At 41.8% G+C, this 253,518-nt stretch overlaps 2 protein-coding genes across 17 annotated transcripts; both read right to left on the bottom strand.

Annotated features, from left to right (window-relative positions):
* Positions 1-14,826: 14,826 nt before the first annotated feature.
* Positions 14,827-69,336, bottom strand: TCAIM (T cell activation inhibitor, mitochondrial). 4 transcript variants are annotated; one of them, XM_073333347.1, is made up of 12 exons: positions 69,239-69,335; positions 68,620-68,871; positions 65,495-65,568; positions 56,354-56,489; positions 55,542-55,695; positions 53,932-54,172; positions 44,493-44,615; positions 37,869-37,966; positions 32,092-32,183; positions 28,944-29,176; positions 27,649-27,780; positions 14,827-25,553 (listed from the first exon to the last, which is right to left on the bottom strand). In XM_073333347.1, the coding sequence occupies exons 3-12, from the start codon at positions 65,521-65,523 to the stop codon at positions 25,328-25,330; spliced, it is 1,464 nt and encodes a 487-aa protein (XP_073189448.1). In that variant the 5' UTR covers positions 65,524-65,568; positions 68,620-68,871; positions 69,239-69,335; the 3' UTR covers positions 14,827-25,327. The 4 variants fall into 4 exon arrangements, with proteins under 4 accessions (XP_073189448.1, XP_073189447.1, XP_073189450.1 ...); XM_073333346.1 differs by lacking the exon at positions 65,495-65,568 and having other exon boundaries at positions 69,239-69,336; XM_073333349.1 differs by lacking the exon at positions 68,620-68,871 and having other exon boundaries at positions 69,239-69,332.
* Positions 69,337-75,369: 6,033 nt separating this feature from the next.
* TOPAZ1 (testis and ovary specific TOPAZ 1) lies at positions 75,370-174,512 on the bottom strand. 13 transcript variants are annotated; one of them, XM_073333336.1, is made up of 21 exons: positions 174,490-174,512; positions 172,024-173,684; positions 168,014-170,546; positions 162,521-162,588; positions 162,092-162,222; positions 159,107-159,174; positions 145,620-145,735; positions 144,383-144,468; positions 136,977-137,114; positions 124,411-124,474; positions 122,316-122,467; positions 121,980-122,072; positions 121,594-121,709; positions 120,510-120,576; positions 108,321-108,495; positions 94,475-94,575; positions 93,457-93,622; positions 92,310-92,474; positions 85,455-85,658; positions 82,380-82,563; positions 75,370-75,675 (listed from the first exon to the last, which is right to left on the bottom strand). In XM_073333336.1, the coding sequence occupies exons 2-21, from the start codon at positions 173,648-173,650 to the stop codon at positions 75,456-75,458; spliced, it is 6,474 nt and encodes a 2,157-aa protein (XP_073189437.1). In that variant the 5' UTR covers positions 173,651-173,684; positions 174,490-174,512; the 3' UTR covers positions 75,370-75,455. The 13 variants fall into 13 exon arrangements, 12 of the variants coding, with proteins under 12 accessions (XP_073189437.1, XP_073189434.1, XP_073189446.1 ...); XM_073333333.1 differs by lacking the exon at positions 174,490-174,512 and having other exon boundaries at positions 172,024-174,451; XM_073333345.1 differs by lacking the exons at positions 172,024-173,684; positions 174,490-174,512 and adding an exon at positions 171,493-171,871.
* Positions 174,513-253,518: the final 79,006 nt, after the last annotated feature.

The raw sequence follows: 253,518 nt of genomic DNA, 5'->3' as shown, positions 1-253,518 counted from the left end.
CACCTAGGAGACCAGTCACGGACCCGAACCCCATTGTACTAGGTACTGTGCAAACACAGAACAAAGACAGTGCCTGGCCCAAAGAGGAACACATAGACCCAGATCCTCAGATGGTGCAGCTCGGCACAGCTTCATTGAACTCAGTGGAGTTACCCCAATTTACACCAGCCAATGATCTGACCCATTGCCTTCAAACAATATATTGTGTGTTGATCACAGTAGCACTGCTTTCCTTCTTGTCAGTGTGTTGTTTTTATCTGACTGGCACGCCCCTTCTCTGGTGCACTTAATTTAAAGTTTGTTTGTGCAACATGCTGATCACATACTGAATTTTTTATCTCACTTTTGCACCCCCACCCTGTCCTTCCAATGACTGTTTTCTTCTTATGTTGAGCAAAGTGATTAAAAAAGTTACGCGCAAGGGTCTCTAAATGGAAAATGCTGAATGTGTATCTGCAGTCATGCCAGAACACATAGTGATCAGTGTTGATATATTCTGTATTTAAATACGTTTTTTGAAAAAGAAAAACTAGTCGAGGCACTGACTCCTGCTTCAGGACTACTCAAAGTACATGTAAAAGGATGAACTTTTCAGCAAATTTTTTTTAAAGTCATGAGTGGGGGAAAACCAGTGAAAATATGTCTTAACAGCTTGGAAAAAAGAAATTGTTTACCTGTAATTCTAATTCTCAGAAGACACTGTGTGTCCCAAGGAAGCCCTACTTCTGAGTCTTATACTTCCAGTGTGAAATTATCCAGTTAGTACGTTGTGATTTGAACAGACTAGGATGAAGAAGCACAACTGTACTGGCCAGATACTGGAGGATCAAGATCCAGAAGTGGGAATCTAATATTTGTGGTGTCTTTAAAGAAAAACACTATCACCTAATTCTCACCCAGCACAAAATGGAATTTTATCGAGCTTTAAAAATTTTTAAAAAATGCTTCTGGGTTGACATCAAGTAGCAGAAGTGCCATCCCCCAAATTGTGTGAAAATTACAGCTGGCTGTAAATAAAGGTTTTGCATGGAAGTGCCACTCAGTCTTAGCGACAGCATTTTTGTCACAAAAGTTCTAGGGCACATTTGACTTTACTTGCTCGGGCTGCAAAAGTCACAGTAGTACTGATTCATACAGCCATTTGGGCCATTAATAAAGAACATTGTAGAATTCAGGTTTCAGTGTAGCAGCCGTGTTAGTCTGTATTCGTAAAAAGAAAAGGAGGACTTGTGGCACCTCAGAGACTAACCAATTTATTTGAGCATGAGCTTTCGTGAGCTACAGCCCACTTCCTCAGATTCACTTCCACTGAATGCATCCGATGAAGTGAGCTGTAGCTCACGAAAGCTTATGCTCAAATACATTTGTTCGTCTCTAAGGTGCCACACGTCCTCCTTTTCTTATTGTAGAATTCAGTTTTTCTGGGGTTTTTTAATTTTATTTTTAAGTAAGGAAGGAGCCAGGAGCAGCAGGCAGGAAGCCAGGTCAGATTAAAAAAAAACAAAACAAAAACCAAACAGTAAGAAATAATCAGTGACCATGATCAGTACCCAAGAGCACTCTGTAGATCCACTTTTAAAACGGAAACTGCTGCTTGAGGCCCAGCTAAGGAAAGCCAAGCTGGAGAGAAAAGCAGCTTCAAAAATATGTCTAAGGTCATGACACTTGACCTTTTCATTTCTTTTTCTCTTTGAAACCTGATTATCTCTATTTTTAGGCACATGGCTGGGGGAGGAGTGGTAAGAGAGGGTAACTGAACCTGGCACACTAGTGCTGCTCTCTGATTTTCTGTGCCACTGTACCCCATGTTTATGTGCAAATCTGAGCAATATTCCACGTATCTCTTTAGCGATACCAATTTGCTTTACCAAAAGTAAAATTCGGTATTGAAGCAACAGCCATTTTGTTGTTGCAATTATTTTTTAGGAGTAGATGTATTATTGAGTGAGGTGGGGGTGACAGTTTTGGGACTCTGCAAAAATAAATGTCAGAACACTGATGGACTGATATAACCACTTGTTCTCTGTGATTATATGACGTGTTGGTGAGTGAAGTGTTGGTCAACTTTCTGATGAGGTACATGTGTAAGATCATTTTGGGCTCAAAGTGGGGTGTTTCTTCAAGCCCAGGACTTTTATAGAAATATCTGAATACATTAACTTGGTGAGTAATATCCATAGCAGCTGCAGCATCCACCACGCACAGACGTAAAAAATATTTTGGGTACCAGAATTGTAGTAATCAAGCAATGTGTTCATATATGCTGATTCAGACTAGACAGAATGACAGATTGTGTCTGTGCTTCTGTGTGAGTAGGGGTTTGTAGTGGGATAGTTTCCCTAGTTCTTCCCAAATTCCGCCCATATTACAATCCTTCCCTCTCTCTCTCTTTTTTGTGAATGAGGAGTCAGTGTATCGTAGCTGGTTCTTGCTTGGGATTGCTTATCAGTTACATTCATACAGGACTAGCTTCTAAATTGAAGAAGCTTACAGAGCAATTTGGACTAAGGGAGGAATAATGGGTGTGTTTGGAAACTACTCTAGCTTATGGAAAATGACTCTGTACTTAGATCATTCAGTATAAATATAATAAGTGATGATAAAAATAAGCTGCCAAAAGGAAGTGTGTGGATTCTAGACCAAGATGTCCATGGTGGAATACAGAGACTGACCAATTTAACAGTTTGATTGTTTCAAAACATTGATGTCCAAGTCCCTTATTTCCATGTAAGATGGCAAACATATGAACTAAAACAACAAAAAGAGGTTTAGCACCCAGACAACATTCTCCATTAGATAATTCCATGATAAACAATCTACATCCAAAATGTGACCTGATAAGGACCTTTGAAATACACACAAGCCATTCTATTTTACAATTTTAGTTTAACCTCACAATAACCTCTCCTCTCCCTGCCCAGAGATTTTGGCTGAATGCAAAGTGATTATTTAGAAAACAAACAAATATCAAATCCACCAGTTGTTTTTATACTGTAACTATCCGACTGGAGGGTGGGGAGGTAGGGGTAATACGGGGCGGCGTTAACCACATCGATTCCTTAGTCATTTTGGCTATTTACCAGTTTACTACAAATCAAAACTATACTGCAGTAATACTCCGAATGTAAGCACCTGAACCTGCCAACTCCTATTAGAATAATCCCATTGACTTCAGTTATTCTGTCAGCCTAGGTACTTGCCACGACCCCCATTACTAATAACGAGCACCTCACATCATTAACAGATTTATCTTCAGTCACCCCTGTGAGGCACTCAGCATGATAATGTAATGTGTACACATTATCGCATACCCTCCGAACACACACCACGGTATTTTTTTATTTAAAATGAGACTAGACTATGGACAACCAATTTCGCTGGCTGCTTAGCAACAGGCAATTGAGAATGCCTATCAATTCTCAGTTTATAATAACCCGAGGCAGACCTAGATTTTTGTTTTCCCTGGAGCTTATGTCTTCCCCTGCCTCGATAATAAATACCAGAAATCTATGGGCAGTGTGTGTCAGAAATCCCCTAGTGGAATATCTTTCATCACACTTGCTAGTAACCTAGCCTGCCCACTAGGATGAAACTCCTGCTCTAAAATGTGTTTTTATTTGTTAAAAGGATTTTGAGATTAATTCGGAACTGGCCCCCACAGCTAAGATAGGAGATATTTGAAACAAAAAACATTGGCATTTTGTATTTTTAAAAATGTAAAGAGAGCAGCTGGACAGCTAGACTAAATACAACATTGTTATCATCAATATCCAAAAGTAACAAAAATAATCCACACTTCCAATGTCCCATAAAAATTACAGAATGTGTATCATTTTACAGGCGAATGGAGCCGTTGGTGTCTCCATAACACTAATACCATAATCCCTAGGCTACAATCTTACACATTGAAGACCATGGCATGATCCTACGTGGTACTGAGTGCCCTCAAGTCCTATTAAGATCAATGGGAGTTGAGGGCACTCAGCACCTGGCAAGATCAGGCCTTAAAGCGGTAGGACAAACATCTTCAAGGATCAGAAAATGAGCCCTTCACTTCCCTGTTTCGTTCAGGTCATCTTTACTACCAAGTGTCAGATTTTGTTAGAGCTGAAACATAGAAATTTGCCACAAAGGGAGAGGCCAATGATCCATCTGGTTTAAGAGAGAGAATTGGTATAGTCCAGCAAATAAGGTACTGCAATAGGAATCAGGAGACCAGGAGCCTATTCTTGAGCCTACCACTGACCTGCTGTGTCACTTCACTTCCCTGTGTTTGTTTCCCACCCATATTTGGTCCTGTCTGTTTAGATTGTGAGTTCTTCAAGGCAGGTGTCTTCAAGGTCGCTTATATTTTTATACAGCACCTAGCACAATGGGGCCCCAATGTTACTTGGGGTATCTAGGTGCCATTGTAATAAAAATAATAACAGTCTACCTCTACTAGTGCCCACTGCTAGATGCTAATATCTTATTTGCTGTTCTCACTGTCACTAGATACCAGGCAGATGTCCTTGGTAATTTATATATGATGTACGTGAAGTCACAGTCAGTCAGTTGCAGAGGTGAGCATAGAATGCAGTTCTCCTGACTCCCAATCAGGTGCTTTATCCATTAGACACACAGCTTCCCCAGCAAGCATTCAGTTTTCCTATTTGCCTCAGTCTGATGCATTCCTAGCTTGCTGCCAGCAGCCTGCTGGTCTACAAACAAAGCCCTGCAAGTAGTTCTTCTCTTAGTCTAACCACCACTTCAGTGGCTGCAGTAGATTGACACAGGAGGGGGAGCTGTGGGAGGGAATGCTGTCTAACATGCCTAGGAGAGAGGGGGAGCTGCTAGCCTTGCTTAGTTTGTTTGCTGGCCTGTGTCTCACTGCGATCCTGTGGTTCTGCAGCGGTGTAAAGAACAGACATCAAAATAAATATTTCTCCTCCCTCTGTGGCACCAATAGAAGCACGCTGTAACCAAGCCCCCTATCTCAAGTTGTCACTGCAAGTGCTGTGGTAGCCCTCCGTCCCCTGCAGCATCTGGCAGCATGCACAACGTACCATGAGCTCAGAGGCAAGCGCCGTAGGCTCTAGGCTGTCCCTTTCAGTAGGCTCCCCTTAACACTCACACATTGTGAATAAGTAACCAAGGATTACCCTCCACTTGGGCTGCCAGAAAATAAAGGTGCAAAGACTTCAGCACAAATTGCTTTGAACACTCACTTTAAAAAAATCAACTCTGCAATTCCCAGCCCAGCCTCTAGGAGCCATCCAGAGCAGGATTATAAAGGTAACTCTGTCTCACTTTACCCCTTCACAACATCCTCCTGCCAGCAGCAGGCTGCATTTCTGCCCAACTTGCAGGCTGCCTATTGCCTGGCCTTCTCTGCACACCAGGGTCTGCCTCTGGTCTCATGCAGCTTTTAGCTCTTTTGAGCCTCATCCCCTCTGACCTCAGAACATTGCTGCCTTGTCCTGTATGAGGAGGATTATGGAGCCCTCTACTGGCTGGCTGGATGTTAAACTGGGAAACACAGCGCCCTCCACTGGCTAGATGTTCACCTGAGCGGAGGAGCTGGTAGCCACCAGGTTCATTCTAATCATAGAATATCAGGGTTGGAAGGGACCTCAGGAGGTCATCTAGTCCAACCCCCTGCTCAAAGCAGGACCAATCCCCAATTTTTTGGCCCACATCCCTAAATGGCCCCCTCAAGGGTTGAACTCACAACCCTGGGTTTAGCAGGCCAATGCTCAAACCACTGTCATTACAGATTCACCAGAGTCTGGGGTCTCACACTCCCTGTGCAGGTTGTTCAATGCCTTGATGATCCTCAGGAGCAATAAAGTGCAACACATGCTTTATGACTGCACACATCCTGCTGTTAAGCCTAATAGTAGAATCTAAAGTACAGGACTATTCAGCACGTTGGCCACAAGCAGAAACTCTTCTGAAACATCAAAGGGCTTTGTTATGAATTCATTTCCTTGGGCAAGCTTAGCCAAACGATGTTGAAAGATGGAATCAGAGCCCATGGTTAAAGGAGCCCCCAACAGAGAGAATTTCCCTTCTGTCAGAACAGGCTTCAACTGAAAAGTTTTTTAGTAAGTTGGAATCTGCTGCTCCCCCTTTGGCATGATGATAGTGGGCCAAATTCAGTACTGTTGTACAGAACAGCTCCAGGGACTTCAGTGGGGCTGCAGCCGCTTCTGTCAGAGCTGAATTTGGTCCAGAATCCTTATTAAGAATATATTCAAGTCTATAAAAGGGCTCAAATGAATAAACTAGAATAGACATACAGCTCAAACCTTGAGGAAAAGGCGCTGCTGATGGAGAAGGGTCGGAATGAAACCCATTAATCTTAACACTTCCAAACTTCCTTAGGGGATATTGCAGAATTAAAATGTTCATTGGCATCTGAATATTGCATTTGGTCCCTGAACCAAAAACCCCAGATCTCTTTATCCCCAGACTTCTGGGTGTTCAAAATGGATCCATAACCACATTGCTGCTGTGACAACTGGAACTTTATCCTCCTTTCCTTCTGGTATCTCCAGAGGCTGCTGGTCCCCAATAACATACGGTTGCTACTGAGCTTTGAGGGACCAGCCAGCTGTGGAGCTCACTGTACTCACTGCCTAAATCCTGCCTAAAACAGCTGGCAAAGCCCCTTCTTTTCTTGATCATCCTGTGTGGGCCAGTGGCCGCTTTGATACAGAGGAAGGCAGAGATCCATGAATGAGACCCTGAGAGATAAGTGTGGGGACTTCCACATCACCTGAGCATGGAAAGAACTTGAAGGAACCGAACACCAGCAACACAAGGCCCAGTCCCCTGTAATGGAACAGAGGAAACCTAAACCACATAAGGAAACAAATTATACAGAGGAGGCATGCAGTGTGCAAATGGCATATAACATGCAAGCAACAGACTAGAGAAAGTTCCCGTCAAATTGATGCACGTATGTGACAACTGTTCCTTCTCTCAAACACACATGTGCTCATGGTTGCTGTGCCAGAACAACTGCCATAGTGGAAGTCACAGGAGGAAACGCTGCCTAGGGATTAGCGCAGGGGATTAGGAATCAAGAGGTTTGGGTTCTAGTCTTGTTTCCATTGCTGACTGCCTGTGTCACTTTAAACAAGTCACTTAGCTTTTCGGTGCCTCAGCTTCCTCATCTATGCAATGGGAATATTAAGTTTTGCAAACCATGTTGAGCTTCTTGGATCAAAGGTGCTCGGCAAATATAATTATTTACTGTGTACATGATCCTCAGAGTTTTCCCTGTGTTTTAATGCCCCTTCCATGCAGTTTTGCATGTCCACGGACACATAACAGTCAGTTTGATATGCCATAGACACATAACATCATAGCTTTGTTTCACTTTGCGAGGAACCTACTCACTTTGAGATGAGGGTCAATATGCCAAGCTCTGAAGGTCAGGAACCCAGTTATTTGAGAAATCATCAGTAGTCCTTCAGGAGGGTTACAATTTGGTGGGTTGTTCTTAGCTCTCAGGATTTAAAAGTTCTCAGGACAGCTGCAGGGCATATGCCTCAGGGATCTGCTACCTCCAGCACTCTTCCAGAGCCTGGGTTTGGTGAGCTTTGGGCCAAAGATACAATTTACTTGTTTGATGCTGCTGTTGATGGACCTTTAAGATTAGTGTAATAAGAAGAGGGATTTTTTTGTGCGTTACTGAGCAAGAGGTTCTGATTTTGTTCCCTTAGGTTGAAAGGCTCATATTTTGTTACCTCATTAATGTTTATTCATCCTAGGTGCTTAGGCAATGGACACTGATCAAAATCTCTATATAGATAAATAAAATGTTAAACATGTCCCCTCCATACTACCCTCTAGTGGCTTGATAGGTCCCAGATGCTTGAGGCTCTAGAGTAAATTGTGTACATTCCTATTGATTCTTTGGATCTGTTTTCTGTCTAATGAAGACAGCAGTTGATCTACTCCCCTCAGGCCTGTGATAAAATGTCACTAGTCAATCACCTTTCAAGTCGTGCATATGCTACTGGGAATGAAGCAGGCATTGACAAGCATCAGTAGGGCTTTAGTTAATCTGGTTTTGTACATATTATCTATCCACTAATCAGCAAACAAATGTCCAGGATGGACATAAAAGGCAGATTGCTACATTTCTAATGCACTAAATAGAACATGCTGAGTTTCTTTCACAAGTGCATAATCTTACCGGTAATATGAATGGAAAGTGCTTTCTTGTTTTATTTCTAATGGTAATACTGCAGGGGAAACCATATTTTGTGGAATTTCTAGTGACAAAAGGGCAGGGTTAAGTGACAGCAAACATTTCCAGAGACGAGAGCACTTTTAGTGGGAATGCACACAATTAACGTGAAGCTTTTGGTAGGAGACTCTCTATCAAAACTTGTTGCATTAAAAACAATGTTCACATTCAGTGCAGTAAGAAAATCACTAATAATTTGAAAGGCTCCAATTAAAATAGCCCAGACCCATCTGGCTGTGAGAAGCAGAGCTAGAGATGAGGATCTGAGAAGCAGATTTCTGCTATGGAGAAGCAATTTACATCCAAATGGTAGATCCTAGATTTGGGGTTTTTTAAAATCTGTTTAGAAGCACAAGAAAATTTTTGAACTGCCACCAAAATAAATAATTCTGTTGCCCTGACTGCCTATAATATCGTCTTACACTTCAGCCCAAAGGATCACAGAGCATCACCAAAATGGGGCCATTTCTAGGGAGAAGGGCAGCCATGAATATATAGTGTCCAAGGCTCACTAGCTCATTACCCATCCACACTGGGAAGGCACGTAGAGTGCTCTGACTCTGCGGCTACAGCGCTGCTGGTACTCCACCTTGGCAAGTGGAATAACGTTTGCTGCGCCCCCTGCTGGAGCGCTGCAGCACCAGTGTGGACGAGGTATTGCATTACTGCGCTCTGATCAGCCTCTGGAAATGTCCCATAATCCCTTTAAGTCAAGTGGCCACTCTTGTCATTGTTTTTGAATCACTGTAGGAATACGGATATACCCTTTGAAAGCTCCGTTTCTGACAGCTGGCTGCTTATCTGCTCTGAGACAAAGCAACCACTAGTGTGGAATGCTGTGTGAGAGAGAGAGAGAGAGAGAGGCGGGTCTGCTGCTGTCTGAACTTACAAGACAGCATGCTGACATGCTGTCAGTCCCCCACAAACCCACTCTCTCTCCCACCACATACATACAACACCCTCCCTGTCACACCCCATTCCCCACATTTGAAAAGCATGTTGCAGCCACTTGCATGCTGGGATAGCTGCCCATAATGCACCTCTCCCAATGCCGCTGCAAGGCCACGCCAGGGCACTGAAGACTGCACTGAAGACAGGGCACTGAAGACTGCAGCACTTTCCCTACTGCGCTCTACGAAGGCTGGTTTAACTCAAAGCGCTCTACATCTGCAAGTGTAGCCATGCCCTCATTCTGTAAGTGCAACTTTTTTCAGATTAGTTTGGGAAGAGATTTAAGCTAAAAAAAAAAAAGTCAATCTTATTCCAGAATAAGAATATCCAGATGGGTAGTTATACTGGTATAACTGGTGACACGTTTTCATGCAGACAAGCCCTGAGTTATACTAGTGTAAATATGGTACAAGTGAGAGCAGCATGAGACATTTTTTCTAAAATAAAATCCATGAAGGAGCAGTAGTGAGCCCATAGTTAAACTTAAACGGATTCTTTGAGAAAGTGGCTCTGATTTTTAAACAAAACGAATCAGAGGATACCAGTAGCTTGTTTGAGTTTGCAGAGAGCCAGAGACATAAGTCTGACAGGAGCAAAATTATTCACAGCATTTACTTGCAAGCAATTTGTGTGTAAAACCATTTTGATTACATCACACACACACAGTGCACAAGATAATGCATATGAATTCCTGCTGACAAGAAGGCCATTTACAATTAACTCCCCTCTCCCTCCACCTCACTTCCCTCCCAAGTAACATTTGTAGGAAACATTTATATGTTTATTACCATGTGTTTAGTTAGGAAGTACTAACAGGTTCACAAATCCTTGCCATGTGAATATCAGAAATGAAACAATCATTACAACAGTGAGCTTTTGTTTAAGGGCACATTGTACAGGAATAGATTAATCAGCTCTATCGAATGTTAATCTTAAAAATATTGTGCAGGTCTGGGTTTTTTCCCCCCATGGTGAATGCACTTTTTGTGAGGATTGAATAAAAGCGAGATATTTAGGTATTTGTCCTCTGTCTATTTTGCAGAGTATGTAATTGCTGTGTGTATTTTTGCAGAAATACAACCTCTTTTTCTTTTTTGGAACCATTCCTCTATGGTTGGACTATTTTTCTTCTTCCAACCAGGGGTTCTCTGTAGCTGAGCAGCTACTAACAGATGAGAGACAAATCCTTCATTTCCTTGTGTGTGTCTAGGAAGCCCCAGGAGGATTACCAAAGAATCATTCTGTAATAAATATCCAACAATTTGTGATATTTGGTTATGGATTGCATTGCAACACTCTCTAATGACTGGCCACGTCCACAATATATACATACAATTGCAGCAAACTTTATTAAATGCAATAAAATATTACAAACAGAAAACTTGAAGAGGGCAATCATGTCCTTTTCTGTTAAACTAAATAGCATAGCCCTGTTGCTAGCATGAGTATAATGGCTTTGAGCTTAGCTAGAAATACATTTCACAAATCCCCATAGTCCAGAATGAATAATTGAAGACAATATATACCAAGATGCTTGTTTGCTACCTGCAGAGTCCGCTCCTAGAGGACCACTAAATTCATTTTTAATAATGCAGGCTATGGTTAAAGCGATAGGACACAAAATTTGACTCTAAATAAGATCATAACTAAAGAGCCAATCCTAGGGTTATGACCTGGGCACTAGGTTTACAATAACAAATACATCAAAAAAGAAACAAGATGATCTTGCATTTATTCCAGTTTGCCTTTCACATTTCAAGTGTTCAGGCTTCCAGATTTAAAGCCACATACCAGATCCCTATACAGTGCTATTGAAGTTAATACTCAAAGTTCGCAGAAAATGCCCAAGTGATTTTTGGTTTGTACTCTCATTTGTATTTTTGAATCTGCCATAGGAAAGTGGCAATTTCTTTTGACTGAACAGTGTATATGCAACTTTTCTTCAGTATTAGTTACTTGTGACTCTGTCACTGGGGGTACAACCTATATAAATGTCCAATAAATTGACATAAAACAAAAGTGGGAGTCCTAGTCCATTTATGATTATTGATAAGCAAACCTAACATTCCATTAGTTGGGCTGAATGCAAGTATTTGACCTAGGCAGCATTAGCATAATACTCTATCATCAAGAGACTGCAGAGAGTAATCTTTCCAGTATACCTCCATCTGCTCCTCAGTTAAACTCTTTAATCTTCTTTGCAGTAAAGGGGCTCAACCTTCATCCCATAACTCAGAACGCTCTTCGACTTGTTCTGCCAGGTATTGAGGCAGAGAGGTTAAGTGACTTGCCCATGGCCATAAAGAGCACCAGTTATCAGAGCTAAGGTTAGAACTCAGGGATTCCTAGCTCCCTCATGAATACACGCGTGCACGCGGAGGTTAAAAGGACAGCATGGCCAGGATTTGTAAGGAGTCCTAACCTGTCCTCCTTCTGCAGAAAAGGTGTTGGCTGCAGCTTGAAACTCTGTGGGAATCCTTTGGCTCTCCTGGGGCGCATGGAGCTCCTCCATGATGTGTCTTTGCAAGAAGGGCATCGTGTAGCCTTGGACACAGGATTGGGAGCTAGGAACTCCTGAGTTCTAGTACCACCTCCGCTACCCACTTTCACTGTGGCCTTAGACAAGTCACTTGTCTTCTCTGCTCAGGTTCCTCTTGCGTAAGTCAGGAAGACGGCCTCACTGAAGTGAGGTAAAAATTCGGGTTTGTAAAACTCTTTGAAAATCAAGGGTTAAATAGTTTTATTCAAGGAGGACTTATGGCACCTTAGAGACGAACCAATTTATCTGAGCATGAGCTTTCGTGAGCGACAGCTCACTTCATTGGATGAATGCAGCCGATGAAGTGAGCCGTAGCTCACGAAAGCTCATGCTCAGATAAACTGGTTCGTCTCTGAGGTGCCACACGTCCTCCTGTTCTTTTTGCGAATACAGACTAACACGGCTGCTACTCTGAAACCTAGTTTTATTCAGAAACCCTGTCTTGCTGAGTAGTTCCAGTAGCTGTGGAAATATATACAGCAGACCATTACAAGCCACTCTTTACTAGACCTGGGAACATATTACAGAAGGCCCTGTGATAGTGTACAATATTGATTTGTTTTATTACAATATACTGCCTTTCTAGCAAGCATGTCCAGATGATCTTTTGCTTTATGGAGTTTGCTACATCTAGATTTTTTTTTAAAAAATCATGAAAAAAAATTCAGAGATTACTCTAGAATATTTGCTACTGAGCAATTCAGTATCTAGAATGGAGTTTCACTTCTCCATAAAATGGTAAAAGGCAGTAAAGGAAGTCTCATAAAAAGGTGCAGTTATTAATTTAAAAGTCTTCTCATCACCTTGTTCCTCTATAGCGGAGGATGGAAGGAGTGATTTAACAATACTCTGAACTAGGAGTAGGTATACTGTGATGCCAGGTTGCTAACTGATTACATGAGGATCCTTCTCCTGCAGGAGGCTTATATGTTTGGAGTGAAGGTGCTTGGATTAACATTTTGTAATGGTCCTTTTAGAATTAGGCAACTATAATGAAGACACAAGATCAATTCCTCATAGTGAAACCTCTCATTAACAGATCTTATTGCTCGGATTTTTGAAAGGTGATCTTCAGTGGTTCCTTAATAAGGCTTGCTAATACTGAAAAATACGATTACTAACCTTTCCATATCTGTTGCTCTTTGAGATCCATTGCTCTTGTCCATTCCATGATATGAGCGTGCTGCGTGCACAGTTGCCAGAGAATTTTTTTCCTCGGGGGAGGGAAGAGGAGACGCTCGTGAGGGGGGGATGGGGCAAAGAGGTGCAAGCAGCAGGAGTTCTTCGGAAGGGGGTCAAGCTGGGGGTGGAGCATGGGCAGGGCCTTGTTGGGCGGGGGGGGGGGCTGAGCAGAGGCAGGAATGGACATGAGCAAGCATTCAAAGAAGAACATACATTCCAGTGATAACCTCTCTTTTATAAACTTTAACATTTAAAGGACATTTGAGGCTCACAAAAACCAGAAAGGTTCATCTTTGCATCAGGAAAGAGCAGAGAGGTGGATCTATTTAGTAAAGATGCCTCCTCTAACCTTAGCTCACCCAGCTTGATTATGAAAGTATCAGAATTTTCATAAAGCACAGCTATGTTGAAAAACTGCTAGGCCACATTTAAATGCACATCTACTGTGCATTAGGTCCAAGGGCAAGCGAGGTGTAAAGATTTTGTAATGAAACAGATGGAGTTTTATTATACTGGGAGGATGGAATTTTAAAAAATGCTCAATATTGGCCTAACTCAGCTCCCACAGAAGTTTTGACTTCAGTGGGAGCAGAGTAAACGGGATTCTCAGCACTTCTGAAAATCCACTCTCAGAGTTGCTGAGTGCACACCATCTTTGTTACTGTCATATTTATCAGTTTGGGAGAGCGGGGATCTTTCCATGGCCATTTCAGATCAAGGAGCCTGTGATGACCCCAGGTGGCGCCCCCTCCTTGCCGTTCTAGGAATTAGCTCTCCATGGCCAACACGCCTTCCTGCGGTTGCACTCTGTCTCTTTCTGCCTCTGCGGCCCCTCCCACCTCCCATGAACTACAGTCTTCTCTTCGTGATTCAGCCCTCGGGCCAGGTCACTCTGGTTTCCCCTTCTGGGGATTTGTATCAAAGTCTCTGCTCACCAGCTGTCTCAGGCAGCCCTCCCATTCACTGCCTCAGGGGAACCCAGGCCAATCCTCTATTCCAGGTTTCAGCTCAAGGACCCTCTAAACAGTAGCCAAGGTCTGTTCCCTCCTACACCTTGCTGCCTTTTCTTGAGCCTCTTCCTTACCTTTTGGCCCTCCCTACTCCTTTGGATTTGCCAGCCTCTCAGCTCCCTCCTCCTAGGGAATAACAATGGGCTTCTTGTCTTTATAGCACCCCTTCTTCCCAGAGAGTAACTGCAGATTGCCTCCTCTGCTTCTAATTTCCTTTCTTTCTATAAGCCCCGCCTGTTCCCACAGGTGAGCCTCCCCTAATTAGGGCTTTCCTCAGAGGTTTCATTCTCTCAGATTGCAGCCTATTTGGCTCAATTCAGCTTTTGCAGGGCTAGTGTGGGGAGTACACCCCATCACAGAGCCAAAGAGAACTAGCACCTGAGACAGCAAAGGGATGAGAGAAAAGGAGGATGATGAGCAGAGAGACTTGCTTAGCGTATGATCTTTCCCTTTTCTTCTCAAGGGACTCCTCCTCTTTTCTCTTCCTTTGCCCTACACATATAAACATTTAGACTAAGTTATGTCAGTAGCAAGTTCCAAACCATGCTCTACTCTAGAAGTGTAGGCTAATGTACCATTTTGGAACTTGCTCATAAAATTCATCCCCATCCATACTAGCCATGCCAAATGGCACAGAATACAGTTGGGTAAAAAACCAAAACACAGCACCTCCAAATTCTGTTTTTATTTTTTTAGACGAGAGCAAAGCCCATAGTTTAAAGATGGTTCTTGCCAGAAGAATGCTAACATGGTTTCCATGGCCACTGTAGATGGCATGCACCATAAAATAAAACAGTTTTAAAACCTGCTATCCAGAAAAGTGGAGAGACAGCGGCTGTAACATGGTACTGCTGAGACCCAGGCTAAATAAATACAAGAACAGGAAAAACTTCACACGTGGGTTAACATTGTTTACATTTTTTCTTTTTATTTATGCAAAACTGATACAATTTTAGAAGCAAAGCTCACTAGTGGACAGAACAGGAAAACTATTACAATACTGACAGGTATAAAATTAGATGGGAAAAAAATGCGTAAGAATGCAAACATTAATGTGAAAGAGGACTGCACCATTTTAATTGTAAGCACAGAAATCTATGATTTATTAGCTCTTTTTGATAATAAAAAGGCAGAGCACCTGTTAGCTGACAACTTAAATGGCAATATTTGCTCCTAGACATGCAATAGATTTATGGTATCCTAAATATAAATGAAAGCACCTGGATAACACATTGATTGGATTATGACTACACAAAGGTGCACCACGGGGCACATTCATCTTCACCAATTTATGACCCTGTTGATGTTCTGCATTACTGCTCCAGATCTCATTTATTTTCACTGGAGGTCCCTCAATTTTTCTATGTGGTTGCATCTTTAACTCAGAGGGCAGAGTACCGCTTAGTATTAAATCTTACAACACCTAGGTTTTCCTTGAATGTTCCTTCCGTATATTTATTACGCCTAAACTTGCTTAGTTTATGAGATGAAGAGAACGCAGGCCAAGTTGGTATAGTTTGCAGGGCATTGATCAGATATCATTCAGGGAGAAAATACAGAAATAAGTGATTCAGATCTCAGGCCTCAAAGAGAACACATCTTACTCTGTACATAAGTAACCTTTATCCTAGGGGTGGGCAAACTTTTTCGCCACATTTGGGTGGTGAAATTGTATGCAGGGCCATGAATGTAGGGCTGGGGTTGCGGTGCAGGACGGGGTGCGGTGTGCAGGAAGGGACTCAGGGCAAGGGGTTGGGGTGCAGGAGGGGTGAGGCAGGGGGCTCAAGGCAGGGGGTTATGGGGCTCAGGGCAGGGGGTTGGGGTGCGGGGGGGGTGCAGGCTCTGGCCTGGCGCCGCTTACCTTGAGATGGTAGCAGCACTTACCTCCGGGATGGCAGTGGCACGCCACGGGGCGGGGCTAAGGCAGGCTCCTTGCCTGCCCTGACCCCACACCGCTCCCAGAAGTGGCCAGCATGTCCGGCAGTGGCTCCTGGGGGTGGGGAGGGGAGGGGAGGGGCAGGGCAGGCGGCTCTGCTGTATGCTGCTCTTGCCTATGGGTACCACCCCCAAAGCTCCCATTGGCCACGGTTCCCCATTCCCGGCCAATGGGAACTGCAGGGGTGGTGCCTGCAGGTGAGGGCCATGCACTGAGCCCTCTGCCCCCTCTCCCCCAAGGGGTGCAGGGACGTGGTGCCAGCCGCTTCCAGGAGTGGTGTGGGGCCAGGGCAGGCAGGGAGCTGTAGTTTGTCCTCCCCAGCTTTATCCTAATCTTAGATTACTGCAGCTATTACCCCGGATTTCTGAAATAATGCCCCCCCAGCCCTCTTGAAGATATAGAATTTTTGTTGTAGAAGAATCCCAGAGAAGGGAAAGTGTTGACAGAGAAGCACCATAAAAGAAAACTGGAGAGAGTACCAACAACTTCAGTTTTTATTCCTGAAGATTAATAGGTGCCAAAGCCATGGTAACTGAGAGGAGCTGAAGTTTTTGATAGTGAATGTGTCCGTGGCAATAGCGTATTAACCAGCACACGAAGTGATAGTCAGGGAAAAAGAACTACAACCAAGCTAAACAGCTGCTTGAGAGGCAAAGTGGGATCACAAGGCATCTTTTAAGTTGTGTGACAGACACTGTTGACTCATCTTCAGGTCTTTTAAGGACATTGAATGCCTACACTGAATGCAGTTTAAACCCATTTTGTTTGGGTTGCTCCAAGTTTGACTAGTTAAATTAATTATCAATACATTGAATAGTTAAATTACAGTTCTTCATGACATTGCCACCACAGAGCCACACATATAGGAGTTACATGCCTATTCATACTGTCACAGAAACTTTTTGAACTATAGTTTGCATGGCTGGGCACATGGATAGGTCTCTTGAGCCCATCATTCCATACACCAACAGTGTAAATATCTTGTACCCTAACTGAGCCTCAGTTTCCCGGTCCACCAGCTGGAGGGTCCATGAAACTATCCTCATCCCTCTTTCTGTCACATACAAAGATACAGCTATGTTCAAACTAACAGATTTATAGTTAGCTTCCATTTCCTCTCTCCCCACCCCTCCAAATACTGAGGAAGATTCAACAGGACTGACCCAGTTAACCAAATTCTCAGAATTTCTGTCCTATAGTCATACTGGGGAGGCAAGGTTACACACTCTGAATGGCAAAGGGCCACTAACTACTACTTAGGCTTTCTAATTATTTATTATTTGAATTACCATAGAGCCTAGGAGCACTAGCCTCGACCAGGATTCCATTATGATAGGCAGTCCCTGCCCCAAAGAGCTTTTTAAACTACTTAGTCATGCTTGGTCTAAGACTTTTTGACCTTTGGAGAAAGTTCTAGAGTTCAAAGACTAAGTGGGTAGTACTATGCATTCAGTCATATTATGAACCGATGTCCCTGTGCATGAACATCTAAGGGCCTGCTCAATTAGGAAGATGGCAATTTTAATGACATGTATCCACAATGCACCCTTATTTGAAATCTGTAGGGCTGCAATGCAGAGTTGGTGCATAACTTCATGAATCATTATGGTCTCAACTCTTCTGGTTTCAGGAAGGGAATTCTTCAGTTACTGCTTAATTAGCAAGGTTCCTCAGCCCACCTCTTCAGGGAGGTCACTGGTATCTCATCTCAGTGGGGCTCTATAATCAGTCATCATGAAGAAAGAACATTAACTTACCAGTAGTAAGTCTGGTTCACTGTACGTATGTTGCTTTCACACATACAAATTGACCGAAATGGGCCCTGAATACACAGCGTGTCCTGAAGGATTTACAGTCCAACACAGGAACAGACTTAAAAGTCATTGTTTTAGAAGAGATGTGGTGTTTATACCTTCAGTCTACAGAATGCTGGGACTTAGGGGGTATGTATATGCACACCCCTTAATGGCCAACTACTGCTCAAAGAATCTGTGACTGTGGCTAGAAACGTAACTCCTACAGTTGAGCTCTTGAATGTCAATATATTTAGAGAAAAAAGTAACCCGTATTCTTGGTACATATCATTAATTGGGCTCAATATGCACCTGTTTATAAAAACACACTGAATTAGAAAAATGTATCCCTGGACCATGGCAATTTGATGGGGAGAATAATGTGTAGCAGGTAGATGCGGTATCAAGGAAGTGTCTTGATAATTAACTATATTTATGTTTAGCTAGTAAAGGGGTGCCAGATACAGAACGTGGGTCTACAATAGCAGACTTGAAGGAGGATACCAGGTAACCATTACTGGTTCTAGTAATGAATCCCAGAATGTTTCATTATGTGCTGAAGATACACATGCCTCTGATGTTCACTAGCCTGCTGTTGCATGGTGCAAGAAAAATGAATATGTATAAAAATGAGTCGGACAGAACAGATGTTTAAAAACAAAACATTACCCAGAAATAATTAAAAAGAAATCCAATGTGGCCAAGTTAAATCTAACTGCCTTTTGATCTCCAAATCTGCTGTAAATACAGGAGAGGGTGAAGACAAGGTGGTACTAAATCTAAAAAAGAGGGATTGTTTTCTTATCAAACCTTGTGTCAACTTAAATTTGAGGTTGTGGTTGAAACCACTCACTTTTGCTCAAGCTATAAAAGGAAATACCTACCACTACTGTTGATCAATGCCATTCACTCCACCTGTTTAAACCCAAGCTCCGTGTCCTTGGTAGTAGTCTGATAGAAACAGGGTTGTGGCAACCCAAGCCACTTGTAACCTACAGTGTATTAGAGGCCTGGAGTCAGCCAGGTGGTCAGTACAGTTCACAGCATGGGCTGAGCTATCCCAGGAGGAGGCAGGGCCAGATGTATATAATTTAAAACGGCTTTCTCATGGCAAAACATTCTGGGAAGGGCTAGGGTAGTACAATCATGCTTTGGGAATGAATCTCCCTTACAACACAGCTGTTTCAGCCAACTTAAAAAGTTAGAACAAGATTCTTGTTCTAATAGGTCACTGGAGTTTAGCTTAATGAAATCTAGGCCTTCTTCTACCCTATAAACTCTGCTGAAGTTTTATAAATATAGAAAAAATAAACCTACCATTAATGATTTGCTATCCTTTTTAAGACACAATAAGAACTCAAACTCTTATACAAACTCTTGATTAACTCAGAGAACTATTATATAGATTTTTAAATGTCTGATATTGTGCATTTTTAAAACTATGTATGAGTCCAAAGCATCAGATAGGCACTTATTTCTAATCTTACAAATCAAAATACATGGATAAACTCTTTAACTCTACCTTAAAAATGCACATGCTTGAGATCTGAATATAGTGTAGATTATATAGTTCTAAATTTCATAAAAAGGTGGAAAGAATCCAGAGAATAGTCAAATGAACTCAGGGAAATGAAAGAACATTACAAGAAAATTTGTGGAACGTGAAAGATGAAAAAAACCCAGAAATCAATCAAAACATTTAAGTTTCACTAAATAAAACAATTTAAAAAGATTATTTTATTGAAGTAAGGAGCTGGTAATGCAGCCAACCTGACTATTCAGCAATTTAGTACCCCATTAGAGTCTTTGCTAAAATTGAGCACTAAATTATTTGTTATTTAAACAATCACATCAGGAATAAACATCTGTAAAAACAAACTGCATGACAAGAGCATTTCTCTGTTACTCCAGGAAAGGATATGTTCTTTACAACTGTCTTTTTAGTGAAAAAAAACACAAAAAAAGCTTTCTGTAGAAAACTTTTGGGTACCACAGGGATCAGTTCTTGGCCCTATGCTAGTTAACATTTTTATTAAGAAGAAAACAAAATAATCACTGACAAAGCTTGCGGAGGACACAAAAATTGGGGGGAAATGGTAAATAATGAAGACGACAGGTCACTGATACAGAGCGCAGTAAGGTAGGCACAAGGAAACAGAATGCATATAAAATGGCTAAATGCAAATGTATACATTTAGGAACAAAGAATATAGGCCATACTTCTAGGATGGGGACTCCGTCCTTGGAAACAATGACTCAAAAAGATTTTTGGTTGTCAAAAAGGGTTGTCATAAAGGGAAGGGTAACCACCTTTTGTATACAGTGCTATAAAATCCCTCCTGGCCAGAGGCGAAATCCTTTCACCTGTAAAGGGTTAAGAAGCTAAGGTAACCTCGCTGGCACCTGACCCAAAATGACCAATGAGGGGACAAGATACTTTCAAATCTGGAGGGAGGGAAAGGCTTTTGTCTGTCTGTGTGATACCTTTGCCAGGAACAGATCAAGGATACAAGCCCTCCAACTCCTATAAAGTTAGTAAGTAATCTAGCTACAAAATGCATTAGGGTTTCTTTAAAAAGAAAAGGAGTACTTGTGGCACCTTAGAGACTAACAAATTTATTTGAGCATAAGCTGAGCTGTAGCTCATGAAAGCTTATGCTCAAATAAATTTGTTAGTCTCCAAGCGGTCCTTTCCCTGTTCTTTGTCTAAATCACTTGGTGGTGGCAGCATACTGTTCAAGGACAAGGCAAAGTTTGTGCCTTGGGAAATTTTTTAACCTAAGCTGGTAAAAATAAGCTTAGGGGGTCTTTCATGCGGGTCCCCACATCTGTACCCCAGGAGTTCAAAGTGAAGAAGGAACTCTGATAGGGGTTTTGGTGGATTCAGCTGAATAGGACTTCTCAGTGTGATGGTATGGTGAAAAGGGCTAATGCAATAGTTGGATGCATAAACATGGGAATCTTGAGTAGCAGTAGAGAGGTTATTTTATCTTTGTATTTGGCATTTGTGCAACTGCTGCTGGAATACAGTGACCAGTTCTGGTGTCCATTAATAAATTGGAGGGAGTTCAGAGAAGAGCCATGAGAATGATTAGTACTGTCATGGATGGATATAAACTGTTCAGGAAGGACAGGCAGGGCAGAAAAGGTGGGGGAGTTGCATTGTATGTAAGGGAGCAGTAAGACTGCTCAGAGCTCAAGTATGAAACTGCAGAAAAACCTGAGAGTCTCTAGATTAAGTTTAGAAGTGTGAGCAACAAGGGTGATGTCGTGGTGGGAGTCTGCTATAGCCCACCGGACCAGGGGGATGAGGTGGACAAGGCTTTCTTCCGGCAACTCATGAAAGTTACTAGATCGCAGGCCCTGGTTCTCATGGGAGACTTCAATCACCCTGATATCTGCTGGGAGAGCAATACGGTGGTGCACAGACAATCCAGGAAGTTTTTGGAAAGTGTAGGGAACAATTTCCTGGTGCAAGTGCTGGAAGAACCAACTAGGGGCAGAGCTCTTCTTGACCTGCTGCTCACAAACTGGGAAGAATTAGTAGGGGAAGCAAAAGTGGATGGGAACCTGGGAGACAGTGACCATGAGATGGTCGAGTTCAGGATCCTGACACAGGGAAGAAAGGAGAGCAGCAGAATACGGACCCTGGACTTTAGAAAAGCAGACTATAACTCCCTCAGGGAACTGATGGGCAGGATCCCCTGGGAGAATAACATGAGGGGGAAAAGGAGTCCAGGAGAACTGGCTGTATTTTAAAGAATCCTTATTGAGGTTACAGGGACAAACCATCCCGATGTGTAGAAAGAATAGTAAATATGGCAGGCGACCAGCTTGGCCTAACAGTGAAATCCTTGCTGATCTTAAACACAAAAAAGAGGCTTACAAGAAGTGGAAGATTGGACAAATGACCAGGGAAGAGTATAAAAATATTGCTCGGGCATGCAGGAGTGAAATCAGAAAGGCCAAATCACACCTGGAGTTGCAGCTAGCAAGAGACATGAAGAGTAACAAGAAGGGTTTCTTCAGGTATGTTAGCAAGAAGAAGAAAGTCAAGGAAAGTGTGGGCCCCTTACTGAATGAGGGAGGCAACCTAATGACAGAGGATGTGGAAAAAGCTAATGTACTCAATGCTTTTTTTGCCTCTGTCTTCACGAACAAGGTCAGCTCCCGGACTGCTGCGCTGGGCATCACAACATGGGGAATAGATGGCCAGCCCTCTGTGGAGAAAGAGGTGGTTAGGGACTATTTAGAAAAGCTGGACGAGTCCATTGGCCCGGATGCACTGCATCCGAGAGCGCTAAAGGAGTTGGCGGCTGTGATTGCAGACCCATTGGCCAGTATCTTTGAAAACTCATGGCGATCGGGGGAAGTCCCGGACGACTGGAAAAAGGCTAATGTAGTGCCCATCTTTAAAAAAGGGAAGGAGGAGGATCCTGGGAACTACAGGCCAGTCAGCCTCACCCCAGTCCCTGGAAAAATCCTCAAGGAATCAATTCTGAAGCACTTAGAGGAGAGGAAAGTGATCAGGAACAATCAGCATGGATTCACCGAGGGCAAGTCATGCCTGACTAATCTAATTGCCTTCTATGACCAGATAACTGGTTCTGTGGATGAGGGGAAAGCAGTGGACGTGTTGTTCCTTGACTTTAGCAAAGCTTTTGACACGGTCTCCCACAGTATTCTTGCCAGCAAGTTGAAGAAGTATGGGCTGGATGAATGGACTATAAGGTGGATAGAAAGTTGGCTAGATTGTCGGGCTCAACGGGTAGTGATCAATGGCTCCATGTCTAGTTGGCAGCCGGTATCAAGTGGAGTGTCCCAATGGTCAGTCCTTGGGCCGGTTTTGTTCAATATCTTCATAAATGATCTGGAGGATGGTGTGGATTGCACCCTCAGCAAGTTTGTAGATGACACTAAACTGGGAGGAGAGGTAGATACGTGGGAGGGTAGGGATAGGATACAGAGGGACCTAGACAAATTAGAGGATTGGGCCAAAAGAAATCTGATAAGGTTCAACAAGGACAAGTGCAGAGTCCTGCACTTAAGACAGAAGAATCCCATGCACCACTACAGACTAGGGACTGAATGGCTCGGCAGCAGTTCTGCAGAAAAGGACCTACAGGTTACAGTGGACGAGCAGCTGGATATGAGTCAACAGTGTGCCGTTGCTGCCAAGAAGGCCAATGGCATTTTGGGATATATATGTAGGGGCACTGCCAGCAGATTGAAGGACTTGATCATTCCCCTCTATTCGACATTGGCGAGGCCTCATCTGGAGTACTGTGTCCAGTTTTGGGCCCCACACTACAAGAAAGATGTGGAAAAATTGGAAAACGTCCAGCGGAGGGCAACAAAAATGATTAGGGGACTGGAACACATGACTTATGAGGAGAGGCTGAGGGAACTCGGATTGTTTAGTCTGCGGAAGAGAAGAATGAGGGGGGATTTGATAGGTGCTTTCACTACCTGAAAGGGGGTTCCAAAGAGGATGGATCTAGACTATTCTCAGTGGTAGCAGATGACAGAACAAGGAGTAATGGTCTCAAGTTGCAGTGGGGGAGGTTTAGGTTGGATATTAGGAAAAACTTTTTCACTAGGAGGGTGGTGAAATACTGGAATGCATTACCTAGGGAGGTGGTGGAATCTCCTTCCTTAGAAGTTTTTAAGGTCAGGCTTGATTTAGTTGGGGATTGGTCCTGCTTTGAGCAGGGGGTTGGACTAGATGACCTCCTGAGGTCCCTTCCAACCCTGATATTCTATGATTCTATGATTAAAGGATTAGAAAGCATGCCTTATAGAGTGATAGACTAAAGAAGCTCAAGCTATTTAGTTTACCCAAGAGAAGGTTAAAGGATGACTTGATTACAGTCTGTCTGCACCCAAATGGGGAACAGATATTTGATAATAGGCTCTTCAATCTAGTAGACAAAAGGTATAACATGATCCAATGGCTGGGAGCTGAAGATAGACAAATTCAGATGGGAAATCAGGGGCGCCGGAATGGGAGGGCCAAGGGGCCATGGTCCTCGAACTTTTGAAAGTGGATGGGCCTGTCCTGTCCACTTTTCACCATGCGCCTGGCCCCCTGCTCCTTCAAAGACTTAAAACTTGGCCAAATTCAAGTGGATTTTCATGGGGAAGACAAGAGTCACATCCTTGACACAAAAATCAACCCTCTTGCTCCAAAGCACAGGGGTGCTAAGGCAGTTCAAAGAAGAGCAAGAAATATTTAACCTGGGCTAAATAATATTTTTTCCTTTGCTTCATTCTCAGAAATGGTGAACCATTTCAGCTGAAGTTTTCCAAAAAATCCAGCTGAAGGCAGAAAATTAGTATTGAAAATCTGGGCCCAAACTGTTAAAGTACAGCAAAGTTATAAGCAAGTGAAAACATGATCTTATAATGGGAGGTGGTGGGCAATTTTAACAACACAATCAATAATATACATAATTTATACACATTTATTTTACAGTATTTTTGCCAGTTCTGAAAGATGAATCCAAGTCCAAAAAATGTTAACTGGCTAGTTCCTTTCAGACGATTTTGCAAGATGTAGAACTCAAACATGGTGTGTATTTTAGTGTGAAATACAGTGAAACAGCAGCTTTTTAACGAGTCTAACATTTACTCAGAAAATAAGCTCTCAATCAGCTATTGGAGTTATCAAGTATAAATAAAATTCATTATGCCTGATCCTCAGGGTCGATTGTGAGCCTCATACTTACATTAGTGAGCACTTACGGTTATGAGTAGTCGCACTGACTTCTACCATCCCTAGATTTCATTGGGACTAGTCATGCAAATCAGCGCTCACCAGTGTGAGTAAGAGTTTCATAGTCATGCCCATAGCTACAGTGTACTTAAAAACAATTGATGCATTTTATACTCCAGTAACAAATGATAGTAACAATAATGTAGATTGGAGATATATTTACAAAGAAGATGTCAAATATTTAAGTGTGAACACCTACTCCAATGGGCAGGTATTGGATTGATATTTAAAATAAACTCCTCTTAAACAAATGTTCAAAGTACTGTTCCTGTCTGCATATAAAAACACTGAAGGATTTTTCATTCTTCTATATTTCTTATATAGTAAGATATACAGCAATATGTAACTACAATATTGGCACCAGATAATTAATGATATATAAAGGACTCTAGAATTATTTCTACAGCTTTTGCCGCCCCTAGAACTACTTTGACAAGATATTTCTTAATTTTTGAATCGAGTTAATCACCTACTTTAGTTAGTACATAGTGCTTCGCTTTAAAGGTACAATTTCTATGAACTTTACAAAATCCATCCTGGAATATTCATGTACATGACAAACAAACCAAAACCCTTTTTGTAATCTTCAAATCCAATTCAACAGTTTTGTTTAACTATCAGAAATGCCCTTTCATTACCCCTTCCCTATGATGGGACTTCAAGAGGAGTATGGAAACCATACAGAATTTTATGCATGAACTAGCTATACTGTACATTATTCAGTAAGCTGTCAAGAACTGAAGTTCTACTTTCTGAGCAGCAATTAAAAGGAAAATTCTCGGCTTAGTCAGAATACTGATATCAAAATACAAGTTTAAATAATTTACTCTAAAAGAAAATAATTCATGTTTATAGCCTCTTAGTGAAAATAGACAGTTCCTCTGCCTATTAGACAGGCCTCAGCTTTTCCAGTTCCAAGGGATACAGAGGTCTCCATCTTGCAAGACTGAATAAAAGTGTGAAATGCAGAGGTGCATGCCTTGCAGGTATGGGAGCGATTCTTCCAGCAGTCGCTTACAACAATCTATCATCTGTGCATGTGAAATACTTGGCTCCTTATACAGTTGTTTCAGAGAAAATTTTTCAGTGGAAGCACTGATTAGCTCTTTTTCCATCACTGTCAACCTAGTATATTTTAAAAAGTTAGAAATTAGTGCTAAATATGAGGACCAAATACAATGATAAAATTAGTGCTTGGGCCTCCCCCCCAAATGTCCTTGAAAGACAAATATTTATATTCAGTGTGCATTTAGTTTCAATTTTTTCAAGTGTAGGTATAGTGTGACAGTTTTGAACGTGTAAAAATCTAATGTTTTTGTGTACAAATATGCAAACTGTGTGCGCGCAAGTGATTATGCCAAGTTGAGTACCTACAAAAGGAGGCCACATTTTAAAAACATTGCTGACTCACTTATTTGAAGAGCACTTTGTCGTTAAAAAAAGTCATGAGACTTCATTTTCAAGGCATCTTAAAGATAAAAACGTTTGTTCCTTTTTGAGATATTTAGTCAGCATTAAGAAACTAGGCTTGAAAGTATAAAAATAATTTCCTCATGTACCCAACTATCAAACCCTATATTCAGTATTCTGCAGGTGACTGAAAACACTGGATGACATCAAACAAAGGGGAGTGTAGCCACCTGCTCTATTTTAGGTGTTTGTAATATAGTTTACTGTTGCAAGAGAAATTCAGAATTCTTAACTCAGGACTTAGCAAATTAAATTATTTTTCAGTTCACCGTAGACAAAAAGGAATAAGAATAAACCAACTGACAAATCCAGCTTCTTTAAAGAAAAAGCTAGTATGTATGTACATTTGAGAACTGCAGTTTTAAAAAGCTGTCATGTAATACAAATCTGACAGTGTTGGTACAGATAAATGATAGACAAACTGAGCCATTCTAAATCCTGTATTGCTAAAACACTTTTACATATCCTATATGGGAGGATATACAGTTCCTTTATTTAATACAATCTTAAGGAGGATGCAAACAAACAGCCGAAAGTTTCACATGTACTGTGCTTAAGATTCAGATAATAAACAGGATACATGTGCAGACTTAGGATGTGTCTACATTATGGAGACTATACCAACATAACTTTGTTACTGTAGCTATGCCAGCATGATCTCATATATTGCAAGTGCAGCCTACACCAAGAGAGGGTGTTTTCCCAAAAACACCACCTCCCCAAATGATAATAGCTGTATTGACAGAAGTACTATTCCACTGACATAGATGCGTCTACACTTCGGGGTAGGTCGGCAGAGCTATGTTGGTAAGGGGTGTACATACTGACTCTTGAGCAGCGTAGCTATGTCTGTCTATTTTTAAGTGTAAGGCAGGCCTTAAAAATTACACCTTTACACCATGATCCTGCAACTAGATTAGTGCAGGCATCCCCTTGCACCTGCCTGGAACTCTGCATGAGCATCAGGGGCAGCCTCTTGCATTGTTCCAGCTGCAAGTTTGGGTCCTCAAAGATCAGTTTTAATTGGTTAGACTGGTATTCAAAAATTCTGGGTTCTTATTTTCTCCTGAAGTACCGATTATATGGTAAGCTCTCGAACAGTGAAGGGAGCTGCATCATCATGCTGCATTACATGTTTGTGATTTCACTAACACTAACTCTGAATTCAGGTCTTGCCAAATAAGTAAAAAAAGAGGAAAATTTTCAGCTGTTTTAAAACATATTTATTTCTAATTTGAGTCCATATTAAGGATTCAGGACCTTAAAGGAAGATTTTAAAAACCTTTATTTGTATGTATCATAAAATATTTCCATATTCAATAAAGAATGCTCAATTGTGGAAATTATTGAGTTTCTGCATACTTTAGAAAGATTATTGAAAAATCATCAAGAGAAAGTTTCATTATATCTTATAAACAAAAAAAATTAATTTTGTAATGAAATACAGCTGCTATGTAAACTGATAAGGAAGCAGTCAGCTGAACAGCAGTTCATAACAAATGACAGTTGGATGAGGTAATATATTTTATTGGACCAACTACTGGTGAGAGATAAGCTTTCAAGTTGGGTAAAACAGCAGATAGAACAGTGGCGGGAAAGGTGAGAACCTTTTTTGTAGGAAAAAGTTAACTCCCTTTTATATATCCTCAAATTTCTCTTATTGTTATAGATGTAAAACAAATAATTCAGTAATACAAGAAGTAGAAGAGAAACACAAGAGCTAGTGTACAAACTTGTTGAGAATACTTACTCTTCCTTTCTTTTCAGATTCTCTCTTGCTTGCTGTGCTTTGGTAATAATAAACCACTGAAGGGTTGCTGGATCACACATTGTTGGGATGTTAAAATGACCAAGTTCATGCAAGCTTGGAGCATACTTATCACTGTAATGAAACGTGATGCAAGTCAAAATAGGTGTATCTTATCACTTTTTGTACGAAAATATTGGTCATGGACAACAGAATGAGGAATTAAGGATAAGAAAATCCCACCTGATCAATAAATTCTAAATAATTCTTTGGTAAAGGTTTGAGGCACGAGTACAGAATGTTATTTTAGGTGTTCTGATTTTTTTTTTTTTTTTTTTTAATTTCAGGAGTGTGGATCAGCAGAAGCAACTCAAAAGATACATATTAGTTTCCTGCTGCAGACAAACTATTGACTCACAAAACTTACTTTTTTTCCAGATAATTTCTCAGAGATTTAAACAAAGATTTAGATTTCAAAGGACTTTCTCCATTAGTTTAGCAATTTTAAGATACGTTAAAATTTTACATTTAGCAGTCTTGTCAGAACCCTAACAAAACAACTGCAACTGAATTTCTTGAATCCCGCGTTCAACCAGTCCAATGATCTTATTAGCACCATACGTGGATGAAAAGCTTGCTCTGAAATGAATTCAAGCCAAGTACTCTCTTAGCAATAGCACATTATCTTAGTCACATAAACAAAGCCTAAATACATATGCCCTGGGCAGGGACTTCTACCCCCATTGAACTACAGTGGCTTATTAGATGCACATACTTGTGTGTCAGTGTAACAGCTGTTCATATGCTTGACAGATTGTTTAATCTATTCAATGCTATATTCCGTGCAGATGAGTTTAGAACGACAAAAATGCTATCCTCACTGGATGTGCATGATTTCCTTCTAGCTAACCTATCTCCAACTCAAGAAAAGTGCATGATTTCCTTCTAGCTAACCTATCTCCAACTCAAGAAAAACAGTTTGACACAGTTACATCATTTAGAAACAGATCATACTGATTCCATAACTACAAACAGGATTGACAGTGCCTAGTAAGTTGTAATGTGTGCATATTGTTTACAGGTTGTGCAGTCTTAATTAACTTGATGCAGGCAGTTAATATTTCCTGACACTACTTTAAAAATGTAAAATGTATTACAAACAGGGGATGTGAAAATGCCAAAGGAACAATATTTCAGCAAATGAGACTTTATGTATTGCTCTTAGTAATACTACAATCAGCATAGAGTGTAAAATGACCAAAAAGCTTTATAGAAGCAGCTATCCTGCAGACACATACCTTTCTAGAATCATTTGCAAGCCACGCAGACTACGAGGGTGAAATGATAGCCTACTGTTTAGCAATCTATTATAAAAAGCATCAAGAGTGGTGTAATACTCTTCAAGAGTTAGCAGTGGTTGCAGTTCTTCAATGTATGTTATTTGTATGCCTCCTAGAAGATGACTTATACGGTCCTCCAAAAGCAGCATCTTCTTTTGAAGTTTATAATAGCTAGGCAATCTCTCAAAAATCTGCACACACAAAAATACATTTCCTATAATTACACACAACACATGATAAAACTCTCTCCAAGAAATTAAGCGCTTATTAATTCACAACGGAATGAACCCTGAAGAAAATTAAGTATCTAACGATTCAAACAGAGAATTTAAATGTTACAACTGAAATTTTTATGCACTGTGAACACAAACTTGATTGGTAGGGCTGGGTGAACAGACAATGTTGTTTTGGGGGGCCAGTTGAGGAAAGAGAGAGGGTTACACAGAATCTCTATGAGAAGTTATGCTTTTTTGCTGGATTTTGTCCTACAAAGAAGCATTCATGTGTAGCCACTGACATGAGGGCTCATACACAACTACTGACAGATTAAAAAGTGTTCTCTCACTGCATTTCTAGCCCCATGTGTATGGTCCATAGTGTACAATAGAAGTGGTAACAGTAAGCTGTGTGCTTGTGAATGAAGAATGAGAGGGCGTGACTGTTAGGCAGCTGTGTGTGTGTGTCACATTGTATATGTAGCAACCCTGTTTCAGAATGACTTTTGTGTATTTATATATAAAAATATATGACCGCTTGTGTCCCATTATTATACACATTACCTTGATATACTAAATAAGATGACTAGTATGACATGGCCTATGAATTATAGGTTGTATATGTGCTAGTTTATCTAAAGTACATTAATTATACACATTGAATTTTTAAATGTGCATATGGACATAAATGAGAAAGAAAACGTTTTAGCTGTAGATGTACCGATGCCAACATATACTAGAATTGCACACAGGCATCAGCGTACCATGCTGCAGTGTGAACTGAAGGATCTTTCTCTTCCTTCTGTGCAAAAAGTCTGAGCTATCAGCTTGACTGAATAGAGAATAGTTTCAAAAGAAAAGACTGTGACAAACACTCAGTGGTACTAAAGTGGAAGTACAACCTTGTCTACATACAGATTTGCTCTGATTTAATTAAAGGTGTGTTTTTAAACCAATTTAGTTAAATCAGTGCAAGACTGTGTGTACTTTTATTTTGGTTTAGGATTGGTTTAAGCCTATAAAAATGAGAGATTCAGTTCAACTGGTGAAGTTTGGCTGTAGACAAGACCTTCCAAACAGCAAACGCTGATCAGATAAGAATGAAAGCAGATCTTGCCAACAGTGATTATACCCCAGAATGGACAGCTAATTTAGCAATATTCATCAATGTTGCATTATTTCCATCATGAAGAAGTCAAAGGGAAAGCTGCAATTTCCCATGATAATTTGCAGCAGGAGGTCCAATCTGGTTATACAGGTAATGCAGTTGTTACCTTTTGCATACGATGACAAAGCAGGTGACTTTCAAAGTTATTTTAAGTTGTTTTAATTATGCTGGTCAATTTCTCATTAGTTTTAACTACAATATTTCAAAAAGGAAGTGAATTTACCTTTCAAGAACTTAAAGACCTTAAATCACACATTATCCTATACTAGTCTCAAAACATCAGCTTCCGACTCAATGTTTAAAAATACATTTAAGACACTAAATCATTAGAAGTTGTAATTTCTCTTTTTAATTAGACAAGGTGGTAGTTTGGAATCTGAACATGCAACTTCTATTAAAAAGTGTGAACATTCAAAGCACCTTCTCTCAAACTTTTTCTATTCAATGTGCTTTTGAATGAATTTTGCATTTAATTCCAATTTCTCAATTTACCAAAGATATAAATCATTCATCTTAACAAAACAGGAAAGAGAGTTAATAGAAACCTCTCACTCTACTGAGCTTACATAGACAAGGAACTAATCATCTGCTATAGAATTTTGTGTTGAGGAGCTGACTGCAATGTTAACTGCAGGCTGTAAGATAGTAATTTTATGGTCCTGCACTGCAACATTGTACATTTCCAAACAAGATAACTCACTCACCTGCCTCCCGTTCTTTCTTTTTGAATTTTATTCACATTTGTCTCCTTTTATGCAAGTCCTTTAAAAGCAGTAACTTCTCAGGTGACCAAATGCTACTCACTTATGTGGGCCAAGACCTGACAATACTGAACTAAACTCATTGGTGCGAAGAGTGATAAATTCTGCATATGCCCTATGTAAATCTCCTCTTCAATGCCTACAATTCATATAATTGAACTGCACATAGCTAAATTTAAATTCACTGGAACTATGAAATATATGAAAATCATGTTTGAATGAAGTGATAAATATTTTCAGACATTTTGTTAAGTGATATCCTGGTGGTATCTGTGTATTATGTTAAAAGATTACTCCCTATAGTTCTTTGGAAACTATATATTATTATTAAAAAATGCCACAGAGTTTGCCACAGCCTGTTTGCAACAACAAACACTGAAATACCTATAGAAGTGTGTAAATAAAGGAGACACAAAAACGGATTCTTTCAGTATAAGATGGCTAGTTAATGAACAAGATGGAGTGCTGGGTACAGAAAGAGTAGTTTAGTAGATGTTGCAAAAAGAATTTGTGATCAACACAGCTCCCACTGAAATACAGAGCAAAAAATTCCCACTGAGTTCCCAGTGGTAGTGGGTTTTTTTTGGTCCGTTGAGACATTTTAGGGATGAAGAAATATTTCACCCGTGTGTGATCATGTTGCATTCTAGTTGTGAAAAAAGCCAATTTTGTTCACCCTTAGCATTAGACCAGAAGTTGATTTACTAGCAGAAACTGCAGTAAAAACTCAACCATAAAGATTATGGTTATTATTAACATCTACTGCAAAGGATTCGGTTTATAATGCAAGTATCAAGTTACGCTGAACATAGTAACTACATGCATTACGTTAAGTTACTTACCAGTTACCTGTAGCAATTCATGTCTTGGTTATAAACCTTTTAAAAATAAGTCATTTATACAAGGTGCCATTAACTAAATTAAGAAAAATATTAACTATCCTTTATCTGAAATTCTCTTACTTCGATCCAGTGGTGGTGAACATCCATTGTGCCTAGCATGACGTGGCCTGTTGCACTCATACCTGAACAGTCCGTGAATACTACTGTATGTCCTAATAATGAAACACAGTTTTTAGTCACTTTCCACAACTATGTAAGCCTTAACAATACTATTGCGTTTCACCAACAGTAAATCTTCACAACACAGACAAAAGTAAGTAGAAGCTTTTGCTACTCCCATCAATTGGAAACTCTCGTTCTGAAAGCTTAAATTCAAGGATTTTTCTACACGAAACTTGACCTAGTATTTTCCTTCCCTCCCCCTGCGTAGTTTCACTACTTAGAGTCTTATCTTATAGAGAGACTATTTTTGGACAACTATCAATATTGGGACAATACCATATTTAAACAACTCACAGAACACTGTATGCACTCAAGAAACAAACCATTAGATCACTATTATTTGTATTAAATAAAGTAACTTTAAGCTGAATATGGTAAATATTGCCCAGATCACCACTATAACATTTCCTGGGGGGCACCCAGGGTTGTGAGACACCTCTCTACCACTTGCCCTTAGAGTGAAGAAGCCTTGTCTGTGCCTGCCATGGATCAGCTCCCCAACCTCATCAGCCTCTGGCAATATAAGCACTCCCCTCTAGGCCTCTGTCACTCTGTAGGTTAGTGATAGGCATGCTCCAGCCCTCCAAGTATCTCCTTGGAGTGTCCAGCCCCCATCTACTGGCCACTTGCAGTATTCACTGATTTGCTGCTTCCAAAGAAACAGTACATCCCAGCTTACCAGTTGCACCTCAAATCACCACTCCACTTAACTCACAGTGTTTAGGTTCGTTTACAGTGACATCAAATGCAAGTTTAACAAAGCACAGAGATTCAAATAGTAACAAAGAGAAATATTGTAAACCAAAGGTTACATATTAAATAAAATCATAACACACAATCTAGAGCCAGACTTAATTAACAAGATACTCTCATGTCTAGTACAGTATTGCTCACCCAAAATCCTTGCAGTGCTTTACAGCTAGGTTGGCTGTGACCCTTTTTTCATGAGACATGCATGCTGCCAGTTTGCGTCCTAGATGAAGGATTTTGCACTCCAAAATAAAGCAGAGCAATCCTTTGTCTTTATTCATAGAGGACACCCCCCCCCCCCGCTGTTAGTTTCCTCCTGCAGATTTCCTCTCTTGCAGATTTTCCAATCTCTCAGTTTGCACCCAGCTCAGTATGCAAATAAGCATACAATACACAAATGGCCAGACAAGGAGACAGGTATCTGTTACCTCCTTCTTGAAAGGAACATCTCCATGGTACATCACCTCCTGGTGACCTGCCTTAAGTTCAAGACCTTAAGAGCATAATTTTCAGTACAGATACATAACTTCTTAAATATTATATGTACATGGATTTCACAATGGATTATGACAAGCAGTGGATAACTGGCTCTCAGCAGAGACCTCACACGCCACCCTTTGGTGAACTTTTATGCAGATATCTGACCCCAGGTATCCCTATATTATGTGTATATTATTGTGTATGATAATCCTTGATCATACACATTGTAAGGAGAGTGGTCACTTTGGATAAGCTATTACCAGCAGGAGAGTGAGTTTGTGTTGGGGGGGGGGTGAGAAAACCTGGATTTGTGCTGGAAATGGCCCACCTTGATTATCATACAGATTGTAAGGAGAGTGATCACTTTAGATAAGCTATTACCAGCAGGAGAGTGGGGTGGGAGGAGGTATTTTTTCATGCTTTTTGTGTGTATATAATAAGATCTTCTACACTTTCCACAGCATGCATCTGATGAAGTGAGTTGTAGCTCACGAAAGCTTATGCTCAAATAAATTGGTTAGTCTCTAAGGTGCCACAAGTACTCCTTTTCTTTTTGAGAATACAGACTAACACAGCTGTTACTCTGAAACCTATATACAATCCTACACACCCTCTGTGCTGTTTGATAGCCTTCTCTCTCGCCGACATAATGCTGTGCACACGAGTGCTTACAGCGGCAAAACTTATGTCGCTTGGGGTGTGTGCTTTTTTCACACCCCTGAGTGACAAATGTTTTGCCCTCAGAAGTGTTTGTGCAGACATGGCATTAGTTTTCCATGAGAAAGACAGAGTTGAAAGGAACACTCCCAAGGAGTCATCTCAAAAACAGGGATAAAAGGAAATAAAAGTATTCTCATAATGACCTCTACCTACCTGTAAGACAGTAATTATTCCTGGGGGTGGGAGAGAAGGCTGAGAATGCGGACACAGTTAATCATCCGAGTATTCATCTAGGGCAGAGGCCAAATTTGCAGGGTCCAAGGAATAATTATATACACAATCGTATATTAGCATATTGATACTTCTCATCGATAAACATTACCTTTCCAAGGTTCTTTATAGGGTTGAACAATGTGGGACAATCTCACCTGTCTTTTAATTTAATAAGTGAGTTCTCAAGTGAACGAATGATTATTCAAAACTGAGAATCTTGAGAAAGACTAAGTGTGATGCCATGTGTGCTGGCCAAAAGTTATTGCCATAGATCAAGCTGCTGTATCAGAGGAGTCACATCGTAACCTGAAAGTGTTCAGAGATGCTCAATCCTTCTTGGACAAGAGATTTGATTTCAGAATGTAGGTCTTCTGGAATATGATCTACAAGAGAAGATTACTTGACCCAAGTAAAAAAAGTTCTTAGAAGCCCTACTGGCCAGGTAATTGGGTATTCTGAGAGTTAGTAATCCATCTTTTTGTCTCCTTGTCCCCAAGGAAAGATTATAATTACTACAACAACTTACTCATTTCCAGGGTAGCAGAGACCATAAGTGAACCCAGTATCTAGTTCTGGTTCTAATGGCCTGTGATGGGATGTTAGATGGGGTGGGATCTGAGTTACCCAGGGGAAAGAATGTTCTGTAGTATCTGGCTGGTGAATCTTGCCCATATGCTCAGGGTTTAGCTGATCGCCATATTTGGGGTCGGGAGGGAATTTTCCTCCAGAGCAGATTGGAAGAGGCCCTGGAGGTTTTTTGCCTTCCTCTGTAGCATGGGTCATGGGTCACTTGCTGGAGGATTCTCTGCTCCTTGAAGTCTTTAAACCACCATTTGAGGTCTTCAATAGCTCAGACATAGGTGAGGTTTTTCGCAGGAGTGGGTGGGTGAGATTCTGTGGCCTGCGTTGTGCAGGAGGTCAGACTAGATGATCATAATGGTCCCTTCTGACCTTAGTATCTATGAATCTATGAACTTTTGTCCTGCCTGGGGCACCTGTTAGTTTATCATTCTTCTTGGACACTGGTGGCATGGATGAAGCAGAGAGCCACAGATCTCAGGTAGTTTCAGAAGTCCCTCTGACAGAAAAAGCTATCTTAGAGTCATTTGTCTGGACTGTGTAACTATTTGTGGGATTTCTCCTCCATAGTGCAAACAGGCAAATGTAGTTCTTTCACCTGTCTATCCAATGAACCTTAAATAACTTGTATTCATCAAGAGGTAAGACAGAAGCTGAGTCTAGTGTCATCTAGGTCAGGAGAGCTAAAGATGGAGGAAGGAGCTTCTAATCCTTTACTGCAGGGGTAGCCAACCTGTGGCTCTGGAGCCACATGCAGCTCTTCAGAAGTTAATATGTGATTCCTTGTATAGGCACCGACTCCGGGGCTAGAGCTACAGGCTCCAACTTTCCCATGTGCTGGGGGCTGCTCACACTCAACCCATGGCTCTGCCACAGGCCCTGCCCCCACTCCACCCCTTTCCACACCCTCCCCTGAGCCTGCCATGCCCTTGCTCCTCCGCCCCAGAGCCTCCTGCACGCCACGAAACAGCTGATCAGGAGGTGCAGGGAGGTAGGGGGAGGTGCTGATCGGTGGGGCTTCTAGTGGGTGGGAGGCGCTGGGAGGAGCTGATGGGGGGCTACTGGTGTATTACTGTGGCTCTTTGGCAATGTACGTTGGTAAATTCTGGCTCCTTCTCAGGCTCAGGTTGGCCACCCCTCTTTTACTGAAAATAACTTCCCAATGATTCACCCTTTCTAATCCGAAGGATCCTCTTGAAGAGCAGCCATCGCTACCCCTGTGAGTTGATCTGGGACACTCTGATGACAATACATCTTGATTCCTACATGTATACTTCTCTGAAGGAATGCAAAGAGACGGGGCATTAAGCCCAGGTTCACATGGGCCATAAGAATAAGGGGGTTGTGTATAGGAATCTCAGGTTCTAAAGCAGGGGTGGACAAACTATGGCCTGTGGGCTGGATCTGGCCTGTCAGCAATTTTAATTTGGCCCTTGAACTTCTGCAGGGAGCAGGGTCTGTGGCTTGCCCCACTCCAGCACTCTAGCTGGGGAGCAGGGTTAGGGGCCACTCTGCACGGCTCCCAGAAGCAGCAGCATGTCCCCCCTCCGACTCCTACGTGTTGGGACAGCCAGGGGGCTCTACTCCGCACACTGATCCCGCAGCTCCCATTGGCCAATGGGAGCTGCAGGGGCGGCGCCTGTGGATGGGGCAGCACACAGCAGAGCTGCCTCGCCGCACCAGTGCGTAGGAGGCAGAGGGGGGACATGCAGCTGCTTCCAGGAGCTGCTTGAGGTAAGTGCCACCTGGAGCCTGCACCCCTGAGCCACCCTCCCATGCCCCAACCTCTTGCCCCAGCCCTGATCCCCCTCTGTCCTAGCTCAGAGCACTCTCCTACACCCCAACCCCACCCCAGAGCCTGCAGCCCCACCCCATGTCCCAACCCCCTGCCCCAGCCCTGATCCCCCTCCCACACTCCAAACCCCTCTGTCCCAGGCTGGAGCCCCCTCCTACACCCTCACCTCCAGCCCCACCCCAGAGCCCTCACCCCCGCCCCACCTGCCCCAGCCTAGAGCCCCCTCCCACACCCTGAACTCCTCATTTCTGGCCCCACCCCAGAGCCCACGCCCCCATCCACAGCCCTCACCCCCTCCCGCACCCCAACCCCAATTTTGTGAGCATTCATGGCCCGCCATACAATTTCTATACCCAGATGTGGCTCTCGGGCCAAAAAGTTTGCCCAGTCCTGTTCTAAAGTGTCTGTGCCTTCATACCTAAATGTTTCTCTGGCAAATAAAATACAACTCAGTATTTGGAAGCATGGAGTTGACTCGCGTGAAGACTAAAAATACTGGATCCTAAAGCAAGGGTTAACACTTAGTGTACAAATCAGCATGCCAATAAAAAAAATAAATAAATCAAATATATTGCATCTATGGCTGCTTTATTTACAAGGAGTGTACTTTCAGATATTCAAATACTCAAACCTCTTTTGAGGTATTCATTAAGCATTTGTGTTTAATATGGCCAATATGAATGAATGTCAACTATATAATGTGACAGTAACAAGAAATGCTAAGAATCATATTTATAGTTATATTTTGTGATCACTTTGATATGTTGTGACTATTTTTCACCTGTCATTATTAAACATGTATAAACATATGTATATTTACTGTAAGATTGATAGTATGAATACCTTAAATTGTGAGTTTCTGAATATCTGAAAGTACAGTCTTTAGATGAGTCAAGATGAAGATTTCAAGCTGAAATAAGCAAGTACTTTTAAATCCTGATATTGTAGACAGTTACTAGACAATCGTCAGTATTGAAATAAAATAACTTGAATTTTAAACTATGTATCACTGCTAATTTCTTAAGTAACTCAGGCAGGTTGTTCTATGCTTTCATGAAGAACACCATAAGATTCATGCTTATCTTTACATGATTACTATATCATGACACACAAAAGAGAAAAGTAATAGGAAATATACCTTTAACGTTCCTTAGTACTTCTGGACTCTGCTGAGCTAAACGACCTAGACTGTGTAGCTGGCTACAACGATGGGCAATACCCCAGCTTCTTTGCCATCTAAAGAAAAATTACTTGAGAATATATCACTCAGTCTTTTAAAAGGATTTTTTAAAAAAAATGTAAGACAGTGCCCAAAGTGTGCTAAGATCTTTACAATAAAACAGTAATTCATAGCAACAAAAATCACAGTCACTGGAGAGGAATAAATAGCAAATAACCCAACTGGGAATGTGTATAAAGTGATCTGAGTCATACACTACTCAAATTTTATATATAAACCAATAATTAAGGTAATTAAAATGGAAAATGTAGAATTTCTTTTGCAGTGAGTGCCATATTGAAGATGGTGCAGGTGAAATGGGGAAAAACAAACTGAAAAAAGCTAAAAACTATAACCTGGATATGCAAAAAGCAGCTATTTGTTTCTCTGGATACTTTCTTTGTATTTTTTCTATGCACAGAAGGGAGTTCAGTACAAAAGTTTTATTCATAAAACCTTACTGATTTCTTAGAAGAGGACAAAAGGTTAGGACTGTAAAGTCTATTGCAGCCTCAGCCCTGTTCCTAAAAAGACTTACACATGTACTTTATGCAGTGAGTATATAGCCCTGGAGCACGCATGAAGTTGGCGCCTGGAGTACCCCTGGAAAAAAGTTAGTGGGTGCTTAGCACTCTCCGGCAGCCAGTGCCCGCCTTCCTCCCCAGCGCCTCCAGTCCACTGGTGGCTCTGCCAATAAGTGCCTCTCGCCCAATGTGATCAGCTGTTTCATGGCATGCAGGAGGCGCTTGAGGGGAGAGGGGAGGAGCAGGGACAAGGTGCACTCAGAGGAGAGGGCGGAACTGGGTGGGATGAGGCAGGGTGGAGGCAGGGCCAGAGCAGGGGATTGAGCGCCCCTGGAGGAAGCCAGCGCCTATGAGTATGTCCATTGATTTCAATTGGGTTACTCACACAGCATAAAGTTAAGTAGGTGTACTTACAAGTAACTAGCCCTTAATTACTCAGTTATACAGGCGCTTTACAGCCAAGCAAGGGGGAAAGATTCCCCTGGAGAGTTTAGCCAAGTATTTAGATCATATACTGAATGGGTTGATTTGGCTTGCTATTAGGGGAACTATTGTACTGGAATTGAAAGTTTTATGTGCATGTACTATAAGTAAGGAGGAAAAACATCTCTAAAAAATTTCCTGCATCATATCGTGCAGAAAGTAGTGTCTTTGTTTTTTTTGAATGTCCAGTCAGAGTAAGTTATCCATTCATAAGAACGGCCATACTGGGTCAGACCAAAGGTCCATCTAGCCCAGTATCCTGTCTTCCGACAGTGACCAATGCCAGGTGTCCCAGAGAGAATGAACAGAACAGGTAATCATCAAAGGATCCATCCCCAGTCGCCCATTCCCAGCTTCTGGCAAACAGAGGCTAGGGACACCATCCCTGACCATCCTGGCTAATAGCCATTGATGGACTTATCCGCCATTAATTTTTCTAATTCTTTTTTGAAATCTGTTATAGTCTTGGCCTTCACAACATCCTCTGGCAAGGAGTTCCACAGGTTGACTGTGCGTTGTGTGAAAAAAATACTTCCTTTTGTTTGTTTAAAGCCTGCTGCCTATTAATTTCATTTAGTGGCCCCTAGTTTGTGTGTTATAAGAAGGAGTAAATAACACTTCCTTATTCACTTTCTCCACACCAGTCATGATTTTTATAGACCTCTATCATATTCCCCCTTAGTTGTCTCTTTTCCAAGCTGAAAAGTCCCATTCTTATTAATCTCTCCTCATACGGCAGCCGTTCCATACCCCTAATAATTTTTGTTGCCCTTTTCATAGCTGGATTCATACAGATGTTTATGATTTATAATATTTAACTGAGACATTAGGATAACTTTTGCTGCTATCAAAATGTGCCTATATTAAAACCACAAAAATACATGAACTTTAATTCACCTTCTGTTCAGGTATTACAGCATGTGTATATTAAAAAAAAAAATCATTCACCATTTTGAGATCCCCTCAACACTGACACAGAACAGGCAAGTTAAGGATAATGTTTCAGATAGTGATTAAACTCTGAGGTTTCTTGGTCACTATACCCTCAACATTATGTTAACAGAGTTTACAATTATGGGCCAGATCTTCAGCTTGCCTAGGTCCCTTTTCAGTGTATGTAAAACTGCCTCAAACATAAAACTGACTGTTACCACAGAATAGGAGAATCCTCAGTTAGCATAAAGCCAGCGTAGCAATTCAGCATCAGGGGCGCAGAGGGATGGTACCAGGCAAGGGCCCTTATGGGACAACTACAGCAAGGCATAACTCAGATCAGCCTAAGAGCTACTCCATGTTACACTTTCAGGCTTCTTTGACCCTCAATAGCTCCAGGATTGGGGACTCAAAAAAGGTGGCTTAGAGCCTGCACCCTCTGCTAAAATGTTCCAAGCATAAGCTTGAAATGGCTGAGGATCAAGCCCTTTATTTACTTTTAAAACCTCCAACCATGTTAGTATTGACCTGTAAGAGGTAGAAGTAGCAGTTTCCCATTAAGATATAATTACTTCTCAGTTCAAAAAAATTTCTGAACAGGAAGCTGCATTTTTTTGTAAATGTTTTCATTATAATGTGAACTTTCCATAAAATCTAACAATATAGTATTACAGTATTTTGATAACTGACTATGAAAGAAAAAATTAAAAACCACAAACAAGCAAATTTCATTCTATGTTCAGAAAGATTCTATCAACTTGTTTTGATTTGGTTTTACTATGCAGTGAGGACTTCATAGAAGAGCTAGTCTTAGGAAATAACCTTGGATCGAGCGATCATGAGCTAATTAAGTTTAAATTAAATGGAAGGATAATCAAAATCAGCTCATCAACTATGACCTTTTATTTCAAAAGTGCAGACTTTGGCAAATTAAGGGAATTAGTAAAAGAAGTCAACTGAAAAGCTCAAGGACTTAAATGTGGAGGAGGCTTGGAATTTCTTCAAAATCAACTTCTAGCAGGGCATTTTGAGTCATGAGTTGACTCAGCACCCCGTCACTCAAATCCTCACCAGTATACATTAATTGGGACTGGACTGAAAGACAGGTAGTTGGCACAGTGTGCCAATTAACTGAGTAAAGATATAGCTCAAGGCTAATTGGGTAGAAGAAACCCCTGCAGCTGGGACTATATAAGTAGACAGGAAGGAAGTGCTAGGGAGGAGAGTAGGAAGGAAAGCAGTAATAGACAGGACGGGCTGCTGCTAAAACTCCACCCTTTCCCCAGAAGCAAGTGAGGAAGCTGGCTACTGATTGTAAGCAGTATGTAAATAACGCTCCAGGCTGTGGCCTTCTGAAGGAATATAAAGCACAGTGGTGTTTAAGACAACTTGGAGTTGTTGTGGATAGTCACTGAGGCTGGAAATGACTCTCAGGGGACCACTCTATGACACAACTATGCAAAAGTTATCTGAAATTTGCATCCCAAGCAAAGGAAAAAAGCTTGTAGGGAAAGGCTCCAACTAGCTGGATGAATAGCTACCTCAAAAAGATTATTAAGAGTAAGCTGAGAGTTTGTAAGGAATGGAAAAAAGGGTTGATCAATAAAGAAAGCTACATCTGGAGGTTATAAAAATGTAAGAATAGTTAGAACTATAAAAAATCAAGATGAATTAACTCTTGCAAAGGAAATTAAAATCTTTTTAGTTTACATAAAAATAGAATAAGGAAGGGTGGAATTGGGCTGCTATGCAGTGAGGATGGGAAGGAAATTAAAGATAATCTAGATATGACTCAGAAACTAAATGAATTCATTGCCGGGTTTCAATAAGGATGATCATATGGAACATGTGCATGAAGGCAGTATAGTTGATGAAAGAGTCTGTGTAGAAATGGAAATTACTACATCTGAGATGGAAGAAAAACAGATCTTAACGTGCTCGGATCAGGGGCCTGGATAATTTCAATTCCAAAATATGAAAGAACTGGAACATGAGACTGTTAGTCCAGTAGCAAGGATTTTTAATTAAGTCAGGGTAATCCCATATGACTGGAGAATAGCTAATGTCAGACCTATATTTAAGAAAGGTAAAAGAAGTTATCCAGGCAGTCAGAACAACAGGTCAGTAACTAGTATGCAAGGCTTTAGAACAAATTGTGAAGGAAAGAGCAAGTTCATGGGAGATAAAATGCTAAAAGGACATAATGCAACATGGATTTACCAAAAGTAGATCACATCAGACTAACGTGATCTTCTTTCAGAAAATCTCTTATTTTAGATGAGAGAAATGGAGTAGATCTTATATACCTGGACTTCAGTAAAGCATTTAATATGGTACCAAATGAGAAATTATTAGTTAAATTAGGGAAGATGGGGATCAGTACAAGATCTGTAAGATGGATAAGGAACTGGTTAAATGGGGAGAAGGCCACGGGTTGTGCTGAAAGGTGAACTATTGGACTGGAGGGAGGTTACTAGTGGAGTTCCTCAAGAATTGGTCTTGGAAACAATCTTTTTCAATATTTTTATTAATGACGGTGGCACAAAAAGTATGTGTGAGCTAATGAAATCTGCTGAGGATACTAAGTTGGGAAGCATCGTCAATACAGAGGAAGACTGGAACATTTTACAGGAAGATCTGGATTATCTTGAGGACTGGAGTGACAGAAATGGGATGAAATTCAGTAAGAAAAAGCTAATAAGAATTTTTGCTACAAGCTAGCAGCTCGTCAGTTGGAAGCAACAGAGGAGAAGAGAGACCTGGGTCTGTGGGTTGGATCACAGGATGACTGTGAGCCACCAGTACGATGCGGCCGTGAAAAAGGTAAATGAGATCCAAGAATGCATCAGGCAAGGCATTTCCAGTAGAGATAGACATATTAATGCCATGTACAAGGCACTGATAAGACCTCATATGGAATATTGCGTACAATTCTGGTCACCCACGCTCAAGAAAGATGAATTCAAACCAGAAAAGGTGCAGAGAAGAGTTAATAGGGTGATCAGGGGAATAGAGGGCCTAATCTTATGAGAGGAGACTGGAAGAGCTTGACTTGTTAACTTTAGCAAAAAGAAGGCTGCTCTCTAAAAATGTATTAGGGCAGTAAATTACCAGGGAGGGTGAAGAGCTATTTAAGATAAAGAGCAGTGTTGGCACAAGAACAAATGGATATAAACTGACCACAAACAAATTCAGGCTGGAAATTAGAAGTTCCTAACCATGAGATGGGCGAGGTTGTGGAAAAGCCTCCTATTGGGAGTTGTGGAGGCAAACAACTTAGTTAGTTTCAAGAGGGAGCTGTACAAATGTATGAGTGAGATTGTATGATGGGGTTGCTTGTGACAGTAAGGGGCAGCTCAGTCCAGTTTGTCTGATGTTCCTAAAAGCTCATGCTTCAGGTTTTTAGCCAGCCACCTGCAGGGGTCAGGAAGGGATATTTCCCCAACCCCCTACTTCCTCCCAGTGGATTCTGGGTTTTCTGAATATCACTCCTGTGAAGCATCAAGGACAGCCATGGCTGGAGAGGGCCATTTGACATGGAGGATCAGGACTCTGAGGTGGCACCAAGCATTCTCTCTCTCAAATGCCTGGCTGGCTGGTTCTCGCTCCTATGCTTAGGGTCTAACTGATCGCCATATGTGGGGTTGGGAAGGACCTTGGGGGTTTTTCACCTTCCCCTGCAATGTGTGGGTGTGAGTCACTTGCAAGGATTATCTGTATTCATTTCATAAGTATTTCCCATTCATTTCACTGTCATAGGTGCACCTTGGTCCCTCCTATTTTCTGCCTGTGGCACATAATAGTCTAGTCTTCTGTGGGCTGAAAAATACTTGAGTTTAATTTCAGTTGTTGGGTTACTGTGTGGCTGTTGGCGACTTGTGATAGATAGTCAGACTAGATGATCTGGTGGGCCCTTCTAGCTTTAAACTCTATGTTACTGCACTAAACAAACCTAAAAGCTATTTAACTCAAAACTTTCACAATATACCCTGAAGAGATGCATTTTTGTTCTCAAATATTAACGACTTGTATTTTCTAAGAAATATTTTGGAGTAAAGAAACCCAAGTACAGAACCCCGCCTGGTTTTTAAAGCTATTACAATATTCCCTCCGTGGACTCTTGTTTCTGATATTTTTGACAACAATACCTTTACTAAGTATTCACAAGTTGTCAATAAGTACCATATGTAGCATCAGAAGAAAAGCTAAGTTGTTTAAGCTAAGTTAGTTATATAAGAAAGCTCAAGCCCCGATTCAGGAAACCAATTTTATCCAGCAAAGTACATAAACACATGATTAGGTCCTATTGACTACAACAGAACCGAACCACATGCTTAAGTGTTTTCCTGAATTGGTGACCATTCTACTAGGTAGTACAATCTCCTGACTTTTAAATGCAAATTTTTAGTCTCATACAAGTCTGATGAAAATATTATCTTATTCAGTGGAGTTCTGCCTTTATGATTACATATAAAACAGACATTTTGCTGGAATACACTTTTTTAAAGCTTAACTGCATTACTTTGTTTTTAGACTGTGGCCTTACAAAATTGTAAATGATGCTAGTTTTGACACTTAAGTTAGATCTTCTGTACTTCATTACCTGATATCAGAGAGCTGTAGCTGATGAGTGAGTTCATCTTTTAAACGGTTTAATTCTTCCCTAAGTGGTAAGCTGTTTCTCAGCTTCTTTACTGCACTTTTTTCACTATTATCTAACCAGGAGCTGTAAAAAAAATAAATAAAAAAAATGGCTATTCAAAACCATATTTCTCAGGCACATTGTACTGCTATGTAAAAACATTAATGTCTACTTTAAGACTTATGTCAAGTTACCAGATCAGGTAATGTTTTAAAAATCTATTTTTAGGGTAACATTTCTATTATAGTATAACCAACAGATAACTGTAGATCAGTCACTGAATCATGTTCCCACGGGTCTAGAACACTTCGAAAGCAGCTTCTTAAGAGATTTAATGGATAAAACATTTTGAAATGATCTAGTTTATTATCATCAACATGTTCCCATTACGCCTCTGGTGTTTAGGGCAGTGACGAAGCTCCTCCACTACTGTCTGTTTTCTGGCAAGTCTTTCAATGGCTCCCTAGCTGTGTCCCAGTTTTTTTTTCAACTCAGCTTCCACAGCTCTTCTCCATGTTTTTGCGTGGCCTCATTTTCACTTGCCTTCAGGTGTCCATTTTAATGCTATTCTGGTAATGGAATCAGTTTCCATTTGAAGCACATGGCCAATCCACCTCCAGTCCTCCTCCTAACGATGGTGCTCATATCTTCTTGGCTGCACTGTGTGAATAGGTCTTGGTTTGAGATTGTACGGAAGCGACTCATAGGAGGGTCATGAAAGGTCAAGTGCCCTCCCAGAGGCAAGTCTGGGCGGGGAGAAGGGGCGGGGCCAGAGCCGGAAGTGAAGGAGCAGGGCCAGAGTCTCTTTTAGCCACATTTCCTGGGATGCTACCAGTGCAGTGCAGTGTCTCGGCTGACGGGGAAAGCACCTGGCTGTGGCAGCAGTAGGCTGCCCCCCACCATAGCTCAGCTTCTGGCATGCTCAGAGTCGGCTCCTGTCCCAGAAGGACAGTGGCTGCTGCCACTCCCTCCCGTGGCTCCACTTCTGGGGACAGGAGCTGACTGACCATGCTGGGTGGGGAGGGGGCACAGATTTGCTCAGCTGCTATCCTGGAAGCTAAGCCTGGGCAGGAGGCAGCCTGCTGCTGCCACAGCCAGGCATTCTCCCAGGCAGCAGCCAAGAGTGGCTCTGCCCTGCTCCCTGCCTGGCTCTACCTGCCAGGCAGAGCAGCCAAATGTGCCGGAGGAGGAGCCAGCACAGCGAGAGCACAGAAATCCCCTCACAGGTAATGTGGGATAGGGAGAGCATGGGGGCCCTGGGCTAGGGTGGAGACACATGGGGAGGTCACGTATCCTCCCCTTTAGCTGGTGCTCCCGCTCCCCCAATAGTGGGGGGGCACCAGTCGTCATAAGAATTTTTCTGAGGCAGGTTGTATGGAATGAAGACAGTTTGGACATGTCATACTTTCTTATTCCCCAGCATTCTGCACTATAAAGTAGTGTTGAAAGTACACAGCTCAGATAAACCTTGAGTTTGGTTTTGGTGTTGTATATTGATGATTTCCAGAGACTGTATTTGAGCTCCTAAAGGTGTTCCTGGCTTTACTGATTCTGTTCTGGATGTCCTGGCTTGTTCCACTGTTCTGGCTGATGGTACTGCCCAAGCATGTAAATGTCCCTACATTGGTGAGAGCATGATCCTCTATCCGTACTGGTGATGGTGAGCCAATATTAAAGGTCACGATACGTCTTACTGCGGTTGATTTTCAATTTGCTGGATGAATGTGTTGAGTCGAGTTGTTTTTTCTTGTATACAGTGTTGGGTATGTGATAGGAGAGAGATCATCTGCGAAGTCCAGGCCTTCAAGGGATGTGAAGGGTGTTAATGCCTTGATAGGTCTTCTCTTGTACGCCGCATTACCCAGTCGATGGCAATATTGATGAGGACTGCAGACATGATGCACCCCTGATGTACTCCTATTCTGACTTCAAAACTGAGCTCATGCAACTGAGCACATGTAAACATGATTTACATGTGATCAACACTACATGTAAAGTTGGAAAATTAGCTTGATGATGTCGATTATACAGAGAGGGATTCCATATGCCCGCAGAATGCACCATAGGCTGGTCCTGTGAATTCTATCAAAAGCCTTCTCAAAGTCTATGAAGTTTATCTAGAGTTGCCATAGCCATTCTAAGCATTGTTCTATTATGTTTCGTAGAGTGAAGATCTGGTCTGCGCATCCAGGCCCTTTTCGAAAACAGGCTTGCTCTTTTCTAAGAACGCTATCAACTGCCTCTAATATACACTGGACTATGATCTTACACAATACCTTTGCTTGGCACAGATAAGTGTGATACCACACCAGTTATTACAATCACCGAGTTCCTTTCTTTGGTATCTTCACTATAACCCCATTGGTCCACTCATTTGGCACTTTTTCCCTTTCCCAGACAAATGTAAATAGAGGGGCCAGTATAGATGCTGATAACTCAGATTTTACCTTGAACAATTCTGCAAGTTATCCTTGCCAGGAGCTTTCCCATTTTTTTAAGGATTTGATGACTTGAATGATCTCTTTCGGAGCTGGGGTGTCTGTGTTGATATCAAGATCTTCTCCCTCCTGAATGTTTGCTTCCTCTATAGGTGGCTCCCTGTTCAGCAATTCTTTGAAATGCTCTGTCCAGACCATTTCTTGTTCTTTTTCTGATGTCAGTAAGTGGCCTTGTTTGTCCCTGATGAGAATGTTTGTTGGCGTCTCCTGTTTGCCACTGATAAGCCATGTCATTTGATAGACTGTTCCTTGTTCAACATGAGCAGTTGCATCCTCTGCTTGTGTTGCCAGATTATCAATATAATGTCGTTTGTCCGCTCTCACAAGGCGTTTAACCTCCTGGTGTGCCTTGCTCTACTACTTGTGGTATTTGTCCTTTAGCTTCTGGGATTGTGTGTCTAAAACTTTTTTCTTCAGGGCTTGTCTGGTTTATCTGGCATTCCACGTGCTGGGTGTAATCCACTCCTTTCTTCTTTTCTGCCGGTAGCCTAGACAGGCTTCACTGCTTTGTTTATAGATTGTCCCACTTTTTGTTGATCTCCTCATTTGCATTCCCCCCCTTCATCAAGGGCTGCAAGTTCCTGAAACCTGTTCTTTAACTGCAGAACAAAAGCTTTCTGTATTTCAGGGGATTTTAGCTTGTCAATATCATAACATCTATGTCTCTTGTTTGGTGGAGGCTGTCAAAAGGTGGTGGTCTGCTCCCCTTCTCACTTTCACATCTGTCAGCAAGTGTCGTCATTTGCCATTGATCATCGTATGGTCAATCTGGTTCTTATTTCTGCCATTTGGAGAACCTCATGTCAGCTTGTGAATTTCACAATGTTGAAATAGGGTTCCGCTGATGCCTAGATCATTCAATATTGCAGAAATCAACAAGCCTCTCCATTTTCATTCATGGTGCCACACTCATGTCTTCCCATTGCTCTGTCGTTGTTTGTGTTGTCCTTACTCACCTTGGCATTCAGGTCTCCCGTGATAATAGTTAGGTTGTAGTGTGGTACTCTCTCTAACTACGCCTATAGTGCAAGGTAGAATTTGTCCTTTGCTTCTTCATCACTGTCATTTGTTGGAGCATAGCACTGGATCGGGGTGATTACTGTGTTTCCCTTTCAGTCTGGCTCTCATAAGACTGCTGCTGATTGACTTCCACTCAAGCAGGGACCGCTCCACTCCCTTCTCCAAAAAGATGGAAACCACCTCAGAATGTTGTCCATCAATACAGCAAAGTTTCTCCCAAGGCTGCTGTTAATCTTTTGTCTGGCCCCTCCCCTACAGACCAGTCCGGCATGGTTGAACCTGCCAGGAGCAAAAGTCCTTGCTGAGCCAGACTCTGGGGATTGTTACAGCATGCGAGCTGTCTCGCCATGACAGGGCACGGACACCAGAGGGCAGTTAGCCAATACAGAAATACTAAATTTGACCACTCTTGTGGCAATGAAATGTGTTCGAGCTCTTTCCCAAGTCTTTGTACCAACTATGGCATGACAAAACAATAGTCTGACACTTCAGTGCCACAGAAGCTCCCTCTGTGTATGTTATCACAGCTCTCAATGCACCCAGAGAATGCATAAATTTATTGAGTTACTTTAAAACCACAGAAAGAAAAGGAGGACTTGTGGGTTAGTCTCTAAGGTGCCACAAGTCCTCCTTTTCTTTTTGCGAATACAGACTAACACGGCTGTTACTCTGAAACCTTTAAAACCACAGCTATACCTTACTGGCAAAGTCAGCTACAAATTGAAAGTCTTTTGAGCCCTATTGGTACCGAATGAGTTTAAGCACTATGGGAGTATTATCATGCCTCATTTAACCACAGAAGTCAGCTTCAAGAACCACATACTGAGAACATGCTCATAGCACTACAGCAATATTGATACTGTATATCTAGCTGACTGCTCTGAAAGGATGGAAGTAGAATGATGAGATCTATCCCATCAGACCTACACCACCATAGAAAATGCCAACTCAGTCTTGCTGTGAAGTAGGACCAGCCTTAGGGAAAATAGCACCCTGGGTGAACTTGTATTTTGGTGTCCCTGGCCCCCACTGCCTCCCTGGGCTCCCCACCCACACCCATTGCTCTGGCCCTCACTGCCTCCCTGGGCTCTCTACAACGGGTCAGCAGCCTAAGGGGAGGTACAGTGACAGGAAGGCACCAGAGAGCTATGGTGGCAGGGAAGCATGGTGACCAGAGAGCCCCGGAAAGGAGAGAGGGAACCAGAGGAGTACAGATAGTTTGCTTGTGTGGGAAGGCAGGGGAGGGGTAGTGACACGTAGTGAGGGGTAGGGGGCTCCAAAAGGGCAGATCTCTCCTCACACCCCAATACTAAGCATCCCCAATATTAAACTGCCCCTTCCCAGTCCCACAGAAGGGGGGCTATTGGGGGGCAGGGAAGATTAAAATGCACTCCAGTGCACTGGAGTAGCTAGGATGGGTGGTGATGGAGGAAGGGTCACTCCTGAAATATCTCCAACCCCCTGCAGTGACAACTTCCTTTGGGATGAGCAAGAGAAAGGTGGAGCCCCTGAGAGCTGGGGAACTGGGTGGTCAGTGTGTGGAATGGGGGAGGGGAGAACCTCAAAGACCTGGGGGATACCCTGAGAACTGGGGAGAATGGGGGGGCCCTGAGAACTGGGAGGCTGGCACCTGGGGGGCAGATACAGGGGCTTCCTGGAACCTGGGGGGTGCGGGGGGGGGGAAGAGCTGGAAGCCCTGGGAGGCCCTCTGAGAGCTGGGACATGGGGTCAGGAAACCCCCTCCCCCTACTCTCTCTTGCAGTTTCAGAGAGAGAGAGAGAGAGAGAGAGAAATTTCAGAGAAGAGGCCAGAAATTTCTAGTTCCCACTGGTTGGCTGAGATGCCACACTCATTTTCTATTGGGAAGCACTGCTTTCATTCAGGCCACCCATGGAAGGAGGCCCAGGCTGGGACAGTCCCAGAGGGTGAGGGGAAGAGCTCATTGGCTTGCAGAGTGCAGAGGTGGGACTGGGAGGTGGGCTGGGAAACCAGGTGTGGTGGCAAGCAGAGGGCATCTGCTCCGGAGCAAGGAGGTGGGCTCTCCTGTCATGCCAGGCTGCAGCCAGCAGGCAGCAAGGGGGAGCCTGACACCCTTGCTTCTTCACCAATGGTACCCTCCTGACTACAGCACCTTGGGTGGTTGCCCAGGTTGCCAACCCCTAACGCCTGCCCTGATGTGAAGGATGAGGTATCAATTCTGACTCATTTGAGGCCAAATTCTCTCCAGACTTATCAGAACCACTGGGACGTAATGCTCACACTGACATCTCTGATCATCTCACAGCCTAGTCAATCGTGATCCTCACTGAAGCAGGACACAGCAATCATGCCTACTTGTGAGGGATACAGTATGACCACATCCACCTTTTTTAAAGCTGCAGGGGGCCCTTCTCAATCTGAAAGAGAAAGGGAAGCAGACAGAAAACACACCTGATCCAGAAAATGTGCTGAGAAGTATGCCACTGGCGCTTCAAAGATAAAGCGCAGCAGTGATATACACTCTTTTCACACTCGGAGGAGCAAGACCTTAAGGGCACTGAAGATGCCCTTGCATTAAGGTCAGTCTATGAAGCTCAGTGATGTTCCAAGGGGAATGAGACATAAGTGACTGAAGCTGCTGAATGCCTCTGATGTACCTATAAGTGAGAACTTGAGCTCCACAAAAGCTGTGCACCAACTGCCACACAAGTTGCTCTGAAACCTCTGGTATTATTAGAGATGCACTCTATTACCTCTAGCTGTTCTGAGGGGAGTGAAAGGTAGAGACCTGAGGATTGGTGTGGTTTACACGAGCAGCTCTAAAACAACTCTGTCAGATGTCAGTGCCTCTGAAGACTAACACAAAAAGTTGTGGTGTGTTTTGTGTTTAAATTTAAGGAAACTGACAGCAGAGCCAAAGGATATAATAGAGCGCGGGGAGAGATATGAGGGATGAAATACTTTGATACCTCACATGAGATAGGATGAACACTGATGAGTAGAGGTCACAGTTCTAGGGTTCCTTCGTCACTGATAACCCATCAGAAATGAATTGACTTCTGGAGCATACAGGTATGGCTGTAGGGCAGGGGAGGGAAACAGGGCAATCTAAATATCTAAGCAAGGACAATGTGAAGTACGTACAACAGCACTTAATTTTAAAACCGTGGGTGCTTTTACCAGGCCCACTGAACCAAAAGAGAGGGATCTATTGAGTGCAAAATCTCAGGTCTTAGCAGTTGTGTGCAGTGCACTAAATACAATTAAGGCCACATCTACAAAATTAAAAATAGCCCATTACTTTTGTGCTGCACAAATGTGAACAGCAAAATGCAATTATACTAGTAATACTAGAGCATTATTTTACAATCCTAAGTAACAAGAGAAAAATTATTCCACTATCACATTCCATATTTTAGTGACATTTCAGATATGAACGTTTTCAGATACCACTCCTTTTATGAACTTGTTTTCTGAGCTGAATCCATACCATTAGCCAATATTTTGCCCTGATTGTGATGTGTGTGTCAAAGTCATAGCATTAGTGTTCATGGTAATTGTGAATTTGAATAAAGTCCACATTGAGGCCACCCTGCAGTCGCAGCTCCTGTCCCCACTATGAGCATCGTGACCGGACACATTGTCACAGCACCACTCAGGTTTGGCCCATCCATCCCTCCACAGACGGAGACAGAAGAGCAGCCATGCCAAACCTGAGGGGCACTATGACCACTCAGAGCCCCTGCAGGCTACCTGTCTTTGCATGCCATTCAGCCCTCTGGCTGAGAAGCTGCTAGTCCAAATCTCTTTCAGTTTAACAAAACGTTCAAGCGTAATCCAAACTACCAAAAAAATCAATCTATCCTCTGGGCCCCTGCGCTTAACCCTTTCCTTGGGTTTCGCTGCTTTTCCTCAGTTCTGATATCAAGCACTGTCTCATTGAGTCTAAATCTTCCTGAGGCCTCTAGCCTCCACTATTATCTGGCACTTTGGTTCTTGGCAGAAACAGCCACAGGAAGCAGGTGGGTCTTCTCCCCAACGCTGAACTCTCTCAGCCTATTTATAGGGCCCAGGTGTCTGCTGAGTTATCCCCAGATTTTTTTTGTCCCCTCTCTCTGGCTGATAATGATCTAATTTCCACCCATGTGGAATTTAATTTTGTAGATGTGGAAATATGCCCAACTGGCCTTTAACCCTTTCTTGTCAGTGATGGGGATTTCAGTTGATTACAGGAAGGTATTTTGACTGATCTGTAATTTCGATGCAACTTCAAGCAGCAGATGGACTTCTCAGGGCTTGCCCACATGGAGACCACTGTGTGGCAAGCCAGGGTGTGACTCTACAGTACACTAGCTTGCCATGCAGTAACTGGCCATGTGGACCTTGCTAATGCACAACAAAAGATCTGTAGTTCTGTGCAGTTCATCAAAGCACACTCTGGAATTATTCATGCACAGTAGCAGTCCGCATAGTCAGTCAGTGAGTGGCCAGCTAATGTGCTGTAGATTCCTACATGGCAAGCCAGAGTGTGAAGTCTCAGTGTAGACATGACCTAAGTCAACAGTGTATATTGTTTTCTAGTCAGAATATAGATCGATAGGAAATGTTATCTTTACTACACACACACAAAAACCCCCTCAAAACAAAACAGTAAATGATGCTTGTAATATTGGTCAGAAACCTGATAGGTAGAGCTTTTGCTATAACTGGAAAAATATTTGAGACACTCAAAGATTAAAATCAATTATTTCTATGAGATACTTAATGATCTCCTTTACTCTATTTACCCTTTTCAACCATTTCAGCTATCCAAATGCCCACTATACACAACTGATTGATTGCAGTTTCTTGTTTTTACAAGAGCAATATTATACTCCACCGCTAAGAGAAAGTACTAAAAACTCAAGCATGAATATAAAACAGATACAAGAAAAAAGTCCATCTTCAAATGACAATTTATACAAATCATGAAGTAATCATAACAGGCTCATGATATAGAAGAAAAGGATGTACAATTACACACAGACAGAAAACAAAACTCATGTACAATTTAGATCTGTTATGTGTTTTACAGTAGTACAATGACCTTATGTGCTAGGTATCATGCTCTCTGCCTTGAAGAACTTAAACACCACACATTTTGCACTATATTATATTCAAGGGAATAAAAATTAAATTGTATAATGCTGTTTATTTTAATTCAGTCATTTTTAAAAAGTGTCTCATGATCAGCATTTATTTCTTCAGAAATCTGTAGTAAGCTTATTCAAGAGTTATAAACAATTAAGAGTACTAAGCAATTTTCAGCAGTTGATTTCTAAATCACACTATAATGCATTTTGTGTAAGTTAACTGCATATATTAAATTGCCAAAACTTTGGATATTTAAGATGGTGCCCGAAGGCTGAAACAGATGTTAGGCACAGCAAAAACCACACAATACAGATATAAAGCATTTTTATAGGGCTCTATAACATGGTACCCAATTGATGTCTTGACTTGCATAGATTTAAATGTATTATTTTGTGTTCTGAAAGCTCTAAGTATATTACAAGTGATGTAAAATACTGAGTTTTAACACCTGAAATCTGTTGACTCCCCTGATGAATCTACAGTGGTATTCCACAGCAAACTAATGAAAAACTAGGATTAAACATCCACATTTGAAACAATCATTGACTATGAGCCATGACATTCTTTGCCCATCGTTCACCAGTCGATGATTAACTGCAGTTGCTCATCTGAGCACCCTTCAATTACATCACTATAGGGTAAGGAACAATACTTGGGGTGATAAACATTTTGCAGTTTGTCAAAAATTCTTATCCTATTTTACCACTATTAAAAGCAGACTAATGTATATTACAAAACAGTAGTTTAGTTAAATAAAAACCTTTACCTACATTAGAGTAATTTCCACCCTCTGGGCTTGTTCTAGTTCTTCCTCAGGATCCTTGAATCCAGTAAATGAATAATAAGTCTTGTCCCATTTGATAGGCCTATAAAACGTCCCTTTTACTTCTTTGTGAGGTTGAGAGTTCACGCTTTGGACATGCTCAGTAGATAAGCTGCAGGAGTTGAGAATGTCTAATACTGTGCTTAGTAAGTCCCTGGTGTGCAAAGTAAAACTGACGGCTCGAAAACCTATAAAAAACGCAACCCTCAAAACAATTAATATTGCATTCAGCTGAATAGCTGAACTTTTAGATGCATTCACATTGTTTCATTCTTGTCTTAAAGTTGAAACAAACCATACATGTATTATATGATAAGTTTCACAGTGAAATTATAACATTTATTTAACAAGTACTATAGACTTCAAACTATTAGCATGGCAGAAGGCATCAGAATATAGTTTAATATTTACAATTGTACAAGTCCAGAGCTATAACTATTAGGATATTTCAACTATTTGGCTCAGTGGGTAAGTCTGAAGCTTATCTGCAATTGTGACAAATAGAAAATAAATATGAAGGAGGCACAAACATTTCTATTGCTTTAACTCCAACAGTTTTGTTCGAGAGCCCTTTATGTAAGATTTATTAACAAAAAAAATACTACTTTGGATTACATATACTGTAGACAGGCAAGGATCTAAGACTACTTCACAAACAATAAGCCTCAACACCTATGAAATTCAAGAAACAAGCATTACACTTGTTATACACAGAGGTGTAAACTAAGGCACAGAGATGTTAACTGGCTCGCACAGTGCCACAGCAAGTCACTGGCAAAAGCAGGAACAGAACCACATAGATCCAGTCCCTCCTGTTCTAACTACTAAACAACCCCCCTTTATTCTTATATCTAAGTGGCTCAAATATACCACTATTTTTCTCTGCAGGCTAGTATGATTTTCTTCTTCTAGCAGAATGATCACTCAAAATTCATTTATGTGAGAATTTTCTGACCACTAGAAAAACAGAATATGAATTAAAATACAGCCTAACATGTCAGACAGAATTGTAAAAAAAATCTGAGGAAAATTCAGAGACAAGCATACCAAACTTGCCAGTGAATCATCCTACGTTCTCTTAAGCGAATATTAACTGAAATTTACAAACTGCACTTTAAAATGTACCTCTGCTGCTCTTGGTCATTCAGCACTTCTATAACATACTGAGAGTCTACATGCTACAGCTAGACCAAATAATGAGAAAATAAAAGTAACACCCTAAACTATAACTATCTTCAAGTTATACACAGACAGTTGAATTAAAAGCATTGATAGCTGGCAAGTATGTCAGGGTATTATTTCAATTTCATTGTAAGATTATTGACTGGACTCCTACTTACATTTAAACCCATTATAACCACTCGCTCTTAAAAAAGATTTTCCATTAGAAGAATGTGTAATTACCTGGGATGGCCTTTAAGGGCCTGATACAATGCCAATTGACATCAATGGGTAGTAGATAAGGCACTATAAAAAAGGGGTGAATAGTACAAAACTATGGAATGCATTTTCAGTATTTAATTTTGCAAGAGAAATTATCAGATTAAGAAAAAGCACCTGCAGCACTGAAGGATTCTTGGACATCAGAAGAGTTTTGCTCTCTCTCTCTCACGTAAAAAGTGAGTTGAGTTGGCTTAAAAGACTTAAATCCTGGTTTCTGGAGATTCTCCAAATAGCCATTTAACCTCTTAAGAGAGTTTTCATTGATTTCCTGTAGAAAACAAAATAAGAGCCACTGTAAATACTTAATTTTGTCTGCTTTCTCAACATGGCATATTTATTTAAAAGTAGGCTAACAGTGTTAGTTTAATAAGATACAACTAAATGTCAACGTATTAAACGTAGTTCACAATTCCATGAAAACACATCAGTGTATTCCACATAGAAAGGTGACTGAGTAATTTCATTAAAAATTTATCTTCATTGCATGAATAGTTGACTTGATGGTAGATAAGAGTAAAACAGAAGTTAAAGCATATATAATGTTCAAGATAGCTTCCAAAAACAGGTAAAAAATTAGGTTTGATTAAAAGTAAAAGGTCATTCTTTGTAAGGGCTGTCAGAGGTTTAAAAAAAATAAAATGGAGTGTTGCATTAGTTCTATGTTTTGTATGGTTCAAGACTCCAGAGTGTCAGGGAAAGCAATGTATAGTGAAAGGCTGATTAGTGAGTTTGGGGATATACTTTGTCCAAATTATAAGAATTTGCTGGACATTATCTTGTTAAAGTTGTATTTTCCTGATCACCATGTTAGTTCTACAAATGGTAGATCAAACTTTGACAGTGTAAAATCTAAACTAATAAAATATTTCCTTTCTTCATAAACCATATACATGAAAACACCTTTAGAAACAAAAATATATTTTTACCCTCTCTCTGGGATGCTGGCCAAAGAAATCTGGATGCACAGCAAAATAGAAAGGTCTGAGAGCATTGAAGACTTCAGCCCCTGACAAAGGTCTTGCCTGAAGAACCCACTGTAGCAGTATTTTCTCCAGATACAACCTAACAAGAAATAAAAGCTTTATGTATTAAAGTAACCTCCAAATGGTGAAGTAATATAAACTACATAAAAGAAATGTTACCAGAATGGTGTGAACACTCATATGAAATACAATCACTTAAAAATAAGCCGTACTAGAAGGCTGGATTTTGTCTCATGGGATCAACAAAATTCTATTTAACCATAACAGGCCTATTGTGTTACAAAGACTGTTGATGCTAACAGTTCTGATTAGTGGCATTCAAAAAGTGGTATTTGGAGAAGGTAAGGGATGAATCTTACAAGTTCATATATGAAATTCTCCACAGAAATACCTCTTTTAAATACTGGTGATTGGAATAGTCAGAGGTACTGAGGGCTGCCATCTTGGAATTGGTGTTTCTCAAGTCAATGCCCATAACTTGAAGGTTCGAAAGTAGCTAAGAAGTTTAATATTTGTAAAGCACTTTGCTATAAAAACAAAGCATTAGTTCTGGGCTAAAAAAAATCCGAGTTACTTACCTCTTGTAACTGTTGTTCTTTGAGATGTGTTGTTCATGTCAGTTCCAATTAGGTGTGTGCGCACTGCGGGCATGGCAGCTGGAAGGTTTTTCTCCTAGTGGCCTCTGTTGGGTTGGCCAGGGCGGCCCCTGGGGTCACACCTTCGTGGCAATCAATATAGGGTCCTGCCGACCCGCGACTCCCTCAGTTCCTTCTTGCCGGCTGCTCTCACAGATGGGTACGAGGATGGGAATTGGAATGGACATGAACACCACATCTCGAACAACAGTAATGAGAAGGTGAGTAACTGTTTTTTCTTCTTTGAGTGCTTGTTCATGTCAGTTCCAATTAGGCGATTACCAAGCCCAAGTTTTGGAGGTGGGGTCAGAACTCAAAGGTTTGCTGACTGTAGCACTGCTCTACCAAAGGCTGCATCATCTCTGGCCTGTTGGGTAATAGCGTAATGCGAGGCAAAAATGTGCACTGATGACAACATGCACCAGGAAATATGCAACTGAGAAAGCTTGCGCCCTCATGGAGTGTGCAGTGAGTGGAGGAGCAGGACAGAGTTGGAAGATAAGAGTTCGCAACATCCAGGCACAAGGACCACTCATGGCCATGGAACAACCTGTTGAGACAGTCTGCCAACTTGTTCTGTACTCCAGGGAGGATCGAGTGAGCTATGCAAAAGTCCCACAGTCTAAGGGCTTCCTGGCACAGGGGAGAGGAGCATGCACCCCATCTGTTTATATAAAACATCACTGTTGTGTTGTCTGTCATGACCAATACACATTTCCCCTCCAGATGAACTCGGAAGGTCTGGCATGCTAGGCGGACTGCTTTCAACTCTCTGACGTTGATGTGAAGGGAACTTCACCTGGGACCAGAGACCTTGTGTCCTGAGGTCTCCTAGGTGTGCCCCCCACCCCAATGCTGACACGTCCATCACCAGCAAGGAGGATGGGTGAGGTCTGGTGAAGGGGACCCCGGCACACCCTACCTGTGGGTCGAGCCACCATAAGAGGGAGTTGAGGACTGGATGAGGTAGAGTGACAATCTTGTCCAGACTGTCCTGAACCGGGTGATACACTGAGGCTAGCCACACCTGACAAGTCCGGAGTCTGAGTCTGGCGTGCTGTACTACATAGGTACAAGCGGCCATGTGTCCCAGAAGCTTCAGGCAATTCCTTGCTGTGGTTGTAGGGAACTGTCTGAGGTTTTGAATGACGTCACCCAGGGACCAGAACCACGATTTCGGGAGGCACGCAATGTCCTGTGTGGAGTCTAGTACCACTCCTATAAACTCTATCTGCTAAATGGGAGAGACTTCTACACACTGAGAAGGCCCAGTTCGTCAAAAGTTGCTCTTATGAAGCCAAGTTGTGCCTCCACTTGCGTCCTGGAGTGGCCCTTGATTATCCAGTTGTTGAGGTATGGAAATACCTGTACCTATTGCTTGTGCAGGAACGCAGCCACAACTGTGATGCACTTGGTAAACACTTTCTACAGTACGCATCCGATGAAGTGAGCTGTAGCTCAAGAAAGCTTATGCTCAAATAAATTGGTTAGTCTCTAAGGTGCCACAAGTCCTCCCTTTCTTTTTGTGAATACAGATTAAGACGGCTGTTACTCTGAAACTTGAGGAGCTGCTGACAGGTCAAAAACGGGAGGACCGTGAACTAGTAGTGATTGTGGATCACCATGAAACTGAGGTACCTTCTGTGGGATGGCTTAATTGAAATGTGAAAGTAAGCATCCTTCAAGTTGAGGGTGGCATACCAGTCCCCTGGATCCAAGGAAGGGATAATGGAGGCCAAAGAGACCATGGGGAACTTCAGTTTCTTCATGAACTTGTTGAGATCTTGCAGGTCTAGGATGGGCCTGAGGCCGCCTTTGGCTTCCAGTATTGGGAAATACCAGGAATAGAAGCCCTAGCCCTTCAACTCGAGGAACCTCTTCATAGAATCATAGAATATCAGGGTTGGAAGGGACCTCATGAGGTCATCTAGTCCAACCTCCTGCTCAAAGCAGGACCAATCCCCAATTTTTGCCCCACATCCCTAAATGGCCCCCTCAAGGATTGAACTCACAACCGTGGGTTTAGCAGGCCAGGGAGCTATCCCTCCCCCTCTTCCACTGCCCCAAGTGGCAAGAGCGAGTGCACCTCCTGTATGAGGAGCTTCTCGTGAGAAGGGTCTCTGAAGAGGGACGGGGAAAAGGGGTGGAAGGGCAGAGAATTGGTGGGACTATCCCCTTTCTACTGTGTAGAGTACCCAGAGATCCAATATAATTCAGGCCCACACGGGGTAGAAAGGGGACTGTTGGCACGAGAAGGTAAGGTGATATGGATCCAGTGTCCAGACTGATGGGTCGCGCCCAGGCGCATCTTCACAAGGTCTGCTTCTAGCCAGCAGACTGCTTCCCCTGACCAGAGCCCTGGCCTCTTTCTGTTGTTTCTACCCCATCCATGAGAGAAGTCCTGCCTATTTTGAGGCTGGTATGAACAAGGCGGGAGTCTGCAGCTTAAAATGTTTCTGTGGTTTGCTGGAGTGCGGAGGCCCAGAGACTTGAGGGTGGCCCTTGAGTCTTTCAGGCTATGAAGCTGGGAGTCTGTTTTCTCCGAAAACAGGGCTGAACCCTCAAAAGGGGAGATCTTGAATTGTATGCTGGACCTCTTAAGGAAGCCCAGACACCTGTAGCTAGGTGGTCCGTTTAATGGCTATCCCCGAGGCCATGGTATGGGACACTGAGAATGCCACTTCAAGGGCTGCCTGAAGTGAGACTCAGGAAACCAGCTTTCCTTCCTCCACTAGAGAGAATTCTGCCCTGGAGTCCTCCGGCAACAACTCTGAATTTGGCCATCACTCCGCAGGAGTTGTAACTGTACCTGCCGAGGACAGCCTGGTGGTTAGAGATCCAGAGTTGTAGCTCCCTGGTGGCATAAATTTTCCTCCCAAAGAGGTCCATCTTTTTTGCCTCCTGATTTTTGGGGAGGGACCCTGGCAGCTTTGGCACTCCCTAGCCATGGCAAATGAGCGGGAGTCTGGTGGAGGGTGGGTATACAGGGGCTCAAACCCTTTAAAGGGAACAAAACACCTCCACTCATTCCTCTTTGCCGTTGATGGCAAGGAGGCTGGAGTCTGCCACAATGTCTTAGTGGTCTCTTGTATAGTCCGTATTAGAGGCAGGGCGATATGGGAGGGACCAGAAGGGGCAAGGATGTCCACCATCAGGTCAGAGGACTCGATGACCTCCTCAGCCTGGATGCTCAGGTTTTGTGCCACCCTCCACATCAGTTGTTGGAGCACTCTACTGTCCTCTAAGGCTGGGGCCATTGATGTGCACGTCACTGCCTTGTCATGCGAGGAGGACGACGAGGCCCTAGTTGGGAGTGGGTCCTGCTCGCTACCCCCAGAACTGAGGGGATCTTTTGGCGCAGCTAGTGCCATTGTGGCCAGGGCTGGTGCCGCTGTCGGCACCCCAGTGAGTACGGCCAACATCAATGATGCCGGAGGTACAGCGACCATCTGGGAGGCTGAGGGCACATATGTTGCTGACCTAGAATAGGACCAGTGGCCGTGGCCCGGGCGTAAGGCCTAGGGGTCCAAAACGGCCACTGGGCTGCCACTGACCTGGCCACGGTCTCAGTTGGAGATGGTATTCTTGTCTGCGGGACCCCAAACTCCTGCTCCTCCTGGAGCAGTAGGACTCTGCTTCTGACTCCGAGGATTCTGTATAAGACGACCAGCGAGGAGCGGAGCCCGTCTGTGCCGGAGAGTGGCGTTTGGGGCTAGGACTGTTGTTGCTCTGCTACCCGCAAGTTCGTTGATAGCACTGGTGACCGGTGCTGAGGGGATGGCAATTGGCATGGCATTATCGCCGGTTTGCCCCGGACGGTGCTGGGGGTCTCATGGGTACTTTTAGACTGCTGCGGGCATCCTGTCCTGTTTCAGGGGGTGGGGGAAGGCAGTGCTGTGAGGGTGATCAGGTCTTCAACCGCCTCGAATGCCTCCGGCGTGGACAGTATCTGCAAGTCACAGCTCTTCCAGACAAGGGAGGGGAGGGTGTCCAGACTCAAAAGGTCCTAGGGAGAGTCAGGAGTCAACACGAACCTCAATGTGGATGCTGAGCTTGTGTGGCCTGACGCAGGTCTCACAGCGGTGGGCTCCTTAAGCACTGCTCTGGGCATGGTGGAGCGTCCCCTCTCGGGTCTTCTTTTCTTGTGGGGGACTGGAGAATGAGAGTGCACGGAGCTCCTGTGAAGAGACGCCTGCCAGTGCCGAGAGTCTCTACTGGAGTCCTTTCTTGGTGCCGACTCATGCCCTGACGGTTCCATGGCACTGCGCCCCGGTGCTGAGGTGCTCAGCGTTGGCTCCGCTGAGCTGGGGTCCGAATGGGCATGCAAAGCAACTTCCATTAGCAGTATCTTGAGGTGCTGCTCCCTCTCTTTTTGGGTCCTCAGCCGAAAACCTCTACAGATTTTGCAGCACTCCTTGAGGTGGCCTTTACCCAGACATTTCAGGCAGGAAGCATGAGGGTCACTTTTTGGCATATGCTTGCCACAGTCTATGCAGGGTTTTAACCCTGGGGACAGAGGCATACCCCAGTACCAGAGAAAAAAGGGGAGGGGCCCAAAGGGTGCACCCCCAAGTAAACCTTATCTAAAACTAACACTAATTATACTCTATATACAAACTATTTACACAAAGAAGTTAAAGAAACTAGGGGAATTGCACTTGCAGAGCAAGAGCCACGAGCGTTCAGGCTAACTGTCACAGGCAGTAAGAATGAACTGAGGGGGTGGCAGGTTGGCAGGGCCTATATTGAGCATAAAGAAGGCGTGACCCCAGGGGGCACGCGCAGGCCAACCCAACAGAGGCTGCTAGGGGAAACATCTTCCGACTGCCGTGCATGCAGTACGTGCACACCTAATTGGAATGGACATGAACAAGCACTTGAAAAAGAAGTAATCATATTTCAACACAGAGAAGGCATCCCTTGTTCACTTCTGAGACCCACATGCCCATGGCTATTTTTAAACCTGAGCAAACTTACTTCATTTCCCAAGCATATTCTTGTATAGAAGACAAAATGATGTAAGGCAGCAGACTGGAGTAAAAGAAAATAAGCTTATTTGAAAATGAGGAAAGATGCAAGAACAGAGGGAAGAAGAGGGATGTTGACAGATTTAATTTCCATCATAGATAAAGAAGATTGTTTACAGTAAGATTTGAAGAGAGGGAGTGTTTGGATAGATAGATCAGAAAGCACAAATTAAAGGGTGAACTTCAATTGTGGACAGTTAAAGGAGAGAGTTTAAGGTTGTAAGAGCAAGTAGTGGGCAAATAGGAGGTAGTGTGTCTTTGGCTTTAGAAATCTGTAAATACCAGGATTACAATTCTGAACTAATGTGAAAACTAACAAGATGCAATGAATATGATATGGTTCCATTTCCTGGAGTGGCAGAGTTATATGACCACAGCATTCTTGATCACCCCAGAAGGATCTCAGGAGGCAGAACTGAAGTAAGGGCAAGTTCTGGCAACATTCTGGAAATGACAAAGAGCAGACTTGCATGGCAGATTAGAGAAATGAGAGGAAAAGGCAAATTCTGGGTAAAAGATCACTAAGGTTTCTGACCATAGTACAAAGTTGTCTGAGTTATTGTGTTAAATGAACAGGACAGCACACTTATAAATATCAAGGTCAGCATGTAAATAGTAAATATTTAACAATAGAATTTTTCCTTTGCAACTGATCTCACATAGTATACTAATTAATTTACCAGGAGAAGTAATTTTTCTTTCCATCAGCATTCACATTCAGTTTGAAACTAAGATGACGAAGAGCACTTCAGTTCTGTTCAGCAGTAAAACACCTACATTTATGCAGTGTCTTTCATTTAAACTATAGACCCAAAAAAAAAAAAAATCCACACTTCACAAAATTAAATACAAGACAGACAAAATCATAGTATGATCAGATGTTGATAAACTCAAGACAGGCGAATAAATGAAAGATAAGAGGCATAGTTGCATATCCTTCACATAGAAATGAGGACCATATAAAAATAATAAGACAGCCTTATAAAAGTTCATTCGTCTGATTTCCTGGGGTGAGTAATTTTACTGGAGAATAAATTGTGACGAACATTTCTTTGTGTCTACCCCTACCCTATAAAAAGTTGGCTAACAGATTTTTTTTGTTTTTTTGTGGCAGGGAGAGGGAGGAGAGGAGTTGGGTAGAGGAGTATGTGCCTGGACTGTTATAATTATCTTGATAATTTTGCAAGGCTGAAATAAGATGACCAAAAGGGAGATCAATCAATCAAGTTTTATTGCACTAGTCAAATGCCTTTGCAAACAAACACCATAGCCAAATCGCAGTTAGTTCAAATTTTATGAGATCTAGTAAAACCATCATCAAGAAACCCAAGAAAGGCAATCAAAGAATGTTTTAAAAGCCAAGATCTGTGCAAATATGGATATTCTGAAAATCAAATAACTTAACTTCACATTGCACTTTCTCTTAACAACCCGATGGTTTGGTCTTTGGGAAAAATCTTTTCTTTTCCAAAATCATTTAACAGTGAGTCAAATTAAAATAGAATTTACTTAGATCCATAACATTTTAGGGTCATCTCCAAATATCTTTTACAGCACTTGGGCAGCAGATTCCTTCATGTGAATACCTTTCCATCCAGCAATTAAAACAAGGTCAGATATCAGAGTCTCATGTGCATGTCTAAATTTTATTTTTAACAATTTTTTAAAACAAGTGTTGAGTTCTCAAGTTGAGATAAGGACCCTGATCTTGTTTGTCAGTATCTCTAACACTTTGTCAGGTCTTAAATTCTTCCCAAGTATTTTTTGGGGCTTGGTGCCAGGGCTCCCGCAGGTTTGAAAGTATTTACCAGCACTCTGTTCTGGATGGCTCTGGCTGAATTTAAGCCCTGCCTTTAGTTAACAACAGAACAACTGATGAGGCTAATAAAAAAGGGTAGGTGAATATTTAAGATTCAAATAAACTTGCAGGGCTTGAAGAATCTGACCGTGACAAGCACAAAGCTTTCTCTGGCAAAGATGGGGAGCCCTTACAGTTATAAAAATAACCTTTGAAATGTGAACCAAATGTAAACCAAAGCAACAGAGTCTTGTATGGGCAGAGAGACAACTCTACCACCTCTTCTGTTACTCCTAGTTTTGTCAAGAAGCAGACTGAAATTACCAAGACTGGTCAGCTTCACCACTATTATTCAGGAAAGGACAGTAGTAAAATTTATCCCCTCCCATATACACCATCTTTACAGTAACCAGGAGGCTCTGAGACAGTAAGAGAAAGATTTTCCCTTCCAGACACTCTTAAGTACTTTACATTTAATCAGACACCCACTAGCTAGAAGCTCATAAAAAAAAAAAAAAAAAGGTAGAGTCTGAAAAAAGATCCATGGACAACACCCATACAAGAATGCCAGCACCCTACCCCTTCATAGTTGCTTGGCAAAGGGCCTAGGCGTCCTGTACCTTACCTGTTCCCATCTTTAAAAGTTACCTCTGGCTAACATAAAAAAAAAAGTTATGAGGAAAAACTTGTAACTGAATGTATGTCTTGAGACATACAAATCACATTTGTCCAAGATCTTAATGAGAAAAATGGCGATAGATGGAAACAAAATAAATAAAACTACTATATGTAACATTACCATGTTAGAAGATAGTTTTTTGCTAGGATCCTCAGCCTATTTTGAATTTACTCAAAGGAGGAACACTCACAGACCATAATTAACCTAACAGAATGAAGAATATACACAGAAAAGATGGAAGACAGACCTTTGAGGCATCCCATAGCTGTAGCACCAATTTAAGAAATTAAAATTAATTTAGAGGAAAAAAATGCAAAGAAGGTGCCCTTGACTTTTTGCTCAAGGAGTGAAAATTTCCCCCCAAAACCGCATTCAGATTAAGGAGGATAAGAAGAGACAGGGATTCATGTTCAAAAGCAAAATCATTACCACCTAGAGTAGGGCAGTCTCACTATTGTGAAAGATATTATCAAACAAAATCTCTGCAACAAGATGTTATGCAATAGGATTGCAAGACATAATTATTGATGAAATAATACCCCCTGTTGAAGATTGGTGTCAAAATCTATTAAACTCAACTTTTTCCTGTAGTTTTCACATTGAATATCTTTGGTAAAAGTAATTTACTTTATCCTTACAGTTCACTTTATCTGTAATACTGAACTTTAATAGCATAAGAATTCAGTTATATTTTGGATATTTAATTTTAGCTTTGTTATATCACCTTATTTCACAAAGCCATACTCAAACCTATGTTCTGTTTAGCCTGTGTCTGACAACTCATCCTCCATTGGATGACTGAATGTTTATTGCAGCTATTGTGGTAAAAACGGCACATGGATAACAAATGACCGATTAATATTTTTCAATTTTTCTCTGAAACACAAAACCTCCAGTTTTTAATTACAAAGTTAAAGGGTAGATTAATTTGGCAATCAGTCTTACCTCCTCACAGACCCCAAATGGGAAAACATCTCACTGCTTATGCTCAAGTCAACTTTCAGACATCCGCTAGGTCACTTAAAGAAGAATACAGAAGGAAAGTATATTTAATGATTGTGTCCATGTATATTTTCTCCTTTCAGTTCTCTAAAAAACTGTTTTACAATTGAAGTAACAGTGGTAATGAACAACTAAGAAAATCCACAATGTGGGATTTGGTTTTACACAAGGATGGTTTTAGATTTTTTCCTAAGCTAAAGGAAAAAAGTATCCTTTAGTAAGTTATGTGATAAATTCTGTATTGACATAGGTGGATTTGAACTGATACTATTTGAAAATCTTAAACAGAATAATTTAAAGATACTCCAGTTTCTGAGTATGGCTTTTAAAAAAAAATCCTTTGAGATATTTAAAATGTTTTTTAGTTTCCCTGTTGATATTTATAACTGTCTTTTCAGCACAAGAGAAATTGACTGGCTACACAGGGGAAAACAGCAACATTGACTATGCACAAAGTGCTATCAAATCCACAAAACAGAACAAAAAACAAACAAAAAACAGAGCAAAACAGTTTTTCACTCAAACTTCTTCCAGTTATCTTAGGTGCTACATTTAACTTTATATTTGTTTTGAAAAATCTGATTTTCAAGTTGGTTGTGTCCCTTTAAAAACAGGTGGCAGATGGTATGAAAAACTATGTATAATTCGATATGGAATCTATTCCCACAAGAGATCATTGAGGCAAAAAGCTTAGCAGATTTCAAAATGAAATTAGCAATTTTTTGTATGGATAACAAGAAAAATCTAGAATCACAGTAGTAAACACTAAATAAATGAACCAAGAAAAGCCACCAAACAGTTTTGGAAGGGCTTAAGCCAATTTCTAACTACTGAGGGTTAGGAGGGAGTATTTCTGGAGGCAGATTCTCTCATAACTGCCTGCTGCAGTTTTCTTGCGTCTTCCTCTGAAACATCTGGTGTTGGCTACTGTATTAATTATGTTATTAAACTGATCAACTGAACACACACAATTATTTCATCTGCATCCTAATCAAAAGACAGTTGTGTCTGAGCAAAACACAACTTTATTTCCTCAAACAAACTAGATTTATACTCCACTTCTAACACCAACGTCTTTGAGAATAAAGCATCATTTATGCCTTATCACGTCAGAACTCAAAGTGAATACATTTGGTTTCATATTCCTATTGAGCCTTAGTTCTCAACCTTAACATGAAGGGAGAGTGACAAGCAAAAAGTTACTGCATTTTAAAAAAAACAAATCTGAGTCTTTTCATTGTAATGTATTTTTTTAATTTTTATTGAGTGTTAATCAAGTGATATCTAGGGCAGCTTGAAACAAATTGTGTTTTAATAGTCCATTCACCACATATTTTTTAAAACAGTCCTAATAATTTTTGCTTTAATACTTTTGCAATTCTCCATAGATGTAGGGCCAAACACTTCCTTATGTCAAGTATAAGGTTATTTGCTAATAAGTGTGTAGGCCCTTTTTTCCTCTTGGAAAGACACAAAATAGTTCAGCATAATTGGCAGTCTCCTCAAGGGAAGCAGCATAGTGTGTGTATAAATAGTGTCTGCTGTCAGCTCCTCACATTTAACTGAACACTTGATTGCTGTGAGCATTCCCAGCAGCATGCTGAACTGAATAACTGAACATTCCAGGTATACCAATGTTAGTAAGAATGACAGATGTCATGAACAGGCAAAAGCTGAAGGAGTTAAATACAAAGGAAATATTCACTTTTCTCATACAGCACAAAATCTGCTATGGTTAACCAGTTAAGTCAACAATTTGATTACTTTTCTAAAACAATTTAAAAAATCCCAACACATTCTTTACAGACATCTTCTTTCACCAAATCACACACTATTTTAGATTCTAATTTTATGCCTGCTGAAGCAACTACCCATTTCCCTAATTAGCCAGACTGCAGCATGGCTATTTCAACAACAGTATACACGGAGTTAACCAAACAAACATTCATATAAATATTTTAGCTACAATATTTCCAAAGGTTAGGAGTACAACACTAGAGCTGGTTCTGTGGCTTTTTGCTACCTCAGGCAAATTCAGAGTGGTCATAAGCAGTGCAAAGTAAATTACAAAAATTCAAAGACTGAGTAAGTTCTTAAAATATTTCATGAAGCATCCAGCAAATTCTACCTCCAGACTGTAAAAAACGGCCTTAAAATTAAAATCTAAAATGCGAGTCTTTAGCTCCATGCAAGAGAGAATGAATCAGGGCTGATTTGTCAACAGGAAAATTTAAGAGACACCATGTTGAAACCCACACCATTAACACGTGACTAAACATTTTGCTGCCTCAGGCGGACACCTGTTGGGCCTATGTTGCATTATGTGAGAGATCTGAGATGCAGTCATGTAACTGCAGTTCCAAATCAAAGCCTTTTGTGAGAGGCAGGAAAGGAGGAGTTTTAGCCTGGTCTCCAGAGGAGCTGCGCAGGGTGCCAGAACCCACACGGCCTGGCGGCTTGCACGCTCAGCATACTACAGAAGAAGTTTACAAAACACAACACAAGCCAAGTGCCTTCCAGCTCTTGACCATCCACAGCGTACAAGGCCAGAGGGCACCTTGACCTCTTGCATATCGCAGGCCCCCAACATCATCTAAACCCAACCACCTAAACTAGCCCCAAGTATTACAGCCCAGGGGACATTAGTCTGCACCCAGCCCCTGAGCAGAGCCGCCCGACCCCGAGACCCCACGAAGGGCCGCTCAGACACAGCCGCCCCGCCCGGCGGACTGCGTTTCCACGGGGTTATTGGTTTAACATCCAGTCTCTCCGAGGGTGCGTCCGAGCTAAAGCGGGCGCGGGCAGCGCTCGTCAGCTGGCCCCGCACAACACCGGGGTTACAATCCGGGCACAAACAGGGCTGCCTTCAAAAGCGCCAGGGGCCCCGTCCACCGCGTGACGGGAAAGCGCCGCCCCCGGCCTCGCTCCCCGGGGCAGCGGGATGATTTAAATGAGTCACGTGGAAACCGCTCACTGCCTGGGGCCGTTAGCACGTTCAACGGGCCGCTCCCGAGGGGTCGTAGGCCTCGGAAGGGCCCGCGGGCGCAGAACCCCGCGCGCCTCCTTACCTCAGCGTCGTGACAGCGGCCCCCGCCTGCCGGGGCTCGGTCCCCATCGCGGGGCACGGGCGCAGGGACCTGACACTAGTGACCCGCCCCCCCGCTCCCGACAGGGAGAAGGAGGAGCGGCCTGAGGGGCGGGGTCGCCGCCGTCACCTTCCCACCTCCCGGGCCGGTTCCTCCTCCGGCTCCGCCCACGCTCCGGGTCGCGCGCTGGTCCGGGGTCGCGCGCAGCCGCGTCACCTCGCGCATTTCTCCAACCTGCGACCAAGAGAGACAGCAAGTGTAGCCGCGCATGCGCGAGAGCTCGGCCGGGCCCCAGCGGCGGCTGTTGACCTCTCGGAGGCAGAACGTGACGCTCCAGCTGCCGAGCGACGGCGGAGCCCGGCCCCCAGCCCCGCAAACGCGATGAACGGACTCTCCCCGCCCCCCCCCTTGGGCCTTGCCGCCGTTACCGGGCTCCTCCGCAGCGGCAGGCCCCAGGCTCGCGACGCCGGCGCCCCGCAGTCCCATCCCAGCGCCGGTGACTTCAGCCCAGCGGAACCGGCCGGAGTTTAGCGGGCTCCTCAGGCTTCCACCGCTCCAGCAAGGAAGCGCGCGCGTCACGTCGGGGGTTTCGCCCTGTTACCTCGAAGGCCTCGCCTGTAACCGCACACGCCGCAGCAGCTGTGCGGGGCCGCCGGCCGCGCGCCCCTGAGCTCCCGCTGCTGCGAGTTCCTCCTCCCCGGGAGTTTGCGAGTGGGGGCTTGGCAATGTCTCCACCCACGCACCGGGAGTAGCTAGCCTGGCTGGGGAGCCCCACGCTGCTCTGTCTCTGAGCTGGAAATCAATTTTCACTGCTTGTGAACGCAGCTACCCAGCAACAGGAGTCTGGTGGCACCTTAAAGACTAACCCCTTTATTTGGGCATACGCTTTCGTGGGTAAAAAACCCACATCAAGAAGTGGGTTTTTTACTCACGAAGGCGTATGCCCAAACAAATCTGTTTATCTTTAAGGGGCCCCGAGATACCTTGTTGTTTTTTGTGGATACAGACTAACACAGCTACTGCTCTGATACATGGCAGCTACCCAGCAATTGATACTTATTCCTGCGCTAGAAGTGTGGGGGGGGGGGGGGGAGAAAACCTGGATTTGTGCTGGAAATGGCCCAACTGGATTATCATACACATTGTAAGGCCAGTGATCACTTTAGATAAGCTATTACCAGCAGGAGAGTGGGGTGGGGGGAGAGAAAACCTTTTGCAGTGGTAAACACCCATTTTTTCATGGTTTGTGTGTATACAAAGATCTTCTGTACTTTTCACAGTATACAGCCGCTGAAGTGAGCTGTAGCTCACAAAAGCTTATGCTCAAATAAATTTGTTAGTCTCTAAGGTGCCACAAGTACTCCTTTTCTTTTTTTAAAGGGGACACTGTATTCCTTTTAAATAAACACACAAAGTACAGCCCTGAGGTTGATGGCCAGATGCTAATACAGCCCTTATCCTTATTTCTGGCAAGTTGGTGATCAAATAGAATTTCACAACATTCTAATAGATTTTTGAGCACTTTACATACACAATAACAATGGTGTTTGGGATTCAATGCAAAGCATAAACATATAGTTAAATTCAGTAGTAATAGGCAATATATGAAGTCCATGAATATTACCTAGAATTGACAGAATTTTATTTTTTTCATAATTTTGATGGATATTGATTATTTTTGAACTTTTTTTTATTTTTATCAATTTAAATGTTAAATTGTGGGACGTTAGGGCAAGGGTCACAAAATATTTAAAGAGTTAATATTCAAAAAGTTAAAAGCGTTGTAACTATTACAACATGTCAGCATTACATGTAAATCTATACAAAGTATTAGGTGTTTTTGCATCCTAATAAATGCCAGTCAATAAGTCATGTAAGCAAATTGGTTGTATAATTATGCAGGTTTCTGTGATGTCACCTGCTGATTCTCTCTCTCCTCCATTGGCTTTACCTTTAGTAGATCAAACATTTTCCACTGAAACTGGTTTTTGACAAAATTAGGTTTTTGATTAAATGAAAAATGTCTTTTCTCACTAGATAATTTTGAGTTTCTGTCAAAAAATGGAACCACCCCCAAATCCCCAGCCAAACAAAAAACTGATTATTGCAACAGTGCCTCCTGGGGGTTGTTGTTTGGCTGCTTCATGCCTCCATTCTCCTCTGTGGCCGAAGTTCCCCAGTTATGACCTCTCCCATGATACTTCACAGCCCGTGACTTCCATGATGTACTGCAAGTGCTCAGTAAGAAGGGAGAACATGGTACATCATGAGAATTATAGTTCAGCCAGAGACACCAGCCCACAGAGGAAAATGGAGTATAGAGCACCCAAACGACAACTCCTAGCATTTGGCAGCATTTCTGAATTGAAAGTTTTCAAATAAAATGTTTTGATTTTTCACTGAAAATTTGAAATTTTAAGCAGAAAAACAACATTTCAGGAAACTCAGGGTTTACAACATGTTGAGTTCAGGGAATTTAGTGCTAGGGAAGGCCTCCAGCATCTTTGGCCCATCCCCAAGCATACAAGAAATCTGATGCACCACTGATTGGTTTCATCCACTATATCTGGTCATCTAACTAGTCTGTTCTTTTGGTGCAGAACTAGCAGGAGTTCCTAACCCATGTAGAGAATTCTTAGTAAAGAAGGTCTTGGAGAGATGGTCCAAAGGTGACAGATGCAGGGAAGACAACAAACACCGCATAAAAATACAGATTTTGTTAGGGTTATTGGATGCTCTACCTAGGATGGAGGCAGTTCTATTTAAAGATGCATTTGTTTGGTACTTTTAGGGTTAGTGAGCAGGTGCCACAGGCAGCAGGGGACAAGTCCAAGCATGCATTAGAAATAACTGATGTAAGGTTTACACAAAGAGCATTTTGTGTCCATTTGAGGTATTTGAAAACAAACAGGAAAAGCAAATTGGTGCTGCTAAGAGAACACTTGGATGACTATCATAGAATCATAGAAGATTAGGGTTGGAATGGACCTCAGGTCATCTAGTCCAACCCCGACCAGATTACTATCTGTGCTGTATAAATGCAGTGAAAGCCTTTCTAGCCCTATGGAAAGTTGAGCCTGGCCCACTATTTGTACATTGGTATGACGGCTATCTGACCAGATATCCGTTTGCTGCTGTAATGGAGAAGGCATTATTGGCCTTAGTTCTTAATTTTGGTACAGTTTCCTTCACTATTAGTGCAGTGACAGCCATAGGGGCTGGAGCACCCACAGGGAAAAATTGATGGGTGCTCTGCACCCATCAGCAGCTCCCCACCCCGCCCCATCTCACCTCCACCTCCTCCCCTGAGCGCGCTGCTGCGTCCCGCTTCTCCCCCCTCCCTTCCAGCGCTTGCGCCATGAAACATCTGTTTCGTGCAGCAAGCCTGGGACGGAGGAGGAGGGGGAACTTGGAGCACTTGGGGGAGGAGGCGGGGCTGGGTTGGGGATTTGGGGAGGGAACCAATAGAGGCAGGCAGGGGCAGAGTTGGGGCACGAGCACCCACCGGCACCAACAAAAGTTGGCACCTGTGGTGACATGCACAGCATAAGAGGATTCTGATTCCCAGAGAGTTCAGGCAATAGGGTGCTAGAAACCAAACTGTTACAAGGCTTATGTTTGTCCCTGTCACGGTTCCTCCCCCACTCTGAACTCTAGGGTACAGATGTGGGGACCTGCATGAAAAACCTCCTAAGCTTATCTTTACCAGCTTAGGTCAAAACTTCCCCAAGGTACAAAATATTACACCTTGGACTGGCCGCTACCACCACCAAACTAATACTGGTTACTGGGGAAGAGCTGTTTGGACGCGTCCTTCCCCCCAAAATACTTCCCAAAACCTTGCACCCCACTTCCTGGACAAGGTTTGGTAAAAAGCCTCACCAATTTGCCTAGGTGACTACAGACCCAGACCCTTGGATCTTAAGAACAATGAACAATCCTCCCAACACTTGCACCCCCCCTTTCCTGGGAAATGTTGGATAAAAAGCCTCACCAATTTGCATAGGTGACCACAGACCCAAACCCTTGGATCTGAGAACAATGAAAAAGCATTCAGTGTTTTACAAGAAGACTTTTAATAAAAAATAGAAGTAAATAGAAATAAAGAAATCCTCCCTGTAAAATCAGGATGGTAGATATCTTACAGGGTAATTAGATTCAAAAACATAGAGAACCACTCTAGGCAAAACCTTAAGTTACAAAAAAGATACACAGACAGAAATAGTTATTCTATTCAGCACAATTCTTTTCTCAGCCATTTAAAGAAATCATAATCTAACACATACCTAGCTAGATTACTTACTAAAAGTTCTAAGACTCCATTCCTGTTCTGTCCCCGGCCAAGACGACTACAGACAGACACAGACCCTTTGTTTCTCTCCCTCCTCCCAGCTTTTGAAAGTATCTTGTCTCCTCATTGGTCATTTTGGTCAGGTGCCAGCGAGGTTACCTTTAGCTTCTTAACCCTTTACAGGTGAGAGGAGCTTTCCCCTGGCCAGGAGGGATTTCAAAGGGGTTTACCCTTCCCTTTATATTTATGACAGTCCCTATGAAAGTTTTGCTGGGGTCCTTTCTTTGTGATCGCAGGAGACATCCCCAAACAAGGCTGACTCTTTGTAACTGCAACACTGTGTAGCGCATTGGGCCCACAGGAGGGTGGCCAGGTTAGCAAGTTGATGACAGCTAAGCTCCAGGGCTGAGGCGGTCTGTATTCAGTAGTTTGGCAGGAGAGATGGGGGAAGGGGCAGTACACACGAGGGTGAGAGGATTCAGGAGTGAGCTGAATCCTTGGAGTAGGCTGAGAGAGAGAGGTTATATAATGGAGCTCTGTAACCCCACTTTGAACCCACTTCAATGCCTGGTACGTGAGAGCTGGGGAATAAGGGAAGATAATACTGCAGAGAGGCATTAAATTAATAAAACTGCAGCCTGCTACTTAAATCCATCCCTGTGTCTCTCTTTGTGAATCTGTATGTCCTGATCACTAATTTATGGTAAGCTTCCATACCACATGTCTCTTTATTCTAGCTGAGAAATTTCAAGTCTGGCCCCTACTATTTAATAAAAAAACTAACCTTTTTAAAGAGAAAAATGTGTAGTTAGAGATGTAACAGATATTCAGAGAAAGGGAAAGTGGGGGCATGTCCTGTGTCCCACCTACTAAACATTTATGACTATATACAGGCCAAAGTTCATAAATCTTCTTACTGAAGGAGACTGGTTGGGAGTTAAAAGGGATCATTCAGCTCTATTAAGAGAAGAGTATCTGGAATAAGGCACCTCTAAGCCAGTTATTGGTTCAAAAGTAATTGGGGTGAAAAAGGCATTCATCTGGAAAGTCTTACCAATAATGTGCCCAACGGATATTCCCTTAAATTTTAAACATAGGGGACTAGCTTCAGCAACGACCTATGAAGGGGAGGAATGGGAAGTTAAGCTTTTTTTTTGCTTCTGAAATTTTATGACCATTCAACATTATTTTACTCACACTATCTTCAGCCTTTACTCAGCATCTCCCAGGCCTTTCTGAATATTTGCCTAGAGATACAGGTAGGACAGGATCTATTTCATTTTTTATGTAGGAAATAAACTAAACCTTTAGTTAGAGCAGATTATCTAAAATTACTTATGCAGATGAACTAGATTACATTTTAGTTTTATAAATTTGTGAATATAATGTTGAAACAATTAAAAATTAACAGGAGGGTAAAATATATGCTGTAGGTCCATGAAAGCATAGAGGCCTCGCACACTGAAAACATCAGAACTGCAAATAATCCCTGCATGCCCATATCATTTAAAATATAGGTATGGGGGAAAACAAATAGGCTGTAAGGGAGAGAAGATGACTCACCACATAGTTGCATAAGATTCTCCAAAATCATAAAGGAGTTCTGAATAAAAGACTTTTGGTTTATATGCTTGGGGATTTGTGTTCCATGTAATTTAAGCAGAACTTTTCTCATAGGAATTTCTCCAATGGTGTGCATGTCTAGCTATGTTTTAATGGACTGGATCAAACAGAACTGTCTAATCTCTTAAATTCAGAAGCTTGATAGGCAGCTAAGAAAAATGGCAGTTTGCATCTTAGAAAAAATGACAAGGCAGATAAGAAAGGGAGGTGTCATTTCTATTGGATGTCTGGCATTTCTTAGGTAAGCGCCAAGATGCGAGTTCTGTTCTACACTATTTTGTTCATTATATTGTTACTTCAGTTTCCCAACTCACTTCCACTTCAGATGGAAGTCTGTGTCCTGTCTGACAAGTAGATTGTGAGCTCTCTGTGACAGAAACTGTTCTATTGTTTGTACAATGCTTATAGGGTTCCTAGTCACTAGCATAATTCAAATAAATAGTGATTGGTGGTTTAAAAATACTCAAAATAGAAAAAATATGGCTACTTCAAAAAGTAACCTAGATATTCTGAAGAACTAAAACAAATGAAAATCTATTATGATTCTCATTTCTCAGTTGGAAAAAGGAAATAGTTAACTGGCAGCTGTGGAGGATATTCAACCATATTCAGAGTATTTCTGATGTCAGTCACTGGAGGCTAAAGTGACTCTAGTGAGGTAATCTATGCAATGATACCTGCCTCAAGAAAAAAGTTATTCTGGTCCTATGTTATCTCTGAAAATCTATAAACATTCCAAAAACAGGTTAAGATTTGAAACCTTATCTAATCAAGTGTTGACTCTTACAGTTAATCAATAACAGTCTGAACACAGTGGGAACTATCTATTGATTTATTATTTTCAACAATGATTACTTCAACTATTCAAAAAAAGAAAAAAGAAAAAAAAAGAAGTCTTTACCAACTAATGACTACTGAAAAGCCAGACCTTTCCAGCCCATTTCATATTCTCTTTCAGCCATTTTAGAGCAGAATTATGTTCCAAACTGTAAACCTGTTCCATATTAATATTCATTGTCATGTGCTTAAGAAAAAGCTTTGGATTAGATATACGAGCAGCTTGAATCAGTCTCTCAACTGCTGCTCGATAGTCATCTTTACTCCGCACTTTTTGTTCTTCGGATCTGCAAAAGAGTTTTCACAAGTACAAAAATCATGGAACACAAACACTAAGATATGTCATTCATACATGGTTTTCAGTCATTGGCATCAAAATTACTAAAACAGTAAAAAAAATCCTTGCGTTCATATTTCCTAATGCAAATATTGTAAACTGCTAGACGCTGATAGCTGATTATTCTGAAGTTTATGAACTAAGTTAGCACCTATCAGAAAAAGTAAAACGTAACACATTTTAAAATACTGGTGCTTTCAGGAGTTTAACATCTCAGTGACAAATGAGTCGCAAGCTTCCACAATAGCACACTCCATCAGGAGTTACTAGACTCTGGAGTGGGAGAATTAGAAACGAGTGGTAGAACATCTTAGGCACTGACCTGGCAAGAACTTGGCCATACCTGTGGCTATATTCACAGTACATAAAGTTAAAGGATGTGCTTAAGACCTTTCAGGATAGGGGAAACCTACAAGAAAAGTTATGGTAGTACAGACTTAAATCTGGCTATCTAGTTTGGGTTGTAAAGTTTTACACCACCAACTATAGTTTTTTAAAAAATGACTTGCTATGTCCCATGTCAGTAGCAGATTTTGTTCTACTTCTCAATAAATGGAGTTTCTGCTTAGGGGGCACGAACAAGCTGGAAACTGGATTGCTCCTTTTCCTTCTGCCTTAGGTAGCGCCACCTATGAGCAGATAAAAGACTGGCACTTTTCTTTCCTCAGCTAACAACCTGACATCACTAACCAAGGACTGATCAAGAGTTGAACTATTTATACAAGACAAACTACAAATACATATTAATAATTTAAGAATTTTAATAGAAAATCATAGTCCTAGAAAAGTGTTTAAGACTTCAACTGAATCCCAGAGGCAATAAACTTCTTAAGACACCCTGGGTAAAGAAGGATGTATCCTGGAAATAATCTGGTTGATGATTAATCGATAAAGATTGCCGGGGGAGGGCAGGAGGAAAAGCTCAGAAAAAAGTTATTCCTTTTCTTGTAACTGTTATTCTTCGAGATGTGTTGCATATGTCCATTGCATTAGATGTGGGCATGTCTCATGCAATGGTGCTGGAGAGTTTTCTCTAGCAATACCTGTAGGTGTAGCCACACCTGCGCCCTGATATTCCTAATACTCTGAGCCACATTATAAAGGTCAGAGCCACCCTTGCCCATCCTTCAGTTCCTTCACACTGGACTTTTAGATGATAGACTCTGATATATTGGGGAAGGAAGATGGATCATGCAATGGATGGAACTCATCTCAAAGACCAACAATTACCCAAGCACCTGCCAATGGGCGGGGAGAGGGGCTAGGAGTCTTATGGGAAGAGAGATGCTGAACTGCTTTCCTTAGATTCACATCTTCCCTTGATGCGATAGTCATTGCATAACGTCTAGCAAAGGTGTCGACTGAAGACTATGTTGCTGTTCTGCAGATGTCCCTGTTGTGGACATTTCCCACAAATGCCCTAGAGGCTAAGCATGTTCTGGCTGAATGTTCAGAGAGCTTTTCCACAGGCATGATGCCCTTAATCTTGTAGCACGACAATAAAGCTGATGATCCACCTGGACAGCTATGGTGCTGTTACAGGATGCCCTCATTCATTCCACATAGGAGAAAAGCTGGGAACAGACCCCAAAAAGCTTTGTTCTTTCCCGATAAAAAGCTAGTGCTTGGCCAACATCCAAAGTGTGGAGCTTTTGTTCATCTTTCTGAGCATGTGGCTTTGTAATGAAGACAGGTAACTACAGAGGTTAGTTGAGGTGGAAATCAGATACTATTTTGGAGAGAAACTTAAGGTTTGGCCTAAGCTTTACACTGTCTTCCTAAAAAACAGCATACAGAGGATCCATCACCAGAGCATGAAGTTCCCCTACTCTTTCTGCTGAGATGATGGCTATTAAGAAGGCCACATTAGCTGAAAGGGGTAACTGTGAGCAGGTTTGAATGGTTTAAAAGGGGGACCCCATTAAGACTGATAACATTAAGTTCAACTCTCACTGTGGATAGGATCCCTGATAGGTGGAAACAATCTTTCTAGGCCTTTAAGGGACCTGATGGTCATAGGGTTAGAGAATACAGTCCTACTTGTAACATAAGGGTATGCAGCCAGGTGCATTTTGCTAGAGCTGATTGCCAAACCTGACTCTTGAGGGTAACAAATAGCCTAAATTTATTTTATCAGAGGGGTAGCCGTGTTGGTTCTGTAAAAGTGGCAAAGAATCCTGTGGCATCTTATAGACTAACAGACGTATTGGAGGATAAGCTTTCGGGGGTGAATACCCACTTCTTTAGATGCATGTAGTGGAGATTTCCAGAGGCAAGTATAAATATGCAAGCAAGAATCAGGTTAGGGATAACGAGGTTAGTTCAATCAGGGAGGATGAGGCCCTCTTCTAGCAGTTGAGATGTGAACACCAAGGGAGGAGAAACTGCTTTTGTAGTTGGCTAGCCATTCACAGTCTTTGTTTAATCCTGAGCTGATGGTGTCAAACTTGCAAATGAACTGAAACTCAGCAGTTTCTCTTTGAAGTCTGGTCCTGAAGTTTTTTTTGCTGCGGATTGCTACCTTTAAATCTGCTATTGTATGTCCAGGGAGATTGAAGTGTTCTCCTACAGGTTTTTGTACATTGCCATTCCTAATATCTGATTTGTGTTCATTTATCCTTTTACGTAGGGACTGTCCAGTTTGACCGATGTACATAGCAGAGGGGCATTGCTGGCAGATGATGGCGTATATTACATTGGCGGATGTGCAGGTGAATGAACCGGTGATGGTTTGGCTGATCTGGTTAGGTCTGCTATGTACATGTAGGTGTGATGCTCTGATGCTCCTATCACCAGCAGGAGAGTGAATTTGTGTGTGGGGGGGTGGAGGGTGAGAAAACCTGGATTTGTGCTGGAAATGGCCCAACCTGATGATCACTTTAGATAAGCTATTACCAGCAGGACAGTGGGGTGGGAGGAGGTATTGTTTCATATTCTCTGTGTGTATATAAAGTCTGCTGCAGTTTCCACGGTATGCATCCGATGAAGTGAGCTGTAGCTCACGAAAGCTCATGCTCAAATAAATTGGTTAGTCTCTAAGGTGCCACAAGTACTCCTTTTCTTTTTGCGAATACAGACTAACACGGCTGTTACTCTGAAACTTCTTTTTATGTGCTGATGAGAGTGACCCCACCCCTTCCAGTCCAGGTACTGATATACTCGTACATCTTGATGGCAGAAACAGGCTGCTACTACCACCATGCATTTGGTGAAAACATTCAGCGTGGCTAACAGGCCAAACGAGAATTGTAAAACGGAGGTGGTGTTCTTCTGTGAACTTCAGAAATTTCCTGGGGCCAGGGTGGATTGCTACATGGAAATAAGCTTTCCTCAAAGTTGAGGGCAGCATACCAATCTCCCAGATCTAGTGAAGGGATAATAGTTGTGAGGGAAACCATATGGAAGTAGCAGGAGTACAACCCCCTTCCCCAGTACTGAGTAGGCGTCTCAAAGAATGTAGAGTCTGCACTTTCTTGCTTTAGTAAATTCATGAGATGGATCCCTGAAGGGGGACAGGGAAGGTGTAAGAGAGACAAGAACTGCAGAGTATATCCTGATTCCACCATGCTTATCACCTACTTATCTGAAGTGATGAACTACGACGCACTTAGGAAATGTGACAACCTGTTCCTGAAGGATGGGTGATTCTCTGGTATGCTGTCCTTGATGAAGGATTCTAACACTGCTTTGAGGCATGTGGATGCCTCCATTGCTGCTTGTGATTCTGCCTGTACTGATCTGCCTGTCTAGGCATTGTAATACTGCTGCCTCGGTGGAAATGGAGAACAAAACTTTGTTCTTTTCAGGGCTGGTGTGTACAGACTCAGTGATTTCAGCACTGCCTTTGAATCTTTTAGCATACTTAGAGCTTCATCAGTCTTTGAGGAAAATAAGGCACAACCCTCAAAGGGGAGATCTTCAATAGCTTGTTGTACTTTTTCAGGAATCCCTGATCACTGCAGTCACAATGAGCAGCACATGGTTACTACTGCCATTGCCATGACTCTTGCAGCTGAATCTGCAGCATCCAAGGAAGCCTGCAGTGCAGACCTTCCAGCCAGATAAACTTCCACAAGGAGAGACTGGAACTCACTCTGGGAGTTCTCTAGCAGCTTGTTAAGGAATTTGGCCAATTTATCCCAATTGGAATAATTACAATGGGCCAAAAGGGCTTGACTATTCACTATGCATAGTTGTAACCCTGCAGCTGAATAAATCTGCCAATAAACGTCCAATATTTTTTGTGTTTTTGTCTTTGGGATTTACTTTTGCTCTACCTGAGTGGTGTCTTTCATTTAATACCACCACTGCCAGGGAGCCCAACATGGGGTACTGATAAATCAGTTTATACCTTTATGAAGGAACTTGGTTTTTGCACTCCGCGCACTTTTCTGTCAGTGTGAGGGATGACAGAGTTTGGCATAAGGCTTTCATAGGCTACATAATTACCTCATTTATAGGGAGAGCAACCTTCCCTGATGTAGCTGGGTGCAAAATGTCTGAGTTTCTGGGGATTTTCCTCCACAACTTTTATTGGTATAAAATGATGGAGTTGGTATGGTAACGGAGGCTAGCTGCATCTAAACCAGGCACTCCATTCTCTCGATCTGCTCGTCAGGATTACTCCTATGTTGTTACTATGACGGGGCGATGTTCCCTGAAGAAAGTCCTGGATTCCCTGAAGTGGGAGATGTAGAAACCCTCTTCAGACTCTGAGGAATACTCTGAAGGCCAGGGTGGAGCAGTACCGGGTATTTTCATGGGAGATTGGGACAGTGCTCTATGAGGGATCTGCAGTACCAGAAGCAACATGAGGGGCTTCCTAGCCATCAGAGCAGAGCAGTTACTGTTGGTCTCAGGGCCAGCATCGAGATTGCTTGAAGTCATTGATGCTGTAGCAGATCCCAGTAATGTGGATTCCCATGTGCAACAGGCTTGGCAAGGCACTGTCTTAATCAATCAATCAACTAATCAATGAGAGTAATTCCAAGAGGCTCAGCAGATCCTTCCCAGCTGCGTATGTCTCTGTGATAGTCAGTGACAAAATGGGATTTTGCCCAGTTGTGAGCAGAAGTGAGGGTTCCAGTGTCTTCAATGAGGAAGGAGCTGGCCTTGACGGACCCAGCACAGGAAGTGGAGTCAACGGCTCTGGTCTGGTCAAGCTGCTACTTGATTCTTGATGCTACTAGGATTCAGCACTGGGAAGCAGTAGGCCAAAGGGCGCACTCCATCTTTGGTATCAGAGTGGCTTGCCTCTATAGTTAAGAAGTCAAAACACTGAGGACTTAGAGGATATGGAAGTTGTCTGCTTCTCTAGCTTCAGAAGCTAAGGGTGCTCTAAGTGGTTGTGCCCTTTGAGGTCTGTCCAAACAAAGGGAATCTCCTTTTGTCTCTTTCCCCAGATAAGACATAGAGGGAGTTCCTCCCCAGATGGGGAGGAACTCCCTCTAGTTGACTGAGATGGTACAAATGGCAGACGAGGAGCAGCCTCCATGAGGATGTACCAGAGGTGCTGTTCCTTCTGCTTTAGTTCTTGTCTTGAAGCCCCAGCAAACTGTACTCCTGTCCCCGATGTGACCCTCACCCAAGCACTTCAGGCAGTGAGAGTGAGGGTTGCTCATGGGCATCAGTTGTAACACTTGGAGCAGGGTTAGAAGCCAGGGGACCTTGGCATAGGGTTCCCTTGGTACTGTGTGGAGTCTGGCATCCATGCACTATGGACAATCAGGGAAAGAAAAAAGGTCCGAGGACCCCAAAACAAGTTTCACTAACAATATAAACTAACTAAAAATGGCATGTTTGCTGAAGGAACGAACAGACAGCATGCTCCGACCACCAATCATGGACTGTAAGAGGGAACTGAAGGATGGGTGGGGTGGCTTCACCCTTTATATCCTTAGCTTGGCGCATGAGGAACACCAGGATATAGAGATGGACACCTCTGTGGGTACAACTAGGGAAAACTCTCTGGTACCAGCACACAAAATGCCCACATACCTACTATAATGGACATATGCAATTACTTGAAGAACAAACAAAGATTACTGGTCTTGGGAACAAAGTGAAGGTCTAAGTTAGCAAGAGTGGCAGTGGAGTCAGAGACAGAGGGAACAACTTTAGTTTTAACTAAAGAAGCAGAAGAATTGAGGAGAGGATATCATCTGTTTACAGGGGCTCTCCAAAGCTGTAACTAATGAAATATTCCAGACAGAGAAGGCCAAGGACAGAGGGTTGGGATATTCCGTAACAGAACAGACAAAGTGTTTCTTTGAAGAGTGTTACTATGTTTTCTGATTCAACCATACATTTCTATATGCTTAAGTATAGGACAATGTTTTATATAATAACATCACAGAATCCTATTCTTTTTGAGAATACGGTGCATTGTTACTGTGCTGGACAATTTGGGAGGGTATCTAGTCTCCCTATTTGAATCTGAAATAATTTTTCTTTAAAGTTCTTCATGTACATATTTACTGCCCTCTGTAACCAGAGGAAAAAAAATGTTAATTTTTTAAAAAAAGGAATTTTCTTTTCTAAGCACAACAGCGAATTAAAATTAAACGCATGAGCAAACTTTTTCTCTTCCAGATATTATATCATCATACACTGAGAATCAGACATAAGAAAAGTACTAAAAATTGACCAACTAACCTTTTCAGTACTATCTGAAGTGTCTGACTGGTGGCACCCGGACTCTGAATATTACTAGCATTTGAAACTAGGAATATTTCAATGGCCAACAACATCTCAATCTCAGACATGTAAGAAGGAATCAGTAAAAGTTTGCGGTATAAATTTCCCTCTAGCGGTGGGTAGCAACCCAATGATAAAGCACCTGACAGTGGAAGCATAAATGCAAAAGTTAGGTTAACATTGAACTATTAGCTATTTTGAATGTGTGTGTGTAGCTTGAGGTGCAGGGAAAAGCAAAAAAAAAAAAAACCTCACAACCCTAAGTATCTGAACAGACTTTTTGTTTACAATGATAGTAATTGAGATCTTTACTTTTCCAAAGCACTAAACTTTGAAGAAAGTAATTTCATACAGGAGTTTAATTCATTTTCTTCCCCAACACTAATTTTTAGTGCAAAATCCTGACCCCAACTGCACCTGCTATGCTTATCTATCAATAAATTGTGCCTGTGGAATTAATCTGCTTTCCCCCAAAATACCATGGATTCAGCATTTGTCACAGAATTCGCCACATACACAGCATTTTGTTTTGTTTCCCTGCTTTATGGGGATCAACTTGCAGTTGCCTCTTGCTTACTTGCTTCCCCACAAAGAGGATTTAATTGGATTACAGTGCACATTCCCTTCACTTTTTTGTGGAGCCAGACAAATGGAAGATCAGATATTCGTGGGGGAATTCTGTGCCACTGTGCAAGGCAGAATTTTGCGGAAATTCATGTGTTTTGTGCAGATGGGTTACAGTGCTGCCACTAGGGGCCACTGGACCCAGCACAGCCCCGTTCAAACATAGAAGACACTGCGGGGAGGGGGAGAGAGTAGAGAGTTCCTAGCAGCTTCAGTTCCCCATATGCCCGGAGGGAAGGAGAGAGCAGTGCGCAGGAAACGCCACACAAACTGGAGACTGAGCATCAGGCTGTTTTTCCCTCTGGATCCCTGGGCTCTGGGGTGCAGGTCTCTGGGCTGCTGGGGAATGGCTGGACTACTTTAGGGAGAGGTGCAGGTGTTTTTGGGTATGTCTGCATTGTTACAGACATATTTGCTGACAGGTATTTTGAAATAAATTACCAAAATAATTGAAACTGGAGTGATTATATAGTGTTAGTTTGACAAATAAAATTTGAATTTTGAAATATTCTCTGCAGAATTTTTAATTTTTTGGCACAGAATTCCCCCAGGAGTAATCAGAGAGCTAGAGACTAGATTGCAGCTAGCGAGTGGGGAGAGGCAGAAGTACGGCATGCTAAGCTGGGCTGCTTGAAGAACAGCACAGCAGCTAAGGATTGGAGTGACAAGCTGCTGAAACCAGTTACAAGTTTCCTGCTACCATGGGGGAAGGAGGTTCTGAGACTAAGAACATAAGAACGGCCGTACTGGGTCAGACCATAGGTCCATCTAGCCCAGTATCCTGTCTTCCGACAGTGGCCAATGTCTGGTGCCCCAGAGGGAATGAACAGAACAGGTAATCAAGTGTTCCATCCCCTGTCGCCCATTCCAAGCTTCTGGCAAACACAGGCTAGGGACACCATCCCTGCTAATAGCCATTGATGGACCTAGCCTCCATGAATTTATCTAGTTCTTTTTTGAACCCTGTTATAGTCTTGGCCTTCACAACAAACTCTGGCAAAGCATTCCACAGGTTAACTGTGCGTTGTGACGAGACAGTAATGTGGCAGCAAAGAAGAGTGGAGTGTGCTGCCTGAGGGCATAATAAAAACCCTCATCTGCTGAACAATCCCCATAGAAAATCAACAAATTTTACACCAATGAGTATTTTCAGCTGAGCCATAACTGTGTGTCAGAAGCTGGGAACGAAGGATATTTCACAAAGACACATAAATTAATAGTGCAGGGCAATTTAGGAGTTTGTTGCCAGTTACAATTTGGTCCCATTTTGCCATGGAGTACAAGGGGCTCTCGTCCACAACATTTACCAACTGATATTTAATTGTAATTTTAAAATAAAGGTGTATTATATGTTAGAGCACAAAATAAGAAAATGGGATGTTACAATCGCCTTGTCATATATTGTTTTGAGTGTCACATTAATGAAAATTATAGGGGATCAAAGTTAAAGTTGTATGCTGAAGCATAACTTTCATGGGTGATTGAAATGAAGAGGGAATATGTGGAATAAGTAAAATGGATGCGTTCTTTAAATGTTCATTTTCAGAGCTTCAGATTTGTGATATTTTGTACTGAAAAAGAATTATTTTATGAAAATATATTTTCAGGGTGTTAGGTAGATTCCACTGATTCACAGTGTCAATCTTAACCGTTTTCTATTGAAGTTTTTCTTTACAATAAAATAATGCTCAACAATGAAGCAGACAGGATTATTTTCTTCTCTCCACCAAAGATGAGGCTGATAGTTCCATGATATACTCTGTCAGACTGATGCCTTTTAACTCTGTATAGACTGAACTGTATGAATTTCTGATTTTACATATGAACATTCTGTACTACGGAAAAACGTAAACACCTTTACTCTATTTAATTTTCTGAAGTCTCAGGGTTAACTCCTGGCTCCTCCTCTACACCACTCCAACTTTATGAAGTAGGCAGGAAGCTATTCTATCTGACTGGTTAGTAATTCCCCAGGTAAAGGGGAATTCCCAGCTGAATGTGTGCTCCACGCCACATCCTCTGGCCTTGGCATAGGTTTGTGGCTAGAGTACTGCTGTGCTCTGGTGATCCACAAGTGTCAGCATGACCCCTAAGGGCTGTTGTAGCCTGTGACACTTAGAGCTGCCATGAGGCTTCTTTAAGTTTCACTCTGTGACTGTCCTGTACCTCAGCGCCACCTTTGGGGACCTATACCCAGCCCAACACCAGGCACAGAAAAGTTGTCTATGGGGTCTGGCACTCAGTTTAGTGCGCTAAATGTCCAATGTTATTTTTCTAATTGATTTACCATAAAAATGTATTTGATTTCTAGTAGTAGTCTTACCCATTATTTCCGAAAATATTAAATTCTTATGAGTACAACTTATTCAAGGATCATAAGCAGTGAATAAGATTTCAAGGGAAACTTACTTTTGTAATAGGTCCTGGCTTTAAGCCACAAACAGCTCCTTCCCAATGCTGCAATTAATCCTCTAATTAAAGTAAAATCAATGGGGATATTCTTTGACAGCATAAAGTCTGTTACAGAAGAAGATATACCAAGGCTCTTGCTCTCAATACAGGCATCTAGAAGTTTGTTAAAAAGAAGGCTGTACTGGGAGACATCTAGAGTGTCTGAAATGAAAAAATGTTAATTCCTGAAATTAGTCAAAAGCAATCCTAATTGCTGGATATGTTCCCAGTACTTCCTATAAACATACCAAAAGTTCAATCTCTTCAACCTTAAATCAGAGCAGGTGGTTTCAGAAACAAAATGGTGCAAATCAGAGTTAAATGCTTTATGATAATGATGCACTTTCCTCCCTGTTGGAAGGTCTCTTTGTGCAGATCCCAATGACACACATTTTGTTTACATTGGTTTAAAAAAGTGTTAATAGATCAAGTGATAATTAGTTTCAGTTTAAAATAATTTAATGCTGAAAGCAAAAAAATAAAATAAAATAAAAAAGCTTTTAAGATGACACTGAATTCTGATGATGTATTGAAAACTGATTCCTAAATACCATGTTATGTTAACATGCATTGAAGCAACACATTTTCACACTGAGCAATAATGCTATCATTACCAACACCAACTGTCTTTTCAGGGATATAAAATAATATTAAGGTCTGTAGAAAGGGTGTTTGAATCCTGTTACGCAGTACAGGATCCCTAGATCAATTTTATCCTTCAGCAGAGACTTGAAGTACTGGGGGCTCTCCATGGGGTTCAAGAAAGGGAGAAGCAACTGGCAGAAGGCTTTGAGCATCAACGGTAATAGAGGAAGAACTCCCCTCCAATTCCTATGCCTTCTTGGCTTCAAATGAAGAAACCCCTGCTGTGCTTCTTGGACAGCATTAGGACCTGGTGGAAAGACTAGGGTAGGAATTATTCATCCAAAGGACTCTTCTCCTCCCCATTTCAGCCCAATATGCCTTGTTGGGCTCTTCAGCTTCCCAACCAGGGTGGATAAATATTAATGTTTAGCCCCCCACCCCCATCGGATTTTTTTTGATAAAATGCTTTTTGAGGAAAAAACCTCTCTAAAGATAGTTCTAATTAAGATGCATTATAGCTCAAAGATATCTCATCATGGAATAGGGATTACAAATTCTAATTCTATGGTATGAAACAATATATTTGTGTAATGTTTAAGAAAAGTTTTGTAAATGAGTTCCAATAGTTCACGGATTAGGGACCCAATCTTATGGAGTTCCAGGGGCTTCTGTTCAGATTATCTTTCTATCTACCCAATGGGACTCAGTGCTCAGTCTAGAAGATACCATCAGACATGCTTAGTTTTGCAGTTCTCAAACTGTGGATTTGTGTCTCCAAAGATAACATGCTTGTTAACAGCAAACATGTTGAAAGAAAGACAGACAGAAAGAAAGTACCTCAACCTTATTGTCCCTTTACAAATGTGTGTACCCAGAGTCAATCCCTTACCTCTCTCTAAAAGTGCAAAATGTCAAAAAGTTCAATGAATAGAAGATTGTTGGGGGCAGAATAGATCTGGACAAGGAGAAGAAGTCTGGAGATAAATGTGAGAAGGGAGGGACAGGCAGTAGAAACAAAAGTGAAACTGTTTGAGCAGCATATTCCAGAAGTCTGGAGGTCTTTCTGAGTGTAGCCTTCATTGATTTGAGATCTACCATACCATTCTGTCACTAGAAGGGAAAACCTATAATGGCAGCAGGCTGTAAAAGAGACCCAGTTTGGGAATATTTTAATGAAGTTCCTCTACCTGTGGGTAAGATAGGCATGTGTGTAAAATGCAAACAGTGAAACAAAGAAACGCAAGGCCTGCTTGCCCAAATGAAACAATATAATGAGAAGTGTTCCTTCTCAGGTGGAAGCTGCGTTGAAGATGATGGAAGGAACATGTCTGAACATGCAGGATCTTCAGGTTGGTAAACTTTTTTATTTCATACTTCTTTCTTAAGGACTGCCTGTCTTCCTTCTGGACTATTCTTGAATTCTCATGTTTGAGCAAAAAATATAGTTGTTACTCTATGGTACTATCATTTTAGATGCAGTTGTGATAAAAAGATAAATAGCTGAAATAGGCAGATCTTCCTTTTACAATTTCACCTTTAAAGTAGTACTGTCAGTGAATGCAATGAGTAATACTAAACGAGCAGTACAGTAATAGTAATTAAATAACTGCATTGACTTATTTTGTTTAGGAGAATCCATCCTCAACATGCAGGATTCTGAAGACTATCCACCTTCAAGATCACCATCATCTTCTATAGTTTTAGAGTTTTCTGCTGATGATAGTGTTTCAGTCACATCATGTATGTCACATAGCCACAGTGTATCATCTGTAGCAAAAGGAAAAAAAAACTCCATCACCCAGAAACAACCATAGAGAAGTTTGTGATAAGAACCAGTAGATGACAAAAAGAGGTAATTGATGAAAAAATTGCTCCGTTTATGCAACAAACTCTCCTTTCCGTATGATTGAGAATCCACACTTCATTAACATGATTCAGTCATTAAGACCAGGATACAGGCCACCCAACAGAGCAGATGTCACAGGCAAATTGCTGGATAAAGTGTATGAAAGAGAAATTGAACAGTGTGCAAAAGGTCTAGAGGGTGAAATTGTTAACCTGAGTCTTGATATGTGGAACAATGTCCACAATGATCCTATTGTATGTGCTTATGTGACAACAGAAGAAGGGAATGTCTTCCTTACTGATACATCAGGAAATGCACACACAGCAGAATATTTACAAGTAGCAGCAGTAAAAGCCATAACAAACTGTGAAAAAAAAATTCAGATGTCTAGTACGCAGCTTGGTCACAGGCAATGCTGCAAACGTATCCAAGATGAGAAGAAATTTAGGAGAGAGTAAAGAGAGTCCCAAGCTTGTAACGTACGGTTGCAGTGCTCATTTGATGCACCTCCTAGCCAAAGACTTCAGTGTTCCAGAAATAAAGGCTAATGTTGAAATTGCAAAATACTTCCGTAACAACCACTTTGCAGCAGCTGCTCTGAAAAAACTGTGAGGAACCAAGCTAACTCTCCCATAAGATGTGCGATGGAACTCAGTAGTGGACTGTTTTGAGCACTATATCAAGAACTGGCCGAATCCGATGACAGTTTGTGAACAAAATCGTGAAAAAACAGATGCCATGGTCACAGCCAAAGTTCTCAACATTGGGCTTAAGAGAAATGGTGAACACATGCTGAGTACCCTGAAGCCTATTTCTGTAGCCTTGAACAAAATGCAGGGAAATAGCTCTTTTATTGCTGACACTGTTGAAATTTGGAAGGAACTGAGTGAGATCTTAAAAAGAGGAATATGCAATGACAGAGTTAAATTACAAGCATTAAAAAAACGAATGGGACAAGCACTATCTCCAGCTCATTTTCTTGCAAATATTCTCAGTACTCGGTACTAGGGTCAAACCTTAACTGCTGAAGAAGAGGAGCTGGCTATGTCATGGACATCCAGCAATCATCCCTCCATAATGCCAACTATAATAAACTTCAGCGCTAAGGGTGAACCATTCCAGTATTCTTGCTAGCACATTAAAAAAAGTATGGATTGCATGAATGGACTATAAGATGGATAGAAAGCTGGCTAGATTGTCGGGCTCAACAGGTAGTGATCAACAGCTCAATGTCTAGTTGGCAGCCAGTATCAAGCAGAGTGCCCCAGGGGTCGGTCTTGGGGCTGATTTTGTTCAACATCTTTATTAATGATCTGGCCAATGGGATAGACTGCACCCTCAGCAAGTTCGCGGATGACACTGAGCTGGGGGGAGAGGCAGATACGCTGGAGGGTAGCGATAGGGTCCAGAGTGACCTAGACAAATTGGAGGATTGGGTCAAAAGAAATCTGATGAGGTCAACAAGGACAAGTGCAGAGTCCTGCACTTATGACGGAAGAATCCCATGTACCGCTACAGGCTGGGGACCGAGTGGTTAAGCAGCAGTTCTGCAGAAAAGGACCTGGGGATTACAGTGGATGAGAAGCTGGATATGAGTCAGCAGTGTGCCCTTGTTGCCAAAAACGCTAATGGCATATTGGGCTGCAATGGAGGGACGTGATTATTTGGCACTAGTGAGGCCACATCTGGAGTACTGCATCCAGTTTTGGGCCCCCCACTACAAAAAGGATGTGGACGAATTGGAGAGAGTCCAGTGGAAGGCAACAAAAATGATCAGGGGGCTTGGGCACATGGCTTACGAGGAGACGCTGAGGGAACTGGGCTTGTTTAGTCTGCAGAAGAGAAGAGGGAGGGGGAATTTGATAGCAGCCTTCAACTACCTGAAGGGGGATTCCAAAGAGGATGGAGCTCGGCTGTTCTCAGTGGTGGCAGATGACAAAACAAGGAGCAATGGTCTCAAGTTGCAGTAGGGGAGGTCTAGGTTGGATATTAGGAAAAACTATTTCACTAGGAGGGTGGTGAAGCACTGGAATGAATTATCGAGGGAGGTGGTGGAATCTCCATCCTCAGAGGTTTTTAAGGCCCGGCTTGACAAGGCCTTGGCTCGGATGATTTAGTTGGGGTTGGTCCTGCTTTGAGCAGGGGGTTGGACTAGATGACCTCCTGAAGTCTCTTCCAACCCTAATCCTCTGATTCTCTATGAAAGGCCTTGCTCTGAAGCACTTTGTCTCTAAATCGACAATAAGCAGTAAAAGCATGGTATGGAGAAATACAAGTAACCTTTGGCATATTATTGGGCCCACGATTTGTTTGATTTTTTTCCCAATCAAAATAAATGTTGTCCAGTTCTTTAGGCTCCAGTTCAGCAAGGGAGCTGAAGCTCATGCTTAACTTTAAGCACATGAGTAGTTCTATTGATGGGGGATGGACTAGATGACCTCCTGAGGTCTCTTCCAACTCCAATCTTCTGTAATTCAAAAAATACGTTTGCTGATGATGTTTTAAAGAAAGTCACACCAGTGAACTGGTGGAAGTCACTTACGCACTTGGATTCAGAGACTGTTGAAGTGATAATCTCACTTTTAACAGCAGTAGCTTCTTTTGCTGGTGTGAAAAGAATATTTTCTTCCTTTGGAAGAATTCATTCCAAATTGAGAAATGGTTAGGGACCTAAAGAAGCAGGAAAGCTTGTTTTTCTTTTCCAGATTATGAACAAACAGGAAAATGAAGATGAAGACGACTGAGTTAGCTGCAGAAGACAATATTTTAAGTTTCTCACGTTGACCTGGCTGACATAGTTGATTTAATTTTTTTTAAAAATATTTCATTTAAACTATTTTAGTTAAAAACTATTTTAACAAAAACAAACCTGATTTTAAAAAACTTGAATGTTTAACTAAATTTAAAAATTCATATGCTTGTTTTGTTAAAATATTATATGTTTGCTGTTGAAGATAAAAATCCAGAATACATAACACTGTTGTTTTAGTTAAATAAAACTATTTAAATGTCTGTCTGGTGATGTTCTCCTCCTAATACAGCATGGCAAGAAAATCCTCCAAATATTAATGATTAACCGGTTGAATTGGAGATAGTTCACATCCCAATGACTTCATAAATATCTGCTTCAATTACCTTTGGTAAATGAAATAACCAAACAATCATTCATTTTCAGATACAGCTGTAAAACTAATCTGAAAAGTTTTCAAAATAAATCGCTTAAAAAATGTAGTGTCGACCTTCTACAAATGAAACGTCCATCTATCTCTGAGTTGTGAAGAATATGTATTAAGGTTATAACAACCAACAAGAATGCACTTTTATGTAGAAATCCATGATTAAATCGAGTCTTCCTGACTAGTGATTTAAATCAAATCCACCTTGCTCCCAATAATCACAGTTAGAATGGCCAGCCTTGGGGGGGAGGGTGTTGAAAGGTCAGGTAAAGGTAGGAGGCTTCATTCCCCAGGATCACTGAATGGGGCTCAAAAACAGTAGGATAATGATAAGGAAGATGATGTAAGATTTCTTAATTCCTGTCTATCGGGGTAGAGAATAGGAGAAGACAGATAGGGAGTGAAGAATCCCTTTCTTACAACCCACTACGCTGCCTCCTATTGCTCCCCAGTACATGTGGGTGTGCTGAGAAATGAAGATTCCCTTCCTCACTCCCCCAACAATCACTTATAGGCTATTGAGCTCCTTGGTGGATGCCACAGATATTTGAGGCTTGTAAATCTAAACAGGCATGTCAGCTGAATAAGCTTTGCTGTGATGAGGTGAAAGTGGAAGGGGGACTGGGAAATGATCACCTTTCCCTAGATGCTATTCAAGGAAAAAAGTAGTCAAACAGTAGATCTTCATCCCCCACTTGGAGAGCAGCTGGGAACAGGAAAGCCAAGGGAGCAGGATGACAGGGGAAGTGGGGAAGGGTGTTTTCAGGATGCAGTGGGTCCGGGGGAGCTGTAGGTAGTGATAATAGGATGGTTACTAATGTGATATCTATCCATCTTAGAATGTCCCTATTCTATCCCACTTAATAGACTGCCTAAAATCCTTAGGAGATATACAGGAATGGTGCTCCATTTTCATGGACCTCAGGAAATTGGGACTGGCTAAGAATATGGGGGAAGTAGGGGATGGATATGATAACCCAGCTTGCAGTTATTTTTGTTTGGATTATAGATTTAAGTATAGTTATCTATGTTATTTTTTGAATTATCATGTCTCCTCTAAGAAATAAGAGTTCTAAATCTGCACTGCTCTGCAACACATCTTAAAAAACTGAACCAGAAAATCAGATAGGATAGAAACCATGTTTAGTAGTACCAGATTGTCATCTTTTAATTTGTTGGCTCTTCACACTAACTTTTCTTACTTACCACAACAACTTTGGAAACCTGGTAGATTCTGCAAAACTTCAAATGCTTGTCTACATAGATTCTTGGTCAAATATTCACATGCAATTGCACACAGAAGGTTGTGTCGATTGAGGACATCCATTCTATCACAGGGCCACAATGGTGTATTTATTATCCATTCTGACTCTGAAGTGAAGACAATAGAATTGTTTTGAACTAAAACTGGGAATAATAAATAATAGACTGTGAAACCCATACTGAATACTGACATGGAAGAGGAGTTTCAAAACTTCACAGAAAAATGCACCATTTAAATTACCAGGTTTTTGTTAAAAACAAATAACAGTTTCTCACAAATTTGATTTTTAAGATTATTCCTTTAATCTAGGGTAAAGCCACATGAAATTGGCTCTTTTCAATAGCTTGCCTCTTTTAAAGAGTCATAACATTCTTCTATCAAGAATTATGTGAAATACCAAATTTTGGATCCCCACTTTCTCTATTGCCTCACCACATCCTTGTTCTCTTTGACTTCTGTGCATTGTCTTTTCTTTCAGGCCCAGGCCAGTACGCATGCCAAAAGTGCAATGATTACAGATTGTTTTATGGTAAAGTATGAAATAGAGTACAATATTCCAATTTTAGTTTCATTACACACAGTTAGCACTATGCTTCTGGACCAGAACATGTCACTAATGTGGCTCTTGAAAACTTTTGGTGCTAAACATCATTTTGGTGTCCATTGGGCGAAAGGAGACAGTTTAAAGGTCAGAGTGGACCGCAAACAGGCAGGTTATCTGTCTTTTTCCAATATAGTGGCATGGGTTTGTTTTTTTTATTAAAAAAAAAACCCACGTATGGTCATTTTTAACTGAGTTTAGTCTCCTATAAAAGATATTTCTGAAAATAATTCCCATTTTTATTAAGATTTAATAAGCATAATATTTCTTATATTATCAAGAATAGTATTATCATTTAAGGCAGTCACATTTCCTTTTAGTGCTCTCAATATTAGTGTATTTTCTATAATCTAACATGTGGAACAGACTATAATCTTGAACTCAAATATTTCACAAAGAGAACGATTTAAAAACAAGCAAGTTATGTTTTACCAGTATATTATATATGAGTTTAACTACAAAACTTGACTCTGAAAAAATAACATTACCTCTCAATACCCATGTTGCTCCATCCAGACTTCCACTTTTAAGAAAGATTTCTGCAGAAGCATTAACAATTTGGCATCTTGATGCTAACCTCTCTGGACCAATAAGTCCTTTCAAGCTTGTGAAATGAATCTGCAGTTCATGTAGTTTATCCAAAACCTTCCTGCCCTAAAGCAAGAGAGAAAAAAAGCAGAGGTACAAATGGACGTAGCGAATACATAATATTCCATAATTAAGCTAAGTGTAGCAACACTAGCCAACTGTTCAGATTCTAGGACCAGGTTTATATTAAAAAGATCAATTTTAATGTGTATTAAAATATGTATGTTTTAAATTTTAAAACAGAACTTTTTTCATCTTTTCAAATTGTTTAATAGATAATCTTACAGAGATAGTCTGAATTGTGATTCTACTCTGAAAAGTGACTATGCAAAAAGCATACCTCTTATTGACACTATCTGTTACACTTTGTGTAATTCAGTCATATTTGCTTACTTGATTAAACTAAAATAAGTTTTTACTTCTTTTTACTTCAGGTAGCACTACAAACTGGATTTTGTTCCTTTTTGTATATCAATAACAGAACTATTTACTAAGGTGTATCAATTGCTCCTGTGCAAACCTGCTAAAGAGTTGAATTGCACAGTAGTCATTCCAGCCATAATTTGGCCTAAAGAATCTTTATTTAAGGTGGTGATGTGCAAAGAGATAGCCCAGCTTGATTCTTGCATCCCTGCTGAGTTTGCAGATCTTGAGGTTAGGAAAAAACATGTTTTTATTTCCGCATACATAATATGGGACTCAGAGGCAACAAGTAGACAATTGTAGAGTCACTTTTCGAAGTAGAATGTCAACTAAGATGATCTTTTTGAAGGTGTATCTTTAAGTCAATTAAGTAGGATTGACAACAAATATTTTCTTTTTCATATTAACCTTTTCAGTTAGAGAAACCCTGGTGTTTAAAATTTAAAAAGAATTGGCACAGTCTCCCCATCAAATTATTATAACCCAGTAAAATACCTTTGACCATTGCTGTACTGTGTGATAAGAATACATTACACTGATCCCAGTCCTTCCCAGGAAATCTTTGTCTGCTTCATTATGTTGTGGATTTTTGATAACTGGGTGGAAAAAAAAGATTGATGACTGCTATTTTCAAATCCTGGCATAGGACTTTTTTTTTTTTTTATGTACGCTAAGTCTAAAGAAAATATATGTTCTGAAAAGAACCTATTTCTCAAGTATATAAGATACATTTTTTGAACACATGGCACTGGGCACAAGTATTTCTTGTTATATCTTAATACAAAAGTTAAGGTAATTAATCCATTAACATTTTCATTCAAAGTACATCACTTTATTCCCTCACCCATGACAATAAGATGCCTGAATAAGTGATGACAATACAGAACAAGTTTTTGTTTTTAAAGTGAATTCTGGGACTCTGAAAGCTTACCAAAATGGCCTTACTGGGGAACAAAGTCCAGACACAGAACTGGTATAGAATGGGTGTTAGTATGGCAAACTTCTCCATACTATGCTACCAATCTGCCTCAACTTCATTATGGATGTAAGCCTCTAGGGCAGAAAAGGTAGTTCAGGCTCCCAACTGTAATAGTGATTTTGTGATATGAAAGTGTGAATTGGACTAAGACCACAATCATATAATTGATTCATATAATTTGAGTCCAATAGCCATCAGATGGTAATTTTTGGTTAGTAACAGTCCAGGCTAGATTTGAACCAATAACCTACAAAGACAAAAGGCTTACTGCTATCCTACTGTCAACACCCTGAGCTATCCAGTTTTCCAGAATGGAAGTTCTGATAGGAACAGTGCTATGAACAGGTAAGAGAACAGGTGAAAAGGACTAAGGGCTTGTCTACATTACCCGCAGAATCGACAGGCAGCAATTGATCCAGCGGGGGTTGACTTATCGCATCTAGTCTAGACATGATAAATCGACCACCGAGCGCTCTCCCATCAACTCTGGTACTCCACTAGAGCGAGAGGTGGAGGCGGAGTCAACAGGGGAGCGTCAGCTGTCGACCCACTGCGGTGAGTAGATCTGAGTACGTCTACTTCATCTACGTTATTCACGTAGCCCTTAAGGGCTATTCCTTTAGCCCTTAAAAGATTAAACAATTCTGAAAATCCAAAAATGAAGTTAAACTAATTGCTATGTAATCTTGTTAAACAAATGTGTGTACAGGCACAAACAAATATATCTAGTAGAATTTTCAGTTTTAAAAGGAAGGATCTTTTTCAAATAATCCAGAATATTTAAATTACCATTACTGAATCCCTTGTTGTCAGGAATCAAATTTTTGACTTAATTTATCATCTGCAAAGACAATATGGAAGAACAAGGAGTACTTGTGGTACCTTAGAGACTAACAAATGTATTTGAGCATAAATTTGTTAGTCTCTAAGGTGCCACAAGTACTCCTTGTTCTTTCTGCTGATACAGACTAACATGGCTACCATTCTGAAAGACAATATGGGGAACTGTTACCACGAAAAAATAATTTAGTTGAGGAAAAAACATTTTTTCAGCTTAGTGAATTTTGAGATGAACTAAAATTTTTTTTAAAAAAAATAAGACGTTTAAGTTTCCAAACCAATAAAAGAATGTTTGTGTAAACAACTTACAAATAAATATTTTAAAGATTTTTGCAAGGTTTTTACCTGCAAAGATCTGAGGTCAGAAACGTGTGCTTTAAGTTGCTGCTGTTGATAATAAGCAAAAACGAAGATTACACACCTGTAAAAGGAGTTCTTCAAGATGTACTCTGCATTTTCGTACTCCTGGGATACTCCAACCAATGCAGCCTGAACAGTAAAGCTCTAGCTAGCAGTAGCTATTGGAACACTCATGCACTTCCATCACCTCCTCCCTCAATGAATAAATGTTTCAGGGCAAAGCTATAAAGGGGTGTGGCACTCCAGCCGCCTCAGTTTCTTCCCCTAGGACAGGACTTTGAGGTAGGGGAGAAAATCCCATGAGTGTGAATACGCAGAGTCCATTTTGAAGAACACTGGTTACAGTAAGTAATCTTCATTTCTCCTTTGAATGTTTTTTGCATATTCCCACTCATGGGATAGATTAAAAAGCAGTACTCTGATCTAGGATTTTGGAACCACAGAATTCAACTTGAACAAGGACCACAGAACTGGCTTGCCAAATTTTGCATCAGACCTAGATTCCAAATCTAACAAGTGGTGTTTAGTAAAAATGTGTACTGAACTCCACGTTGCTGTTCTATATATCTCTATTAGAGGAATGTATCTAAAAAAAGCCACAGAAGCTGCTTTCAATCTAGTACAATGTGTTTTAATTCCCTGTGGAAGAGACAAACCCATCAATCTATAAGCTTCGTAAATACATAATTAACCATCCTGAGAGCCTTTGAAAAAGAAACAACTTTATCCTTGTTTATTGCATACAAAAAGAGGAATTTCAGAGATTGTCTTAATTGTCTATTTCTCTCTAAATAAAAGGCTGAAGTCCTTTTAACATCTAGGATATGTAATTTAGCTTCCCCATCCTGAGCATGAGGCTTGGGAAAGAATACTGGTAAAATTATAGACTGATTTATATGAAAATCAAAGACCATCTTTAGTAAAAATCTTGAGTGTGTACGTAAAATTATCTTTATGAAGAACAATAAATGGTGGATTAGCCAGTAAGGCATGTAATTCATTTATGTGTTTTCTGAAGTGATAGCTATCAAAAAACACTGTCTTAATAGACAGGTGGAACAATGTACAGTTTTCCCAAAGGTTCAAAGGGAGGTTTCATCAGTTGTGAAAGCACTGTGTTCAAATCCCAAGATCGCATAGGGTCTCTTATTGAAGGATATACATTAGTAAGACCTTCTAAGAATCTTATAGCTCTTTCATGAGTAAAAAATTATTTATTTTCCACAGCTACATGGTATGTTGATATGGCTGAAAGGTCAATCTTCATGGAAGAGAGTGAGAAACCCACTCTCTTAAAATATAATACATATTCTAATATATAATTAGTGAGTGCTGTATATAGCTCTATATCATACATGGAAATCCACAGTAAAAATCTTTTCCATTTATGACTATAAAACATTTTCATTTGGACTCTTTTCTTGAATTTATCAGTACATTTTACACCTTTAACAAATAAGACTTTTCTATCAATCCCAGAGTTTTATTCCCCGGGCCGTTAGAGACACACACTGACGATCTGGGAGATAACACAACAAGAAGGGATGGTCTAACAAATCTGGTACAATGGCAAAAGTTCAATTAACCCTTTGGACAGGCAAATTAAGTCCAGGTATCACTGTTGTGTGGCTCATGCTGGTGCTACTAAAATTACTCTGGCTTTGTCTTATTCTGTTTATTACTCTTTAAATGAAGAAAAATGGGGAAACACATACATTACTCCTTGACCCCAATTTATCAGGAATGCATCTGACACTGCTCTCAAACAAAATCTGATGCAAAAAAGATTACAGGATTCCTCCACAATGTGAAAAGGTGTGTTACTATTTTGTTCTTCCATTCTTGTATTTGAGAAGTCAACCTACTTAGATGACTTGTAGGGTATTTTGTTCCCCAGAAACATGAATGGCTATTGGGTGAATGTCTTATTATATACACCAATACCAAAGATACCTTGCCACTATGCACAATTGCAGGGAATGAGCCCTGCCTTGTTTGTTTAGATAATTTAATGCTGTCATACTCTGTCACCACCTGCACTCCCCTGGTGTTTGACCTCAAGCAGAAATGACTTTAGAGCCAACATGATTGCTCTCAGTTCTAAGATACTGACATGTTCCTTTGGTGACCAGTGAGCTCGGACTAAAGATCGTTGTTTAAATGGGCCTGCCATCCCAGAGTAGACGCACTGGAAGTAGAGGCAATCAAGGTAAAGCAGCTTATGTCGTCCTAACTATGTGAGCCTACATATTACAGCGTTCCCCCTGCTGCTGTAACGTGCCCACTCTGCCAACCTAGTAAATCCACCTCGACGAGAGGCTTAAGGCTTATGACTACGTAGTTTGGGCGACACAATGTTTGTACAGACCATAGGCTGCAGCACCCACGGGGAAAAACAAGCTCTTCCCACCCCCACCTCCTCCCTCGAGCACGCCACGTCCCTGCTCCTCCCCCTCCCAATGCTTCCCGTCTGCTGCCTAACAGCTGTTTGGCGGCGCTTAGGACTTTCCACGAGCGAGGGTGAGGAATGGAGCCGCGGTGTGCTTGGAGGAGGAGGCAGTAAAGAGGCAGGGCAGGGGTGGGGACTTGTGGGAAGCTAGTGGAATTGAGGCAGGGTGAGGGTGGAATTGGGGCGGGGCCAGGGGTTGAGCACCCATCGGGCAAAGGTGAAGTCGACGCCTATGGCACAGACACTGTGTTGCTTGCATCACCTGTTGGCTGGAGCTGTGAAATGGACTTCTTGACAAGAATGCCACTTTCACTGCTGGTAGGGTCCCTGTTTTGAAATTGAGGGAGGAAGGGGAGGGGAGGGAGGGTGTTCCAGCTGTAAGCTCCAGCAGAGCTGACAACTGGAGCCCAGCTGCCGTCAGGGCTCTCAGCTCCCTGCCCCACACAGAGCTCGCAGCCCCCCACCTTAGCTCTCAAGTTTGTGCAAATATTCCTGGTGAGGACGCACACCACAGACAGAAGGAGGGTATGTGGAAATGAAAAATCACAGTAATTACTGCAGTGGCTGTAAATCAGCCTAACATAGGTCAACTGAATTGTGTAGTGTAGACATGGCCTAAGTACCACTGATGGCAGAGAGGGAGAGACTGAAAGATATACCCTTCATTACAGTTAGAGCACATGTCCACAACATCAGTGTTGTCAACACCTGCTGTGGAATTACTAATCTGCCATGCTTGTTGTCTAAGCCTGTTTTGTAATTTCTCACTAGCCAGTGTTGCAGGTCAGTCATCCAAAGTATGGCATCACTGATGTGGTTGATGCTAAGAGACCTAGTGAACCAGAAAAAAGGAGTATTGACTGTTATGGGGACTTCAGAAGGAGATGTATAAACTATTTCATTTTCATAAAGCTTTCTTCTGGGAGAAGGCTTTTGCTGAAGGCAAGTCTGATTAAGGCCCTATGAAAAGGAGCCTTTGAGTAGGATTTAGGAATGATTTTTCCCAATCTATGCATAATCCCAGGTTTGGAAAAAGTAAACATATTTGTTCCACACATAGCAAGACTTCTTACTTCAACAACGCTTTTATTAAGCCGTCATCTAAGTAAGGATATACATAAATTCCATTCCTTTAGATATGCTGCCACTACAGAAATACATTTCGTAAACATCCTTGGAGCTGTGGATAAACCAAAGGGAAGAACCCTGTACTGAAAATGGTACCCTTCTACCACGAAGCACAGGTATTTTCAATTACATGGTTTTATTAAAATATAGGAATATGCATGTTTTAATCCAGAGCTGCAAACCAATCCTGAAGGGAAAGATAAGGGATCCTAGAAATTAGAGATAACATGCAGAAACAAAACTTTGTATATAGATGTTTAATTTTCTGAGATCCAAAATGGGATGAAGGTGCCCATCTTTTTTCAGAATTAGAAAATAGCGTAAATAAAAACTCCGCTCTTTGTGTCCGAAAGGCACGGTTTCTAACGCACCCAACTGTAATAGAGACTGAATACTTTTCTGAGCAAACTGAGTTGAACCTGATCCTCAATCAAGGAAGGAAGTGGTAGTTTTTTGGGAAGGAGAGTTATGAATTGTGTTGAATTCCAATTTGCAATAATTTCCAGAATTCACCCGTTGATGCTATTAATTTCCACTCATGGTGAAAACAGGACAAATGTTCCCCAAAGAGAGAGGTAAAAGAGTGTAACAGGATTAACTTGTGGCTGGGTCTCTTGCCAAATCTGAAACCTTGCAGGAGTTGCAGAAGATGAAGTCAAAAATTTCCCTTTATTATTACAAGGTTTAAACTCTCTCTTCTTCAATCGCTGATGTTGACAAGAATAATATTGAAGACTGGTGGTAATAATTCCTTCTTTGACAGGGGTAAGGAATTGATGAAGAATATAATGGGTATTGCCTTTGGTATCTGAATCGTGGAACCAAAGATGATCTTTATGTCATATTAAAGAAATCTAAAGATTTAGCTGACCTCACATTCTTCATTTTCTCTAGCACCTCGTCTGTCTGCATGCTAAACAGACCCTACTCTCCCATAAAAGGAAGATCCTTGATTCTCATCTTAATCTCTGGCGGAAGACCCACTGATTGCAGCCATGCATGCTTTCCGAATGCAATAACCAAAACTATTACCCTAACTGAAGCAACCAAAGAATCAAATGCAGCCCTTAGCTGATGTTTAGCAACATTCTGCCCTTTCATTAAAAGGGCATTTGCTAACCTTCTATGCTCTTCCAGTGAAGAACTGAGGAATGATGACTTTCCACCCACAGATGATGCTGGTATCCAGCCATGAGAGATCTTCATGATTTTAAATATGCACACCTAACATAGCTGAAGGAAACATTTTTTCCTCACAAATATATCCAGTCTTTCCCCTTCTTTCTCAGGAGTACAGTGAACTTGGACATCTCTCCATCTATGCAGGTCAGCCTCCATCACCAACAAAGTAGGAGATGGCAGAGCATAAAAGTATAAACATAGCAAGATCTTTATGAGGGAATTGGTATAATTTGGCAGTCTTTTTCAACATAGGCAACTGAGGGAGCATTCCAGCTTGTTTTTGCTGGTTAAAGCCACCATTCTAATAAGGAGAAAAATATAAAAAAAAACAGGTGAGAATTCCTCAATAGATACTGACATATATGATGTCTGTCATGCAATCCATAATTCATGAAATGACACCACATCCTCTGATGGTGGTGCTGCTGAAGTGTTGCCCACATTTTCCCCTAGAGAAGGCACCCCTCCAGAGTCTGGATCTGACTCTTGTATTGCTACTAATTCGTCCTCGTCTAATGATAACTCGCTTACCACTGTAGACTTATCAGAACTTAGATGCATTGGTGGATATGTATCCTTCAGATCTGATAATATCATCTCAGTACCAAACTGGCAATTGTCTATTGCCATATAGAGAAACATGCTGATAAGATGCAAGAGATAGCCAATGACACCTGAAAGCGGTACTTGCCAGTCAGGCCAAAACTCCATACTCAGATCAGTTGGACATTTCTTTGTCCATATGGATCCAGAACACATGAATGAGGTTGCTGATAATACTTTTTCTCCAGATCAGATCTCTGAGCTGCACTTCTTCTCCAGTCCGAGCCCATTCTCAGTTCAGATGGAACCAGAGACAGCAGTCTCCTTGGTTGAATAAAGGAGAACAGAGGAAAAACTCTTTTCTGGACACCCAGAAGGGGTCTGAGATGGCAGAAGCAGAAGAGAACCTGAATTCTTCAACTCTTCCTTCTGCCTTGGGGGAGCATTTAATTGAATCGGTTGCAACAAAATGTCCAATTCTGCTCAACTGAAATACATGGGTTAATTACCAATGGAGCCAGATCCAGATTCAACTGATGAAATTGTGCCATAACTACTATTTGTTGCAGTGCTGTGTCAATATTGTCTACCACTTCCATATATTTTTTCCCTGCCTCAACAGATCCTTACCTCATGCTTTTGGACCTGGCTCACCTAAATCAGACAAAGAACGTCTGACTCTACCACAAGAATATGTATCCTGCATATGTTCCTTGAAGACCCTTTGGTCAGATGTCTGTCCCTCTCTCTCTCTCTCGCATGTACTCGCTCTTCAAAAGAGGCCGACTCTAACTAGGACTGAGCGCTCATGCTCTCCATAATAGCTGTGTCCTTTCACAGTGAACTGGCTCTGGAAACAGAAGCCCACTTTCAGATCCTTTAGTACTGGGTACCAAGGTGGAGGATTTGTCCTTCTTCCTTACAGACTTACTCGACGCTGACACTGGTCTCTGAGACTTGTTTGAAGCTTGCTTGGTTCCATACAGTTTTGCTGACAGTGCTTCTTGTAATAAAGTCACCTGAAGCCTGTTCTGTCTCACCTTTGTTGCTTGTGTTATGCAAATAAAGCATTTTTAAAAGTGAGTGTCTTTCACCCAAGAGCCAGGCATGTGTGTCAGATGCCAGAAATAGAACCAGACTTTATACACCTTTTTAAAACGGGGCTTTTTATTCTTCAGTTTTATCATCTCAAAACCAAAATATTTACAACCAAGTTAATCAACACTAACAGACAATTAATTAATTCTAACTAGAAATTATTAACTAGCTGACAAGGTATGGATCCGGAAGCAGTCCAGAGCATTCCCTGATTTGTTCACCTGTTTTCAGTTTGAAGGACCTGAGGCAGCTGAAGCACCATGCCCTGGAACAATTGACATTCACAGAGGGGAGAGGGAAAGGGTCACGTGAGCTGCTACTGCTAGCTAGAGTTCTACCATTCAGGCTGCACCGGTTGGAGCAACTCATGAATGCTAACATGCAGAGGATATTGAAGGTGGTGGTGCTGCATTTCTTACTATAGGCGTACATAACGTCACTAAGGACTTGTTCACACTTAGAACGCAGCAATGCTATAGCGCTTCAGTGAAATTCTCCCACTGGAGCAGGTACTCCACATCCCCAAGAGGTAGTAGTTACATCAATGAGGGAAGCCCTCACTTTGACACAGTGCTGTCTACACCGGAAGTTTGGGTGGTATAACTGCATTTTCCACACAAGTGATGTAGTTATACCGAAATAAGTTTGTAGTGTAGACCAGGGCTTAGTACTGAAGAGAAAACAAACTTCTTAGCCAGTGAGTAAATGAGGCACCAATGTTCAAGAATTGTTTGAAATGTATTTGAAATGAATGATTGTTGTCAATAATTTGGGATCTCGTAACTTTTTGAACTTTAAAAAAAAATTGAGGTTCACCTTCAAGTTTAATTGAAATTGTCCCGCTGCAATATATACATTTTCATTAGGTAATAATACACAAGCTTCAGCTTGAGTCTAACAAATAGGATAGTATGCAAGAACCCATGGAACATGGCAGTCCCCAGAAGACTCAGATTGTGTGTTTGATTACTCGACTGATATGCATCATCTCTCCAAATATGTTCTGTGGAAGATATCACACTTTGTGCTAAGAATGAGTTGATGGTTATTCTTATGAAAGTTCTCACTAAACTGAGATGATTTTTTCCCTTTTTTGTGCATTAACATTACTGAAACTCTAAGCATGCCTGTGGTGCAGACTACAAATGAACTCTTAACAGCCAGTCATCTAAATAAGTGCATACAGAAGTCTCTTGTAGGCTGTCACTACACCTGAGTACCTGTTGATAATTCTTGGAATTAGAAACATCCAAAGGGAGGATTTTGTATTGATTATGATTCTCACTTATACAAAATCATAGTTACTTCTATGTGTTAGTCTGATGGATATAAAGCATGCATCATGTCAAGAGCTCCAAACCAACTGCATATACTTAATAAGAGAATTATGCAGGGTACGGTCATGGGAATAGAAAATACTGGGAGCAGACTCCCCATTCTCCCAATACTGCTTTAGAAACTTAGAATGTCCCAAACAGAAGGGAAAACTTCATCTCAATTTTCCAGGGAAAAATGTTGGGGGCAGCATGAAGTAGAAATAGAGTAACCTCTGAATAATTTCCAGCACCTATTTGTTTTGAACTCCCAGAAACACCTTCAAGTCTGATGTTTGAAAGATGAAGTAACAAAAGATGTGCTAGGAGCACAGTGCCTGACTCTCTGCCTCCACACAAACAGTTTTCTTTTGGAAGAATCTGAGAGGACAATCCAATGGCTACTCATATGAGCTTTGCTATTTTTGGACCAAAAGAGAAAATTGTTTTTTATAAAAAAGATGATTCAGCCCCAATAAAGTGTGGATCTAAAGTATTATAGTTCCTAAAGAACGTAATTTACTTTCCAGCCTAAAAGCTCTAGTCCCTCAAATCAAATATTTTCCACCTTACTTGGAATATTCTGCTGAAGGCAAGAGCACCAAAAGCAAGACAGCCTTTCTATTGTAACTACGGCTGCCAAGTGATTAAAAAAATTAATCGTGATTAATCGCACGATTAAAAAAAGTAATCACGATTAATCATGCTGTTAAACAATAACAGAATACCATTTATTTAAATATTTTGGATGTTTCTAAATTTTCTACAATGTCAGACTTTGCAGGGGTTCTCAAACTAGGGTTCGGGACCCCTCAGGGGGTCGTGAGGTCATTACCTGGGGGTATCATCCTCCAAGACTTCTATAACAGGAGATATATGGCAGAATGAGGGTAAAACAGAGCAGGGAGACATACAATTCTCCCCCAAGGGAGTTCAGGCACAAATTTAGTTAACTCATTATCTTTTCTGATTTAGACACCTTTGAGAATGATTCTGATTAGGACAGATGTTCATACTACTGTCTCCAAGATGGGCTGAAAACACAAGCTGTGATAATCATAGAACTGGAATGGACCTTGAGAGGTCATCTAGTCCAGTCCTCCGCACTCAAGACAGGACTAAATATTATCTATACCATCCCTGACAGGTGTTTGTCCAACCTGCTCTTAAAAATCCCCAGTGATGGAGATTCCACAACCTTTCTGGGCAATTTATTCCAGTGCTTAACCACTCTGACAGTTAGGAAGTTTTTCCTAATATCCAACCTAAACTGCCCTTGCTGCAATTTAAGCCCATTGTTTCTTGTCCTATCCTCAGAGGTTAAGAAGAACAATTTTTCTCCCTCCTCCTTTTAACAACCTTTTATGTACTTGAAAACTGTTATGTCTCCTCTCAGTCTTCTCCTCTCCAGACTAAACAAACCCAATTTTTTCAATTTTCCCTCATAGGTCATGTTTTCTAGACCTTTTATCATTTTTGTTGCTCTTGTCTGGACTTTCTCCAATTGGTCCACATCTTTCCTGAAATGTGGTGCCCAGAACTGGGCACAATATTCCAGCTGATGAGGCCTAACCAGCGTGGAGTAGAGCAGAAGAATGACTTCTCATGTCTTGCTTACAATACTCCTGCTAATACATCCCAGAATGATGTTTGCTTTTTTTGCAACAGCGTTACACTGTTGACTCATATTTAGCTTGTGATTGACTATGATCCCCAGATCCCTTTCCGCAGTAATCCTTCGTAGGCAGTCATTTCCCATTTTGTATGTTTGCAACTGATTGTTCCTTTGTAAATAGAGTACTTTGCATTTGTCTTTATTGAATTTCATCCTATTTACTTCAGACCATTTCTCCAGTTTGTCCAGATCATTTTGAATTTTAATCCTATCCTCCAAAGCACTTGCAACCCCTCCCAGCTTGATATTGTCTGCAAACTTTGTAAGTGTACTCTCTATGCCATTATCTAAACTTTGATGAAGATATCGAACAGAATCAGACCCAGGACTGATCCCTGCAGGACCCCACTTGTTATGCCCTTCCAGGATGACTATGAATCTCTGGGAACGATTTTCCAACCAGTTATGCACCCACCTTATAGTAGCTCCATCTAGGTTGTATTTCCGTAGTTTATGAGAAGGTCATGCAAGACAGTATCAAAAGCCTTACTAAAGTCAAGATATACCACATCTACTGCTTCCCCCCATCCACAAGGCTTGTTATCCTGTCAAAGAAAGCTATCAGGTTGGTCTGACACGATTTGTTCTTGACAAATCCATGCTGACTTATTTATCACATTATCTCCTAGGTGGTTGCAAATAGATTTCTTAATTATTTGCTTCATTATTTTTCTGGATACAGAAGTTAAGCTGACTGGTCTGTAATTCCCCAGAATTATTATTTATTTCCCTTTCAATAGATGGGCACTATATTTGCCCTTTTCCATCTTCTGGAATGTCTCCCGTCTTCCATGACATTTCAAAGATAATTGCTAAAGGCTCAGATATCTCCTCAGTCAGCTCCTTGAGTATTCTAGGATGCATTTAATCAGGCCCGGGTGATTTGAAGACATCTAACTTGTCTAAGTAATTTTTGACTTGTTCTTTCCCTATTTTAGACTCTGATCCTACCTCATTTTAACTGGCATTCACTATGTTAGATGTCCAATCGCCACCAACCTTCTTGGTGAAAACTGAAACAAAGACGTCATTAAGCACCTCTGCCATTTCCACATTTTCTGTTCTTGTCTTTCCTTCCCTCATTGAGTAATGGGCCTACTCTGTCCTTGGTCTTACACTTGTTTCTAATGTATTTGTAGAATGTTTTCTTGTTTCTTTTTATGTCCTTAGCTAGTTTGATCTCGTTTTATGCCTTGGCTTTTCTAATTTTGTCCTTGCATACTTGCGTTATTTGTTTATATTCATCCTTTGTAATCTGACCGAGTTTCCACTTTTTGCAGAACTCTTTTTTGAGTTTTAGATAACTGAAGATCTCCTGGTTAAGCCAGGGTGGTCTCTTGCCATACTTCCTATCTTTCCTATGCAGTGGGATAGTTTGCTCGTGTCCTTAGTAATGTCTCTTTGAAAAACTGCCAACTGTCTTCAACTGTTTTTCCCCTTAGACTTGCTTCCCATGGGATTCTACCTACCAACTCACTGAGTTTGCTAAACTCTGCCTTTTTGAAATCCATTGTCTTTATCATGCTGTCCTCCCTTCTACCATTCCTTAGATTCATGAACCCTACCATTTCATGATCACTTTCACCCGAGTTGCCTCCACTTTCAAATTCTCAACCAGTTCCTCCCTATTTGTCAAAATCAAATCTAGAACAGCCTCCCCTGAGTAGCTTTCTCCACTTTCTGAAATAAAAAATTGTTTCCAATACATTCCAAGAACTTGTTGGATAATCTGTGCCCTGCCATGTTATTTTCCCAACAGATGTCTGAGTAGTTGAAGTCCCCCATCACCACGAAGTCCTGTGCTTTGGATGATTTTGTTAGTTGTTTAAAAAAAGTATCATCCACCTTTTCTTCCTGGTTTGGTGGTCTTTAGTAGACCCCTACCATGACATCACCATCATCATGACATAATGTTGCACAGTAGCATGGACCCAGCAGTATAAAACACAATTTTAGTACAATTTAACCTAAAAAAACCAAAACAAAACAAAAATCAAGAACTATATATAAATAGTTTAAAGAGTAAGGGCGGTTGAGATGAAAGGGGACAGACCTTGCTCTGTCAGCTTGAACAAATGAGGAGTCTCACTCAGGGACTGCATCTCTTTAAACCTCCTCACACTGCATGCTAGTACAAAATGTATTTTCCTCCTTAATTAACAGTGTTTATACATACAGCATATTATATCTCTGCTCCAGAAACATTAATTGTTTCAATTTGTTTGTGGGTTCAATTCAAGGTGTTTGCTTTGCCCACTGAAGTCCTTAATGGTTCGGTCATGTCGTGTGCACTTAAGAGCCTATGTCTGCCTCTCCTTGTGCCATTACCCAAGACGTAGGCAAGCTGTTGGTTCTTACATTTGTTTGTCTGGAGCAGGTCATTCTCAGTAGAGGGCCCTCAACTCTGGAACATGATTTTCTTCTTGGCCTGACAAGCAAAGTTTGCATTTTTTAGGGCACACTGAAAGGCCATAGATTTACTCTGATTTTTTTTTTTTTTAAAGGGGTAGTTGAATGTGATGGATTTTACTTTTTCTTTCTGATCTGGGGGATCAGGGAGTTTAGCTACTATTGAACATGTTTACTTAATGTTAATTTTACATGTAGCAAGAGGAATTTTGATTAGTGCACAATATCTATTTAAATAAGTAAGGTCAAGAAAATGGTAGCTTTATAATTCAGCACATAATTTCAGTTTTCTTCTTACACCTGTTCAGTGCAGAGAGTGAATGCTAAAATGTCAAAACGCAACGTATACATTATCTTAGTTTTACCTGCTTCTGCAAATTCACAAAAAGGAACTCCTGGTCTCTCTTCCTTGGAGTCTCTTGTTAGTATGTCAGCAACATATACACTCAATTTCTGAAGGTCACCAAAATTTTCACATCCTATTCTCATATTAACATACAAAGTTCCCAATTTGGCCCAGTCACTTTTTTCTTTACAGTGCTGTTAAAAGTCAAATAATAAATGTAAATAAGCTTGCTATAAAACATGATACAGTTATTAGTTATTATAACTCTGATGGTACAGCTGGCAGGAACTATTAGGTGTTCAAAATGCACCTTGTGCAAATTCTCCTCTTATATTCTCAAATATGTTATCTAACCGTCTGAACATTTCCCCCAATGATGTCTCAACCAGCTTTTATAGTAGACTGTTTTATTGCTCTTATTTTGTCTAGATCAGATAAGAAAGTTAGTTTTTCCTAACTTTAATTTAAAAACAGTAATTCTTGTAATACATCTGACTAGCCACAAGTAGGTCATCCCCTCTTTTGTATTATTTCCTTTCAAATTTTCATACTGTTTTAACTCCATTTCTCTATGATTCTATTAGTATCTCCTCAAGTATCATGTCTGCCAACCCTGTTTTCTTTGTCATTCTTCATGCTGTTTATTTCCAGCCTTTTTAAAGTGAAAACCCCCTAACTGAACGAAAATGAGGTCCCCATCACTACTGGCAAAGGAACATTAATAGTATTATATGCAATACCTCAGTATGCACATTCCAGGTATTTTGTTATAGCCTCACATTACAAGTTTTTATAATCTGCTTTCCATGTCTGTTATGCACGTTCAACCAACTCAAATGTTTTTCTGCAATGTTTCTATCACATTCTCCCATTTACTATTTTTGTTTAATATTGACCCTTTCCAAATGTATACAATTAGAGTTGTTTATCAAACCAGCCCTTCAAAATGTAAGTCTTTATTTTTCTTGTAGCATATATTGTGTTTGCTATACATGGAATTTCTGAATCATCTGAAAATTTGATCAAACTGATAGCCTCAAAAACCAGATAAATTTATAAACATATTTAATATCTTTTTCCAAAACATACACTCAAAGTTCAGTTCTACTCTGAAAAGTGACTTTAGAAGTGGTATTGTATGGTTTCATGTTTAGTGTGTCTCCATTTTCACACTGAATTTACTCAGTTTTACAAGTAAAGCATTATTAGAAGTAACATTTTCACTTGAAAATTGAGCAAATGTCATTTGGAAATAACTGATAAAAAACAAACCTCTTAATGTATATTTGTTTGAACAGACACACTTTTCAGAGAACGATCACACATATATATCAGTTCTGGCGTATTTACTGCCCTCTAGGCAGATTAGGGCCTGGTCTACACTAGGAAATTAGGTCAGCATAACTATGTTGCTCAGGGGTGTGAAAATAGACATGCTGAGGGACGCAGTAAAACTGACCTAAGGTCTGGTGTAGACAGCACTAGGTCAGCGGGAGAATGCTCTCATCAACCTAGCTACCACCTCTCGGGGAGGTAGAGTACCTTCGCCAATGGGAGAAGCCCTCCCATTGGCACAGGTAGTGTCTTCACTGAAGTGCTCCAGTGGTGCAGCTGTCTCACTGTAATGGTTTATGTGCAGACAAGCCCGAGGGGTAGGTTTGAGGTTCAAAACCAGCCAATAACTACACAAGCTGGAACTCAGCTGCCCCTTCAAAACAGTTAGTTATACCATTTCCTATTTGAAATACAGGAATAAAGAGAATGGCGTTTGTTCCCAGAAAAAATGGTTACCTACCTTTCATAACTGTTGTTCTTCAAGATGTGTTGCTCATGTCCATTCCAAGTAGATCTCTGTGCACACGTGCACAGTCGTTGGAAGGTTTTTCCCTAGCGGTACCCATTGGGTCAGCTGTAGAGCTGCCTGGAGCAGTGCCTTTATGGCACTGTATATAGGTCCCTGATGACCCGCCGCCTCTTCAGTTCTATCTTGCTGGATACTCTAAGAGAGGGAAGGCGCAGGGGGTGGGGGTGAGTGTCCTTGGAATGGACATGAACAGCACATCTCAAAGAACAAGTTACGAAAGGTAGGTAACTGTTTTTTCTTCAAGTGATTGCTCATGTCAATTCCAAGTAGGTGACTCCCAAGCAGTCCTCTGGAGAAGTCAGAGTTCACCAACTTGCAGACTGAAGCACTGCTCTACCAAATGCGGCATTGTCTCTAGCCTGCTGAGTGATGGTGTAGTGCAACATAAAGGTGTGAATCAACAACCACGTTACAGCCCTGCAGATGTCCTGAATGGGGGCCTGAGCCAGGAACATGGCAGAGGAAGTTTCCACTCTTGTAGAGTGCGCTGTCAATGGTGGAGCCGGAATGTTTGCCAAGTCATAGTACATCCTGATACAGGCTGTGACCCAAGAGGAGATTCTTTGGGATGAAACAGGAAGACCTTTCATCCTCTCAGCAATGGCCACGAAGAGCTGCGTCGACCTTCTAAACGGCTTTGTCCGCTCAATGTAAAAAGCTAGCATGCATCTAACATACAGGGAATGGAGCATGCGTTCCCTGTTATCAGCATGTGGTTTGAGGCAGAACACCGCCAGAAAGATGTCCTGATTCACATGAAATTGCGAGACTACCTTTGGGAGGAAAGCTGGGTGTTGTCATAACTGCACCTTGTCCTTATAAAACACGGAATAAAGGGGCTCGGACGTCAGAGGCTTGAGCTCAGACACTCTTCTGGCCAATATTATAGCCACTAGGAACGCTACTTTCCACAAAAGGTAAAGGAGAGAACAAATTACCAGAGGCTCGAAGGGAGGGCCCATCAGCCTAGAGAGCACCAAATTGAGAACCCATGGGGGGATTGGTTGCTTGAAGGTACAGTCTCTCTACACCCTTGAGAGAAGGGCCAATGATAGGGCTAGCAAACACTGAAGTGGTCCACTGCACCGGGGTGGAAAGCTGAAATCACAGCCAGGTGAATCTTTATTGACGATACTGCCAACCCCTGCTGCTTTTAACAGGAGTAAATAGTCCAGGATGAAGGGAATTGAGGTCTGCAATGGAGGAGTGCCCTTCTGAAGTGACCAAATGGAAAACCTCTTCCACTTAGCCAGATAAGTGGCATGAGTGGAAGGCTTTCTGCTGTTGAGGAGAACCTCCCTAACTGAGTCTGAGCATGCAAGCTCCAACAGGTTTAGCCATGGAGTTTCCATGCCGTGAGGTGGACAGACTCCATGTTTGGGTGCTAGAGGCGGCCGTGGTCCTGGGTGATCAAGTCCGGAACCAGGAGCGGAGTTATAAGTGTGTCCACAGACAGGTCCAGCAGTGCTGATGCGGCCACGGCAGAGCTATCAAGATTAATGACGCTTTGTCCTGTCAGACCTTGATGAGGATGAGACCTTTGTGGATGAGACAGAACGGTGGGAATGCATACAGCAGGCACCCTTTTCAGAAAAGGAGGAAGGCGTCCATGAGCAAGCCTTCACTGTGATTCGGGAAGGAGCAGAACTGCTGACACTTCCGTTGTGTCCTGTTCATGAGACAACAGGGAGAGCCCCATCTTTGGAAAATACTGATGGCAACATCCGGGCGAAGAGACCAAACATGGCCGTGAAAGGACCTGCTGAGGTGGTCAGCTAGTTCGTTCTGTGAACCCAGAAGGTACGAGGCCTCCAATTGTAGTGAGCAGGCAATGCAAAATTCCCACAGCTTGAGGGCTTCCTGACACAGGGGGGAGGAGCGAGCACCATCCTGTCTGTTTATATAAACATCGCTGTGGTGTTGTCCGTCAATACTGACGCACATCTGCCCTGAAAATGGGTTTGAAATGTATGGCAAGAAAGGCACACTGCACGCAGCTCCTTGATGTTGATAATGCAGCAAAAGTTCTGCCTGGGACCATAGACCTTGAGTCCTGAGGTCGCCTAAGTGCACCTCCCACCCCATCTGTCAAGGTTCCTTTCTCACTCTGAACTCTACAGATACAGCAGGGGGACCTGCTTGAAAACCCCCTAAGCTTATTTTTACCAGCTTAGGTTAAAACTTCCCCAAGGTACAAACTATTTTATCTTTTGCCCTTGGATTTATTTGCTGCCACCACCAAGCGTCTAACAGCTATATAACAGGGAAAGAGCTCACTTGGAAACGTCTTCCCCCCCCAAACCCTACACCCCCTTTCCTGGGGAAGGCTTAATAAAAATCCTCACCAATTTGCATAGGGGAACACAGACCCAAATCCTTGGATCTTAAGAACAATGAAAAAGCAATCAGGTTCTTAAAAGAAGAATTTTAATAGAAGTAAAAAAATCACCTCTGTAAAATCAGGATGGTAAATACCTGATTCGAAACAGAGAATCCCTCTAGCCAAAACCTTAAGTTACAAAAAGACAAAAACAGGAATATACATTCCATTCAGCACAGCTTATTTTCTCAGCCATTTAAACAAAACAGAATCTAATGCATATCTAACTAGATTACTTACTAAGTTCTAAGACTCCATTCCTTTTCTGTTCCCGGCAAAAGCATCACACAGACAGAGAGAACCTTTGTTTTGTTGGATCATATTAAAGAAGTTCTGTATTAAAATCACAAATGAGTTTGATTCCCCATTGTTTAAATTCCAGGGTATTACTAATTAAGAGGTCTCTTGGTTTTTGGTACTGTTTCTCTCCCTTTATGTGTGAAACTTGCAAGTTGCTAGTTGTTTTAGTACATTCTAAGACAGAGCCTGTTCTCAAAGCAATTCTTTGTAACAACAACTATTCATATAGAGAGAGACTCAAAGGAATACTCTGTAACAATAGAAACAGCACCCAGACACTCCCCGCCCTTTTGCTGTATTCATCTCGCTTTGTTAACAATTGTGATTAAAATAGAGATAGAGGATGTATGTGGATGGATGCTTGGTGTGGATAATAACTGAATGATCAGGGAGGTGCCAGCCTAAGAATGCAGTGTCCATTGGCTGAAGAAGGCGTCAAGTGGAAATAACCAGAGGACCCCTGGAGGACAGACTGGAATCTACTCAACAGCCTCAAGAATGGGAGAACCAAAGAACAAGATAACATCTGGCAGCATGGAGCCTTCAGGAATGTGACATCTGCTGACTGATTCAACAACAGCATGATGAAGCAATTCCCACAGACTGGCATAGGAAGTAATTCCTATAAAAATGGACTCTAGAAGCTGAGAACTTTGGAGTCTGATTCTGCAAACCAACTTCCAGGAGCATCAGATGTGCATCTGACAAGGCCCTGCTCCCTCCTCATGTCCAGGCCACCTGGCCAGTGGCTTGGCATGAGCAACTCTAAGGCTGGTAACTATGATAACAACCTTGCAGAACCTGTGTGTGTATGAATGAATGTGTGAATAAATATGGAATGGAATGTTATAGCTATAAACTAACTGCTTACTATGATTCTTTTTGTATTCACAATAAATGTGGTATTTTGCCTTTCCCCCTTTAATAAGATCCTTCTGGTTTTTATTTTATTGGTGTAACAGTTTCTCCCCCCCCGCAGCTTTGAAACTATCTTGTCTCCCCATTGGTCATTTTGGTCAGGTGCCAGCGAGGTTATCCTAGCTTCTTAACCCTTTATAGGTGAAAGGGTTTTTCCTCTGGCCAGGAGAGATTTTAAAGGTGTTTACCCTTCCCTTTATATTTATGACACCATTGCTGAAACATCCTTGACTAGTGACAGCGTCAGCTGAGGTTTGGAGAAGGGTATTACTGCACATAGTGTTTGTGGGTCAAGCCACCACCAGAGGGACTCGAGAACCTGAGGGGTAAGCATGTCCAGATGGTCTCGGTTCAGCCTGTAGACCTGGGCCAGCCAACCCTGAAGGGGACAAAGCTGCAGTCTGGCGTGCTGTACCACATATGTGCAAGCAGCCATATGTTCCAGTAATTTTAGGCAATCCCGCACCATTGTGGTGGGGAATCTCCTGACACTCATGGCAAGGAAATGAGTTTCCGGAAGAAAAGCCCTGGCCTGGGTGGAGTCTAGCAGGGCTCTGATAAACTCTATCCTCTAAGTGGGGGTTATAGTTGACTTTGCCATGTTCAGAATGAGGCCAAGCCCGAGGAATGTCATGAGCACCAGACTCTCATGGGCCTCCACTTGGGCCTGAGATTGACCCTTGATTAGCCAGTTGTCCAGGTAGGGAAATACCTGCACCTGCTGCTTCCGTAGGAATGCTGCCATGACTGCCATGCACTTGGTGAATACCCGAGGGGTGCTGAGAGGCCGAAGGGGAGGACCATGAACCAGTAGTGGGTGGTGTTTACCATGAATCTAAGAAATCTTCTGTGGGATGGAATTACGGAGATGTGAAAATATGTGTCCTTCAAGTCTAGGGCGGCGTACCAGTACCCCAGATCCAGAGAGGGGATGATGGACGCCAGGGAGACCATGCGGAACTTCAGCTTCTTCATGAATCTGCTGAGGTTTCGCAGGTCTAAAATAGGCCTGAACCCACCCTTGGCCTTGGGAATTAGGAAATAACGGGAGAGAAACCCTTGCCCCTGAATTCCAGAGGGATCTCCTCTACTGCCCCGAGATGTAGGAGCACTTGCACCTCCTGCACTAGAAGTTGCTTGTGAGAAAGGTCCCTGAAGAGGGATGGGGCGGGTGGGTTGAGAATATCCCAATTCTGCCATGCTCAGGACCCACCGGTTTGAGGTTATTTGGGCCAAACCACGGTAGAAAAGAGACAGACTGTTCACAAAAGGTGGGAAAGGATCCGGGACGTGGACTGGTGCATTGCCCCTGGGCACACCTTCAAAAGTTTTACTGAAGCCGGAGACTGCCTCGTCAAGCCTTTGCCCTGGTTCGAGGATGACTGAGGAGGCCTTTGCCTATTACTCATACCCCATTTCCTGCTATAGTCCTATCTCTGCTGAGAGGGGTAGAAGCGAGGCTGGGGCTGAGGCTTAAAATGCTTCCTCTGTGGGGCTGGCATGTGGAGGCCCACTGACTTTAAGGTTGCCCTAGAGTCTTTTAAGCTATGAAGCCTAGAATCCATCTTTTCTGCGAACAGACCTGAGCTGTCAAAGGGCAAGTCCTGAACGGTCTGCTGTACCTCTGGTGGGAGGCCTGACACCTGCAGCCACAAGCTTCAGCACATAACAATGGCAGTGGACATTGTGCGGGTGGCCAAGTTCACCGCAGCTTGCAAGGAAGTCCTTGCAATCGCCTTACCCTCGTTGATAACAACTCCAAAGCTGGAACGGGAACCTGTTGGCAGGAGCTCCTAAAACTTGGACAGAGAGTTCCAAGAATTAAAATGATAGCAGCTGAGCACCCGCTTGCTGATTAGCAATTTGAAGCTGGAGCCCCCCCGATGGAATAGACCTTACGGCCAAAGAGGTCCAGCTTCTTTGCCTCTTTGGATTTTGGCGGAGGGCCTTGCTGTCCTTGCCTTTTCTTGGTGTTGGCCACGTACACTATCAACATACCCGATTGAGGGTGGATGAAGAGGTATTCATACCCCTTGGAGGGTACAAAGTATTTTCTTTCTACCCCTTGCAGTGGGCAGAATAGAGGCGGGAGTTTGGCAGAGGATCTTTGTGATATTACGAATGGACTTGATCAAGGAAAAGGCCACCCTTGACAGCCCTTCTGGCGTCAGAATATCCACCATGGGATCTGTCTTCTGACACCTCCTCTGCATGAAGACCTAGGTTTTGAGCTACTCTTCTAAGCAGCTCTTGATAAGCCCTATTGTCCATGGCTGGCAAAGAGGCAGACAAGCCTGCTACTGCCTTGTCTGGGGAAGAAGATGAAGATGCCCCTATGGGCACAGGTTCCTCCTGACCCTCCAATTCATGGGGTTCCTCCCTACCATGATGCAGTCTATATGGTGGCAGGCATGGTGCCAGCTGTCAACTGTGGTGCCGGGTTGGGTGTCAGGTTCCGATCCTTTTGGAGGTTCCCTTACCATTGAGGAAGATGGGGGCCCCCGCCTGTCTGAGGCAACAGACAAGAACCTGGAGCTTCGGAGCCTGCCATTGAGAAGGCCAGAGTATCATAGGGACCTGGTGTGCCTCCTCCCGCTGGGAACGAGAATGGTGCTGGCTCTACCTGGAGATATATGACTCCAATTCCAAAGTGGAGTCCGACCTTGAGGACCACGGGGGTGCTGTGAGGGATGGTGCTGTAGAGCGGTGCCAAGGAGAATGGTGCCCCGGTGAGGGGGACCATTGCCAAAGCATGGCCGGGTTGCCCTTGGAGAGAATTGTCCCCTTGTGCAGTGCCGGCACTGGTTCCGGTGCCATAGACTGCTGGGCCGTCTCCTCTATAAGGTCCCTTGTGGCCTCAAATGTATCTGGGGTAGATGGCATATCCAACTCCCTCACCTGGCTCTCCCACGCCAGGGAGTCCAATAGGACTCAACGGTCCTGCCTGAGTGACCAGAGTCAATAGTGCCAGTTTCGCCTGAGCTGAATGTCCCAGCACAGGATGCACTCTGCGGGCCCCATTGTGCTCCACGGCTTTAACTGTTGGAGAAGCCCCCTCTTGGCTCTTCTTTGCTTCTTATGCGGCACCAGTGAATGTGACCAGTGCCGAGAGATAGCCAAAGTTGTCTTTCATGATGGAGAGTGTTCGTGCTGCAAGTCTCTGGGTTCCGGGTCCTTTGCTGGTGCCGCGGCCTCCCTTACTGGGCCAGTGCGTGCCAAACTGAAGTGCTGGGTTTCGGCACCAACACAGGCTCTGACGGCTAGGGGTGAAGAGCCAACTCCATAAGGAGAAGTTTAAGTCTGAAATCCCTCTCCTTTTATTTTCTTGGGTGGAAGCTCCTGTAGATCCTACACTTATCAGTCTGATGGGCTTCCCCCACACACTTTAAGCAGGAGTTGTGAGAATCTCCCCAGGCATAGGCTTCTGACAGGACCCCCACGCTTAGAAGCCTTGAGACTGAGGCATTCCCTGATCCCCAAAAGGGAAAGCATGGGGGGGCGGTGAAAGCCCCCAACAAAGACTTAACTACTAACTACACTAAAAGTCTAACAATACTATGCTAATAAAACTATTTACAAAACAAAAAAAAGAGGATGCTAGGGAATCACTTGCCCAAGGCAAGAGAGTAAAAGAAGCTCCAATGACTGTCACTACCAGTAAGAAGGAACTGAAGAAGCGGCGGGTTGGCAGGGCCCTGCATACACCACCATAAAGGCGCCACTCTGGGGGGGGGGAGGTTTCCACAGCCTACCCAACAGGTACCGCTAGGGGAAAAATCTTTGGACAACTGTGCAAGTGGCGCACACACACCTACTTGGAATTGACATGAGCAATCACTCGAAGAAGAACTGAAGGTGCTGTTCTTAGACTCTCTGCATTCAGCCTTGTTATGCACAGATAGAGTGATCTCTCTTTCAACAGCAGACTGTCATTTATTATTCCTGTCAATAGCCTGATTCAGAATATTGCTTAAAATACAAATATCTTCACTGGTTTTCAAAAGCAACAGGTTTATCTACTTTCTACATTCAATGATATATGCTTAAACTCAAGGAGGGCAATTATGCTCCCAACTGGAACCAATATGCAAATTCAATGCTCCTACCAATCTCATCAAATTAGCAATGATTCCCTTTTAATATAACCAAAATAATACATTGTGGGGATAAATTAATGCCTGACATCTGAAACTTCAAATTACCAGGAATACTGATTTGTTGATATGTTCAATAGCAATTACATCACCATCCTCCATTCCTAATACAAACCAAATGCATATATAGTGCTCACATGTTGCATAACCCATGAGAATTATAGAAACCTGGTTTCCTACTACAGAAGTATACAATACTGTGTACCACACAGTGCTCTTACCTTGTGATTTGGCTATTACAGCACTTCAACTAATCTAGGTAATTTTTTTTAATGAAAAAAATTCAAGAAGGGTAATGTAATGATTATCATTCATAATAGACAAGGAAAGGAAGTTTGATGGAAAACAAATCAAAATCCACTGCAAATTCTGTTAACTAGAAAAGTTTTTAACCCTTGTGCATGGCAGTCACTGTAGTATGTATGTATTTGTGGCATGTCTAAGGTGCTTAACTCTGGAATTCAAGCATTGCATAGTACTAGGACCAAGGTGCCAGATAAATATTTAAAGATTATGAAGGAATTTTCAGTTAAGAGCTCTGCTCTCTGATGTGTGGATCAGGTGCTCTTCATAAGTGTTTTACATCCTCATCTTTTCCTCCCACCTTATTTTTCCTTTCATGAGGAATGCAAGATTATGATGTCATTGTAAGACGACTTCTGAAGAGGTATATCTCACATCATGGCTTAAACATAGTTAGACTCTAAGATTCAGCAGGTAGTCCTATAGTTTAGGGCCTTCTATTCTGGATGCCCTGCCTTCTATTAGGTGGGTTTTCTACCCTTGTCACACTCAGATTCACTACCTCCAATGAATTTAGTGTCTTGGTGGGTTACAACAGAGAAATTGTCTGTAAAAGAACAAGCTGGAGTAGGGCAAAGGGTCTTAAAGATTAGGACCACAATCTTGGATTGGAACTGAAGTTAAATGGGGAGCAAATGGGACACTGACATTTGTTGTTGCTGGTCTTTCCTCCATAGGAGGCAGGCAGCTGTATGTTGCATGAATCAGAACTTCTAAGTGGCCTTCTTCTTTAGCCCTAGGTAAAGCAAGTCACAGTACTCAAACTGGGAGATGAAAGAGTGGAGCACAACTGTCTGGTCCGCATCTGAGAGGAACTGGCACACTCTCCTTCCCAGCAGAAGGGGGAAGACAATCTTTCTTTTTACTATTGCTGTGTGTGTCTAGGAGCACTGGTAAACCCAACTTGAGCCCACCACAGTGCACTAGTTTGATAACTGGTGTTCAAAAACTCTCAATAGTGGATGGGGATAGAGGTCTCCGATATAGAAAGACACTGAAAAAGAAGAGACAGATTGAGCTTTGAGAGAACTCTTGGAAATGTAAAGCAGTTACCATTCACAATTCTCTCAGAAATATCAGACAGGAATGAATCAAGCCAGCTTCGTGCTTCATCATCTATTCCAGCTGTCTCATATGTGAGGCCATTTCAAACAATGCTGTAAAATCAGCAGCTGCAGTGTGCGTTCTCTCACCAGAGGTTGGCTGAAATGCTTGTGTAGTACTCTCATGCTCCTGTTCAGTATGAAGCTGCTTCATGCTGATGAAGTGCTATGAAGTGTCAGTAACCTGAGCCCCTCAAAATAGGAGAGATTTTGATTCTTCATCATGACATTAACTGGGGTGCATTAAAGGTTCTCCCCTCCTATTTAACAAGAAACCTCCATCCACTATTTCCTTAAATTCTTGCTCAAATGCACACCAGCTTTGGGGACAGTTCTTTAAAAACCACAGTATTACTGTTAGTGCAAATAACAGATACTACAAAATAAAATACGTATTAATAAAAAAAATCACATTGCTGCTCTTATTTATAATTCGTTAACCATTATCACTCCAAATAGGCCCCTTTTGGAATCGTTTTTTGCATAAGACATGAATCGTATTAATTGTAAGTGAATATAAAAAGTATATTCTTGTTAAGGAATGATACACCATGACAAATCAAAAGCTGTCATACAATTGTTTCAGACAAAAACAACAAAATTTATTAGGCTCCTTGGAGGCTCTATTTCAATTAAACTCATTATCTTCCTGGTAGCACCATAATCTTAGCTCTCAGCACTAAGTAATGTAGATCTTGTAGAGCTTTAGGTATTTGTTATGTTACCTCCTATTCTAGGAGGTGCTTGAATCTGAATTGTGGTATTGTCAGATAAAAAGTTCTCAGTTTACATTAACGTTTTAAAAAGGTAAACTGAACCACTTGCTATTAAAGAAAAATAGTTTGAAATCCAAAGTCATTTAAGACAAAGACAATCTACAAATATCCATAACATTAAAGCCCCATTGACACATCACTTTATAACAAAGATGGTCTTCTTACTGGAGGTTAGCCATCCTTGTCTACAATTTTGCTTTGACTAAAAGAACATATTTTCATATTCTTAATAGCCTTCAAAGTAAAAGTAACTAATATTCCTTTATGACTGACAAAACATTGCTACACTCTAGGACTTTAAAGAAATAAAACCAGCTACTACACTAACAAAAACAAACGGATTAAGTACTATATATTTTGTATGGTTAGTTCTGAAATTTGTTTCCAAAAACTAAATGCTCATACTGTACCTGAATTTCAGCTATTGCCAAATTTAAGTCACAAAGCCAGTTCTTTTTAAATTTTCTTGCCTGGAACCTTCAACAAGAGAAAATTGTTAATTATAGTTACCTGTTTAAGATTATAGTACTTTGTATTATCACTTAAAAAAAAAAGCACTGTTTTCAGTCCTAGATCATTACCTTTTTAACCCTCCAGCACCATGGATTTACATACACCGCTCAAGAGGGAAAAGACAAATATATTTAATCATATTAACAATGTTATTTGTGCTTCAACAGTGTACTATTGTAATGAATACTACACAAATCATTTTCAACAAATATTTTACTAGACTACGTATCATATTTCTCATAAATATTATTCTAGTGAGAAAATTATTTCCACAGAAAAAGGCACTCACTTGCAATAGAAAAGATTTATCTTAATGTAACTATTAATGAAAAGGCAGTGATAAGACAAAATGTAAACTGAGTTTCGCATATCCCACTAAGTTCTATAACTATGTCAAATTACACGAAGTGTGAACTAGTGAACAGAGCAAGAGCCTGGTTGTAAGGTGTTTTTTTCTGGCTCTGCAACTGACATTCTGTGACACCGTGCACAGCATACTTAATTGTGCATCAGCTTCCTTATCTGTAAAAATGATACAACCTACCTCACATAGGTGTTGCAAATAATTTAAAACACTGAGTTCATTAGATGATTTTTCCAGGGTCACACCATAATTTGTGCATGCTATTCCCAGCTGTGCTACTCAGATTTAATAATCATGAATGCTGTGGAAAATCTAATAAATAAACAAAAATCCTGGCCTTCTGATTCCCATTACTTGGCGTTAGCACTCTCCATTAAACTGGCAGCCCTTTTAATATCATGAAAATGTAGTTATTGAATAATTAAACTTCTAATTTTTGTAGAAAGTGTATAAAACATGCACCTTTTTACCATGCTTTCTAATTAGCAACAAATCCAAAAAATGGAATGTACTTTGTCTGTTCTTTACATAATTTTGTATTAAATGAAAACCAGAAGAAACCATTAAATATATTTTGCACATTAACTGTAAAATAACTCCCTAAACTAAATACGCACCTTGATTTCATGTTCAAAACAACATTAATTTCTTGACTGGAAACTTGCAGTTGGTGAAGGAACTTAATAATACAGTTAAAATGTTCATGCTCAAAAACCATCCCAGCATCAAAAAGCTGTAGCATCAAAAGAAAAAATGCAGATATACATACAAATTAGCATCTCTGAAATATTTCCAGAACCAAGCACAATGGAGGCTATAAAATATAGCATAAGAAATAAAGGTGGGAGAGAAGAGTTTAAAAAAATAAGAGATAAAGAGAAACCTGTACAAAGAACCTAGCTACATTAGAGAAAAGATGCTTGTTTTAATTCAATCTTTAAAAGTAGGCAAAATCTTTTTGTGAAACTGCCATACAGGAGGAGACAATGGAAAAAAGTCATACCTTACAAAAGATATCTATTAATGAAGGCACAGCATCTCTTATATTCATGGAAGCCACATGCTCAAACACCTTCAGGACTACATCAACAGCTGGCTAAATAAAAAAAAATAGTATTTTAAAAAAATTCTAACAGTTTTATCATTTGTCTCCAATTTGTAAAGATTTTAGAGTTTTCAATAATAGTAGTTTATGAGTTGCCTTATGCAGAGTTTTGTTTTTCAGAACTGAGCCCACGTAAACAAAACAGAAAACTTAGTACAGTTAACTTCATGAGTTTTAGGAGAATTATGATCCCATGAATCCAATAGACTTTCAAAATGTTTCATGGTCACTTACCAGCATTTTAATCATTACAGCAACATTTAACAACTGAAATACTTCTTTCAACAAACAACACTTGATCAAAGAAATGAGAAGATCATTCAGCACTTGTGAATCAAAATGCACACCAGGAGTTACTTCTCTGTAGTAATTCATAAATATCTGGACTGAAAGAAAAAAAATGAAACAGTCAATTCTATTTTCAGGTATCTGAAATTCTTAAATATTTAAACAACTTATTTTCTGAAACTGAAGTTATTTAATACAGGCACTATATTAAAATACAAAAGTGAAAACAAAATATTTTGCAATAAATTCTGAGTTTAGTTGTGATAATGGGAGCCAGACTGACTCAGATTCCTGAATTATCCATAAAACAGATACTGTAAAAGGATCAGCAGTACTATACTATATTGTCATGCAGACGAGCCTCTACCATGCACTGGAGAACACTTAAGAGAAGGTAGAGTTCAACCTCCATATCCATTTAGTGACTGGCAACTCTACTGAGACAGATGAGAAAGATACAGTGCAAACTGAGATGGTGGTTATGTCATGTCAACACCTGTCCACTAACTGGACCTATTTCACACAGGCCACACAAGTGTCAGACAGCAATCACTTTTTGTCAATCCCCAAATCAGGTATTAATCAGAGAGAATACTAGAGATTAAAAGATCCATATTCTATTATCAATCCTCAGAGCCATTCAGCTTTGCTCATCATATTTTCATTGATCACAGAAACTATCAATGAAAAAGATATTACTAGAAGATCTATTACTATTCTACAGTAAATTTAGTCCAGCCTCACTGGAAATACAGGGAATCTGACTAGAGCACTTGTTCCAACTGATTTAAAGTGCCCCAAATAATATGGCTTCACCACTTTGGGAAGACAATTTAGCAACACCTCCCATTGTCAGCAAGCATTCCACCTGACATTAAGTTTATGTTTCCTCTCAAAGAAACACTGTCAACTTAAAGTCAGACTTCCATCTGAATACTTTTCATCTACTATTGTAACTAAGATTGCTAAAAATGAAATAGAGAAAAACTGTCAATGCACTTTGTGTCTCAGACAACATTTGGCATTTGTGTGAGCCTTCTACGTAAAAACAGGAAAGAGAAAAACATTTTAACACACAAGACAATGATTTATTTGACCAAAATTGGCAGAGACTTAGAAACATTATATTCCCTGAAACTGCTATTTTTTAAAAACTAAACAGATTTCAAGTTCAATTTGATCCCATTACTCCCAGTTATAATTCTCCTGTTCCTTGTGTACCAATCTTTATGGCCGTAGGCCTGCAACTGAATAATGTGAGCAGAGAATTCCACTGAAGTCAACAGAGCTCTGTATGCATACATAGGTATTTCTATATGGATCTGATTCCAGGATCAGGGCCTAAAATTGCTGTCCATCCTTAGCATTTGCACCCTTCAAATACCTGTACAGTGTTATATTCTTCACACTATCTCAGAAGCCACGCTATGCACATTTAGCTTTTTTAGTCTTCATCAGAAATCCATTCCTTCAACATTCTTATCCCTATTCTTTAAACTCCCTGTTGTGATGTCATGAGATGGAAAAATATAAAAAAACCTAAATGTATCTGGAATCAAATACTAAAATGCCTTAATCATAATTGTATGGTTACTGCTTGGTATCATTACAGGGCAGAGTTAAAGTTGTTTGGGTGCCTTAACTGCAAATTTTAACCTTAACATGTTTGAATTTCTTTTAAATGTAACCTTAACCCTGAATTTCCTAGGTTTGTAATGCTTGGTTTTGGAATGATTACATCCCTGTATTTTTTATCTTTAAGTGTTGATATGCACTCTCAACTTAACTTTATCTTAGCATAGTTTGTCTGGGAATACATTTAGGACCACGTACAGCCATCAATCTACAGCAAAGCTCCCAATGTCAATGAGAGGGTTGCACAAAAAAAGGACCAATCATGATTCTCATGCATTAACTAACTTGTAGTTATCATTACTCATTGTGATTTCACATGACTAGTCTTTCTCTCTGCTCATGGCTCCTGTCCCAGACTTACTTTATAAAACACTGTATTACACATTCATTTTCTGTTATATCATACCTGAACGTTGTAGCAAACTTGATTCATTGATATTTATATACGTCTTAAGTATTGCCATGCAAATCTAGAACATAAGCAGAATCCATTACAACAATGTAAGATGTATTCCAACATAAGAGTAGTCTGAATGTCAATTTTATACTGCAAGTAAGCATTAGGTTGCTTCTGGTTGTTTAAATTACATATGACAATGCATGCATGATAAACTAGTTGGCCTATAGTCAAAGCAGCGCTAAAGCAAGACAGATACTTTCAACTTTAAAAGGTTTTAAATGGCTGCTTTGGGACCTTTCTGAGGGAACTGTTGGGAATAACTGCATATGTGTATAAATAGACCTATATCAGAATTTCCCAACAGATATTTGCATCAAGCAGGAGAAAAGATTCCCACACAGATATTTGCATCAAGCAGGAAATAAAAAAGGCTACCATGGTATTACCAGAGTTCACTAAAAGGTGAAAACAGGCATTCAGGGAAGGGAACAGAAAAGGGTAGAAAACACAAGTGTGGAAGAAAAGATGTACAGAGACTCCAAGTCAAAAGGATGTCCAGAAATAAAACGGAGACACATGCACATATTACCTTTTTCCCCATAAAGCAATATAAGGTAAGGCATGTAAGGGAGCTCAGAAAATTGATTTGAAGTTATTTCACTAGAGACCAATGCCAGTGATAAAGAGCCTTTTAAAATAATTATTTTGCAAGATTAAAATTAGGTTTTAAAATATTGTCAAGAATTTCATTTGACGATCTTAAAATGCTTTATAACACTAATGAATTTAGCTTTGCAATATAAAAGTATTCCCCTGTAATTTTACAGATGAAGAAACCAAGGCCAGTCAGATTAAAAGGACACTGTCAACTTGAAATCTTGTATGCAGTGTTGTTGTAGCCCTGAGACAAGAAGGCGGGTGAGGCAATATCTTGTATCAGACAGTTTTCCATTGGTGAGGGAGACAAGCTTTCAAGCTCTGTGTAAACTTGAAAGCTTGTCTCTCTCACCAACAGAAGTTGGTCCAATAAGAGATATTACCTCACCCACCTTCGAAAAGAGGAGACTAAGGGGAGATATGATAGAGATATATAAAATCATGAGTGGTGTGGAGAAAGTGAATAAGGAAAAGTTATTTACTTGTTCCCATAATATAAGAACTAGGGGCCACCAAATGAAATTAGTGGGTAGCGGGTTTAAAACAAATAAAAGGAAGTTCTTCTTCACTCAGCGCACAGTCAGCCAGTAGAACTCCTTGCCTGAGGAGGTTGTGAAGGCTAAGACTATAACAGGGTTTAAAAGAGAACTGGAGGTTAAGTCCATTAATGGCGTCCCTAGCATCTGTTTGTCAGAGGGTGGAGATGGATGGTAGGAGAGAGATCACTAGATCATTACCTGTTAGGTTCACTCCCTCTGGGGCACCTGGCATTGGCCACTGTCGGTAGACAGGATACTGGGCTGGATGGACCTTTGGTCTGACCCAGTATGGCCATTCTTATGTTCTCCTTCTCTCTCTCTCTCTAACTTGAAATCTTGTCAGTTAAAAAAAAAGTTTCAGGTACAATTGCCTTTTCAATTTTTGTGGATTTACAACACATTCCCTTATATTTAAATGTCTTTTGCTCCCCTATTGTTCTGTGAAAGACCCAAAAAAGGGAACTGATTGACTATTCCAGCAAATAGTGAGACTAAAAATACATAAGTATGCTATCAAATATACAAAGTGCATTTTTTTTGCTGTATCCTTCATGTTAGACTTGTTTGTTACTTGTAGCAACTATAAGAAACAAAAAATAGACAGTTTAATTTTGAAGTTGACGTGTCCCTTCCAGTACCTTGTCGAAGGTGACACAGTGAGTTAATGTCAGAACCTGAGCAATGACTTAACCATAAGTCAATCTTTCTTCTCTAAAAAAAATGAACATCTGCAGATCAGCAAGGCTGATAGTCAAAGAACCAGACACTCTTAACACTTTAGAATTTTAGTACTCCAATTTATTATAAATAAAACTTATTCAGAACATCAAAAATAATAGTTTGTATTTAATTTTTTTAGTAGCTATTAGTACCACCTTTTGTTAAGGCATAAAAAGTTCCCTTTTGGAAAAAATTCACATGGGATCTTTTACTGTTAGAAAAAATGCAATGTCACTTGGCAGTGGATGAGCTAATTTAACCCAATCTAAAAATCCAGGTGGCTGAGGGCATTTAAAACGAATTTTAGCACAGGCGGAAAGTATGTAAATTAATTTGCTTTCTTTTGGAATCTATTTTCATCCTCCTTTGGACTGATGCCCAAAAATACCAAGACTGCATCTGGAGCAATCATTGTTCCAAATATTAGTGAAATTGCTTGGAAAATCCAGTTGCAGAAAGGTTTAATCATGGGACAAGTCCACATTACATGCATAAAAGAGCCTAATTGTGAGCCTCATTTCCAGCTTGCATGAGACTTTCCTTGATTTAATTGTCTCAATTTACAAGGGGTATAATTGAATCTATGGACCATGTAAAAATAGGAAAGTCTAAATTTAGAGTTAATTGTAATAAATTTAGATGGGAGAGGATATATAAACTTAAATTTCTATGGAGAATTTAGTCCAAACCTGCCTCTATGACATAGTTTTATTGAATGATGGACAGGGACAGTAGCTTTTGGCATCTGAAAATGCAATGGATTTTAAAATCCTTGATTCCTGTATGAAAGTGTTTCAATTAAGTCATTAATTTGTAGAAAACAGACAGTTTCAGAAAGAGCCACATCAACTTTAATTCGAAAAAAGTTGAGAAGATATACTTTTCCATGCATGAGTAATTTTGAGGAGATCAATATGCAGGAGTCCAGAAGAATTTTAATGACAACGCTGGATTCTAGACTAGGAGTTGATGTATCCATCAGAAAAGTAGGTCAATTGAAGCCTAGAAGTTAGTAACATTTAAAAATCAGAGTGTGACAATCTTCTGATTTGAAGTGGGATTGGAAATCATGCTGTTTATTAAAGGCTCCTGTTGATTCCACATATAGTTTCCCTTACACAGGGCTTAATTTTATGAAAAAGAAGCCAACATGATTGTGTTTCATATGGGAACAACTGATTAGCATGGAAGATCTCTAAGGATCACCACCCATACAATGATCCACTACATTAAAAAAAAACAAAAAAAAAACCAGCAGCACATATGAATTCATTTAAAGCACTACATTAGGATGAGGATTCAATGAAGAATGTGTTAGACTGAAGCTTCCCTAATTTGTATTCACTGTGTTTTCACTTGAAGGTTCATAGATCGATACAGATGACCATAACTGGAAGGACAGAATAATAAAGGCAGCAGTAATTTGCAGGAGACATTTCTCTTAACAGATGCAAAATAAAGACCCAATCAAGTTACAGGGCAAGACAAAGAAAGGGCACTACTTTGTGGCATAAAGTCAGGAAACAGTTCTTAAAGTAAAAGACAAAGCAAACCTACAATCATATTTCTAATGAAAAGCTTATGTTTCAAAAGCTACACTGTGCATATCTGTACATTTTCTATGTGACTATAATGGAAAACAGCCATCCATGCCAGAGTTTGAAGTGGCATGTAGACTAAGTTTATGTATTATAGAAATTTCTGTACAGACTATAGATGGGCACAAAGAGGAGTTTATATGTAATACCTGTTCTTGGAAAATATTAATATATTATTTATAATTTGATCAATGCACACAAACAGAATTGAACTGTTTAGAACAAATTGCTTAGCAGTTAAAATATCTCATCAGCAGGTGGTATGCATCTACTGTGCCCAATGACACTTCACAGCCAGTAACTGTCTGCTCCTTTTATAGCAATTGAAACAAAAATGAAAAGTTTCAGAATAGCAAAAGCCCTTCATGACTGTGAGGTATTAAGATAAGAAAGAAATTTTCTTGCTTAGTGACTTTTCTCTTCCAAATATCAAGCTTCACTGTTTCTATCAGTGGGCTTTTCCTTTTGCCCCACTGAACATTAGGTCCACACCAGATCCATCACCAGAGACAGACTGATGGATACTCTACTTGGAAGCCCTGCCCGAAACAATGTTTCTAGGATAGTAATATATTCTAATTGATAAGATTATGCATTCCACTGTATTTAAAAACCTTAATCCTGTATCTGTTACATTTTGTAGACAATGGAAGTGGTCAAATGAGGCCAAGATAATCCATCCAGAATGGATAATTACCCATTTGAAGAAAATATCTGGTAAGCATATTTCTCTCCCCTAAAGGCCAGATTAATTACTTGTAGCAGCAGGATTTTAACAACAATGAGACTCCAAACAAGTATCTAAACAAAACTGCAGCCAGGAAAGTGGGTGGGACTATATGCAGTAGCTTTCTGCCAGTTTCTGTGTCTACTGAAGTCCATATACTTAGAAAAATTTATTGACAGATGACTAGGCAGCCAATTCACAAGTCTCATAGGCAGGAGACTTTTCTGCACAAAATAAGGCTAATCTTGTCTGATAATCAGTTGCTGATTCAAGGGGTTTGATATCTTTAGAATTCTAAGTTTTGATACAGTTTTAACCCTTAAATGAAGAACTTTACAACTTTAATTCTTTTAACTGCTGAATGACAAGCTGAACAGAGAATCTAGCCCTCTCTAGATATGTTCTAACTGCCCTTCATATATCCAGTCAATGTCATTCTTTTTTCATAGCAAATGTTTTATAACACTAGGAAGGAAGCACCACCTTTTAATTAGGAATGAAGACTGGAGCCTATAAGAATGGAAAATTTAATACTAGGACTCCATAGACAAGATTAGTAGTTCAGAAGTTGGTCATAGTGAAGTAGCTGCTACTAAGAAAGTTAACTTAATACAAAGGTAAAATAGCATAGAGGTTCACAAAAAAATTTAGGGCATCCACAAGAGGGTTAAATTTTCCATTGCTTTACTTGCTGGATTTCCTAAGGATTAAGCAATGCCACTACTCTTAATCTTTTCATATAGGACAGTGAGGAAATCAAAATTGGTTTACTTACCCAGCATACTTGAGAAAGCAGAGGCATGTTTGACTATAACTATTTAGGTAGGAAATTTAATATCAAAGGAATTTTGGCAGGTCTGGTTTATAAATTTTTCCTCTTCAATTTACCTCATATCTGATGATATTCTGACTTAATCTATATCTGTCTGTCTATATACTAAAGGCAAAAGTGTGTTTATGACTGCTGAAAATATTCTCTCTCCTTTCAAATTCCAAGCTACCACATGGGGCTTCCCTGGGTTTGATGGCCTTAGAGGATAGTATGCCAGGAGATATTCCCTGATGGGAAGATAAAAAGAAATGTCTTAATGATTAGATCTTAGAACCAAGGTCTGAGAGGCTAGTGTAGTATCTGAGCACATCACCAGCTTTACTGTAATTTGTCTTCACAACACCCCTATGAAATAGGGAAAGAATGGTTACGTGTCCAACAGTACCTCTGGCTCTTCAAGATGTTGTAATCCGTGTGGACCCCACTGTAATCGGGCATGCACCTCATGGATGTGAGCTCAGAATCTTCTGAATAGCAGCATCCATTGGTGCCATGCATGTGCCTGTGTCTCCTTTTGAGGGCAAAAAGAGCAGAGTGGTCTCAACCCTCCCTCAGCAGATCTGTAATTCAAAGCCAATGGTAACAGAACTTCAAAAGCAGGGATGAAGGGTGGGTCCTAGGATTCACACTGACTAACAGTTAGGGAAGGACAAGTAACTTTTCTTCTTTGAGTATGTGTTGATGTGGATCCCACTATAGGTGACTGGCAAGTAGAAACCTCTACACGATGTTGGGGATGAAGAGTATAAGCGGCGTCAGTCGAATAGGGATTGGAGTAACACCCCCACACCTCCAAATCTGGGATCTAATCTCAGAGCTAAATTCAGCACATATTTGACAAACATGAGTAGGCTGCTCCACTTAGTTGCCTTGCAGATTTCAGATATCAGCATATTGTACAGACGGTGACACTTGGGCTCTGGTGGAATGCACTTTGATGGAAGACAGACATCTTATCATCTGTTTGGAAAATCTTTGTGATGAAATGGACTGACCTTTGGAACAGCTCGCTATAGCCACAAATAGACATTTGGACAATCTGAAAAATACTGTTCTGTTGATGTACAAAGAACTCTGGATATGTCCAGGGCGTGGAGCTTTTTCTCCCCCTGTATGGAATGAGGCTTTGGAAAGAATAGAGATAAGCTGACTAATTGGTTTCAGTGGAACTCAGAGACCACCATGGGGATTAAATTTTGTGTGACATTTGAGTACAAACTTGCCCGTATGAAATGAGATAAACAGGGTTCCACCATGTGTGCCTGAATCTTACTCGTTCTACTGGCCAAAGCAATGGTCACTAGAAATACTGTTCTGAGAATAAGATGATGGATGGAGCACCCTTGAAATGGCTTGACAAAGTTCAGGTCCCTACCTGAGTAAGTTCTCCAACTGGCAGGTAAGTGCATTAAGCCTTTAAGGAATTTGGATACGGACAGATGAGAGATGACTGAGAATGGCTGTGTGGAATGCTAGTATTGTTGCCAAATGGACCTACACTGAAAAAGTTCAGAATGTTTTAACTTCAGCAAATAGTCAAGAATCTTCAGTACTGGGACATGCACCACGTCTGGGCTATGTTGGGCCACCCACATAGAGAATCTTTTCCATTTGGAGGCGTGAGTCTTTATTGTGGATAATTTCTTGTTCTGTGCCAGGATTTAATCAATGCATGAGAGACAATCCCTTTCCATAGAGCTCAACAGTCCACAACCAGACTATGAAGTGCAGCAACTTCAAGTCTGGAAGCAACACTTGACCCCAATCCTTCAACAATAGGTCTGGGCAATCTGATGAGTGGTTATGTAGACATCTGTCACTGATCTGTCAGCCAGAACTGCTTCAACCAATAAGCAGCTGTGAGGATGAGCATGGCCTAGTCATCTCTGGCCTTGGCAATCACTCTGGGGATTAGCACAACCAGTGGGAAGGTGTAAAGGAGGCCCCAATTCTACTGTAGAAGGAAGGCATCCGGCAAAGATCCTGGGATCTTGCCTCCTTCAGAACAGAAATTGGAACACTTGGCATTGTTCGTGGTGGTAAAGAATCTATTACCAGTTTCCCCATTGGTGTAATGTAAACTTTGTACAGGGATTTCTGCAATGATCGCTTGTGGGTTGTTGAAAGACTATCTGCTTAAGAAGTCTGACAAGTAGTTCCTGGTACGTGTAGAGCTATTGGGTTTATGCCATGTAGGTAGCATCCAATTCCATAGCTTGATTGCCTCTCTCTAATGGGGGGAAAGGAGGGAGGGGAGCGCGAAGAAGAGAAGAGCAGGTGCCACTGTTGACCTGTGCTAACTGTCATATGATGTATGCTGTCTACACCAGGGGTTAGGTCACCTTATCTACATCACTCAGGGGTGTGGATTTTTCAGACCCCTAAGCAATGTAGACCTGGCCTAAGTGACCTGCCCATGGTCACACAATCTGCGGCACAGCAATGAATTCAAACCAGATCTTCCCAGTACCAGGCTAGAATCCTAACCTACTGGACAACTATCCTTCCTCTGCTAAGCGGAGAGGACCTCATTCCCCTTGTTTATTGCTAAAGGCCATCTAAAAAGGTAATGTGCTATTTCTTAATTACATTAGAGAGCTGAACATGTGGCCATCACTTCCAGTCAGTTTATACTACTGGAGGCTTCTACTGATTGCCACCAGCCATACATTGAGTGGGTGTGATGAACTGGAGCTATATCTGTGCAACTTATGAATTATGATTGATATTATGAAGTTATATTATGAAAAACAGCTATTATGAGCGTCTATCTGTATATGGCTCCACCACGGCTGACAGGGATTGCAGCATGTACACCCCAGACGAATACAAAGAAAAATATTTAAGGTTAACTGTAGTAATTAGACCTGAGAAAGGTTATTAAAAAAAGCAGCTGCATCCTTAGAAAAACCAATTTAGCTGACTCATCTGAAGGGAGGGGGAAGAAAAGAGCAGTGTAAAGTTAGCAGGCAAACAAAAGAGGCCAGGTGACCAGGATGGATTTAAAATGAAGAAACACAAAGGAACAGGGCCTAGACAAGAAGAGGAATCATGGTGGAAGACAGCAAGGTCACAGAAGCTGGGTGAGGAGCTCCAGAAGTGAGAGGTCACCCAGCATGTAGCAGCCTCATGTAGTAGGGAGCCCTGCCTGCTTTCCTGAGCCGAGACAGCTCCAAGGACCCTGGACAAATCAAAGGACAAATCAGCCCAAAGAATGCCCTGGATTGGTGAGGAAATTGAGGCAGGGACATGCATTTCTTGTTTATTGCTTTGTATGATCTGTATTCCCCTGTGCTTTACATGATTGAATATAAAAACACAAAGGTGTTAAACTGTGCGAAGTGTCTGTGTTGACTGCTTCAGAAAAGCTGCATGTCCCTGACAGTGTTAAAATGTAAACCGGAAGTATACCCCTCTTCCAAAGGTATGAAGCTTAAGTAACCGGAGTATTTTGGGGGTCAGCACTGGACCTCCAGGCCTAAGACAGGTGAGCTAAAAAGCCCCAATTCTCAGAAGGGATAGCAGATAGTCAGTGCCAGGAAATGTGTCAGGGAAGCCAAGAGAGGAACCAGTGCTGCAGCCTGCCAGGGCTTTCGAAGCTTAACACTCCAGGGGATGCAGAGTGCACAAGCTTGGCTTCCCCTCACAGTTGTCCTAGTGGGTGGCCAGGATCTGTGAGAATGGCCAAGTGAGATTCCCCACCATTAGAGACTTCATTCAAGGTGACTGATTTTCAGAGATTCAGGGATGGGATAACAAGCTCACAATCCGTTTTGCTGTTCACCACATTAAGAATGAGTTTATTTTGCTGGGAACTTTTAGGCTAGTGAAGGCTGATCTTGACTGCTTGGATGAAGAGAACAAATTCTTTGGAGGGCCTCATGAAACCAGCCTCAAACTAGAATATTATGAGACTGGTATTTCCAAAAGACAGGTTAGACTGTACAATGGGAACAAGACTAACACATTAGTTTGATGCTTAAGTCTTCTCTTTTGACAGAAACACCTTTTGTAATCTCATATCAACTAGTACTGTAGCTGTTTCTGTGATTATTAGCTGACTTGTGAAAATGTTTGTTATCCCTTTATTGCAGGAGAAAGACAGTTGCAGCTATTTCCTAATTTCTAATGGATTAATTTGGAAATCCTCCAAGAAGGGGCAGATATGAATTCCCTTTTTTCTGAGGTCTATCACTATAACCACAAACACTTCGACGAATACTTTGCCAAGTATAGCAAGCCTTATACTAACAGTGGTCTTAGTCGTATCAGAAGTGGAGCTATTTCCTGTGTGAGGTTCTTATTGGAATACATAGATATGCTTACCTCATGTAAATACAGTACAGGTGACTGTTCTGAGAAATGGATGCAAGGGTATACCTTAGAGTTTCTAGTTTGTATTTCAATTTCCTTATAGTATATTTTTGTTCAAGTCCTTTAGACCTAAGTCAGTCTGATCCCCCTAGATTGTACAGGCAGGAAAAAAAAGACAGTAAATTCCTTGACAGCGGGGCTGATTCTATTGCTTTGATCTGCAGCACATATATAATTACTTCCCTGGCTTGAGTGTATTTGGTATATATGGAGTGGGGGAAGGAACTGGTTGTTCCTCTGAAGTTCAAAGGTATAAACCTTGCTCGTATTGTGGAGGCCCCTCTTTATGGGAAATGCAGAAGTTACAGTTTTGAGAAAACAGCTCTGAATCTACCTTCTCTAATCTCAGCTTCACTCTTCTCTGAAACAGTTGTTGTGTCTCTCTGTCAAAGAAGGCAAGTAGGCATTCATTTGGAACCTATACCTTTTAGCCTAGTTTAAAATCCCTTTTCTGTTTCCTGAATGAAGGAAGCTTCCCAACTGAAGCCAACAGAAAAGAACAAGATTATGGCACGTAAAAGGCTGATAGAAATCAAGAGGAGTACAAGTGAACTGAAGGTCCAAATACCCAAAGACATAAAAGGAGAAATTCTGTGTGAGTCAGTGGGTATGTTGGTCTACCAGGGATTAAAGACAGCAATCAAGGGAGATAGGGGAAATGATACATAAAAATCCATTTAGCTTCTCTGCAATCTTACAAATGATACTGGGGAGATATCTATCCGCAGATCTATTCTTTATATGCAACACAAAGAAGGCACTGTCAGACTCAGATGTCAAAGGAGGAAATGTAAAGAAGCTGATAAATTAAAGAAAAACCAAGTACCAGGATCATCTGGTATTCATCCAAGAATTCTGAAGGAATTTAAGAATGAAGTGTCTGAGTTGATAACAAACATATGCTATTTTTGATTAAAATCAGCTAATAACTAGACGCATGGAGGACAGAAAATATTGCACCTATCTCTAAGTAAAGTATGAGGGGATAATTGGTGGGTATTACAGCCCTATTTCAGTATTAGGAAATCTGTTTGAAACCATTGTTTAAATAGAGTTCTAAAACAACTAGATGAGTGGATCTCATGTTTTCCATACCATGCTGTAACTGAAAAGTTTCAGGACGCTTTTCATCCAGCCATAATGGAAGGGAGGGTGGCTGCAACCCCCTAGGTACATAATTTCAGATTCAGAAGCTCTCACCCAGTTTAATATATGATAGGGACACATCAGCACAGTTTATGTGAAGAAAAATTGTGCCCCTTTAATCTGCTCAACTCTTTATGCAAGTCAACAAGATAGCAGACACTGGAAAACCAACTGATATAATTTATTTGGACCTTCCTTATCATTCTCTTGTGAGGAAGGTTTCAAAACTATGGGCTTGTCTTCACTGAAAGTTATCTCGAGTTAGTACACTTGAGCTACTGCATTTGAGCTACCCGAGTGAGAGCTACCAGATGGCAAAACTACACAGATTAGATTAGCAGCACAGAGTGATTGGATTAACAGTGACTGGATTAGTTGCTGATGGATTGCTTATAACAAACTGTTATATCCCCACCACATTATTAGTTTGAGCACCAGCACTACTGGAGTGTCAATCAACCCTCCTGAAGGACCAGCTGGTTTGAATTTAAAGCACCACCTTAGCTTGAACTAAGTTTTTTTTGTGCATGGAGAGGAGCTGAGTTTGGGTTAATGCTCAAGTTATAACTCAAGATAACTGCTGCGAAGACCCACCTTAAGTAACCAATGGTGAGAGGTGAAGTTCAGAAACTGGCAAAAAGAAAACAAAATCTAAATGTTGAATTTTCAACACAGAAAAAGGTTATGGTGGATGCTCCATGTAAGCATACTGTGTACAATGTATTTATTAAGTGATCTGGAAAAGTGAATCGGTAAACTGTGAGGTGGCCAAAATGTGCATCTGAAAAAAATTATTTAGGAAGGTTAGGACCACAGAAGACTGAGGAACTCCAAAGGTACCTAACAAACGGTTAACTAGAAAACATGATGGCAGACTAAATTCAATGTTGATAAATGCAAGGGAATGCATAAATAGTTCAAACTGGTCCCTCCAATGTTGGATTCTGAATTAACTGTAACCACTCAAATAAGAGACATGTTCACTATTATGAACATATCAATGAAAATCTCTAATCAATTTACACTGGTGATCAAATACAAATAGAACATTGGGAAGTATAAGAATGGGATAAAAAATATTGAAAATATGCCGTTTTATAAAAAATGGCACATTCTCACCTGGATACTGTATTCAACTCTGGCCAGCCCATCTCAAGTGGTCTAAGTTCCTGCAAGATTTATTTTCCTTGTTTTTGGGCTCAATCACTTCTTTTGCACTGATTCACTAGTTTTCCCATAAATATACTCTGATGCAACCATGAAGTGCTTGGCCTGGTTATTAGCCTTCAACCAATATCTCCACAAGTACTTCCCTGGCTACCATGTGGGACATGTGCAAAACAATAAGTGATACAATGTTGCCACTAAGGAGATCTTATAGAGAATAGATTTTAAATATTTCGTTATTTTTTAGGACGTCTTGAAATACAGAATCACTAGAAATCATGGTGACTCATGCAAACTAGGTGGAAGCTATGGATACTTGTGAACCTGCCAAGGATGCTTCATAGTTGGGACACAAGGACAGTTCTACTCAGTCTTCCAGTTCTTTGAGGAGGATTATATTATCTGTACATGCCATTGCTACCTATCTTTTGGAGGATGACATAACGTAGATGGCCTTGGAGCGTATACAATTTCTGAGTTTGCTTATCTGGTCTTTTGGGTTTACTGAGGCATTCCCATTAATACATCATTACCTTCTACAGAGCGTGGGCTAACACTATAATTCTATATAATTTTGCTGCAGTCCACTCTCTTGAAAATATGCCGACTCAAGTTCTACAGTCTCTCTAGGGTAACATTTTTTAAAAGAATTGTTAAAAGCACCTGGAAGGAAGAGTTCTCCTGCGTTCCCACTTCGGATTTCTCACCTTCAAAGGTAACTCACACTGAACTCAACTGAATACAAAACATTTTATACAAAATAGAAAGTGTTAAAATTGAGGATTCCCTCTCGCAAATTAAACCCCTTTTACCTTTTCATCTCCCTGTTCAGGAACATGCCAAAACCAACATTCCACTCTCTCACAGCCACGCAATGTACTGAAATAAAATCTGCAATATTTACGGGGCAACTCAATCATCCCAAGGTTCTGCTGGATCAGATGGGAAACCTAAACATCAGATAAATGGAGGGTTACTTGTCTATAACTGGAGGTTCTTCGAGAGGTCCCTGCCTGTATCGTGCACCTGAGTCCAGATATTTTTCGTAAGCACTGTCTGTTGGTCAGCACATTTGCAGTTGTTCTCCTCATGCTCTGACCTGAAGTACTAGGGCAGTGCAGACCGGCACAGTTCCTTCTCCTTCCACAAATCTAACTATGATCTGCAGCAGAAGGGACAGATGATGCGTAGTGGACTACAGATAGGAACCGCACATCTTAAAGAGCCACCTGTTACAGATAAGTAACCTCCATTTCTTCTTCAAGTGCTGGTTCCAATCTGTATTCCACATGTGGGAGATTAGCAAGCAGTAGTCAAACAAGAGGTAGGTGCAAGAATGCAGAAGAGAAACACAAATAAGATGCTTTGCACGTTCCTGTCTTTTTTTCTTACTGATTCTTTTGCTTTTTTGGTTGCTTTTTTTTTTTAGACTTGTTAGCGACTAAGTCTGCTGTGAAAAGTGATATTAGCAAACACATAAATATCACTTTTCACAGCTGTCTAATATTGCTGTCCCTATAGCTGTGTCTGTAGCAGAAGATTGGAACAAAGTGTGATGTTCTGTGATGGTAGCTGCCCTACATATTTCTAGTAGAGGTACATCTTGCAGAGATGCAGCAATGGTTGCTTGGGCTCTGATGGAATGGACCCTCAACCTCTCCAGTGGAGGGAGGTGAGCCAGTGGATAACACAGGGTAATGAGATCCATTTAGAAAGTCTCTGCGCAGATGCAGCTAGACCTCTTGATCTCTCTGTTATGGTAACAAAAAGTCTAGGTGTCTTTCTAATTGCTTTTGTTGTTTATAGATAAAAGGCCAGTGCTCTTGGGAAGTCTAGAGAATGAAGCATTCTTTCCGCATCAGAGGCATGCGGTTTCACAAAAAATATTGCTAAGTGGATGGTATGACTCATGTGATACTCTGAAATTACTTTAGAGATGAATTTTGGGTGTGGGCAAATACAGACCTTTTCTTGTGGAAGATAGTATATAGTGGGTCTGCTATGAGTGCTCCCAGCTAGCTGACCCTTCTGGCTGACGTGATGGCAACTAGGAAGCCAACTTTCATCAAGAGATGGGATATAGAACACGAAGTTAAAGGTTCAAAGGAAGATTTGATGAAAGACAAAAGAACGAGGAGGCTGAGGTTTCACTGAGGTGTTGACTTCACCAATGATGGGAAGGATCCAATAAGTCCCTTCAGGAATCTAGTCATCATGGGATGAGTGAAAATAGTGTGGTCGTCGATAGGGGGATGAAAAGCTTTGATTGCTGCTAAATCAGCAGTTCTCAAATGCGACCACGATGGCCGCATGCTGCCACCAGGGGCTTTTCTTGTGGCCACAGCCTTTTGGGTGGTTATTGGTGCGGGGGAGGGGTGGGGACAAAGCAGTGGCACCTCTCTGGAGGCACAAAAGCTGGAGGAGCAAGCAGCCACTGAGTTCCTCACCTTCCCAGGGGAGATGGGTCAGCTTTTAGCCCTGGGGTGGCAGGCTCCAGCCACTGGGCTTTGGGCTCCGTTCTCTGAGCTCACCACCTCTCCCATCACCTTTGGCCCCCGCTGCCTCCCCTAGTGCCCCATTGCCCCTGGCTCCCGCTACCTCCATACTCACTCTCCCCATCCATGGCTCAATGTGTCCCCTGGATTGCCAGGGCTGAGTAAATCTGCTGTGAAAAGTGATATTTGCGTGTTTGCTAATATCACTTTTCACAGCAGACTTAGTAGCTAGCAAGTCTAAAAAAAAAAAGCAACCAAAAAAAGCAAAAGAATCAGTAAGAAAAAAAGACAAGAACGTGCAAAGCATCTTATTTGTGTTTCTCTTCCGTTTAGATCCAGTAAAGAACAGAGACAACTGTACGTTATTTTTATTATTGAGTATGCTAAAAAAACCCTACATAAATAAATTACAATGATTTGGGACATGCATATGTGCATATTTATTTGTTTTTCCTAAAGTTGATTAAGTATTTTAGGAAAAATTGTCAGAGCTGGTGGCGGCACTCTGAGGCGACCAAAAAATTTGTTGCGACAACCCCTGTGCCAAATGAACCAAGAGGGAAGTAACTGAGAACCTATGTGTTAACAGTAAATAGATAGTCTAAAATAGCAGGGATCCCAGTAGAATCTGGAGATAACTGGTATTGCTGTGCCCAAAAGGAGAAAAGCTTCAATTTTGCTAAATAGAATCTTTCCTACTTTGGTAGAAGATGGATTGAAATGCCCTGGAACATAAACACTCTACATTTGATGCCCATCCAAATACCAGGCCTTGAATTGCAATGGTTCTGGGTTGGGGTGCCTGACGGTGCAATTATGTTGCATTAGCAGGTCTGGAAATGGTTGGATTTTGATGGGCAGATAGACAAAGTCTTACTGGGTCTGTGAACTAGAACTGTCTCAGCCAACTGGGCAGAATAAGGATGACTGGAACCCTTTAATGACAGATTTTTTGCAGGACATGTGGTATTAATGGGATGGGAGGGAAGGTATATCTGAGGTGGTCCTTCCATGGTAGTAGAAGGTTATCTCCCTTTGAGCCCCTACCTAGAGTTGCTCTGGAGCACTACGGAGAAAGGGTTTTTTTGCTGCTTGTGAGGTGAAAAGATCCCAAGATGGCATTGTCCACTTGGTGAAGATCTTATTCAGAACCGAATCATGAATTTGCCATTTATGGTCTTCAGAAAAACATCTGCTGAGACTGTCTGCTGCGGAGTTCTGCAAACCTGACAAATATGCTGTTGAGAGGGTTTTATGAAGTCTGATACACCAAATCCAGAGAATGACTGTCTCTACACACAGAGGAAGGGATCTTGTTTCCCCTTGTTTGTTTATATAAAAGACAGTCATATTGTCTAAAACTATCCGGCTTGATACTACACTACAGGCTTGATGGACAGCTCTTAGTTTCAGTAAATTGACAGGCATCCTGGACTCCCAAGAGGTATAGATGCCTTGTGCAGTATGATTGTCCACATGAGCTCTCCAGCCAAACAGTGATGCATCAGTAATGATGATAACCTCAGAAGTAAGTGTGAGGAAAGGAGTTCCCACTTGAACTTTCTCTGGCTTTGTCCACCAGATGTGAGAGCCCAGAACCCTGGATGAAACTGTTACTTTGGCATTGATATTGATTTTTTCTGGTGAGTACACTGATTAAAGCCAGGTTTGCAGGCAACAGAGACAGAGCCTAGCAAATGGCATCATGTGTGTGCATGAGGCAGAGAAGGAAAAGGCAAGTTCTAATTGAAGTCTGAGGGTGACCTGTTTTATGACATCGCTCCTGGCATGGAATCTCTTGATAGGCAGTTGCTGTACTAGAGTCCAAGGTTGCTTCTATGAAGGCGAAGGACCTTGTGGGGGGGTTCAAAGTGGACTTTTCATGGTTGACACAAAGTCCCGGGGAAGGTAGAAGATGGAGCAGGAATCAGGTTGCCAACTGGACTTCCTTGTATGATCTGCTGTAAGTAGTCAGTCATCAAGCTATGGGAAGACGATAAAACCCATTTCTTCTCACCCAAGTTGCCACCAGTGAAAAGACTTTTATAAAGACCCTGGATGTCATAGTTAGCCTGAATGGAAGGACTCAACTGGTATTGGTCGTGACCAAGGAGGAACCCAAGGGATCTTCTGTGTGACGGGTGAATGTTTATGGGAAAGCATGCCCCTTTTATGTCTAGAATGAACCACCTGCCTTCTCCCTAAGAGGGAATTATTGATGCCATTGTGACCATGTGGAATTTTAATTTTCAGATGAATACATTTAGCCAGCACAGGTCAAGAATCAATCTCCATCCTCCATTCTTTTTGGGGACTAAGAAGTATGGGGAGTAGAATCCTTTCCTTTGACGGTGAGGTGCAACTCTTTACATGACTCCCTGCTGGAGAAGGGAGTCCACATCTTGACACAGATTTTCCTCGTGAAAGTGGTCCCAAAAAAAAGGAACTGGGAAAGAGGTTTGTGGGTTTGGGTGGACAGAAACTCAGATAGCTGTAAATGGAATAATTTCCATTTGTCTATTGTCAAACCCCTTCAGTTTTAAGCAAATTGGGTAAACTGTTCTTTAAAAAACTGAGGGGCAGGATGATGTGGAATTAATAAAGGGTCTGGACAGTCCCAACAAAAAATTATTTGGATGTGGGTTAGCGTGAGGTATGGCAGTGGATGTCGCAGAAGCTGTGTATTTGAGCCTTTGTACCCTCTGTCATTTGTGTGATGGTTCCAGGGGGAATTGATGGTAAAATAGTTGTTGAGGTGGTCTTGCTCTGTGCCTGCACTGTAGACATTTCCTCTTAGGGGCAGGGACATAGATACCCAGAGAACAAAGCATTGTATTTGAATCCTTGAGAAGGTGGAGAGATTAATCCATCTTTTCATTTAACAAAGTAACTGCCTCAAAAGGCAGATTCTGAATGGTACTTTTCACCTCTCTAGGGAAACCTGATGATTATAATCAGGAATCTCTCCTCATGACAATGGTTGTATCCATCCCTCTGGACACAGTGTCTGCAGCACCTACTTTGGCGTGGAGAGAGGTTTTGGCCACTAATTTGCCTTCATTGATTAAGGACTGAAACCGAGCTCTATCTTCCTGAGGAAGCTTGTCCTTTAAATCCCACAACTTTGCATTATTAGTGAAATCATATTTAGCTAGGAGTCGTCTGATAATTAGAAATTCTAAATTGGAGAGAGGCAGAGGAGAAAACCTCTCTCACTGGGAGTCATTGGATATCTCCATCCAAGGGTATAGTTTTGGGTTGATGTAATGTGGATCTTTTAGTAACCGCTTGTACCACGAGACAATTCAGCAGTTGGTGAGAAACTAGAAACTATGCCCCCTTATGAGGAAAGTAGCAGCACTTCTCAGCCCTCTTTGGGGGTGGGAGTTCAAGAAGCAGGAGCTTGCCACATTGTTCTAGCTGGATCCATAGTGTCCTCAATCTGGAGGTCTACTCAACTGGGACCCAAAAGTTGCAAGATGTCAGTCAATCTATGTTGGGACTCCTGAACCTCTTCAAGCTGTATCTGGAACTCAGATGCCACCCTTTTCAGAAGCACCTGACTGTAGTCATCAGGTGGAGATGGTGAAGATGGGGTATTCTCCTCATCTATGGAAGATGATGAAATTGCTCCCAGAACTGTTGGATCCAGTTCAAATTAATCTTCTGCATACGCCGATGGGGCCAATTGCTGTTAGCCAGGAGATGGTAAGTAAGGCAAATGTATTGATCCTAGATGCCTAGAATAGAGCTCCTAAGGACCCCAGTAATATCAGTACAAGGAATCAACCAGCTGAGAACTACCATCTGGCACTGGGTACCAAATGTCTCTTGGAAAGTCATATATGGTCACAGAACAGAACCCAGATATCTTAGGGCTTCTGTCCAGCCCGCTTTCTGTATGATCTGCCTTCTTCTGAATTGCTGACTCATCGGATGAAAAAACTGGATCCCAAACTTCCGCTGGAACCAAGGGTACCAATGATTGAGTACTCAGGCTCACGGGTGGAAGAGGAAGTTTCTTCTGTGTCTCCAGGATAGCTTCTTCCTCCTGCATAACCGTCTCTGAATAAAGACGGACCTGAGAGGAGTGGGGAGTGAGAACAGGAGAGAGCAAAAATGTCCTCTGGGGAGATGTAGGTCTCAGAGTGTTCTGGGGCACAGGATGAGTCAGTTAGTGGAGCCATTGGATCCGGTGCTTCCCTGGTCACAGTAGAAGTCAGATTCCTCCGTGGCTATGATGACATTGGCACAGAAGCTGATCTGGATGTCGAAGGGAGTAGTGGTGGATGTTTGTCTTTCAATCTGCACATTGAAACTGGTATAGAAACCAATGAATCTATGCTCCTTTACCCGCTGAACAGGTTTACTCACGCCTCAGTCTTTAGGACCCATGCACGAGGACTCTCCCGACTTTGAAGGAATCAGGGAGGAATCTCTTTTCTCTGGGGCAGATTTGGAAAAAGGCAGCTTGTCTCTTCTTAATCTCATGAGAAGCCTTCTTCTTAGGCTTGGAAGTTTTAACCTCAAGTCCTGAGCTTGTGCTCAAAGGGGTGCTGCCTGTTGATTGAGGTTGATATATGGGGAACAGGGGGGTGTCTCCCTCAAATGCTTTTTTAAGTCTTAGCTCTTGACCCTCACAAGTTCTGGGAGGGAAGGAATGGCAAATGCTGCACCTATGTGAGGCTCACATTTCAGCTATGCAGTAAGGGCAACGTTCATCACTCACTGAAAAGGAAACAATTCTTGAACCTAGTTATAATACTTACCTCCCAGGAAGAATTTCCCCAGGATGGGGGAAAAACAACTACACTAGTACTTAAGACCAAAGAGTAAATGAACAAAATAAACTATTTACAATACATTTACAGACTGAAGCAGTCAAAGGAAGCTGTGGACAGAAGCAGATTCTGACTCAGGCCACGTGGCGGTAAGAAGGAAATGGAGAGATGCTGGTCTGCACTGCCTCTTATACTCTCAGTTCAGAGTACAAGGAGAACTGCACATGTGTGAACCAATGGACCCTGCTTAGTAAAAATCTCTAGACTCAGGTGCATGGCATGCATGCATACCCATATGTGCAAAACACATAGGGACCATCACTCAAAGTAATATAATTTCTCCTTTCCATCTTCATTAGAAAAGAAGTATAGTTAGTGTCTAACTTCTTCTAAAATGTAAATATATTTTAAAAAAGTGTAACAAACTGATGAAAACATTAAAAAACCCTAACTCTGTGTTAGGCACTGTACACATACTCACCGTAAGAGTCTCCACCCCAAAAAGCTTATAATCTAAATAAGTAAAACGGACTACAAGTGGGAGAAGTTATGGGCTCAGAGAGTTGAAATGACTTGTCCAAAGTCACACAGCAGGTTAGTGACTGAGCTGTGATGATATCCCAGGTCCCCTTATCCTCAGTCCAATGATCAATCTAACAGACATTGCAGCTTCTGCTAAACCTTAAAAAAAAATGTTACTATCCCTCCCAATTAGCAAAAACCATTGTTTTTCTAGTGGAGCAGAAGCCAACATGGCTGCATTTTGAACATGTTTGTTCATCACTGATTATGCACTTTATTCACTATTTATTCACTAAATTATGCCATTTTTAAGGTGGTTGAAGTTTTGGCTAAGTATTTTTATGAAGAACTGTTTAAATGTCCATAATGAACAAAATTAACCCATTATTACAAGCGTTCATTAAGTGTTTAGCAACTTACCATCACACTTTTGTCCATTTTCCATGGTTCATAACAGTCAGAATTTGGCAACGGCAAAAGAGAGCTTTTTCCTGAGTATCTGAAATCTAAGATTCAGGATAAGAATATTTAATGGACTGCGTAATAATATGGGTCATACACTAGTCATGAATCTTAGTTTTCTTTAAATTAATTAAATCCTGAAAACAGCTCATTATTATTTTCCTTTAATGACATTTCAGGTTATTTCCTACATATGTAAGACAGGCCTACTTTTTGCACTGTAGCAGGAAAACCGATCAGATATACTATAAATATTTGCACCATGAAAACACGAAATTTTAGAATGACTTGAATAAAATCATATTTATCTATACACATGTCATGTACACACCTCCCACCGTATAAGACAAAAGACTTTTTCCTTTGAATAATAGTTAATACAAGTGTTGTTTATATATCTCAAAAAACTAAACTAAGATTTTCAAACAGTGAATAGTGTTTTTGCGTGCCTCAACTTTTGGGTGCTCAATTTGACTCCTTGAAAGAACCTGATTTTCAAAGGGCAGGTGCTCAGAACTTTCTGAAAATCAGACCCATTTATGGTGTCTCAAGTTGTGCACCCAAGAACAGAGGCACCCAAAAATCACTAGTCACTTTAAAAAAATCTTTATACTTCTTATTCCAAATAACTAACTGGGAATATAATAAGCAAAATAATCTTATTGCTCCAGTCACAATTTTCTACCCCCTCCCCAGCCTCTTCCCTGGGGGTTCCTCCAGTTAGTTCAGAAAGCATCATTTAGAGCTTTTTAGATTTACTCTTTTTTATTTTTCAACTTTAAGTATGGGCAATCATTCAAGAGCAAATGTTTTCTGAGGAGGGAGTTCTGGTCACCCACATTAAATCCAACATATTTGATAAGTATCTGACTCAAATCAGAAATGACAGCAAATGCATATTAACAGTTTGAAAAACCCGATTCTAAAAAATAAAAAAAAAGTACACCAGACAGTGTGCAAAAATCATGCTAAGATGCTGAAATGGAGCCCCCTAACAAACTCTCTTATCTGGACAACTCAAAATATGTAGGTATTATGGAAGAATTCTCTCTAAATGCTAGCTAAAGGGACAATACAATCAAGTTTCTAAAGAAGCATGAGCCCTAACAGCTGAAGTTAAAGTGCTCTAATTAAAATGTAGATTAAATGGAGCATGAAGCTAAAGCACAAGCTACTGAATTACAGAATAAAATACCTTTGATCCAGGGTTTCAGTACTGTCTCTTCCTGGTAGGCATTTATTTGCAGGGATGGCGGTTGCAATCCTAACGGAAGTTCACTGCTCACAAACTCTATATATTTAGAATCATTGCTAAATAGTAAAAGAAAAACACATGTTTAACAAAATAAGACAAGTGCTTCTCTAACTCTTCATGTCATGTATTAACTATAAAACACTAGATAATTTCTTCAACGATTAAAGCAAATCTTAAATATTCACTGTAAATTTAAGTAGCTGAAGAGCAATCCCCCAATATTGCTTTAGTGAAAGATTATCTCAACTTGTCCATAGTTATATTAAAGCAGGGAGAAGGCGATAGCAACTATGTAATTAAGAGTTAAATGCAGTAACTTGGTGGAGGGAGCACCTGTGAGCCACTTGTTTAAAATTCTGCCATAAAACTGAAAAGAAAGTTGGGATAACTGAAGTGTATGCTTGAGTTAAATCCTTTTCTAAGTACTGCTGAATCTTCCCTGCCAGAGATGAAATCTGTGGGGCTTATAAAGTTGCTTCTGAAGAGCAAATCTTATAATTTTCTAATGGACAAATTACACTAAAAGGAAGAATTTTTAACAATATTTCAAAGGGAAAATATTCCTGAGCCCCAATTAAGTGTTCTACCTCACAACTGATTTCAAATATATATGCTCAACACTGTTAAACAGTATATTTTTTCTAAGTATGAATATTTTCAGCAAGTGCAGCAAGATGTTTGTTGTTTCCTTCACTGGTTATAGTTAAAGAAATAAGAAAATTTATCCCTACTTACCTGAAAATTTCCTTTCTTTGAGTAATAAGGTACAAGATGCATTACAATGGGCACGTCAGCCTATTTGCAGTTTTGGGGGCAGAACCAGACCTGTCAGTCACTGGCAGTATGGGAATGTCCCATCCCCGCAAAGTTCAATCCAGCGAGGTAACTTCTACAGCCAAGATGATTCAAACAGATTGTGCTTAATATACTTTGAGGAAGAAGCATGATTTCTCCTACTAAAGAGCATGGCAAATTACACCTAACAATGACAAATCCAAATTCTTGGATGTCAATTTCCAACTCTATTCTGAGGAATCCACTGGTCTCCCATATGGTCCGCATCTATGGACCTTATTACTCTAAGAAGGGAAATCTTCAGGTAAGGACGGATAAAAATTTTCCTCTTCTTCGTGCTAAGGTTCACAGACCCATTACAATGGTATTTTCATAATAGTGTACCTCCAGGGTGGGAAGCAGGATCATCTTTTAAATGCAGCCATCCAAAACAAGGTAGATTATATATAAACTACATCTTCCCTGAGGCACCACAGCATGGAGACTTCTTCCAAAAGAGAGGAAATGGGACTGGCTAAGATTGGATGACCAATATGAAGAACTCGGTGAACTTATGAATTGATGGCTATGTGGCTGTAGTGAGAAGCCATGGCCTCCCTCAGAGGTTGAGAGGGAGGGACCCAAAAACACACCCCCCCCTCCCCCAGTGGGCAGAACCAGGAAATCTACACCCAACACACCAGAAGCTATGAGGTGGGACAGGAAGGGGAAGTACAAAAGACGGGCCTTGGAGCTCAGGTGGGCTGGAGCTGCCAAGGGAGACAGACGCATCCCGCCTGCTGCTACCTATAAGGAGCTCCACCATGCTGAGGACTGGCCAGATCTCCCTGGGTTGCCAGCCTACAGAAACTCTAAGGAGCTGCTGGAGCTGCCACCTGAGGACTCATAAGAGTTCCCCGAGGAGACAGAGGATCCCCACGTTAGAGGTACTAAACCCTGGGGATGTAGGAAGTAGCCCAGGGGAACTAAATGATCGTCTGGTTAAGTGCTGGCCTGATCCTATGTCAGCATGTCACCACTCTGCCACTGTTAGGGCCTTGGGCTGGGACGTGGTGGAGTCGGTAGGCCCGTGTCCCCCTACCATCCCACCCCTGGGGTGAAAGCTTCCCCACCTTAGGCCAGGAGGCCTGTGTTGGTCTACTGCCCCTGCCTGAGCCCTAGACTGCTTTGGTGCTCGCCCCTGCCTGAGCCCCAGACTGCTTTGGTGCTCGCCCCTGCCCGGCCAGTAGAATAAGTTGCATTTGTTTTCTTTTTTGGGATCCATGAGAGAAATAAGTACTTTATCCAAGTATTCATTTCAAGCCTGTCTAGTCCCAGATGGAAGATTGGTTTTTCAATAACAGACTTCCTCTGCAAGAAAGAGACCTCTGAAGATACAATACTATCAGGCCACTAAGCCATAGCCCCTACAACAAGAAAGGCATAAAAAGTATATTTTCTGCTATCAAATTCCTAGATTTTGTACCGTCCTCCGGGGCAGTGGAAAAGCTGGGAAGACAAAGCAGGGTCCTTCCACAGCTTTAAGAGAGGTCATTCATCCCCTCACATCCTGGGTCTTGACAGAGGCTCCCAAAAATACTTTATTTTTTCCAAATGCAAAGAGGTTGATTACCAGCCCACTATATCGACTTACGATGAGTGAGAATACTTATGGACACCGGTTCCACTCTGCTACTCAGGCTTCTGCCATGTAAGTCTTAGTGTTCCTCTCTCCCTTGGTGAGCAGTGCACATAGGAGATAAGAAATTTTGTTTCACCCAGAACAGGAGAATTTCTGTCTGGGGTAGGGTTGTTTGTGTTGTTCTCAGTTGTAACAACCCTATCAGACACACTGAGTATCGTGACAAGAACAGGTCTGTTATCCATGGAAAGAACAGTGCTCTGAGATCTCAATGAATCATTGCATGCCAGCAGCTGGATGTGGTGTTCTCTTTCTGGTACCCAATTCCCTGAACTGAACTGGGAAGGTCCCTTAAAAAAAATCTGACTCCCAGTATTTCCCAGTTGGGGGAACAGAGAATATACATTAGAGCTAGATCTCTGCCAATGGATAAGATAGGCAGATACACAGAGGGATACCTGCAATTAATGGATAGGTATATGGACTCTGGATCATTGAAGTATACTTGTTTATGAGATCAGAATTCCAATAGGCTCTAATAAGAATTGGATTTGTTTCTGTAGCCCCACTTATTTTCTATTACAGCCATCTTCATCTTCTGAAAGGAGATCATGTACTGGATTGTATTCATCCTCAGCCCAGGCCTATGACTGACTTCCCTGGCACCACATATGAATGTTTGTTCTAAATCCAGGATGCTCCAGAAATTGTACCACTTTGTTCTGTACAGAGAAAGCTGGAGCAAACACACTGATCAGAAAAACTGCCCAGGAAGACACAACTGAATTTCCTTCTTCCCTAAAGCCAGTATTATTGCTACCATGATCCCAAAGAGAGAACCAGAGAGTACAGGTAAGATCAAATGGTGAAGCTGAAAACTGGGAAAACAAAAAGGCAGCAATCTATCTGCAAAACATAATTATCTGGGGATTGTAAAATGGAAATACTTTGAAAACAAGCCTCCTTTGGGTACTACACCCATGTTAAAAAGTGGACGGGCATGGCCCTCCCACTTTTAAAAGTGGGGGGGCATAGCTCCCCTGCCCACCTCTCCACCCAGGAATGCTAGAATCAGGGGTGGAGAGGTGGGCAGGGGAGCTATGCCCCCCCACTTTTAAAAGTGGGAGGGCCATGCCCGTCCACTTTTTAACATGGGTGTAGTACCCTCACGCAGGCATGGCAGGGGAACTAATAAGGTGATCTGTTCCCCCACAGCAAGTGCAGGTAGTCCCTCAGCCCCCCATCTGGGAAGAGGCTGGTGCTGCTAGCAGGGGCTGCACTTGCTGTGGGGGAATGTGTGTACCTGGGGATTCTCTACCAAAGAATCCACAGATCCTGCAAACATTGTGCTACTAAAGACAGACACCTGATGCACAATGATGCTGGATTAGAGACCTCTGTCAAACCCTTCTTTAAGAAAGTCTAAGAAAGCCATAATTCCTGGATTTCTAGGATTTACTTCAGATTCCTGGCACCAGTCATAAAATCTAGTCCAAAAATATGCTTTCAAAGTCAATACTCTTCTAAAAGACAATGCAATGACACAATTACTTCCCTTTCAACAGCCAGGCTGTTAGATGCGGCCAGTTTGGATTTAGATGAAGCAGATGCATGTTGTGAGGATGTCCTGTCTCTTTGGGAGCTGTAGAGGCGGTCACAATTTCAGCTCTATCAACTCCGAAGACCATGGTCTCCTTGGCCAATGTAGAGGTACCAATATTACTGTTGCCTGTTCTAGTTTTAGTTTCTGGACCACGTTCCCAAACAATGGGAAGGGTGGAAATGCACAGAGGATTCTGTGACCATTTATGGGACAGGGCATCTTCCCCATGGATCTGGGGTCTACTTCCCTGGTGAAATACTTTGGTCTCTTTGCATTGATGCGGTTCGTGAATTAGTCAGTTGAGGGCACGCTGAATGACTGGATGATTAACTCAAATACTTCCTGATTTAGGTACCACTTGGGGTTGTTCACCTTGGTCCTGTTGAGCCAGTACGCCTTCTGGTTCAGGACTCCCTTTATGTGAGCTGCCCTGGGGGAGAGGAGAGAATGCTCTCCTCACTCCATGATTTCCATTGCTTCCGTATGTAGCGCTGGGCTTCCTGTCCCCCTTGGTTAGTCATGCTGTCTGACTGAATTGGAATGTTTCTCTTTAGGCTGGACTGGAACCTTCATAGTGGCAGCCTGACTACTCTTAGTTTATGAGGTTTATGCTGTAAGGTCCTTTCCTCCAGGTTCCAGATGTCTTGAACTGTTTGGGATCGCAGGTGTGCTCCCTAGCTCCCCAGGAAGGCCTCGGTTGTGAGTATCAGGGGTTCAGGAAGTCACATGGGTATGCCCTTGTGGACATTGCCCTAGGTTGACCACCATTTAAAGAGTTGATCTCCTGCGTCAGAACCCTCACTTGATATTTTATATGTTCCAGGGAGTGATCCCATACCTTTAAAATGAAGCCTCAAAGGTGCGTGATGTGTGACTCCACCCATAGAGTGCTCCCCATACACAATACCAGGAGGCATAGCAATTGAAGGCTCAGTGCAATAGTTGGCCTCTTGCAGTGCCAAAACAATGCAAGGAGGTCTTGAATCTTCTAGAACATCTCTAGAGATGGATATACCTTGACTATAAAGATGCCTATATCCACTCCCAAAGGTGTTATTTGAGTGGACGGAATCAGTGAGCTTTTCCTGATTTTGATGATAAAGCCATGCACTTGCCGGAAATTCAAGGACAGGTATGTAGTTCTATGTGCTGTTGCTGTGGATGGAACATCCAGGAAGATGTTCAGGTGGATCCCCTGTGACCTGAGCCTGGCTAGGATTACCACTAAAATCTTTATAAAGACTTGGGGGAGGGGGGTAAGCAAGGACAAGCCAAATGGGAGCATCAAATAAACAACATTGCTTCCTGCTATTGGCAAACCTTAAGAACTTGCGATGGCACAGTGATGGGGATAAGGAGGTATACATCCATCAGATCCACTGAAGTCAGAATATCCTCCCTGGTCAGGGATGACAGTGTAGAGGTTAGGGTCTCCATCCGGAACTTCATTTTTCTCATCAACTTGTTGAGCCTTTTGAGACCTAGAATGGCTCTGATTCCCCCTGTATGTTTCTGAAAAATTAAGAAGATGGAGTAGAACCCTGTCTTTCCTCTGACGGAACTCCCTCTTACTTCCATATCCAGGAGATAAGAAATCACATTCTGGATTAGACCATGCTTTACGGGGTCATTAGAGAAGAGAGACTGGATGAAAAATAGATGGGGAGCCTGTAACTTGAGAGTATTCCTGGTTCACTAGCTCTGTGGTTCATGGTCAACGCAACCCATTCCTCCAGTTAATGGGAAATCCTGCCCCCAAGCTTCAGCTCTAGGCAGAGACCCTTGCATTTCTTGTCAAAAGGTTTTGAGAGCAGCAGGATTCCCTTGGGGCTTTCCTCGGGAGAACTTGCTGTTTCTTCACTGGTATTTCTGCAAGGATGATGGCCAAAAGGAATGCCCTTGTCAGAAGGCTGGCCTCTTGTCTCTCTTAGCGGCATCGTGTGGGATTGAAAGGGACCATTTAGATGATGTGGCATTGTCCGCTACTACCTTGTCTTTGAAAAGCAAGGCTCCGGGGAATTTGGCAAAGCACAGCACCTGCTTCAAGTGTCCAGGGACGAACCCATCAGTGGCACCTGGTTACTGAGCTGGAGGACAGGGCTTTGGCTGAGAATCTCATCACGTCAGTAACAACACTGTTGCCAGGGAAACAGAGCCAAAGTCAAGTTGATCTCTATACATGAAGGCTATGAGATCTTTCCAGCCAGGAGAGAGATGGCTTTGCAAAGCAATTAGCTGTTAGGGACACCTTGAGGAAGCCTCAAAGTATTGAGAGTGACCTACAATTTTTTTTCCTCTGTGAGGTCCTTAGGATAGAACTCCCTTTGGAGGGGACAAACATAACTTTAGCCAGGGACAGTGTCAATCTTTGGTATCTCAGTAATTGACATTTTTGTCCTATAGAACCTAAGATCTCTTTTGTTAATGTGATTGCCCTCATCTGGCTTATCCCATTCATCCCCGATTACTTCCTCAAAAGCAGAATGTAGGGGAATCATGGCCACAGGGAACGATTTCAGGAGAAGAAATTTGCTCAAAGGCTTACTCTTGATAATTTTGTTCAGGTTGAATCGGAACAGTGGATACAACCTTGTTGCACACGGCCTCCAATTTCTCAGGGGAAAAAAAGCCTTTGCTAAGGCTTCCTCTGGTCCTGATTGGAGTTAGAGGCCATCCTCCAGACAATTCACCACTCTCTGTTATGGAGGAGGAGAAAGAGGAGTCAGGACTCATACCTCCTAGATCTTTTATGTTTTCCTTTGCATTTTTTGCTATCTTTGATTTTTTAGCTTGCTTACAGCGTACAAGCTGTTGTGGCTTTGGTGATGTCTTTTGCAGGTAGCCTTGCTGAGGGCCTGAAGTCCTCTCACGAGCTCTCTTCCTGAGTTCTCGCTGCTGGGATCCCATTCTCCCATGGTGGTGTTGGGGGGAACTCTTCCAGAACCCTCCTAGCCAAACTACAAAGGGGGGCTGTGTGCTTATGAGCCCGGCTTTTTTCCCCCAGGGTGCTCAGGGCCCATTTTAGGACTTGGGCGGGGGGGGATTTGTGACTCCACAAATCTGCCCTCTGTTCTCCAGGGGACATTTGAGAATTACCTCTGAGTTGGTTGACTGGGGTCCTCCTTGTCCTTGGAGTCTCTCTCTGCTCTACTCAGACTCGTGGTCCATTTTTCCTATGTCAGAGTTGCGGAAGAGAATCCCACATGCCTGTCCAACTCCATGCCCTGAGACCTAACAGAGTTAGAGCTGGAAGGCTGGGTGCAAGTTAGGCATAAATTGTTGCCTGCCATGCCTGGAAGGGGAGTCACATATATGAAGCACTGTCTGGATTTCATTCAGTGCTTTTTAAGTCACTCTGCCATACCTGGAAGCTGCAGAGGAGCCAGTAGGGAGGCACCACAGCTGAGGCTCTGGGGGGTTTCAAAACACAGCTCAAAAACTAGCCCAGGAGGGAGAAGGGGATGGGAGGGAGATCACGGTTCACCACTCCTCCGCATTTTGACAAAAAAAAGTCCTCCTAGACAAATGTGAAAGTGGGAGCTGCAAAAACCATCATCTGCACTGCCACGAAGGCAGAGAAACTGGAAGCAAGCAGGAGTTGAGGGGGCATGGCCAAACCATTTGGCTCCAAAACTCTGATCCTCCTTTGAACTGCAGAGAGAGAGAGAGGAGAGAGCAGCTCAGACGTCAAAAATTGTGGGAGACGCTGGCATGCAGAAACAGTGGGCAAGAGGCCCCTTACTGCTTGTGGGTTGTTCAGCATCTGGGCCGCTGTCCCTCATACTCCACAGCCATCTACTGGATTGAGGTGGTAGAGGTGAGACATGGCAACCTGTTACAGAAGCTGGGAACAATAACCTGGACGTTAGGGTATGATGACCTACAGCAATAGCTGAGAATGACAGCCCAATAGTTATGGCATCATGACCCACACTAGCAGTTCAGGATGACAACCTGATACCTTCCCAGTGTTTTAGACATGACAGGAAATTCCTATCCCACTATTACAACTTCCCAGGATGCATCAGAATGGATATATAACTATGGCTACCCTAAGGCAGTTGCCGAGCTCCTACGCATAGTTTTAAAATAACCAGTAATACTTGTCTGAAAGAGTCTATCCTTTGGTTTTTGTTTTGGGTTTTTTTTGGTGGGGAGCAGGTGATTGTTTCAAATATATTTTACTATTTGATTCGCTAACTCAGACTTGAAATGCCGGGCCTTCCTCCCTGAAGGAGAAAGAATTCCCTTTGTGGGGTAGTGTGTACCGATGCCTAAAGGAATCCACACACATTTATGTCCTGGCCTTTTCTGCACTGATCTGCCATGCTAAACTCTTTGAGGGTGAGCACGGAAACTAGGAGCTAAGGATTATCTGCCCTGCTGCACGCTGTGAAAATGAGAAACTCCCTTTGGGAGTTTGTCCACATAATAATGCTTCAGAGAGAGTGAAATTGAGCTCAGATTACTTTGAAAATATTACACGTGGCTAGTGATCTCCCAGTCCTCAAAAAGGCTGGGTTTATTTGCCTCCGGCATTTACCTTAAGTGTGAGCTCAACTGTGAAAAGTCTATTAAATGTCACAATAACCTAGAACAGTGTGTGTTGATGGGAAAAGGTGCAAAAGGGTCAGAAAAACTAAATTAGTCCAAACAAAGAGGCCTACTGATATAATTCTAGGACTGGGTTAAGAAGAAGCCTGGTAAATAAGAGAAGTGTGGGAAATCCATGAACCAAAATTGGTTTCTCAGAAATTGGGCCTAATTAGCGGACAAAATAATGAGAAGATGGGCTATTCAACCCACATTCCTTTTGGGGATCCTCAAAGAGACTTTGAGGGAACAAATATGAACACTGGTTGACTAAAAAACAAGAGAGAAGGGGAAGGAGCAAGCTTCACCATCATGGCTGCTATCTCCACCAGCTCCTTGGACCCTGGGATTCAACAGAACACCACAGTGCCTTTCTCATCCTAATCCTGAAATGTCCTGACCAGACCGGACCCAGATGACACCACCTCCTCCACCAGACTCAGCTAAATCTTGAACACCATCTGGAGACTTTGCATCACCCTACAACTCCCAATGTGTCCTCTTCCTTCCTCACCTTATTTCTTCTCTTTCCCTACCCCTCTCTTTTTCCTTCAGTCCAATAAGAGTCTGTCTTAGCCAGCCATGACTGCATACTTTGCAGTATTGCTGTAAGCCTGTGACCAGAGAGGAAACTAAAAGCAATACCCTAAATAGACCAATGCTGGTACAAGTGTGCCAGCTCTCAGAGTGGCTGATAAGACAGTGTGATGTGTCAGTGTTTCTCTAGCAGTAAGGTTGCAAGTGAGTCAGTACCAGAGAGATCAGCTGCATTTTCTATCTTTGCTGCTCTTTTCTTTCCCCTTTTGTGTGTGTGTCTTGTTTTGTCTTCTAGGAAACAGGACCAGATTTCAACAATAGCTCCAGCCCAGCTCGACTAACTTCCTCTCTCTCTTTCCCAAAAAGGACAGTTATTACCTTCTAAGAGACTGTTGAAATAAAGGGATTTTCCCTCTAAAAATTACTGTACAGCTAAAAGAAAAGGGAAGAGGGGATGTTGTTAAAATGAAAAAAATATTTTATACTTTACATTTCAAGTTGTTTTAACTGTTTTCCCTTGGTTTTTTGTATCTAACAAAAAAATTAAAAGATTTTAAATTACATGTGTGCAGTAGAACTAAGTAGGCCGAGGTCAGCTGACTAAACCCCAAACCTTGTTTAAAACTATTTAGCGTCGGGCAGTTACAGGTCATGTCAACACCTTTTACTCTTTGGGCACATTTATTTCATCTAAATTAACACAATATGTGTCCACATATGCCCACTGTGGGTCTGTCAAGGAAGGCACTGGTCTGAGGCTCATGTATGGGCTTCCTAGAAGCTATGCCCCTCTACATTGCATGGAATCTATATGGTCCAGACAGGTTTGATTTGCCTGGTGTTCTTGGCCTGGGATACGAGTCAGGATTCTCTTGGGTGGAGGGAAGATGCACCTGCTATAGAAGTGGCGGTAGAGGGAGAAGGCTAGGCCCAAAGACCCCCTTACCACATTCTTCAGTGTTGGCGGTATCTATGCTGTCTCTGGTGTCTTCCATCCACAACCTGTAGGGAAGTGGAGGGAGAAGTTGGAGCAGGAGGTGGCTGAACTCCACAGTCAGAGGTGTGATGGCTGGTATGGACTATAGGGACTTCAGGTGCAGTCTTTCATTTGTCATGTTGCCCTCCTGAATTCGGTCACCTCATGGAGATGGAGAGAGTGGGGGCTACTTGTCCCAGAGCCAGTTCTTTTCCAATCTTGACTGTCTCCTTTCCTGCTGGGGGACAGGGAACCAAAACAACTCTGCCAAGGCTGGGCTGCTTCTTGCTCAAAAGAGCCAGCTTTTCTGATCCTGACAGGCAGTTCCCTCCTTGCCCAGGGAAGGGGAGCTGAAGTCATGCCACCCAGAGTGGGTTGTAAGGGAAACTACCTCTGCCCACAGAGCCAGACAATCTCCCAGTGAAGAGCACGAGAGACTTTTTTTGGCCTAGCTCTGACCCTGAAGCTTGCAGGAACACCAGCTACCAAAAATGCCTCAAAAGCAAAGTGGACCAATCACCCCAAAAATCAAGCGCAGCCCTCAGACATAGCTGGACATACAGCAGTTACTGAAACACACAGTTGGTTTAAAATTTGAGATAAAGTTTGGAATTTTCCTCAGGAAATGTCTACAGCAAGGGGATATGGCCGAGCTGCTAGCTGCTGTGGTGGCAGATAAAACTAGAGGGAACTTCAGGAGAAGGAACATTCCTATGCTGCTAGTGACTGGTTCTGGTTCTGTCCCCAAGCTGCAAAGACATTGAAGTACACATTATAACAGATTTGTGAACCTTAGCACAGAGAAAGTGTATTTGTTAAATGGGAATAAAAAGTAAATTTATTCCCCAGACCCTATTGCAGTTTGCAAACACATGCACTGCTGGTATGTTGGGGTTTTGTGTGTGCACCTTGTTAAGAGCAGTACATCATTATTTTAGTTCATTCTTGTTGAAAAAGTTTGTTTTTCTTAATTATTCCTGTCCATTAGCTAATCTTTCCAGGCTACCACTCTTCTAAACTTGTTCACAATTTTTGATTTGTCAAGATGGTAAATTAAACTGGTTCATAGTCAACCTTTTTTACTCTGATGCTGTAGGTAGATTGTCACTAAATCGAATTTCTTTCAGATCAGCAGTGTAAAGTAATTTAGCTGACTACCACACAAGCTGAATTTTAAGATAGTGAGGTCTGTTTGTCAGGTCTTCTCTCTCTACAGTGCAAAATGTGCATTTCAAGTAAAGGAGTACATCTTTATTCCAATGCTGTATCAGAAGAAAAGCTAAAGCAATGGGATTTTACTACTGGCATAGAACAAAAAGCAGATGCAAATACATTTGTGCCCAGTGTAGTCTACTTACCTGTGTAGTGGTGACAACTATAAAGACCTAAGTGCCAGTGTCAACAGTACTATGTCAGCAGGAGAGCTTCTCCTGCTGAAATAGCTACCACAGTTCACAGGAGCTATTGTAATGAAGTCAACGGGAGAGCTATTTCCCATTGGCTTAGAGTGTCTGCACTAGCAATGCTACAGTGCAGATGTGACGCTGTAAACTCTGTAGTATAGCCATAATCTGTCTGTCTCTCTTTCCCACTTTCCAGAGCCTCCTGGTTGCTGAGTGAGTGACTCAAACTTCAGTTACCCAACCTTTCCTCCAGTTTCCTGGATGCTGCACTGGATACATGTATTTCTCAAAAGTTTTCTCCCACTCTCAGCTTTTGGGTCAATCCCAGTTCATACAAGCACATGCACATTTCAACAGGACATACTTGAATTTAAGTATGTGCTTAAGTGTCCTGCTATCTCAGGGACACAGTACATAGTTTCTGCAGCCTGCCTCTGCTATAGATCAAAGAATTCCAATGCTAGAATGGACAGATATTGATCCAATTCTTTGACTGCTGCACAGTTCTAAACAGCAGCAGTGAACATTTACACTCTTTATTTTCACTCCGACAGTTTAGAAAATCTTTGAGCAGCAACAGAGACACTTGAGCTGTCTATGAACTGGCAGATATGACTTCATGGTTTAACCCTGGGTTCACATTTGCAAGATTACATTTGTAATCTTAAACTTAATTAAGCTTAAGAACTAAAAGCTTAATTAAAAAAATGAAAGCTTAGTTTCTGCAGAAGTTGATGACATTAACCTGGAAAAGTTTCCTACTGGTCAAATATAAGTGGATTTTTTAAGCATTGACAATAAATTTTGTCAGAGCCTGGGGAATCGTTTTCAATGGAAATAAATATTTGTAGTATGACAGATATACAATTTATCTGAACACTAGGGTTAGGAAACAAAACTATTTCTATTATTGAAAATATTGAGTGAGACTAATAAGAATACCACCTCTGTCACTCCCAATATCTATATTGTAAATACTGAAGAGCAAATGTCCAGTATTGCTAGAACTGGTGACACTACAGAATGAAAGACTCGTACCTCTATTTTTGCAACACTCACACTACCCACAGTTAGCAACTGATTATGATCTTTCATAGTTATGTGAATTACAGCAACTTAAGCATTTTCCCTGTTTTTGGAAGAACTAGGCTACAACTTGATTTGGAAAAAAAAAAAGTCTCCTCCCTCTTCAGTTTCAAAATTTCTTAATTTTTCCATTTAGATTTCCCCTCCATTTCCAATCTTTTATTATGAAGTGTCTAGACACCAAATAATGTCTTGCAGTTCCAAACAAGCTATTATGATATAAATCAACATAATAATAAATGTAAAATTATGTTTTCTATAGAGTTGCTAGAATTTCACATTGCCATATTCTAGTAAAAAACTAGCCAATATTTGCACTTGAGCAGTTTTAGACAAAATCTTGTCGTAGCCAATTATTTCCTGGATTATTTAATTTGGTCAAATTATTAGTTCTACAAAACAGCAAATCCAAATATAGTCAATACTACTGCTTTATAGTTCACCATCTCAAGACTGATCATCCATACTGGAATACATTTTCAACTGCATTCATTCTGAGATGCTTGAATAGATAAGACATGGATATACATCAGACAAAATAAATCAACTGCAGACAAACAAAATTCTGTCCAATATACCAGGATATAACAGTAACTACATTACACCTCTGATACTTCTGGCTCTGTAAACATATTAAGTTATGTCAGTTTAATTTTCTACATAAATAGTGATGATGTAAGTGAAAGAAAAGAGTAAATAAAATCAGGCTGATGAGATTTGGTAAAAAAAGAAGTTGCCTTTCACTTTATCATTAGCATACATTACTCAAGAAGAAATGGCATACATTACTCAAAGGTATGTCACGGCACATACCTTTTTTCAGCTTCATGAATATTAACTTTTTCTTCTTTTATAGCGGCCAACTTGCCTGCAAATCTGTACTGTGAAATGATTATAGTTTAAATAAACAAATTCAGATAACTCTATCCTGTATATCAAACAATCTTTCATAACTGTGCCCCATGTAAGAACATAAGAAGGGCCATACTGGGTCAGACCAAAGGTCCATCTAGCCCAGTATTCTGTCTTTCAATAGTGGACAATTCCAGATGCCGCAGAGGGAATGAACAGAACAGGTAATCATCAAGTGATCCATTCTGTCGCCCATTCCCAGCTCAGAGGCTAGGGAAACCATCTCTGCCCATCCTGGCTAATAGCCACTGATGGCCCCATCCTCCATGAACTCATAGGCGCCAACTCTGTGGGTGCTCCGTAGCTGGAGCGCCCACAGGGAAAAATTAGTGGGTGCTCTGCACCTACCGGCAGCCAAGCTCCCCTCACACCACCTCCTCCCCTCAGTGCACCATGTCCCCGCTCCTCCGCCTACCTCCCAGTGCTTCCTGCCCGGCTGCCACCAAACAGCTGTTTGGCAGCATTAGCACGCTCTGGGAGTGGGAGGAGGAGCGGGGACATGGCACGCTCAGGGGAGGAGCAGGGAAGAGGTGGGGCTGGGGCGGGGATTTGGGGAAGGAGTTGGAATGGGGGTGGGGAATGGGTGGGAAGAGGCGGGGCCTCATGGAAGGGGTGGAGTGGGGGAGGGGCCGGGTCGAGCACCCACAGGAAAGAGGGCAAGTCAGTGCCTATGCATGAACTTATCTTGTTCTTTTTTGTACATACAATATTTTACAAACACTAAGTTTCTGCATATCATCCTCACTTTAATGGGGGCTCAAACATGACTATTTTACTATATAAAATCTAATGCAGATAATGGCAACTACTGTTATCTAAAGGGAAACAAATTTAAAAACTACATTCTGACTTTTTCTTAAACTAATATTGCTACACGTAAGATTATTATAAATGAAATAATAGAGGAAAAACACCTTTTCAGATTATGGGAAAAACATGAAACAGGCTATGCACATAGTTATTTTCACCTGAGGTTTGTTGGATTTTTCCCCACAACCCCAGGAAAAAGAAGAAACAGGAAAATATTGCTGAACACACAAAAATTGGTAAGGGGACTCAAAACAAATATTCTCCATTTAACCATCTCCTTCTCCAAACATGAATGACTGATTTTCCATCCCTGGGGAAGAGTTGAGGATATGATGTGTTGTATGTGGTATATGATGGTTGTTCAAGTGGCAAGGTTTATACCTTGGGGTGAGGAGTAGAGGATATATACCAGGGGTTGCTGAACTTACTGAGTCTCTGAGCTGCGTACGACAATCATTAGTTCGAGAGCCGGGGTGCACCTGCTGGAGTTCGGGGCTTCAACCCTGTTTCTGCTGAAGACCTGAGCCCCAGCAAGCGTGCCCCGTGGCGTTGAAGCCCTGAGACGCCTCTTCCCACTAGGCAGAAGCCCCTACCCCACCACCCTGATGCAAGGCAGAGGTCCTATACTTCCAAGTCTGATAGGTGGAGAACGGTGAAGATGCAGGGGGTTCCGTGAGCTGCACTGTAACTATAAAAGAGCCACATGCAGCTCATGAGCCACAGTTTGGCCACCCCTGGCATATATTGCTGTCTTGGACACTACAAGAAGACAAGACACCAGGAATGGGGCTTAACTAGGCTGCAACTTTATTAAGTAACACATATAGGAGCTATCTTGGAATTACTCATCTAGTACAGGTCATTCTTCCTTCTTCTGTAATCCATACCTTACAGCGAAGTACTATTATCACTCCTCTCACACTGTTAACCTGGTCCCAGCCTGTTGCTCATATCATCGCCCTCCCTCATATGAGGGTTAAGTGTGTGATGAAGAGAGGGTTTGTCTACCCACTGCCTCTCACATCAGAAGCCCTGACCCCAATTCCCCTTAGGAGATGGAGTCACAGTTTAAGGCCAAAAGGGACCACCAGATCTGACCACCTCTGTATCACAGACCATGAGTACCACACAGCACCCACACACTAAAGCAAATTTGCTTCCAATTTCAGTTTATTAGGGAATCAGATCCCCTGTTGTTCACTACCTGAGCTGAGCATCTGCCAAGACGCAACAGAATTAATTTTACAACTTAACCTACCCGGGCTGCTTAGAGGAAGGTGAAAAAATCCACAGCACCCTGGCCAATCTGGCAGTGAGGAGAAATTCCTTCCCAAACTCAAAAAGGTAATTAGCATGAGGCCACAAGATCCAAAAAACCCAGTCCTACTCTAATTTCAAGGGATGGAAGGAAGAATTTTTCTTCCTTGTGTAGAATGGTCCCCTTGGGAAGGGGTAAGGGCTTATAAACTCCCCTGTTAGGTTCTAGGGAGCCCATCAGCTTATATGGCATCCCTTCTGCCACAACCAATCAGCCACAGAGCAACTGTCTTCCCCTTCTTAAGTCCAGCAGAAGAGGGGTGTAGGGCAATTCTTTTTCCTTCCCCTGCAGGTCCAAAGCAGGCTGCAACGTGGAGAACATCTGATGCCATAACTTCACTTCCTTGCTTTTCTTGCTTTTTGTTAGGTATGTTATATACAGACCAATCTTAATGGACATATATGCAGTGTTTGTGCATATTTTTATTAGAATAACATGATTTATATTATTGGTAAGACATGAGTAATGTTACTATAATTGATATGGTAATGTCTTATTCAAGTTAAAATTTTAAAATTGAAGTGTCAGTAACAAAACAGAAAAATAGTTTGTCAAATAAGACTCTGACCTGGTCTACAGCACATATTAAAGTAACCAATAAAACCCTCTTTAGAAAAGCAGCTGTACTCTTTACTACATAAAATTAAAGTCTAACATGAGTATGAAATACCATTAATAAATTAGGATTTTCTATGTGGACTACTATCTTTCCTGCCTAGATTAGTTTGTGACATAATGCAATGTACTTTCTTTAGTACCTTCTCATCCATGTGAGAATCCTTTAAGAGTTCATCTGATTCAATCAGCTGCCCATCCTCGAAAGACTCCTCAATTACACCTCCCAAGGGACAGCTTCCACTTGAGGAATCATGTTTTTGAATCTCATTAGCTGAAAAGGTGGAACATATTACTGCGAAGTCTCCCATACTGAGCTGTTATAGCAATGAAATTTAAGAACTCATATTTCTTTCTATATGTGAAATTTGTATACAATTATTTCAATATGAAAGCTTAAAAGAGTTTCTTCAAAGTAAATATTACAGTAATAGAGAAGGAAGAAGGGAGATACTATTGATCTGACAAATTTTCTAATTTATTTTAGAAAATAATTAAGGTATGGGTTTTGCTACTGATTACCTACATATCTGTTCTCCCTAACTACGCATTTTAAAAATTTCCATTCTTACCTATCAGCAGTGCATCATATGAATCTGTGACAGATTTCAATGTTCCAGATTCTTGAATGGGACTCTCTCTGTTTTAAACAAAAAGTACATTTAAAATCTCTAGTAAAGAGGCAGACTAATCTAACCTAACTACACAAAATCAAAGCTTTCCAGTCCAACAATGAATGCTTTCAGCTATGGACAGAACATGTTTACAGCATAACAGTCCCACTATGAGTTGGTTTTTCTACACTCACATATTGCTTTCCTTGAAAATCCCCCCTTCTAAACACATTCACAATTGTTTTAGTATTATCGTAAGTATAGTACTAATATTTACATTATTAAAGTTCTTCAATTTTGGCTTTTCTCCTCATCACACCTTTGCCTAAAATATTGTTGGGGGAATCTTTCACATCATACGGCAGACAAATCCAGCAGTTACAGAAAATAAGGAAGATTTGTAAATACTGTGTTAGTTAACCAGTTCACCAATTTCAAAATATTTATAACACTTTCCTGCTAGATAAATCCCACAAGGTATTTACTGAAAATGTTACGCAGACTTCATCCACTTCTGGAGTGAAACACAGTATGGCAACACTACACAATTTAAGCTAGGAAAAGAAGAGTACTGCATTCAACAAACATTGTGGCTTATAAATTGGTACAGTCTGAAAAATTACTATTTCCCAGAAACCACGAACAAGTAAAAGTGTTATCTGAAAAGTGCAACCAGACTTACTCAGCAGGCAAGAAACTGCAAAAGGCAACAGGGGACACCTGGGGGCATATTGAGCAACATCATGGCTCAGCAGTAATGAGCTGCTAGTCTTAGCAAGATGATCAGAGGGGGCAGATAGGAATAGAAACATTCTACCTTGGGGAAGTTTAGCAAACAGAGTACAAGGTTTTGCATTATGCGGAAGTTGATGTATATAGACTCTTGGCTTAAATACAAATACCTCAGTGGACTGACAAAAATTCATAGAAAGTTAATTAATTATCCATGAGTTTCACGTCAAACAACATGTTTACTTTGCAGAAACTATATGGAGCTTTCTGTTAAAAGGCAGTCTTTTTATACCTGTTTCTCCCCACAACACATGTGACATCTTTGCTAGTCATATGAAATTCAAAGGATCAGACAATGTGTTATTTTGTTCACAATTATTAACTGCTCTGTAAAATGAATGTCAAGAGATCCAGAAGTTTGCTACCTGGTTATCACTGCTTAACTGCCAAACATGATTTTATTTTTAGAGATTTGAAATACTTTGCAACTGGCAAGCCAAAAATAGCCCTAAATCTTGGCTCAAAGTATCTTAAAATAAGTACCCAGTGTGAAAGACTTTATAGAAACAACTGAGGTTGTCTCAGAAATTGAGATTAATTACTGTACTTGCTGATGATCCATTCATAGGCCTACATCTGAGTAACGAGCCTATGGACGTCACATTCATGCAGGACCAGAAAATATACTGTCTTTGCTGATGTAGCACATTAGAAATAGAGAACAGCTGATGGTATCCCATAGAAATAGTATTAGAAGGTCTAGGAATTAGAATAGCTACAGTCAAACATGCTTGGCTTGAATTTAGATGGTATAGTGAATGTGGGCTGTTCAAATGGCACGCTGCAGGACAAGTTTAGACAAGAAACTCTTCACATTATTGTGTATTGAATCAACCACAACTGTGAACTTTCTATTCTGGGTAGCAAAAGAGATTTCCCTATCATAAACACTGAATTTAGAACGATTTTCACACTTTACTGTTTAAGTACAGGAGCTCTTGTTGATGCGTTAGAGGCAAATGAGCTATTTTTGGGTGATCTTCACCATGGAGACTGCTTTGCTAGTCAGGTCTGAACACTGGAGACAATGATCAAAAAGAGATGGCTTTGTTTGTCATCCACACACTGAAAAAGCAGACTCAGGGTCATTCTTAAAGAGATCAAAACAGACAAGACACAGGGCATATTGTATTGTATCAACTTAATTCATCACTGTGACTGAAGCTAGAAAATGCTATGCTGGAACTCATAAAGCAGAACTGTTTCCACTGCTATGTCCAAAAACTTATCAGAGATGAAAAATGTGAAAGGGTAAACCCTTAAAGTTGCCATTGCACATAGAGAACAGATTCATCAGGATACAGCAACTACCATTCACATGTTTTCAACGCTTTGATTCCTCAAAAAAGCCTAGAGACAAGAAAGAACTGGCCCATTATAACCACTAACAGTCTATTAGCTCCTCGATTTTGAGTCAGGAGGAAAAAGCTAGTTATAGAGCATAAATTATAGAATGTATGATGCAAGAATATGGCAAGCAGATATAACTAACTTTCCATGGCAAATCAAGGGAAGGTTCTGACAAGATACAGAATCCTACATTTTCATTTAAGAGACAAGCTGGGTGAAGTATCATCTTTTTCTGGACCAACCAAACTGCCAACCCTGGCCATCAGCTGGGCAGGCCTGAATTAGAGAGTGTGCCCACATCTAATCCTTGGATAATCTTGTTCTTAATTTATGAGCCTCAATTTCACCATTTATACAATGGGAGTTATATTTACCTATTGTATAGAGATTCTGTGAAACCTAAGAAAATTTTATTGAAGTATTATATAAAAGTAAATATTACACAGCAACTAACAAGAAAAAGAGCTCAGAAGTTTTAGGCTCCCAGCCCTGAGTATTTTACTTTAGGCCTCATGGCCTGAGGGGTGGAACAAACTCCTCTAGCTTTTAAGCATTTGTATGTTTTGACCAGCCCTGCTATGTAAATCATTATACAGTTAGCCAGCTTTGTATCATATCAACATTTAAGGCCACCTTTTAAAAAGTATTTTCAGCTATATATGCACCATGATATGGTGTAAAACTAAACGGTTCTCAAATGTTTTTTCAAGCTTTCCCTGATGACTGTTTAAGGGGGTTTTTTTGTTTGTTTTTTTTGGTTCAACAATGAGGAAAATTTAACTGACTTTTTCTCCTTCAAACACCAAGAAGTCATATTGGGGTAGAGACCACGAACAAAAAGTTTCAGCCCAAAGATGAGTATTTTGGAATGAGCCTGGGTTCTGCAACAGGTGGGGTGGGGTGGGGGGGTCTACAAATTAACTGTACCAGCACTTCTCTTAAGCTACTACTTTCTTCTTCAGAATCACAGCTTCTATTTAAAAAACAAATTTTCTAGCTGTTATAGTTGTGAAGAAAACATCAAAAACGTGAACCAAACAACATCAAGGCAGAAAAATCCAGTCTCTAGAGTCTGGGAACAAAAAGTCTGATATTTGTTCTTTCATTAAGGTGTTAACTCATACCCCAGCGATAGTTAATAATGTTGACATTTCAATTATTTCATTCCTCATGTAAGGAGAGGAAAAATGACAGATCTATACAATATACTGTGAGTCAAGTCTCATTTTGATGCCAAAAGAGGGTGGCATTTGGGAGATACCAGCAATTATTTTTTTCTCGAATCAAAGAGCCCAGCAAAGCCCATGGCATACTGAAACCCCATCAAGGGGGAGCCAAGTTCAAAGAGCTCAGTGGAGCTTAGAGGGCATGCAAAAATATATTCTGAACATCTGCAAAATGCATGGTGGGCAGTATCTCATTTTGGTGCCTTACGAGGGAAGCTCTTGGAAGAGCACTCCCCACCTTTCCTCTCCTCAACCTGACCCCTGGTTATGAGCATGTGATAACTAGGATCTCAAACTACAGCAGTCACCACAAGCTATCACCCTTGGTTATAAGCATATGAAAGCCCATGTGGACTGGATGTCTCAGGAGTTTGGTAATGGGCATACAAAGCTTTACACAGGATTTCAATCTGACAAGATTTCAGTATTACTATCTGACATCCCGATTATCTACGTGAAACAATGTTATCTCCATTCAGCTCTTAGCAACGCATGTTCATATCATGAAACACACCATTAATTGGTATCCTTGATGCCCACAGTAAAAAGGACAAGGAGTAAATGGGTATGGGAACTGATCTTTAAACATATTTCCCCCAGCTCATGGTTAAGGATCAGCGGTAAGGCAACATGTGAGAAATACTGTTGCAACACCGACAATGATCTATCACTTCTTCTGGGAACAGAAAACTTCATTTTCTATTAATAATTATGTCACCTTCTTGGAGCACTAAACTATCAAACCCTGAGACCAACATTTATCTGCATGAGTTAAGAAACTGTCCTAAAGGTCTTTGGATTTGTTTTTGTTGGGATTTTTTTTGCTGCTGCTGCTGCTACTTTACTTTCTCAAAAGTTAGATTCCAAGATACACAGTTAAAATTACACTTTAAAATGGATATTTAAATCACACACTTCAGCACTACACTAAGCAAACTTCCTACTTTCATCCTTTGTTCACCATAGTTTCAGGAAAGGAAGAGGGAGATACCTTGAAATCTTCCTTGACTGTTTTGAAATTGGCAATATTTTTAAAAAAATAGTTTAAAATTTAGAAATTTACAATTAGTTGTAGTATTAACCTAAAAAAGGTTAAGACGACAGGGAGCAAAGAGGAAGCAAATAAAAATTGAAGGGGAAGGCACTTGTCTTCAGGTCTGGAGAAAATTCTGTACTATAAACCTCGATGCAAGTTTTATACTTTTCTCATAAGACCAATTTTGTACAACAGCTAATATATCAAGCAGCTATAAAAAGATTTTGAGTTTAGAGAGACTTATTAAATATTCTCTAAAACTTCAGGGCTGATCAACTACTGAATCACACACACGGTGAGCTGCCATTTATAGAAGTTTGCTAGTACATTTAATTCTGCTCTCGCCCCCTTACTGAACCCTACTATGATCGCAATGTGTAGAACACACACCAAAATGCAAGACTGGTAAAAATACTGATTAGAACCTAGTAGACAAAGGATAGTTTTAAAAATTATTCAGCATGTGAGAAAAATGTATTGTTACTATTTGGATAGCCAAAATCACTTACTCATGGGAATGCAGAAACAGCAGAAGTTACAGCCACAGAAAAAGTTATAAATATTTTGAAATGTCATACTACAACCTAAAGCTATCATTAAGGGACACTGATGAGATAATTCACATATACATCATTACAGCATTACCAGTATTACTCCCACACCTTACTTAAAAAGAATTTTAAATAATTAATTTACTTTTCAGCATTTTTTTTTCATTTCACTCAGCCTGACCAATTCAGTTACTTTGGTTTATAATCACTTTTACTTTCTGGTTCTCATGCAGTAACCATACACTGTGTTAGGATTCAGAACTTTGCCAAGAAATGTTTCAATTCCCAAAGTCCATTTTTACTGATTTTTTTTTTCAATTTCATGAAAACGTTTCTGTTCACATTGAATGCATAACTGTGCTGCCCACTCTGCTAAACATACACATATACAGCGTTTTTGGAGAAACCTAAATACTTGGACTAAACTAAGTTGATGTCTCAACATACTCAGTATTACACAAGTATTTTTATGAAGGTAAAGTAATGATATGCATACCTAAAGTAATCCCTTGAATTCTTAGTTTCTGGAAGGACAAGGCATTTTGGCTTGACATCTTGTTTTTCCTCCGGGGTAGTACTGATATTACAGCGCTTTTCAGTCACATGGTTCATTGTGAATGCAAGCTCCCCTTCATCAGTGGTTCCAAAAAGGTCAGGGTCATCCTGAATTACATCAATCACAAGAATATCATCTTCATAAGCCTTAAGAACATCTGGAAAGTTTTCAATCTTATTCTGTGCAAAATCCATTCTTGATTTCTTTTTATCATCATCATGCATTTCTAATGAAACAGAATGGTCAACTGTTTTACTGGAATAATCTAGTGTGTGACTTTGATCTATATGTGCAGTACCAGAAGAGTCAGCAACATCTTCAAGAGCAGATGACTCCAATTCTCCCTCAAGAAAAGCACACTGATATGTAGAAACATGTTCAGAAAGTATATTCATTTCATTTGAAAGATTTTCAGAATCACCACTGCCAAAGTCCTTACTGCTCATTTGGTCAGCATTTTCCTTTAAGGGGATTACAGAGATATCAGCCTCTTCAGAGACAGGTTGCTGCTCAGAGACTACCATAGAGGAATTCTCCTTGGATCTGTTCTGCCTTGCTGGAGCAGCAGCAGAATTGTGAAGGCATTCCAGTGGACTGTATGTTTCTTTATCTAATGATCTAATATAGTCCACTTTCCTGGATTCCGTTTTATTTTTGCGTAAAGGAATTTTGAAATTTGACAGATTTCCCGTGTTTAACATTTTCATTAAGTTTGGAATTGTAACTGCTTTTTTCACCATTGATGTCTTATGATTAACAATCATTTTACTTATATTGTCATCTTCAGGTATGCCATTCTGGAGAGCCATCATCAGATTTTTCTTTGTTAAAGCTCCTTTGTTTTTATCATTTTGTTTTACTGCCAAATTTAAGGTCACCTGAGCTTCATGGACACCTTCAGACTTAGAAACTATGGGACTACTATCCACTGATGACTCTAGATTTTCGTTACAGGTGACCCTCAAAGTCCCACAAATATCCAATAACGATGACTCTGATGTTCTAACAGAAGTCAGACATTCAATGTTAGAATCCATTATTATTTTACATGAAGATTCTTTGACACTTTCTGCCTCTAACATACTTTGATCTAATTGCCTGGAGTTATCAGTTAAAACCATATCTCTTACAGCTTCGGTATTGTTTTCATTTGAGCATTCCTGAGAACCAGAAGTTGAAGTTTTTCCTTCCAGGAGAGACATGTGATTTTTATGAAACCATTCAGAAGTCCTAGCACATGATTCACGAGGCCAAACGTTTTTACCAGACATTGGTACTATTCTTTGACAGCTATATAGTTGTAATTTCTCAACATTACTTATCAATTTTTCATTTGACACTATCCTCTCTCTCTTTTGGCAACTGGCATCATTGTAGTAATCAGAAATGTAGTCACTGACCGAAGTAACCAGTTCTGGATTATTTGAGGTATTCAAGCGGTCTTGCTGTTGTATGCTTTCTGAATCAAACCCACCCTTTTCTCCTTTTGCAATTTCAGATAGCTCAAGTCTCTTCTCAAAACTATCTTCTGTTGTACAGGGTTTCAAGTGCATTTTTCTATTAACTGAGGCACTACAACCATTTTGTGCTCCTTGAGTATTTGGTTCTAGATGGGGATTTGATTTTTGATCGAACGAAGATGAGGAAGTAGTTTTATTGCTATTTAACTCTAAAACTGCTAAAGAGTCTGTTGTTACAGTTTTATCTTCCGTATGTAACTCATATTCACAGTATTTGTTGTCCATACCTGGGAGAACATTCTGGACTGATGATTTTTCAGAAAGTTTCACCCTTTTCCTGGGCTTTCTATCAATACTCCACTTTCTTTCCCTCAAGCACTTACTGTTTTCGTTTTGACTATTTTTTCTATTTTGGCATATTCCTTCTTTGTCAAATGATATACTTTTCTGTGTGGGAATTTGCATTACATTAAGCTTGCTATTCATGTCACTCTGTCCCATAACACTGTCAGGACAAAAACTCTCTCTCTTACCCTGTGCTACATGCAAGAATCCACCACCAATTTGGTAACTGCTGTTGGTTGCATCAACTGAAGACTTTACAAATGTATTAAGGTGTTGACAGTCATATAATTTTACAACTGGATTCTTTTCTACTGTGGATGGCAAGCTATTATGATAATTTGGGGCTTCTCTGCACTTTTCATCCTCAGACTCTACCAGTCTGCTCTTTGTCACTTTATTTTCAGTTACTTTTACATCCAAATTCTGCAAACATCTGATCTTGGTGATTCTATTTCTTCTCCTGTTACACTGTACTGCAAATCCCCTTGTTAAACCGGGGCATACTGGTATCTTGCTCTGAGTTCCATCTGACTTCGCTACCTGGAGATATTCAGAGCACGCTACTAGTGGTTTCTTTATGTTACAATCTTTTGATATATTTAGATTAGTCTCTAGCTGCTTTCCATCCTGTGCATCTGAGTCTTCCTTAACTGTTATTTTTTTCTTTGCTGATTTTAAAAAAAAAAGAATCACAGTCAGTCTTACACACGAATACAAGTGTTTTAAGAAAAAATTGAACTATTGCCTTTTTAGAAAAAATACTGCAAACATGGTTCTTCAAGACTATTCTCTACCAAATAAAACTATAGAGGTGAAATGTAGTTGTGTTACATTTTGACGAACATTTTTACATACAGAAAATAACTAGCATATTAACTGGCTTAAAATATCTGTTATATAAAGTCTTTACAGAACGCGAGGCTGTTATAAGAAAAAAAAATTGAAAGAACTGATAGTAACTTCAAACATATCCCAACTGGCACATCAAACTAACATATTTTTGCAAGAAAATGTTAGATACTATTCCCACTTTTAAATTTTAGGTAAAACCTTTTGTTCACATATCATGTGTTGAAATAAATATATTCAAAATTACAATGTGTTCAAGATCACTCGAGCAAAGAGCAAAAAAAAAAATTAATAATTTTTTAGAACTACAGTCCCTGTTCAAGAAGAATCAGAAAGACAAATTCTTTATTATACTAAAAAAATTACTGTTCTTTTAACAGAAAGTATTCATTAGATCTAAAAACTATTTGTGAACATTTCATTGCAAATCTCAAAACATACTGGTAAAACTTTGTGAGAAAGTTAAAAATACTTTACATAATGTAACAAAATAATTAAACTAAGGCAATGGTTTTCAACCTGAAGTCCGTGGATCCCAGAGGAGGTGGGGGGACGACACCACAGACAATGCAAGATTCCCGAAGGGATTCGCACCTCCATTCGAAATTTGTTAAGGGTCCGCAAACGAAAAAAGGTTGAAAACCACTAAACTAAGGTGCTTGTTTAGTAAGATCTTAAATTTTCAAAATAGGTCATAATTTCATTATTACAGTTTTTCCTATTGCAATAAATCATGCCTATATGAAAAAGGGCTCAAATACTTACTACTATTTTTAACAAGAATACAGAAAAAAGTTTGTATTTCCATCAATAAATTAGAGGCAACATCAATGCTCCTAGTTCCCAACCCGCATATTTATGGACATAGACCTGATCAAAGTTTCCAATTCACTGGAAAGAAATTCCTTCACAAATGGATTAATTTTACAGGTATATTTACAATCTCTCCCTCTTATGAAGATTTTACTTTGTATCTTTCAGCAAAATTTACAACTTTGTTCATTTTTAAATATCTCCCTAGTTCAATTCGTCCCACTTTGAGAAAATCACTATTAACATGCAAAAAACCCACCACTCACAAGTGCACTTTTTGTTTCTGTTGCTAGTGGGATATTATTTTGAATGGTATTTAAAAAGAGGCAACAAGGTTGAGAACTTAAAGCAATTGGGACAGCATCCTACAAAGTAGAGGAGCAACAAGAAAGACAGCAACATATACGCAGAGGAAGTGTGGGGGGGTATGGATATAAGATAGCAATGAACAAATATATAGGCAGATACAGAATAAGATCTTACTAGGCTTTCTGATCTTTAACTTTAGTTCAGCTGAAACCACAGCCTCTTCCTTTCCACCTTTTTGACTCTCACCATTGTCCTCTATTCTACTACTGAACAGATCATCAGCGGGTGTAGAACCCACTTCTTGCCCTACAACCTGTTGCTGCTCAATCTTCCCTCGTCTGCTCCCTCGAGTATTTCCAGCAGCAGAACCCCTGCCTGGTCTCCAGTGCTGGTCTTCATAATCCTTCCCACATATCAGCCTTGGCTGAGAAGCAGCCCGGGTCACCATCTTCACCCTTTCATCTGCTGAGGAGCCCCTGCTCCTCTTCCTGTGTTCTGAGGTTCCTGTCGCCTCCAAGTAAGTCCTACCCTTTTCCCCACATGTCCCTGCTTCCTTCTGGGGCCCTGGTAGCCATAGTTCCACAAAAGAGCTCCTGCCTCTCCTTTCTTGGCTACATGCTCCCTCATGGAGGCCTAGACTCTGTCGCTGCAGTACCACCATGGAATGCCTGCCCCTTATCCTTGGGCTACTTGTACTCTCCTGGGGACCTGAGCTCTGGAGATGCGATTCCTCAGTGGTGCACGACTGCTTACCCCTCTTCCCCAGGCTTCCTACTTCCTCCTGGGCGCCTGAGCTTTGTAGTTGCAAGGAACGCCTGAGCCTCTTTCCTGAGTTTACTGGTTCTTCTCGGAAGCTTAGTCTCTGTGGCTGCAGCACTGCCAATGAGTGTCTGCCTCTCTTCCCCAGGCTCCTTAGTTTCACTTCCACCAAAGACTGCCTACCCTTGTTTCTCAGGCTCCTTTTTTCATCTAGAGGCCCTGACACCCCCACCTCTGTTAAAACACATCTGTTCCTCTTCCCTGGGCTCCCTATTTTCTCCTGGCATCCCGGGACAGATGAGGAGCGCCTTCCCCTCTTCCCCAGGCTCCCTGTTTTTCCCCAAGACTCTGTCCCTGCCAACGAACATCTGTCCCTTTTCACTGGGCTTTCTTCTCCCTCCTTGGGCCTCAGCACTCTTGGTTCTGAAAATGAGCACCGGCCCCTTTTTCCCTGCCTCCTCACTTCCTCCTGAAGCCCCAGTTCTACCAAGGTGTATCGGCTCCTCTCACTCAGGCTCACTACTTCCTTCTCAGAGTCTGAGATTTGCAGGTCCAGTGCCATCAGGCTCCCTGCATCCTTCCCAGGCCCCAGCACTTCTGATTCTAACAAGGTGCATCTGACACTCCTCTCTGGGCTCATCAGTTCTTCCTTGGGGCATGGAATTTGTAAATTTAATTCCATTAAGGAATGTCTGCTCTTTCCCCCTGGACTTCCTAATCCCTCTTGGGTTCCTAACCGTCCCAAATTTGTTGAGGAGCTACTTCTTAGTTTTCCCTCAATCTCTGTTGCCAATTTCTCTTCCAACCTAGTTCCAGAGGAAAACTGCTGCAATCCCTGTCCTCTCTTTCTCTGGATAGCCTTTTCCCAACACCTCCCTACTGGCACCATCACCTGGTCCCAGACTTCAGTTGCAGCATGGTCTGAAACCTGTAAAGCTGCTTCTCTTCTGCCTCCAGCAGCAATGCCTCTTCCTCTGCGGCCTCGTCTCCCTTCCTTTCTTTTACCTAGAAGCCTCGTATTAGTCCCATGTTGCTCCTCCATAGATGCTACTGCTGGGAGCTGCTCACATGGGACCCTGGTGAACAGGATAGGTGATGAAGAGCAGGATAAGGAATGCATTGCTTTTCTCTTTGCCTCCCGCTGAGGGTTCCCCTTGGCCACAGAGAAGTCCCCAGAGTGCGCACCCATCCCTACAGCCACAGGTTGTGGGCAGGGCTCCATCGTAGCAGTCAGTGCCGCCCTACTTAGCTGCACTTTCCGAGGTCTTAGCTGTGGCATCCCGCAGGCAAGGAAAGGGCCCCCAGGCTCTGCAGAAAAACTGCCTTTAGAAGCAAGCAGCCACGGCAGAAACCAGTCCTGCAGCTAGACTACAAACCAACCTGGCAGTAGCCTCAGTATCTGGGGAGAGAGCAGGACCGATGGTGAGGAAACTCGGGGACAACCTGAGTAGCCTCCTAAAAACAGCTCCCAATGCGCCAGGAGGGCTCAGACTTTGAGCGATGGTGCCCGTGGCAGAGCAGCGGGATTCGGCCAGAAAGCTCCACCTGCCTCTAGAGTAGGTGCGTATCAACCAGCCCCCACGCGACAAACCGCCCCCTCGAGCTAGGGCCAGGGGAGGAACAGTTACAGCCCCCCTCAGCCAGCCGCCTGCTGTTCCTGGCCGGGGGCTGTTCGGAGCCTCTTGCCGATTTCAGGGGCTCCACGCCGCCCCGAGGTCTCTGAACTCCGCACCCTCTACGAACTAAAGACCTGTGAGCTCAAATACAGATCCCCGGGCAGGACCGCTGCCTACAGCCCCTCACAGCTGGCAGCCGCCTGTCTGCTCGCCCTACCCTGCTGCTTCCAGCCGTGTCCCCGCAGCGCCCCGCCACCCCACTCACTCAGCCAGCGCCTTTGCCAGTACTAGGCCGCGCCGCCACCCGCCCCGTGGCGCGCGCGCCCCCTCCCGCGCTCGCCCAGAAGCTGCCGGGGCGCGGCGCGGCCCCCTGCGCAGGCGCCCACGGCGGGGGGAGCGGCGCAGGCGCAGGCGCAGGGCTGAGGCCGAGTTGTGAAAGAGGCGCCTCACCAGCCGCAGTGTTTCTCGAGCTTCTCCAGGGAGCGGTTCTGGGCGCTGGGGCGGCACCTAGCGAGGCTGCTGGGCCCCGTCTCCTTGTCGCTAGCTCGAGGAGATCTGTTCAGCTGCTCACGGCTCTGTATGCCTGGGGCACCTGCTTCCGACCGCTGCCACGCTCGCTAGAAGGGAGGTTGGTCCCTGCTGGGTCCAAGCCAGGGCGGGGTAAATCGAGTAAACGGGAGACAAAAGTGCAACCACCGCCGCCCATGGTAGCGTGCGCGGCGTAGTCAGCATTAGGAAGCAAGAGCTCGGGCGAGAGAAAGAGCAATCTCTAGGCCCTTTGCCAGGAATGCGTGGAGGCTACAGACCACCTCAGGCGCACGGAAAAATGGCGGGGCCCTCCACTGTCTAAAATGGGAGGAACTGTCTAGGATCTCAGCCTCCCCCCTTCCTCACCAGTAGCCCTTGGCTGTGTCAGGTCATAGGTTACTTACCTTTTGTGGAGGAGTCTTTCCCCTTTTTGTTTCTTTAAAGCAAGACATTCAAATACAAAATCACCACAAATAGCACATTATCGATACTAAATATGAAGTGAGCTGTAGCTCAGGAAAGCTCATGCTCAAATAAATTGGTTAGTCTCTAAGGTGCCACAAGTACTCCTTTTCTTTTTGCGAATACAGACTAACACGGCTGTTACTCTGAAACCTACGGTCTGAAAGTTTGCTTTAAAACGAATATGGATTAGAATATAGGCTAGGCCCGGAATGGAACCTGACAACCCATTAAGTAATGTAGTTTAACCTAACAGGAGTTGAGGATTGGTAGTTGCTTAAGTTATCTCGATAAGTTCACAGACCTGCAAAACCCCCAAAATGCTTATTGTTAAAAATCAAACCAGTTTGCAGTGTACTCAAACATGAATTTGAAGAACATTAGGTATTCATCTCAAAATTAGTAAAAAACCGCTTTATCCAGTGAAAGAAATTAGCCTGCATTTCTCTTTTTGTCCACAATGAACTAGATTCAGTGTCAACAGGTATCAACAGAATTTGGCTCATTCTCTGTATCTACTTTTAATAAAGTTAGAATTCCAAAGAGATGACATGTATTTCTTAGTAAATACTGCAATGGTGGAAAGTTGTTAGCTTGTGAGAGACATAGCCAAAGAGACAGCTTGAGTTTCAAAGTTAGTGATAGTTCATTTGTTAGACACAAAATTCACAAAGTAAGAGAAGAATATTCTTCCATGTTTTAGAATTATGCAATCATTCTAAAAATTCATAAGTGTACAGAATAGTATTATTCTAAAGGAGTTTTACATTACCAACACATGCTATCAAAATTAAAATAATTATACTTAGCAATATTTAATCATTTTAAACTAAAAATAGTAGCAGTGGCACCAACATTGTACATACCTTAACAAATGTGTTTAACCCAATAGTCCCACACTATTCTTGGATGTTCTTTGAAAGAGAAGACACCTGATTAAAATCCACTGCACCTTGACTTGTTGCCTGATAGCATTCACGTTTCAGGAACTCTAGACCTGGGACCTAGGAATAGTAAATAAACACTTGTATTTTAATATATTCTAAATAATAGGACTAATGAGGTAACCTAGGAGTTAAGAGTACAGACTGGGAGTGAATAGATTTAGATACTAGTCCCACTGACTGGCTCATTATGTGACCTTAGTCAAATCAATTTTACAATGCCTCTATGTCTCCATCTGTAAAATGGAGATAATGTATCATTAATTCAAATGAGGCAGAGGAAATATAATAAGATTTTTCAACATAAGCCATCTGTGAATGAAGAAGCAGCATGTAGGCTGGGAAGCAAACAGTATGCAGTCTTCTATTGCTTATGATCTTTTTTTAGACTGAGTGCCTGTGTGTGTGTTAAAGATACTAACTGCAGAAAAGGACAGTGGGCAGATAATTAAAGCTAATCAAGGCAGAGAGTACAGATAACCAAGGTTTTATCTGAAGTGTATGGTGTTCCAGGTCCTCAGAACCAAAAAAGATCCAATAAGGGGATTTAGCTATACAGCATTCAGCAATAACAGCATTCTTCAGACCCGGTATTTGTAAAAAAGTATAATGTCTGACCTATTTGGAGAGCAAATTTCAACCTTTCCCAACTCAGATGTGTAACACAGGCTTTTAAGGTGCATAACAAAGATCAAGAAAGGGAGAGAGACAACAGAAAGGAATAGAGGAGGAGCTATGAAATGTGATAGTAATTACTTTATTGATTTGTAGCTTCAGATTGAGTATTTATGATGTCAACTATGTACAATAATGAAAAGTGGGATCAAGCCAGGTTTGTGTGAAATGGATGTAAATGTGTACTTTAAATGATTCTTTCAAAATGAGGAACAGTTAAGTGTAAGCACTGACTTGAATCATGCTGCTTGAAAATCTCTTTTACAAGGATCATAAGGGAAGGCAGACCTCCGGAAAGGACATATGTCAGCAGCTGTGTGGATTGTGTTGCAAAACCAGGTGGTGCTCCATTCAAAGAATTTTCTAAAAAAAGATGGCATGGAACGGGCCCATCCAAGTGCCTCAATTTGACTGTGCTTTAGAATTCTTGAAAGAAGAGTCAAGACTTTAAAGAGACACTGTGAGGTTAAAAATATTTTAATAAAATCTAATTTCTTTACCTCTATTATTAAAACCTTATGTTATTAAAATGGAAACAATTTTATAATCTGACTCAGTTTGCACAATTAGCACTGTTCACTCTTTTCATTCAGCTCAGATAAAGACAATAAAATAAACTAGTTATTTTCACTTTCAGGTATAGTCAATTTCATATTTTGGTTCCCATGCATTAGCTAGCACACTTCAGCAACATACAGATTGCAAACACTACAGAGGAATGTGTCTACATTTTTTAAAAATGCTGTTTTAATTGGAATTTAAAAGAATATGTAAATATTTGTTTTTGCTAGGTTTTTTGAAATCTCATTTCTCAAAGTACTTACATTTTAGGCTTAAATCAACTTTATAGGACCCCCTTAATTTCTTTATTGTACTTTAGAATATAAAAAGAAAGCAGGATCCAATCCTTCTACAATTAATGCAAAATAAAATATGAAAAATGTAGCACACAGTGGGACAGTGTAGTCCTTCCTCTGCCCCTCTAAAGGCTAAAGACTCAATAAGATAAGATTATTTCCTGCCTTAATTATCCAGTACCCCTTTCTCCAGCCTTCTTGCTCTTATTGGTATCTCTCTCTCCTCCAGGTAATCAAAATGCTGTCATGGAGATCATTTTCCTTTCCTGACACTCTGACAGTGTTTCCTCAGATCTCTCTAATAGCGTGGTTCCACTCTTCTGCAAAAATTTCAAGTTTCCATCCCACTTTCCATCCCACCTGTAATACACTCCATAAATCCACCCCACCATGATCTCTGTTCTCATTTACACCTCTTCCTTCTCTCTGCTTTGTCCGTGCTTCTTTCCTGACGATTATTTTTGTCTCTTACCCACTCACAACTTCATACTTCTTTTCATGTGGCATTGTATGCCTAACTCTGTCTCTTTCTCAATATACCCCAATCTTTTCTCCTTAAAAAAACAAACTACTAATGGCCACAACACAGTTTGTACTCATTCTATACTGTATGGCATCAGCCTGTGCACTTAGTAAATCAGGGTAGAGATTTTGTTACTAGTGTGGCCCAGTTCACATTCTGTGCAGCATGGTGTACTTTTATGATGCAATATTCATTATGATATGATTTAAATACTACTTAAAATCAAATGAGATCATGGCAAGAGTGTTGCTTCAAAAGTAGCTCTGTCAGACTCCTGTTTAACCTAGACAGACCAAAATTCCAACTAATACCTTTTCAGATTTGTACTGTGTCCAACAAATATCAAGAGCTAACATTTGGCATTTCACTGAATGCTAACTAAATGGATTAACTGCATCTCTAGAAGAATCAGAAAGACTGTGGTAATTTTAATGTAAGAGAGTTTATTCTATCCTGATGCTGCTACTCTTGGTCAGAGCAACAACAAATTGAATTTAAATAATCATCTATATAATTATAAAAGTGATTATTACATTATTTCAGGGCTAGAAGGAAGTAACTAGTTTGTAATACCTTATTATACAATAATCACTGATAAAGTTTTCAGGTGACACAAAAATTGGGAAAGTGTTAAAAAATGAAGAGGACAGACACTGATACAGAGCAATCTGGATCACTTGGTAAACAGGGTGCAAGCAAATAAGATTAATTTTAATACAATAAATGTAAATGTGTACATCTAGAAGAAAATGTAGGCCATGCTTACAGGATGTTGGCCTCTCTTCTGAGAAGCAATGATTCTGAAAAGATTTAGGGGTTGTGAACATGAGCTCCTAGTGAAATGCTGGGGCCAAAATGGGTAATGTGAACCTTGGATGCAAAAATTGGGGAATCTCGAGTAGGAGTAAAGGTTATTTTACCTCTGTATTTGGCACTGGTATGGCTGCTGCTGGAATATTGTGACCTGTTCTGGTGTCCACAATTCAAGAAGGATATTGATAGATTGGAGAGGGTTCAGAGAAGAACCACAAGAAAGATTAAAGGATTAGAAAATGTGCCTTATAGTGAGAGACTCAAGGTAACCCATCTGTTTACCTTAACAAACACAAAGGTAAGAGTGAATTGATTATAGTTTGTAAGTATCTATATGGGGAACAAATATTTGATAAATGATATCTTCAGCCTAACAGAGAAAGGTATAACTCGATCCAAGGGCTGGAGGTTGAAGCAAGACAAATTCAGACTGGAAATAAGGCATACATTTTTAAGAGTGACGTTAATTAACCATTAGAACAATATTCCAAGGGTTGGGGTAGATTCTCCATTACTGGCATTTTTAAATCTAGATTGGATGTTTTTTCGCAAAGATCTGCTCTTGGCATTATTTTGGTGAAATTCTGTGACCTGTGTTATACAGGGGGTCAAACTAGATGATCACAATGGTCCCTTCTGGTCCTGGAATCTATGAACCTATAAATGTACGTATCACATGACTGCAGACCCTGCAACAAAAATATTTCAGCACCTTCAGTGAAGTAATACTTGCCCTTCCCTGTACTCAGTGTGTCTCCTTCTCTACAGCAGCAGAAGATGCCAGCAATTATCTGGGGTCCCAGCACTTCTTTGGATCAGTGTTCTGGAGGCTCCCTTGTGGCTCCCTCTTAGATATTACACCCCTTTGCTCTTGGGCCACCGAAGCTTTGTAGGATTCCTTATATCTCAGTTCCTGATAGTGCCTCTATTAGCACAATAGCTTGACCTCTCAGAGGGCTTAGAAACTATTGCAGTGTCCCTGTTGGCCCAGCAGAGAGAGGGGATCCCCCTCTTCAGAAACAGCAGTTCCCTGCTCCCTTCCTTGCTGTCTGGTTAAGATTTATTTTGCTTAGCTAGGCACAGTGGTTCTCCGCCTCAGCTACTTCTCAAGCCCACTTGAGTCCCATTTCATCCAATGAAGCATCAACTGTCCTATCCGAACAGCCATGGAACTGTGAACTCCAGCATTCCATCTAGCCATGGTAAAATGGGGCTGCACTAAGAAAAGGGGATTTAATTCCCCTGTTAAAATTTCTTCTGCTCTTTCTACTAATTTGGCTCCAGGAAGAAATTACATAATGGATAAGCCAATTAGCAGAGTTTTGTAACAGGGATTTAATTTAAAATCCAGTGAAGTCAAAGGGCAAGGATTTTTGGCTCTTTTAAGGCAAGAGAGTAGTGTATATGAACCTCTCAAACAGATGGATCCAAAAATGGGTACTCAAAATTTCAGAAACATAGGAAGCATTCAGGAGATTTTCATCAGAAATTATGTATTCCAGTGTTTCTCAGCGACCTGTGCCTGTCCCTGAGATTTCCCTGACACAGTTTAGGAAGGCAGCAGACCGGTCCCTGGTATCAAAAAGGCTGAGAAACACTGATTATAGACTATAGGAGGAAGTCTGAATTATTGAAGACTGAATTGCTTCTTGTGCAAACTGTGAACCCCAGCTCTCAAAATGGAAGAAAAGAGTTCCTAGAGGATTGTCTAACAATAAAAAATTATTATAGCTATAGGTTTCAGAGTAGCAGCCATGTTAGTCTGTATTTGCAAAAAGAAAAGGAATACTTGTGGCACCTTAGAGACTAACAAATTTATTGGAGCATAAGCTTTTGTGAGCTATAGTTCACCCGATGAAGTGAGCTGTAGCTCACGAAAGCTTATGCTCAAATAAATTTGTTAGTCTCTAAGGTGCCACAAGTACTCCTTTTCTTATTATAGCTATAGATGGTCTCAGTTTACAAAAGAGCAGCTGAACCAGACATCTTTAGTATATAGTTTTATTAAATACAAATCAAATAAAAAACAAAGACACTTGCAAATACATGTACAAGCCTAATGCTATTCCATAGATTACAAGGACCAATTGGGAGCTATACAAGAAAATAATACCCAATAATATTATAGAGAACTTGACATTAGTGGACCCTTGCTAATTTACACTAACAAGTGGATTGGAAATTACTAGATTTTATAATTTAGCAAGTAAGCAAACAAATAGTAAAAAAGGCAAGAATAATGCATCATACAATGTACATTTTTCAACTGTTTGATAAAAAAGTTTGATTTTGTTTGTAATACTTCACAGTATACTAGTAAACAGATAAATAAGTTTAGAGCGGCTATGTGATGAAGTAGGTACACTGTGGGGATAGAAGGCCAGGAACTACTGAGTTCTAATCATGCCTCTTCTTCTGACTTGGCATGTGACCTGAGTAAGTCTCATGATTTCCTTTGTTTCAGTTTCCCCATCTGGAAAGTGGGGTTTATATTGTCTTACCACACAAGGATACTGTGAGGATTAAACAGATCAAGTTTATAGAGTCTTTTGAAAATGTGAATGAGAACGATTAACTGTTCCACAGGATAGTTTGTAAAAGCAATGGATCTTTTTAATGAGAGTCCTCATTTCAGCACTTTTGTTTTAAATTCTTGCTAAGAAGTGGAGAGAGTGTGCTGCTTTTTTGTGTGAGAGAGAAAATTACGTGGTGTCCTGAATAGCAAAATCTAGCAAAGCTCAACAATAATACTTAGAAAATATTGGATATATTCTTCTAGTTGTAGATATGGTCAAGTCTTTTTCACTAGCATTAATTGGAATTTCTTACATAAAGTATTACTGATTTGGTTTTTGCTTCTATAAAATTAAATTAAAAAATAGATACCTATTATGTATATTGATCTGAGGGTAGCACTTAATGTAAATGATACATCATCAATGCTGCCTTTCCTTTAGAACTGAGACAAAGTAGGGAAGCCTTCTAAACTGTCTCCTGTTTGTTCCCACACCAGAGACACTGAAAATAACAGAAAGGAGTGACCAATGTCAGAAAGCACAAAATTAGTTTTTGCTCGTGGTCTGTTTCTTTGTCAGTGATCCCTCATTCATTCTTGGTGGTAAGCATTCTGACACAATATAAATGTCAGGTTTAAAGTGTCAGTCAAAAACTGAAGGATTGTAAGTCAGTCTAAATAAAAAACCCCTCCTGTCCACTTAACTTCTGATAAAATGGATCCATAAACACCTAAATTACATAGGGACATATAGCATACACAGATCTCAGGTCATTAGCTAAAAATCTATATGTTATATATACCATTAAGCAAAATATTATAAAAATCAGTAAAATGAGTTTGATAAAAATGACCCCAATCTCAAAGAGTAGAGACTTACAAAAAAAGTCTGTAGAGATTTTATCTAGAGAAGGTAAAGGGGAAAACCTAAGATTTATTTCCAGAAGTAAAAAGATAATACTGTTGACCAATCAGAAAAAAAATATGTTTGCTAGCATAACTGAGATACACTGAGAAGTGTCTAAGAGTAGATAGAGGGGAGAAAGAGATATCTGGGCAAATGACTATTTGTGTAAGAACAGCAGGCCTATGCAGGCTACCTGGCCACTTACACAAGCCCCATAGAATGCCTAGTTCTATTCTATTTTATTTTATTCAATATAGGCTTTTTATACCATGCTCATCACCACAGTATCTGAGTACTTTCTAGTAGTGCAATAAGCAACATGATTAACATCTATCCTGTTTTTGTTCTCTCAACCTCCCCGCAGGAGAAGAAATGCGTGAACCCAGTAATGTCACTCAAGTTACTAGTGTGGAAAAAGTGTAATACTTACAGGTCTGCATGTCCAACAGTGATGAATTTTATTAACCACCTGTGGAAGAAAACAGAGTCTTCATGCTGAGTTTGTCAGCAACAAGTCAGAGACAATTTATTCATGCAATTGCCGGAAAGACAGAGTGTCTGTCCTTAGGCAAATCTTCAAAGAACATAACTTCTTCTTTTTTTCTGGAACAGTCATGGTTCAGCATCATACAGGGGAGAGGTTACCAGCATGTCACCCTGTAATAACTGGGTTCCTCCAGAGATGGTGAATGTATGGTGATTCTGTTAGTGAACCAGGGAGAGGTTACCAGCACTTCTCCTTGTCCTTTTCTCTTGCTGTCCAGAAGGAGGAAAAGTAGTACCATAAGGAGGGACAGGCTGATCAGCAGTCGGAGGGTCATCCTGAGGTGGAGGGGCCTTCTTGCAGTGAGATGCATGAGTCCAGGCAGTTAGTCCTTGGCACTTCACAGTGATGTTGGTAGTTAGCAGAACTTGGTAATGGCCTTTCCAGTGCAGAGCCAGAGCAGTCTTTCGCTGATGGACCTTTATGTAGACCCAGTCTCCTGGTTCTAATGAATGACAGGGTTGCTCAGGATCCTTGAGTAGTGCTTCTTTCACCTGTGAATAAAGAGACCGAACACATTTCATCAGTACCTGGCAGTAATTGAGCATTGTGTCATACATCAGATGAATGTCCATCTGGGCTAGGGCCAGCAGAGGTGCTGCCGGAAGTCGCCTTGGGCACTTTGTCAGGATCTTCTGTGGGCTAAGTCCAGTTTTTCGGTTGGGGGTGACCCTTAATGTTAATGGAAGGGCATCTGGCCATTTCAGGTTTGTTTCTCTACAAATCTTAGCCAGTTTATTCTTCAGGATCCCGTTCTGACATTCCACTGTCCCGGCAGACGGCGGGTGGTGGGGACAGTGGAGGTTATGTTGGATCTGCAAGGCTGCACATAACTCCTTTACAATCTGTCCAGTAAAATGAGTACCATGATCACTGTTGATACTCACAGGTATGCCAAACCTTGGAATGAAATCCTTAAGCAAAATTTTCAAAACAGACTTGGCGTCTGCCCTTCTGCAGGGGAAGGCTTCAATCCAGCTTGAAAAAACATCAACTAATACTAACACAACATACTCATAGTTACAACATTTAGATATTTGAATAAAATCAATCTGAATATTTACAAAAGGTCCCTAAGGGGTATGCTGCTTTTATTTTTTAAGCTTTAACTGCGTTTCCAATATTATATAACTGGCAGTATTATTCCAATATTATATTGCTTACCCTCCTCCCTCAGTGAGTCTCCAGGGAAGGCAGATAAGCACTGTATGTGGCCAACACTGTTGGAAGCATCGCAAAGCATTTTAGGGGGGGTCAAAGGTGTGTGAGTGGAAAGTGGAAGTTTCCTTTGCAGATACGAGAGGCTGAGGGGGGGAAGAGAAGAAGAAGAAAAGAGCAGAGAATGAATTAATTCAACACTGCAGCTAGCAAGCTCTGTCCGAAGATAAGATGCTGGCTGCTGCCCAAGGACACTGCTCACAGCCGAGATTTGGCTGACAGCCGAGAAAGACGAGGGCTTGAATGTGACCGAAAGAAATCCAGCTGCACAGGCCTGCAAAGTAGCAAGGCCAGCAGGAAGGAGAACAGCAGATCTAAGACTACCAAAGATGGAAAACACAAACTACCAGGCAAATTAAAATTAGGTACATACCAGTCTCGTACCAGTCTCATTAACTGCAGCAGTCATCCCCTCTTTGCTCACGTGTGCCATCCAGTGGTGCACGCGAGCAAATAGGGCAAGAGCACCTGAGGCGCAACCAGGCGGCCGTCCAGAGAGTGCCAAAGGTGATCAGGGTGTAAAGTGCACCCAGCAGTACTCCAAGAACATTCTCAGCTTTTGGCACACCCTCTGTCACGTATATTAAAACCTTAGTATTTCCTGATAGTATCCAAAACACTTTGTATTCCAAGCTGGATAAAGCAAGTATCTGCATTTAGCTCTAACCCTTCCATTTGGTTTTGAACTAGGCTGTCCTGTAGAAAATTAAACAACAATTCTAGCCACAAGACAAAACACCACAAGGACACAGAACACAATTTCTATTGTGCCAGTAAAGCATGGTTTGTTGGATTGCTCTTTAGCTGGCATTAGCTTTCTCTAATTTTCTGAAAGACAAAAACATTTTTCTACCCCTTCTGGGGCAATTGGTCATTGTTTAAAATATTTCTTTCTTATACAAATACCCTTGTTGGTTGCGGGCAAAACAGAGGAATTACCCCATATTTTTCTGTGTTTCTTTCATAGGCAGGCTAGGTTTCAGTGGCTTCTACCTTTATCAGTTAGGTAATTTGCATTAACACAGATGCTTTCTGGTTTCCTTTGGATCCAGAGCCATTCATAGGTTAACAACTTTTACTTAAAAGGGACACAATTAACTTTTACCAGAGATTTGATTGCCTGTTACCTTTAACTCCTGTTTTCAAAACACACAGTAATCCGAAAAGGAAAACACCACCTATTGTAGCCCCTTGGAGTCTAATAAGATTTTAATTAAGTAGCATTGCATATTTGCATTTTCCTCACCCCTTTTACAATATACACTATACGTGTTCTTTTCCTTGACATTCCTTTCATATATTTTGGGTGGTTAAATTCCAACAGACACCCCATATGTTTTCTCTACTCCGACTAAAATGTTCATAGCCAACTGATTTCAGTCAAATCTCTTTGCCTGGATTTATTTAGACGTTTCTTTGGGAAAAGGGCCCATTTTTCCTTCAGAATGGCTGCAAAGAAACCAAGAATTCTTTTTCTTTCGCATTTTTACAAAATTCAACTGATAACTCTATAGTTGCTGGAGGGAATTAATTTCTCACTTTCTTTCCTTAAATCACTTGCTTATTTTCCCAACGACACCCCAGTCAACTCAAATTTTACCATTCCAACTATTGTTCCAGGGATTTCAATTTCCCATGTCTGTGATTACTTACTCCTTTCCTTCCACTATGCCCTCAAAGTTTCCAACCTGTTTTCCAATCTCTCTATCTGTTGCCTGCCTGCTTGCCTGGGCCTGATCCTCCTTTTCTCGTTGAACCGTTTCTTTCCATGGTCACAGGCTTTGTTCCACTACCAATTTAGCAAGGAGGGTGGGCTTTTCAACTAGTCCCCACCCCTCCTGGTCTTGTCCTTAAACATTCTCACTCACAAGGCTACTTGAGTCCTCCGCCATGAGGCTTGCCACCTGGACAGAATGCATGGCCAACTGGCATTTTAACTGTTCAGTTTTCTCTAGCGGTCAGATACACATCTCTTCCCTTTTCCCCAACTCCTCTTATTGCCCAGTCCTGCTACCACTGGGGGTAGACCGACCTGCAACCTTTTTTCAAACTCGCAACATGCTGCTATGGCTGGCCAGGCCCGGGCGTAGGAGAGAGAGAGAGAGAGGTGGATCTGGGAGGTTATCCTGTGCACAGGTTGTCCAGAGGTACACTGCAAAAAAAAGAAGTCTCCAACTTGCTTCCGCTCTTCAGAGGGTTTTTCGCCCTGGGGTCTCTTGGGGCATTCCTTTCAGAGACCTTTGCTCAGTATTCTAGTCCAGGCCGGCTGCCTGTGGCTCCTTCAGCGTCCCCAAACCACACCTGTTCCAGGGTTGCAAAGGCAGACTGTTGGGTCTCACTGGGTCGCCAGCCTTTGCAAATGTAATCTCAGTCCTGCAACTTGTGTTGCCTTTGTTTTGCCTCTGTCTATATTTTTCACAGCCAGCTGGGGCTGAAAGCAGTTTTTTGTTGTTGTTGTTTTTTGTACTTGGCATAGTCTGTGTTGATTCTTGACCTTGAACACAGAGCAGCTTTCTCTTTATCTCTAGGCCAAGCTGACTTTTCAAATTAACCCATTTCTTCACTTCTTCACTTTCAGCCTTAACTAATTGGGGATATAAAGGAGCCAAGGGGATTGATGCAGTAGTTCAGGTAGGGAGGCATCTGGATGCTTTATGTTGTTTTTTTAAATCCTGCACTTGAGTTTTTAATTTTGCCTGGGAGTCCTTCAGACTCCACACTCAAGACTCATAGAGTCTCTTTGTGGCTTCATCTGACATGTATGATTTTATCTAGATCAAAGGTACCTTCTAGTGGGAACTGTTTAGATGGATTATCACCCGTGTAAAAATTTAAATTCTCTAAATACCTGCAGGTCCTAGGACCATAATGCAGGTACATGTAGTATGCAGGGGTGCCCTTTGGTGGTGTAGGGGTATTCTTAACTGTCCCCCACCCATTTTCCAATCACACAGGAGTGTCCTGTCCACTGAGTCAGTGGCTCATAAGCTAAAGAAGGGTTTCACACACTCCGGGGAAAGGTGCCCTGTCCGCTGAGTCAGCGGCTCATAAGTAAGGGAAAGTTCCTATCCACTGGGTCACAAGGTTCGGCTGACCCTCCCTTGCTTTCAGAACTCCCACATGGGGTAGCCTTGGTGCGGCTGGAGTCAGCTTAAGCCTTAGACCTGGTCAGCGGCTTATACCCCCCCTTCATTCACTCATACTCACTCTTATTCATTTCCCATACCTAGATGCATCTCATTTACAATAACCTTTAATTCCCAAAGTCCAGACTTAATACAACCTTTCCCTTGTCTGGGGCAACGAAACCCCTCAGCACTGATTAGGTCTGACCTTTTCCATATATGAGGCAACAAAAGTTCCTCTACACAACCAACTAACCTACTTGAGCGGAAAAAAATCCTCAGCACCGCTTTACACTACTAACCTACTTGAGGACGGCAAAAATAAATCCTCAGCACCGTGTATAACTAACCTTATATGAGGGCAGCAAATGTTCCTCAGCACCACTTTGCATCTGACCTTGTTGCAGATTCAATAAGTTCGCATGGTGTGAGCCCAAAAGGGACAGACGGTTCCACGGGCAGTCCTCCTCCAATATCCCATTAGAGATTTCCAAATGTCTCTTACCTCTTGATTGGCGCTTTGGGGTTCGAAGGGGAATGATCCGTAGTAGTTGTCGCTTTCTCAGCCGGGCGTTGCTATCCGAGTCACGGCACCAAATTGTAGAAGAAAACAGTCTTCACGCTGAGTTTGTCAGCAACAAGTCAGACAAACAAGACAGGCCTGTTTCTTGCTCTGTCTCTCAACCAAACTAAAATAACTGTACACAAATCCTCTTTTTCCTTTTCACACTTCCACACACCCAGAACTTGTTGAGACTCATTATAGTCTCATCTGGCAAACATAAAAATGGAGAGAGAGATCCTGTATTAATGACAGCTATGTAAACAAGCAGCTAAAATCTTTCAAATAGTTCTGGGTCCATGTTTTGTAAGACTTTGCTGGTGTACACACACGCGACATCACAAGTTGTCTTCTTTTTTACCCAGGGAACAAAAGAGAATTAACTTCAAAATGAATGGTCTTATAAGGCAATGTGGGGGGAAAAACCCTCCCCTTGGACTTCTTCCTTTTTGCATTGCTTATATCTTTGCTATAGGCTAGGGGATAAATTTGTCAGTTCTAGCAATCCTTGGGAGAAGGACTTTGGCTGTGCTGTAATAATTGGGACTGAGCTCTGCAGCATGTATATAACCTATTAGTTTGTTTTAATGAGCCAGATTAATCCCTACTGTAACATCAATGAAGCCAAATAGGGAAGAATTTAAGACCAATAAGTCTAAAAATGCATCATTCTATAATTCATCTTATTTATTATTTACTATGTTTGAGACATACGTTTTGCAAAGACCTAGCACTCAAGCAAAGTAAACGTAGACATGTTTTTTTCATATATTTGTATGACAAAGAAAAAGATTATTTTGGGGATTGCTCTGTGTTCCCTAGGGTCTGAGTGTATACAGCCACCTTAAATTTTTTTGACAGGGGATCAAGATTGCCTAGGAATTAATTCTGACAGGTGCTCATCACACAATCACAATCTTTCCTGAAATCTCATCCAATATTTTAAAGGTAAGCAGTGATACTGGAATCAAAGTTAGGTGGCATACCATTCTTTGCTATAGAGGTTTGAGAATATTCTTCAGTTCTCTTCTTATCAATCTCTTATCAATTTGATGATATAGGTATATAAGTTATTAGGGTAGAATTTACTAGCACAAATATTTGTGGAAAGTTGAATGTCAAAACAAACTTCAGTATTCACACCAGAAGTGCCTGTGTTTTCTCATGCAATCAGGGAAAAGAAACAATACCATGTGATCTATCTGATCAATCACAACTAAGCAACACAGCTCAAATTCAGAATATTTGCGATCAATCCATATAGTAACAAATTTTGAAAATCTATTAATAGAATACTTTTGAATAACAGATACAGTATATTGAAGAAACCTGATACCTGCTTATGGATGTTTTGCAAGCAGAAAGAGGATCAATTTGTCAAATACGTTGTTTGCTGTGAAATTTTTACTTTGCTCTAGTTTCAAGCAAGCAGAATACTTTCTTTATTCTAGGGTAGGGGTTTTTGCATCTAAAGAAAGAAAGAAAAATGATATTATAGAAAATTCTGTGTCAAGATAAAAGGTTTTACTGAAAAATCAGATAATTACTCCGAACCCAAGATCTGAGAGAGCAATGACTCAGTTATTTTTATATATATTCTGTAGATCATATCATTGCTCAAAGATAGCAGAAGCTTAATAGTACTTTTACCTTTTGTATTTTTTCTTGATTTTACAGAACAAAGAAAAATATAACCAAAATAAAGACGACAGATGAAGAAATACAATTATCAAGACAATGAAGACGAGTCAGGGAATTATCTGTTTGTTAAATCACTTCTTATCACTAATTATTTGTCCTCTGCTGTTTTCATATTGACTTTACTATGTCATTTTAAACGGCTGTTTTCTGCCCTACACTTTGGACCTGTATTACAGCATTACCACACAAGTTTTCCTACTTCCATTTTCTTTTGATCACTACTTCATGTTAATGTTTTGTTTTTATAATATAATCAACACTATTTTATTAATTGGTGGTCCTTATAAAAGGTGCCATTTCTAAGGGAAAAAAAAGTCCTCTCTATCTAGGAAGCACAAAAGCTTGTGGTTTATGTGTAGTGGATTCACCTGAGGGAAAGACATTCCTGAGCTCATCCAGAAGACCTTATACCCTCTTTATATCCAAGGCCATCCTGAAGTACCCACCTCTATCATGATACCTATTTAAAACTGACACTGTCACACACTTGATGAATAACTTAGATATAATATCCTACTTATATATTTACTAGCCCAACTGTATATTTGTTGCTTCATTTTATCCTAACAGCTATTTGTTTACTTGTCTATCTTGAGACTCTGAGCTTCTTGATCATGTCTTTATTTGGAAAGCAACTAGCACATTATTGGCACTATAATACTTATATACAGACAGTGCAGCACCTGGTGATACGCATACAACCAATGTGGCATTGGGAGCAGAGGCATTCAGAAGACACATGCAGCGTGCTCTGCTGGGCAGGAGAGTTCCACTAAAATCTGAGCAGTTCACATCATGGAGGAATTTAATCTGAGGGCACATTGGCCGACTCCACAGTCAGCCATCAGGATAACTATGTTTTGACCCATATGTGTTGCCACTTTCTCTTTCTGGGCTCTTTTTAATGGATTCAAGAGGCCTATGTTTCACTAGTTTAGCAGATAAATGAAGTGTGGGGGGGGGGGGAGGAGGACAGCTGGTGAATTTCATAATGTACCTTATGGAGTCTTTTGGCAGCTCTTATGATTCCTAATTTATCACTGAATTGGAACACTATGAAAATTAGGGTGAGATGTGTTTTTTAAATAAGAAAGTCAACAAAATGGAGAGAGGGAATAGAGATGCAAAGAACTGTGGCAAGAAAAGAATATCATTTATAAACAGTAGCAAAGAATAAAATTACAGAAAAAAGATTGTAAGAAGGCAAACAAAGGAATTGAACAAGGGCATGTACAGTAGGGAGAAATGAGAAAAGAAAGATGTTTAAGGTGGTATCATTAAATGTGAGAATGAAGGGATAAAGAAAGAGGGTAAATCTGAACACTGAGGCAAAGCAAAAGAGGAGACATTTTTCATAGTTTGGACTGATTGACATGGCATTGATGGACGGTGGCAGACCAGCCTCAGTACTGCACATAAAATAAAGTAAACAGATATGAACATGGGATGATGTCCCTACCCCCTCACAAGCTACTATCAGAAGCTGAAGGAGTCTTCATTGAAAACCAGTGTTGAAACTTAGTGACATCCCTCCTTGGGTGGTTGGTCGGCTGCTTAAGTGAGATTTTCTGTACCACATTCATCCTCTTTCTAATGCCATACATATATGTCCACTTAGTGTCAGTGCAGCTGTCTGACTGTGTGATGCACAAGAATCAGGAAAGCGTACCTGCAAGCTCTTTCTTTTTGATGAGCCAGCCATGAACCCTAAAACACTTAGGAGGCTTGCATTGATGTGTGAAACTGGGATATGTGCTTGCAATTATTGAAGACTCTTGAAATGAGCTTGGTACAGGCCACAGCTACTAACTTGTGAAGTGACTGCTACTAACCATATTTACTTCATTCAGTGAGCAATATTATTTAAAGTTAGTTTTAAGGAAAAAAGGAAGTTTCACAGTTGGTAACATACAGCAACAAGCACTACACTGAATAGCTTACTGACTGAAGCATCAGGCTGTCCTCACCACCCAAATACCGTTCACAATCAGTGAAAAACTTCAAAGGTATTTCTGCTCCCTTATCCATTTAACATATTATTTTCCTTTTGTTAGCACATACAGTGTAGTCTGTGGAAAGAGTACATGCATAAATTGGTATTATTAGCTCATAGGCACCGCAAATTGATGTGTGGTGTGTGAGAGGGAATCAGGACATTGGCCTACTTTTATACTTAAGTTTGCTTCGTATGAAAACTAATTTATACCTTCCTGAAAAAAATTGGGAAATGTCCTTCACAGAAAACAGGTGGACACTATGGGCTGTCTCTCTCTTCAGTAAGGGCCTGAGCCAACACCCACTGAAGTTAACAGGAGTCCTGCCATTGGCTTCAGTGGGTGATTGGAGCAGGGCATAAATCCTTTGGCTAAGAACTTCAGCTTACACATCTTCATGTTTTTAGTAGCTGAGTGGGGGACTGGTGGTACATCAGCCACTGGAGTCTGTGACAAGACTGGCTCCTCCAAAATCCATTGGCTGGTTGCAAGGACATTCTACTATCTAGCAGATGTTTGGGGCAGGTTCCCCCATTTTTTTTTTTAAAGTCTGTTCAGTCAGATGAATGTTTCTCTAGTCAAAAAGTGCATTGCTTTGTATGGCAGTCATTCAGGCTCCATATTGTATAAAATGTAAGATTTGTCCACGTAGCCTGCCTGGATGTAATTTGATTGGTAGGACTGAGCATGCAAGCAATTGTAAGGCCTTTCATTATTTCAGTCAGTGTCCCAACAATCAGCAAGTCCATCCAGTTCTGTATGATCTGATTACAGAAAGCCATCTTAATTGTCAGCAATAGAAGCATATCATACTAGTGAGGTAGTAATGTATATCTCTGTTGAAGAAGGAGGTGTTTACTAAACTGCCCTTCAGCTTTGCAGCACCTTGGGCAATTCCTTTAGACTATAGTAAAGGAAAAATCCCTTACCAATATACATAGCAGCTCCAAAGCTCTGCAAAAAGTCCTACCTCAATTGTAGGTTTTCCTGCACATTTTCCATAAATTGTGATTTATATTGGTAGAATTCTGAGCTAAATGATTATATTTCAGGATGCCTAGTGTCAAAGGACAATTAAATTAATGGTCTAAACAGCAATTTGTGTTAGGAACTCCAAAGTGAAGACTGAAAATTGATATTAAGATCTTCACTTGCAGATATTCTGGATCTGGTATCTATTCAGACTACAGTTTCATTGCTTATTTAGTTTATTTCTTACATTAGAGATACAATCTGAACGTCTTGCAAAATCTGAGGATTAATGGCCAAGGTATGATGCTTTGGTGGGTGCCTGGAATAGATGCTAGTATGATACAGAGGTCTAAACAATCACAGCAACAGATACATATCTGTACTGGAGTGTCTTTGCTCTTCACATCCTAGTGAGGTCCCACACAGATTGATTCTTGGCCCTATGCTATTCAATAGTTTTATCAATGACTTGGAAGAAAACATAAAATCATCACTGATAAAGTTTGCAGACGACAAAAGGATTGTGGGAATGGTAAATAATGAAGAAGACAGGTCACTGATACAGAGTGATCTAGGATTGCTTGGTAAACTGGGTGCAAGCAAATAATATGGCCAAATGTAAATGTATACATCTAGGAACAAAGAATGCAGGCCATACTTATAGGATGGTGTACTCTATCCTGGGAAGAGGTGACTTTGAAAAAGGTTTGGGGAACATGGTGGAGAATCAGCTGAACATGAGTTCCCGTGTAATGCTCAAAAAGAACAGGCATACTTGTGGCACCTTAGAGACTAACAAATTTATTAGAGCATAAGCTTTCATGGGCTACAGCCCACTTCATCGGATTCGGATACAGTGTAATTCTGTAGCCAAAAGGGCTAATGTTGTCTTGGATACAGAAACTGGGAAATTTTGAGTAGGAGTAAAGAGGTTATTTTACCTCTGTATTTGGGAAAGTGTGACTGCTGGTGGAGTGCTATGTCCAGTTCTGGTGTCCACAATCCAAGAAGGATGTTGATAAAGTGGAGAAGGCTCAGATAAGAGCCATGAGAATGATTAAAGGATTAGAAAACATGCTGTATAATGATAGACTCAAGGAATTCAATCTGTTTAGCTTAACAAAGAGAAGGTTAAGGGGTGACTTGATTCTAGTCTGCAAGTATCTGCATGTGTGTAATGCTAGATTAATGGTATTGCTGTATCACCTTTATATGTCAAAGGAGTAATGTGGCTTATTTCCATCATGGCTGTTGTGATTTTAATCCCTTTAGTAGTGATCAGACTATTGAGTAAGTAGCTGCAGACATAACTTGTTATTTGAAGAGCTCTTGCCTATGAGAAGACCTGCACTGGGAGAGAGCGTGCTTCCTGCATGTTTAACGGGATTCTGGCAGCAGAAACTCATGATTGTTACTGAGGAAGAGAAGGGTTTAGAAATGGGCCTGCCCTCTCTTCCCTGAATAGTTTTCCCCACTCAAGTGGTGTTGCTGTCATTTAAATTGTTTCATATCTGTCTGTATCTGGTCTATTTCCTGTTAAGGTTTAGTACTAGCTGAAGGTAAGTATTGTTCTATAGAGGAAACTGAATAAACAGGCTGAATATGGCTGCTGCTGAGCATAGTTGTAGACTCTCACAGTGATGGGGGTGATACGATTTGTGCAGCTTGTAGTGTCCTCCCAGCTAGGCTGGCTTTTTAAAAAATGCTTTTCTATTATTTTTCCACATCTCTCATTTCAGTTCTAATTCCTGGTCCACTCCAGACAAAAAAGGTGTCATTCTCATAGAAACAGTTGCATTTGGTTCAAAATCTGGAAAAGTTTTTTACTAACCAACAAATATCCATAGTGTAAACTCCACTGGGGTCCTGTGGGATTCAAGGTCTGACATGAAGCAATGCATTTCTTTCAACAGAAAACTTCTTAATGAGTGCGTCTTTGCAGCAGCATAATTATACTAGACACATTATGGTAAATTGTTGAAACTATACAAAGTGTAGAATCAAGTCTACACTTCCGTCCAAAAATTTCATTTCAGAATAAACTACATTTACAATTTTAATTGACAGTGCTGCTGTAACAAAAGTCACGTATTAATATCTGGTAGAGGCAAGCATGCCCTTCACATCACTCTGAATGTGGCTGGAGGGAGCTCTTATCCCAGGAGTTCTCAACATTTTTCTTCCTGAGCCCCCTGACCCCCACGTGCGGTAAAAACTCCTCAGCCCACCAGTGCTACAACAACTATTTTTCTGCATATAAAAGCCAAGGCCAGCATAAGGAGGTAGCAAGCAGAACAGTTGCCCGAGGCCCCACCCCACAGGGGCTCCATGAAGCTAAATTGCCCAGGCTTCGGCTTGAGCCCCGGGTGGCAGGTTCACGGTCCTGGGTTTTGACCCCACGTGCCAAGGCTTCAGCTTTCTGCCCTGGGCCGCCCCAGAGAGTCTAACACTGATCCTGCTTGGCTGGTCCTGATACCCTGAGACAGATTATACTAAAATTGCTTGACAGAAGATGGGCTATCTACAAGTTTTACCCCCCATCCACACCTATTCAACGGTGTTTAACAGTGAATGAAAACTTAGGCAGGATGAAGGTGCAAACAAGATAACATTTATTGCAGCAACAGGTGATACAATAAGGCCAAGACCACAACTAAACTAGTAAACAACAATGAATAATGGCTCAGTTGTTAACAGACGTTATGTGGATATGAAACCCAGAGCCCCAAAACCCTTATTACAGTTACTAGGGAAACTGAGGAGACAAGTTATAGTACCATCTCTTGTAGACACAGGAGAGACAGTGACGTTGACAAGGATGGGGAGCAGGAAGACGGGATCGGGAACAGGAACACAGGATACACAGATGATCACTCAGGCAAGTAAGTGGCCTTCCTTCTTCCCAGATCGTCTTCTGTTCTTGAACATGACGTCCTGTGTGTGGTATACGGATTGTTCCCTGTACGATGTTAAGACAGATGAGTGCAGGTGACTTTTTACAGGAAGCTGGATGGATCCCAAGAATTCACCCAAATCCTGGTCTGCTCTGGGGCTAGTAGCAGCAGGCTGTGTGTGTGGGAGACTGACTGCCACTCTGATGGACAGCCCAGAGTGACGGGCGTGCCACCCTTAAGTAGTCAGCGGTTGCTGGGCAGACTTAGGCTGTCACATGACCCTACCTTTCCCGCTTTTCGGGGGAAAAAGTCACCAAACACTTCATGAAGGAGGGGTCCCAAAATGAAGGACTAGTTCTTTTATAAATCCAAAATGGCAACTGAGGGAAAACGTAACAGAACAAAGTTTAACCCAACATTTCCCCTCCTTCGTAACGTTGCTACCCTGTCACAACACCTGCACTAAACTATACTCCAGGTGAGTTAGAAAATCTAGATTAGTTGGTGATTCTTTTTAACTTCAACCTTATCCATCCCACCACCATTATAATTAACACAAGAGTAAGACCTTGAATGATTAAAATTACAACAAATGGATGCACAAGGACGCACCATGTTTGGGATAACTCTGTGGGAATGGGCAAAATTTGAACTTTTGCGTACCCTTTTGAGCACCTGTTCTGTTTGTGCATTTGAATGATGCACAGTGATCATTAAGTTGCTGCCCTGTTTTTTCCAAATTTTTGCTATGGGCTTCCAAATCAGAATGCTGCATCAGCTGTTTAAAAGTGTCAATGTTGACTCCTATGTTGACTGGGTCAACATTTCTGTACAGCTCATAAGTTGCCTTGATACGCTGCACATTTAATTTTTCTGAAATAAACATGACATCACATACTTGAACAACTAATATGAAACAAATACAAGGTATACATATGGATCATTTTTAACACAGTAAAAGAAATTCCCCAGAAACTTTTTACAAAGACTACGAATGCAGATTCAGTTACTATTTACAATGACTACCTGGGACTGGTTTAACTTTGTGTGGCTCTAAGTCTTAGTGACATTTGCCTTGACTGGCGTTAAGGCAAATGTTGACCCTGGTATACATTGGTGGAACAAATGTAACCATTGCCTTCCTCCCAGATGCATGCGTCTATGCTTACACTGTGGTATTCACTTTGACTTTCAAGAGCCCACTTAGGGATATCTATTGGAGTTAAGATAGTGTTGTTGACAATAACTCCTAAGGAAATTAATGGATACACCCAGTTTGTGCTGGCATTGGAAATGGTAAGGATATGTGCGACTATTTCTCTAGAGCCTGGATTGTAAACAAAATCTAAAAGTTTCCACCCCTGATTATGTCCTTTTTCAAAAGGTATTGCATCTTTCATCATCAGGTTCTTGATTTCAACAGAAATAACTCCTTGGTACTCTACTCTAAGGATACCCGCTGCCATGTTCTGCAACCAGGATTGAACCTGTATGCAGGCAAGTGCCCATGATATATTTTTCTGTAAGCCACTTATGGCATTGATTATCTGGAATTGACTCTGGTTTTGGGCATCCAGCCCAAATGGTAGAAACTATATTGTAGGTAAAATCATTAATTTGAGTTAAGGGTGCTGTTAATGGTTGTTCCAACTCTGCCATGTTATGGCCCATGTTACTAACTCTTTGCGGTAGTGTGCCAGCACTCCTGGCATTAACTACCCCTAATCCATTGCCAGCTCTGCCCAAGACTTTAGCCGTAAGATCCTTTTTAACTCTGAGGTATCACTCATACATCCCAGCCCATCATAGATGGCTTTAGATAGGGTGCACGCTCAGGCTGTATATCCTTGGCCTGAAGTTGCATGCTTACTACAATTCTTTCGGGAGTGTGTTAATGATAAGCAAGCATTTAAGATCCTGCTTAACCACAACTGGACCCATTCTGCTAATATGGGGTTTGGGAATGACAGTCACCTCTTGGCATGTTTTTGCCCCAAACATTCCTGACATGTACCAGGTCCCAGAATCATTTGTGGAAACCAAAATAGTTATGAAACCATAACAGTTAGCTAAAAACATAACTCTGCTCAAAGGACAGAAATTATTCACATTGCCAGAACAGTTTCATCGATGGGCACGAGCACTACTACTACAGTTTTAATTTTACAAACATAGTTGTTGTGGGAGAGTGTACTCTTACTCTGGTAAAATGTATATTGTCTTGAGTGCTGACGAATACCTCTACCTGTAGTGTCCCCTCCTTGACTCGATGAGTCAGATTTGAAGACATAGAAGTGCCTCTAAGGGGGTCTTTGGTTACTAACCCACCAGAGCAGTTTACCACTCTTCTTCTATCCTGGAGTTCCCAAACACAGCTATTTTTGAACTTTACCACCCTACCTAAGGGCTCTGAGTTCTTGTGTAGCAGAGCAGTTTGCATACTGTTGTATGGGACCATAACCATATTTGACCTGTCCCCAGTTCCTCCTTCCAATACAATATGCAATTGGGACCATTTTTGTATGTGGAAATCATTACAGGACCTATGCTGTCCTCTAAGACTAGGCCATGGTAAGCTCCCCACACCTTAACTGGTTCTTTACCAGTCAACTCAGCCTTTGTGATACCTTTTATAAACTCAGCTGAACAAAAGTAGTGATTTCTCTCCTCTATTAACCATGCATAACATATATTTACAAGTAACATAGTTAACAAAAGACAGTTGGCACAGTTTGGCTCCTGTGATGCAAACAGACAAAGAGAAACAATTGCATGATGAAATTACATATGCTCAGCTCCTAGCACCTTTCCACTCCTTTAATTGGCACCAGTGGAACCACTTAAGCTGTTTCTTTCCCTTGGCACCTTTAAGCTCTACTTCGTAGATGGCTGAGCTTGTCTTATTGGTGATGCATACAGGCCCAACCCACCTGGGGCTGAAGGTATGCTCTTGCTCTGAATAGTATCTGCAGAGCATTCTATCCCCAATTTTCCACTCAATAGACTTAAGAGAACTTCCCAGACTTTTGTGCATAGTTCTAGCATTGGACTTCAGTTGGATAGCTACGTTGTGTTGGATGGAGCTTATATCTTGTAAAAGTTTCTGCATAAATTTATCAACCTGGAGCCGAGACTGATAGTCATCAGTTGGAGCCCCATCTACCCACCAGTACTCAGGTGTTTTCATAACACCCATCATAACCTCATGGGGCATAAACCCATGCGAGGCTATTGATGACCTAAATGCAATTAGGATTACGGGCAGTTTTAAGTCCCAGTCCATTCCTTCGGAGTTGACAATCTTTCAGAGCGCTGTTTCGAGGTGCGATTTGTGCGTTCTAACAGGCCCAAGCTCTGCGGGTGACCTGCAATATGCAGTTTCTGCTGGATCCCCAAGGCTTGGCACATTGCTCTGGTGACTTTACCCACGAAGTGGGGTCCCTGGTCTGAGTCAATACATTCTGGCAGGCCAGACCTCAAAAGGTTTGCACTAGGAGCACTCTGGCAGTTGTTATTGCCATATTATTCTTGGTGGGGAAGGCTTCCATCCACTAGGTGAAGGCTTTACAAAGGCAGTCTACAATAATTAGGCAATACTTGTGGCCTCTGCCGGTGTTTGGCAGGGGGCCTATTAAGTCCATCTGAAAGTACATCCATGGCTCTCCGATAAGTTGGTGATGCATCAGGCTCTTGATGACCTTGGCATCTGGGTTTTTTTAGCACAGTTGAGGCAACTAGAGATGTACTTAGTTACATCTTGCATGATGCTTGGCCACCAGGCCACAGTCATTATTCGATTCACAGTCTTGTCTATGCCAAAGTGGCCATTGCTATGTACTAAGCCAACCATCTCTCGGTGTAAACATGTAGGTAGCAGAAGAACAGGTGTTGAATGTCCTTTTTCAAGGACATTCTGTCCATCTGTCCTGGAAGATTTGGTACTCCCAGTGCTCTTGCTTTCCTAAGAGACCTTGGATTTCTTGATCTCTTTTCTGCAGTCCCTTAATGTCAAGCTGACCAGAGAGATCCTCAGTCTCAGGTTCCATTTTCACCACCTTCTCCTCTGAGTGGACCCAAAGTCCCCTAACAAGGCTGCCTGTTTGGCCAGCTAGTCAACCTTGTTGTTGAGGCTGCAGATTTCTGCAAAGTCTCAGTGATGGGCCCTCACCTTGAGCAGGTGGGTGCCACCTGGTCTATTGGTGGCCAGCTCCCACGCGTGCAACAGATATTTTGTGTGCGCAATGGGCCGCCTGTCTGGTGACTTCATCTTTCACTGGATCCAGAATGTCATCCACTCTAAATGCCTAGATAACCCAATCTGAGTCTGAGCACACGCAGTTATTGGCTTCAGGATCTTCTGCATATAGGACAGCCAATACCGCTACCACTTCAGCTGCCTGGGCTGAAAACTGGCATACCGTTCCCTGCAGGACTTGATGGCACTCTGGCTGAAGTGCAGCATACCCTGCATGAGGGCTCCCCTTTTTGTGGAAGCAGCCACCATCCACAGCCCAGATCTTCAGGCCCTTTTCTTTTGCTTCCTGATAACTGCTTTCCACAATAAAAGGCGACTTGGGTAAGTTGCTTTCCAGACTGGAGATCGGACACTCATGATCCTGTCCCTCTGTGAGTAGAGCATATGGGAGGATGGCTAGTTGGGGAGTCTTTTGTACTTCCAGGTTTCTGTTGATGAGGCTCAGTGTCCAGTTGGCCAGCCTAAGACTTGACACATGTCCTTCTTTGATGCACCCTGAGAGTATGTATTTTAGTGGGGTATGAGCTGTTTCAAGGATCACTGAGGACATACCTATAGGTATTCCCAGTGTCCAAGTGACCACACCAGGGTTAGGACCTCTCACTCGCAAGTGTTAAACTGCTTCTCAACTTTACTCAGAGTCTTCGACCCATAGGTGACAAGTCAAAGGCTGTATCCCTGATCTTGTAGGAGCACCGCGCTTATACCCTTATCTGATGTTGCCGGCATTAGGTGGAATGGCTGGTTGGGTTTTGGGTAAGCCAATGCTGGTGCCTGGGTGACAGCCTGCTTTAGATCACAGAAAGCCTTCAGTTGCTTGTCGTTCACCCTCCATTGTTGGTTCTTCTTTAATAGCACATACAGTGGCCTGGCCATCTCAGCATACATACCCTTCTATAAATTCCCTCAAAAACCCCTTGAGTCCTAGGAACAACCTAATCCAGAGATATCTTGGGGTACTGGAAGTTTACAGATTAAGTTGACATGCTGAGTATCTGGACATTTGCCTTCTTTACCAATTGTCATTCCCAGATAGCTGACTTCTGGTTGCACAAGCTGAGCCTTTACCAAATTGATCAGGAAGCCTGTTTTCTTGATCTGATCCGCGACTGCGTCTAGCATCTCGAGATTTTCCTCCTTCATGGTAGTTGCCATGAGGATGTTGTCCATGTAGCTAAGGCTTTGATTTCTGTTCTTCAAGGTGCTCCAAATACTGGAGAAGTGGTGATGGCATATAGACGGCACATTATGTAGTCCCTGTGGGAGCCGGCTGAAAGTGTACTGCTTGTCGTTATAAGTAAAGGCAAATTTATGCCATGCTGAGGAGTGCAGGGGAATAGAAAAGAAAGAAAACCATTTAACCCCTGATGAGAGGGCAGCCATCACCTTGTTAAACTTGGCCACTACAGGGGCTAACCAAGGTGTCACTTTGTTAAGCTTCCTGTAGTCAACTGTTAATTGCCAAGTCTTGCCATACACTTTCATGACTAGCGGCTTTCTGTTGTCAAAAGCACTCCCTGTTTGACCAAGGCCTTGCTGGTATTTTGGATGCCTTCCTCAGCAGCAACAGGGTATCTATATTGCTTCTGCAGCTTTGGGTCAGGTCTGTTGACTCTGACCTCGCTGCTATCTTGCCGCACTGCAACTTGTTCCTGGCAAATACCTCCTGGTGCTTGAGGGCAACCTTGGCCATGTCCTCTTCCCACGTTGGCATCTCCAGATCTTCTGGTGCCTTTTCTGTAGCCACTCTGAGATGCTGGTATGATCTCATGACGCTTGCTGTTTTTGTCCTGGACCAACCTTATATTGGGAAGGTCTACAGTGAGGCTCAACTTGGAAATCAGGTCCATTCCTAAAATGCCTTGACCTCTCAGGGCTTGGAGCCCAAAGGCAGCCTTAGCAGCTATAGTGTGGATTTTGCAATTGACGGGTTGGGTGAAGGGGACCACACTTTTACCCATATTGAAGCCCTCTAAAACCTTGGTTCCTTGTATGGGGATCTTAGCTCTTGGCTCAGCATCCGTGCACCAGATGGACACTGAAGCATCCTGTCAACTAACATTTGCTGATGGAGCTGTCCAAACTCTCCCTCCACGACCACAGATATTGAAGGTCTTCTCCACTTATCATTGGTCAAGGGTGCTGTTACTGGGGAAGGAGGGGGAGCCTGGCCCCATCATAGTAGATCTGGAGCTTTTTCCTGCTGCTGCTGATTCCTCTTGTGACAAGCCAGCCTCTGCAGCAGCTCCTCCGTAGGTAGTCTGTCAATGCTCTTTGGTTTCGTACTGGAACAGCTTTTTCCAGAGGGTATTCCTAAATGACCTCTGCTTTTCCTTGTTGAAGTTGTCAAATGGCTGCTTTTGCTCTGATAAGCAGCAGGTCTCTTGTCTCTCTGTTGAAGCTTGGGGTTTCTTTTTGGAGACTCCTTCCCTCGGTGGTTCTTGTTGGTGACCACTGCCGCCACCTTCCTGGCTCTGGGGGCTGGGAAAGTCTCCCACTGGACTTTGTATGCCTCCTAAAGTTTCTCTTCTAGCTCTTGTAGGGAGGTGGATAGGTGGTCTACTGGCCCTAGAGCCACCTTTAAGATTCGGGTCAATCCAGAATTTGGGAGTGTTACAAGTCGGGGTGCCCACTAGCCAGCATAAGAGCCTTTCAGTTCAGGTATTTTTCCCACCTTTCATGAGGCTGCTGGCGCTCGTAATAATACCTGCCGATTAAGTTCTGGTGCGGGTGGTAAAACCTTAGAATGCCCTCAAACAATTCCAGTGAGGATTCAGTGTCAGCCACCTAGATGTTAATGGGAAGCACACTGAACTCCTCACTGGACATGCACTCCCTGGCTATGGCAGAAACATCTTCCTTCCCTATTCCAGGAAGGGAGTTCACCTTTTCTGACCAATCCAGGGCTGTGTTCAGATTGAGTGGGCCGAGGGCCTTCCCAACGACGCGAGCCTGCTTGGCGGGTGTATGTTTTAATTTCATGGCGGGTCTCTGGTGGTCGAGACGAGCCAGGTCTATAACTAATTATGGTGGTTGTCACTGACGCCAGGGGCAATTACTGCCCTCCTACACTGATGATTCAAGGGGAGCTGAAGGCTGATTTCCTTTTTTTCATCCTCCCGGTCTCTAGTTGTCTCTAGGCAATCTGCAGAGCCGTTCTGCCTCAGAGTCATCAGAGCTGCTGGACCTGCTGCTGGACTCCTCAGTGTTCTTCCTCAGAGGGTCCCTACTAATAGCTCTTAAGAGCCCCCTGGTCTGCTGCAGCTCATATTGCAGCTTTTCTCACATTCAGTGTGAGAAACCCTAGGAACAGTGAAGGTAAGATTAGGGAGAAAATTTTTGCTGAGGTTTGTTTATTAACAATGACTCTCCACTGAGGATAGCTGACCACCAACTTCATTTCATTTAGGCCGGGAACTCTTAGCTCAAGGTCCCTAGCTGAACTCAGTTGCTATGATGGTACAGGTAGCTTGTCAGAGAGCCATGACCCAAGGGCTATATGTAGCAAAATCTTGAATTCTACCTATCAGCAACAGGAAGACAGTATAGCTAGCAAAGAATTGGGGTAACAACTTGTCTGTCACTAACACTGCCAACCTGGTGGGCAGCCTCACACTACAGTAGCTGAACTGTCTTAGTGGTTTTTTGGTGTAGCCCCAAGTAGAGTGCATTGCGGTATTCCATTGTGGAGGTCAAAATACATAGATTACTCAAGGACTGGATCTGAGAGAAACAATCAGAAATACTCAGCTAGTTGAAAATGGGAAATCATGCTTTCAGCTACTGCTGCTACCTGAGACTCCAGAAGAAGTCAGGGATCCAAAAGCTGGAGGGTGAACAACTTGAACTAAAGGGGAGAACAAATTCCCTCAAAAATGGGTATTCATTCCTGCTGTACCTGGACAACCTTTCCTCACCCCAATGATATTGCTTCCCCATTTTAAAATGTAAGTTTACATTGTTTCCTATTTCCCAAGTGATTAAGCGTCAGTCAGCTGGCTAGTATTCATATCACAGTCTCATCTAGACCCTGACAAAGCAAAGACATTATTCCATTCAGAGATGATGAAAATCAGTCACAGAGCTGCGTGACATCTACATGCCAATTACATAGTCCATATGACCTTCTATATATGTCGAAAAGGAGATGAAACAAAAGAAAACATTATGGTACTACACATGAGAAACTCTTCAGGAGAATGTATGTGAGTTATAACCCAAACCAACTCTGGGATTTCTCAAACAGGAAAGAATGGAATCATTTAAGAGTGATTCCCACTAGGGTTCACAAATGCATCAGTAAAACCTCATGATCAAAAGCATTACCAAGTTCCCTACCACACAGTTTCAGTGCATGCAGTAGTAAACTGAATCACAAAACCATAATCTCACCATATTTGCTTGTTTGCTATATTCTGGGCAAATCATTGCTGTCCATCTGCATATCTTCCTCATAAGGACATTGCCCATAGTTCCTAATCGCAGCACTTAAACTCTTCCCGTCTCCCATCAATCTTCTGGTTTCAGAACTTTGTTTTTCCCTGCGTGATAGAACAGACCAACTGACCCAATTCCATGGAAACAGAGCCAAAGACAAGTTCTGCATCAACAAGAATATACATGGCCACATCTTAGTAATTGTTTTTGTATCACCTTCCCTGGCTATAGCTATAAAAATAAAAAATAGTAATAAGTCTAGAACACTCTCCTTTGTAACACACAAAGTTACATCTGAATTTTATTTTGCACATATTCCAGACACCATCCAATACATATTTATGTATTTTATATTTAGAGCAGTAGGTTTCACATTAAGTTTTTGATCTTACAAAGGCCTGAGTAATATACATCTGCCCCCGTATGCTCAACAATCCGAGAAAAGTCATAAATGGTCTCAATCAATTGTATCACTCTGGAATACTGGAGTATTCATGATGCCCACAAAACACTGCCAAGGTGATCATGGTTAAACAGGTGCTGAGCAGAGACTACTGAGTGTGAAGCAAAACATGTTTGTTTTATGGTCATCGTTTCCTCCCCTTCTCCTGATCTTTCTGTTTCATTTGCATGTTGCATTTTGTTCTAAATCTAAACGGTGATCTGCCTGGCATAGAGACTATCTTCTCGTTACTTATTTGTTCAGCGCCTAGTGCAATAAAGCCTTAGTCCTTGAGCGGAGCCGCTAGGTTCTACCATAATATAAATAATAATCATGACTCATGTTGGATATTTCCCAATAACACATTTTCTTCAGTGTAATTATAGATTTGTAAATACAGTATGTTCCAGAACTTTATAGGATAAATTTATTAAAGAAGTAGGATAATAATTTAACACAGCTACTGCCTGATTTGAAAAGTCAGGGTAGTGTGTTCATTATTTACTTTTGTTGCAGCCCGTCAGCCTCTATGTAGTTGCGCTTCCTGACAACCTCATACTCTTCCTCTTCCTGCCAGGGTGTGGTCTTTTTAGGGTTTTGGGCTCAGTGCAAAATGTTTCAAGAAGAGGGGGAATAAAGAAGATTTATTATAATTGATATGTTGGCTGTGTTGAGTTAATTTGTTCTTGTTTGAATTTTTTTTAAAAGGCTGCTTGACATATTATGGTGTTATAAGACTAAATGCCAGGACACCTAGAGCTCTTGTGTAGGTGTCTTAATCTTAAAGAAATAAATAATAAACTGGTCCTGTTTAAACATCACCATGGTGTCTCAGTATAACCTGTATGAACACACCCTTGCCTGGAGCCATAGTGCAATGCAGATGTATACCACTGCCCCCAAGAGCTCTGAACAGGGGATGCAAGATAGGTAGACACTAGTTTGTGATGTGCTAGGTCTATGACTCCAGGCCTGGACGTCCCCAGATAGCTGTTGTATCCTGGCCTCCACACAATGTCTGCTAAAAGCTGGTGGGCTGAGAAGCTAGTAGGACTATAGCCTCAGCCAGGGCATCACCTCCGGGAACCTTGATTGGAGGAGTGCCCGGCTCCATCAATTGATCCAATCATAGAATCATAGAATCATAGAATATCAGGGTTGGAAGGGACCTCAGGAGGTCATCTAGTCCAAGCCCCTGCTCAAAGCAGGACCAATTCCCAGTTAAATCATCCCAGCCAGGGCTTTGTCAAGCCTGATCTTAAAAACCTCTAAGGAAGGAGATTCTACCACCTCCCTAGGTAACGCATTCCAGTGTTTCACCACCCTCTTAGTGAAAAAGTTTTTCCTAATATCCAATCTAAACCTCCCCCACTGCAACTTGAGACCAATACTCCTCGTTCTGTCATCTGCTACCATTGAGAACAGCCTAGAGCCATCCTCTTTGGAACCCCCTTTCAGGTAGTTGAAAGCAGCTATCAAATCCCCCCTCATTCTTCTCTTCTGCAGGCTAAACAATCCCAGCTCCCTCAGCCTCTCCTCATAACTCATGTGTTCCAGTCCCCTAATCATTTTTGTTGCCCTTCGCTGGACTCTCTCCAATTTATCCACATCCTTCTTGAAGTGTGGGGCCCAAAACTGGACACAGTACTCCAGATGAGGCCTCACCAATGTCGAATAGAGGGGAATGATCACGTCCCTCGATCTGCTCGCTATGCCCCTACTTATACATCCCAAAATGCCATTGGCCTTCTTGGCAACAAGGGCACACTGCTGACTCATATCCAGCTTCTCGTCCACTGTCACCCCTAGGTCCTTTTCCGCAGAACTGCTGCCTAGCCATTCGGTCCCTAGTCTGTAGCTGTGCATTGGGTTCTTCCGTCCTAAGTGCAGGACCCTGCACTTATCCTTGTTGTACCTCATCAGATTTCTTTTGGCCCAATCCTCCAATTTGTCTAGGTCCTTCTGTATCCTATCCCTCCCCTCCAGCGTATCTACCACTCCTCCCAGTTTAGTATCATCCGCAAATTTGCTGAGAGTGCAATCCACACCATCCTCCAGATCATTTATGAAGATATTGAACAAAACCGGCCCCAGGACCGACCCTTGGGGTACTCCACTTGATACTGGCTGCCAACTAGATATGGAGCCATTGATCACTACCCGTTGAGCCCGACAATCTAGCCAGCTTTCTACCCACCTTGTAGTGCATTCATCTAGCCCATACTTCCTTAACTTGCTGACAAGAATACTGTGGGAGACCGTGTCAAAAGCTTTGCTAAAGTCAAGAAACAATACATCCACTGCTTTCCCTTCATCCACAGAACCAGTAATCTCATCATAAAAGGCGATTAGATTAGTCAGGCATGACCTTCCCTTGGTGAATCCATGCTGGCTGTTCCTGATCACTTTCCTCTCATGCAAGTGCTTCAGGATTGATTCTTTGAGGACCTGCTCCATGATTTTTCCAGGGACTGAAGTGAGGCTGACTGGCCTGTAGTTCCCAGGATCTTCCTTCTTCCCTTTTTTAAAGATTGGCACTACATTAGCCTTTTTCCAGTCATCCCGGACTTCCCCGGTTCGCCACGAGTTTTCAAAGATAATGGCCAATGGCTCTGCAATCACAGCCGCCAACTCCTTCAGCACTCTCGGATGCAACTCGTCCGGCCCCATGGACTTGTGCACGTCCAGCCTTTCTAAATAGTCCCTAACCACCTCTATCTCCACAGAGGGCTGGCCATCTCTTCCCCATTTTGTGATGCCCAGCGCAGCAGTCTGGGAGCTGACCTTGTTAGTGAAAACAGAGGCAAAAAAAGCATTGAGTACATTAGCTTTCTCAACATCCTCTGTCACTAGGTTGCCTCCCTCATTCAGTAAGGGGCCCACACATTCCTTGGCTTTCTTCTTGTTGCCAACATACCTGAAGAAACCCTTCTTGTTACTCTTGACATCTCTGGCTAGCTGCAGCTCCAGGTGCGATTTGGCCCTCCTGATAACATTCCTACATGCCCGAGCAATATTTTTATACTCTTCCCTGGTCATATGTCCAACCTTCCACTTCTTGTAAGCTTCTTTTTTATGTTTAAGATCCGCTAGGATTTCACCATTAAGCCAAGATGGTCGCCTGCCATATTTACTATTCTTTCGACTCATTGGGATGGTTTGTCCCTGTAACCTCAACAGGGATTCCTTGAAATACAGCCAGCTCTCCTGGACTCCTTTCCCCTTCAAGTTAGTCCCCCAGGGGATCCTGGCCATCCGTTCCCTGAGGGAGTCGAAGTCTGCTTTCCTGAAGTCCAGGGTCCGTATCCTGCTGCTTACCTTTCTTCCCTGCGTCAGGATCCTGAACTCAACCAACTCATGGTCACTGCCTCCCAGATTCCCATCCACTTTTGCTTCCCCCACTAATTCTACCCGGTTTGTGAGCAGCAGGTCAAGAAAAGCGCCCCCCCTAGTTGGCTCCTCTAGCACTTGCGCCAGGAAATTGTCCCCTACGCTTTCCAAAAACTTCCTGGATTGTCTATGCACCGCTGTATTGCTCTCCCAGCAGATATCAGGAAAATTAAAGTCACCCATGAGAATCAGGGCATGCGATCTAGTAGCTTCCATGAGCTGCTGGAAGAAAGCCTCATCTACCTCATCCCCCTGGTCCGGTGGTCTATAGCAGACTCCCACCACTACATCACTCTTGTTGCACACACTTCTAAACTTAATCCAGAGACACTCAGGTTTTTCTGCAGTTTCGTACCGGAGCTCTGAGCAGTCATACTGCTCCCTTACATACAGTGCTACTCCCCCACCTTTTCTGCCCTGCCTGTCCTTCCTGAACAGTTTATATCACACTATTTAAGCCAGAAGGCGTAACAGGAAGTTTGTCTGAGCAACAAGGTAATTTCCTGTTGTGGCTGCATTGGACCCTGCTTTTGCCTGCATCCATCCCGGTTCCTGTTTCCTCCTTTGCTCCTGGCTCTTGCCTCCTGCCTCACTCCTGCCTTTGCTCTTGTTCCAATCATGCCCCTGCTCCATGCTTGATCCTTGCCTCTTTTCCAGTTCCTGCCTTTCACCCCCAGTCATCAGTTACCAGTCCTGGCTCTGACCCTCGCCTCCAACTGCTGACCCTGACTCTGGCTTGACCATTGGCTCTGGCATTAGGTGTATCCCAGTCCCCTTAAAGCTTTCCCCTGTAGTGTCCAACCTCTATATCCACTGAACACTCACAGAAGTACCAGGTCTGCTGTTCCCCACCTCTTGCTACCACATTGCTCATCCACCCCTTCCTTGCATTGGGACTGGTTTCTGACTAAGGAGACTTAACACAGGGTCCAGGTTAAAAAAGAGAAAAGTCCTCCCTGGAGCTGTGTGGTCACAGAGAGATTGGTGCACACATGTGGCATCCAAAAGGAGTAATGTACACTGTAACAGTATTCACTGGAATGCACATGCTATAATTTTTTGTTACCCTGTCTCGCCTATCTCGCCTGCCCACACCCCAACCCGCTTGTTTGTCTCTTCTCTATGTTAGGCCTTCTCTTTTAGACACTAATATCTTTGCGGCAGGGACTCTCATTTTATATGTGTATATATATGCGTACGGTGCGTAGCACAATGGTTAATAAATTAATAAACGTTAACTAATATTAATAATATTTCCCAGTATTCTTGGACGGGGTGCTGATTCAAGAGTTTTGTAATATATAATCTTTAAATATTGGCTAATTTATTAAGCACTTCCCAAAATATTTGGAATGCCTGTAGATTAGTCTTTTATATTCTTCAGCAAAGTATAAATACCACCACTAGCAGTCTCCAGCTGGATACAGATGACACTTAATGTTAATTATAATGATCTTCCCCACAGTTAGTTTTTCATTAGTAAAAATAGACTGAAAAAAGAAATTAAGTAGAAATGTTGTATATTGTTAAACAATATTGTTCTTTGTAATATTAAAATGTATATATTGCAAATGAAATTACATGTTTTAATAAGGTGGAAACTACTGTATACTGAGTTATGGTGCCTTTGACATTTAGATATTTATGGAGGTTTGTAAGCTGTATTTTTCCTGCTATTATATTAAAATTTTATAACTATAATTAATTATAAGGACTGTTCTACAGACTCATAAAATATTTTAGGAGATAAATAGATTATGGCTAGTAGGTTAGATTTTCTTACCTCTAAATGTTTGCTCTAGTTGAAAATGCCAAGGGAAAAAATGACACAATGGCTTTCAAAGGACTTGTAAATTGTAGGCAAGTAATGGTTAAAATTAATTCTACAGTAGTAATAATTTTGTATACAGGACTTACTTATTTAAGGGTAGTACAAAATAATTGAAAACTGCTTTCTATATATCCATTTTATACATGTTGATCACTGTGACTTCTATTAAAAAGAAACAAACTGTGTTTCCAAATTGTAGTATCAAATGTTATGGCAGCATGGCAAAAAATAGATATAGGCTCCAAATAATAGACATGGGTGTGACAAGTTACCCCCCACTTGTGGGTGCCACCTGATATACTCGGGGTACCACTGAGCCTGCCTGTTCCACCAGCCTGGGCTCCCTCACCCTGTCCTGCGGAGCCAGGCACTCAAGCCTCCTCCAGCACACACACACACAGGTAGGGACACGCCCAGCTGCAGAAAGACACAGACAGTGAGATCAACTCAAGTGCACACACCCTCAGGAGTGCAAACCCAAAATTGTATTGTCTTGCGCTGCACAGAAAACTGTATAGTGTAAGCTCATGAAATTTGCTCCCTCCCTTAATGTGGATGAAGATATGCACAGCTTTTTGCCCCTCCCGCTTTTGTCCCCCCGGTTATGAGTTGCACAAACTGGGTTTATAGAAAACAAAAACAAGTTTATTAACTACAACGAATAGATTTTCAGTGATGATAAGGGATAGCAAACAGATTGAGTTAGATCACTGAGCAAATAAAGCTAACATGCAAACTTAGCTTAATATACTTAAAGAAGCACACAGCCTCCAAAGACAGGTGCAGCATCTCCTGGAGCGAGGGAGGAAGCCACCAGGTTCCACACCCATCACCCAAGCAGACCAGGCTCCCATTGCTGTGGAGATAGCGTGAGCTGGTCAATGGGGAGGCTTGGATGCACTATTGGGCTCTGTGGGTTTGGTTTCGCCTTGGTGGGACTCAGATGATCCCTTTCATTTTGGTTCCTTGAGGCAGACTGGGGCGTGTGTGTTCGTATTGTCCCTAGAGTCACCAAAATGAGCTGGCCCTTGCAGTAGATTGTGCAGATCTTATTACTCATCTCATCCTTCTCCTTACATGCCTCTTTTGATCAGCAGTGCAATACCTAATGATGTTGATGTTTAAATCCTCCTAACTGGGGATGAGTAAGTACCCTCCATGAGATAAATGGAGCAGTTCACTTCTCTCATCGCGGGTATGCTTCCGGCTGTGTGCAAATTCAGGAAGACGCTGTGCATTGGTTACATTTGGGTCACATGTTCAAAATTTTCTTTGCAACAATGCAAGCTACAGATTCTGGAGAACAAGACAGAAGGCTGGAAAACATGGAAGGTGATCTGGGTCAATTTTCAGCGTCCCACGAGCAAAGAGGAAGCTCACATGGGTATTATATAATGAAGCAGACTCCTATTACACTGCCATGTCATGTGCAGCAATGCTCCCAGAGCATGACTTTTTGCATGTTAGCTATAGCTGATGTTGCTTTTGATCAGTACCAGATGAAAATGAAGGCTCGGAGGCTACAGGGTTGCTGTCAGGAAGGACACATGGAGTGAAAGTCTATTTGAAGAAATACTATTTAGGTCAGTTTTTCTTGTATATGATATTTTGGGGCACATGAGGCTGCTCTTCCTTTACCAGAAAAGCCCCAGAGCTATGGGAATTTCAGTAAAAGAAAAACACATTCAAAGTCCACAGGATAGCTCAGTGGTTTGAGCATTAGCCTGCTAAACCCAGGATTGTGAGTTCAATCCTTGAGGGGGCCATTTAGGGATCTGGGGCAAAAACTGGAGATTGGTCCTGCTTTGAGCAGGGGGTTGGACTAGATGACCTCCTGAGGTCCCTTCCAACCCTGATATTCTATGATTAAACTGGCAACAAGTAGTAATTTCTCACCCTAAATGTTGTTTGAAGCAGGTTACACAGAGATTCTTGAAGACAAACTTCTTTTGCTTGCAGCTTAGAACTCCAGATAGTCCCTTCACAGGCCAGATACCTTCTAGCCTGGGTCCAGCTCTTCCACAGTGCAGTCTTAGGTGTTTTTAGCAGTCATCTTGGGTGGGGATTCAGTGAAGAACTGACCCTGATTAACTCCCTCCGCAGCCTTAAATAGGATTTACATATGGAGGGAATTCTTTGTTTCCCAGTTTGCTCCCCACCCCCTACCAGTGGAAAAATACCAGCAGTCGAAGATGGTGTCCAGTACCAGATGACTTGATCACATGACCCTGCAGTGTCAAAGCAGCATTCGAGAAAGCTTCTCGGGAAAGTGGGAGATTAGCATCTTCAAAGTCCTATTGTCCTTCCTAATGGCCCATTCAGGCTGATTGCCTACTGTCTGGTGGGCGTTTCCCAGGTGCAAACACTTTAGTAACTGATACATAGTCAATGTTCCTAACTTCAGATACAGAAACTATACATGCATACAAATAGGATAATCACATTCATAACAGTCCCAATGATATTTCAGGTTTCAGAGTAACAGCCGTGTTAGTCTGTATTCGCAAAAAGAAAAGGAGTACTTGTGGCACCTTAGAGACTAACCAATTTATTAGAGCATAAGCTTTCGTGAGCTACAGCTCACTTCCTCAGACCCATCTTGCATAGAACATATCTTAGGTATGCCATATTCATATCATAACAGTATATCTATGAAGAATATGGGGCATAATGTCACAATGGAACTACTGCTTTAAATGAGTCTTTGCAGGATCTGGACCCCAGTATTTGTGATAAAATGTGTTTCACAAGAAATATGGAATCAGAAGAAATTACCCAACAAGAAGCTGAAACCACTGCCCACAATTTAAAATTATATTTTATTTTAAATTTTAAATGTGTCATGCCATTTAATAAACCTCTGAAATTCTGATGAATTAAACTGTGATTAATTTAACCAATTATATCTGATGGTCTGCTGTGGGATACCAGTCCTTTTGAAAGAATATCCTTATATTTCAGTGGCATATGCTATTGTAGGTAGTATGCACAATATATCCAGACATTTTGAAGAGTCATTGATCACAGCAAGGGACATGAGCCCCTGGACAGGTCCCACAAAATCCATGTGTATGCACTAGCATGGTAAGTATGGCCATCCTCAAGAGTGGTTTGGTGCCTTGTTTGTGCCTGTTGACAGATCTTACATCTTTTAGTCAATTTTTCAATTTGGCTATTGGTGTTTGTCCACCAGACAAAACGTCTGACAATTTGGGAATTTGCCTGTACAATTTATGAATTGTGTGAACTCTACGAATCTTTATCAACCAACAAATTCTATTTTGAATGTGCAGCCTTTTGTTTTCTCTGTTGTTGGTTTGCCTCCATGTTGGGCTGAAATTCCAGAGGCTGGAGGGAAAAGAATAACAAAAGAGGGTTGTTGACTTAAAATGCTTGACCACTGAAATGTAATTGCTCCAGACAATAGCTTCCAACCAGGACAACTGGTTTAGTCTGTGAGGGGTCACTTTGGGGAGTATGCACTGTATTTTCTCCACACAACAAAGAGGTTGAATCCTTGCTGTAAGCACAAAATGGAACTCCTCTTTAATTATGGAATCACAACCATCTCCTCCATAGTACTAAACACTGGCTAGTTTTCCACAGTCACTGTCACTATCATTGGCATAGGATCTCTTGTCCACAGCCTGGCCTACTTCATTTGTTCAGCTGAATTAATCACAGTACATTTACTTCTATAAATATTTTGCATTTGTCCTTTTCCATGGCACTTCTAAAACAATCATCCAGTTTATGGCTAGGTTGCTCAGCCTGACTCTTGGCTAACATAGCACTGATTAGGACAGGTATTTAGTGAGGTGTCTAAGTATGCAGTTAGGTGCCTTACTTCATGTGAGTGGGAGCATGCGAGGGTCACGTGCCCCCCAGATTTGTTGTTTGGCTTGTACTGAGAATGCTCACATGGCCTGAGCATGCTCAGTAACACTGCTGAAGCCAGCTGCCCTCATTCAGCCTCTCCACTATCGACAGGCACAAGTCATCTCTGCTCCCAAGTTTGTCGGTTTAACAGTCTAACTTCAAATGCTGATTTCTCTCTCAAGTTTGAGCCTCATGCATTTAATCAGGAGAAAATGGAGATGATTTATGCATATTTTACATCTCTCTGTTTCCTGAGAGATGGTAGCTTACAGGGGAGTTGTCACTTTGTAAGCCATCAAAAGCCTGAACTATGACACACTATAGAATAGTCATGGCATTTTATAGAGTGAAGATTTAACAAAAGCTGAATACTCCAAATTTCCATGGCTCACACCCCTAACTTATACTTTGCCAATTTTTTCTTAGCCACGGAGCTGCAAATGATTACAATATTCTTGCAACAGCTAAATCTTTCTTGCTGAATTATTTTATCCATGCTGAGGGGAAAAAAAAGTCCAGAAGAACTATAAAATTCTACATGTGCCTGTTCATAGAAAAATGGCTTCTAGATGAAACACACATGCTGTAGATTTGTTCGCATGTTTTGCTTGTATCCCACTAGATGGTGCTGCGCTGGTGGTCATGTGTAAGGATACTGCATGAAAAATTAATCACACTATTTGTTCTTCATTGTGTCAATATTTGTCTTGCAGTTTGTGATGTGAGAGTTCTAAGGCATTGAGAATATATGTACATTATTAAAAAGGAAATGCTCAGGCATCACAAGGATAATATACTCTGACAATTATTTAGTGTTATTTGTGTGTGTGTTTCTATATATACCCCACATATATTATACAAAATCATTCTATTTGTATATAACATGCAATCTTAACATTCTGGGTTTTTTGTGGCATGTGGTTGTGCTTGTATAAATCTGTAATTCATTTGCAGTACTGCATTTTGCACGATATTTTCTTAATGGTTGAATGCTTCATTATATTAGTGCTCCATAATTATAATATAAATCTAGTACACTTTTAGTGCTATGTAAATAAGTAGAAACAATAGTGCATTATCACTTGCTGGGTAGATATTTTGTTCTTTAGTGTCTAATATGAAAAAGTCTCTCTACTTTGGTTGTATTGTGGAATATTAAATAGACTCAGTCAAGAATATAATTTAATATATTAGATTTACTACTTTGGACCAGTATAATCCAAGTATATACTGAAAGAATTTATCCAAAACTCATCTATTTATGGATAATGAGTCTGTTTTCCTCTGACTTCTTTAATTTCTTTAGATAGACTCTAGGGCAGTGGTTCTCAAACTTTTTTTTCCGTGGACAACTTGAAAATTGCTGAGGGTCTCAGTGGACCACTTCATGATCTTTCTAAATGTTGTCTGTACCGTTAGCTAACTATTGTAAAGTGCTTTGGATAAAAGTGCTATTAATAATAATTAACGTTTTTTTGTTCTACAAATAAAAGCACACAACTCATATTTTAATATCAGTAGTCTTACCTTTCTAATGTGATGGATATGCCCTCTCTCCCCTGCCGTGGCAGACCCTAAGCTGGGGCTGGGAAGGAGGGGGGTCTCTGCCCCGCCTCAGCAGCCACAGAGCAGAGGCTGGGAAGGAGGGCTGTCTCTCCCCGGAAGCTGCAGCCCTGGAACTGGGGAAAATCACCTCTTTCTCTGGCTGCCGCAGCCCTGCACATCCCAAATTCCCCCCACCCCCTCTTCTCACTCCACTACCCGCTCCCACCTACCTCCTATTCCCCTCAAGGCTACCACCTCACTTTACATGTGCATCCTCTCCGGGGTCCAGGCACCTAATTAGTGAAGCCACGCCTGCGCAGCTCCACTAATAAGGTGGGTGGCCCTTCAGTCTCTCGTGTGCGGCCACCCAGGCGCACACCTTAGAGGGAACCATCTGCGGACCACCTGAATGGAGCTCACGGACCACTGGGTTTGAGAACCTCTGCTCTAGGGTACTGGATAGAAGAGAAAGGAGTATGATATTAAAAACAAAACAAAAAAAGAAGTGTGCCTAACATCATCTTAGAAGTTTTGCTATATTTGTAACTCCTTTCCATGTCCTTTGTCTATCGTGTCTATTGAGAAGGTAAGCTCTTTTGGACAGAAACCACATTTTTTCTTTGTTCGATGAGGCACTTAGCATGCTTTAGGGTGCATAAGAATTGTATTTTAAATATATGTCAATGACACCTCAAGCCTATATATATTTATTAAAAAGAATCGCATTTAGCAATTTATCTTCCATGAAGAAAATCCCTAAAGGGAATTTCTTTAACCACAAAACTCTGTGGGAATGGAATCTGCTGATAAACATTTATGATAATAAAAGGAGATTTACCATATTTAAAGAAACTCCCACCTTAATTTTTATTCTCCACAAACAATACAACAAGGTCAATACAATGTTTACTTTTTCAGGATGTTTTCATTTCCTTCACTACATTTAATTGACGACAAAAATATAGCTAAGTTACAGCCCTGTTCTTCCATCCGTAGTACATGGGACTTCATGATTATCATTAAACCATTAATCTTTTGCTGCTTTGCTGTTTTTCTTCCAGGAATTATTTTATGCAGACTTAGAATATAAAGCCTTCATGTTTTTTAAAGGAATCGTATTATGTATAAGTGACTCAATAAAAAGGCCCATTTACCAAGTGGCATTTCTTTGTTGAAGGATTGTAGATCATATTCTCTCTCCACTCTTCCTTGTGGGAAGGACATGGAAGGCATGTGCATTACCTCCACAATATCATACTGCCTTGGTCATCCCTCAGTTTTGGAGGAGATGGGTTGTGGATGGGATACACAGGAAATTTAACATGTATGTATTTGGAAATAAAGGTACCAGTTCAGCAAAGTACTTAAGAATATACAGTAAATGGGACTTATGAACATACTAAGTAGGATCCAAGAGATTTCCATGCAGGAAGCCAGTTTATATAATTCACTTCCCCTCCCCAGATGAAATCTATTTCAGAAGTTCTGTTGATCCTGCTTCTTGTAGGTCAGTTCCTAGGGTAGCCTAGAGAGAGTACTCAGTATTTTTATATGTACACGAGGGTAGTGAGCAGTGCATATCTCTACACTAAATCTATTCCATGTTCATTGGACCTGCTTAAAGATAGTAGTGGCACTTTCCAAAGATGCCAAGTTCTTTAAAAGCTACATCACAAATTACTTAAGATATTATTTACATAAGGTCATTTCTTTGCCTAAATTTATAACAAATAAGTACTCCTTGAAACTACTTTTTGCATATTTTAATTTCACAAATTTCTTTCCCCTTCTGCACAACCATCGCATTATCAACAGTCCTGAAAGGTGCTACATAATTTAAACAGAGGTAATGTGGGAGCTGCAAATCAAAAGCATCAAGATACAATAATAATGTACATAGCTATGAGCTTTGCTGATCATGTGTGCACTGCCTGGGGAAATGGCCTGTCTCCACCCAAATAAAGCATCCACCAAGGATTTTCCATCTAATTTCTGAATGAAATTGATCACTTTCAGACTGGGACCAGGGTTAATGAAGTGAGACCCAATCCTATTGAGCTGAGTTTCAACTAGTCCTACCTATGCAATTTGTGGAGGCGTTGGGGTGTTCAACAGCTTATGAAATGGACTGATAACCCTCATGGCCAGTGAAAACTGACAGGATTTTACCCCCATAATTTATAGAGATTGTCAGCACTTCTTTGTGGGAGGTCAAGATGCCAACATCTCATTACATTAGACCTGTACTTGCGAAAATATCCCTTGATGTTGACAATAGGTGTAGTTTTTGCATAAATTGACATTTATGTCAATTTATGGTAGACTGACATGATTGTGGTGTTACAATTCTGGGGCCCATTTTCATTCAAAAATAGTTATATTTTTATTTTAAAAATTAGTTAATTTCACAATTTGACATTCAAAATTTCATTTGGACAAACCTCAGTTTTCACAATCAGATATAGAAAAATTCAAATTTTTTCATGCTTTGATGAGAAAAAGCGGTTACCTACATTTTTGACACTGTTGTTAACATAAGAATGGCCCTCCTGGGTCAGGCCAAAGATCCATCTAGCCCAGTATCCTGTCTTCCGACAGTGGCTAGTGTCAGGTGCCCCAGAGGGAATGAACAGAACAAGTAATCATCAAGTGATCCATCCCCTGTCGCTCATTCCCAGCTTCTGGCAAACAAAGACTAGGGACACCATTCCTGCCCATCCTGGCTAATAGCCATTGATGAACCTATCCTCCATGAATTTATCTAGTTCTTTTTTTAACCCAGTTATGGTCTTGGCCTTCACAACATCCTCTGGCAAGGAGTTCCACAGGTTGACTGTGCATTGTGTGAATAAATACTTCCTTTTATTTGTTTTAAATCTGCTGCTATTAATTTCATTTGGTGACCCCTAGTTCTCACGTTATGAAAAGTAGTAAACAACACTTTCTTATCTACTTTCTCTACACCACTCATGATTTTATAGTCCTCAATCATATTTCCCCTTAGTCATCTCTTTTCCAAGCTGAAAAGTCCCAGTCTTATTAATCTCTCCTCATACAGAAGCTGTTCCATATCCCTAATCATTTTTGTTGCCCTTTTCTGAACCTTTTCCAGTTCCAATATTTTTTTTGAGATGGGGCGACCACATCTGCACACAGTATTCAAAATGTGTGCGTACCATGGATTTACAGAGGCAACATGACATTTTCTGTCCTATTTTCTAGCCCCTTCTTAATTATTTCCAGCATTCTGTTTGCTTTTTAGACTGCCACTGCACATTGAGTGCATGTTTTCAGAGAACTATCCACAATGACTCCAAGATCTCTTTCTTGAGTGGTAACAGTTAATTTAGACCTCATCATTTTATATGTATAGTTGGATTATGCTTTCCAATGTGCATTACTTTGCATTTATCAATATTACATTTCATCTGCCATTTTGTTGCCCAGTCACCCAGTTTTGAGCTCTTTTGTAGCTCTTCACAGTCTGCCTGGGTCTTAACTATCTTTAGTAATTTTGTATCATCTGCAAATTTTGCCACCTCACTGTTTATCCTTTTTTCCAGATCATTTATGAATATGTTGAATAGGACTGGTCCCAGAACAGACCCCTGGGGGACACCACTATTTACCTCTCTCCATTCTGAAAACTGGCCATTTATACCTATCCTTTGTTTCCTATCTTTTAACCAGTTACCAATCCATGAGAGCACCTTCCCTCTTATCCCGTGGCAGCTTACTTTGCATTAGAGCCTTTGGTGAGGGACCTTGTCAAAGGCTTTCTGAAAATCTAAGTACACTATATCCACTGGATTCCCTTGGTCCACATGCTTGTTGACCCCCTCAAAGAATTCTAGTAGATTGGTGAGGCATGATTTCCCCCTACTAAAACCATGTTGACTCTTTCTCAATAAATTATGTTCATCTATATGTCTGACAATATTGTTCTTTATTATAGTGTCAACCAGTTTGCCCGGTACTGAAGTCAGGCTTACAGGCCTGTAATTGCCAGGATCATCTCTGGAGCTCTTTTTACAAAGAACATCTTGTTCTTCAAGATGTGTTGCTCATGTCTATTCCATTCTAGGTGCACGTGCCCACGTGCACAGTCGGAGATTTTTACCTTAGCGGTATCCTTAGGGTCAGCTGTGGCACCCCCATGAGTGCCGTGCTCATGCACTGGTATAGTAGGTACCACCGACCCTATACCCTGTCAATTCCTTCCCATCGGCAACTGTGACAGAGGGGCAGGAGGATGGGTAATGGAATGGACATAAGCAACACATCTTGAAGAACAACAATTATGAAAAGGTAAGTAACCGTTTTTTCTTCTTTGAGTGTTTGCTCATGTCCATTCCATTCTAGGTGATTAGCAAGCAGTATCCTCGGAGGTGGGCTTGGAGTTCATGGTCTTGCGGCTTGCAGCACTGCTCTACAGAAGCCAGTGTTGTCTCGGGCTTCCTGGGTAAGTGCATGTGACGCTCTGTACATCGGGAAACACCCAGCATCCCCATGTTCATCCTTGTAAAATGATTATGTGGTATCCAAAGCAAAGTTGTCATGTCGGGTGTCTTCGGAAGGTTCATGATGAACTAAACATTGTTCTTATAGTGATGTTATAGTAATTGTTACAGTAATGTGTGACACAGTTCCTCCTCTACCTTGGTGGGTCTTGCGCTTATTGTCAGATTTGCTCGCCTTGGAGCTTCATGACAGCCCTCAGTTTGGCCGTTTTTGTGAACCCACAGTCCAGGTCAAATCCTCCTGTGTCTGATCAGGAGTTGGCAGGTTTGGGGGGAACCCAGGCCCGCCGTCTACTCTGGGTTCCAGCCCAGGGCCCTGTAGAATGCAGCTGTCTAGAGTGCCTCCTGGAACAGCTGTGCGACAGCTACAACTCCCTGGGCTACTTCCCCATGGCCTCCTCCCAACACCTTCTTTATCCTCACAATAGGACCTTCCTCCTGGTGTCTGATAATGCTTGTACTCCTCAGTCCTCCAACAGTATGCATTCTCACTCTCAGCTCCTAGTGCCTCTTGCTCCCAGCTCCTTACACGCGCACCACAAACTGAAGTGAGCTCCTTTTTAAACCCAGGTGCCCTGATTAGCCTGCCTTAATTGATTCTAGCAGCTTCTTGATTGGCTGCAGGTCTTCTAATCAGCCTGTCTGTCTTAATTGTCTCCAGAAGGTTCCTGATTGTTCTGGAACCTTCCCTGTTACCTCACCCAGGGAATAGGGACCTTCTTAACCTGGGACTAATATATCTGCCTTCTATTACTCTCCTGTAGCCATCTGGCCCGACCCTGTCACAAATGTTATAGGTTATAATTTCATGTATATAGTTATGAGGCTGAAAACGTATCCTCATGGCTTAAAATAAGCCCAGGCAAAAACTCTCCAAGAGCAGAGAAGCAGTTCACACCTCATCAGGGCAGGTATGAGACAAACCCAGCCTAGCCTCACTGGAACAAAGGACGCTGGCCTGGCAGCAACAAAAGGATCTGTTCAAATGAGTCACCCCCCTTCAGTATGGGACAGTGATGAGGTAATGGTCACTTGACTCTGAAGGGGGAGGGAAGCCAAGAGGGAAGAAAGGACATGATGAAAGGGAGAGACATTTGCCATGCTCGCTCTCTCTCTCTCCCACCTACATCTACAGACACCACACTAAGCGACTGAAGTGCTGATCAAAGGGGAGAGCCTGGCTGAAGAGCAAACAGCCAGCCTGTGGTGAGAAGCATCTAAGTTTGTAAGGGCATTGGAAGTGTTAAGATCAGATTAGAATGCGTTTTGCTTTTATTTCATTTGACCAAATCTGACTTATGTTTTGACTTATAATCACTTAAAATCTATCTTTATAGTTAATACATTTGTTTGTTTATTCTACCTTAAGCAGTAGGAGGGAGGATTGGCCATGAAACTCAGGGTGTAAACCAAAGATATTACGTTGAGCACCCTACGGTCTCAGGTTGGCCAAGACCAGGCCAACCGGAAGGGGCACAGGCGGTTGAGGAAAGAGTAGGAGGGTGGATCCTGGGATGTGACTGGGACACCATGCTTGAGCGCACCCTCAGAATGCCTGCTTCTGGCCTCTTCGGTTCTCAGAAGGGCCAGGCTGAGCACACAAACGGGAAAATGGCGGGTGTCACTGCTTAGACTCCTTCTCTCTATCCTTTTTCCTGTAGGTGCTCAGCCAGGGAGTCCCCCAGGACCTAGACTGGGGAGGCACAGGACAGAACGGCTTTCTGGCCTGCTGAGGGGTATGAAGGCCCAAGGAGTGGAGGGAGTCTTGTGTCCATGGGCTTTGAGAAGAGGTCCTGAATGGTGGCCTGCATCTCCTGGGATAACCCGGAGGACTGCAACCAGGAGCTGTGCCTCATGACCATCGCAGAGGCAACCACACTAGCCGCCAAGTCCGTAGCATCTCAGGCCATGTGGAGGATCCCTCTCACCATGGCTGTGTCTTCTTCCACTAACACGGCAAACTCCTGGGCTCAGTCCTGTGGGAGAGCCTCCTTGAATATGCTAAGGGAGTCACACAGATTAAAATTGTACCTGCCTAACAGGGCATGGTGGTTAGACACCGGAAATTGCAGGCTGGCCATTGAATAAATTTTCCTGCCAAACAAGTCCAATCTCTTGGCGTCTTTGTCTTTTGCCATGCCACTGACTTGGCCCTGCCTGTCCCTTTCATTGACGGCAGACACGACCAGTGACACTGCTGGAGGGTGTGTATACAAATATTCAAACCCTTTTGCAGGGATGTAGTACTTCTTTTCCACCTTCTTAGAAGTAGGTGGCATGGAAGAGGGGAGTCTGCCACAGCGATTTGGCAATCTTAAGGACCCCTGGGTGGACAGGCAGCACGACCCCAGGCCGGGGTGGAGGAGGATATATCATTAAAGAGGTTGTTGGACTCCTCCGCAAACTCTTCAATTTTCAAGTTCAAATTGGTAGCCACCCTCTGAAGGAGGGCCTGATGCTCCTTGAAGTCGTCTGAGGGACTGCCCGTTTGGGAGGGACCTGCCACTGCTTCATCCAGAGTCGACGACAACAATTATATCGTCAGGGGAGGGCTGGGTTCCCCTTCCCTCTCCGGGAATGGTTCTTTAGGCATTCGAACCTGCTGTGCTGCCCCCTGCATCAGATTCGTGTTCCAACTCCAGAGCCAGGGGTGGTTTGTCCGAGGAGGCCAGAGAAGAATGGTGAGAATACGGGACCAGCATTACGGGTATGCCCCATGGGTTCTAGTATGGCCATTGAGCCGGCCACTGTCCCTGCTGCCATGCCACTGGTGCGGATGCAGTACCAGTCTTGGGGGTCAGCAGTGAATCACCCCTCCTTGGAAGGGGCTGAACTCCCAGTCTGACTCGGATCATTGACCTTCCGGTGACCAGGGCGAAGCTATAGAGGCCTGAGTCTGCCGACTGATCCTGGTCAGCAACTGGTGAGACAAGGGCGAGAATTGGTGCCTGCCCGATGAGTGGTACCAGGGAGGTGGAGACTGGTGTTGTGATAGCGAGCGATCTTGCCCTGGTGGGAACTGCTGTCTGGGAGACCATCTAGGTGATGGTGACATGTGCTGCAGCGATCTTTGGCAGGAAGCTGATTGGTAGCTGGGATATGGAGACCAGTGCCTCAACTCTGGTGTCCCATGCCTCGTAGGGGGAGAGCACAGCGTCAGGTACCTGGGCCTTCTGGCTGGAGACCAAGGGTGCTGTTCCAGGGTCCTAGGCCGTGGATATGGGGATCTATGCCTGAGGTCCGGGGCCCGAGGATGCTCCACTACCCTATGGGGCAGTCCCATGACAGGCTTGCCCTTAGGTCGTGGGTTCTTAGCCAAGTCTGGCGCCTGGCGCAGCGTCAGCAGTGCCGGCTGGCATGCTTTTTCTTTAGCCTCTAGGGCCGCTTCAGGCAACGAGGGCCGTAAGAGAAGCTGGGGTCCCCTGCCTTCCAGGGTAGGGGGTCTGACCACAGCAGTGCCCCTGTGAAGCTCTGGGGCAGGCATGTGGCCCGATGTAGGTCCTTTGCCCGAAGCCCCTTTCTGCTCTGTTGCCGGGGGAGCTCTTCTTCTTTTTCCACTTCTTAGGCACCAACGAGGGGGAATGGTGCTGGGCAGAGCCCGGTGCCAGTGGTGTGCTCCACACCAATGCCAAGGTGCTGGGTGTGGGATCTGAGCGGGAGGGCTCCGATTCAGGATAAAGTGCAGCTCTCAAGCAGAGATCTCGCTCCTTCAGGGTTCTAGGGTGAAAGTTCTCACAGATTCTGCACTCGTCCTTTCTATGGAACTCCCCCAAGCACTTCCAACAGCTGCCGTGGGGGTCACTAAGAGGCATTGGCATGTTGCATGAAGAGCATGGTTTGAAGCCGGGCGAACGGGGCATGCCCCGCTCTGCAGCAAAGTCCCAGCCGGGACTCTAACTACCAAACGAGCCTAACTCTTAACTTAATAGCTAAGCACCTACAAACAATATACAAAGAAGACAGACAATGGGTTGTAAAGAACCGCTAACACGCTTGCAATGCAAGACAAGGCGCTCCAACCAACCATCCTGAGTGGTAAGAAGAAATTGAGAGGGCGTAGGGCTGGTGGCGCCTAATATACCAGCGCACGAGTGCAGAACTCCAGGGGGCACCACAGCCAACCCCACAGATACCGCTAAGGCAAACATCTCTGACAATTTTGCACGTGGGCGCGTGCACACCTACAATGGAATCGACAGGAGCAAGCACTCGAAGAAGAACCGCCAGTTTTGCTCAGATTATGTGAAAAATGAAATTTGTGGACTCTGAATAGCTTGGAACATAACCGGAAATCACTCACATTCTCACATACACATTTTATAAAATGACAGGAAATAAAATCTAATTGTTGCACACCACTTCTCCCAATGGATCTTTTAAAAAAGAAAGCTAATTTTGTGTATTATCATGATCACCATTGCCCATTAGTACATTTTCTCCATGGAGCTTATTCAGAACAAGTGTGCTTTATACTATTTTCCATTTTGACATTGTCAGTGTATGGCATATACAGTGGACTTACATAGGAATGCTCATGCCCAGAGTTGCAGAACTTCCCTTACAGCAGCTCAGCAAGCTGCCATTTATTTTTAATTGCTCCCCACAGTGTAGGCCAATTAAGGATGAAGTCAGCAGGGCAAGGATCACTCACAAACCCTTTGAAGGGAGCAGACCCAGCATTTGCTTCCCGGAAGGCTACCATTCATACATTTGTGCAAGAATGCAAGCAATTGGGCTCACTTGGTAGGATCAAGTGCTATCAAGTTCAGTTTAAGCTAAATTCTAGAGCAGATGGCAATAAGAGTGGCAGTGATACTGAATATTATCCCTGGGGTTAGAAACTTTCAAAATGAGATTTAGATTCCTGACCCTCCCAGTTTCAGCAGGAAACACCTGCTAAAGCAGCTTCGGGAACTGCCTCTCATTATCAGCTTCTGTTCAGAGATCAGGTTTTCATAGCCCTTGTAGAACAGCAGGTTTAAGACCTTGATCTTTTGAAAGTTTCAGATTGAAAATATTGGAGGATGGTATAAGTTCAACTTTTGACTCATGTTTTGTACTATGATAACTAATGCCTTAATACTCATTTGGCTCATTGTTTTCTAGCTTTTGAATCTTGAAGAAATGGTGGCTGCTGCATAGTTTTTAATTTGCTAGTAGTGGGAGAACTGGGGAGAAAGGTTTGGTAGTTAGTTTGAATTAGGAACCAACCATTTAGATAAAAAGAAAAGGAGTACTGGTGGCACCTTAGAGACTAACCAATTTACTTGCGCGTAAGCTTTCGTGAGCTACAGCTCACTTCATCGGATGCATTTAGATGTTTATCTGAACCTATTGAGTCTGTAAGATTTGATTGGAAATGTCACAAGATGTCTATTACCTGCTTCTACAGAGCAGAGCTTCTATTTTCACTCTGTCAGAATCAGGAAATACAGATGTGTATAAAACTGAAAAACAATGAGGTCAACAAGCTAACTAAGTTCTTTGGAAACCTACTCTTCCCCCAAAACTTTGGGTCTTAACGTTGTCCTAGTTGGTTGACTTGTTCTTGAACTGTGCATGTATGAACTGCACACTATTAGTACCAACATTTATTTCAAACTGTACCAAAAAATGTGGTAGTACAGAGAACATAAAAATAGAAGTATCTGTGATATGAAAAACTAGTTCTTGTAGAGCTAAATGAGTAAGAGGGGGACAGGAGCTCCTGCGCTCTCGTACTGGTATGACCTTCCTTTTAAAATATATATGCAATGGAGAGTTGCAAAATATTAAATCTAGGTGTAGTTGATTGCTCATTCCCTTCCCATCAGAGCCTCCCGTTTCTATACATGCAAACACCTCATTAAGGGGCTTTTGCAGATAGCATGAAAGATGAATATTGCAACTTAGACTCAAACCCCTTCCTGATTTGAAGAAAAATCTAGAGTTTTTCAGTCCCTATGTGGAGAAAAAATAATGAAGGGTATAAGCTGTCCCAGGATGCACATCTTTGCTAACCTCTAGAAATTTTTTTTTTAATACCGCCTATGATAAAATTATCCGAAAGAAGAAAAAATTTCCTGTGGGTAAGAAACATACTAGAATATTTGGTCTGCAACCTGGTTCATTTGTTGTTGAAGACCATGGTACCTACTTTCAGCTTTACTATTTCAAATACAGGACAGATTAGGGTGACAATTTTTTTGCCATTTGCTGGCTGTTTGGTGGCTAATGTGATATGAATTTGTGGACTTAGTCCAATTCATAATGGATAAGGGTCCGCCTTACAAAAGATGTCACCCCATTGTTGACTTTTTGTATTGATACACACACACACACACACCCATCCACAAAGTACGAACACACACTCTAGGCAACATATGACATCGAGGGGTATCCATACAATGAAAACCCCAAATTTCCCCTATGCATCACAAGCCCTGTATGACCCCTCCCATCTGAAGGAAATAAGGGAACATCTCAGACTGTCCATCCAGCATCCCTTCCCATGTGGCACGGAGACCCAAACCATAGTTAAGTATGTTAGAGTAAAACAGATCTCACTTAGGAAAGTACTGAATACCTATACTGTGTTACACAAACAATGTTCTTATAATGTGCAATAGGCAAAATATAACAGGTGGAGGAGGGATTGGTCATGCCTGGTTGGATCAAATGCCTTACATGTTAGTTGATCTCCTTTTGGATGCAGGCAGCTGGGGGGCAGGTGATGGAGACTGGTGTGGGAGGGGCTTTGGCCAAGAGGATGGTGACTGCTCCTCTAATGGAGGATTCAGGGAGTGAGGAGCCAGATTTCCATCCCCTCTCCTGATCATCCTCCTCAAGGTCTCTACCCCTTTCAGGACTTGATGGTGGTTGTATCTTCATGGCCTGCTTAATGCTTGCCAGTGCAGACCAGGCTGACACTGCCTGCATGATTCTGTATGGATAAAATAGATAAACTGTCTCAGTCTCAATACTCAGAGAAACAGGGGCTTTAGGAACATGCTGTGTGGACACCAGTCATGGTCTATATGTCTGTTTGATCTTATTAACAGAGATTCAGGCTTTTGCTTTATAGAGGGGAAATGGGGGAGGGAGTTGACAAGCATGAATGCTCTCTCTGACTTATATCAGAGCTGAGTACAAGGACAAAAAGGGAGCAGAATGAATGCTAGGAACTGATGTTCAGTGGGACAGTAAGGGCACAGGTGCTGACTTTTCAAACTGCCGCGGGGTGCTTGACCCACGGCTCTGTCCCCACTCCAAATACAGGACAGATTAGGGTGACAGTTTTTTTGCCATTTGCTGAAAGCAAACTTTCCCCAAGACCCCACCCTGCCCCACCTCTTCCTGCCCAGTTCTGTCCTCTCCCCTGAGCACGCCGCATCCTTGCTCCTCCTTTCTCCCTCCCTCCCAGCATGCCGTGAAACAGCTGATTGTGGCGGGTGGAAGGTGCAGGGAGGGAGAGGGAGGTGCTGGTCTGCTGGCGGGTGGGAAGCACCGGGGAGGGGTGGTGTGGAGGAAGCTGCTGGGGGGCTGCCGGTGGGTGCTGAGCACCAACCATTTTTTCCCCATGGGTGTTCGAGCCCCGGAGCACCCACGGAGTTGCTGTCTATGCAGTAGGGAGCTTCAGGAGCAGCAAGGGGAAAGATTATACATTTCATAAACAGTCAGGATTAGGTACACAGACAGACTGTATATTCTGTTATACCATATAATGGCAATGCCTTTTTATGTGGCTCATTATAAGGTTGGTGTCCAGTTCCTCTGCCCCCTGGATGACCACAAGGTGGACCACAGTGCTTGCAATTGATTACAAATAGGCATGAATCCTGCCTTTGATCTTTCTCCATGTATTGCCTGGCAAACTGCAAATTTCTCCATGAGGAGAATGAGCGAATCTTCAGAGGAGCAACCACATTTCTATCTATCTAGCCACTTAGGAACTCCTCTGCCCAAATCACCATGGTATCTGAGCACCTTAGCAGTTGGTGCTGTCCATTTCTCTCATATGACCCTATCCTTTTCTATCTGATAATATCTGCACTTGTCAAGGTTGTTAGCTCTACAGTATCCATCAGGAGTGCAGGAAATTAACCACAAACAACATGGCAAGTCCAGACTGCCTAATCAAACAGTATTTCTTAGGATGTATATAGTCTTCATAGACCCTTTTGAAAATTCCAGTTAGGTGCTCTATCTGTTTAGTTTCTCCCCTCTCCATCAAACCTAGTATCTATATACAAAATTATATGATCCAATTTTATAAACAGATAAGTGCTTAAACATATTTGAAAACTACTGTGCATCTTTCTAGCCATTTAGCTGCAGAATGTCTGAGTTTTGAAAATCCTGTCCTTTCTTTCTGAGTGTTAGTCTTTTTTTTTTAATACACGGAAAAGTTCACACACCACTAATGTAAAACGATGACAACATTGCTGAGTTCAGACTGATATTCCATTACGCCGAGATTGGTTTAATTATAGGTGAATGCTAGTTTGGTCAGCCGTTACCATGACTCAATTACAGAAACAAAGCAAACTCTGGGTAGCATACAAGCTGGAATTTTCTTAAGGACACTAATGCAAATATAAAACACATTTAGAACCTCACTGTGGCTGGAGCTGCTCCCTGTAGAGTTCCTCAGAGCTGTCTGCACATGTAACACCTCAGTGCTCCTTATGTGGTCCCTGAACTTGATTGATAGCTCAGTAAGTAGCTGTAAGCCAGTCAACAGAGAAGGTAAGCAACTTCCTGACATTCACACTAAGCTCCAGAACTGTACACTTCCTTAAAGCCACAGGTCTGTGACACTGTTTCATAAAACAATATTGATTATGCTAATAAGAGAAACATGTACAATAAAAAAACAAAAACGATAGGGTTACAGTTGCTCCAGGTGTGCTGGAACAATTTGTATGGGGGGGGCCGTTCTGAGAGGAATTGAACCAAACTGAAAACCCTGTATATGATGGAAACCGCTTCAAGCCATGGGGTGCGGCAGCATTTCCCGCACCCCTAGTTCCAGCACCTATGGGTTGCTCTACTCCTGGTTTGTCTCATTATGTGACTTTGGGCAAATCACTTAAACTTCCCCATCTATAAAATTATGGAAATACTACTTTCTATACCTACTATGGGTGTTGTGAGGATTAGCTAGTGAATGTTTCTTAAGTGGGTTAATTGTTAGTGTTAAGTCCTAAGTAGTATGAATTATCTTAGTATATTAAGTATTGAACTTAAATAAAATCTCAGTAAAACACATAACCTGCAGGTCGCCAACAAGCTGTTATTTTTTTAACTGAGCACCCAGTCTAATGATAGGTTACCCTTATTGTTAAGATAGATTGTTCAGGTGGACTGTTTGTTCTGCAGAAAGCTGCTTGGAAAACTAATATGTATTGTGTTTTTCCTTTAAATACTTGTAATATTTCCATACTCTAAAATGGATATGAATATTCTTAAACAACCTTTTACATAAAATATCTGTTACGTTAAACTAATAAAGTATCATAAAACTTTACACTGACATCAGGATGCAGAAAAAAGCTACCTGATTCTATTAATAATGTAATAAACGTGTACTTTGTAATGTGTCTTTCAATGGTCATACAGTATTTTGATATAGATTGACATTAGAGGTCATTAATTGAATCTTCAGAAGATGGAGTCACCGACACATGCAAAGTTATTTTAAACATGGTAGAGAGTCATACCTAGAAATAAGTCAAAACTGGCCATTATTAGACGACTGTTTATTTCTGAGATTGCAGTCAGTGTACATTTTGTAAGGTTAGGATTGGCCTGAGTGTCTATTCATATTGCTTTTATAGAAACATATACAATGTGTGTGGTTGGAAAGAGATTTTTCAAGGGGGAGTTGTGTATGTAGTCCTGTATGTAACTGGTGATCCTGATATACATCATGAGCCTCAACAATTGTATAAAATGAAATAACCAGTACATTATGATAATTCTTCTCGCTTTCACCACAATTGATCAATTCATGGTGTTCCAATAGATCACCACAGGAAGTACATATAGTAAAACAAGAATATATCATGCCATAATGCAATAAAAATCAATAGACACAAAGAAATTGCTAATTTATATTCATGAGCACCCATCAATATTTAATAAAATAAGGAAATATCGTCATAACCTAAGAACCAAATGCTGATGTCCTTGCTTATTTCTTACTCAGACAAACTCCCAAGCCCTCAATAAATGCAGGATCTACACATTTTTTCCTTTCCATTTTTTTGTAGTCAAACCTGCAGCAGCGTTTGAAGTAATTTTACAATATATTCCCTTTTTGAAATAAGCTAAAGGACCCTGTAGTTTTATGTCAACCTGTATTTTTTTAAAGAAGAGTTTCAATCCATTTGTTTCCTCGACAGGACAGTTAAATTCACATTTCATCAGCTGAGTTAGATCAAAAGTTCCAAAACCGTGGCCCTTGGAGCATTGGTAGTGCACAGAGCACTTGCTTGTGTCCACAAAGTGTTGCTCTCCTGGTAGCCTGGATATCTGTAAAAGCATCTGGAAATAAGGAGCAGCCACCAGCCTAGCTATCGTTACTCTGGGGGTTGCTGCTACATAAAGGGCAAAAACACAGGAACTAATCTCAGGGACCAGAGCCACCAGCAGAAAAGGAGTTGCTCACCGTCAGTGGGAGAAGAATGTCTAGGGGATAAGGGAAGAAGGCAGCCAGGAAATGTCTAGGGAAAAAGAGAACTAAATGGCAGGAAAACATATTCAGGGGGAAAGCATGACCAGGCATCAGAAAAACACATGAAAGGATGGAAGGATGCCTTTTGTTAAGGTTGTGAACTGGGTTAAATTCCCACTCTGCCACAGATATATCCTGTGTGACCTTGGACAAATCACTTAATCTCTCTGTGCCTCAGTTCCCCATCAGCAAAAAAGGGGATAATAGTATTTCCCTACCTCCCGGGGTGTTGGGAGGGTAAATACACTGATTGTGAGGCACTCAGTTACTACAGTGATGATGACCTTAAGAGAAGGTGATGAGAGGGAAAGAAAAGACCAGCATAGAGGGGAGATGGACTGATCAGCTGATGTAGGCAGTGTGATTAACCTTTTTTCAAAACACTTTGCAGAATAAAGACAGATAAAAAATACATACTTTCCCATTAGGACCTTCCCTGTATGCAGTTGTACTTGACACAGCGATGTATGCAACCACAGATGGGAGGGAAGTTGTTGCACACAAATGCAAATGGTAAATGAGACGCTCTGTCATTCAAATGCCCACAATATGCAAAAGTTTGAAAAGGTGAAAGATTGAAAAGGTGCAACAGCTAATTCACGAAAGGAGCAGGGCATACTATAATCTTAGGTAAAGTGCAAGGGATTTCAACATGATGTTCTACTCCCTTGTAAAGTAACATAACCTGATCACCATAAAGTGCATCAAAAAAAAAGGAGTATAAATATGTTTGTTTTGGCCCATTTACCCAGAAAATGTTTTTATTCATTTGCTGGTTTCATCAGTGTCCACATTATATTAATGTAACAGCAGTATTCCAGTCAAATTTTCCACAACAGAACCCAGGCCAGTCCAGGCCATAGATGCTGAGGTATCCAGTTAGCAGAGTGTCAAAGTCTTTTTTTTAAAAATAATTTTCAATAGAGGTTAAAATGGCCCCCTGGAGACACAGGCATTTTCATGTCACTCTGAATCTGATCCTGAAATGCACCCAGTGTGAATTCATATCGACTTCAATAAGAGCACAGGGTGTTCAGCTTACAAAATCAGGCCGTATGTTTGTACATTTGGACTTAGCAGGAACAGGGCACAAAACTAGAAGTGAGGCATTTTAGATAAGGATGTGACAAATGTCTGATTCCAAACTGAGTTGTTTCACCTCTCAGAAGACGCTCCGCTGGAGGCCTCTACTTTTTAGGGGATTTAGCAAGTTAAAGCTACTGCTTATCAGACATATCGCTAGAAGTTTTGAGTATTATCGAGCAGTGACCATATATGATATACTTCTTAGTGTTAATAGCATGCTACAACATTTTTAGTGATATTGTGCACTTTTCTAAACCTCATTTTATAATGTGGACTCTGAAAGTTATCACAGATATGCTCTGTAGCGTAGTGTCTTACATAGATAGTCTTTAAGCCACTGATTTCAGTAAATAATTCATTACTTCACACCAATTGTGACATATTTTGTCCTAATGACTTACTGTGTAAATGTATTTCTTGTATTTGATGTATTATATACCAAGTATTTTGGTACATGATTTTAAAAAGAGAGAGAGAGAGAGAGGATTATCACATTGGTAATTTTAGGCTAATGGGCACAGCCTGCTGAAACATTTTAAAACCATAAATATTTATGGACACTCTACTCCCACATACCACCAGTATCAGCAAATGTAAACACAGTATGTCAAATACTCGTACATCAGCTATAATATATGTACTGCAAAGTATCTGGAAAAATAAGAGACATGGGAAATAAAACAAACAGGAGAATGTAATATTATTATTACTTGCCTCAGTAATACCTGATCTGAGAAGTCTAATGAAGGAAAGTAGAAATAAATCCTGGACTGTTCATATGAAAGACAGCAGAACAGTAAACCACTAAAATATGTAAACCTTCCAATATCAAAATATATATATTTTTATATATTTTTATATTTTTAAAACTCCATATGAATCAAACAGCAATGAACTGGAATTTAAACACACACAAAAATAGCACTAAGAAATATTTTGAAACTGCCTAAAAATATTGTAAGATCATGTGGGGCTGTGCATGGTTCTGAGAAATCTGAAGCTATTGTTAGCTATTCATTTCATTCATCCTAAATACCCTACATGGTTTAATTCCTAGCTGTACTGTAGGTCCTTTCCTACGTAATCAACCTAATTTGTCTTCAGCTGCAAGCAAGTGAACCAAGATTCATTTAGTTCAGCAAGCTAAGCAAAAACATTCTTTGCTCACAGATGGCTAAGTCAGCCAACATCCTCACCCAAATAAGTAAATTTGGTATTCTTTTCTTAGCTAACTAAAGAGTCAGGCAAATAGACTGATGACAAAACAAATGAGATGTCCCTCCAGCTGTTTTTCTTATTGGACCAAAGAGAGTAATAGATTTCAAATTGGAACTTTAAATCAAAGCAATAGCCAATATGGTAAAGTACAGTTCAAACTAGCATTGTAGCAAATATTCTTTTCACTGGCAATACAAGGAGTTTTTCAAAAAGACCATGTGTAATATTAAGTGAGAGGCACCTATTTAACACAGTAAATAGCTAGCAAATACTTTGTTATCACTGCCTTGCCCTGGATTTGAAGTAATAAATGTGAAAGTATTTTCCTTCTGCTGGCTCTTTGGTTGCTCACATGAGATGAATGTGGACTTAGAATTCACCTTACAAAAGACACTGCCACATTGTTTTTATTCATTCATGACACACTGAGTACAATCCAAAAAAAAAAGTGCAAACATAAAATCCAGGCAACATAAGGACATCAAGGAGTACCCATACAATAGAAACCCAAACCTCCCCTGCAGTCCAGAAGCCCTCCATGACCTTTCCTATCCACGGGGAACACGGCAACATCTGAAACTGGCCATCCACCCATCTCTACCCATATAGCCAGGAGATCCGCACTATAGTTAAGTACATCAGACTGCAAGAAAAGAGCTTACACAAAAGAAAGTACTGCAAACCCACTGCCCATTAAGTCAGCTTAGTTTCAGAAAGCACTTTGGATGCACTATGGTTTACTGCTAAAACAGCCATGCAACCAGATTACACAAAAGAAACCCCAGTCTGGCTTTTCCGAGGCTATAAGCAGACAAAGATGGTGGAAGAGGGAGAAACAGAACGAAGCTAAAGCTCATCTTCACTAAATAAAGAAATCTTCACAAATATTGCCATCCCACTGGTATACAAAAGCGTCAGGATAAGACATCTGTGTCTCAGTCCTGCCAACATGTGTTGTGCTCTCATATCCTGAGAAGGAGGAGAATGAATATGGATAATACCATTATTGGGGCACTCTTCGTCTCCTCATGAGAGATTTAGGTGGGTGCTACTTCCACATATTGCACATGGAACAAGGGACTCTACTTCCCCTCTTAAGAAATGTGAACTCCTCTGGTTTACGTTCAAGCATCAGCCTCCTCTTAAAGGCACCTGCAGGAGTGACAAATCCCAGAAACCACCTCAGTGCTGCCAAAGGGATGCAAGAAGTCTCACAGACTACAGAACTCAGATGAGGAAAAATAGCATGTGTCCCCAAACCCAACATTAAGATTGCCTTCTCCCAGAACCTCACTCAATCTGAATACTCCTAAAATAACTCCAACTCCAGTCACCTTCCCTCCATGCCCTTTGGCACAGAATGCCACACAGTTCCTCAGAAGCCATGACAGAAAACAAACAACGTAACATAGGCTCTGAAAAGAAGGGAAGGGAAAGGAAGAGGCTCTGACCTACTATACTCTGAGACCCCAGCAATGGGCATCCTAATCAGCCAAAAGAACCATAGTAGCCCCACTGAAAGATTCCAAGCTCAGTGCCCTTATTTACACCTAATGTGCATTCTACCAGCAGATAATAAACCACCTCAGAGCATCTTTCCATCATATTCCCCAAGCTGGAATGTATTTGTATATTGTCATTCCCTCTAGAGGTTTCTTTACATCCATTGTTCTGATGGGACCTGACCCACACAGACAGATACAAATGCTACCACCTCAGACCCCAGTGAGGATGAGGAAAAGGGTGAACCACTAACCCCTTTTGACTGTTATCAGTTTTACCAGATATCTTGGCTTCTTCCAGCCTCTTCTGGTCTGTCCTTTTTGTTGTCATCTCAGGCTGTAGCTGAGATGATGTCACTTGCCATGTAAGGCCCAATGGCTGTTATTACCTCTGTTGAGAGCTGTTGTAACTTTTCTAAATAAAAGAGAGTAAAAGTCAGAGGGAACCAAATCTCACACCTCTGTGCTCCTTGGAGATGAATGCTAGTGTTTTTCTTACCAATGAGTGAAGTTTCTTTACCTGCAAACAGCGTGAAAAATAGCCAGCCCTTTGTGGAGACTGTATTTGCTTAGGAGGTGGTGGCAGGTTCACTTGTCCCATGAGAAGGGAGAGAGGAAGCAAGCTTTAGTATAAAATGTTCATCCTCTGGGAAATAGACTCCACATTTCCATCACTAGCTCTCCCTTCTCTCAGGTCAGTTCCCATATAATACCTTGCACATTCTGCAAGCCTGCCAAGCGGTGGAAGGCAAGCTGGCACTTCATACCAAACCAAATAGCTTTTCTCTTATGCAAATCGGGATTAGACTTAGGTAGTTATGACCAACACTGGCATGTCATCTGTAAAGACCCAGGGGAACCAAACTTTGCTGCCTTTCCTATTTAGATAGTTGATTTGTGGTCTGAACAGACTTTCCACCTCTAACTCTGTCTGTCTTGCTAACAGCCCAGTCAGAGGATCTACTGCAAACCCGTCTTGTCCCAGATAGTAATTAAATAGGCCACTTCCCCTACCAGCCACTGATGACTGGGACAAGTACACAATCTGCAATCATCTGATAAAGGTCGCAAGGAACAAAGTTTTTAAAATCATGTGCCTTCCGCTGCAAATACCTCCTGTAAATCTTATGGAGAGTCAGAGATTAATCTGACTTTCTCTTGAGCTGGTTGGTTGAAATCCCATGTTACTTGCCCCAGCTTCTGGTACAGCACTCTGGCCAGGATTTTATCATTCATACTGAGCAAGATGAGGGGCCTCCAATTATCCAGGGAGGTCTTAGGTCCATCCTCCCTCCCCCTAACTTTACCCAACAAGGTAAGAATCCCCAATTAAACATTACTTTGTTTTCACTATCCAGACCCTGATTAAATTTGTAAGAACTCTGGCAAACAAGGGAAAATCCGGTACAAGTCATTCACTAGGCTACCTAGCCCCAGAGTAACACATTCCTGCAAGGCAGAGATTGTTTTTCAATTCTGTTCAATTCTTAATGGAGACCTTAACTCCTCTGCCTGTTTTGTAGTTAATGGGGGTATTACTAGACACTCCTGTAAGGCCTTTTTTTTCAAAGCTATTGTTTCTCCTTATGTCTCTCCCTTGATAGTTCACCTTCCTCCAATTCCTAAACAGATAGGAGTAATAATTATAAGGAATCAACAGTATTCTCTTGTGATTTGTCTGCAGGGAACCTCTCTTATACCTCAATCCCAGAATATCTCTAACTGACAGTATATAAACAGGTTATACTAGGCAACCCTAAAGCTGGGCTTTTGGCATCTTACAGAGTCAAAGCATCATCCTCTGCTCTGACACCATTATCACCATAATGTCCCTGATCAAATAATTATGATGTGGCACGGAGAAGTGCTGGTAAATAAGCAATCTTGTTTTCCTGCACCCAGCCATATGACATGGGTCTGGGTTACAAAATGTTTAATACCTCGTGTCATATGGCAGAGGCTAGTATTTACTAGCTCAGATGATTACTGTAAGACGTGAGCATGATTTTCCTTTACCAAACCTGTCTCTACCTTCTCCAGATCTTTCCCTAATTCATCACAGTTCTTAACAGTTTCAGCTATTCCTTCCGATAGGCCTCCATATGGCAGTTTTAAGGCAAGGATTTTGCGTTTCACCATCCCAATATCCTCCTCCTTGTATAAGTCCTTTTCCTGTCTCCCTGTCTTGGCCAGCCACTAAAACAAACACTTTGTCTTCATTTGATCCCACCATTTTGCAAGAGGAGGATTTCACCTGCCAAAGTTTGGGTCTCTGCAAACTCTGCCAAGAGGCAAAAGCCTATTCACTCTCTTAGCATCCACCCATTAGTCTCACACTCACTTACCACACTTCATTTCCAAAGTGAAAAGTAACAAAGGTTGGAATGCTCAAAAGGAGTTAGGCTCCAAACTTCTGTTTAGGCACCTAACTTCCATTGATTTCATGGTAGTTAAGAACCTATATAGAAGTTCGAAGTCTAACTCCATTTGAGCATTCCACCCAAAGAGACCAGATGCAAGGTAACAAGGATTAAGTGATCTGATACCTCATTATGTTTCTGGTATGCCCTGAAAACTGGATCACTTTCTTGGCATAGATTCTGGACCTTAGACCCTTCGCCCAAGATAAAGAAAGTGAATCCTGCTGCAAATAACCATTTCCTAGTAGGACACCCTTGCTTTGCCACTTGGAGAGGGATTAGAATCCAAGAAAGCTGTTTCCCATTTCTCAGAAGAACTTCTCCTTCAAACCCAACCTGTGGATCTCTCTCCTCTATTGCCTCTCCCCACCAGAAAATCCCCTTCCAATATCACAATCCAGCACATAATCAAATGAAGAGCAATCGCCTATAGCAAAGAAACTTTCCTTTTGTCAAGAAGTCCCATCTTTCTCAAATTCAACCACTGGCACCTTTCCAATAATAATGTGCAGCATTCTTGGTCTGTGAATTTTGAAAGTAATGCTGTCCATTGTATCTTCCCATATAGATGGAATTGTGCAACCCTCCCTCCAGACCAATGATGTATAATCACTATCCTTGTCTCTAGAGTCTAGTATCCTTGTACCATCAGTATATCAATCCCTTGTGAATCATGCAGAACAGTCTAATTCCATGATCTTAGTCACTGGTGTAAATACTGTTTAGTTTCAGGGAGCCTGCCACAAAATTAACCTCCTGCTCAACGGGATTAGTCTTGGCTCGCTGAGGGACAGAGGGCCTAAAACCAGTAATAACTGAATTAGCCATTATATTAAAGATCACCAATGATATTCTCAGAAATAAAAACAATCCGTTGCCTTTCACATACTAATGTCAGCACAACTCCATTACCAATGACTGTCTACACCAGAGCAGGGCATCTATTATACTATTGGCAATGAATGCAATTGCTGATAATCACAGTGTACTCATTCTCAATATTCAGAAGCTGAATATCCTGTGTAGGATCATCTGTGGTGTCCATGTTGCCACCCAGCGCCTCATCAATTGATGACGTTTTTTTGTATGTGGCAATGTTGCGCAGCAGGCTTGCACAATTAATGGCCTTGCAAACTTTGTGGCATTTAGAAACATATATGATGTGTTCCTATTGGCTCGGGATTCTGGGCACTGGTGAGGTCTCAGAGATTTCAAAAGTCAAAGGGTTCACCTTCTATTATACTGTCCACTGACAAGTGTTGCTAATATGTGAATCTTCCCTGAAAGGAATAGAGGAAGATAAAGATTGATTGGCTGTGTAGTGACTGCAAGAGACATGACCTCTGTGTACTTGGAGAAGCGAGTGTGACAGTATGTGAGGAGATGAGGTCACTTAGCTGCGGACCTTGTAACTTGAGTAATGTTTTAAGTAAATTGGGCTGCATGTCATCCTTTGCATTTTTGTGGGAAGTGTGCGCTGAGTGGTAGTGACCATTGTAGAATATCATTCTGGTCACTTTGGCTGGTTGATAACAGATTTTTTGTCTATTATTAAGCCTGTGGATTCAAACTGGTAAATTATAGTCTCTATTGATTGATAGGAAGCTCTGGAGCAGCATATCTGTGGTCTCACCAAAGCAATCTCTGAGTCTACTTCCATGTCCCCTGCCAGTATTTTCTTCACTCAGACTTCTGAAATGTGGGTTGTAGGATGCTACCGCATCGCAGGAGGTGATGGCCTTTCATATCATGGATATCTGCACAGACACTGCAGTGAACACAACTGCCTGACTTATTTTCAAATCCCTCTACAAGAGTTTATTTCACCAGTATAGATACGATTGTGATCATGATCATCCAAGAAGTACAATGAAAAGGGATATACATCCCTTTTGGAAATGGTCTTGACATATGACTATGAGGTGATTGTGAAAGACAGTTTCTGATGCCAGCTTTGCTGGTACTACAACTTATTAATGTACAGTCAAAATGTTTTCAACTGGTTGCAATTCACTTGCTGAACATATAGCCAACATCTTAACATTCAAATAGATGTTAATGAGACCAACACTGCAAAAGTTTCCTTGTCTTGTACTACTTACAGTGCAGAAATTGTGACAATGACAGACCAGCTCCCCTAAAAATAATGCACTGAGTAATAGAGACAGCACGTTCTACAACTCACATGGATGTAGTCTCCTTGCTTACCTGACCCTTAACTGCTGCCTGGTGCAGCTTTGCCTTGCAATTCAAAATGGTTTGTCTAGGTATGTCAAGAGACCATCACTTCTGCCCATTGTTTGTAACGTGTTCAACAATGATTTGTCAGGGTGGGTTTCTATGATGCCTGCTTGGTTTTTGTTTTGTTTTCCATGTTACCAGCATTGATCTCAAAGGCTAACAAAACAGTAGTGGTTAGCTGTGCCTGCATGTTTAATTCCAAACACAAGAGTTGCTGACTCCTTGCAAATACTTTGCTTCTAGTAACACTCATTAATCCTCTGTAAAATCATGAAAAATGCTATGTAAAATCTAAACTTCTCATCAACATAAGGTTTATCCCTGGTGAGGAACAGATATATTGGAAAAGTAGGTTTGCATAGCACAGTTTTTGCTCCTGCCTGTACATTCTGGGTGTATCGGGTTGCTCTGAGACAGGTGGAGGCCACAGTTCAAGCTTGGGTTATCAATGAATGCTGGCATCAGCTGTGGATTGTTTACTAGTTGATTCAACAATGCATCCAGGAGTCAGCAACACCTACTTCTGTAGGTTGTTATCTCCCACGTAAATGAAGGAAAGATCAGTTTATTTCTGCTCCAAGGAGCTGCTAATGCCTTTTGCTAGCTGTGTAGTTCAGCAAGGCGAAGAATTTCCTACAGTTGCTTTCCAATGCACAGATGTGCTGTGGAGTTAGCTGCAGTTACCTGTTGAGAGATTATCACAATTTGCCTAGGCAACTCATTACTATAACTGTGCCCCGCTTTCTGTAATCTTCATCCAATTTGCATTGTTACTCATCTTTAGCTGCTACCCAGGTCAAGTGCTACCCTTGCATTTTCTTCTATATGGTCATAATCAGTTATAGATGGAATAGATGCGTAAGTTACTGCATTACCCCTAAAAAAATTTTTTTTTAGCTTGCACCAATACCTCTCTGATGTGCTTGTGCAAGTCTGCTGTTTTGGGGAGACAAATCTGTGGGTTTGTACTTTTTTAAACTAGCCAGGCTTGTCATTTTTCAGGTATTTTACATCTGTCATTCAAATTACCTGGCTACTAGTATAACTGAAATAAGCAATTAATTTATAGGCACATCTGGGTTACCCAGTGCCGTATTAGTGCTGCTTTTGTTTAATTAAATAGATTTGTTCACTGTAGATGGATTTGAGAACCCCAAAAATTATTTGTGCTGGAGCTGAATAATACATTGATTGACCAAAACCTCCTGTAAAATTAAACACCATGTGTGATTTAGGCAACAGTATAAATAATTGCACTTATAACATTGGAATTATACATAGCAGGGAAATACTCCTTTTCTGTTCATAAAAGGACTTGATCACATGCCACTAATCAGAGAGAAGCTGAAGTCTTTTCAAGCTTTGCTTTATAATCTAAAGAAAACTTTGCTTTTGTACCATAATGTGCACTGACATCTACAAGAAAATGTAAAATGGCTGTGCTCGTATTGATTACTAGCCTGATCCTGCTTCCAAAGCTGCTACCAATTCCAACAGGAGTGGGAGTAGCCCCTACAGCTGTATATAATTGTAGTTACTTTTATACAAAACAATTTATTCAGTAACTAATGAATCCCATATTCATACTGCAATTCTCTTGTCAGAAATGTCAAACTAATTGAATCCATGAAGCTGTCCGAAGACCTCTCCTGCTTGAATCCTCCTGTTTTCTGGTGGAGGTGTGACAACCCATTGTTGCTTGAAGTAGGCTCTTATTTTATTAGGACAGTGCTTTTTTTTAGCATCACTTATGTTCTTTTTTCATGAAAGCAATCCATATGGTCACCTGTGTGGTGCCTCTGATATTATGCCTTTGCAATGAATGTATTTCCCAGTAGCAACTGCTCGTTTTGATGCTCTGCATGATGTCTCTGCTTCATGTCTGGCTCTGTATCCAGTTACTTATTTTGTGACCTCTCTTCTGATTCTATCTTCCGTTACCCCGAGCTCCTCTTTGCTGCCTATCTCTACTACTTAGTATGTGCTGTTAGTGGCCACAGCTCTGGTTTTTTAGGTCATGGCTGAAAGAACATGCTGTGGCTGAATGCCTTCTTCAGGCAGAGCAGAAGGTTATAGCTGCTAATATTTTAGAGTCTTTCAATGTTCTTTAATTCTCCTTTTTGTGCCTTTTATGAGTTCACTTCCATTATCCAAATGGCATATAGAGAGTTGTTAATTTTTGCTAACATGATGCCTTCAGTGATAACGCTAGCTCAGTAGGCATGAGGGATAGTCATGCGACCATGGCTTTATCCATATTTGTGGGCTAGGTTGTGGCATTTAGCCACAACCCTACATTGGGAGGTGGTGTGGAGTTGCCTGTCCCCAAGGGGAGCAATCTGCACAGCCAGCCAGCTAGTTCTGCTGATTGGCATGTAGAGGTATCAAAACCATAGGTCCACCTACTCCCTGACTACTTTTGATCAATTTGCTCCTGGCAGGAAGCATCCCAGAAGCAGCACCTGCACTGTCCCAAGCACAGGGAGTGCAATTCTGGCTGCACAGAAAGGAGGGAAAGCCCTTACATCCTCTCTTCTGTTGTGCAGTTGCATAAGGGAAGGACCACAATTTAACCTTATATTGTATATTTGTATATTGATATCATGTAACATAGATGACTCTTGCTCCTGTATCTAGTACATGCTGGGAGTCTCAGTGTTACTTCCAGACCCTACAGAGTCACTAAAGAAAGAAGAGCGCAGCCCCTCACAGCCAGTTTGTTTCTCACTTTAAAGAAATAAATCTCAGCCATGAAATAATTAGGAAGTTTCAAAAGCATAATTTCAAAGTACAATTTGCAAAAGTTATTATGAAGAATGTCGCATATGGAATAGCTGTAGCAGTCATGCTACATTTAAGAAAATGCACATTCCAAGATGCAGAAATGTATTCACCTTAGAGCTCTCGTTTTTTCTTTTTAGAAACTCTATGCAAACATGGCTGGTGCTGCTACCTAGTATTGTGGCTCGAGGTCTATCTTGCAATGAGCACGTGGTTCGCCCGTTTGGATCTGTGAAACATGGGCTTTAGTTTTGATGAGATTCTGAGTCCTGAAGAAGCATAATGTGCACGCTGGTCTTTACCCCACTTCTCACTGTGCAATCAACCTTTTTATGTCCCAGATAGAACTGGCCCTGATTCCTGGGTAGCAATGGTGTAGAGAAATTTGTGAGCGACAGCCAAGACAACTGCACCATAAAGCCAAGAGATGCTCCAACTACTAGCACAAAGAGGACATATTGGGGGCTCACCAAAAATGACATTTGTATACAGGGGTCATACAAATTAACTTTACTCCCAGTTTGGTTGAGGTATGGAAAAAGGCATAAAGCATGACTTAAATAACAGTTCTGATAACAACAGACTGAAGACAGTAGTTAACACTTTGTTCTACATATGCTCTGCTCCATGAAGCCTGCACACACCTCCAGATCTTTGGGTATGATCCTTCCCAAATCAGGAACTTAGAGTCCCTAGAGCTTTTCTGTGCTGCAGATCTCTTTCCTCTTGGATCTTCAGCTCACTGAACCTTGGCTTGGCATGATTCAGTCTGTCTCTACTAGTGTGGAAACTCCAAACCTTGCACCTGATGCAGGCTCTAGATTTAGGCTTACCTCATCAGGCCCTTTCCTTCTTCCAGGGGGGAAGGTTGTTATACAGACCAAACTCCAGCCTTGCCTCTGCTTTCCCACGCTGGATTCTTGGAAAACCCATTCTGCCTTGTGCTCTCATGCAAGATTTCTCCCCTTTACCACTTGTCTATCCCCATCCACCCAAAGCAATCTGTTTGGTTGATGAGAAGGTTACTCAGCTGCCCATGAAAATGTCCTGTGCTGAGACCCAATGTTGCAGCAGCTCTACCCTGCTGGAAAGACAGCACTGACTCTTTTAGGTCCATTGCATTAGTTACTATTGGCTGATCGTGGTGCACAGGTTGAGAGACTGGTGTGATCTGAATCACAACTGATCTTCTGGTGAGCATCAAATAACATTTTTTGTCGTACGAGTTTTAAGTTTTTCCCATAAACAGAAGTTATGCAAAATTCATTTGCAAAGCAAATATGTATTCATTCATGGGGTATGTAAAAATGTGGCTTGTGGAAGAAAAATGCATACAGTTTGTGGAAATTTGGATTGTTATGACTTCTGAACTGACATATTTATATCCCTCATTGTTTTCTCCAGTATTTGTTATATAATATTTGATGCATTGTATGTCAAGTCTAATGTATGTAACATAGAGTACTAATGACTTACTTTTTTCCAGAGATTTGTTTGTAGTCACTTTTAGAATGGAAGACTATTAGCAAACTGCAGTCATCAGTTTGGAGAAATAGTACTGGCAGATGTACTAGATGACCCACAAGAGGTCTGATCCAACCTGAATAATTCTTTACAAAGAACATACTTGCAGAGTAAGACATTGCTTGAGAATTCATTGCTTTACAAATCACATTAAGAAAAGTGAATAAGTTCACATGCTGTATATAATGACTCTAACTGAGGTGGTATTTCTGCCTCTTATTTGTAAGTTGTACACACCCAATACTTGTGTCAGGAGGTGCAAGGCCTAAAACCCAGTGACTGAGGCATGCCCCGGTGCTGAGAGTGGAGAATAAACTCCTCTAACGGAGAACAGCTAACTCAACTAACTACTAATAAAACTTTAACAACTGTGTAAACCAACTATATACAATAACAGATAAAAAGTCCATTGAGAGAAGTATGAAGTAGTTCCAGCAACCATCATGGGCAGTAATCAGGAACTGAGGGAGGGTGGGGTTGGCAGTGGCCTTTATACTGGTGCTATGAGCACGTGATACCAGAGGATGCTGGAGCCAACCTGATGGCTACCACTGAGGGAAAAATTCCTAGCAGCTGTGCTCAAGGTGAGCACACACCTAAATTGGAATGGACATGTGCAAGCCCTCAAAGAAGAAAGGTGGTGTGCTGTACAGCACTATATGTAATGCACTGTACAAAAACCAACCATCCAACAAAATGAAAAGCAAAAGTCATGATGTTAGTTCCCTAAATCAAAATACATCAAGCTGATCCTCTGCTTGATGGAATTCATTGGATGAATATTTCTTTCATGTAGTTGTTCCTAGGTACGTGCTCTTTAAAATTAGCTACGCTTAAATTAGCAACATTTACTGTTAATATTCCTGTGTGTGAACAGCTAGTACTATTTAATCAGGAGCCTTTTTAATATGCTAAAAAGCAATTTATTTTTATTTCAATCTGGAGGGTGTTTTTCCAGCCTTTTCCTCTGTTCTAAGTGAGGGTGAAATTATGATGTGATGGCCCTTAGAGTAAATATGTATTGTTTTCATGAAACGGAGAAGACGTTTTGTAAAATTTTAGAAAACTTGCTTATTGCGCATTTGTTCTTCTATATTGTTTCTGTACTGACAAGTGTCACAAAATGAACCATATTCTTCCATTTCATCTATGCTTGTGTCCCACTGTGGTTTACCATCCATTGTTCCTAAGGAAGTTGTTCCAAATGAAACTGTTTGAAATCTTTGTGGAATGACATAGGTTTGTGGATTGTCATATATGGCTTGACCTCTGAGTCTTATGTGGAATGATGAGCATGACCTATCAACTTCTATCTTAGAATTTTTGTAGCTGTTCTCCAATTGACTACAAACATTACTGTTCTTCATTTCTATCCAACAAGTGATGCCTTGCTTTTTTTCCTGAAGCTTATGTAGTACCTACCCACCTTACACATTGTTCAGTTGTCCTGTGAGAGTTTCATTAAACTGTGGTTTTACCTGTTCATAATTTAACATTTGGAATTACTAGGAGATATAGTATGACTTCACTACTAAAGGACATAGCCACTGAACTATTTTTGAAGGGTATCACAGAGGAGCAGACAGTTGATTTTGGACCTCTTAGAGGAACAGGAGATGAATGCAGCCTCTGCTGCTACACCCCCGCAATAGCCAAATTTACTGACACGGGGGTTTGCACTGTGGGATCCATGTGGGGAAGAAACAGAAGGGCCTGACCTTTCTAAGGTTGAATCCTGTCACCCCCTTCCTTCAGCAAACAGGAAGTACTCACGTTGTGAGTAGAGCTGGTAGAGAAATTTCCGTCTATTTGAGAGAAAATGGCTTTAAAACGAAATGCAAATTTTTGTGGAAGAAAAATCCATTTTTGTTGAAAACGTTTAGGTTTTTGTTTTAAAAAATCCAGTAAGTTTCAGTTTAAAAAGGCAATTTTTCTGTTTATTGGCTTGGGTTTATTGACTCAGTAATTGGGTCGCCAACATCCTTCTGTTTTTTCAGTGAAAACCTGAAATGTATAATACAATTGTCAATGAAAATTAAAAAAAAAAAATAATTTGTCTCAATTTCACAGAAAAAAACATCATTTAATCATTTCCTGATCGTGAGATGCAGTTGACTCCAATCTTCTGCTGAAATTGGAATATCTGAATAGGCATGCATCTTTTGATGTAGCGATACACTGGTTCATTTCAGATTTGAATCAACTTTGCTGTGCAAACTACATAGTGTAAAGCATATGCCAGGCCCCTGATTGGCTTAGCCTACCCATATAATTAGAAGAAACAGCCATGATTCATTCCACTTGCACTTAGGTATTCACAATAGGGAAGGATGTTTTGCACTGAGCTCTGTAATTCTGGTTTACAAAAACCATTTCCACTATCACGATCCTTTCTGTGGCAGGGTGAGATGGAGAGAGGATTTGATGTGAATTCAGCGAGTGACTGGATTCATGTTTTCAATCTACGTCCTAATCTTCAATTCTCGGCAAGAGCTGCATGGGGCATTTTGGGAGAGCAGGTGCAGTAGTCCTCTCTTGCTGTCGATCCTGGGCTAGCCGCCACTGGTGCAGAGCAGAAATCTCCTGCTCTTGTAGGGCACAGAGCTCCTTCTCTAGCCAACTGCTGTTGAAGTGCCCTTTCTGCTACTGCCTTCTCAAATGATGCTTCACAGTCTCATCTTGTCACTTCTCAGGCAGACCTGTACTCCTAGTCTCTGCTGAGACCTTTAGGCAGACAACTCCATTGTACCTGGTCATCCCAATCAACTTCACCTGACCTCTCCCTATCTAAAGTGAACTCTCCTGGCAACCAGCCCCCCAAGAGACTCCCAAATCCTCTACTCCAGGCCTATAGAACACCTGTCCTCTTTCTGGGAGCAAAAATGCTTAACCACCTGCACCTCTAATAAGCTATTTGACACGCCAAACATCAGAGGGCATCCATCTTCCCCAAAGCCATGACAGCCCCTAAAACCAATCCTTCCAACCTGGGGACCTTCAGGATTCTTCTTCTCCATGCAGAATATTGAACTCAGGGTCCCAGGCCTATCTGTCTTTCACACGAATTTCTTGTGGGAGTATCTGTATTTGTCATTGATTTTCCAACAGCATCGCTTGCAGTTGCTGAGTCTCCTTTAACAGGTATAATGCTTCCTTCATGGCACTGTGGCGGTTCTTCTTCCTGTCCCTGATTGCCTGCCTGCATTTGCCACCACATGTAATAGTCCAGCCAGCCAGAGGCGACCCCTGACAGCAGGTTGACCAAACTGCAGCGGTTACAACTCAGTCCCTCGACTCCCTTGATCTCTCAGGAGCTAACCACAAACTTCATGCCCCCTTCTTGGGGTTGATTTTATCAAAATACATGACTCAAGCCCACACTTCAAGTCCCTGAACTCTAGTCCAGACACATACATCTCTGGCTCCTGGGCTTCACTCCCTCCAGCCTCTCCAGCTTCCTCCTGGCTCAGGGCTCTTTGTCCCTGACAGATCATGCCTCACCAGCTCTGGCTTCCTACATTCCCTCCTGGCTCAGGCCACTGCCTCTGGCCCTGTAGGCTTTACCACCTTTGGCTTCCTTGGCTCAGGGCAATAGTCACCACTGAGGCCTCTCAAACTTCCTTCCAGTTCCTCAGCTGCCTCCACTCTCCCAAACCCTATCTATATCTACTAGCCATAGCTGCTAACCCACCCCTCTAATTAGGTCCAACTACGGTGCATTTGTACAGACATATGAGGACTTAGCTTACTTTTCTCAAATGACTCAGTTGCTCTGTGATAGGGCCCAGAATCTGCTGGCAAAGAAGAGCAAAGTGCACATCACAGCAGAGTCCTGGGCCCTGTAAATCGACATAGCGTGACTGGTAGAGTTTGCCAGCTCTCCAGATTCACACAGACCTGAGAAAGTGCTAACATGGTGCACACGTTTACTGAATGAATTCAGTATTTAGAGAAGTATTGTGTGTGGGTTCCTGAAACCACCTGTAACAGTAGCCAATAGACTCAGTGGATACTGATCCCTGTCCTGTTAGCATGGGCATTAACCTTTTGCAACCCGGAGCTATATGACTGGGGCAAGTAAAATGAAAGTTCATTCTTTCTTTTCATCACTTCTGTGCCACACCTTTATTACATGGCGAGTGTCACTGCTTACTGGTGAAGAATATCCCATGTACCTTGCTGCATTGCCATATCATTCCCAGCGCACAACCATCATTTGAATTCTGGGAATGAAGTCTGAGCTGTGTACTCAAGAGATTGGTGGGTTACGCAGACATCTATTTTTATCATGCATACCTACATAGCGAGTAAAAGTGGATGGTAGCAATCGATGGTATAAACATTTATTTTTTGAAGGACAGAAGCTTTGGGAAAAGCTGCTAATAATGCCTATGAATAATAATTATTGCTCTGGGTTCTAATGGTTGGGTCTTTAATCGTAGAATATCAGGGTTGGAAGGGACCTCAGGAGGTCATCTAGTCCAACCCCCGCTCAAAGCAGGACCAATCTCCAGTTTTTGCCCCAGACCCCTAAATGGCCCCCTCAAGGATTGAACTGATAATCCTGGGTTTAGCAGGCTAATGCTCGAACCACTGAGCTATCCTGTGGACTTTGAATGTGTCTTTCTTTTACTGAAATTCCCATAGTTCTGGGGCTTTTCTGGTAAAGGAAGAGCAGCCTCATGTGCCCCAAGAGATCATATACAAGAAAAACTGACCTGAATAGTATTTCTTCAAATAGACTTTCATCTCCAGTGTCCTTCCTGACAGAAATCCTGTAGCCTCCGAGCCTTCATTTTCATCTGGTACTGATCAAAAGCAACATCAGCTATAGCTAACATGCAAAAAGTCCTGCTCTGGGAGCATTGCTTCACATGACATGGCAGTGTAATAGGAGTCTGCTTCCTTATATAATTACCCATGTGAGCTTCCTCTTTGCTCGCGGGATGCTGAAAATTGACCCAGGTCACCTTCCATTTTTTCCAGCCTTCTGTCTTTTTCTCTAGAATCTGTAGCTTGCATGGTTGCAAAGAAAATTTTGAAAATGTGACCCAAATGTAACCAATGCACAGCGTCTTCCTGAATTTGCACACAGCCGGAAGCATGCCAGCGACGAGAGAAGTGAACTGCTCCATTTATCTCATGGAGGGTATTTACTCATCCCCAATTAGGAGGATTTAAACATCAACATCATTAGGTATTGCACTGCTGATCAAAAGAGGCATGTAAGGAGAAGGATGAGATGACTAATAAGATCTGCAGAATCTACTGCAAGGGCCAGCTCATTTTGGTGACTCTAGGGAGAATACGAATACACACGCCCCAGTCTGCCTCAAGGAACCAAAATGAAAGGGATCATCTGAGTCCCACCAAGGCGAAACCAAACCCACAGAGCCCAATAGTGCATCCAAGCCTCCCCACTGACCAGCTCACGCTATCTCCACAGCAATGGGAGCCTGGTCTGCTTGGGTGATGGGTGTGGAACCTGGTGGCTTCCTCCCTCGCTCCAGGAGATGCTGCACCTGTCTTTGGAGGCTGTGTGCTGACTTAGGCAGATGTCACAGCCTCACACTTGATTCACGTTTTGAAGCTTTTCGCTGCTACCATGAGGGCTGAGCACGTATAATTTTTTAAAAATTAAAGCTTAGATACAATGGTCGTCACGTGACTCTGGCAGCCAGGGCCTTAGGCAGTAGCCTTTTGTGTCTTTGCTTTGATCTGGCCCAGCCCATGGGTGTATCTGAACCCCACGGAGGAAGAGGCAACCTGATGAGACAAGCAGAGCCCAGCAGTCATTATACTCTGAAGATCTGTACAGTGTACTGTGAGTGGCATCTCTTTTTGGTGCTTCACAGAGGTAGGGTGGAGCTTGACTGAAGACCATTGCACTTTTTTCCACCCTAGAATTTGAGCCCTGAGGTCTCCTAATTTTCAGTTTAAGCCCAGAAAATCTTTTCAGATTTTTCCTGTGTTGCTTGCCACATAGTCTCTCCTGAGTCCAACAACCTCTGTCACTCCCTTCTTTCAAATTCTTCCTCTGAATGTACTTTCAACAATTACCACTGCTATGTTCTCACACTGTCTCTAATGCACACTGGCTTACAGCACACAAGTACCTGATATGTTTTACCTGTGGCCAAACTAGAGTGTAAGCTGCTGGATGAGGATGCTATGTGTTCTTGTTTGTAAAGTTCCTCCAAGCACACAACATTTATGCTCAAATAACGCCTTGGACTGTGACCACCTTCTGTTCCTCTGGACCACATTAATGTAGCTCCATGCTTGTTTAGTGGGAATTCTGGGTAACTTTTCACTGACAAGCCTTTCCCAGGAGGGACCGAACCAGACTGTTCCCTCGGCACTCAGATTGGGGAAGTGAACAACTGGGGCCAATCACCCAGGGCCGGCTCCAGGCACCAGCGTTCCAAGCAGGTGCTTGGGGCGGCAGTCAAAAAGGGGCGGCAGTTCCTCTGGCTGCCGCGGCAAATCAGTGGCAGCTTCTTCCATTTGCTGGCCTCGGCGGCAAATCGGCAGCAGCTTCTTCCATTTGCCGGCCACGGCGGCAGTTTTTTTCACTGCTTGGGGTGGCAAAAACTGTAGAGCCGGCCCGGCAATCATCAGTTTCATTTCTCTTGCCTTGTGATTAGGCAAATCCTAAATCGGCATGTTGAACTCAAAATTTGAAGAATATGTATTACCCAAGAAATCAATAAACTGGAAGGTTTTGACAATGACACAGACATAGGAATGCAGTGGAAATACAGCTGGTTCTAGAGAAGCCCAATGTGATCAGAGACCAAAAAGAGTCATGGAGAAAACACGCTTTAAGCCCCACTATTTACCTGTTGTGAGCTGCAATGGGCACAGTCTCATTACATTAACATCATCCACTATTTTGAGGCTGACAGACACAGCAAGAAAAAATAGTTTGCATGGAATGATAAAGCAATAAATTAGACATGCAAAATTGAAATAAAGGGAAAATCTAGCAGGGGTATATAAGACAGGTTTCCACAAATATATCCCCCTCCCCCGGAAACAAACAGATAAAGTACAAAAGTTCTTGTGACATGTTGGTATTTTTATTTCAAGACCGTTCTCAATAATGTATATCTGAGTTAGAATAAGTACTAGGCCATGTGATTGTTACTATGGTAACTAGTCTTATTAAATTTTAAAAAGTCATGTAAAAACCTTGTAAATTGCCAGTGCAAAAGCATTATTCCTTTTGGTAAGGCATATGGATATATTTGGCATGTTGAAGAAGGTCATGTTTCTTGCAGAAGACTATCCTGTCCTTTGTCAATTGAGGAATCAAGCCACATTACGTTTCTATCTGTGGGTGGTTCACCTTACCCTTTCAGATGGCTTTCAGATCCTTGGGCCAAAAAGTTGGTGGCCAAAGTCCCCAGTAAAAAGAATTTACTATTTCCTTCATAACCTTCCCCTCAGGAACTGATTGCTTCACCAGGGTGCTCACAAAGAGTAGGCACATACAAGGGAGTCCTTCCACCCACCACCTCTACCATTCTGGCACTCAGCAGTGCGTCCTCAGCCAATTCCACCTGCCTCTCCATCTTAAATGACAGGATGAAAGAGCAACCCAGCTTGGCAGGGTGGGGCTTTGTACTTGACCTAGCCTTAAGATTTCAAATTTGGTAAATCAACAGCGGAGCCCCCTCCTGGGAAAACTTCCAGATTGGTTAGCGTTAGGTTGGAAAGCTGGTAAATGGGACTTACTAACAGGATCCACCAAAGAGCAAGAGTCCTCTAATTTTCAAGCTCCATGAAAATGTTGCAAGGCAGACTCACTGCTTCGTCGCTGGTGCCAGAGCAGCCCAGCTGCTACAGCTGGCATAAATGAGCAACGCCGTGCCAGAAACGAAAACATTCACATACATTAACAGTTCAGACCTCTGAACCACTTTTACTGCACGGAAGGCTGAATAGAGGGGATAGATTAAACTCAGCGGCAGGAAGGGCCATCATGGGTATGCAAGAGGGACAAGAAGAGACCACTGGATCCTTTTTTCAATATGATGACTCCCTTGTCTTATGACAGAACTTATTTCTTCAGTCCCAGCTGGTACAAGACAAGCAGCTCTCAGCTACTGCCCTGCACACTGAGATTTAAACCTTTTCAACCTTTTAAAGCAGGTCCTCTGCAGTCATTAATGGTTTCTCAGCCTGCTGGTACCAAACCAGGCTATGATGACAGAAGCTGAAGCACTATGTTTCTAGCCGGATGAGATGGAATCTTTTGTGAAGTGGTTATCAGAAGGACTAAATTGGTACTTTAATTCCTATTCTAATCAGAGAGAGCCCCCCCACTTTACAAATACACTGAACCAGGGATTCATCCTATACCCTAGAGGTAGAAATCAAAGAAAACCTAGTCTCAGATCTGTGAGTGGAGGGTAGCTTAGTGTGCAAGGCACTGAACTAGTACTCAGGAGATTGGTATTCTATTCCCAGCTCTTCTACTAATCCACTGTGTTACCTTTAAAGGGTCACATCACTCTGGCTCTGTTTCTGCTCCGTTTGTGTTTTCTGTTTAGATTGTAAGCTCTTCAGAGGCAGAGACTGTCTGCTACTATATGTAAGTACATTGCCTCGCACACGCAACCCCTGATCTCGGTTAGGGCCACTGGATGCTACTGTAATATGAATAATAATAATGGGAGTATTCATGTAGCCTAGCTAAACCGCATTTTTGTAGATCCAAGTCCACTAGGAGTTACCACCCTCATTAAATCAAATTCCCTTAAATCCGTGAATGGCTTCCCACCTGGTTCAAAAGACTTCAAACTCAGTTTACAAAGGCATTTTCTGACAATAATCGCTATGAGCAGAATCTGCTTCATTAGCCCCTGGCATGCAAATCTCAAAAAATTCCTAAGGTGCTCCTGGAAAAGAATGCTGCAGCAGTGAAGGGCAACAATAACTTATCAATGTGTCCTAACCATGGTTCTCATCCTAGCATATTTCCGTAACACCCACTGGATCGGCCTTCTCGGAGACAATAAAATCCAATGGTAGCTTTTTAAAAAAATATGATTTGCGACATTTTCAGGTGTTTCAAAAGTCAGTAGGGTCACTGTTTATGGACAGAGGTGTTGCCTGCTTTAGCATATACAGGGAATACAGAACATCACCAACACTATATAAACTGCAATAATAGGAAGAACAGGGAGAGAAGAAGTCAGTGCTAGGCGTAGAACACGTGTCATGGGGAAGACAAGGCTTGACGTTTACTGAAGAATTAATCTCTAAAACTTTTAAGTAAAATAAATCCCATGTTTAGGCTTTTATTCCTCTACATTTTTAAATTGCAGAATCATTGATCCCCACAAGCTCTGATATAATATTCAGATGGCTCCAAATATTCACACTTTGCTCCTTTGTGCTGCTCAGGGGCACCAAAGGATGTGAATAACCTGCCACAACTCTCTATCTTGGGATTTCCCACAGAAATAGGAGTCCCCATTGGGCACAGCATAGGTTATTCCTGTTTATCACCCCTTGTAGTCCCAGTATGCAGTTCCAGGGGAGGGGCTGTGACTGCTGCATGACATGCTTTGGCAATTCCCAGCTGTTGGCATTTAGAGCAGCCCTCAATCATAGCTGGGCCTAGCACAGATTTTGTCAGAGAATCAGCCCCTTCTTTCTACTACACCAGGCCTAAACTCCTGGCAGCAGGGAATCTGGTTCCTAGAAGCCAGTGCAGTAGTTATGCAAAACTATTGTGGCAGTATCTACAACGTTGACATGGATTGCCTTTTCTTTGTGGAGTTGATTTCATAGCCTTTGTATTTGTTAAAAGTACACTTCTTGAAACTGTGGGAGTTCAGGACAACTACTTTGTTTCAAAACCACTAATCTTTTAATATCAGTGTAGGTGAGTGCATCATGAGACTATAGCAGGGGTTCTCAAACTTAATTGCTCTGTGACCCCCTTCTGACAACAAAAATTACTACATGACTCCAGGAGGGGGGGGACCAAACCCTAATCCCACCCAAGCCCCACCTCCCTGGGTGGGGGGGCCAAAGCCAAAGGGCTTCAGTCCCGGGTGGGGAGCCTGTAACCTGAGTCTTGCCGCCCAGGACTGAAGCCCTTGGACTTCGGTTTCAGACCCAGGCTGTGGGGCTTGGGCATTGGCTTCATCCCCAGACCCCAGCAAGTCTAACCCCAGCCTTAGCGATCCCAATAGAACAGGGTGATGACCCACTTTGGGGTCCTGATCCACAGGTTGAGAACCGCTGGACTACAGT

The sequence above is a fragment of the Lepidochelys kempii genome, chromosome 2 (assembly GCF_965140265.1).
Source record: "Lepidochelys kempii isolate rLepKem1 chromosome 2, rLepKem1.hap2, whole genome shotgun sequence".
Taxonomy (NCBI): domain Eukaryota; kingdom Metazoa; phylum Chordata; order Testudines; family Cheloniidae; genus Lepidochelys; species Lepidochelys kempii.
This window is presented reverse-complemented; position numbering and strand designations above follow the sequence as displayed.

Coding starts and splice junctions, on each gene's coding strand:
- TCAIM (XM_073333346.1), bottom strand. CDS start 68,666: ATGGGGACCGAGCCCCGGCAGGCGGGGGCCGCTGTCACGACGCTGAG. Junction 29,177..32,091: donor TTCACCACCACTGGATCGAA/GTAAGAGAATTT, acceptor TTGTGTGTGCAG/ATTTTTGAGAGATTGCCTAG. Junction 25,554..27,648: donor AATCTGAAAAGAAAGGAAGA/GTAAGTATTCTC, acceptor AAAATATACTAG/GTTGACAGTGATGGAAAAAG.
- TOPAZ1 (XM_073333333.1), bottom strand. CDS start 173,887: ATGCCACAGCTAAGACCTCGGAAAGTGCAGCTAAGTAGGGCGGCACTG. Junction 170,547..172,023: donor GTTAAAGATCAGAAAGCCTA/GTAAGATCTTAT, acceptor TTTTAAAATCAG/CAAAGAAAAAAATAACAGTT. Junction 145,736..159,106: donor ATTCATGAAGCTGAAAAAAG/GTATGTGCCGTG, acceptor TTTACTATTTAG/CAATGATTCTAAATATATAG.